At 31.2% G+C, this 285541-nt stretch overlaps 4 protein-coding genes across 13 annotated transcripts; 1 reads left to right on the forward strand and 3 right to left on the reverse strand.

The window, feature by feature from the left end:
* Positions 1-16997: 16997 nt before the first annotated feature.
* Positions 16998-48669, forward strand: LOC132947012 (replication protein A 70 kDa DNA-binding subunit-like). Of its 10 annotated transcripts, none has more exons than XM_061017186.1 (7): positions 17060-17078; positions 45656-45744; positions 45859-46015; positions 46576-46771; positions 46865-46974; positions 47802-48060; positions 48119-48669. In XM_061017186.1, exons 2-7 carry the CDS (start codon positions 45698-45700, stop codon positions 48316-48318), a joined length of 969 nt encoding a protein of 322 aa, XP_060873169.1. In that variant the 5' UTR covers positions 17060-17078; positions 45656-45697; the 3' UTR covers positions 48319-48669. The 10 variants fall into 10 exon arrangements, with proteins under 10 accessions (XP_060873161.1, XP_060873169.1, XP_060873164.1 ...); XM_061017181.1 differs by lacking the exon at positions 17060-17078 and adding an exon at positions 17085-17589; XM_061017187.1 differs by lacking the exon at positions 17060-17078 and adding an exon at positions 37559-37679.
* Positions 48670-50848: 2179 nt separating this feature from the next.
* On the reverse strand, positions 50849-61262 carry LOC132947923 (uncharacterized). Its single transcript, XM_061018181.1, has 8 exons — positions 61224-61262; positions 61027-61125; positions 55747-55800; positions 54036-54188; positions 53003-53277; positions 51734-51892; positions 51128-51204; positions 50849-51042 (listed from the first exon to the last, which is right to left on the reverse strand). The coding sequence occupies exons 1-8, from the start codon at positions 61260-61262 to the stop codon at positions 50951-50953; spliced, it is 948 nt and encodes a 315-aa protein (XP_060874164.1). The 3' UTR covers positions 50849-50950.
* Positions 61263-64475: 3213 nt separating this feature from the next.
* LOC132947011 (protein O-mannosyl-transferase Tmtc3-like) lies at positions 64476-123975 on the reverse strand. Its single transcript, XM_061017176.1, is given in 17 exon segments — positions 64476-65972; positions 66059-66268; positions 66351-66635; positions 66707-66889; positions 66983-67273; positions 67348-67441; positions 68012-68230; positions 68297-68445; positions 68910-69165; positions 74003-74160; positions 74162-74257; positions 100897-101012; positions 101129-101228; positions 106552-106636; positions 115161-115297; positions 115507-115713; positions 123359-123975. Coding segments are annotated over 16 exon segments (2673 nt in total). The 5' UTR covers positions 115693-115713; positions 123359-123975; the 3' UTR covers positions 64476-65864.
* Positions 123976-171209: 47234 nt separating this feature from the next.
* LOC132947813 (tetraspanin-2A) lies at positions 171210-239188 on the reverse strand. The gene is made up of 4 exons (XM_061018043.1): positions 239150-239188; positions 237627-237803; positions 190601-190786; positions 171210-171650 (listed from the first exon to the last, which is right to left on the reverse strand). Exons 1-4 carry the CDS (start codon positions 239186-239188, stop codon positions 171576-171578), a joined length of 477 nt encoding a protein of 158 aa, XP_060874026.1. The 3' UTR covers positions 171210-171575.
* Positions 239189-285541: the final 46353 nt, after the last annotated feature.

A 285541-nucleotide genomic window follows, 5' to 3' on the forward strand; every position in this document is an offset into this window, starting at 1 on the left:
CATATAAATCCGAGCCCTATATATAACCTATTTACGTGGAGCCTTGTTTTAAATTTTCAATCCTTAGCCATAAAAGTTAAACATTTTATACATTTTTAACTACAAAATAATTATAAAATTTTAAATAAGATCAATTTTTTAAAAAAAAAATTGTGACTGTATTTTTAATATTTTTCAACTGCTATTGTGACAATATAACATGCTTTGTATTAAATATTCATGCATTTTTACCAATAAGTACAATTTTATTGACAATTATAGAAAAAAAAACTAAAAATTGAATACTTACAATGTCCGTGGACCACTCAAAAAGAGTCAAAAATATTTTAAAAATGTTATGGTGTATAGATAATTAAAATATAAACATTCAGTGAAATTTTTATCTATTTACAGTTATTTGATTTTAAAATACAACAAAATAAGAAAACCGCTATGTGAGAAATCAAGTAAATACCAATGTTGTAAAAATATGAACTTCCAATGCTCATAAACATTTTATTTGAGTTGCTTAGAGATTTTGTTTTTTTTTAAGCTTATGAGAAATTTTGTATTACATTTTTATATCTTGGATTTAAACAGGAACATTTTTATAAATTATTAATTCAAAATAATTTAATAAATTTCGTGATTTTTCCGTATTTTGTCAATATTTGAACTTTCAATGCTCATAAAAAAAAAAAACTGTAACTAAAAATGTTTAATATTTTTTAAATGTCATTGTAACAATAGAGTAAGTGCCTTGTATTAGGTTTTCAAGCTTTTTTACCCAACAAATAATGTTTGATTGACATTCATAGAAAAAAAAACTAATACAATTGGAAACTAAAAATGTCCCTTAACAGTTCAAAACTAATCAAAATATTTTAAAATTTTATCGTGTATAAAAAATGTGAATAAAAAAATCCAGAGAAAATGTCATGTTTATACGGTCATTTGTTTAAGAGTTACACCAAAAACCAAAATCGATTTTCTGGAAAACTGATTTTGCGTAAAATTATTAATATTAGGTAATCATTAGCTTTTCTTTTGTTTTTCACAACGCTTTTGAAAATTATTGGAAATTTTTTACTTTTGACTCCCCAAAGTACCAACTAGATTAAATTTCCTCTTAGTAAAGATACTGTTGAAGAAAATCCAAGCATTTTTTCTGTCCTAAAAGGTGATGACACAAAAAAAAATAAATAAATAAATAAATAAATAAAAAAAAACACAAATGTGATTATAACTATATATTAAGAGCCTTATGTATTAAATTTTTAAGCTTATTTACCTAACTAATATTAGAGTTGGTACAAATACAAATAATTAAGTCTTTGGCTGATAATATAAGTACCTGATAATAGTTGTTGCACAAAAAATTTAATACACACTATTGGCAAAGGATATTTGAGAATGTGCTACTCGTATTTAATATATCATTTGTGCGGATTTTTGCCCTTACAACGAATACACAAAAAGTTACACTGCGATTAGCGAGTACGTTAGAAAGATATAAACACTTCTTAGATTTCTACATCGAAAAAATAATTTTATACAATTATAGACATAATACACACAACGAACAGACTGCATGAGTAGTGGGCGTAATAAAAAGGAGTCCGAATCAAACCAAACCAGTTAATCTAATAATTGTTAAATTTGGACTTTTTTTTTCGTATTTTCCAGGACCGGGGAGAGAATCGCGATTTTCAATACAGCTCCCCGGTTTAAATTTGTACTTAGAATATTTTATTGAAGAATAATATTATAAATAAAATACAACTTATAATGTTTTAACCAAGTCTTTAATTTATTAACACTTGAATTCTACCTCATGTCCTCATATCAACTGCAAAGCTGGGCAGTAACTAGTTAAAAAGTTAAAAGTTAAGTTAATAGTTACTTTTTTTAATACATTATTTAACTTAACTAGTTTTAAAAAAAATAGAATGTAGAATATAACTTAGTTAGTAACTAAGTTATTTCTTTTTATAAATAATTGTAACTTAACTTAGTTATTTTGTTAAAATCTAGGATAAGTATTTTATATTATATTTATTTCATTGATCACACACATTTACACAGTAATCCAAACCATTTGAAAAATCGATTATATTATAATTATAGTATTATATTATTATTGATTATTTTATATCATTAATAATATTAACTATATAATAAATAATTATAAGTCTTGGGAGCGATAGAGACTTACAAACGACGTGAATAAATTCATAGTATAATAAATACCTTAAAATTATATTAATAATAATAGGTAATATATTAAAAAATTGTCTGTGCTTAGAGAATAATAATATACATTTTACTTAATGTCAAAAATGTTTAAGTCTCTCCAACGACTAATAGTTACTGAATTACAGCAAAATAATTTAAATTTTGTTATTCATTTAGTTATCGAATTTCGTCGACATTTTAAATTCAAATGTTTATAAGAAAAATGTTTATGTATTTATATCACAAATTAAATTCTTCAAGCGCAATATTTTGTTTTCCCAGATTAACCAACGCACAACATAGACGAGACGTATTCACGCAAAATCGTTATATACGGATTTGAATATCCCATAAGTAACCTATAAAAGTAAAATTAAACATTAAAAAAACTCTATAAAACTCTATTATCTTTTAGTGTTTGATAATATACCTACTTACCAATGGGTATTGTTTTATCTAAATTTGCAGTTAAAATAAAAATAAATGTTAAAAGTTGAAATGGATATCCAATTGTTTTTAACAACAAGACAAAATAAAATGCCAAACAATATTGTGAACATGTTCATCAGTCGTGACTTGACTTATTTCATATTCAAAAAAGGTATTGATGATGTTTGTTCACGCACTACGGCTTTTCACGCTCAATTTCCATGCGTTTTTCAACTCCTTGGAAATCATTGTTTTAAGCCATTAAATAATTATATTTTTTAAATCATTTCTGAACTGTATGGCCACGAAACATAAACTAAAAATATTATGGTTTTATTATGATGCTATATTTAGTACCATAATAACATTTTCACGATATATTTTTATTTTCGCATTCTATAACTTCGACAAATATTTAAACAATTGCTTTAATAATCAATACTAAACTAAAAAGAAAATGACTTAAAAAACATCTAAAATAATAATATTTATACTTGCCTTAATCGAAATTGTTTTCAATTAAAATAATAATAAATTATTAACAATATTGTGATGGAAGTGTTTTGCAAATAAGACTTGTTTCTTTCATTTCTGTCCCAATCAAATGAGCAGATTTTTTTTCCTGTTCATACTAATTGATTTTCACAAATTTTTTTCAATCTCCGACAACACTAATAAAATTTATATTGACATTTCATTCTTTCAAAATGTGAGTTTATAAAGAATTCTTTTGAATATATTTTTCGCTTTGTGTATTATCATTGTAATTTGTAGTTAAAAGTTGATAATAAATAAACTGGTCCAATATGTATGTATTCACTATTCATGGGACAAGTCTAAGTACTATAAAACAGTTTAACGTTCGCGATATGCCGATATGTACCTATTATAACTACTCGAGAAAATAACTATTAAATCTCGTCGTATTTTTTGTTTAAGAAAATAATAATTTCTGCTGTTTCACCTTTGTATTTGTTGTCATTGTGAAGTTGACGTATTTTCATTAAACCAGCGTTTAACATTTACAGCTGCAACATTACACCAAAACGAAAACCAATAATATTATCGTATAAAAAAATAAAATAAAAAGATTCTCAGTAGCAATAAAGAACACTGTTTATTTTTTTTCAGTCGGAAGAAAACTAAATTACGCTACTGTAATAATTGTTGATAAGTACCTTTAATATCGAGTTATATTCAAATAAAATCAGTGCCATATATACGTACATATCTTGGAGAAATACTCATCTTTGCCGCATCTGTAGGTAGACAGTATCATCGAAAATAATTGAAAACCACCGAAACTGAAGTACTTTTTCAATTAAAGTTTGTAATACTTCTTAACCACATACATTTATTAATTCATTCTGAGTGTTCTTTAGATGAAGGTATGTTGCATTAATTTATTGATGATGTATTTTTAAGATGATTCTCAAGTTTGGTATCTTCAGCTTCGAAAAAGCAAAAGTTCACTAAAATTCCTATTGTCACTTACACTGCTAATAGATTCTGTTGACATAAGATTTTATTCTAAAAGATAGTCATCATCTCTGTGTCCTCGTAAAGGAATATTTTGGCGTCCAAATAAAAAATTGCTTCAATAGTTGGTCGAAGGCGAGACCGATTTTCTTGTACTTGAGCTTACAGTTGAGAATTCACTTGGTTGATAACTTCCGATTGAGGGGCGTGATATATTATTAAACATTTTGTACCTGCACTAATTGCATCTTTATGATATTTTAAATTCACATGAGTTGTAAGGTAGGCAACAGCTATATCTTTACTATAAAGTTTTTCAAATGACGTAGGGCGTTTTTTTTTTACCAACATTCCTAGTTGACTACTCTGGTGAAATACATATTCACCAGCAAACAGTACACAGTACCTACTTGCAATAAAGACCACCGCGGTAAATATCTAAGAAAAAAGCGAATTTATCAAGCGAAAAAAGTACTACAAGAATAATATTTACTAGTATTGCTATAAAATATTCGTTACACAGACATTGGGGTTCCACGAAATTTTTTCCAAAGTGCCAGGGTCGTAAAAGTTTGGGAACCGCTGCAATAGAGTGCAGTGGGTGAAAGTTCTTGGATTTAAGTCTGTGACTGTCAATGTCCCATCCGATTTTCCTCAAGGAGGTCACCTCCCCCTTACTCTTTTCAATATTAGTAAATGGAAAAAAAAATGCTGTCCACAATTGTAAATTTCTTATGTTTTCCGGCGATCTTGCTGAATCGACTATGTTGCCTTGTAGAATGAATTGAAGGACTGTTTATTTTTCTAAAAATCATTATTATTGATATAGGTACGCATAGGTATAATATAATATTTTAACGAGGATTCGTTTTTAGAAATGACTTAAATATATTATGTTGTTAAAATCTAAATATTGATATTAATAGTTGCCTTCATATTTGGGTAGCAGCAAATTAAATGTTTAGACAAAAATATTAATATATTTTCTTCATAACGGATATCATAGGAGTGATTCATATTCGCTACATCATTTTGCTACACTGCAAATAAATATGTGAAAATAATGCATATTTGACTATACCTGTGAGTACTCCATTACTTTGATTTTTAGTCGTTATTTTCGTATACTATGTAGAATATACAATATACAATATACATTTTTGTCTCGGAAGATTTCCTTATAATATACATTCATATTGTTATGGCCATCAGTAGTTTTATTATATCATAAGTAACTACCTATAAACAATGCGAAAAACATTAAATATTATAAAAACACAATATGTCTAACGGGAATTTTTTTAAATTTTTCGACAAAACGAAAAACGCTTAATTTTGCTTTCAATTTTATATACCTACTCAATATTTTTACGTCTTAGAAACTCACAGTAAGTGAGTTGATTCCCGAGACCTACTTTATGTATTAGTTGATTCCTGGGTTATTTATGTCACGGTATACTGGTAAACTCATTACCAGATACCAATTTTAAAAAACAATGTGTTATACATTTTTACCAAATTACTACATTTTTTACCTAATTACTAATTTTTTTAATAATAATTTTTACCTACCTATTACCTTTTTTTGCTAATAATTTTTTAACAAAAAATTGAATGATTTTCAAAACATGAAAAAACAAAATGAACAACATTTTTGAGAAACTTGTCAGCCAACCTCCTCCTGGTGTTTCTCGGGTTAGGCTAATAGTCTGAATATTTGACTAAACATTGGAAATAATATATAATGACCAGGGAATCAACTCGTACGTATCAGTGCAGGTAACCAGGTACCCGGGAATCATCTCGCGGGTATTTCTGCCGCACAGTGGTACTTCTAAATGTATTTTAGTACCGCGAATGTCTCAAGATCGAACCACGGTTTCGGTGGATAAATTTGTTGCATTTTTTTCTTAGTTTTACTTTTTTTATTTTTTGTCCATACATAAGAATGTTTGATATATATTTTAATCGTCCGATTTTTTAATACGGTTAGATTAAGGGATTTTTTATCAATTGATTGTATAGGACCGCCGTAGGTTGAATTAAGTAAAAATGACAAACTTTGATACTTCAGAGTTAAATTATACACTTACGTACAAACCACACGGGGTCCGCTATCTACCGCAAGTAAAGTTCCTAGGTACCTGATAATTAAAGACCGGATTTATATGCATTTTAAATTGTAAAATATGCATGCAAACATGCATTCAAAAAATTCAAAAAATGCAAAAAATGCAAAATAAAATTTCAATTTTTATTCAATTTTATATTTGATAATTATTTATTAATTGTATTACTTTTTTCATAAACAAAAAGTAACATGTATAATATATGACAAAAATTTAATTTTTTATTAAATTGTAATTTAATTTTTAAGCATTGATATATTGTAAAAAATATTTTATTCAAATTAATAGTAGATGCATTGGTGATATAATTAGGAAAAACGTACGAACAATTTAAGGTAGTAAGTTAATTAGAAAAACAATAAGTTATCAAAGTATGTTCCATGTTTATTTCTGTGAAATTATGACGGCGATCTGTAAGAATGTCTTGTAGGATGAAAAACTGCGTTCAACATCAACTTTGGTGATCGGAACATATTTAAAATTGGCTAGTATATCCGGTGAATAATTTGGAACAGATAAATCGTTGAAATTAGCACTGTCACCTTGAAGTATTTTCAAAATTTCTTTTAAAACTATTAATCCTTTATTTTTATTCAAAACGTTTTTATATTTTGTCTTAATTATTGTACTATTTGCACTAGTAGGAAGTTCATTGACAGAGTTTTCCACTTGCTCTAAAATTTTTAACGAGTCTACAAGGGACAAATTAGAGGTTTTAAGCTTTTTGATACTTTCAATAATACATACAAAATTTGCTTTAATGTAAGCAAGATCATATTTTTCATTTAATTTATTAAAAATGGATTTACAATTTTATGCATTTTGCATTATCTTCTAAGTTTTCAATCACAATTTTGAACTCTCCAAAATGATCTGCGTAAAAAAGGCTGACTCTAGCCAAGTACCCCAACGGGTAATTATTGGCTGCGGTGGTAAATGTGTATTTGGAAACATTTCCTTATATAATTTAATTCTATACGGAGCCTTTGAGAAAACCTTTTTTCCATTATTAATAAAATCATTAATGTCACTAAAAGTATCTATAATTTTTTCAGAAATTCGGTGAATACCATGTGTGACACAAGTTACATGTACAAGATTCGAATACAATGATTTTAAATTTTGTTTAATATTAATAATAATTGTTTACAAATTGTGCTATAGTTAAATTATTGGTTTTTCGAGAACTTTCGATGTTATTAGATATGATTTAGAAAGCGAATCGGCATTTAATTTACCAACAATAAAATTTGTTACATATTTTCCACGAGGATTAGTAGTTTCATCAACAGAAAAAAATATGTATGAGCTGCCTATGATTTCTCGAATATTTTGTAAAACATTTGTGTAACATTGATTTAAATAGTTTTTTCTTAATGTACTTTCATCTGGTATGTGTTTTTTTGTGTACTTTTCCAAAAAAGATTTAAAGTTTTTATTTTGTAATTTATGTAAAGGTATGTTTGAAGAAATTAATGTATTACAAAGGTTTGTTTAGAAGAAGATTTGTTTAAACATTTTTCATGCAACAATGATTTTGCATGTTGATCAATTTGAAATTTTTTTTCTGCTGTTATTGGTTTTTGACAATGCTGACAGAAAACTGTTGTATTATTTAATATTTTGAAAACCTCACCAGAAATATTGTATGGCTCAATGCATTTTCTAATTGATGCTAGTTTTGAATTTGGAATTTTGGGCATTTTAACTATTTAAAAATGAATTGGTAAATTACAAAATAATTATTATCGATACAACACATACACTCAACACCACTTGTCTAAAACGCAATTCTTACTAACAATAATTGTCGTGGATAAATGTAGCAGTGGTTGTAATATATGTTGTACTTGTACATATTATGTCAGATTAGATAAAAGAAAGCAAGATTAGATAAAATAGGTAAAGCCATGTTTCCACTACAAAACCAAACTATGGAACTATTTTAAGCGTCCTAATATTCTTTGAGACGTAAAATATTTGATATAATATAAACGTACCTATGACCTGTTTTTTCGCTCAAGGTGTATATTTGTACGGTTTTGTTAAAATATCCAAAAATATGAAACATGCATTAACTTCAGAATATGCAAAAATATGCAGTATAAAATTTTGATATTTAATCAATCAAGTAATGGATTGTGGACACTCATTGACTGCATGTATATGATGTTGAAAATAGCAACATGCATTTTATGCAAAATCCGGTCTTTACTGATAATATACTGCAGCGAATCTCACAGACAACGCCGGTCGAGATGGCTATATAATTTACACTTAAAAAGACATTGCTTCCGCAGCGTGTATTATACCCAAAATGAGTTCAATAATCAGAATTTTTCAGTGCAACGCCAGGTAATTCAGCTAGTAATTAATAAATTGCTGTATTCAGTACGGTTAATAGCTGCCTTGTATACCTATACCATAATATAATAATATAATTGTTACAAAAATGAAAATGTTCAACACTTTTGTTTATACATTATTCCGCAGCAACTCCTCATTGATTCAACTTCATATTATAATTCAAAACGATTTAATAATTATAACACAATTATGAAGTTTATTATTTGTCTTATTCACACCTGCGTTTATTTTAAACATAATAAGTAGGTTTAATTCCTGAGAGTATTCATGAAACTTACCCGTATACGTCTTACACACACACACAAACATGTAGGTCGTTGATTACGCGTATTATTTTAACCGTGCTACGCATGTTAATTATGTTTCCGTTTTGATAGGTATTTTCTTACGTGCTGTAGGTACTGGAAATGTATGCTTACTTGCATCACGAATACACGAACATCGTTTGCGATATTATATTGCCAAATACATGCCAAACAGACTATATTATAATGTTTATTGACTCTCCTGCAGAGCAATTGTTGTTAACGATTATAACAAACGAATATTTTATAAATTGTATTGTAGTGATAAGTGACAACACTGTCCACCTACTCGTGCCACCGAAGCGACGTCTAGTATTAGTATTAGTATTAGTCTTTTGGTGTGTGTTGCCGTGCGTGTGTCTGTCGGAGTGTGTCCGGACTGCACACGCTCACGGGCACTGTCTTGTCGTTCTTAAATTATTACTTGTTATTAAAGTGTCGAGTGATTATTATATTAGTTGAGTCTCGTGTTTTGTGCCGCCTAACTACTTCGATTCCTGACATCCACACAAGCTCCTACAGTATTATATTTACTTGCCTTCGGTTTAAGGATACTTACCGTTTGAGTAGAAAAAAATAATGAATATTGTTAATGATGTATAGTACTAGGTATAACTGCACAGAAGTACATATTTCAATAACGCTATTGATATGCCAAATGCCAACTACGTGGTTGCCATGTACACGAGTGTTTGAAAAATCTACAATTCGTATCTGTATCACATAGTTACCACTTGTAAATATTTATAACTTGCGTTCATTACGAATAATTTTCATTCCTTCGTATTTTCGTATAATTTTCTCCGTTAACTATTCTGTCTAGTATATATTAGATGAATATGTCAAATAGATATTCTTCTATGCCTAACATAGCCATTATGGAATCAAAGTCCACAGCCAAAATGACAGAGATTAGGTGGAAATCAACACCAAATCTAAAATTTCAGCAAGTCGCCAGCGATATACTACGGAGACCGAAATCGTCAGAACATCGCGGTGACACCAAGAGTCTGCTGGACGGCAGGATGTGTGAATCTGCGCCGGATATCCCCGAACGTCAAAATTTAGATAGCGAGACACCTGCAGAGATTAGGTGGCAATCGACGCCTAATCTAAAATGTCAGCAGGTCACCAGCGATATACCACGGAGACCGAAATCGTCAGAACATCGCGGTGACACCAAGAGTCTGCTGGACGGCAGGATGTGTGAATCTGCGCCGGATATCCCCGAACGTCAAAATGTAGATAGCGAGACACCTGCAGAGATTAGGTGGCAATCGACGCCTAATCTAAAATGTCAGCAGGTCACCAGTGATATACCGCAGAGACGGGAATTGTCGGAACATTGCGGTGATGTCAAGAGTTCGCTGGATGGCAGTATGTGTGCATCTGCGCCGGAGATCCCCGAACGTCAAAATTTAGCCGGCGATGCTCCAGAGTTGGCGGTTTCGAATGCGACACAAAACACGGATGGTCCACGTCGTTCGTTTTGGCGCCGGACGAAGGAATTCGGACGAATCGTCAGGAGGTTGTTTTGTTGTTGTGGTTCTGTTGACATGATAGACTAGTATAATGTACATTATAGAGTTTAACGTCCCCTCCCCTCCCACCGTTATCTCACTCCCATGTGCGCTGGTACTATTGTATCCGGCTAGGATTCTTAAACCATTTATTGTGCCCCCCATTATCGTTTGTACCAATAGTTAGTGTAGGTTAACCTCACGTATTGCATGCACTGTACGTCTGTACCATCTTCGGCTCTTCGCCACCTGTTTTGTTATATGTAATAATGTAATAATGTATAAATGTAATAACAATGTAATAATGTATTAATGTAATAACAATGTAATAATGTAATAAAAATGTAATAATGTAATAAAAATGTAATAATGTACCCGACCGCGTGGTATCAACCTGTTGACGTAGACGCTGTTTGTGTCCACTGGGGTAATCATCAGTATGTAGTAGCGTTTACTAGCTGGTGCCCCCCGCTAGCTCATTTTTCCCTTCTAACAATATTAACTTAAGTTACTGTGGTCTAACTGTAAGTATTTGTAACCTCAAATCAATTGGAATGTTTATGTAAAAATATACCTATAAATAATAATTACGAATTTACAAAATGCTCTGCTGCTGTAATTTACATGAATGAGCGTTTTTGTTTTAATAATATGTACTAAATAGTCTTATATGTTATTATAATATGTTACTTATTCAAGCAAAATTACAAATCTGGGGTCGGGCATGCTTGGTGAATCATCCTGTATATTATTAGAAACTGCCCTCCGGTCTATCCGGGGGAGACCCACAAACCCTCAGTGTTAGCTAAACGTGTTGGAAAAACTGTAGAATTATAAAAGTCGCACTTATAATGAAGGTAATTTTGGTGGTCGGAGGTGATTTGGTAATAAGAATTTATGATAAAGCCTGGCTCTTTGGCGGTCTTGTTTCGAAGGCGGGAATGTTTAAAAGTCGAGTTTCAGTGTCTAGAAATCTCCCATGAAAATCGGCAATTGAATGGTACGATTCCCCGACGTATGTCCGGTGCTTTTTTTGTAAGTGTAAAAAAATGTAAATTCGAAAACCATGTTAAAATGTCTAGCAAGTCAGTCATCACCCGTCTAAGAAGAAACCAAAATGAGCAATAGCGTGTCGCTTGTCCGGTGCTTTTTGTGTGTGGAACTATGTTATTAAAAGACATTGCTTCATCAGCGTGTTACACCCAAAAGTGGTCGAATAATCAGAATTTTTTTCCTGGCAACACCTGGTAATTCAGCTAGTAATAAATAATTACCGATGATAATAATATTATTAGATTCTGCTTTCTGCGATGGTTTTACAATAATGTGTGATGATTTTTGGTTTGTGTCTTTATACACAATCAATTGTTTAAATAATGTAGTTTGAATACTTAGACACGGACAGAAGAAATATGTATATAATATATACATTAATATAAAAATAATTTAATAAACTTTACAGTTTGCTTTGATTATTTTGTTATCACGGGTTCTACAGTCTTATATATTGTGTAGGTATTGTTAAAAATGTTGATACTTGTTTTATGTTTAAATTAAGTGGTTAGTCAAATAATATTTTATAATATAATATAATGTTGTATGTATAATACTAATTAATAAAAATTAAAATGTATACAATGTTGTAGGTACAAATTTTAAATAAATCGACTTTAAATATTCAAGTCCATTTTGCAAAAACAAACTTGCTCTAAGTAAAACGGCATACTTTCAAATTTGTAGTGGGCCAAACATCTTAAATTGCTGTGTGGATACCTTGGATATTAACTCAGATATTACCTACAGTATTGGCGTGACCGAAACTAGTATGCAGCTTTCTTTCTCATGGTGAATTTTTTGCTAAATTTGTTCTACACATTGGTGAATTAAAATAACCCTGAACCTATAGTGTAGCGGATCACATATGTGACATGTGTGACACCGTTCCATGATATACTGTAAAGTATAAGTTTAAATATGAATAATAATAATAAGGAATAAGGTTTATATACGTAGCATAGTTATCCGAGTACACATATACACAACTACAATTGTTAGTATATATAAGAGACACACCATGTTAACATCGTTAGTTCTGGGACCAGTACAGCTACCCTCCAGCCAACGAACTCCGGATGACGATACTGTTAGTAAGTCTTTCGATATTTCTATAGTTAATAAGTATTGCATATTTAATGATTATTGTGTAATAATAAAAACATATCAACTAGAACTTAATATTTGATCTATCTTTCCTGAAGCTCCCGAGTTACTGTTAAAATATAATTCATAGGGCTCTGAAAACCCTCACTGAATTATCTAAACTTAACAGGTTCCCCAACCCCGTTACACTATTATTAGATACCTGGAACACGAATGAAGATTCGTTCTATAGTAGACGGAGAGCGTCAATGTGCCCTTCTAATAATTTCTTAGTAGGTAAGCTTAGCACAAAATGTATCATGCCGTTCTGCAGAAAGTGGTCCGAGCCCAAGTAAGAGGACCATAAACGTGCAACATTAAGACAGTGACCAGCGAAGCCGAGGAAACGATTCTGAACTTTATCAAGTCGTAGCATATCCTTTTTGGCAGAAGGGGACCAGACAATGAAACCTAACTAGGTGGCATTATATGTAACGAATGAAGACATTTGGTGATGCCTAATGAAACCGATTACACGAAACGCCTGACGTGCAATAAAATCGATACTATGTGGTCGGAAATCGAGTTAAAATAGTTAAATAACTCAAAAATTGAATTTTTATTTTTTATTTGTCATAATTTAAGTAGAAAAGGGGGTTCTCATTTGAAAAAAAAATGTGTTCCTCTACAGGAAACTTTTTAAGTAGGTAGTACAGCAAATATAAAGAGTTAGAAAATTACAAAAATCAGATTTTAATCGATTATTGAAGACAAAAAGGGTAAGCATGGTTGGTGAATCACCAAACCTAACCTAACCACTCTGTATAGTACATTTTATAAGGAATAAATCTAATCACTGATCTAATTACCATCGCTCATTAAACCGGGCCACAAGATGACATTTCTAACACTGCTGAAGAAGTAATAAACAAATAATTGTAAGAAAGAAACTAAAATCTAGTATTATAATTTTAATATTTTAGTATAAAATATATTATGTCTATAATCAATTAATTAAAAAATGTTTGTAACAATTTTTAACTATACTTCTAACTTCATAAACATAAGTATACGCTTTTTTTTTACTATTATGAAATCATAAATACCTAACCAAAACGCTTTTTTTTTATAAATAGGTTAGGTTTATTCTACTAATCCATCGCCCTCTCATACAAAAGTAATGTATGCACCACTCGTATAGTCAGGAGATAATAAAATATTATAGGGCGGTGAACGTTTGGACACATTGACCCAAAATCCCACACATTTGGGTACAAATATTCACATCGTATGAATACATAGAATAAAATGTATTTGAGTACATAACCATTACTTAACGTGAAAAATCAGAGAAGTATGGGTACACATAAACAAGACACTTTCGGGTAAAAAAAACTAACGATAACATTTATATGTAATACACGTACTGTTCTCGACTAAATTGAAAAAATAAAGCAAGACGAAAATAATGGTTTTTGATTTTTATAGATTGAATATAATGATCAAATTTTTTATGTAATATTATGTTAAATTATTAAATTTTTTTTATAGATTTAATATAATTTGTAATGGTAAAAATATTTTTAAACTAAAGTTACAAAAAAATAAAAATGTTTGGGAGACAATTATAAGAGCCAACGACCTCGTGGTATCTCCTGGGTAATGCTTGCTAATTATTATTGTCTATAAAATATGTAACATAGTAATAAAATAAATGTGCTCCTAAACGTGTGTAAACATAGTAGATACCAAACGTGGTATTATTTTTTTTAAATATGAGGTACCCAAACGTTTGTAATGATATTTTTGGTGTCTGAAAAAATGTGTACCCGATCGTTTTATAATTCCCGAGTAAAAATATCTTTTTTGCCTAAATTAATTAGTAATTGGGTATTTCTTTTGATAAAATCGTCACAATCCGATTTTGTACCTATGGAAAAGACTCGTTTCTAGTTTAATTATTAGCGTAGATATTAATGATATAGTATTCATTATTATGTTCTTTCGTATTACCAAGGCATAATAATAAATGTATGAAAAAGAAACGTTCGTCCGTTTTAGAAAGGCATACTTTGCTCAGCGAGGATAGGTATATTGACCGTATCGAACGTTACTCAGTCTTAAGTCCATGTAAAATGATATGGAAACATATTATTGTAATGATTAACTATTCAACACTCGAATACTACGGTATTACGATAATAATTGGTCCGAACGAGTTCCGTTCGACTTCTCAAAATGCTTATTACTAGGTACCTTTTATAATATATTTATTGTTTATATCTTTTGGTATAATATAATATTCGATCGTCATTATTCATTCACACGCACAATAATAATAACACACACACACACACACACACACACACACACACACACACACACACACACACACACACAACAAAACAACTGAAGCACTTCTCTAATATATTGTGATATACATATTTATATATTAAAACAAATGATTATACCACAATATAAATAATATAACATATTTTTACGAATGTTATATTGTTTTAAAAGTTATGTAACTGATTGCATCGCATAGTAGTTTTATAGCATTATGTACACAAAGTGTCATAGAAAAAAAGGTGGATAAGTGGATGTCACTCTGCTGTACAGTAGGTTACAAGTGGGTCACTGTAATGGATGGCGTTAAATTTGAATTCAATGATATAATATCATTGTATATGAAAAACGATTCTGAGCGAAAACGGTCAGTCAGCCTATGATATTACCAAGTATATTTGATGATAATATTGTGAATAAAGTAATTTATATATTATTATAACCTATTTACATGGAGCCTTGTATTAAATTTTCAATCCTTAGCTATAAAAGTTGAACATTTTATAGATTTTTAACAACAAAATAATTATCAAATTATAAATTTGATAAATGTTGTCAAAATTTGAACTTTAAATGTTTATAAAAAAAAATTGTGCGTATGTATTTTTAATATTTTTCAACTGCTATTAGAACGATATATCAGGAGCCTTATATTAAATTTTCACGCTTTTTACTCAACAAATAAAATTGTATTGATATTTATAGAAAAAAAAACTAAAAAAATTGAAAACTGACAATGTCCGTAAACAGCTCAAAAAGAGTCAAATTATTTTCAAAATTTTATCGTGTATAGAAAATGCGAATACAAACATTCAGTGAAACTTTCAAGTATCTACAGTCATACGTTTTTCAATTACAACAAAATAAGAAAATCGTTACATGAGATATCAAGTGAATATCAAATATTGTAAAAATATGAATTTCAAACGCTCATAAAAATTTAATTTGACTTTCTTGTAGACATTTTTTTTTCTGATAAAGGTATACAAACTTATGGATAATCTTGTATTACATTTTAAAATCTTAGATTTAAAAAGAAAAATTTTTGTGAATTCTCAACTCAAAATAATTTGTTAATTTTCGTGATTTTTCCGTATTTTCTCAAGATTTGAACTTTAAATGCTTATAAATAAAAACTGTGACTAAGGATTTTTAATTTTTTTCATCTGCCTTTGAAACAATAACATAGGAGCCTTCTATTAAATTTTCAAGCTTTTTTACTCAACAGATAACATTTTATTGATATTTATATAAAAAAAAACTAAAAAAAATGGAAATTGACAATGTCCGTAAACAGCTCAAATTAAGTCAAAATATTTGGAAAATGTTATGGTGTATTGGAAATGCAATTATAAATATTCAGTCAAAATTTCATGTCCCTACGGTCATTTGTTTTAGAGTTACACCAAAAACCAAAATCGATTTTCTCGAAAACAGATTTTGCGTAAAAATTCCCGTTTTTCCTTAATTTTTCTTTTGTTTTTCACGTCGCTTTTGAAAACTATCGGGAAATTTTTACTTTTAACCCCCCAAAGTACCAACTAGATTCACTTTCCTATCAGAGAAGTTACTGTTAAAGAAAATCCAAGCACTTTTACTGTCCTAAAAGGTGATGACAGACATAAAAAAAAAAATTAAAAAAAACACACATCATTGTAAAATCAATACATTCATCGCTTCGCTCAGAATCTAATAAACAAAAAAAAATCGGCCAAATATTGGTTCAGCTGTTTTTGATCGATGCTCTTGCCAATGAACTGGTTTTCATTTTTATTATACAAATAGGCACGTCCTATTAAATTGTACGACTGTCAAAGATTTTCTCTTTACATATTATAATAATAATAACAGTCCAAAATAACGCGCGTAAATTCGTTCAAATTATTATGTGAAAATAATGTCGCCGCCACACCCGCAACAAGGTCGAAACGACGGGTTCCCGCACGCTGCACCAGACGACCCACCGTCGCCCGTAGTTATCGTCGCGGCCCGTCCTTATCACTGCAGACCGCGTGATATCAGACATCTACTGCTATCAGTTCGTTTGTGTGTGCGGTGCAGGTGCTCGGCTCGTACGTTTTACGCTTTACGAAAGAACAAAAAGAAACAAATCAACAGGTGTTCGTGCGCTGACTCATGGCCGATCGGTACATAATATTATTGTTATATATTTTACTCGGTACGACTCGGTTACCGTCGTTCGCGCCGTACTATTCGCTGTCGTACCTGTATGGGTAGGTAAGTGGGTAGTGACGATCTACGACTTATGTGGGTATAACGTGTGTCACCGCGACCACAGTAGTTGTCAAACTTATACATCGTATTATTCATAATTTATTTGTAGTGATCGTTCGCCAACTGCATTTATCGCTTGCCACTGCGAGTTTCGTTTTTTTTTTTTCACATAATATTAGTCACCGCGTAAACTATATTATGATTCCGAGGTCGGTCGGTTAAAGCAATCACTTTGGTACTGGACAAAATCGACTGATAATAGTAAATTGAAAATTGAAGTATGGACGTAGGTAATACAGCGCCGTACTTACACTTTTCGATAACAATATACGGTTGATAACATTAACCGTGATTATAAGCATCGACCACTGCATATTATTGTTGCGAAACCAAAGAGTACGCGTTATGCACAATAGCTGCCGGGTAAGCATGTAACTTTTAACTTTAAACTTAACTCACATGTATCTATATTCACCTAACGAGTCACAAAATTGGTCATCTTTCCCAGACATGATTGTTATAATAATATAGTCATAACATATTATAATGCAAGGCTGGGCAAGTTAACGATTTTTTTTTAACTCGTTAAGTTATTTTAAAATAATTAATTTAAGTTAAGTTAAAAGTTACTCGTATTTTTTTCCGTTAACTCGTTAAGTTGAAAGTTAACTTTGAAAAAAAGTAACTCAACTTAGTGTCAAGTTAAAATTTGCTAATTTGCAAAAATTCCAGACATAATATGGTTTATTAGATAGTTTTTCTTTACGCTCAAGAAAATTACTTGAAATTTAAAATGATACATCAAAGTAAAAACATTCAAAATTTGAATTATTCTTCGGACAAAAATTAACTTAATTTAGATATTTTTGAAATAAAATTAACTTGAAGTTACTACGTTAATCTTGAATAAGTAACTTATTAAGTTAAAAGTTAATTTGAAAAAAAAAGTAACGCGTTAATTAACTTAACGTTTTAACTTAATTTTAACTTTTAACTCGTTGATGCCCAGCCTTGTTATTATGTATAATGTGCATTAGTAGTATCTTATTAAAGAAAACATAGGTAATATGTCAACAAATGTTGTATTTTTAATGTAGGTATAAGTTATAACTTGTAAGTATTATACTTATTAGTATAACTGTACCCACATTAGTTCTAGATAACTACATTTAGTGCGCTTTGTAGACCTGAAAACCTGCAGGTCTTAAATTTAAAATAAATACATCGTTTTTACGTTTTCGGATATTTAAAAGTTATACATTTTTAATGTTTATCGTTATATTGTACTTTCAAACGTTATTTGATTTTTTCTGTTTATTGTTATTATATTTTTAAACGTTATTTTAATTTTGGTTTTCTGTTTAACGTTTAATTTATTTTTATAAATTATATTGTTATTTTCCGTATAGATAGGTAATTAACCACACTTTGGCGTAATAACTATCATATTAGTTGAATTAGTTGTCCAGGATAGGTTATTTTCAATCATCCTAGGGTTTTTTAGTAAGTTGCTATAACTGGCAAGTTAGTGTTCGTTAAATGTCAAAAATTGTATAAATATTAAAACATGAATGGAAGATTATAAATGGATATTATAAAAAATCAAATATTTACAAGAATAATACTACTTTAAATGGCATAATTGTGTTAATATTATATAAGTATTTAGTAGGTACCAAACCAAACCACTCACTCGCAGTTCTGTGTTTTATTTAAATTTGAATTACAGAAATAAACTAATATTCTATTAAGTTCATTACATTTCATAACTCAAACAGGGATAAAGTATTTCAAAAATATAAATTACTGTTAACATAGGTTTGCCAACATTGAATTGTTCATAGTTATAGATAACTTATAAGATTCATACTTATATAGATTACAGTCTACACGATTTAAAAACAGTAGTAATGTTAAGTTCAACGTAAAAAAAAAAGCACAAACGTGTTATAAATTATTGAAGAACGTTATTTTAAATTTTCTTATGTTACATAATATACATTAATTGTTTATTTTCAATCATTAATTGTGATTAATGATATATTATGTTTAATGATATTAGATTATTTTCGTCTTTTGTTTATTGATTTCGTTTATTTTTTTCATTATTTTCTGTTATCACATTCTAAATAACGTTTTGAAGCCCTGCTGCGAATCATATCATATTAATTATATACTAGGAATACAAAAATGATACTGCATTACTGGAAAAACAGTTAAATGAAGGTATATAGGTAAGGTTAGGTATAAATGTAGTACGTTTATTCTGATATATTGGGAGGACGTTAGGTGGCACGTAATTTTCAGGAAAATTTTCGTCAGGAACAATATTAAATTCAGGAAAATATTTGCCGGGAAATAGTGTAGTTCAAGCTAAGCAACCAAATTTTCTCACTAGAAAGAGGAGAATATTGACAGCGCAATGTTGTTTTTAATTTTTCGATATCACAAATAAAAAAAAAGTTCTTATTGTTTAAAAATTCATTATTTTTGAGCTTTTCAAACTTGAATAACATTTTTTTAGTTCAGATATCGAAAAAACAAAAACATTGTTGCACAGTTAATGTTCTCCTCTCCATAGTGTAAAAATTTGGTTGCTTAGCTTGGACTACAACCTGAGTGGTTTATTATTTTTTTCTAATATTCTATTAAATTTATTATATTTCATAACTCAAATAGGGATAAAACGAGGGATAAAGTATTTCAAAAATATAAATTACTGTTAACGTTAAGGTTTGCCAACATTGAATCGTTCATAGTTATAGATAACTTATCAAATTCATACTTATATAGATTACAGTCTACGAGATTTAAAAACAATAATAATGTTAATTTCAATATTAATATATTATTCATATAATATTAGGTAGACACAATGATACTGCATTAATGACAACAGAAAAATAGAAAAACAATTAAAAGGAAGTCGTTGGGTGGCGAGAAATTTCGGGAAAATATTTGTCAGGAAGTAGTGTACTCCAAGCTAAGCAGCCAAATGTTCACACTAGAAAGAAGAAAATATTGACTGTGCAACATTGTTTTTAATTTTTCGATATCACATATACGAAAAAAGTTCTTATTTTAGATTCTGAGCGGAGCGAGGAAGCTAGTGGTTTTACAATGGTGTTTTTTTTTTTTATCCTGTATACACAATTTTTACCAGTAGGAGTGCTTCGATTTCAACATATAGTACCTTATCTCTTAGCAAATTAGATCAAGATGGTACTTTAGAGAGGTCATTTTTCGATTTTTTCAATAGTTATTTAATGCCACGGGAAAAACTACTAACAAATCACGAAAAACCGCTTAAAATTGGATTTTAATTTCTAACGACTTGTTTATTATCGTAGCAACGAATAAAAAATTATAATATTAGAATATTAATTCAACTTAAAGGCTATAATAAATAATAAAAATTTAAAAAATCCAGACTGATAAACCGTCTCCGCTCAGAACCGTTTTTCTTATACAATGATATTATATCATTGAATTCAAGTTTAATATAATCCATTATACATTGACCCACTTGTAACATACTGTAGAGCAGAGCGACATCCACTGACCCCCTTTTTTTTTAATAATTCATTATTTTTGAGTTTTTTAAGCTTTAACAACTTTTTTTTTAGTTCAGATATCAAAAAAATAAAAACCTTGTTGCACAGTTGAAGTTCTCCCCTCTCTAGTGTAAAAATTTGGTTGCTTAGCTTGGACTACAACCTGAGTTTTTGCTAAGAGGATGTCGTATCCGGATGTGCTGTCTCCTTCTTACACATGTACGACATAGTAATTTTTCGTTCAACAGTTTCAATAGTATGCTGTTAGCAATTAACATAGCTATACACACCAATTAGATAGCCGTCACCTTTTAATCATTGATGTCGACCGCCGTTTACAAAACAGACAATGTTTACAAAACAATATTGTCACACTACCTATATAAAATATGTATATACAATATAGGTACATATATATAAAATAAATGTAAAAATCGTCTGCTCTATATGGAGGTCAACTTCAACACCGGTAACGTATAGGTTTGCCAACATTGGACTGTTCATAGTTATAACTTATAATATTAATACTTGTATAGAATACAGTCTACAAGATTTAAAAACAATAGTAATGTTAAGTTCAACGTAAAAGAAGCACAAACGCATTATATCGAATAACGTTATTTTCAATTTTTTTTTATGTTACATATACGTTTATTGTTTATTTTTAATCATTAATTGTGATTAATGATAAAATATTATGTTTGATGATATTAGATTATTTTCGTCTTTCGTTTATTGATTTTGTTTATTTTTTTCATTATACGTTCTAAACAACGTTTTGAAGCCCCGCTGAAAACCATATCGATATCATATTATTTATATACGAGGTATTGTCTGGTGGTACTGCGTCCAACAGAAAAACAATTAAAAGGAGGTCATCGGGTGTCGCGTGATTTTCGGGAAAATTTTCGTCAGGAAAATATTTATCAGAAAGTAGTGTACTCCAAGATAAGCAGCCAAATTTTCACATTATAAAAAGGAGAATATTGACTGCGCAACGTTGTTTTTAATTTATCAATATCACACAGTATAATATGAAAAAAATTCTTATTCTTTAAAAATTCATTATTTTTGAGTTTTTCAAACTTGAATGACTTTTTTTTAGTTCAATTATCGAAAAAATAAAAACATCGTTACACAGTTTATTTTCTCCTCTATATAGTGTGCACATTTGGTTGCTTATCTTGGACTACAACCTGAGTGGTTCTTACCAACGAAAAATAGTTTTTACTAAGAGGACGTCGTGTCCGGATGTGTTATCTCCGTCTTACACATGTACGACATAACAAATTTTCGTTCGGCAGTTTCAATAGTATTATGTAAGTACTTTGCATAGATATACACAACAATTAGATCACCTTTTAATCATTGAAGTCGTCCGCCATTTACAAAGCAGACAATATTTACAAAACAATATTGCCACAGTTTATATAAAACATACCTGTATAAAATATGTATATGAATAAATGTAAAATAAATGTAAAGACCGACTGCTCTATAAATGGCGGTCAACTTCAACATCGGTCACAACTTACTCTAGTATAAAGACGACTAACTAGTTGTGGTATATAATATCTGTGAGTTTTGATATTAGAATGAATTGACCTAAAATCAAATTTTAAGGTAAGAACATAATCTGTGTTTTTTAGATCGGTTTATTATGATATTTTAATTTTTAAGTGACATGAGTAAATTATTTAAAAATTAAAAAATTGTAAAAACCAATCTAGAGAACACAGATACCTAATGTCTTTACTTAAAAGTTTGAGTAAATCCTCTTAAGATGATGTTGTACATCTATTACTCATAAACACGGAAAAAAATATTGGTTGGTATAACTAAATTTATAGTTACTCCAACCAAAAACGACGGTTATATATGGCATAACTGGACAATTAGTCGTAGTTACTAAATGTATTTAGGTAAACCGTTTAGTTGGTCAAACTATACTGTCTAATTACATCAACTATTATTTTAGCTGTTTCAAATAAATATTTTAGTTGGTTTACCTGTTCAAAATGTTTAGTATATTTTTCTTTGAAGTTTTCACAATTATATAGTTTATTTGGATTAACTATCCATTTTAGTCGGTAGCCGGTTAAATGTATTTATCCCCTCCCCCAAAAAAACATTTTATATTGTGCCCATTTATTACTAATTCCTTATCACTTGAAATTATAAAGTATCAAGGGTGTACTCACAGGGGGGGGGTCATAAGGTTAACCCTCCCCTCCTTTATAATTATTGAGAATGCAAGAAGACAAGGTAAGGTAGACATTATGTTCATTAAAATAATTTTAATTAATTATTAATAGATTTATATAATATTAAAAGATTAAAATACATATTAAATACTATATTTATATATAAAAAGTAAAGGACAACATAAATAATACATAAATGATAGAAACCATAGAGGATTTGTAATTTCAAAGTCGCACCTATACCATAATATAATAATATAATTGTTACAAAAATGAAAATGTTCAACACTTTTGTTTATACATTATTCCGCAGCAAATCCTCATTGATTCAACTTCATATTATAATTCAAAACAATTTAATAATTATAACACAATTATGAAGTTTATAATTTGTCTTATTCGCACCGGCGTTTATTTTAAACATAATAAGTAGGTTTAATTCCTGAGAGTATTCATGAAACTTACCTGTATACGTCTTACACACACACACAAACATGTAGGTCGTTGATTACGCGTATTATTTTAACCGTGCTACGCATGTTAATTATATTTCCGTTATGATAGGTATTTTCTTACGTGCTGTAGGTACTGGAAATGTATGCTTACTTAGATCACGAATACACGAACATCGTTTGCGATATTATATTATGCTATATGCCAAACAGCCTATATTATAATGTTTATTGACTCTCCTGCAGAGCAATTGTTGTTAACGATTATAACAGACAAATATTTTATAAATTGTATTATATTTACTTGCCTTCGGTTTAAGGATACTTACCGTTTGAGTAAAAAAAAATAATGAATATTGTTAATGATGTATAGTACTAGGTATAACTGCACTGTAGTACATATTTCAATAACGCTATTGATATGCCAAATGCCAACTATGTGGTTGCCATGTACACGAGTGTTTGAAAAATCTACAATTCGTATCTGTATCACATAGTTACCACTTGTAAATATTCATAACTTGCGTTCATTACGAATAATTTTCATTCCTTCGTATTTTCGTATAATTTTCTCCGTTAACTATTCTGTCTAGTATATATTATCAGATGAATATGTCAAATAGATATTCTTCTATGCCTAACATAGCCATTATGGAATCAAAGTCCACAGCCAAAATGACAGAGATTAGGTGGAAATCAACACCAAATCTAAAATGTCAGCAAGTCGCCAGCGATATACCACGGAGACCGAAATCGTCAGACCATCGCGGTGACACCAAGAGTCTGCTGGACGGCAGGATGAGTGTATCTGCGCCAGATATCCCCGAACGTGAAAATTTAGCTAGCGAGACACCTGCAGAGATTAGGTGGCAATCGACGCCTAATCTAAAATGTCAGCAGGTCAACAGCGATATACCACGGAGACCGAAATCGTCAGACCATCGCGGTGACACCAAGAGTCTGCTGGACGGCAGGATGTGTGAATCTGCGCCGGATATCCCCGAACGTCAAACTTTAGATAGCGAGACACCTGCAGAGATTAGATGGCAATCGACGCCTAATCTAAAATGTCAGCAGGTCAACAGCGATATACCACGGAGACCGAAATCGTCAGAACATCGCGGTGACACCATGAGTCTGCTGGACGGCAGGATGTGTGAATCTGCGCCGGATATCCCCGAACGTCAAAATTTAGATAGCGAGACACCTGCAGAGATTAGGTGGCAATCGACGCCAAATCTAAAATGTCAGCAGGTCACCAGCGATAAACCACAGAGACCGGAATCGTCGGAACATCGCGGTGATGCCAAGAGTTTACTGGACGGTAGGATGTGTGTATCTGCGCCAGATATCGCCGAACGTCCAAATTTAGCTGGAAAAACACTTGCAGAGATTGGGTGGCAATCGACGCCAAATCTAAAATGTCAGCAGGTCACCAGCGATATACCGCAGAGACCGGAATTGACGGAACATTGCGGTGATGTCAAGAGTTCTCTGGATGGCAGTATGTGTGCATCTTCGCCGGATATCTCTGAACGTCAAAATTTAGCCGGCGATGCTCCAGAGTTGGCGGTTTCGAATGCGACACCAAACACGGATGGTCCACGTCGTTCGTTTTGGCGCCGGACGAAGGAATTCGGACGAATCGTCAGGAGGTTGTTTTGTTGTTGTGGTTCTGTTGACATGATAGACTAGTATAATGTACATTATAGAGTTTAACGTCCCCTCCCCTCCCACCGTTATCTCACTCCCATGTGCGCTGGTACTATTGTGTCCGGCTAGGATTCTTAAACCATTTATTGTGCCCCCCATTATCGTTTGTACCAATAGTTAGTGTAGGTTAGCCTCACGTATTGCATGCACTGTACGTCTGTACCATCTTCGGCTCTTCGCCACCTGTTTTGTTATATACATACTTTCTAACTTTGTTTTTGCGCCGTTTTTTAATGTCATATTGTATAATTATATTCGGTGGTAATAATTTGAAATAAAAAAAACTATTATAGTGAATTATAATAGGAGTTAATTTATTAGGCCTTTAGAAAAATACAAAAAAAAAAGTTAGGTCTGTAATGTTGTATATTTTGATAAGCAAAACACATATAAATAAAAAAAATGAATAACTGAAATATTAAGTAAACACTTTTTCTTTAAATCAATATACTAAACATTTGTTAAAAAATGAATTGTTCAAAAATGATTTAAGTCATTAATTAGAGTTGTAACTGCATGGAATTTTTTTACCATTTTTGTCAAAAATGTCAAAAAAATACTGTTGGATAAAACTCCAGATATGTTGTACTTCGATTGGATTTTGTAAATTTAAAGAATAATACGATTTAAAGCAAATGTCTAAAGCTTTTAGAAGAGTTTTTAATTTATAATAAGTATTATTTATGACCGTGTATGATTGGAATGGTCTTCTTGGTGTGCATCTACACTATGTCCAACAATAATAACATACGGCTGTAAGGTAGTTCCAAATTGAATTGATTTGTCTACCTTTTGTGTGTGGCTTGTCTTTAATTCATTTGCATCCTATAATAAGTAAAAAAATATATAGTAATTTTAGTTACTTTTTGTTTAAGGAGTACATGAAAATGTCACATATGTATACTTGTATTAAAATACTATCAAAGATTCAATAATATTTTTATTTTGAAAAAAATTTAAATAATTATTCATGAAACTTACAGCAGTAAACTTTATAAAAGCTGAAGCTTGATGGACGCCAAGTCGAAGGTGAACTACAATTTTTTCTTTTTTTCTCCAAATTTAATGTAATTGGTTGAAATAAAAATGGTATCAATTTTAAGGCTGCAATGGTATCATTACCTAGGTAGATATTAAAAATAATTATAACTTATTATATTTATGAGGTATAGTGTACATATTATGACATTATGTTAAATAGTTTATCAGACTTTGAAGGAGTTCTAAGTTCATGTAGTACTAAAGTCTGTTGTACGCCAAATTTGATATTGTGTTTTTCAATATATTTCATTAATTTCATTACAAAACCATCAAACTTAGTAAATAACAATAATTTCTTATCAGTGGGATATAGTTCTTCAAAATCAATTTCAATCTATATAGAAAATAAAATATATGAATTGAAGAAAACACTAAAAATATATTAATTAGCAAATGACACTATTATGTCATAAAAGTGTTTGAGCCTGTTTATTTGAAGCAATGAATTATTTTATTTAGATTTACAAATTATCAATGGTGAAATATTACAACTTAATTACCAATAGATAGCCTGTAGGTTTAAAAAATTTTGATTTATTAATTTGGTGATTTGGTTCAGTTTGTAATTCATGTTTGATTAATATAGATGTTAGTGAATATCTGGTAGCACTATTTAAAATGCATTTTGTTGTGTAAAATTTTAAAATCATTAAACCGTCTCGGCATTTATTCAAAATTTCCTTGACAATGTTTCCTTAGAAAAAAGTTTTAGACTCAGTTCTTTTACTTTCATTAGAATACAAAGGTGTTTACAAAATATTTATACTTTTTCGGGATCAACAACAGGATCATTTTTATCAATTGAGTTGAGACAGGAATACTTTCTAAAATTATTTTGTAAATATTAATGGTAACTTTAATTTAGTGGCCAATGTTTATTGAATTTTAAATTTATAAAAAATGTATTTAACACTAGTTGGCACTTACCATCAATCAATGTATTACATTCATACATAATTAATGATGATGGTATTAAACCTGAAGCGTTATCATTAAAGACCGGATTTATATGTTTTTACATATCGTTACTGGATCTATGTAGTCTTATGAGAGTAAAAAATGTGGATGATTTGTTCAATTCTGAATGCGTAGAAAAAAGTTTTTTTTGCATATTTGAGAATATTTTATGGGTTAGAGAATATTTAACTCATTTAGCATATTTTGGAATATTTCGTAAATTGTGAGAAAAAATTTGTATTTATTTTTAATTTTAATATTACGGTACCCAGAAAATTTTTTGGACATTTATAATTTTTTATTTTATCATTTCCAACTCTTACTAAAGTGCATTAGAATACGCAACTTTAAATACCTAATAATTAACTCACTATTAATATAAAATTGAAAAAAAAAATTTTTATAAATGCATATTAAAGTAAATATAATGAATGATGTTTATTGATTATTTTTGAATATTTTTGCTTTTTTTGTATATTTTGCATATTTTTTAAATTTTTAAGAGAATATAATGAGAATATTTTAAGGTTTTTTCGAGAATATTAGCATCATATTTAAGGTATTTTAAGAGAATATAAATCCGGTCTTTAGTTATCATCCATTTCAAATGGTAAACTTTGAATATCAATACATCCTACATAACTGTAGTTATGTCTTCTGAAACTAATATTATGAACATCTAATTAAATTGTTTAAAGGTACCTAAGCAGATTATTTTTGGCTAATTATTAAAAAATATAAATACGCGTTTCAGGATTGATAGAAATATTTTGACATCTTTGTTAACTTTCTGTGAAGATACAAAATAAATGTAACATAAAAAAATTATTAAATAATATTTAATAATATTAGGTATCTAATGTAAGATTAATTAATTTTTACTGGCTACCCAATAATATACGTACACCTATCCTTTATAACACAATCAAAACATACTTAGTGGCATGTCCAGGGGGGGAGATTAGGGGTTATATCCCCCCATTGCTTTTTTTTAGCCTACCTACAGAAAAAAAACAATTCACAGCTCCTATATTGGTTGTGGTTAGGTTAAGTTTGATTTACTTTTAACTAAAACTATTTTAATTTTATGCATATTATAAATGTATTGATTGAATACAGCTTTCGCATTACTTCCGCGACGCCGCCATCGTTTATTGATAATCAACAATTATACATACATGAGGGGGGTAGACGGGACAATACCCCGACTTACCCCCCTCTTTATACATGACAACAAATTTATGTTTACAATTATTACATACAGTTGTGTGTAGGTGTCTGTTATTTTCCTGAGCCGACCCGAGTCCGCCGCTCTGGATACTCGTGCTGGTTCGTTCGTCCTTTTGACAGGCCGACCGGAGTCCGCCGCCCTTGCAGTAAAGAGTGGAGACAACTAAACGATACAGTGAACATTTTGAACAACCATGTAACTATAGTTGCTTCAACTAAATTTATCAGTAGAACAAATTTATTGCTTACCTATATTATTCTGGTTCTATTTACTATAACATTTAGGTACGTTGCAGTAAATCTAACTAAAATTTAGTTACTCCAACTATATTTTTGCCAACTAAAAATATTTGTGCACTGTAATTTCGAAACTAATAATTTGCTCAAATTGTTGTGTATTTATACCGTAAACTGTAATTTTGACAGTCATTATTGCAATAACTTTTAAACGGTATGTTTCTGCAAATTGTTTTTAATGTTCTTAAAATGAGTACCAAAAAGTTTTTTTTTCTTTTTTAACTTCTAGGGTGTCTTGTAAAGTAGATTTGTTCCCAATAATTGCAGGTCGTGCAAAATTATGCACTGGAGTAAGTTACCCTGTTATCTAGTGTGGTATTTGTGATCACAGAATTATTAAATATATTTATATCTGATTGCAACATTATTATGATTTGTTCATAAGACAAGACTATAATATAGGTTATAATATCTATAGTTTATCAACATAAGAGGACGCTGCCGGCGATACATTGTTGTCTCCGTCTTATACACGCACGGCATAGCAAATTGTCGTTCACTAGTTTCAATAGTGTGCTCTGTTAGTTTTGATACTAGAGTGAATAATTGACCTATCAAAAAACTTTTAGATAAGAACATTATCTGTGCCTAAGCGTTGGCTATATTTTGAAATTTTCATTTTCAAGCAACATATGGTTATGCAAAATATCAAAAATTAAAAATGCTCATATCTCGCTTGAAAATTAAAATATCGTATAAAAGCCAACGTTTAAGCACAGACAATGTTATTATCTAAAAAATTGATAATAGGTCAAATAACTCTAACAGCTCACTGTTGAAACTAGTGAACTAAAATTTGCCGTCGTACGTGTGTAAGACGGAGACAACAAATTCATGGGTAACATCCTCTTAAAATATGATGTTAAAAATGTAGTGTTGACTGTTTTTAGTCTTTTCATTTCAGTATCCAAACTCGACTACTGGTTATGCAATTGGTATATAGTACGCTCTATTAATCTATGGAAATGAGTCATGATCGTCACCGAGTGCGATATAAGTTACTAGTTTGTAATCTGTAGATCATTAAAATACTTAGGATTTGTTCTAGCTATAATATAAAATAAACTTACGTATGTATACAAACATTTCTAATAATATTGTTATCATGTGTTTACACACAACAAGGTATACTACTCGCGTCGTCCACGTGACTATATTATGGACTATAATATTATGTATAATATAATAAGACATGAAAAAATATAATTATATAATATTTAAATATTTGCATACGATTGGTACCTATAGTCATACATTAATTATGTGGCCGATGTGCGTTGTCACCCCGCGATAAAATTATATTCGACCGCACATTGGTCTATTTTTGTACCAAAATATAATAATAATATATTATATAATATTTATGAATATAATACAATGTTTTTACGAAGTAATAGTACTTGAATTGTGTACAACTATCAAAGGGGATTCTTCTTTTTTTGTTGTACCTATTATTTATATAAAATAAAATATAGTAATGTTGTATACAATGCTTGAATTTGAAAAAAAAAATCCGTTTTATGTTATTTACAATTAAAATGTAACACAATTTTTGCGTTTATCGTTATTTATTATAGTGTTAATACCTATTAAATTTAAAATTAATAACTAATGCGGGTAGGTAATGGCCGGAATACGGAATATAATATAACCAATTCTTGGATTGATTGCATGAAATAAATGTTTCTACGAAACCAATGGACGTTTTAAATAAAAAGATTTGAAAATACTTCGTTTTGGGTTTTTTTTCGTTCAATGATATTCTATAAATTACGTTTTGCGTTGTGTAAATTTAATGATATATAATATATATTTTTAATCGTTATGTTTTGTTTTGTGGTATTTAATTATTTTTGACTATCATTTTCCGTTATATTTACGTTTACAAATTTCAATCGTTTTTTGTATCATAACATTATTATTACATTAGCAAGTCCTGGTTGTATATAATATTATATGAGTAAATGTGTTGTGCCAAAATAATAAAAGTCATCGGGATAACACCTTAATCGATCTCCCCTTTCACCCACCAGTAATTACACCACTGATAATACCTACTTATAGGTAAATGCGTAAAGTGGTTGTATACAGTGAATGTGTGTGTACACGCAGTAAATACTTATCGTGGCACGATAAGAGTGAATGATATAATTTAATTATACGTACATTTGTCTAATCAAGGTTTCTTTAAGAGGACATCGTGCCCGTAGTGTTGTCTCCGTTATTTTAACAGTAATTTACATGCTCATAATTCACTTTAAAACAAAAACAAAAACATAGATAATGTTTAGCTATTTAATTAATAATAATTTTAATTTATAAAATTATACATACAATTATTTAGGTCTAGTAATTTCCCTATCCTATCTATTAGGTTATAATATGATTATAACATTTTTCGTTTAATGTTTTTTTTTAGGTCCATTAGCAAAATTATTTACAAGTGCCAATGATTTTTTTGTTTGGACTTTTTTCAATTTATTATTACCCTCAAATATTATTATTCTTTTTATATATTCCTACCTATAATAATATTTTTTTTCAACAATTATTTTCATAATGTATTTACCTACTACATTATTAATGACTAAACGTGTACCTAATTTTTTTTAAATATTATTTTATGACTTAAACCACGACTGGCACAAATAATTGAATCATGAATCATGATAACAAATAAATATAATATGTGTTTCCTCCTTTATAAAATGTTGTCGACTCATTTATTTCCACGTAATATTTCGTGAAGACACGCAAGTACAATATTTGATAATACCATTTTATATGTGTTAAAATACGTATGAAAATAAGTAATTGCTTCTGATCGCTGACCGTGGAGCGGTGGTAATAGATTCGTAATTGAAATAAACAATAGAAAAAAACGAATTTTATCAACATTGTAATGTACATAGAAAAACATCAAAATTACTTCTATAAGCATTCTCCTTTGTTTAAATATAATATTTAATCGAAATCTTAACTATAATTGACTATAATAACCCTTGTTAGTTTATTTGTTTTTATGTATTTTGGTTTCAGTATGAAATCGATACTCGTGAGAAAATGTGTACCTCCTATATTGATACCGATTTGCAAATTATATTTCGAATTTCTTTAAGCTGGGTTCTTAGGCTCACAGCTACATCGTCTATCGTATTTGTGCCTTTTATTTTACTTTTACATTTAGTTGTGTAGACGTACATAACAATTTATATTACGCCTCGTAACACTATTGTATATCGTATCATTATACTTATTATTATATTATATATATCCGATCTTATTATTATTTACCTTTAACTTCTGTATATCTGTGTTCTTCAACAAAATGTACAGTATATACTTAATTTTATTTTATTTTCGCAGATGCTAACGCTACCAACAACTTGCATTCTCTAATCATCGAATAAACCCCTCGTAGTTTTGTGTCGTGGAGTATTGTACAGGTGTGTTTCGCAAATGCGGATGTGTTATCCGTTGTCTATTGACAATCGTTATAGAAGGTTTAAATTTTTTTATTTTATATTTACAGTTCTCCTGATCACCCCACTTCTAGTGTTCCGTGTTTGGGAAAAAGTCCTCGATGACTGCTCATGACGAGATAACTTACGCCTTACCCTGTCTGTTAAAATTGGCTTATCATGCATGTAACCAGATTCAGCGGGAAAAGTACGACGTGCTGGATTTTCCGGACGTTGACTTGCAGATTTGTTGCCAGTTGCTATTCCAAATCATAAAACTGAACACGGAGGGTGGTGCGTTCGACTCGCTTGGAGACAGGCGATTCATGTTTGGCAAGGTGCAACCTATCTTTGATGACTGGTCAATCGAAATTATTTGTGAGAAGGCAGCGTCTTACGGACACATAGATTGTTTGAAGTTGGCTCGCGAGATTGGAATTCCCTGGGCTCCCCCATACTACAATACTCATGGATCGGCGTGCAACCTGGCCGCTCGCATAGGCAACCTAGAATGCCTGGCATATGCACATGAGAACGGTAGTCCCTGGAACAGTGTGACGTGTAAGTTATCTGCCGCAAACGGACACTTGGAGTGTTTGAGGTATTTACATGAAAATGGATGTACATGGGACGAATACACGTGTGCTTCTGCTGCGGAGTTTGACCACCTGGACTGTCTGAAGTATGCGCGTGAAAATGGATGTCCGTGGGGCCATGATACGGTTCTTTGGGCTGCGTGTAAAGGAAATCTGGACTGTCTTATTTATGCGTATGAAAATGAATGTCCACGGAACGAACACACGTGTTATAATGCTGCAAAGGGCGGACACTTGAACTGCCTTATGTATGCTCATGAATACGAAGAATTTCCATTGAGCGAATACGTGTGTTCGGCTGCTGCGGAGGGTGGGCATCTGGACTGTCTAATTTATGCGCATCAAAATGGTTTCTGGTGGGATGTGAACACATGTGCTTCTGCTGCATTTGGTGGAAATCTAGATTGTCTGAGGTATGCGTATGAAAATGGATGCCCGTGGGAAAAACACACGTGTTCTAATGCTGCGGAGGGTGGATATATAGAATGTCTAAAGTATGCACATGAAAATGGGTGCCAGTGGAACTCGCTCACGTGTTCGAATGCTGCGGAGGGGGGTCACTTAGACTGTTTGAAGTATGCGCATGAGAATGGTTGCCCGTGGAATGAAAAAACGTGCTCTCTGGCTGCGAAAAATGGACACCTGAACTGCCTTAAGTATGCTCATGAGAATGGTTGCCCGTGGAACAAAAAAACGTGTTCTATGGCGGCGAAAAATGGTCATCTAAATTGCCTTAAGTATGCACGTGAAAATGGTTGCTTGTGGGGAAAAATAACGTGTTCTAATGCTGCGGAGAACGGGCACCTAGACTGTCTTAAGTATGCACGTGAAAATGGTTGCTTGTGGGACCAAAAAACGTGTTCTAAGGCTGCGAAAAATGGTCATCTAGAATGTCTAAAGTATGCACACGAAAATGGATGTCCGTGGGACGTACACAGTGCATGTTTTGATTCTGTGGAAATTGGAAATCAGGACTGTCGTGAGTATGCACTGAAGAATGGATGTCCTCGATTCAAGAATTTATCGAGGATTTCAACAGAAAAAAACCCACGCTCATCAAAATGAATATTCCTGCGGGCTGCGACCGTCATAGGTTCTAACGAATCAGTCAATTAGTTATGTGTGTCGTATTTTAATTTTTAACTATGCCTAGAGGCTAGAATATGCAAAACATTAAATTTATTTATGTAAGATAATTAATCAAATTCTAAAAAATTGAACAAATAATTTATTTAAAACTTAGTATATACACCAAATACGTATCTGAAAACTCAATCTTATTTAAACATACCTATTTCTAATGATTATTTGAAATTTGTCAATATAACGCATTTGTTTTTGTCTAACTTTTTAAATTAAAACGTTGTTAAAATGATTAGTATGTAATTCATTTTCCTGAAATATACTAAAATGTATTTCCTTAAATATAAAAACTTGTAAAATATTGTCAATTCTAATATATTGTATATATATAGAATGGATTCCACCATTTACTTTGGAGGTTGTTTATTCTATATTGAAGTAATTAATTTTGTTAGTATTGGTATTTCGTTTTGTTTTTGTAATAATACTTAAAACAGCTTCTTATTATTGTCAGTGCAATTTTTTTAATACAAAATAAAAAAATATGGGAAAACTTTAAATCCATATTTTAAAATGGATAATAATAAAAATGTTTGTTAGGAATGAGTTATATATTTATTTTTGTTCAGGTTTGTTGTTTATATTATTATTATTTATTTGTCACAACTTTTATTTGTAACTTATTTTATAAAAATTATATATTTAATTTAATTTATTTTTTCTTTAAATAATAATCTATCTGTGCGGGCCGGGAGCGTAAAATAATAATACGCGCGCCCGGACACCAAATTAGGGTCTTTACACCACTAACACCTAAGACCTAGAAATATGGAGAACAAATTGGGTGTGTAATGGTGTAATAGCTCGAGCAGTAGTGGTCGGGATCGCCTAGCAATTACTGTCGGCTATGTGGTGGGTGCTGTGTAATTATGTGTATTTGTGTATGAATATGTAATGTGTATGTGTGTATACAATTAAAGAAATAGGTAATAAAAAATGGTAACACGGTTTCTGATAGCTAAGTTGCTGTATAATACGCAAATTGAAATAATAGCAGTAGAAATTATATATTAAAACTCACCGTAACACAAATGTATAAAAAATATATAATAATAATAAATGACCGGCCCTTATGGCCAACAAATTAATAATAATACAAAATATCTATAGCTCTTTTGGCCCAACAGTTAAATGTGTATAATAAATAAATAATAATAAAAATAATGAAAAAACTCACAGTTTATGTGGAGCGCAGACTAGCTAGCTGGTCCTGTGCTATTATAGTATGGGTACAATACACGCAAATGACAAAAATAATAATGTAATGATTGCCCTTATGGCTCACAATAATAAAATAATATAATATACGAACAGACGTATAATAGACTAGTGTCTGGTCACCGTTACGACGAAAATCGGTGTTCGCTGAAAGACGTACGATATGAGACAAAATATCACGGCATCATTATGTATAATAATATTATAGGACATAGGTACTATTACATAATAATTCACTGGACACGAATAATATATACAAAAATAAAACAATAATTACAAGTTACAACGGTGATTGTGTGTGTGTGTGACCCCGTGGCCGATATTCTATATCTATGCTTAATGCTTACATTTCGTTATGTTGCGGCGGCAACATTCTTCCCCCGTTGAAAGTCTTGGGTTTTAACCGGTGTGATTTCCTTATCAGTCGGTAGCCTACATAGTTTGAAGACTGGACGACACGAATGCATCCCGTTTGCTGTCCTTAGTGTGGCAACGCGTGCTACACCATCGGAACCAGTATGTAATTCCATGACTCAACCCAACTTCCACCTGGTTGGAGGCATACAATCATCCTTTATAATTACAACATCGCCTTTTGCTAGTGGCGCGCTCTTACTCGTCCACTTGCCATGAATTTGAATCCGTGGTAGATACTCTTTTGACCAACGCTTCCAAAAAGTTTGCATCAGATTTTGCACAAGTTGCCATCTTTGAAGACCCTTGGGCTCTTCCTTAGATATGTCCGGCTCATCCGGTAACAACATAGCCCCTCCAATCAAGAAGTGTGATGGGGTTAACACAGCCAAGTCGGAAGGGTCAATATTTAGAGGAGTCATCGGTCTCGAATTGAGACAAGTCTCGATTTGGCACAGCAGAGTTCGCATTTCTGTGTTCGTGAGTTTGTGATGAGATATCACTCTTCAGGTGGTATTTCATACACTTCACGGCACTCTCCCATATACCACCAATATGCGAAGCAGCGGGTGGGTTGAAGTGTCACTCAATGCCTCAAAGACTTTTTCTAAGTCATCACTGGGTTTCTTCATCATCGAGACTAACTCCTTCTGAGCTCCAACAAAGTTTGGGCCATTGTCGCTATACAGCTTAGCACATTTTCCTCTTGTAGACATAAAACAACGCCATGTTGCCATAAACGGCATACTTGAAAGATCGTCAGCCAACTCCAAATGTATGGCCTTTGTGGAAAAGCAAACAAATATTGCAATCCAAGCCCTTCTTAGCGGCCACACGTTTCAAACCGCTGCGAATATATATAGGCCCCGCAAAATCTACGCCTGTAAAAGTGAAAGGTCTGGTACACTGCACTCTATCTCTTGGGAGCGCTGCCATGATTGGGTGGTTAAGACGTGGATGTGCTTTAGTACATCGAACACAACGCTATAAATATCAACAAGCTCGAAAATGTAATACAATTGTATATTTAATATTTCTGATAAGTATATTTTGATATTAAATTATTTCAAATCAAATTAACTCTTAAGAAGTTAGTTATTAATATTAATAACTGGTATATCCTAAAAAACTAATATTAGAATTAATATAAAGCATAAAAAGTTGTTGTTAATAGTAAAACACGAATGTCGCGTATTTATCATTCCTATAAAATCCCAATTTTATATTTGTATTTTACGAATACCACTCTATTGAGGTATTAGCGCATCTATACCTCACACATAGTTCTCATTCAGTCCATCTACCACACCTAAACACCTCAGACGAGTCCACTTCCACTAATGCGTCGTCCGGTGTCGAGTTGATTGACAATTGTATCTATAATTGTCAACAAAATTTATTTGTTGGGTAATAATGCGTGAAAAATTGATACGAGGCTCCTGATATATTGTTACAATAGCAGTTGAAAAATATTAAAATATATTGGTACAATTTTTTTTTATAAGCATTTAATGTTCAAATTTTGACAACGTTTATTAAATTTAAAATTAAATAATTATTTTTTAGTTAAAAATTTATAAAATGTTCAAATTGTATATCTAAAGATTGAAAATTTAAAACAAGATTCCACGTAAATAGTTTATGATATTATACAAATTACTTTATTCAAAATTGTATCATTAAATATATTTATAGTAATATCATAGGCTTACTGACCGTTTTCGCTCAGAATCGTTTTTCTTATACAAATTTAAATTCAAATTTAACACCATCCATTACAGTGACCTACTTGTCCATCTTTATTATATTTGTATTTTACGAATACAGTTCTATTGAGGTATTAGTTATCGTTCAGTCCGTTTGTCTACTACACATGTCAGAGTCCACTTCCACTAATGCATCGTCCGGTGTCGAGTCGATATTGACAATAACAAAATTGCAATCGCGCGTGTTATTTCTGTACTTTGCAGTCTGTACCGATTACCATATTTCATACCGTCCGGTTTTTAATATTATGTACGTGGTACGTCGTCATCGTACCGTATTTTTATCGTTTTCCAAAGTACGTGCTCGGCTTTCGCCTTGCTCGCCGCACACACAGCAGATCGCATCGTCGCATCGAAAGCCACTTGCGACATACGCCGTTTAGTATTAAAAGTATTAATTATTTACCGTATAATTGTGCAACAGGTGTCAGAGCAGTGTGCTCATACACCATCGTCGTCGCCCGTCGGTAAGTACCTACCTACAATTCCGTCAATCCGTCGTCCGAGTACGCTTCAGAGCAACCAGCAAGGGATCAGGATCGGTTTGTTAGCATCGTGGCATTATTTTTATATATAATATAAACACGACAAAAACACTTCATCGAACTCCGGTTAAAAAACGGCCGCATACAAAATCTTTGAGCACTATAAATATGTGATACCTATCATAAATAAATGCCAACTAAATTAAATTAGAGTACCTACACTTATCTTGTTTCAATGATTTAAATATTAATTGCCTGCTGAAAAACTGTTTTGAGTAGAAATGTCCATTAAAATATGATATAAAATTATCATGCACTTCTAATGCCTTTTATTTATTTTGTTCACATTGTTTCGCTTGCAGCGTCATATAAAGTATATATATAATTTCTCACCGTGTAAATAAATTATTGAAACAAAATAAGTGTAAAGCTCTGTTTTTACTTAGCTGTTTTTTACACGGAGTTCGATGAAGTGTTTTTGTTGTGATATCACCAATTTGTTAGTATAATAGTCGATATGACAGTTTTTTCGAGGAATTTGTTTTATCACTAAATTTTTTTTTTTATTATTCAATAAGTACTTTTCTTTATTCTGTATTCTTTGTTTGTACACTAATATTTAGTTGGCATATTTGTAATTAAATAATACCAATATATTATCGTAGGTTAAACAGTTAGTTGAACACAGTAATAACTAGAACGCGGATTTCAATGCAAAATTACCTTTTTTTTCGGTTGATCTTAGACAATGCTTTTCAAGTGCATAATTCATTTCATGTAACGAGTGCTTCAAAGCTAAACATTTTATTTTGCATTTTTTACATTATTGGGTAATTTTTGTTGGTTTTAATGCATATTTGTTCAACAAGTCAACCGTACTCAGATAAATAACAAATAATTAGTGAGTTCGTGTTACATCACGGTTTCATTTCGTATATTTTTATTTCATGTTCGTAATTTTAATAATGATAAATATTGTGTTAAATAATGCCCCCCAGAAAAAAAATCATCAAAAAAATTAATGTGGTATTTTTGCGGTAAAATGCATTTTTAAGGGCATTCATTAAATTGTTCACGTTTTTAAAGCATTTTTTTACTTCATTAATTAAATTTTCAATTCATAATTGCATTTTTTACAAGGCATTTTTAGGTATTTTTAGGGCATTAAAATGCACGTCCAAGTAATAACTAATAACTAATAAGGATTTCCATGCAAATGCATATTTTTCTACATTTGACTTATAATAATTCTGATTAAATATCTGGACGTTTCGTATAAGTAGATTCTCATATTAATTTGTTTTTGTGTATTTTTGCATATTTATATCAAAACGTATAATAATAGTTGTATATTTTTAGATGTGCATATTTTATAATTACATAATAAATAAAATATTTTTAATTTTACTCAAAATTTGATATTATATTCGTACATGCTGATATTTCTGATCAGATTTTAATAAAAATGCATATTCTTCTACAGTTTACCTAGAATTATTTATTTTTTATTAGAACTAGATCCTGAACGGAACGCTGAATGTATTGATTTTACAATAATGTGTTTTTTTTCTATTTTTTTTCAACATTTTTTTTGTGTCTGTCATCACCTTTAAGGAAAGTAAAAGTGCTTGGATTTTCTTCAACAGTATTTTTTCTACTAGGAAAATGAATCTAGTTGTGTGTTGGGGAGGTCAACATTTAAAACTCCCAGTAGCTTTCAGAAGCACTGGGAAAAAAAAAAAAATTATTGAAAAACGGGAATTTTTACGCAAATTCGGTTATCGACAAAATCGATGGTGTAACTCTAATTAATAAAAAATTACCGTATATCCGTGAAATTTTCACTGATTGTTAATATTTGCATTTTCTATACACACTAAAATTTTCAAAATTTTTTGATTGGTTTTGAACTGTTTACGCACATTTTCAGTTTCCAATTTTATTAGTTTTTTTATCTATGAATGTCAATTAAACTTCATTTGTTGAGTAAAAAAGCTTGAAATCTTTATAGGTACAACGCTCCTAATATATTGTCACAACGATATTTGAAAATATTAAAAATCCATAGTCAACATTTTTTTTATAAGCATGTAAAGTTCAAAATTTTGTAAAATTTATCAATCTTGACAAAATACGAAAAAAAATTACGAAAATGTGCAAATTATTTTGAGTTAGAAATTCATAGAAAATTTGTGATACAAGATTTCTCGTACGTTTGTCTACCTTTACCTTTTTTTTTTATATTAGATCATATTTTTACAACATTGGACATTCACTCGAAAAAAATAACCGAAGTCACTTGAAATTTATATCAATGTTTATTTTATCAATTCCTATACTTGATAAAACTTTGAAAATATTTTGACTTGTTTTGAGCATTTTCAATCTTTTTAGTTTATTTTTTCTATAAATGTCAGTGAAATGTTATTCGTTGGGTCCAAAAGCTTAAAACAAGGCTTCTGATATATTGTAACTTTAGCAGTTAAAAAATATAAAAATACATAGGCACAATTTATTTTAATGAGTATCTAAAGTTCGACATTTTACAAAATTTATCAAATTTTAAATTTAATCATTATTTTGTAGTTAAAAATGTATAAAATGTTCAACTTTCTTTATTCATAGGGCTTGGATCTTAAAGCATAATAAATAACAAAAAAAGTAAAAAAATGTTTTAAAAAAGCAAAAATGAAGCATATTATAAGACTGAATGAAAATTGAAAAATTAATTTGAATCAAAAAAAATAATTCACTACCATATATCTGGCAAGATTTTAGTGTCTTTTAACAGCTTGCACATGTTTTTCTCTTCATACAATGGTGTTGTACATTATATTATTTTTCACGTGACACTTTTATTTCATAAAATCGATCCATCTGTTTGAAAAAATTCTTCACCAACTTTTAACATTAATTTTTAAAAAAATTAATTTGTTTTAACTTTAGTTATTTTTATAAATTAGAACACTATAAAACTTAAATTTTGAACTGGTCGATAACGATGTTATACGAGTACTGAGCGTAGGTTCTACAGGCTATATGCAATAGCCGATAATCTATCAACCTATCTGTAGATCGATAATCTACAATAAAATCTATATTTATATTATACATAATAGATATAAAATCAAGCCGATGACAAAAACTATAATAATCCAATACAACCTTTTAGTCCATGTTCCGGGTTTTCAAATTTCTTATTAATTAAACAAACATTTTTTAAAGTAAAAACTCTCGCTTTGAATTCCCCAGCTAGAATAACTGAAAAAAGCAATAAAAAAGCATTTACTCAAAAAAAGCCAAAATAATATCGTTTATTTGGAATCAGAATTACGTGAATCAAATTTATGTGTAAAAATTAGATTTCTATTTTATATATATAAAAAGAAACACCCTATTTATTCACAATTATATCATGAAATATATTTAGTCATAAGCTAACTACCACCTTCGCTAAGAATCGTTTTTCTCATACAATGATATTAAATCATTTAACACCATACATAACAGTGACCCACAAGTAACCAACTGTACAGAAGAGTGACATATCGACTTGCCCACTTTTTTTAATATGTAGATTCTATGTTTAAATTTTTTTTTGCAAAAATTAGTAAAAATGATTATAAATTGCATATTTCTTTATAATTGCATAAAAGTTGAATTTTTTATAGATAGTCAATGAATTCTTGAATAATTCACAAAATTTAATTTTATATCGAATTTAATTTCCCACCATTTAATTGTTGATCATCAACAATGCAAGTTGAGTGTGCTACTTGTCCCGAAATACAATTCTATACTGCGTGCAATGGCAGAAATTTTAATTTGAAAATATAAAATCACATTTTGTAACTTCATATTGGTATTCGTTGCAAAACTAACATTACATTTCCATTAATTCTACATGACTGCATTTAAATACACATAAATTGTAAGCAGAAGTATACTGATATTTAAATTGTATTTTAAGATGTTTAGTTTTTTATTACACAACAAGAATTTTTTATTTCTTGAGTGCATAAATATGTGCATATTTAACAATAATACTAAATAACACTTATTACTCGCACAAGTAATAATTACAATTCAACAAGTACATTAAAATTATCTCATTTAATCAAATATAATACATTTAAGGTGATTTAATAATAATAATAATAATAATACCTATGTGAAGTCGTTAAATATCATTTACAATGAAATGCGTCGTAATTTTCTCACACCTACCTACAAAGGTATTGACCGCGAATTGGAGTGGAGGAATTTGTCATGCTGGCAACACGTGAGATGCGACCGCCGTGAATTTCGCAGATTTCGTTATAATTTCTCATTAAAAAGTTTGCACGTTTCCTTCAAAAGTTTTGGCAATCGATTTGAACGAATCTTGTATTACTCATGGTCAGTTATATGTGGAATTACCAAGAATAGGAAATCCCAACTATTGACCAGGGCTTGCAAACGTTTTAATAACGTTGTGATTACAACGTTATATTTGACAAAAAAAGATTGAATTTGTAAACGTAATTATAACGGAAAATGATGGTCAAAAATAATTAAATACCACAAAACAAAACATAACGATTAAAAATATATATTATATATCATTAAATTTACATAACGCAAAACGTAATTTATAGAATATCATTGAACGAAAAATAACGCAAAACGAAATATTTTAAAATCTATTTATTTAAAAGGTCTATTGGTTTCGTAGAAACATTTATTTCATGCAATAAATCCAAGAAATGGTTATATTATATTCCGCATTCGGGCCATTACCTACCCGTATTATTTATTATTTTTAAATTTTATAATTATTAACACTATTTTAAGTAACGATAAACGCAAAACTTGTATAACGTTTTAGTTCTAAATAACGATAAGGGCAAAAGTTTAATAACGTTTTAATTCTATATAACGATAAACGCAAAAATTGTGTAACGTTTTAATTATGTAAATAACATAAAATCGAATATTTTTTTTCAATTGCAAGCCCTGACACATACTTTTACTACCTTTAAAGTTAACACAAAACATTATATATAAGGAAATGTGATGATCAGGGTTGGGATTTTATAGCACTTAAAATTGCATAAATATGCAATAAAAACGACAAAATATGCAAAATAAAGGAAATGTATTAATTAATAATTCACTTACAAATTATTATAGTTAGTTACTTAAGATTTGAAATAATTTAGACACTCTGATCAGAATCCAAATAAATTGACTAATGTTCGTTGATAATTGGCGATTAAAAATCAAAGTACAAATCGACGAAAAAATCCAACAAAATCAGTAGATAACAAAACTTATAACCAAATACCTAATACGAAATTATCGTAATAAATAAAAACACGTTTACTAAAATATAATTTCATAAAATATGACACAATTTTAATTCAAAAATAGGTGAAAATGCAAAAAAGTCTCAAAAAGTAAAAAAAAAAAGCACTTTAAACTAAAAATCGCAAAAAAACCAAAATTTTTAATTTGAGTTCTTTGTATCATGAAACACATTTTTAGCTTACTCAGCTATTTTTTAGCACCTCATAAGAAATATGCAAATGCTATAAAATTCCAACCCTGGTTATGATTGATGTAATACGATTATATCCAAATATTATATGCATTCTAAGTATTTATAATAAGTGATAAACTATACATAAGAGTTTTAGAGAAATTTTATGAGAGAAATGTTTTTTTATGTTGTTAATGTAAACTTTTGTACATTATAAATATATTAGTTAGGTATCTAACTATATATGTATGTCAGGATAATTTGTACAATTATATAAAGTATATATAATTATTAAATGTTACTTTACTAATTATTTTAGATTGTTTTTCTTCAATTTTAATTTTAATACATTATATTGATTATTTAAACATATCGATAGGTTTATAAGTTTAATATTTATAAATTCCGCTAGCAAATATGAATGTATAATAATTGTAGTTATAACAAGTACAATATATCTTTTAGTATAAAATTAATTAATATTTAAATTAAACAAACAATACAAAAACAAAAAATGTAAGTATACTTACATATTATAATAGCATTTATTATATATTATAACATGTACACGATAAATTAAACTAATTTACTTTGTTATGAATGTATAGTTTTATAATATACTGTATAATCAATAGTAATAGATTAAATGCATACACATACTTCTATTATAGTGTCTATATAGTGTAGTATAGAAGTATGTGTATATCTATTGTTTAATATAATATATTAATATTATGTCTGTGATTAAGAATAATAATTTTAATCACGAGTTTAGTAATTAAAATATCAAAAATTTACTTTTAAACAGGCAAAGATTAACTCACAAAGATTATCTCTTCTACAATATTGATAATAGGTATATTTACTCTCAAACCACTCAATTGACCATATTATTGGAAATACAAAAATAAAATGTTCATAGAATTTTTACAATACTATTCATATCAATCGTATCCCTTAAATAACAACGTTACTCGATTCAGCAAGTTACAAAAGAGGACATTTTAAACGGATTTTTTCACCGTTACTTTATCAAGCGAGGCGAACAGAACTTTGACGGTTGATTTTCGGTTGGTATCTTATCTAAGACCGTGTTTCATATTAGTAGACCAATAAAATATTCTTTTAGATAGATTAGGTTAGGTTAGTTGCTTATTGTGTTAGTAATAGGTTAATATTTTTCATAATTGCATTAATTTTTCTCCAAAGTATCAACCATCTAATAATACTACCTTCCACTTTACCATGCATCAACCAAGACCTCCTATAGATGTCCAAGAATATAACATCCTGAAAAATGATCTATTTAACAATAATATTAGGATTTTAAATTATATGAAATTTACTTCGAATAAAAACATCTGTATTATCGATGTTTTCTAGAACAGATAAATGATAATAATATGTTTTGACATTTTGACGGCTTATATTTTTATTATGCGCATAATCGGTATTATATATAATATAGCTAGCGCTTTGGCGGCTTTTGATAATAATTAAATAATAAATTTGACATTTTTAAACATCCCATAGATATAGGGATGATTATGGGATGTTTAAAAATAACAAATTTATTTTTTAATTATTATTAAAAGCCGCCAAAGCGCTAGCTATATTATATATAATATTGATTGTGCGCATAATAAAAATATAAACCGTCAAATGTCAAAACATATCATTATCATTTATCGTTCGCCGGCGATGCGACTATAGTCGTTATTTTAACCAATTGCCGCCAATCCATTGTTTGCAGTGAATTTACTATAATATTGTCTTGTTAACATTTTCGGTAGTTATTTTTAAATTTTTAAAAACTCGACGACTACATTTAATAAGTACCTGCCTACTTATTAAATACTACGTCTTCAAAATATTACTATTAAGGTTTTAAAAATTTGTGTTCCTCGTTACCTATATTGTGCGCTGGTACTTTGTTCCTGTATTTATTTGATTTCGATGTACAACTTTTGAAAGTTCAAATCTGTCATCATGTAAGTATACACATAGTACATCATATTCATATTCACTTTTATAGTAGGTACATCAGTGGCGCAACCAGGATTTATCGCTGTTAGGAGGAGGGAGTGATTCAATAAATTATACTTAAAGGGCCCCACGTGTCTTCAATAAGGGACAATATTTAGGCAATATGCAATTTCGTTGCTGCCGCCAATGGCATTTAAGTTAGTCGTCAATGATGATTAGTGTGAGTGTGATTGTGTGTGGGTACCTGCTATCTACGCACCCACTACATGTGCGCACATGTCAACGGCACCGCCAACCCAAAATAAAAAGCATACTTTTTTGGTACTAGCTAGTTAGGTATTCGACGTACAAAATATTGCCAAATCATTTTCGATTTTAGTCATGGTTGTTTTTCTTACATTTTGTTTTCGGTTGGATAATTATTAATAATTTAAACCATTAATATTTTCAGTTTTCCAATATATTATATTTCTTTCATTTGAAACTCTTAAACATGGAGTACGAAATTGCCGATTTGAAGAACGTTTTGAATGGCATTCAGTAAGTACTCTGTCACGTAAATACATTTACTCAATTTTATTATTCCACACCGCGATTAAAGATACATCGTGTTACACACACTAATCATAGTAGTTATATTATATTAATTTTTAGTTGGTCAATCACAGCACGTGTACTAAAAAAATCCGATGTTCTTCCATTTAAAAATGGCAATGGAAAATATTTTACAACAATATTAATGGACAAAACTACTGAAATAAAAGCTACTGCTTTTGGAGACTATGTTGACCATTTTTTTTCACAACTTCAGGTAACTTGAAAATGTTTATATTAAGTATGCTAAATCGTTGAAAATATCGCGGACGTCAAAATATAAATAATTTCTCATTCTTATGATTAATCATTAATTAATCGTTAATTTAAATGATGTTACATGTTATCTGATTATACAGTCTATTTCATGTAAGCGTTGTCCTTTTGAGAATTTCATTATTATTTACATGCGGTTCCGGTTTTCAAAAACCAGATTATATAGAGAAATTTTAAATAATTTTGACACCCTCGGTACCAATAATTACGCGCAGAAAAGTTCGTCCAGCTTATGTTAAGCCGCAGTCTTCATAGTATATATTTTCTTTTTAAATATCATTTAAAATGTTCAACTGATGAATGGTGATGAAATATCTTAATGTCAAATACAGCTGGTATGCCAAAATATGGTTGGCATTGAACAAATTAATTACATTATTTAATAAACCTATGTTTATCTATTTAATTTTTATTCTATTATGACTTGATATTAGCTTTTATCAATTCTTTAATTCTTATAGTACCTACCTATGTATTTATTTATTTAATATGTTTAAATAGGAAAACAATGTTTACAATATTAAAAATGGGGAGATAAAAAAAGCAGATAAGGCATACAACAAATCAAACAATGATTATGAAATAATTTTTAATGGTTCAACAATTATAGAGAGGTCTGTAGTTACTGATATTCCCAGTCATCCATCGCTTAAAACTATTGAAAATGTTCTTTCAATGGCCACAAACACTTTAATTGGTAATAATTCTGATATATTAAAAATACAATGCAATACAATGTACCTAATATACTTTCAATAATTTTTTAAATATTGTGTTTTAATCCTGAAAGATACTATTGGAGTAATTATTAAGAAAGAACAGTCACAGGAAATTAAAAAAAAAAACTCTAATGATACATGCAAATTAAGAAATATCATACTAGCAGACAGTACTAGGAGCGTGAGTACTTATTGCAATTTACTTGTTAATGTTTGTTTAATGTTCCTCAAACTTAACTTATGAACTTGAAACTGTATTTAAATAAACGTATATAAATATATTAAATATGAAATTACATTAGATCAATATAGATTCACTTAAGATGTATGTTGAATAATTCAAAGTTCATAGTTCAGTTATTACTTATATAAACTTGATGATAACAATTATTTACTAAATAATAATTAAAGAAAATAATTAAGATAACCTTTAATTTAACAAGCAAATTAAACAATAATATGTCTAATTTTAAATATTATTGTTAAGTAGGAATTTATTATAAAAATGTGACTTCATATTAATTAACTAACAAGTAGAGTTTGAAAATATAATATAAAATAATAATTTGCAATAAAAAATATATTTCTCTCTACAGTTTTTTTTTAAGTACATTCTGTAATATCTCTCTGTGATAAACCTTAACTGAGGGACGGAATGGCTGAGTGGACTATGGCGTAGATTGTGACGCGCACCGATACCGGTTCGAACCCGGCCATGGGTGGCATTTTTCTTCGGGCAAGTCATGGTGTCCGGAGAGAAGTGCCGCCATCCTCCACCCGGGCATGCCAGTTACCTATGGGTGCCCAGTAAAAATCTGCCAAATCAAAAACACACGTGCTTTCAAACTTACAATTTCTCCCCTACAAACCAAAAACAGCTAATGGCCTTAGTTGCCGGGCTTCGTGATCAATTAAAAAAAAAAAAAACCTTAACTCTTACAAGTTTAATAAATTTTAATTACTTGTTTTTACAAGATACAATATTATATCAAAATTGTTTTATTTAAGGTTACCGTTACTCTATGGGGTACAGAAGCTACTAATTTTAATGCCCACGAAGAGGATATTATGTCAATAATAGGAGGAAAAATTACTGATTACAAAAGTGTCAAAAAAATAAGTGTGACTGGATCTTCCAAAATCCAAATTAATCCTTATTGGAATGAAACCTTAGATCTCCGAATCTGGTATAAAGAATTTGAAAAAAAAAAACTTTTAAATCTATCTCAAGTGTCTATCGGTTCTCAAGAACTTAATATGTTTGAAAGTATGTAATGAATTAAAAATATTAATATGATTTATTAATAATTAATTTTACTATATAGTATCTCAAAGCAATAGAAATAAAACTATGAACGAACATATTTTGCAACAAAACAAAATTGATGATGATTTGATTTCTAAAAGATTACTGGAGCTGAATGATGAAGAGCATAAGATAAAAACGGAAAGAACTGATTTAATTTTTAAGAAACAACGACTTTCAATCGAACGAGAGAACATTAAAAGTAATTTGGAAAACTAATTTTATAATAGATACTATTATGTATTAGATTTTAATACATTTCATATTATTCCCAATTTGTACTTTCTTCTGAATTATAATAATAATAATAAACAGAAAAATAAATAAAACATCTTTTACCTATTAGTATAAATTTGCAGTTTAATACTTATGTTTATTGTATTCATTTATTATCTATTGTATTTATGTTATTACTGAGAACCGGTAAATCAAGTATTTCAATACTGATAATAGTTTAATGACCTACTATATGAATAATCTATTAACATTTAAATCTATCTATGTTACTTCTGATAGTATATTTAAAAAAGTTAAAATGTGAAATGTAAATGAAAAATATTTTTAATATAATTAAAGTTAAATTATTATAACGGGTAGTTGCTAGTTATTTATAAAGAACCTACTATTGTACACAAGGTGGATTTATAATAGGTTTCACTTTCACCATCCCGCCGATGGTGAAAGTGATCGAAAATATTAGTCCAGTTAAATACGCCGCTAGGTTGGCTACCTACAAGGGCGGTAATGGTTTGCGAACATATACCAAAAAGAAAAATTGTTTGGGCACAAAACTTTGGGAACCGTCGAGCCGTAACCATACACATGGTTTGCGCACAGTTACCTTTTAGAGTTTCAGACTTTGATAGTTTAATAACTTGCATAATAATATTTGTTTATTAATAAGTAAATTATTAAAGTACATACATTTTCCTTCCTCCTTAACAGACTTAGGACTGTCTGTGAATGTATTCATAGGTGTAATTAAAAATGCATGTTAATACTTACTTATTAATAATTGTTAATAAAGAATATTTAATACTTGTTCAAGTCAAAAATGCATGTTAATAATTGTTAATTTCAATACTATATATAGGTTAGAGTCACAAATTCCATGTATGCATACTATAAGTTCTCAAGACGTACTGTTTGTAAGGAATTTAATAACATTTCCGTAATCTTTATCGACGATTATCAGTGCCCAACACAGATAAAATAATATTATTTTCGTGTGCGAAAATCAGTTGTACATTTAATATAACAGTGTGCGCAAACAAGTTGCAGCCACCTACAAGCTACCATTTTTCACTGGCCAGAGCTACACTTCAATTTTGTTTATAAAAAGCAGATAAGTGGATGTCCGCTCTGCTGTACCGTAGCTAACAAGTGGGTCAATGTTTAATGGATTGTATTAATCTTGAATTCAATGATATAATATCATTGTATAAGAAAAATGATTTTGAGCGCAGACGGTTTGTCAGTCTGGATATTTTATATTGTTATTATTTATTATAGCCTGTTAGTTGAATTAGTCTTATAATATTATTATTATTTTTTATACGTTGCTCTGGTGATAAACAAAGCGTTCGAAATTAAAATCCCGTTTTTAGCCGGTTTTGTAATTTGTCGGTAGTTTATCTTGTGGCATTAAATAACTATTTAGAAAATCGAAAAATGACCTCTCTAAAGTACCATCTTGATCCAATTTGCTAAGAGATAAGGTAGTGTATGTTGAAATCGAAGCACTCCTTCTGGTAAAAATTTTGTATACAAGATAAAAAAAAATTTTTAAAAAAAAAACACCATTGTAAAACCACTAGCTTCCTCGCTCCGCTCAGAATCTAAAATCTAAAAAGTTAAGATCTTTCTGTTTTTTATTTTATTATATTTATAAAATTATTAAAATCGATATAATGTTTATCGTAAAACGTAGATATAAATTCGTATCTAGCATTGAACTATTAAATGTAAATAATATTATAATGTTATGTATAGGGGTATAATATTAGCATTAGGTTTTTTTTTTTGCTTTCTATGTTCTCTGGCCCGCTAGATTTTTGCACATTCAAAATTGGCCCTCTAGTAGAGCATTGAGTAGCCCATCTCTGAGATAGAGAATAAGAAATATTTGTATTCTAAAATCGAAATGGTAATTTAATTTAAATTGCAGAACTAGTTGAAGTGTTTTTTTTTTCTGGAAATGTGTTATAAGATTTAGCGTATTATTATAAGTATATTTATTAATACATAACAAATATAAAATATAACACTTAATGTAACATGGTTATTTAATAATATAATAGGAGCCTCACTTACTACATAAATTTTATTCAAATGAATTCCTTGAATAATTACTATAATTATACCTACCTATGTCCTTAGAATTTTTTTATTCCAAACATAAATTTTATTCTAAAATGTTGCAGTATTAAAGGATTTATTTTTATCGTAAATTGTATTCACTAAAATAATCAAAAATCAAAATATATCTTTGAGAGTGCTACCAAATAAACCATTGTATAATCCCGGATTATTAATCCGTTAGGTATAACCTATATACAATTAGTTAAAATTATAATACATTTTTAATTTAATCATAAATGAACAAACCACATACCTAATGTTATTTGTAAAAAAAAATGTGTTAATTTATTTAAATTTTAAAGATCACAGTAGTAAGTAATATTTATTATCTGTATTTTTTAAAAATGTTTTCCATCTTAGTGTTATTGAAGTCAATTTTAGCGATCGCCGCCACACAGGACCACCAGTCGTGATGGTATTCAGAGTAGCTTAAAAATCTTGAGTTTATTTCTGTATAGTAAACTACCTATGGCTGTAACGGTTTCAAGGTCTAATCACAAAAATGATGTGCTTTCGTAAATGTTGATTTAAGTTCACTATCTACACCGTCAGCTAGACACGTGAACGGACAACAGTTTTTGGCTAGTAAAAAGTATGATAATATTATTCACATGAATTTGTTTGTATGGTAATAATTACACCATTCAAATAATATCTATTATCTTACCTAAATCACTGTCCGCCATGATATTTACAGTATCGCCACAATCATCCTTATACATGTACGCACCAGGTTCCTTGTAACTGCGTGAAAATCACCGAAAAAACAAAATTCAATTATTTTAATGGCATATCAATAAATTATAGCCGATTATTGTTAATTGTTTGTGTTTTCGGCTAAAGATAATAGTTTTTGTATATAGGGTGATTATTTCAACATTAAACACTCATTATTTCGAAAATACCTACCTACCTGCCTTGCTATATTTTTTAACATTTAATATGTTAAGTTGAACATTTTTAACTTCCGTGGGTTTATATGAAGTAAAAATACTTTTATCGTTATAATTCATTTTTTTTGTTTTTTTTTTGTAGTATAGTATAGGTATACTCTCCATTAACCATAATATCAGTTTTCTTTACCCACTCAATGTTTATTATATTAATCGATGTGAAGTGTTTTTCATTTAATTTTTTTTTTAATTACGTTAGAAAACAATATCAATGTTATGACAATGGGTTAGTTTGCACATGTTGCTGTTTTATTGTGTTTCAGTAAGTTGTATTTGTAGGTAGTAAATTGAGTTAAGAAATTATTAAAAAAAAACTTTACCTGTAATTATACATCGTACAATATTCCATAGAGTTTTTCGGTTTGCAATAGCCTAGTTTGGCAGCCCACGGTGTTCGGATTTTTTCCCGTTGTTCTATTAACTTGTAGCTAGATCTATGAGTCGTGTTTAGGTCCATTTTATCCACGGGAACGGTATAACTATAAACGGTATGAACAGAAATATTGACACGTCAAAATAGGTTTTAATTTACACCCTGCTGCAGGGCAGTTCTTTAGGATGTGCAAAGTCCTGGGCCAAAATAATAATCACGACACAAGTTTTGAAAATAATTGCAAAGCCACAAATGTCTACAAAATATGTCTCTTTCAAATGTCCACTAATTTCACCATTTGTATTGATTCAAAAATCAATGAACTTCAGAAGAACTGATGCAGCGTTCGTCATTCGATCGAAGCCGAAAAAAAATATATACAACGGACGTTTTTTGGTGAATGGGTACAAGTAAGTTCTTTTGATAGCAATATTGAGTTTATAAACTCAAATTTTAGGTTCCTGAGAAAACGATTTCCATTAATTTTTATTCAATTATTTTATAAGTGCAGTAAATACCTAATTCTAAAAAAAGAATTCATATTATATTATTTCATGTTACTCAATCCTTTTCTCCCAAATAGTTTCGTCATTTATTTGGGACAAAAAAGTCAAATGTGATGAAAGACATAAGTCGATAAATTTTAAAATTCTTTTTGAAATTGTTCATAAGTCATTATTTTATAAACACCTGTTTAATAATGTATATTGTATACTCATAATTGTCATTTTATGTGTGAAGGAGAGCGCATATAAAAATGTAAAAATTTGCTATTGTATACATATTTTTACTCACAGTATAACTTGTCAAGTTTATTTTGTTTCCTGAAAAAATCGTATATTTTGACTTATACCTTCCTCGCCAAACAGTCCATCGTTATTTATTTGTTCTAACACATAGGTAGTCTTTGAATATGAATAATTTTACCAAAAAAAAGTCACAACATTAAGTTGCCATTGACGATACCACAATATGAGCTGATATCTCCAAGAAGGCAATTAAGTCTACGAGCAGTGGAAAGTTGAGAAAGCTCTTTAGGCATCACCCCTATTTCCACCGATATGCGAATCTTCGCGCGACTCGAAGGTGTAAATGAGCTGATGAGGGAAGCGATTTTTTTTTTCAGTTTTACGGGCTGTTTAATAAATATTTGCCCACTTTTATAAAAAAAAAAACTGAAATTTTACGTCAGGTTAGACACTGCGTCGGCGCTTACCATTTGTTCGGTTTAAAATTGTTCTCTCGCTTCACGCACACAGGCTGATACGAACAGTAGCTCGTGGTAAGCCCCGACATCGGACAGTCAGAACCGACCACGAGGTTGTCGGGCTGCATGAATTTCTTGCTACGCCCGTAGCCGTCGTTGCTGCAAGGCACGTAATAATCGTGTTGCTGGGTGGTGGTCAACCGCATCGGTCCCTCGAACCCCAGACAACTGTCCTTGGGCACGACTTTCTGTACTGGCGATATGCACTGCACCGGATAACTCATCTAACACAGTGTGAAATAATATATATTATTATTAAAGATCTGTACGAGACAATTGGTACGCGTCAAATGCCAGACCCCCCGGGGCCCACGTCGCCAAGCAGCTGTTGGACTCATTTGGATGGGATGTCTTGGACCACCCACAGCGTTCCCTAGACATGGCGCGTTCAGATTAAAATCTATTCACTATACTTCCCTTGAGATGTGCATAGGTGGAAAAAATGTCTGAATGAGTCGAATGGTGGGTGGGGGGGGGGGCTTAACAAGAGGACAAAGAAGGTTGCGGTCTACAAGGTGGGCGTTAAAAAAATTATGAAAAAACCACCTACGCCAGGAAGGATGGCGACTATAATGTGGAAAAAAAACACAATTTTTTAGTGGTTAATTTAGTGGTTCCCCATTGGTGGCCCGCGTGTTAGAGAGAGTCCATGGTTGTGTAAAACAGTAGCGATTTTTAATTTTAATTTATTTTTAGTGTAATTATTAAATTTGTAGTCGTTTGGAATTCGAGTATTTTTGGACCATTGAAACTCGTGAAATTAAACTCGTTATTAATATACCTGCAGTGTTGGGGACTTAAAGCATTTTCAAATTTCTTATAAAATATTTGGGAGATGGAAGGGAAAGTTTAACATTTGTTTCATAATTCAGAGAACTGAAATTGAAAACTTTATTTTGCACGTTTTGAGATCTTTTATATTTTAGTAGTCTTCTTGGACTTAATCATAATTAAAATATAAACAAGTAAACGCTTCACTAACCCTTTGCGACGTTTGGTCTTGAAATTTTCCAGCCATGACCAAGTGATCCTTCTGCGTGAAGGGTTTCGGCCGATTTTCACACACGTCATGTTCGTAGTACGAATGAGTGTATATGGTGTCGTCGGTGAACGGCGTTTTACAAACGGTTGGTTGCTGTACATAGAGGTAGGAATATAAATTCATAATAAATATACCACAGACTGAGGGTGGTTTTGGTTAATAATTGTAGGTATATACGCGTCAGGTGATGATTAATAACGTACCTTCTTAATGAAGTAAATTATTTACAATATTTAGTGGTTTACATTCGATTTACCCGAGGGCTGAGGCCAGAGCGTATAAAGATATAAAAATACGAATTGATGATAGGTATAAATTAGAATAATAAATTATCGAAACATGAATTATAGACAGAAAACATTAATATAATATACTATGGTAGGTATAAGTTGTTGGTACTGTCCTATTCATGGCTGATTGTTAAACTTCATATTATAGAAGACTACATAATATTATTATAATAATATAATATGAACTTTAATTATGTAATACATTTAAAGCTGAAGAAAGTTCATATTGTTCAAAATGCCAAGGGTGCCAATATTGACGTCACTGATTGTATTTCAAAAGCAATTTTAGACATCAAAATGGTTGATATTATTACATAATATTATCATATATTGAACATGTAAGAAGGAATATCGAATGGTCAACAGGTAGTTACCGATACATGCGATCAGGCAGTGTTGTAAAGTAGGTACTCGAGGAAAAGTTTCAAATACTTTTTAAGCACTAAAATACGTATAGTATAGGTATCTGTATTTATAATCAAATACTAATTTTCAAATACTTTAATAATTCTTTTTAGCTTATGTACTTTCAATTTTAATTTTGATTACGTAAAATAAAAATACAATTTGAGAATAATATATTATATAATAATGCTTTTACAGTTGAGTAGGTATTTTAACTTCCACCAAATGAAATAATGCAAGAACATGTAAAAGACAAAATTCGCGAACTTTCAACTGGGTTGGGAACCTTTATTTATATTGTATATTTTCGTATGTTTACTATTCAACATTTGGTAGGTACCTACTCCTAACACTGAAAACTTTAATACGTAGACGATATTATTATACGTTAGCGACATTCCTACTGTCCAATTAATGTTTATAAAATAATATTATATTAATTACACTGTCCGTCTACAGCGGCTATTCACGATTCCACAGTGTTTGAATTGGGGAAAAAAAATAGAAGGGTTGAGGAAAATTGTGCGTAGGTACCTAAAATTTTAAATGTCTTATTCGTAATGATGTGATATGATGTCCTACCACAATTCGAGCACTGACTTTTCATTCGAACGGTTACGCACAAAATTAATTTGTGACGTTACCGATTGTAGTTTCAAAATGATTTTAGACTGAAACGGTTGATAATATTGATAATATACTGTCTAGATATTTAGGACGGCTACAGCTTATTTGCGCAAACTCAAAACTGTACCAACAAGCTGGTTTTAATTGTTCACAATTTTGTGCACGAACAAATCGTCATAAATTCCAAAAAAAAAAAAATGTATGTGTGCGCAAACGAGTGTCCGTCATATAGGACATCTATATGAAATACCGAATGGTCAACAGGTAGGTACCATATTATACGAGACCGGGTACCTATAATTCAGATATGGATTACGAGGTGTACTTACCGAGGTTGGTTTGCACGAATCTCGTCGACAAGGCTGCACGTACTTGAACCGATTCTGAAAATCAATAACAATATTATAATTAAGCGATGGCTCCAAGTTGAACATTTTTATTGTACAACGCGAGTAAAACCAATCCAATTTTGTTATAATTCTACAAATCCAGCCAAATTTTATCTATAGGGGTGTAGGTAAGTATCTATAATACTTAAACTTATATAAACCTATACTCGACATTTTGTTTGGGTGGTTGCTTGCAAATTTACAAATTGTCCTATTTTCCTTACACACAAGTAAACACAATTATAAATATTTTTTTTAATGAACATTTTTTGAAGTGGGAAGAGGGCGGGCCTCGTACACAATAATTTAAGAAAATAAGCACCGAAATGAAAATAAAGCCTTGGATATAGGAAACAATTCCTCTTACCAACAAACACTTAACAGTAAAAATTCAATGATTATGCTCTAAATATTTAAAATTTCCATTTGTATTGTTCTACGAACCATCAGAACTATTGATTTTATTCATTTATCAATACCTAATAGTTATAATGTCATGTGACACGCTGTTCTTATCATCATAACCATCATAAAGTCAAATAATTTATTTTCGTACTTTTATATCATATTATTTCATAATAACAATAGGTACACTAAACATTATTTTTAATTAATTGTATTGTAATATATTTATGTGATTGTATATGATAATATAGCTGATCCCGCTGGCACTTCGTTGCCCGTTAAATGTACCAATTCTATATGACTCAAACTTGGTTCAATTCGTTATTTAATATCCGGTGTACGGTGTATGGTGTTCAAAATTTATCTTAACTTTTCTGTTGCCCGGAATAAAAATTCTGATTCGCAGCAGTATATTATCAGATAGGCAATCTACCTGCAGTAGATCGCGGACCCCGTGCTGTTTGTACGTAAGTGTATGATTTAACTCTAAAGTATCAAAATTGTACCAAGTTTGTCATTTTTACTTAATTCCACCCACGGAGGATTAATATAATCAATTAATACAAAAACCTAACGCAACCGTACTAAAATCCGATGAATAAAAAAAAAAAACAAATCTAACACTTTTTAAATTAGCCTATCTTCTTCCCAGAGGTCTAATCTACACACAACCATTCATTTTTATCTATACTAACAACTCTCAGCATGCCTACCCCTACTACTACTCCTGTTGGAAAAGCCTGTGTGCGTCGTCGTTTATGGCAAACGTTATAATAGAATCATAATATTAATGACACATGCCACCGTGTTATTTTTTAAAATCGATTAATAATATTATAATGTGTTATCGATAAAGTGTTGAGTAAACTCCGAAACTACTGAACCGATTTCGAAAATTCTTTCACCAATACAAAGCCACATTCTTTGTGAGTGCCATAGGCTAATTTAAAAAGGGAAGTGATCACCCCCGATAGGTGCTCAAACAGGCATTTTGAGATTTACGATAGAAATTTTTGTTTTTTAATAGTTGCTATGGGTCATATATATATATAGATAGAAACAATTGTATAGACGTTGTTGTTGTTTTTAGCCATGTCACCAGGTGTGCACTAATGAGGCCATAACTCCGAAACCACTTATCCCACAGCGTACAAACTTCATAGAAACCATCTACATATCAATCTTAATATGTCCTGAAATTTTTATCGAAATCGGTTTGGTGGATCTTGAGTTATAATATTTATTCAAAATGTACACTTATTTTTATATATTATATAGATTATTAAAACTTTTGAAAACCATCATATCATTATGAAATAGAAATAAAAATAGAAAATAGGTTACATATAGACAATGTCTTGTACCTACATATAAATATAAACATGGTACGTACCCAAGTTAAAAATCGTATAACTATATAGCTTTTATCTAATTATATTGCACTTAATTTATTTTATTACACTACCTATACATACTATGCAATGTGTATGCAATGTGTATGCAATGTGTATTAATCAATTAATTCTAAAGAAAAAAATGTCATACCAATAATTAGTATTTAGTCATTTTTCCTGGGGCTTTACTAATGAATACTAACCACAGGGCCCGCCTGGACTCCTGTAGGTACTTAATATGTAAGTTTAATGGATGTTTATAAATTATAATAATCGCTATTCAGTATTCACATATTATTAGTATAATGGACTTAATGTTATATCGTCGTGTGAATGACTCGCAAAGCAAAGTATTCATTGTATTGTATTGCCACTGGTACTATTATTTTATTGAGTTGCTCTCAACTCTCGAGTTAATTTAACATATTATTAGTATCTGAGCGAAGCGATGAATGTATTGATTTTACAATGATGTGTGTGTTTTTTTTTTTATTTTTGTGTCTGTCATCACCTTTTAGGACAGTAAAAGTGCTTGGATTTTCTTCAACAGTAACTTTTCTGATTGGAAAGTGAATCTAGTCGGTACTTTGGGGGGTCAAAAGTAAAAATGTCCCAGTAGTTTTCAAAAGCGACGTGAAAAACAAAATAAAAATTAAGGAAAAACGGGAATTTTTACGCAAAATCTGTTTTCGAGAAAATCGATTTTCGTTTTTGGTGTAACTCCAAAACAAATGACCGTAGATACATGAAATTTTGACTGAATGTTTATAGTTGCATTTCCTATACACTATAACATTTTCCAAATATTTTGAGCTGTTTACGGACATTGTCGATTTCCATTTTTTTTTAGTTTTTTAGATTCTGAGCGAAGCGATGAATGTATTGATTCTACAATGATGTGTTTTTTTTTTTTATTTTTGTGTCTGTCATCACCTTTTAGGACAGTAAAAGTGCTTGGATTTTCTTCAACAGTAACTTTTCTGATAGGAAAGTGAATCTAGTTGGTACTTTGGGGGGTCAAAAGTAAAAATTTCCCAGTAGTTTTCACAAGCGACGTGAAAAACAAAAGAAAAATTAAGGAAAAACGGGAATTTTTACGCAAAATCTGTTTTCGAGAAAATCGATTTTCGTTCTTGGTGTAACTCTAAAACAAATGACCGTAGATACATGAAATTTTGACTGAATGTTTATAATTGAATTTCCTATACACCATAACATTTTCCAAATATTTTGAGCTGTTTACGGACATTGTCGATTTCCATTTTTTTTTTAGTTTTTTTTTTCTATAAATATCAATAAAATTTTATTTGTCTGGTAAAAAAGCGTGAAATTTCAATATAAGGCACCTGATATATCGTTCTAATAGCAGTTGAAAAATATTAAAGATACAGGCACAGTTTTTTTTTTATAAGCATTTAAAGTTCAAATTTTGACAACATTTATCAAATTTATAATTTAATAATTATTTTGTAGTTAAAAATGTATAAAATGTTTAACTTTTATGGCTAAGGATTGAAAATTTAAAACAAGGCTCTGCGTAATAATTAGGTTATATATAAATTACTTTATTCACAATAATATCATCAAATATACTTGGTAATATCATAGGCTGACTGACCGTTTTCGCTCAGAATCGTTTTTCTTATACAATGATATTATATCATTGAATTCAAATTTAACACCATCCATTACATACTTGTTACCTACTGCACAGCAGAGTGACATCCACTTATCCCATTTTTTTTTTATCATTATTCTATGTGTAAAGACACAGAAGGTTGAAAAAAAATTCTTTCACGGACAATTTCAAACCAATGTAGATTGTAGGTACATAATATACTAACGGACGACTACGGCTCTCCCGTTCCGTTTTATCTGTCAGAATAATTCTGCGATCGGGTCACATTTTTCCGCTTCTCCTACCTACCAAAATATAACTATGGGTACGGGCTGCAACAGGACATACCTGACAAACGAAATTTGGTTCTAATCAATATTGATTTGTTTGTTTTTTATATATTTAATTTACAGACACTTGCGCAACACGTAGGTACAGAATAACATTTTAATTTTGTAATACTTACTGAAAATAAAAATGTAAAGCTGATATAGGTAGGTTAGGTTATGTACCTAGTTTTTTTTCGAAAAATGCAAAATACCTAACTAATTTGGAAATCTGGTTTTTAGACAATGTCGATTGTAAAACATGTACCTATTATTTAAGTCATGTAGTTAGTTTTTTTTACACATTTTTGAAACCTCATTATTATCGTTCAGTGAAGTTGATCCAGTCGTGAAAAATATTTTAAGTTCATAAAGTATAAACTTTTTTTAAATAATTTATGAGCATTTTTAAATAGGCCTATAATTTGTGCCAGCGCTCGTTAAAATATATTTATTTTGATATTTATAAATATATTTTATACTTTTTTTTTAAAAGTTATCATCTACTTTCAAATTAAATGAGTCTTACATCAAACGATTTCAACATTTTATAAAATCATAAAAGATAAACCATTTCACTTAGATACTTAGATAAATGTTTTTACAATCAAAAGTTTTCTAAAAGTCAGATTTACAAACTAGCTATTTGTATTTTCAGTACAAAAAATAAATAAAATATAATATTTTATTCTGTACTTTTAGCGCAAGAGTCATTAAACTATACAAAAAAAAAACAATTACAAATTATTGATTGGAACTAAAGTAATTTCACTTGCCAGGTCTTCCTGTTACACCCTGTATAAGTATAGCCGTGTAGGTTTGTATCGACGTTAATACAATATAGACGTTCGTCGATTTTTCAATAGGTTTAAACCATTAATTGCCAACGACAGTATTAATCAAAATAATAGCTTATTAAGTACCAATTTATCAATTTTTTTGCTCTCCAATAATTGTTTATACCTAATATTTTTGTTCCAACATTTTTATTTCACTTGTTTTTAACTTTATTTAACCCTTTTACTGCCAGATGATTTTCGCTGTACCTATAACTTGTCCCTGCCGCATAATTTCGATTTTTTTAATGATATTTTTTCATAATAGTTATAATATCAAGAAGGTATAGTTTCAAAACAATTTATAAAGTTAAAAAAAAAAAAACCTTAATTCATTAGTACCTAAGATATTCGAATTTAAAAAATGTAAATCATGGTTTCCCAAAATATGGTATTTACTTTCCAATAGCAATTTATACACAAAACACTATAATATGATGCTAAGTCCACAATGCGCTTTTGATTACTATACCGAAATGTATATGTACTTTCAAAACAAACTATCAAAAGTTGAATAACTTTGTAAAAACGTTATCTATAGCTTATTGCCTATTGCCTTGATCGAAAATAAAACAACGCCGATAAACCTATCGCTCGTCTAAATAAATACATTTGGGAAGTTTTTAAAACGGTTTTGTTACCTTCAGAGCCCGGCAAGTCTTTGCCCTTTGAAATTCACAATTTTTTTTTTCAACTTTCTGCAAACAGGCTTTAGGAATGGCGTTTGGTACTTTCGAACACTATAATGAAAGTATAGTAAAGTTGATTTGTTAATAGCATTCCACACAAACATAAAATGTTGCGTTGTATCATTAAAACATTATTTGTATTTTCGTACTTCGTATGATCTCTCTAGACACTCTTTTACTTGAGACATTGCAATTGTTTGACGTGGAATTTGGTCAGTTTGAAAATTTTTATTTAAATCTCAGTAAGATATTCATATATTACGATTAAATTTTAAGATTGTTAAAAACAGTAATTTTATAAAAAAAATTTAATTTAGTTAAATATGTTATTATTATTTGTACGGTTGCTTAGTATGAGCTATACTCATTTTGGAAGTGCAAACATTTTGCATTTATTTTTAGCCAGCTGCTAAATACTGATGATTTAAATTTCAGGTAGGTATGTAGGTGAAACTAGTGGCTATATTTCGGTCGTGTAAAAATGTTGACGTTTAACTAATCATAAAAGTTAAGTATGATGCTTCAACCTTAAACTTACCGTCTAAGTAATAATAATAATATATCATATATATAGGCAGTGGTATATATTATGGAGGGGGGGAGTTAGGGGTAAAAAACCCCCTTGAATACAATTATATCTGTGTGTAGAGTTATTATTATCAGTAAAATTGTACTGTCGGGAATCCAGACTCGGGATTTATAATTCTTCAAAACATGTTTGCAATAATTATTAGTTGGTTTTGCGTCATTTTGATAGAATATTTATTCAAATTCTGATTTTTTTTTTTGAATTCAGACTATTTAAATAGGTATACAAATTATTACATTTTTTAGTAAATGTTTTTTGTAATTGCTTTTTTATATAAATTAAATGCTTTTTATGGCCTTTTTTTGACATTTTAAAAGCTTTTTTTATTGATTATATTGCCATTAAATCCGAATCCCACTAATAACTAATGGTGCAATTAGGTGAACCAGTAGAGGGGGGGGGGGGAATTTATGGCCTAAAACGCCCACAATTTTTTTGTTACGTATAAAATATCAATAAAATATAATATTAAGGTTTTTGGCCCCGAGAAAGTACAAGTTTACCGGTGTGGTCAACTTTATTAAATATGAACTTCCTATATATAGACAGTATAGTAGATATCACTTATAACGACCATCGAAAGATTTTTTAATATAAGTCAATATAGCCGATAGTCATTATATGAACGAAAAGTGACGATAAAAATCAAAAATCAAAAGTTTAAGTACGTCATAACATATTTCCTAAATTATACATGACGTGTTCACTGTACTACTGTATATAGGTAGGTAAGTAAATATTTTTAAGAAATACAAAATAAAAGTTTTAGAAAAACTACTAAATTCTTATGAAAAAAAGTTAAATAGGTACCTATACGCTGTTGTTTCGGTTATTAACAATGTTATATGGAAATTTTTACAAATTTGATGTCGCATCTTACCTCAAACACGGTCCACGTTGGAAAAAAATCAATTTTGTGTTTGGTAAAAATATAATATGTATAAATTAAAACAATATACTCTTAGACTTAATTTTAAATTCATTTACCGCGTAAACACGATAATAAGTGAAAATAACAAATCATAATTTTTTAAAGGACATAAGGTACTTACCTAAAACAGAATAGCAGTAAAATAGAATTTTTGAATAAAGCCATACAAATGTTGAAATTAAAATTATTACCTACTGGGTAGGTGTTGTATATTTGCATATCTAACCATTTTTAAAATTGTATTGACGTTCAAATTTAAATTACATTACATTATTCACAGTCATCTATTAGTAGTGAAATCATTATTATTTTTATTTCCGCTCTATATATATTTTTTAATTAATTAATTAATAACAATTGAATTGTTTAAGTTACATAATCATGTAAACACACTGAACAAACATTACAATTTAAATAATATAATTAATTCTCACAACTTTAAATCTCGGTACGCATATTAACAAGCAATTTATTGTACCATGAATTAATAATTAATATGGATCACGGTGTATTCCAAATGTGTAGATATCTACGCACATTAATAATGATTTACTCGTCACAGTACCACACCGTGTATTGTACAGTTAACATCAGAGTGCCTATACATGACCTGAACGATGCAATATTTAAAGGCTTAAATTAACCATTAAATTAAAATAATATTCAATTTTCCTAACTTCAGGCGGCAGTGCAGATAAGAGGACTCCACACCCGCATGTGTTGTCTCCGATTACAAGTGCGTAACATTCCAAATTTACGCTCAGCAGATCACGTTTAGCTCAGTTCGTTTAAAAATTAGAGTGAATCCACCCATAACGAAACTTGATGATACTTGACCATTATCTGTGTTCGAATGTTGTTTTTTTCAGTTTTTAATTTTTTAGCAAGTTATGCATAAATTAAAAATGTTTATAACTCACTCAAAACTTGAATAATGATAAAAAACCAACATACAAATGAAGTTCAAAACAGGATAAAACTCATACTATCAATTTTCATGCTAGGTCGATTCACTCTAATTTTTAAACTAATGGATCTAAACGTGATCTGCTGAGTGTAAATTTGCTATGTTACGCACTTGTGAGATGGAGACAACACTACATGACTTGTCGCAAATGTATACTACACAATAATTGAATTTTGTAACACAATGTTTTATTTTATTTTTGAAAATGTTCAAGCCATTGCCAAATTACTAAAATATTGCAAAAATTATGTCACACATCCATAAAATAATTGTTCTCACAGTATGTCTTATAAAATACTATAATGTACCAAACGCAAATAAAATGTAGATACATGCTAAAATGGTCTCAAGCCCGTTGTAATTGTAAATAATGTAAATAAATAACCTAATATTTATGATAAAAGTTGGCTATGCATGACTATCATTTATACCTATCACCAAAAATTGTTCAGTTATAACCAAAATACATCCATTTTCAGTAAACAACTGAAATATACATTAAACTCGACATACTGAGTATGAATATTATCATATGAGAGACTTAATTTTTCCCACCTTATATGTATTGGGATAGGACACATTTCCTACAAGATCTCATCTCATAATTATGTAGGTATACTACATAATAATATTGTGGTCTTTTAAAATCGATTCTACAATTATTATTATATTGTTAGCATTTTTTCAAATTGCCTTTGTTAGTTGAGGGTCAAATTTTGAGAAACACATTGTGCTTTGAACATTTTTTTAAATGTTGAATTTTAGATGTTACATCTATGCAGATACAAAGTTCCTATTAACAGTATATTAAAATACAATAAATTGTAGGAGACACGTATTTCACCTAACACAATGTGTTCACTCAAATTAAGTTTCAAACATAAAAACAATGAACAAATGTAACACAATGCCTATATTGTTTAAAACATTTAAAAATTTTTATTTTTCTTATAAAACATAAAATAAAAAAATCACATCAAAAAGCAATATTTATCTTCAATATTACCTCTGGTAAACATCTATAATTATTTTACAAATATAATATTATCAAATACATTAACAGCTAGCGTTTTTTAGACCATACAGTTGTTTTTACATATAGGTAGGTATTTGAAAAAAAAGAACAAATTTTGTTTCGTACAAAATATTACTTTCAGAAGTTGGAATTTTCCATGGTCAGAGGAACATGTTTTAATTTAATTTGTTTAAAAAGAACTTGTGGGTCCAGGTACAAAGTAAGAGTGCTTTAAATTGTCAAAAATCATAATAATAATAAAAAAAATCACAATGATTGTCCGCAAATACAAAAAAACATATGAAAAAATTACGACAATTTTATCAAATACTTGTTAATAACTTATTATTACATGAAAATATAATACTGATTCTTTGAGATTAAATTTTTAAAATTAAATGTATTAAGTAACTGTCATTTAAGTTTCTTTTCTATTGGTTAACATAATTTTATTCTCTTATACTCATGCGGTAAAGAAGGACAAAACAATAAGTATAAAAATACACAAATACACTAATACATAGGTACATTTTTAAACAAACAACTGCTCTTCATACTGAATTTAATTAATGTGTAACAAGACTTATTTTTATGATCTATTGAATAATTAAGTAGTTATTGTTATTTTAAACGAACAGATGTTGTTTTTTTAAGTATGTAGGTAGGTACTTAAACTAAGTTAATACATATATCGAGTAGAAATTATATTTAAAAATATCATTTTTCAACCAAAAACCAAAATACAATTAATTATAATTATAATGATGACAAAATGTAAATATCAATATTTGTTCATTATTGTTATTAAAATAATGTTATAGAAGTTTAATAATTATTATGGTCTTAATTTTATAATAATATTATAAATTATAATCATACTATGACCTACTAAATACATCACAGCACGATTTTTTTTACAAATTGTTTTCGTTCGAAACGATTCAAAATAAAAATTCAAGAGAAAAATATATCTTACTAAGTAACTTTTGCTCTCAGTTTAAATGTATAGAAGCATATTTTATAGATGAAGTACTGTCATTGAGTAGTAGCACCAAATGAGATTACTAGTTTAAGTATGGGCCAACTGTCTATACCAGTGTCAAATCTGTGACTTTTAAAATGTGCAGTTATGTCACCTTGTCGTCTTATTAGAAATACTGCCTTAGAGACATTATAAGGTTGTAAAAAAAAATCCAATTAAGTACTAACATGAAAACGGTGAGTTCTGACTAGGTATGTAACTTAAAAAAAATATATATACTTTTTTAAACAATTAATATTTCATCATTCATGACAGCGATAGTGTAGACGGTTTGGTGTCCGACTTCAGATTGGTGTCTGGACGAGTTGTGTCTTTTTCAGTTTTTCGGATTTCCTTAGAATCCGGGCGACTCTCCTACAAATGTAAAAATATAACAAACATTTATTTAAAACGTATGGACTTGTGCATTGTATTAAAGTATTGTACATTGTACTACTTACATTGAGCTGATCAGGAGTCTGTTTTGCCTGCAAGCGGTTTTGCACAATTTTTAAATGCTTGACGATATAGTCTTCATGCGGGGCCATCAGATGGGCCTTTTGTAAGCAAATTTCTGCGTCCTTCAGCAGACCACGCTCCACGTACACCACGCATAGGTTGTGCATCCCTTGAGTGTTGTCCGGATCCAGTTGCAGTATCCTTTGGTAACACTGAAAAGGTGACAAAACGAGGTTTAAAAAAGGTCAGGGTCTCTAGGTTGGAGCAGCTCTTCAGCGGTCGACCAACACTCACGTTTTCAGCTGCGTCTAGATCTTTGATGTTGTTTATGTATATGTCGCCCAGCAATATCAGAGCCTTGACATGGTCTGGATGGAACCTGACCAGCTGGTTGAGGAACGGGGCTGCCTGCAGGGGCCTGTGATCGTCGGCTAGCAGTAGGGCCAGGTTGAACAGAGCGGCTCTGAAATCCTCTTTGATGAGGATCGCCTGACGGAACCAATGTTCCGCCGCCGGTACGTCTCCTTCGTCCATAGCCAGCATGCCCAGGTTGAAAAACACCCGTTCGTTCTTTTGACCCTGAAATCACAAAAAAAAATACATATTACATTACGATTGCGCCGTCGCTCGTTAGTTTCTACAACGCATACGTTGGACAGGAGCCTGAGGAGTCTCTTCTCGGCGAGTTTTCTCAAGTTCGCCTGCCCCAACTCTTGGAGCAGTATGGCCGAGTTGAGCAACGCCTGTTCGTGGTCCGGATCGAATTCCAGAGCTTTGTCCAAGTAAGCCAACGCCTGTGAATGTTTACCCTGTTCCAAAAGCACGACGCCCAGCTGAAAAGTGAAAAGGCACAAGTTAGTAGGCGAGCAACGACGTCTTGTAAAAGGTTTCGTTTGCACCATACACGGCGGGTTTGCGGCACTCACATTGTAATAGATGTCCGGGTTGTCGGTGTCGTAGAATAAAGCTCGTTCGTACACTTCTTGCGCCTCTTTCGTTCGGTTGAGCTTGAGCAAAACGTCGCCGCGGTTTATGTACGCTTGCGTATAATCGGACCGCATGCTGATGGCCTGCCGGTACAGCATGTCCGCCTCTTCCAGACGCGTCTGGTTTTTAGCGATCAGGTTGGCCAAGTTCAGCAGGACGTTTAGATGGTTGGGAGCTATGCGGGCTTGGTACGACTCGCCAGGTTTGGCTTTGGGCAGCAACGATTTGGCCTGTGAATATACGCAATCGTAAATATCAGTCGTGGAATTCATTTTAAACACCAAACTCTCTGCGGTTACGTTACCTCTAAGTAAGCGTCTTCGGCTTCCTTGTACATTTTTAGATGGTTATACGTACGGCCGACATTTATGTGAGCTCCGATGTCGTCATGCTGTACGCTGAAAAAATAAGGAAAAAACAATAATTACAAACCACGTCCTAACGATAAAAAACAACGCGATCGTGATTCTCGTCCTTTGTTTATACCCTAGACGTCCTTGGGCATTTTTTTAAAAATCACGTACTACCCATAAAATAATTACATATAAAAAAGTAAGTAATTATATGAAAAAAATGCACCTAGCATTATAATTATAGACGTAATCATAACATATTTAAAGGTGTAGAAAATATTATGTCATTAATATTAACGATATTATATTCATATTAATCACATAATATTATACTATGATGTTTAGAATTGAAGTTGTAATCCTGGAGCTTTTCAGCAATTATGTGCATACAGTTTTTTGACACCAATTCAAAATATTAATTTATTAGAATTTTTTTTAACGATAAATATATAGTAATGTTTGGATCGTCTCACACATGATTTATTTATTATACTACCGTCACTAATTTTGACAGTTAAAAACAAATAAAACGGTTTATATTTTTAAAATAATTTTACGGCACCCCGGGTTCAGGTTGATTGGTACTATATATATTATAGACCATTCGAAACTCACCTGACGGCCTTGTTAAAGTACGCAAGAGCTTCTTGGAATCGATTCTCAGCTTCCAAGGCGTGTCCGACGTTGTTGTACAGTTTGGCATTCAGCTTATTCACCTTCAACCCGGAAGTGAATATCGCGTACTCGGATGACCAGTCCGAATTCCTCGTGTAGGTTTTCACCACGTGGGTGACCATGATGACGGCGACCACTGTCAACACCAACCGCGACTTGCTGCGGAACAAAACGTTAATGAACCGATCGGTCGTAACGAACCCATCAAGGCCTCTTAATTCTTACCATTTATCGATTACGAGTCCCAAACCGTAGGCGACGAGCATACAGAATCCCATTGATGGCATGTACAAGACGCGTTCCGCTACGACGAATCCCACTGGAAAGAACATGTTCGATGCGGGGAGGAACGGCAGAACGGTCAATCCCAAACTCTGAAATAGTCAAGTTATAATTGTAGTAGGGTACTTGTGTGTATAGGTTTTTAACCGTCAATTTGATTAGCTTTGAAGTTTTTTTAATACAAATGTTTGCACGCGTTACAATACATATTATAGGACTAAGGAGTTATTGCATTTGCTTATTTTTTTTTTGGCGACGAGATTAATTGCTAAATACGTAATCTTGAAATTATATTCAAGAAACTACTAAACAAATATTAAAAGGTTATATAGGTACCTAATTACAATTTGAAAATTTGGCATTTAAAAAAAAATAAAATATATTATGATTCATATTTATTTTGATATAGTTATCACTTTTTTCAAATCTCTAGTCGACATATAATTTGATGAGCAGTTCTTGGTCATGTGCTCGGCGGAAAGTCTCGGAAAATTGTCCGTAAACAGATTGTGTATAACTACCGATAATGACTTAAAAGCACGCGCGGTGTATTTACCATGATGACAACGATGCGTTTGGTTCGATTGGACGTGGTAAACGCCGTGTACACGAGCGCGATGATCACGGTGTATGTGGCCAAAGTCGCCAGGTTCCTTGGATCCGACGTGGATTCGACCAGTGGTATGGTACCCATGGTCCAGTCGCAGCATAGGTCGCACGGGAATATCAGTAACCAAGCGTTCACGCTCACCAGGTAGTTGTAGGTCAGCTGTCTCGCTGGCCAATCCGACACGCTGGCTGGATTGTCAAACCTTTAAAAAACAATAATTGCACTCTGTTAAACACACGGCCATGTGGGTACGCGGCATACGCGGTCGTTATTTATGCTGATTGCCGAATCAGAATACGGGGCACAAGAATTGGTTATATGACAACTTGACATAGGTACAGTGAAACCTCCTTAAAACGGAATCAGTATCGGTGTCTACTGATTTGTCTGTTATAATTTATAAAGGAGTTTCCGTTGTAAGACGTGGTTTTATTGTACACTAAGTGATTCTTTCATCATAAACCACTCATTATTTTAAAAAGTATATTAATTAATTAATATCATTTGGTTTCGAGTCATTAAAAAGCAAAATTTTTTAAAAAAAATACATATATTTATAAATATTTTTTATCCTTATCGCGTTTTTACGTTTTATACTTTTTTGTATGACAACGATACAGTTTAATTTCATATTCTGCTTAGATGAAATTAAAACAAATTATAAGGATACAAAAGCTTACATGAAACCCCGTAAAAAAAATATTTTCAACGACGTTATTACTTTTTGAAACAATGAGTGTGTAACGATAAATTAATCACCCTGTATACGTAACAAATATGACTATACGATTCGATAAAGTGAATAAAAAACTAACGAATAATATGGTTCAAACATTTAAATGGAAATAATATTTTAACATTAATACTGTGGTTATACAAAAATATATTATGTTTAAATATTATTATTATTTTTTTTTAAATTCGGGTCTTTTGATTGAAAACAGATTTGTGTACGAAGTTATCACTGCGTAAACGAACAGTATTTTTTTTTTCAAATATAACCGGTAAGATTATTTATTGAACAAACATTTTGTCGAGATTAATGAGTCAATATCATAATAGTCAGAGAGAAATGACAAATATTTATCGAATTAAATTTTTTAACTTAAATTGCATTTCACATATTTATGTTCGAATATAAAAGATCACGGGATGCATTATTTCGATTCAATAAAAAAACTATAAAAAAAAATAATATATATACCGTGCCGATGCATTTGGCCCTCTCATTTTTGGAGATACTAGCCGAATTTCAAAATGTTTTTTTTCGCATAGTTTTCCATGCACGGAAGTAGTATGTCAATGCCAATAAAACGCACACGCCCATACCCTGTCGGTTTTATTTCGATATTCATTATAACGCGCGCATATATACTACATAAATATATTATATAATATCATATACATCTGCAGTTCGAAAATCGATTTATGTCGCATAACTCCTCGTCGTAGGCCCGGTAAACCTATAGTATACGCAGTTGATTATATACATAAACGACTCCGGAAACACGATATAGTATATTTCATCATAACGGGTGCCGAATTCTGGATATCGGTCGTCTCCCCAAAAATAAAAATCCAACGTTGATGTCTGCCGACAGGCATTATGTGTGTACCTACATAATATACTAACCTAACCTACAGACAACCAATTCTTTTGACCACAATTAATTGATGTTTAATTTTTTATACATTTAAATGTAACAGATTTTACCGGTTTATCATATAAATTTGATAATGTTTGAAACATGTATTCTTCGCTCTGCACATTGACTGCCTACCGTACGATTATACACCAGTTCTAGAGAAACAAAATTTAGAGGCGTTGAGTACTAGAAGAACCAACGCTAACATTGTTTTCTTATCGAAACCCATGATTGGGGAAGTTAATACTCCTGATATGTTATCGAGGACACATTTTTATGTTCCCGGTGCTAATTTGTGTAATTTTTCTCCTTTCCGTGTCCCGTTCTGTGCGACAAATTATTTATATAATGACCCCGTTTTGCGAATGATAAAATTAGCAAATGGGACCCATCACTTCTAAACAATTCTTTTTTTTGTATCACAGTGTTTTTTATTCTATATTATTATCTTTAAGTGCTAGGTATGTGTATTATTAAATTATTAATTATTAATGTCGTGTATTAAAATGTCAATGGCCTGTCCCGTTTATTATTATAATAAATAAATAAATGCAGGTATACCTATAGTGTCTATAGGCGGATAAAACCAAAATACACCACCGATTACATTTTGGAATTCTACATTCGAGCTTCATACCAAACACGTTTGTATGATAAAAAGTGATACAAGTAATCAATTTTTTTTTAAACAATTATCAGACTACATATATTCATTGAAACGAAAACACCCCTCCCGGTATAAATTTAACTTTCAGTCAACTAAAAACATTATTGGACAATAGACGTAGGAAATAAATGTATGGAATGAATATAAAAAAAAATTATAATGCAAATCATATTTTTTTTTTAACGAGGTTGAACGTAATATCTTGTGTACCCACCAAATCGTATAAATTCTTTTTCGCACAAACAGCTCATTTTCCAGCGTTGCCAGTTAATAATATGCATTGTTTGCACCCGTTGTATTATAATTCAAGACAATTATGTTTGTATAATATCCATCTGCATTTTTGAGGACCCATAATAATGTATAGTGACATTTTATTAAAATTGAAGTGATTTTGGGTAAAACAGGGCCTGCATACATAACGATAATAATAGTATTATGGATCGCGTCGACGGATTTGCGACCATATTATTATATAGTATAATATTATTATCTATTATTTTGAGGGGTGTCTGATGATGACGCCACTGCACACGACAACAGTTTAATATAATGTTATACAACCATGAATTATACGTATATGCGTACGTGTCATTACATAATATAGATAACAATACATATATATTATAACATATACACCGAGAGTATAATATTATGGTATACAAACATAGGTATATAAAATATGGTTGCGTCACTCGCGTACTGTATAATTCAGCCGAGCTTCCAAGATATTATTTGTTTCGCTCGCGCCCCATCAAAGATGGTACATGAATAATTAGCAGTGCTGTTTTTGAGGGCATACGGTGGGGGGGGGGGGTAGGGTGTATAGCCGTTTTGGTGAGTTAATATGCACCTTGTAAAAATAGTACAGATGCGCACATGTACCACCCTCGTATACCTTAACATTTTTTTTTTAAAATCAAGCAACGATGTTCTATATTATTATATGACGTATTTTATTAATCATCTATTACAGCGGTTTAAACCTTTTTATATCCGCGTACCACCGACACGAAATTTTCAAGTACCACTTGCCCAAATAACCTTTTTTCTCGCATCAAAAATTTATACGCTATTTTCACGTACGGAATTTAATTTTTTTAGGAAACTCATGACAATATAAGCATTTAATGCACAAAAATGAAATGAAATATTATATGTAAAATTATGAGGTACTCATATTATAATTAATATCAAATAACCCAAATAATATTTTATGTAAATAATGATACATTCCATTTTTTTTTTTTTATAAAGAGGGATTTTCTTCGGATACCAGTATACCACCAATATGAATTTTCAAAGTACCACCAGTGGTACGCGTACCACAGGCTGAGAAACACTGATCTATTAGTTAAATAATTAAGACTGTAATATAAATGTAGAGCGTATTATTGGTATCGTTTGTAGCTGTGATTTTTTTTTTTTTGGTAAAATGTCAGCGTTGATCACAGAGTAACAATTTAATTTCCAAGATAATTATCATTTTAAATTTTATAAAATATTAAATCTGACTTGCGAGGATGTAAAATAGTTTGTAATACTTAAGGGTACAAAAATAAAAATGTAGAAAAATGGTACCAAAAAATGTAGTTTTGTAAAGTTTGTGAATTTGTAAATGTAGACCGTAAGAGCTTTGCGAAATAATTGTTCTTGGCTTATTGAATGGAATGGTTGAGTCTAATTAGCTGTGTCGAACTTATACAATTCCAATATGCATTGCATATTTGCATCATTGCCTTAAAATCATAAAGAGAGTATATTTATTTTTCCGGAAACACCACTGAATAATGGAGGGGTAAAAAAAATATGTCAACGTTGGAAGGAGTGACAATTGGTCGCAGGCACACGCAATTATAAAGGAGCACAACACACAGAAATTGAGAAAATAGTTCGTTTTTTTTTTAATGTGAAAGAACGTTCGATTCTAAGAAAAACGGTAAAGGTTTAACTTTTTACTGATATTATTCAACGCGATAGTTACTAGGAATTGAGAAAAAACTCATGAAGTTATTGTGCCACCGGGTTCACCGTATTTGCTCACTTATCTTATACGTGTTTGATCGCTTCACACAATAATTTACCAGCTAAAGTATATTCTGAATTTTCGTTGTACGACGTAGTACAGAGATGTGTTTTTATGCTCCGAAGACGTTAGTGGAATATTTCTAGTGTCTAATTTTTTTTCAAATATTTAAAACCTTATAAGAGTAATTTTGTGACAACACCGCCACAGAAGCGTGTTTAACAAAAATATTTAATTTAAGTATTGTTAATAACAATAATAATAAAAAAAAAAACTAAACAATATATATTGAAATTATGATACTTCGCTATATCGTCGTCGTCGTCGATAAAAATTCTATCTCACTACGAAAATCAAACATCAAAAATAACATTTTTACTTTGGCAAGTCATTGTGCAAAGTGAGCGCAACTAATATTTATCGAACTCTTTCTTTACACGTGTATATAAGATGGGCATTTGTGGCGAGCCCGGCCAATGACGTCACGCAAGTATATTCTCAAAAATATCCTAATGTCTCTTTAAAAAATATTTTTGTTTTCATCAAATTTTGACCACGTCTGTTTCTCATAGTTCTGACTAAAGGTACGATAGTGTTTAACATCTAATAACAATTTTAAGAAACCATTTTTTGTGTAGGTACTCCTTTCAAGAACAGGTTGGCGATCAGCTGGTATACAATAACATAATATGGTATGTACCTGGTAAACACCGGTAGCTTGGAGCCCATGATTTTCAGCCGGAACGCCAGTAGCGCACACGTTGACAGGAACAAGAACGCCAGCCGCTTGACCGCGTCCGACGGGATGGCCTGCAGCCCGCCGAACGAGCCGGAAGTCGCGTTTCCGGTGCCGTTTTTTTGGCGAACCGCCTCCTCCTCCGCCGCCGGTGGCCGACTGGCCGCTGTTCACGGCCACGGACAGCCTGAACGAGTTCATCAAGTCCTTCGGCCTGATCTGAAACAGTTAAAATTGAACCTTATAGCATATCGTGTACCGAGTTCTGACCCACTGCCACGAGTCTCCTGAGATATTTACACATTTGATTTTTAGCAATAAAAACATTAAGTACTCGGGTAGGTAATTTTGACATATTTTAACCGAGGACACTCGGGGTAGTAATATCAACTAAATATGTCACATAAAATAATTAAAGATTATTAATTATCGCCTCGTAAGGATTTTTTATTATTATGTAGTGTACCGACCGCCTACTTAAAAGTTATAATATTATCGCGCTATAATAAATATGTTATAATAGTTGTTAAACATTTAAAAGCCATAAATAATGACTGTGATAATAATAATCACGGGAAAAAATTATGGTTCTTATTTTTCATGATAAATTCTAAATACAAAACATTAAAAACATTTAATTATTCAGCACACAAAAACCATTACAAATTAATTTGAAAAAAAAAACAAAACAATTTTATACATTTTTAAAAAGTTAAAACAAACATTGTTAGGTACTTTTTATTGTTGATAAATTAGCTTTACTTATAGGTACTTATTTTTACGTGAAAACCAATTATATATGGTACCCAGAATAACACAATACACCTCTGGATTATTATTTAAATCTATTCATGTCACATTTTGTATTGCGTAAGCATTCGTTTGTACCTATAGATCCACCATTTTAACATTGTCCATTCGTTACTTATATCATTGATTATAAATTCTAGTATTTATAATCAATGCTTATATTAACGAATTTATCCCATTGGAGTTTTCATCAATTTTTCGTAATCCAATATTAGCAATATCTTAATAATTATTATTACGGAACGGATTATTATTAAAATCAATATAATATTTAAATAAATAAATATTTGTTTGTAGTTTGAATATTGAAAAGTTGACTACAGTTGAGTACAAATCACGACAAGTTCAATAAATTGGCACTAATTTTATTTAAAATATTCGCGCGATAAAGGTATACTTTCTACATAAGGAACTATTTTTGTGTGTGTGTTTTTTTAACTACAACAAATGCGTGGGTCACGTGAGTCAAATCAATAAGATAAATTACGGCGATTTGGTATGAAAAAAATGATATTGCAATATGCATTGGGTTGAAAAAATATTTATTAAAAACGATATACCAATAACAACTTAAATGACGAAAAATTATTTATCTAAATAAACAATGTTAGTGATGTCCCCATTAATTTACTACTCTGGAAACATGTCGTTTTTTTTATTTAAGTTAAATATTTATCGGTTTAAAATAACTATTATATAGGTAGTCTGTTTTAGGAATAAACATTATATTGTAATTGAATATTTTTACTTTTATATGCAAATAAAAACCGTTCTCTACAATACGTATTATTATATACTATGAATACGAGTTGAAGACGGATTACCGTTAACTAGAGAACAATGATACACAATTTGTTGTTGGGCTGTTGAAATTCGCTGCCCGGGGCGATTTCCCACCGCGGTAATCCTTTAAATACGTGCGACCTGGTGTACGTGTATAAGTTTATGGTACCTATACATTTAATGTTAACGAGTATACCGTCCGTATACAGGGTGATTAAACGTCGATGATCATTCCAAAAATTTCTCCTATGCAAATAAATTTATTAAAATCCGAAATCGATGGATTTTTCTCAATAGGTAATATACTTGAAGACCGTATTCTTTATATTTCGTACTACTCAATAAGAAGACGTGTCCCCGCGGCGATACAAACGTATGTGTTTCAGATAAGAACCTCTCACATCCCTTAGTCTCGAATGTAAATTATTTGGTGGATATTTTTTTTGGAAAAAGTCAATGCACACATCTGATTTAAAATTCGATTGAGTAATTGTTTCTCAGTTATCAAAATAATACTACCTAAGGACAATTGTCCTTAAAAATCGTTTTACAAAAATATAAAAAAAGGTTCAATATTGGACCATTCATGAAAATTATAAATATTAATAATTACTGTATTAATTATTGTATTCAAATATCGTCATAGCCTCGAAAACTCCTCGTTGGAATTTCGATATGGACACTACGAAATGTTCGGAAAAGTTGTCCGCTCCATAATTTGCAGTAGATATGGGTGGGGGGGGGGGGTGCAGGAGTTCTCGTTTGAAAATCAAGGGTCGGTATTTCCACTGGACACCTGCTCCTATTAATCGGTACGAATAAAATCTCGAGAATTTGAGAATATCGTGCACGATCTTTGAGTACCTATATTTCAAAATGTTTTGAACGGACTGAAAGAAAAAAAAAAGTTACGGTACGAACACGCTCGGCGAGACATCCTGTACCTATACTATATACGAGTCCTCGTCGCGGGTGGTCAACTAAATCGGTCGGTCGTGCACGGCACACGCACGTCCGTCGTCGTGGGTTTATCACCGAAAACGTACGTCTATTATTCCCACTCGCGCCATTAAGCCCACACACGCACGCATGAACACACGCGGCATTCGTCGTGTTTCCTACGGCTACGGTGCCTGTGCGAGGGGCCCCTTTTATATAAATTATTACGATCCGACGGCGGTGAGAAACAATCCGCGGGCGAGACGAGATTTGCGACGAGGGGAGCGCGACGCAAAGAAAAAAGAAGATTAAATAAATTTTTATACGCAGACGATATCTTTCTTATTGTTATTACTTTATTTTTTTTCCGCCCCCCCCCCCCCCCAACGCGTGTTTCTCAATTCCCCTTCCTTCAAAAGGGTTCCGCTTCAGCGTTTCCGCCCCTGCCCGGCGCACAATTTAATATTTCGCAAACTTCCAGCGCACGCGAATCGAAAGTTTCCTCCGTAGGTATACCGCGCGGTAGTATTACACACAGCTATATATTATATACCCGGGTACGAGGGGTTTTCGACATTTTTTTCTCTCCTCGAAGGCACGCAGAAGTAAATACCTGTGGGCACTATTATAGTGACAAGTCGTCGGGAACCGCGACGACACTCGACAGAGACGACCTTTTGCATATCCGTTTATTCAGTTGATCGGTGGTGGTCAATTGCAGACCAATCCCTAAATCAAGTATGAGTTGTGGCCATGTAATAATATTACCACTTCGTATCAGATTGACCGTGCTGTCTCTCAAAACTTTTTTTTTTATCGTTTTATTGTTTTCTCATTTATGTTGTTTTTTGAATTAAACTGTCCTATTAATTATTGTTTAAGGTGTTATCGTCTGTTGTCTGATATAAAGGCTATTAATTTTTCACATGTTTTCTTTGATTTGAATCCTTTACTGTATCATGTATTGAACTCGAAGTAACACATCAACGAAGTCATACATGTTAGGACAGTGGTGGTGGTTAGGTTAGGTTAACCTAACGGGACAGAGGCGGCGCAATATTGTATATTTTAAATATTTTTACCACCCTTCATTGGACCAGAACAAGCAGCAGAGACCATGAATAATTAATAATTATAATATTCGCCATGATATTTGTGTTGAGGTCTTACGACTATGTATTTATACACCCACCCTCCCATTTCAGACATGAAGCAATTGAACTTCAAATAATCTTATATCCCGCCGCTACTGTGTTAGGGAGGCTAACGACATACATATTTAGTTTTGAGTGAACACTTTCACGAATGTTAGTTGTACGGTTGCAACTACAACTGTGCCTAAATACTAGGGGGACAATGGAGTCCGGTGAATTATTCCTCGGGCCACACACATACAGCTAAAAGGCGATTTATCGGGCCGGAATTCACCACGGCTTCGACGTCGGTGGCCCACAACTCACCCACAGCCGAGATGATTTGCATGGGGTGATAGCACGTCGGTCGTGGATGCCATCAATTTTTCTAGACTCCGATAAGTGGTTTGTGTGTATGTGTGTTCGTGTTTGCACGCAGAAACGGTGGGAGAAAACCGCCTGAATTATGCGATACACACATGTGACGCGTGTGTGTCTAGTTTAAGGGATTTTCGAAATTGATAATATTATTATCAACGCGCGTGACGAATCTTCATCCAAGGGGCTGACGATGACGGTCGGGGCGAGCACGAAAACACGTCCAAACGATTTTATCCGCAAACGAAATTAAACAAAAAAAATTTCACGGCAAAAACCAGCGCATAACATTAACGCTTTTTTCCAATTCAATTTTACTATACCCTTTTATATTAATTTTTTTACCCGCGCGCGTTCATGGTATGATATATATATATATATATTTGTTTTATTGTATATACGAGTGATTTATTGTTTTTGGCATAAACTTGTACCACGCGGGCGTCGGTAGTAAAGCATTCAAATATATATTTTGGGCACCGAAATACTATTCCGCGGGAAGCCTTTTTTGTTCGGTATTATTTATTGATATCTTTATAATTCATCCAGATTTTATCGGTGATTGAATAATAATAATAATAATAATAATAATAAAAAGTTAAATGGTTCGCACACCACGATTAAAAATTAAAACAACGGATATAGATTTTTAAAAGCGTTATCGGGTACAACGTCTAAAACGGACGAACAAAAAAAAAAAATAATAATATTAATAAATCTCATCGGCACGAAAGTATTATGTAAAGAGAAAACCTTTTATTTTTTTCACATTGTACGCGCCAAGAAAATATTATATACCTATTATATAAGTACGTTTACTGAACTGCAAAAGATGTATTTCCAACGAATTCTATTAGACTACTCACGGGCCCCCTAGACCACGACGGTTTTTTTTTTTGTTTGTTTGTTTTTTTATTTATTTATTATCATTCATTTTTTCTCTTCTGCCGTGGGTTGTAGCCAATCGAAAATACGAGTATATAATATATATATTTCCCGCATTGTAACGAATTCAGTGGAATAAATGTTACTATCTTTACGCTAAACCCCAAGGAAATCTGTTCAGAAATGTATTTCCCATCTTCGCGTAAACCCCATAAATCTTACCGCGCTGCAGTTTTACCTTCCGAGTAAACGACGAATTTTCACTCGGTTTAGGTGCACACAATATGCATAAATGTTTTGACCTACATATGTAAAAGTCAGATTTGCGCTGGAGCGCGATTGGTTTATTATTCGAGTGAATTTAAGTGCGACTACAGTAAGTCTGCGATGGGATAGATGCCAACGCACATGACACACAAACTTGACATTTGGCAAAGAGCCGTCTTAGAGCGGCAAAGGCCTTTTTGTCATTTCAATGATTATCTGTATCGCGGGACATTTGTCTCGGAGACGCGACAGAATACCCGCGTTTTATTTTTGCTCTTTATATTATTATTATTGTTCGCGTTACCTCGCATATCGTTTCTACACACGAGTGCAGCACATTTGCCTAACACGTGTGCCGTGTTTGCAACTTGTCGATATCATATTATAAATATTGTATATAATATGATTGTCATAAATTAAACAGTGCACCTAATAATATTATAATGCCGGATATATATATTATTATACAGAGTGATCCATTTAAGTGTCTACACTGGTTATTTCAAAAATATTTTTTATTGACAATTCGAGACATTTCCGAAAAAAAATTATATTTTTTACTATTTTGAGGGACACCGTACATTTTGTATTTCATATTCCGAAGCCATATATTATATTGAGTATTTTTATCAGACTCCAGACAAGAAGTTCGTTAAGTAAAAGAATTTAATGTATCGATGAGCGGAGTAGAATGGTACATGGTTAACGCCGCAAAATGTTGCCCTCTACTCCGCTAATCGAAACTTTAATTACTAATAAATAATGAACTACTTCTCAGAAATTTGATTTTTGTACTCCGAATAATATTCTGTTTCGGAACATGAAATGAAAAATGTATGGTGTCATTGAAAAAAGTGAAAAACTTAAAAATTATTTTCATTACCAAAGTGTTGTTTTTAAATGATATCAAATTGTATAAAATGTAAAAACTTTTCGAAATAACGAGTGCAGGCGCTCATAAATGGTTCAAAAAGAGTAAATACAATTTTATAGTTATAGAATTTTATTATTATAATCGTCCAAATCAATGAATTTTAGAAAAGCTTTAACTTTAGGAAAATATATTATGATCCACAGTATATTATAATATTCTATATACGCTTTTTCCCATTTGTTTGATCGTTTGGAAGGTATTTTTAAATAGCATTATGTAAAATGTTTTTTTTTTTTTTTTTAATATATATATAAATTATAATTGAATTCAGCAGAATAAACAATTTTGTTTCGCAAGCAAAAAAAAAAGCAACAAAAACAATTATAGAAAATAAGTTACGGGAAGCTTTGTATTTAAGACAAAAGTGTTTCACGACAGTACTTGAGACGACGACTACTACGCTGCTGCCGCCGCCGGAGCAATTGATTCGATTTTGAATTATTTTCTCTCATAAACGATAATTATTCTCGTTAAGGAGTTAACGAAATATAAATAATAATCGTGTACGTATTATTATACAGCCTTATCCGGTATACGCACTCGAATATTAATGATCGTCCGGCGAATCGCTGTCGACCTCAATTTCTGTACGAGGCGAAGTCTTGTAATTAATCACATTATACACGCACTAGAAAATCGGTTTAACCGTTTACAAAACACAAAAACATGAAAAAAAAAACTATCTCTTGGGATAAAAAAAAAAAAAAAAAACTAGAGACTTCGAGAACAGATTTGTTACGCTCTGCTGTTGTTGTTGGGTTTTTTTGATGTAAATTGGCATACGAAAGGAACGGTATATTATACTATATCATATAATAATAATAATAATATAATACGCACTACGTGGTTAAATTTGAAATAATATTTGGCCTCTTGTCTTAACAATTTATTTTATCGTCCTCGTGACGATTTTACATTATTTTTCGGAAGAACAGCCACACCGCCGCCGCCGCCACCTCTCCTTCACCGCGAACGTTCCGCATAGCTCTCCGCAGATTATTACGACGTCAATAATTTGTATCTGCCTCGGTCGTTGTTTTCGGGACAGTGTCGCCGTGAAATATTTTGTGGCGGTAATATATATTGTAAATATATATTATAGAGGCAAATAAGTGAGCGGCGCTAAATTGTAACGTTTTTCGGGAAATAAATAAACACAATAATATACCGGGTGATTCTTTTATCGATTGAACAATCATTATTTCAAAAGCACAAACGTTTTGAAAAAAAATGACACTAATTCTAGTCGTTAAAAAATGACATTTTAAAATATATATATTATATATAAAAATTGTGTATATATTTATTTATTTATTTACGGAATAAATCCATTAATGAATATTTAGTTTAGTAATTACATATTATTTAAACATAGATATAGTACAAGCGAATAGTTTACAATATATTAAATATTATTAAATTATAACTGACTTAACAGTGAATAATTAAAAACATTAAAACAAAACAAAAAATACTTTTTAAATAATCATACATTAAATGTTGACTGAATATCATTTATATTACAAAAAAAAACAAATCTTTATTAACTGAATTTGCAATAGACATCAGTGAATTTATCAGAGAGGGAAAAGAATAATTGGTACGTATATTTTTCAAAGTAAATATATCGTTATTTCTTGGCATTCAATTTTGTTATTTAATAATTTAAAAAGAAAAATATATAAGATAGATATTTTCTACGATTTCTTAAAATAGGTAGGTATATTAAAAAAAATGGATACTTCTTCATAACCTGAATGGGAAGGGCGCTCTACATTACATCTGAAGGATAAAAAGCGTAAATATAGATAATATATATATATATAAAATATTAATTTTTTTTTAATAGTTTTATGAGAATTTCGAAAGCTACATAAATATCGAATTTAGGACAAGTAGTTTATGAGTATTCAAGTATAATATAGATGAGCGAAGTGGAGTGGTACGCGCGGTTACCCCGCAAAATGATGGTGCACTGCTCGTCCGCTCATCAAATCTTTAAATACTTATAAGTTATAAGCAGCTACTCATCGTAAATTCAATTTTCATGTATCCGAATACTCGGAAAAATATTCTGCTTCGAAAGAGTTAATTAAAACTGTATGTTCTCATTATAACAAGTAAAAGATTAAAAAATTGTAAGGATAAAAATATTTTCAAAAACATTAATACTTTTTGAATAATGAGTGTCCTTTGTTAAATGAATCACCCGGTTCATATATATTATTATTATTATTTCAAGAAAATTAATTAGTTAAGGGTTTTGTGACAAAGTAAAAAATTATGACTCAATACTATATTATTCACCCTTCCCGAGTTGTAATTTATATGCACATTACGTAAAATTACTGGTTTATAATTGCCACCGTATACATTAGCATTTAGGCACTGTTTTCGTTTCCGTTATTGCCATTACAGGATCTTAAGTAGCATCCGACCGTCGCCGAACTACGATGGTAAATTACTTTGAACAATAACTGCGACAATCGGGTTTTGTGTGTTTGTATATATATATATATATATATATAAGAGGTGATCTGTTAAACGTAAGACACTCATTATTTCGGAAAACAATAACGTTTTAGGAAATATTTTCTTTTGCACAATTTTATAAGACAACATTCTTGGATAAATATTATATGTTTATTTATTATGACGTTCTTTATTGTAATCATTTTTTTAAATTTTTTACTCTTGTGAATGAAAACATGGGAATATTATTTGCAGTGTTTGGTCTATAAAAATCAAATTTCGGACAAGTAGTTGATTTATTTTGTTTTAGTTTATTCTGCTCTGGAACATAAGGAACGCATGTTTTGAAAAATTATAACAACGAAAAAAAAAATAATAATTTAATAAATAAAAATAATATTTTCAAAAACGTTAATAGTTTTGGAAATAATGAGTGTATTGCATTAAATGGATTACTCGGTATATATTATGCGTATTGTGTACAGCAGTCTCTAAACGATTCCACATACGGCGCAGAGGACGTTTCGGAAACCTGAAGTATATGAAATAAGTGATTTAACAACAATACGAAAAAGAAAATATATTGCATTTTGCACTGTCCTGATGTTCCTATTAATTTTGCATTTTGTAATTTTCCATTACCCGACTTATAAAACTACGATCAACAAATAATGAATCACAGAAATATTTTAAATATTATTCATCTACATCGGTCGTTATCTGATCTTATCTTAGTCATCTCGTTTGTACATAATTATTATGGAATCAAACAAACAATTTAATCACATCACATGGAAAATACAGAATATGTCGCGGTTTGTTCATCTTACACGACCCAAACACCAATCAAAACTTTTCACGAACTTAAATCAAATAATTTTTTTTTAAAACTTTTGGTGTAGGTATATATTTCCATTTCAATTTGATTTTGAGTTTGACGCATATCGTCGTAAAACTTCACAAGACTTTTCCAACATACTTTTAGGTCACGTGGCTCAAAATAATATTATCTAAGATCAAAGCGCCTAATGGTATGATATAGGTACATTGTACATATTATTACGTTTAATAGTTCATTTTCAAACTAATTAAACATTTTTTATAAAATGTCGATAACACATCGGTTGATAAGCTTGCAGTTGAGTCAGTGAAATTAGTTTTTCGCTTAAACCAACGGTTGAGCGATTCGGTTACACGATATCTGGTAAAAGCATTAAAAGGCGTAAGCTATTTTCTTTTGACAACTATTTCTGGTGAAGGGTTCACCACATCAGTCTTCTCGCGACCGATCAGAGAATTATTATTTTCTAAATACATTTCGAATACAATGGACAATTTAAAACAATATACGCGATCGCCGTAGTACTATTTTTTATACAAGTAATTAGAAAAGTATTAAAAAATAAAAATAGAAATCTATTTGGAATGCTATACTATATTTTACCCAACGAATGGGTACCTCATTATTTTCGCTTATTGATGTCGTGGTTTAAAATAAATAAATAAAACAATCAAATTTAGAATTAAACGACTATATAAGGGCGTAAGAGAATATCACGGTATAATATAATATTTTATTCATGAAAAAAGGGGAGAACACGTCACGCACAATCAAATGTTTATTATTTGCGTTTCGTATCGAGGTGACAATCCAAAAGCATTTTACGTGTTCAATGCTAGAATAACAATGACAATTGTGTGGTGTCCTTAAGAAATTGACGTTCGACGTATGATTATAGGCTCACATTATAACGTGCCATAGGTGAGTATGATACTCGTGCATTGTTGTCATTAACTGCAGTTATTATCAATCGCTGGTTTGACACCCGACAAATAACCTTTCCGGTCTTGTACCCGGTTGGTGCGACCTCACAGCTGACGAGCGTTTCGGACGATTAAAAACATAAAAAACATAATAATATATCGATGAAAAAAAAGCAGACATCGAGTGAAACTCATTTCAATAATGGCACCCTGCAGGGTGTTTATTTATGTCTAAACCGGGCGGCAGCAGCCGGGGTGGGTGCAAAAACCACAAAACGAAACTCGAAGGCGAAAGTGTATATATATATTATTATATACATAAAAATGAAGCGGTAAAAAAAAAAAATCACATAAAAGCCTCGGGTGAAACGCATTAAAAGGAAATATTGTTACGGAATAAAGCGATATTTATTGCTAAAACGATTCTCAGACCCCAGGCCGAGCTGGTATTGCAATAGATGGCGGTGGTGGCGGCGGCGGCGGAGGAGGTCAGAAAATATCGGAATATTATTATAGTGGAAACGTGACTCGTTTCTGGACAATTTAATGGCGTGTAGGCCTCGTTCGAACGACCGTGTGAGCGGGCGTCATATCACTGTTTTAAACGTTTAAAAATAGAATGTACTTAACCCATTTAACGATAATTTTAAGTACTTTTGGTGCTCGAATAATTGATACCGCATATATTATATTCTCCGGAAAAGCTCGTTGCGGGGTTAACTGCGAGCTGCTCTGCTGGAGGGTCAGAGGATGGGTGGCTGCGGCGTTTACCGATTCCACGTCAAAGCTGCATCGTTTAGATTAGCAAATCTATCGAGTCAGAACAGTTTCTCAGAAGTCACGTTTTCGTCAAAGAGCTTGGGCATTAAGCTTAAGTTAATTTTGTGTACATATAACATTATAATTAAATCCCTCCCCACATTTATATCATATATATACATATATATATATATTACATATACACACATACGATGTATATAAATATATATTTATTACTCGTCGTACACAAGGGTACGGTTCAATTAGTCGAAATTCTCAAACTGAACCATTATAAAATAAAGCAATTAATGATTATAATAAATATAAATAGACTTTTGATAATTAATGTAAATTGTGTTATGATTGATCGAATTTGACAAGTTTTAATTTAATTAAATCGATAGATTCAAATTAAAAACCGAGTGCTGAGTACCAAAATAATTAATTTATGCATATACATTATACATATATATATATTATAAACTATTATACTAGTACATATTATACAACTACCAACATTAATTATGATCTATTCGACACAATCGACTATCGAACGATTCAACATGTCGTTCCATTTCAGCCAAAATATTGTACTTAAAATTGTACGAATAACTCACTGCCCACCACAGTAAAAACCTTAACAAGATTGAGCTCGAATAGGTACGCGAAAAATTGTTTTTTGTCTTAAACACGGCCACTAATCAAACTTTATCAGTCAGGGATGGACAAGTTACTAGATCAGCATTATAACTATACCTACTTGGAAGATACGAATTATAAGATATTGTAACTTTGAAATTGGCAACTGGTTGCAAGTTACAGTTACATTTAAAGTTGAAATAGTTACCTATAATTATTATTGTTCATATTGCATTCAAAGAATATGATGGTACTGCAAAATATTTGTTTGTTTGTGTGGTTAATGAGTAATATAATATATCGTGTAAGTTATAACTAAGTAATTTAACAAATTATTAACGTTGACATCGTTAGGACATTGGTTTAAAGATATTACGAAATTTAACAACTGATATGACGTATGGATAGAGCATAATAATATGCCATAAATAAAATATACAAAAAGGCCAACTATAATAATATGACATAATATTATTATGTTGACTTGAAATATGGAAACACGAACAGTAACTTATATACACACCGATTTTACCCCTCTATATTTCAACAATGATTGGATCTGGCAACGTTGGACGACAAAAAAAAATAGAGCGTGCTCGGTCGAAATACTAAAAACGTTGCTCCGATTTATTAAGAAGATAGTGCTGATTTATTTTTAATAACACCATAAACGACTAAAACAAAACTATTAGAACCCGAATTCGTTCGGTCGATATGCGTGACATGCATGATTTCTCTATAGTCGTACGACTATTTTCCGTTTCATTTTTTTACGAAAAGCCTAATTATTATATTATTTCCTTTGCAAAACGATAAAACGCTCCGAACCCGTGTTCGACACTGTCGGGACTGTTACTCTTCCAAAACAGAGCCCATGGTTGAAATGGCTAAATAAACAGCTATTTCGCATTGTGTCAACTGTTTATTGCACCCCATTCTGGTTCTATCAAAATACGATTCAATGAAGTTTTCAATTGTTACCGTGCCATATGAATCCACCCTTCCCCCGGGGCATTGTTCGAGTAATGGAATAGCAGAGGTTCATAGAACATAATATCTACAAACGATTGTGAATAAACGTGGACGAATTTATTATGATTTTTAATATGTGATTTTATTAAGTAATACGATAAAATAGAACGCCTAAATAATATATATTTTTTTATAAATATACTAAGTATACTGAATCATAAATATTTCAATTATCTAAAAAAATGTAAGTCAATACAAAACACTTAAGTAAACCTATTAAACGGATCAATATAAAACGCTACATGTCATAATTTTATCTGTTCGTCTATTCTACAAACGTAATTCATTAATTTATATACTATATACACTTGTGTTATATTTATTATAATATACATAGGTTATACTTTACACGAACAATGTTAATCGTTTAAATAACTTTAAATTGTCTGTCGTTAGTGATGTATTATATTTTTAATTATTGTCTAAGATTTTGATTTCTTACTCCATTGCCTTGAACTATTTCAATAAAACAAGTCTAAACTGTATCACTTATTTTACACTCACATAATTCTACTTATCTTACTATGGAACAAGATATGAACACGGTGTCAAAAATATATACATTAATAAAATTCCAGTAAAATCATTTTTTTGCGTTTTATTTTATATAAAAAAATATTTTGGCTTATGTAATTCAATATTATTAAGTACAAAATATATAAACTATTTATTGGTTGTAAGTTATTGTAACTAGGAACTATATTTTGTTTTCTAAACAAAAAAACATCCTATAATTATTTATTTAAAATTTTTCTTATATATTATATCGACAAATTAACTATGAGTAATAAAAATGAAATTGAAAATAGAATAAAAGAAACAGAAAATTGCATAGACGAACTTGAGTATCAGCTTTGTGACTACGAAAATGTGGTTGTCCACAGAAATTGTATTAAATCTGAGCTCACAAAAGGTAAAGAAAAGTTGAATAACATTATAATCGAAAAAACAAACATATTAAACGACTTAAAACGTGAAATCAAAGAATTAAGTTGTAAATATAATATGCAACAAGAACGTTTAATGAATATTCAAGAAGAAAATAATTCGTTAAAGTGTGAAAATGAGCAAATACTTAATAAACTAGATGATTATCAGATATCTGTATGTGAGTTAAATAATATCGGTTCTACACTTTTGGAGAAAAAGAATAAACTAGAAAAGGAACTTTCAGAAGCTATGAAGATTACTAACAAGTTACAAGATAGGCACCAATTAGAGCAATCAGAAGTGCAAGATATGGATCAAGATATTATATGCATTCAAAAGACTCTGACTAAACTAATAACACAAATCACTGAAGTGGAGAAAAATATAAATATTGAGCAAAACCGTCACGAGTGTTCACAGTCTTTAATATGTGAATTAAAAATTAAAATTGAACAAATTTCCAAGTCATTTCAAACCAAGATGACTGAAATTCGTTGTAAATTTAATGAAAAATCGGCCGAGTTATGTATGCTCAAACTGAAATTAAAAGATAAACAAGCCGAGCTATTGGAGCAAAAAAGTCGTACGATACAGTTAGAGGAGGAACGTAACTTATTACAAGCGGAACATTGTAAAGAAAAATGTAAAATAGACAAGGAAATTGAAGAACTTAGAGTCGAGCTTAAGTCAAATGCCTCGAAGCTCAAATGTGTTAATTCAAAACTTTGCGATGCACAAATGGAGAGTACAAAACTCAAATGTCAGATAAAAGAGCAAAACGAGTCGTTGAAACAATTGGAACCAAAGAAAGAAAAGCTACAGCAGGAAGTGAAAAGGATCAAAGACACTGCAGAGTCAACAACAGAGATGATAACGGCACAGCTTAAAAAATATGAAAACGATAAACAAATGTTTGATAGGAAATTAGAATCAAAACAACAAGAACAGTGTCAACTCAAAAAATTAAGTAGGAACCAAACAGAACAACTGACAAAGTTGAGGAAAGAAATATCAGACGTTAAGTGTAATTTGGCTGGGAAATATATACCAAATCACGCTTAATTTCTGATATTTTGTCTTAATTTGGGTTGATTTTCTGTATGATGTTTACTCGATTTTTTAATTTTTTGTTGAAAATATTCTTACCGTTATCACGATTTTTAAGTACAATGTTAACTATAAAATAAAATGCTTTTATTAATACTATGTCTTCGTTGTATCTATAATATTATATATTACTGATATTTTAATATCGAATATATGAATTCTATAGACCATTTGTCTTTTGATATTGCTTAGGACGATTCCTTTAACAGCTGTTACTTATTCATTCTAACCATCGAAAAAGAAAAATTTTAAATAATATACGATGTATCGGTAAGTACACACTTTTCAGCTGTAAATTAAATTCGTTTGTTCCGTATTTGTCATATTCTCATATCATTGGCCATTCTATAGGTATAGTATAACCTACCTATACCTATAGTTTTTATCTTGTCAAAATATTTAATTGACTCGTTTTCAGCTGAAAATGTATTGAGGTTAGTACGTTTTGTTTATGTATCGTAAAAAGTTTTGAACCAATACCTACCAATACATACAACAACACGTTGGCACGCTATTGTTAAAACTTTATTTTTTCCTTACAATAAGCATCCCGAAGTTCTTTAATTTTGTCGTTCGGTGTATTTCTCGTTCGGTTTAGCGTTTTGCTATTTTTCACGAATGTTTCCGTATGCAAATTAGATTTCGGTCTTTGACTTTAGGTTTCGATATCACTATAGTAGTTGTGGCCTATCTTGAAACTTCTCGGTGATGAACTCTCCGCGGTATACGAAAGTTACTTTTGTACTATTTGAGAGACCTCAAAGAGGGTTGTATGGATAATTTCTAGCTTTTCGACGGCAAACTCTATTACTCAACTAATTCATCAAATACCTGCTCGTTTTCAAACCGCAAACGATCCTTCGCGTCGCGTATTTCATTTACTAATTATAAGCACATCGTTTCTCGTTTTGACTTGTTTTGCGCGGATGATTGCTTATGGTCTTAATTAAATCCAATTTCGAGAGACTCTACAATTTCGGAAAACCGTTGCGCCGAACATCCATGTTTTTTACGAGCGTGTGTAATGTTAAAATAATTATATTATGCATTATTATTATTATAGTTGTACCTATAGTTCATTTATAAGTTACGGGCTTTAACTTATGAATACAACGTGCAATATTGTAATCTATAAGTAAGCCCTTTCATTAGTTAACTTATTGTTTTACTAGGGTGTTTCGTATACAGAAATATTGATGATTTATTAGATAATATTATTATCTGCTCACGATTAAACCACAAGTTACAACACTGCAAGACATATAGAAAGTACGTCATAAATAAGAAAAACTTAACAATACGAACTAAACCCAAAAACAATAAACTTCAAAGATTCGTGTAATTCAAACACATAATAGTATGCACGGTGTGGGTATTACGTAAAATAGGTAGTACAATTACTATAGTTGTTCGCATAGATAGCACCTATATTTTCTATAAACAAAAAAACCAAATTGTTCTGGTTGATCGTGCAGGAAGAAAAAAAATTGTATTATTTAATCGAATACCTATATAATGTGATTACTTATGCCGAATAAGCCATCATATATACTTATACTTGCAAGTATACCTCAACTATGATAGAGTAGAATAACATAAAAAATCCATCATTTTAATGTGTTAAAAAAAAATATTAAAAAACCTGCAGTAGGTAAGCAATTCTGTCCGTCGACTCGCGCTCCCGGTGTGTAGGAATAGGTTATTGGAAAACAAAACAACCACCCCGTCCGCATGACGGGACACGATTGACGCAGGGTGTGTGTGTTTATTTGGTTTGGGGTGTACCCGAGCAAACTAGACGCGAGATGACGACAATCGAAGGGACGTGCTTATCATATATGTCGGCGTTTTCAGTAGGTAGTTCTAACCCGGTACAGGACGCGTGCACGTACCTATAGGTATAAGACCCGCCGTCGTCGGGCCGGCACACGGTTCGAATTCTGTTTTGACACGAACACGCCCGGCGTGGATGATGATGATTTAATTTCCACGTTGATAATCGCAGAAGTCTATTCGATTATCGGACGTACCCGCACGTGCTATATACCTACATCGAGTGGGCAGGAGCACTTTTCCGTTTCGCATAATATATAATAGGTGTGCGCCGTAGCTCTATTCGTGCGGCTGATTTCAAGGTCAGCCGTTCGTACTCGGCATATCATCAAATAAACGCGAAACGCATAATAATAATTAACTTCGAACACGCAACGGCGGTGGCGGCGACCACCGACGGATAACTCATTCGAATGTGTGTTTTGTATACTTAATGGCCGACGAAACTATCCGGCCTCGTAGGCGCAATATTATTCTAGACAGCTGCTCGCCCTTCACAGTCTCTCCGCGACCTTCAACCCTACGCTCCCGGAATTGTGGCTAATGAAATACGTAACGGTTCGACGCTTTTCCGGGTACCTATAGGTTAAGTTAGCTAGCTATACAGGTGCTCCCGCCGAAGTATAAGGCGTAGGAGGTATGCAAACTTTGACGGTCGGGGCGAGTCAGTGGGTATTGTTCGGCGAAGTTTCACAGTACAACTGACTAAGGGTTGCGGTGGGTGTTGTATTATATGGCTGCACCGCAGTGAGCTATGGCGATTCTGCCACATCAGCCGACAAGGAGACGCGTCTCCGGGATATTGGCGATTTTTCCGTGGGGGGGTTCAGAATCGAAAGGTGTCGTCTCAAAATACCAAATTGTTCAGGCCATTTTAGATTATTTTCGGCTCGATATTGTAATGTATTTTTTCGTAATGGATGATTTTTAATGATTCTCACGTCTAATAATATTCACAAAATTGTTCTGCTCAACCACTATGATAGCAATTAGTTTACTTTTGACGTACGTGGAAAAAAAAATTAAAAAATTTCCCATAACAACGAAACAGTTCGTTAGATATTACCTTACAGTTGATAGTATATTTTTAGTGTATGTTTCGATTAAGACTATACCAACCTCAAAATAATAAATAATGTGGCATTAGATTTTAATTTAAATAGATACTGTTTACAAGACCGCGGACTTAATCCGACAATCGAAATCGCTGAGGGACTTAAAGGTTCAACCTGCGAAGGCTCCGGAAAATTTTCTCAGATTATGTAAACTCATAAATAATTAAACATAAAAGTTGTATGGTCTTGATTTTCATAACAACCACCTCCTCACTAAAATGAGTTCTGAGTACGGTCGTACCTACTTAATTTATAATTTACAAATTGCTTATAGAAACATTTGTTTTGTTGATAAAACATGCACAATAATTAATAATTACTGTAGTTATTACTAGCTGATCCCGCGCATTACCCGTAAAAAATTATAACTTTTAATAAAATTGTGATTCCTCACCTCTTTTTGGGTGCAACTTTGACAATTTTATTTGATACATATTTGATAAGCTAATGGTAACCAAATAATAAATACTGATTTCTACTAATTATTTCTCCCATAACCAATAGTAACAATTTATAATCAAACATTTCCACCGTAAATCTCAAAATCCCCGTTTGAGCACCTCGCCGGGTTGGACCTAGGAGGGTGAAAGTACTTTACGACCTATTCTCATAACTACCAAATATACAAAAAAAAATTTCATTAAAATCGGTCGAGCCTTTTCGGAAGAGTGCGACTACAAACACCGTGATAAGAGATTTTATATATTAAAAAATAATATTATTATTATTATACGATGGTTGATACAATGAATACGAGATAGTGCTTTTTGGTTACCACTATTTTATTTTATCATGTAGATAAAACTTTTTGGTTTTAACACTATAGTTAAGAACGGAAAGGTGCTATTTAGATCGATATCAATAAGGTAGGTAACAATAATGTGTACATTTGATCGATTTAGCACCTTTTTAGCTCTAGATAACTCTTTAAATGATAAACCGGCAGAGTTGGATGCGAGCTTGGATTATGGCGCATCAATAATTAACCCTGTCTGCATCGAAAAGCGGATTTTCAAAAAAAAAATGATTTTGCGCCTTTTGCAGGTTCTGAGCGTAATATTGTCACTACACGACAACGTCGTATCGTGTCGCGTCATAATCAACAGTAAAAAAAAAATAATAAATTTTAAACAGACTACTCTAAAATAATATGAATTTATCTCGTAGTAGTGTGCGCGTAGCTTATATGTAATTTGTAATATCGATCGGGCCCGCGGTGTACTCTGTATAATATATTGTTTGGAAGTTAAATAAAAATGGACGTACATTGATCACGTGCACCCCTCCGCGGCTCGCGTTATTCTGCCAGCACGATTATTATCGGTTCAAAATAAATATATGCACGATTAATGTCGATGTCAAATAGCGACTCGTGTGTTAATCCACATATTATGAAATTATAAATCACGCGTTTCTCGGGGCAAACGCCGCGATGCGCCATAAATATATTATTATGTTTACTCATTAATTGTTTCACACGGTCATAAAAAGTATTGATGTTAAAAACAAAAACGTATTTCGAAATTATTCAAACAGAACCACCGCACGCGGTTATTAAATTGATAATATAATATTTTGAAGAAAAATGCGACTACCTAGTATATGGATTAATATTGAAATTCAAAATATTTATAATTAAAGGACTTAATAAAGCTGTGTCGCACTATTATACTCGACGTGCATTGATTTTTTTTTCAGCACACTATAAATAATTATTTTGTAATTAGATAAATTTCGGATGAAAACGTTGGAGGTATATGTAAACTTTGAGCAATGTAAATACTAAGTTTTTTATTCAAAATGTATGCCAATACGCGTTCAGTTTTGAAATTTAAAAACTTAAAATGAAAAATCCCACAAAATATGACGAAAAGAAAATAATTAAATATTTTGATCAAACAAATATTTGTTCGCAAGTCAAAATAATTCTTAAAATAATTGATTTATTGACTACCGGATTTCAACATATCTCTATATTTATTTTGTATTAAAGTTGTCGTGAAACTGACAAACACGCCGTTTGACCAAACAACAATATATATATTTTAATGATCGATAAGTAAACCAGATTGAAGATATAAAATAAAAAATTATTCTATAACTAATTATTTGTTAAGTGTAAGAATTGAATAGGAAATATAGTTCGTAAAATATGCACGTGGGAAAATCGGCATGTGCTGGTAACAGTGACCACTGTGGTTCAATATTGAGTAAAGCTAAACTAACAATTATTATACCTGAGCCAATAGAAGGGAAGGAAATTGGTATACCTACCTAAAATATTTAATAAATAACTACTTATACGGACTATACAGTAGAATAATTAAATGAGTTCGATATTGTCAACAATAATATGAATATTGATAATTATTAGTAATATATACCTGGAATATGGTTTCTGTGGTAAAAAAAAATGTCAATGGAGAAATTCAGAAACTCAGAAAACACAATAATGAGACAACCTCGTTAAAAGTAGGTACCTTTACCTATCTTTGTTGCATGATTATTAATATGTTATCATATTATCGAAATTTGAACGATATAACGATGATCATGTAAAATGTTTTATACAGTTGCGACGCACAACAGTTGAAGGGTGCAATAAACAATTAAGTCCATTTTCTCAAATTTTTCAGGAGACAATAAAAATTTCCTAAAAATTAGTTAATTTAAAAAATCTAACCAAACACTAAAATCGTGGTGTCATGAATAAAATAATTTCGTTTGGTGTTCGTTCTAAATTTATGATGATAATGTATGAAGACTAAAAAAATTGTTGATAAATACATTTTCAATTACAGGGTTGTCGTCCAACCGTGTGGAACTTATTTCTTAAAATGTTTGTGTTTTTGAATAACGCGGACTTATCTGGCAATTCCACCGGCGACTATACGGTCCTTAACCGCGGCCAACTATTTACTGATAATTCTATTGATTTTCGTCGAGCGAAAGATAACGAAACGAAACTGTATATATGTATAATATTTGGAGTGCTTAGAACTGACGAAGAGTTGTGTGTCTGAAGTCCTGCCATCCAACTCTGAACAAGTTTTTATTTTTTATTGAGCACAATCACGACAGAACAATTTGATTGCTACGCTACACAACACTATGATATGGCGCGACCTTTGCAGCGTTCCTCTATCGTTTGACAGTACTTATAGTTAATTGTAATCCGTAGAACGGTCATAATGTTAACGTCGCGCACATTATACATGAATAACAATAACGTATTAATATTAAATGTCGGTATATAGTGCACGCCGGTTTTAGAGTGAACAATTTATATAAAAAAAACACGTGATATTCCACAACGTTTGAAAAGCGAAAAAAATAAAAAATAATATCTGAAATGATATACGTGTGTGTGTGTAAAAAATAAAATAAAAAACACCTCGCTCCGGGAACAAAAACACCAGTAAACAACACCACGCAACGGCACAGCAGAGTAGCAGCAGCACCGCCGCCAAGTTGGATTTCTCCGAACTCTGCGCTGTATCACCTGGTGTTTAATACACGTGACGGCGGCGTCGTGTTTTTTCAATGGGCATAATAATATTTCATTGGGAAATAGGTTTTTGCACGACCCTGCACCACCCTGCAGCACCCACCACCCACTTCGTAGTCGGCGACGACGACGACGACTAGATTCTATATATTTCGCGCGTATATACCGCAGGTACCTACGCGGAGATGAGCTGCACGCGGAGAGGGAGAGGGGAGAGGGCGTTGGCCGCGGCCGTTCTTTTTTTCGCCGAGGAAATCGAAATGCTCTCCGCCGTCAGATTATCGGCTCGGCGCGATGGCGGCGGCGGTGGGGCTAAAGGGTATATACCCCGGGTTAGATTGGCCATTACAAGGGTGTGCTGCTCGACCAACCCTGAAATGTCCGAGAGCGGAGTGTGGAGTGCAGTATACAGGGCGCCGCGACGGTGAATTATTCAATGCACGGGTTGTGTTTACAGTAGAAAGCGCCTGTTTCCAATTAACGGCCTCTCGAGTGGCAGCAGCGCGGAGGAATGTAAATAGAATTTTATTTGTCTCGAAATAACGACGACGACTACGATGCGCAGCAGCAGCAGCAGCAGCAGCTGAGGTCCACCACTTGACTGTGAAAACTTTTCAATTTTTAGGGCGAACGGCGTGTGTGCGTGCTACACGAGAAAATCGTACGCGTCGTCGTCGTCTTCCGCCCCGCAAGACGATGCCGACGACTTTAAGCACACGAGGGGTGAAGAAACACGGTAGGTATATATATATGGGGACGACGAGGCTTATTGTTGTTAGTCGTGTCGTTTTACTTTCGTAATTAACTCGTGTGCTTTTCACCGCCACTATACTTGGTATTGTGAGAGAGTATACGTATATATTATACACGCGTCGTGTATATCACCGCCGTGAATAATAAATATAATTTCCCAACGGCGGCGGTGGCGGCGTCGGTGGAGGCACCGCGACCGGGAAGGGTTGCGGGCGAGGGCGGTGGAATGGAAGGCTTAAAATTTAAACACCAACGGATAGACAGCGGCGGCGGCGGCGGTGGCGGCGGTCGTGGCTATACCGTGTATAGTACCGAAGGAAAAAAGAAAACTTTTCCTCGTCGTCCATAAAAGTGAAAAATTAACGTTAATGCCTAAACAGAAACGACGCGCTCTTATATATAATCGACTCTTTGCCGTAACCTTGACTAGTTCCAAACACGCAAACGTTTTTTTTTTTTTTTACCGGTCCGTATTCCGTCACAGGGAGAGGAATGTTTGTATTTAAACACAATATCATGACTGCCGCAACAGTGCAGCTCAGTAAAGAACCACATGGTTTGAATCGGTTTTCAATGTCACACATAATAATATACATAATCAAGACCGCTATGACGGAAATGGCGTATCGGTTGACGACGAATTATCAGTAAAAAAAATCAGACGATTTACGCGTATGATATTTTATAATATTGAAGTTGTAGTCGATTTTTGACTGTTTTCGTTGATTTTATTATTTATATTTTTGTTAGTGTACATTATAACGCATTGTGTTAACGTCAATTCCACTGATAACTTCGATAGTTTTAAACTTTATACAATCCTCAAGGGACATGCTATAATGTTTTCCAACAAGCCGTTTTATTTTATTTTTTATAAACTTTAACTATTCTCAGAACCTAAGTATAACTATCGGAAAAAGATAAGATAAAAATACATCAAAATGTTTCTTAGTAATTATATTGTATAATAATATAATATAACAATATTATTCGGCGGTTGAAAAAATGTTAGGGTAATCAACGATAATATTCAAAGAAAAATATTGAAAGCAAAATTGTGATTTATAAAAATATATTTTTCAGAATCTACAACAAAACTGCAAAACATTTTATTTTATTATTGATGAGATTTTCGAACTTAGAGAGATGTAACAAGACAGCAACTACATATTTGTTGTAAAAGGTTTACAACCAATTTAATGTAAGTATTTACTATTTGTATCATAAATAATAGAATGCATAAATGTTTCGAATTTCAATAAAATATTTAGTTTAAGTCGTTACATTATAGGTAATGTCAGTATATATGTATTCAAAGAAACTCTTCTTAGTATTTTAATATTTATTAGTTTTCATATTGTTTACTTATTATTAAATGTACATATTAAAGTTAAAAGTATTTTAAAATGGAAATATTATCATCAACTGGGTATTCGATTTTTAAATCTAAGTTGTGCTAAAAATGTACATTATTTAAACTTTAAAGAACTGCACGTTAACACGATATATAATTATTATATTTTGAGTTTCATATTATTATTGAATTAAATATAATAGTATTATGGTCGCACCATTATTACCAACGCAGTACCTACTGATTGTTAGAGTTGAAATAAAACGCATAAATACTTAATAAATGAAAGTTCGCCTATAGTCAGATCACGGTTGTATGAAGTCATAATTGCGATTATAATATTATAAAAACAAACATTAGTTTTAAATCTAAATATCAAATCTCTATGGAGAAATATTGCTAGTCGCAAAACAAATATTTAATTCGTGTGTAATTAAATGTAAAATTGATTTTCTACCTAGGTATATGTATATACAATAATATGATGATTGAACATTTATATTATATTTATACAGGGACATTTGTGTAAACTTCCTAGCAACTGCAATGATAATACCATCCACGTTTCGTTTTGTACGACGATTTGTTTGTAAAGGACGTCAAGTGAAAACATTGTTAACACAAATTTCAGTTCACGTAGGTATATATCATTTCCTGTTTATAGCTTATAAATTCTACGGAAATACTGGATATGGGACGAGAAACTAAGCGCTGCAAGCTTAATGATTTATCTCTCCGTGACATCTAGGGAACACAGAAATATTTAAATGCAATTGTTCCAAACAAACCAAAAAAAAAAAACCATGCATTTTCCAATTTCAGAAAAATAAAAAAAAAATGTTATAATAAATAATATGCTTTATGATTAAATACGGTTTTCATTTATTTTTAAACATACTTAGCAGGCCAGCGAGATCGATCCTCCGGTCGAGGGTCACCATAGGGTTTTTATTGTTGTTGTACGTATACACGCACACATGAGTTCTCCTATTGTTGGACATCAGTAAAAAAAAAGGAAAAAAAGATTTAATGGCGTAATATCCAATATAATAATGGTTTTTTTTTTTAGGGTGGGTATGTTAAAAGTTTTTCGGTCCTACATAAATTTCAATCGTAACCATTGTGACTATGTTTTTTACGATCGAAGATTTAACGGGATCTTGTACTAAGAATTGTAAAATCAATTGAAAACACATTGTATTAAACACTCAGAGGAAAATTTCAAACTTTTGATAATCTGATTTTAGACATTTAAGCATTTATTTTTAGTAAGCGTAAACGGTGTAGTTTATGTTACATATGTTTATGTACACAAATTGATTAAAATCGATAAGAATCTGAAGAGTTAAAACATAATTATAATACAAAAATAATCAAACGACTAAGCAAGTTTATAAATTGTTTTCAATCATATTATATTATATACATAAATACTGGTACCCAGTAAAACTAAAAATCAATACTTAAAACAATAATATTTATACATTTTTTTCGAATAAATTTTAGATTCAGACGAGTCAGTGAATGTTACATAGTACCTACGCACATAAAAGTAAAATTACTAAAAAAATGAGTTGCAAAACTATTTGATACAAAATTACTTCCGATTCGTCACCATTTGAATAAAATAATACGAAAATGTTTCAGTGGTATCTATTGTCACAATATATATTTTGGAAACTGTTAAGTCATATTTTCCTATCCAGGTATAAATATACTATTGCCGTTTTGGCAGTCACATTACTTCCCGTTATCCTGGACAAATATTTCTGATTTAGTTTATTCAACGATTTTCGAATAACGACACTAAATGCTCGACGACAAATTTATTGCCTGCTTGAGATGCGTATAAGCAATTTCATTAATACCACAGGATTTATGTCCGGATTAATAACATTGTCTTGAACGCGAGTGAAGTGAGTTAATTCGATTTATTCTCAAGTCATCCTTCGTTGCGCAATAACGATGAATGGAATCCATCAACGTGCTTATTCCGTTACAATACGAAGTAACCAGAATATGTTAGGTAGAATGGGTAATACTATAATGTTTCATAACTATACTTTAGGTACCTACACCAATAAAATTGTACAACAATAAACAAGTTTGAATAGGCATAATATTATAGTAATATTTTATATAATATTCCACTCAATACAATTAATTTGTTTCAATATAGAAATACGTGGAAAAAATATTAAAATTTTTATCAAATAATAAACAATTAATTTGTATAAAGTAGATGCAAAATTAAATTAAAATATTAATAATTAAAAAAAAAAACAGCGTTGGATTTTCACTACCTACCTGTATACGTATAACTAATAAAATAATCACTGTAGCTAATTTAAAAACAACACTCATTGAATGGATAGAAAATTAATTTTTAAAATCGTCAGTCTTCTTGCCCGTAGAGTTAATGCAAATTGAAAAAAAAAACCTTTATAATTACTTATTTATAAAACCAATAATTTCCTCGCTCTGCCGCTCAGAACCTAAACGGTTAATCACAGTAAAAATGGAAAAAATTAAGCCGGCTGTAAAAAATATTAGCCAAAGGGTTTTAAAAAAAAAATCTTTATTTACAAAAGTTCTCGGGCATTTTTTTTTCTACTATGAATAGTGCTACAAGAGGTAGGTATATATATATACCTCGATGGAGCAGAACAAGAATACAGGGTGTATATAGGGATTAATCCAACAAGAATTAATGCTATATCCGGAAAAGGGTTAAGCAAACAAGGTCAGATATATGTATATAATATCATATTTTATTATGCTCCATCCTCGCAACAAAAAAAACTAACGTTACAACCGTGGCCAACGTTTTAATTCTTAGAGTAAAAAACGCATGCCAGAAAAGCTCTCTCGTGTAATGCATAATATTGTTGGCGGGTCTGTGTGAGATATTCACACAGTTTTAGCGCCCATTGCAATTATTTAGGTCTAGTCGTGCCTATATAATACGTCTGCGAGTAATACAGTTTTATAATAAATAATAATATATTTAATTGTTCCTCTTATGGAATGCGTGGGGACCGCGAAGATCTGTTAGAATTCCTCGGAATACAATCACGAAAACTATGCTAATAGAAAATATACAGTTGCTGAGAAACAACCGCTGAAGACAGCCGGAGTAATTTCTATTTCAAATTCTAATATTGTTTCGATGTGGAATATTAAATATAATTATCTTTCTAAAAGAAAATCAGTTAAAAACTAACAACTAAATCTCCCCCCCCCCCAAAAAAAAAAAAAATAAGTACAATTATTTCTTAAAACATAATATGTTGTGTTGATTAAATTAATCATTACGATGATATTTTAAAACTATAATTAAAATCTGTTGTCACTAATACAATTTAATAACTATAATATATTGATTAAACTATTGTCGATTGTAAATCTGAGTCCTTATAGTCTAGTAAAGCGCATTATTAAAATATTTATGAACCAATTTTACCTTTTGTGCGACGAAAACTTCATAAAGAGCACAAACTCCGGCTATTGTGATCCCTTGTTCTTTGCACAGCATAGCTACGCACAAGCAAACCACAGAAAGTGTTAGAGGCTTCCATCCTGAAAAGCAATAATTGTATCATCGAGTTTTAATAACACAAAGTAATTACGTTTTATTATATTTATAATTTGTTCACGTTTGAAATAAAAAAATCACAAGACCATAATTTATTTACCGGAATATTTTTTCCTTTTGGTTGCTTCTGTATACAACAGATACGCAGATAAGTAAAACACTGACGACAGTGTTTCTGCTCGTCCCACCACGCCAGTCACCTATAAGACATATTAAGTAAAACCAAATATTAAAATTATTAAGTAGGTAGTGAGTGAGTTTATAGGAGTTTATTAGGTACAACATCATATTATTCGTATAACACCTATTCGATTATTGCGCAAAATAAAAGCGATTTTCAGAAAATTTTATTCAAATATAGGATTTGAACTTAAAAAGTTAAAAATGACAAGCCAGTTGACTATTATTTCGTTGTTGAATTCATATTTCTGGATATTTTATAAAACATTTTCTTACTGAAGCTACTCTTTTAACAATGTTTATCCTGCCTAATTCTATACTGTCCTTTATATTGTTCACTGCATCGTCCGGTCGTTTGCTAATGACCCAGCCGTGCATGTTAAATGACAATTAGTTAGAATCATCCTTTCTCATCTCATAATCAGAAGAACAAAGCGAAATTATAATCTTCCGAAATTTAATAACATGTCTGTAATTGTTATGCTAAACTACTCGCTGACCTATATAATAGGGATGGTTTTTATAATATAATGATTTTACAATGCACAGTACAAACACAAAATTATTGTTTAGAATTGTTTTAATTCGAAAATGTAAAATTTTTTTTACATACTTTAAGTGTTAAAGTTGATGTATAGTAGTCGGAAATATTTAAGTTTAATTATAAACGGGATATGAATATAAATAAAAGCGTATGACATTCTTTTTCCACCGGTCTCTAAAAGAACTTTTGTGTAAACGAGACTAGAAAAACATAATTTTTAATATTTTATAAGCTTATTGATATTTTAAAGTTTTTATACTTATTCATATTTTTGTTTTCAAACTGTAAAAAAGTTTGTACATCGTTACATGGATTTTTTAATGTTATTAACATAATAAAATAAACAACCATACGTTAAGTGACATGTTAGGGATATGAAATTTAAAATAGTAGTTAACGTTTGGAATAAGTGGTTTCGACTTTTGAGTGCCTACTAAAATAGTATAGCGTTGCATTTTTTTATAGACTATGAATAGGTTTAAAAAACAATAAACACGATTTTGACTATAAGTACATTAATCCAAATAATTTATTTTTATACTTTATATTTTATTAAAATAGTTAATAATACACTGCATGCATGTACTTAAATCATTATTCTTATTTTAAATCAAAATTATTTATTATTGTATCGTACACTAATAAAATAAGTATATTTACTAATTTTCTAAAATATTACCTATACTTCAATAATATTTCAACTCGATTAAAACGATTAAAACACTGGTATAATATTAAAAAAAAAAAAAAATCGGTAATAATTATATGGTAATACTGCTTGATTGTTGTGTAAATGTCAAAATACTATCGTTTTACGAATGGGAAGTTGCAATGGGTATTACGGAATCAGATTTAATTGACCCACTCGCCTGGGGACGTATCACTGCCAGATATTAATTTAGGATTACCCCGTTGTAATAATGCACATTGGAATAAAATGTATATTCTTCTCTCTCTCTCGCTCTCTCTCTCTCTGTCATTTACCGATTGTACATTTTACGGACATATAATTAAAACTGATATCGCTTAGGAATATAGAGATATATGCGATATCTGTATACGAAAATCGGTAGGCCAAACCACACCTATTGTCAGATGTCCGCGTGATGATTTATAGCATGTGTGTTTTACCCAAATCAAATGCATGCCAATATATAGTCTTCGAAAACGGGCACAAATGAATTTGCAAATGGTTTGTCGAGTCTTTGGTTTTCCCTTTGTTACGTCAATCATAATAGTATATATATTAGAAAATTCTTGTGAAATTCAAAAATATCGATTGATGTCAGTATTTTTCATTTCCCGAGTATGTACATAAAGATAAGTGACATGCGGCGTTAGCGAAACACCCAAAACTACTTAAGCAATTGTAAATTTGATTTGTTTATGTACCTACGAAAAAAATACACATAATAAAGATAGGTACTTATCGTGAATTATGTACATCTAAGTTTTATATAATGGTGGTTGGTAGAAAAAAAAATGAACAAATCATTTTCGTAAAGCGACAACGAAGTTTCATTTTTAAATATTCAAATAACAGCAGAGCTTGGCGCAGCTGAAGACTTATAAAAAAACCTCTATTTTCTGTGTTTGTTTAATTATACTCTAAACGGGTCGCAGGATATTTTCCGTATGTCCTTGAAAAGATTCCCTGTGGACTTCTGAACAAACGACATTTCACTCGGCATTTATATATTATTCATTAGTCATTCGACGCTTGGGTTGTATTTGTAGAGCACTCGTTTTTCGCAACTAACAACTCAATTACACCTGTGGGGGTCAAACCAATTAATCTCTTCATCGAGAAGGGTAAAATTCATCTTTTATCTCTATACTCGGCTGTTAATTATTTATTTTTTCGCCCACTCAAATACACTTATATCGTGTTTTCCACATCTTCATTTTGTCGAGAATACGGATTTGTTAAGTTACCGATTACAGAACTCCGTAGTTTTGAAACTATGTTTCAGTAAAACAGAGTAGGGACGAAAGTTGTGTACAAAACTTTTTCTCACATTGCAGAATGATAGCGTGTAACTGCAAAACTTTAAGACAGCAAAAAAATTAATTACTGTCCATCAATAGTTTGATATTAAACTTTAAATTACAGCACAGTCGTCTAAAGTTATATAATAATATACTAACTGGTCTTAAAATATGTCGCTTTCATGCTGAGACGTCAAGCGATATGTAACTGTCAACAACATTTGTTTTAATTTACTTTATATGAATTCAATAGAATATTGTGTGTATATGAATACGCATACACCCACGACTAACGGAAAGTTAAAATAATTCCAAACAATTTTACACATTCGACCGATTTTTTGAGAAATGATCAGATATATTGTGTTTGTTACACCCGTTAATTTAAAAGAAAATTTTTAGTTACTTACTGTGGCATTAAACACGAGTTTAAATACAATTCCATACACATCAGTTATTCTATAATTCATACGCTTATATTGGCATTTAAAAAACATTAATAATTTTGTATAATATTATTTTATCAGATTTTCGTTTTTTCTATTTAACGAGTAAATCGCATGACCCGAGGAGGTAACGAGACCTGCGGTATAGACGAAGGAAGGTTTGTCAATGATATTGCTAATGGCAGTGGTGCGGGCCAATGGAAATTAATTTTACAAAGTTAAATACGCGTTTTATTCTGACAAAGCTCGTTTTAAGTAAATACAATGTCCGAGCAGACGGGGAGGGGGGGGGGTTCGTTTACACAAATGTACGAAAGTTGAGTCCGAACATAATGCGTATAATCTATTCGAAAATATCTGTTGTACTACGGACGAAGCGCAAATTCGGCGGTCGATAACGATACACGGCGCGTTTAAAACAAAAACCAGACGTTCCAGGGGTGTTGGGGAATTTTACGAGCACGCAAATAAATCAGTTTTGAAACGTCGATGTTTATATTTAGCGAACGACCGTTATATTGGATTCATCCATCACCGAATGTCAATACGAAATGGCTGACGAAACGCGCGAAGAACAGTCGTGCCGGTCGAACCGCTGCAATATCGCAAATATATAATATACTCTATACCTAGATATATTATATCGAACGGCGGTAAATTGACGCCCGGTATCTGCGGTCCGAGCACGTACGCGATACAGCCGATGGACATTCGGTATATTATGGCCCGCAGTCGTGTTGTAGGTATACGCGGTAACACACGAAATCTACAGACTTACGAGATCTTCGCCGAACGATATATAATAATATAATATAGCAAATGAGGGACGGGATAGGTATTATGGGTCGCCCGATCAATATCGTTGTTGGTTTCTCGACTCTGTTATATACAGAGTGTCGCATAAAGTGCGCAGCTTTTAAATCTGTCTCCACTTTTTTAAAATTTTGTTGGCGGCCCTGTTCTTATCATTTCTAGTATCTACTTTTAGGTACTCCGACTTAATTAGTAGTTGTTGATAAGATATAAGAACAGGACTGCCAACAATATATGTATTAAAAAAAAATGGTGGCAGATTTAAAAGTTGTGCACTTTATGGGACACCATATATTATATGTATATATTGTATATTATATATATGAGGAGCTATATGGGGCGTTATTATGCGAGAGGCTAATAAAAATAATATTAAAACACTACTCCCTCGTGGCTTTCTTTCTTTTTCTTTTTTCCTTTTTTTTTAACCTGCAAGACCCTCGACACGCAACTAGTGAGGGCGCAAGCCTATTAATGCGCTCAAATCGCTCGCAGCGTCTCCGCCCGACGGACGGCGTACGTCGTATGCAAATCAACTCCCCCTAGACGGATGTTTGTACCATTCCGTGACATTTTATATTACATACACGGCAGTGTGTTGTGTAAACTGAAACGACGGAATTCACTAAAATATATAAGTGTTTGCAATCATCGATAAATTATATTGATATACCTATATGATAGTGTGATATAACTATTGACAGTGCAATAGTTTTTCACTTTTGTTTGAATATCAAAAAGTAGGTTTAGAAAAATACACTTTGTTCAAAATCAAACAACGTGTATCCGTAACGTATCCGTAAAATCTACAAAAGTGTAATAATGAAATAAACAAAAAATAACTATGCGTTTTTTTGGTTTTTTGATCTTTTAAACTTCGACCACAGAATAGCTGTTTGTTAGCTAAATAATTAAAATTCAGATTCCTATTCTACTTATAATATTTTGTCGATTTTTTTTAATGATTTGTATGGTTGTTTAGGCACCTGTGATCTCCATAGTTGTTAATTAATGCATTTTTAATTAAACATTATGCGTAATAAATTTAAAACAAGATATTATGTGTTTTAGATTGATAGATATGAATACTATAGTCAGTGAATTTGATTTTAGTACCTACCTATAGTTTAAGTATTATTATTTTAAACTATTAATTTTTATTCAAACCATAAGTTATTATACTTATTGAAAAAAATACAGTAAGATAATTTTATTGAGAAATTATATTAAGTAGGTACCTATTGTAATAACATATCAAAAAAATAAAACATTTTAAAATCAAATTCATGCGAGGACCGGGTTGTATCATGCGTATATTGTACATTAAATTTAATTAGATAACGTTTTAAATTGCAATATATTTTTTTTTATGTATATACTATATACATGTCATGAAGACGTATATAGTTTATGAAAATGTCATGGTAGTCAAAGATTAAATTTCCCTTCGGGTTTTATTCATTATAAAAATATTTACAGTGTTAATACCCCAAAATAAACACGCGATTTTATATAGCTTATAATAAATATAAATAACTGAATAATACTTACGGCCTCTGTGTGTATGGGGTGAATAGCAAAAAGCATGGCAGCCATAAAACTAGTGAACTCGGACGCCATTATGGTATGACAGACTCTGTAAAATAAATAACAAAAAAAAAAACGTACATGAATACATTGTTAAAGTATATTTACTGAACATGAAATATTTTTTAATGGGGAAAAAATGAGACGTCGTTGGACGGCGGTGGTGAAATAATATAATATAATAAAAAACATATTAGACTTAATGAGACTATATATAATATAATATTATATATATGTATATATATATATCAAATAATTATATTATACATTTCCATCTACGATAAGACGTAATAATAACAATATCATAATATGAAAATACGATAAATGGATATAATGTGGATACCCAACTTTTACCGTAAGTACCTATATAATAATATCCCCTAAGAAATGTATCGTGAGGTCCCACTGCAGAAGTGTTGAAGTATCTAAGAATAAATCCTCGTCCGCAGTATAATTTAATTGTTTAAAAGGTATACGAAATAAGAAAATATGGTCGAAGTTTAGTTTTAAAAAGAATTATGACCGTTCGTCAACTTTGTTTGTTTGCGCGTAAGCAAGAATACCCCGGGAGCGCATTCTTGATAAAAAAAAAGCCAATACCGGACGGAAAAAAATCTCGAACGAAAAATAAATAAAACATAATATTGTAACAATGTATACCTATAGGCGAGGTGTGACTTGTTGTTTTATTTATAAGGCTGATAGAGTTTGGACGTACTAACGTTAAATCAAACTCACGAAAAATAAAACGAAAGTTAACAAAACGTGACATTGAAAAATACAAAATTGGTGCATAAAAAGAATAACAATATATTTAAATAAAAACTAATGAACGATTGAAATAATCGATAATCAATTTTAAATCATAATAATTTGTTAGATTTAACAAACACAATATATTATTACTACTAACTGACAGATTTTTCAAAAATATTTCTGTTGCTATTGTATTGTTTGTCGTAAAAACAATTACATTAATGTGTTTTTTTTTTCGAAAATGTTGAGAACTAAAGAACGATTATAGACACAGATTACAATTCTATTACAAAGCATGCGTATAATACTGTTAAATTATGAGAAGCTGAGCCAAGAGTATATTGGTTTTTCCACAAGTTTTACAATGATATCAAATCGGTTGGGGGTGACAAAATAAATTCGAGTTGTAGAAAAAATTGTGTGTATTTATTAAAATGCAGGGGCGAAGATATTCCTTCGAGTTATCGAGGTTTTACTGTAGTTTGTCCAAATCAAAGAAACTATGGACAACGCATTCCACTCCGGCCTGCCCTCAATGTTCGACGAGTATATAACTGAGAGGGAAAGAACATCAAGTACAGTGAATCGTGGACGAAATACTACACTTTTTTTTTTCCATTTTCTTTAAGTAATATCAGTAATAAGTAACCACAATTTATCGAGTTATCAATAAAACATATTAACGATCAACGATATTTTATTGTAACACAATTTTCGCTGTAAAAACACTGTATTTTACTACTTTTTCATTTCTCGCTCACTCTATAACGTAGCCGAATTCTCTCTCCCTCTCTCTCTCTCTCTCTCTCTCAAAGCGCTGTTCATAGTTTAAAGGCATATGGCTCAAAAGCGTATGCAACTGATAGTAATATTATTCGTTTAGCCTAAAGGAGCAATTTTATATATATCAAAATATATTATTGGCAGAAAATTATAATATGTTATGCAAAACAACGATAAATTAAATAAATAACATATCAATATCATCTAAGACGATCGACTTATTTAGGGACTCGGTCAAAAATTGAAATTCTCGAAATTAGCATGGGGGCAGCGTTCTGCGCATAGACCCATTGCAGCTAGATATGCAAATCGTAGGAAATAGAGTGGGAGGAGACATTAAAATGCTAATGGTCTCTGGACGAGTATGCTGCAGGAACCCGTAAATTTATGCTGGACAGAAATTGTGTTTAATTGATATGTAAATTATGAACGAAAAATATTCAGTTGAAAAAGTAGGTTTTAAAATATACGTCTGAAACTATTTGTTACAAATTTGCGTCAAGTATACCTACCTATTGGCTAACGGTTTCAATTATTTTCTTTGAATACAAAGTAGGTACCTATAAACAAACTATACCTTCATGTGTAATTTACCTTTGTTTAAAGATCCTTATTTTGATATCGTTAAAATACAATTTATTATAATTTATGCGATTGTGTAACAGAAGAACCCTAAAAAAACTAATTTTCTACCTATCTGCTATGCAGAGCATGATGTAACATGCGTTTAGTGCGTACAATATATATATAGTCGGTGTGTCGTCGAAACGAAGAACACTGCAGCCCTCTCAGAGGGCATAAAATATAATCGTGATTAATAATAGTAGTTCGTTCCATATTATTTGAAAAGAGTTTTTCCATATCTTTTAAGTGGCTATATTATCTTTATTGTAATACTTATGCACGGGGATGGGGCGGATCGATTAAAACGTGTGCAAAACGCCGTTGAACTATGGACAAAAGAAAGTGAAAATAACCCTTAAAAGGGCGCGGGAAGGGTGTGAAAGGGTAATAATTTTCCGGCGACCAAAATACAATGGTTAAGCCTGCCTTTAATAATACATGGGAACCTAATGGTGTATATTTATTATGATATATAGTACAATGTATATCATAAAATATTAAAAGTTATTTGATCATCACCGATGAACAATGAAGAGTTATAAAAGTTAAGTAAATTAGAAGTGCGAAACTTTTCTTTTCGAGTTGGGTATAACTTATGAACTACGACATCGTACCATATTTAAACAAACATAAGAAATATAGTATTATTATACTATCGAGCTAAAAGTTGAAAATTCTTTTTACCAATATGCATTGCAAATCATATAGGCAGACCCCGACAAAATATTATACACATTGTTTTTTTTAACACTTTGATAACATATTTCGTTAAATTTTAAAAATAATTTAATTGAATTATGTACATGATGATTTATTAAGCATTCTCGCTCTATTTTCATGCCGAATAAATGTGCATAATATATTTAAAAACTGATTTTTGGAACTGTCTAATATAATATATTACTTGAAGACCGTATTTTCGAATCCTTGAGATTTTTCGTACCACGATGATTGTGTAACAATACAAACTCCCGTTTTTAAAATAGAAACCCCCATTTCCATTTTTAATTACTGAGCGGATATTTTTTTTTTAGTAGTTTTTGAGTTATATATAGCATTGTGTAAAGATTATATATGTCTATGGCAATGGGTTAAGTAGATAATATGATGGCTTAGATGATTTTAAAATGTATGTAATATATAAATATTTTGAAAAAATGATCCAAGTAAAATAAATACTTCATCTAATATTACTTATAAATTATTATTATTTATTTTTATAAAACCATTTTTAAGGATTATTATCCTTAGTACAAACATTTTAAAAACTCATAAACAATACTCATTAGAATTTTTATTTATATTATGCATAAACATTTTCAAGCAAATCACCCGCTAAATAATTTGCAGTAAAAAACGGTGGTTTTCATTTGAATAATAGAAGTTTGTATCAACACAGGGCACCGCCACTCTTTAAGTAATATAAAGGAATAACAGTCATTTTAAAATACGTTTTTTAGGTATACTTACTTAAAACTTCTAAAAATCATAATTTAAGTAAATGTAATATTCAATTATTTAAAGGGAAATATGCATAGAAAATCCCCCTGTATGCATTATACATATTAAATAATTATCCACTTTTATACGAAAAATTTCAAACGCTCAGAATCTAAAATTTTTTATAACTGTAGATAAAAAGAGATCTATTCTAATCTCGATCCTAGTTATGTAAAAAATAGTATTACTATGTATATTTTTTTCAGAGAAAAATAAATCGTTATTATTTCAACATTTGTTAGTAAGTATATATCGGTAAAGACACGATTGCGAGCATATTTGCGCATATTACTCACCTTTTTCAAAATACGATTTCGCACGTTTTAACGAGATAAAAAAGAACATACATTTTGGGCAAGATATTATATTATGTAAAAATTATTACCAGATTAGACGTAATGGTGTGATCGTTCAAATATTTAAAAAAAACTTTTAATTTATAACCCATAAATGTTTAATAACTTGATCGTGTTTGCCATATTTTGTCAGTAAAGTAGCCACATATTACAACACATTTTTCTAGTTGTCTTTCCTTCTATTATTATAATTAACCGATTATTTAAAATCATTAACGAGAAATATTATTCCTTTCTAATAAAATAGACCCTATAAAAACTACTTTTATAAAATATAAGACTTTAATGTACCTAAGTAACGGTTTAATTTTGGTTCAGCGATTTAATTTAAAAATTAAAAGTATTCACAATAAGTTCATAAATCATTTTTGTATCTCGTACGGATATTAAGAAATAAAGGCAAACGCGTTTCTATAAGAAATTGCTTACATGTTTAATTTATATGAATGATAAGAAGCGGAAAATAAAAGTGAAGTAAACATTAAGGAAACTACCGAGTGTAAAGAAATTTGTCAAAACGATAAAGCGTGTGGATGACAGGGAACAAGTCTACAAACGGCTATAAACCTTGGTAAACAGTTTCTTAATAGGCTTTAATGGTTTGCGTTCCAAATATAAAGTGCGCACAAAGACTATATGATTATATATATATATATATTATTCGAATTATTGTTGTATGGTCAGACCGAATGTTGGCTTCATAAACATTCTTCTTCCATTACTAGTAATGGATTATTGTTAAAATCGTTAGCAAAACGAACAAAGTCTAATAACAATTTTCGTGAACGAACACTGCGCAGGGAATCGTTTCCCGCGTCCTGCACGGTGAACGATGAAAAACAGTTTTAATTTGGGTATGAAAAATTGTTAAAATTAATACGATAAATGGGAGCTGTCGGAAATCCGTCTGGATTAAGTCGTTGCGTGTTGTCTTGATTAAACATGGGATTCCGGCTAAGAAATTTGTTACCGCGGTATAAGCCGCCGCCTCGTAGTAAACTGAAATAGATCTTTCGTTCCCACCGATTCTCAATGCGCAGGGTACCTGCTATATAATATATTTAATTAGCTATATAATTGATATTGTTGATGGCATACGCGTTTTATACATAATATTAATTATTCATAACCATTCTCGAGGTGATGGGTTCATTTAAATGCAATTATTAAGATCGATGTTTTACGTGTTAATTAATAATAATATATGCGTCTGAATACCTCCTAAGTAATGAGAGAAAGTGCATACTATTTTAAAATATAACAGGTACTGATTGTTTTATGGGATTCGATTTAAATCGATGGTTAAACGTATATAGGTACAATACCTACATAAGTTTATTTTCATTTAAATCACATTATATAATAAAGAAAACATTTAATTTATTGCCGCGCTAAAAAAGTTACAAATGTTTATTTTTAAAAATTAAATATTTGAAAAAAATGTATGAGCATAAAACTTCTGTAATAATAATAATGTGTAATTAAAGTCTTTACAATGTTTTTATAAAATCATTATTTTAAAATTTATGATTATTTATATTAAAAAATTAAAGATTTCGAACATTTTTTTATTATTAAAACTCTAGAGCTTTTGTGGCACGGGTTAAAGTTGATCAATTTGTCTAAAAATGTTTTCTTATGCTTATTTTAAATAGTGGAACCGATTTAAGGGGGGTAACTTGAACATTTAGCAATCTTTTTTTCCTTCGTCTATACCAGAGACCGCCCTAAGGTACATCAAACAAAATATATTTATATTTCAACTGTAAATTAATTATTATAACTACCATCACCGTAACACAATTCACGAAGTTTGCGATGATGTGACTTTTACGTAATTATACAAATAACAAAACTTAAAACTTTATAAATAATATATTAGGTATTCAAAAGTATTATGTATAGTATATATACATGTAATATAATCACAGTGCGATCGGTTGTTCAATCGGATTACATTATTTTATTTATTTTGATAAAAAATTTTATCAAATACAAATTATATTGTTTCGATTTAACGCAAATTGAGCTCATTATAGAAAATGAACACATTTTAAATAAATTGTCTATCGTAATATTGTTTTACTTGATAATAAATTATCAAATTATTATATTCATAATAGTATTTAGTTTTGAGTAAATTTGAGAAATTTGTTGATTATTTTTCTTTTATATTCATAAACTTTCAGTCGGGTAGCTATACCTATAAATAATTTAATATTAAGATCCGTTAGTATAGACGGAAAGATGCATGAAGTAATAATGATAGGATATGACCCTACTCTAAGCTTAATAATTAAATAACTTTATTTAATTTTATATTAATATAAGTTGTTAGTAATAAATAATTTTGCATTAAATATAAAAGATTTATTATGCATACATAATACAAAAAAATATAATAATATAATAAGGCACGGTGAAATATTTAAAAACTTTGAATGACTACGTTTTAAATGTTTAAACCTAAAGAAAAAAATTTGATTAAACATTAGTAGGTATACTAAAAGTACTTAAATACTCATAAATAATAAAATCATTTGAAATACAAAAATATGGTGTGATGATGTATTAAGTATAATAAACTTATTAAGCTTTCTCTTCACATCTGCAGAGCAGTCGAGAGAATATTATTAAATCTTCACGACAAACAAATGTAATAGCCTCCTCTAGTAACGTACATTTTCATGACAATTTTTTTTGTTGTGAACAATTTCAAATAGTTGAAAATTATGAAAATTGTATAATATCTCATATTAATTTTTTATCAAATAAATCCCTTGATATTTTATAGTTATGGTATTTTTAACTTACATACTTATACTTAAAGCAGGGCTTAAAGCTGTGTACTTGTATTACCATTTACCCATGTTGATATTATACTGTTAAATATAATATAGGGAACCCAAAATACAAATACATTTATCTCAGTAATAAATGTGAACATTTTTATTTTTATCTGTTTTTAAAAATTTGTATTTTTTCTTCAGTATAAAATATGTTGAGTGAATAAATGTTTTCCTACATTTATTAATTTTTTTCATTTTTTGTTATACTTTATTGTTTGAGTTATTTCCACAATTTTACACTAACTACTTTTTATGAATTATGAGTAACTATTATAAATTACAAATTACATTGTACCTAGTCAGAACTATTAAAAGTTGATAAATATGTTTTATTTAACATGTAGGTTCTTATTTTTGAGAGGTTTTTTTCGAAGCACCAATGAGTGGTGACGATATTATAGTACTTTGATGCAGAATATTATGCTAAATATGGTAATTTTTACTAAAGAGATACGTATAATTACGTACCTACATGATCTAACCTACATTTAGGTAACTAAAAGCTCCAAAATCAAATATATTATGCATTTCAATCACTGTAAATTAAAAATAATTTAAATAGTTATTTAGTTTAATTTATACCTATGATCTACACAATGTTAAAATAAATTAAACGGCTAACTTTCTTGCTCTAGAAAAGCACTAAAATAGACATTTATTTCTATATTATATAAACACATTATGATTATTTTTTTTTTTTTTATTGGGTAACCCGCGGCAACATAGGCCATTGAGTGTGGGGGAAGGCACTGTAGGTTTTTAAATTGGGTAGGTTGGTACACGTGTGTGTTGTGTTTTGGCAGAATTTCTAATGGGGCACCCGTAGGTTTTGGCCGTGCTCCGGGTGGGGGATGGCGGCACTTGTTCTCCGGACACCGTGACTTGCCCGAAGAAAAATGCCGCCTGCGGCCGAGGTATCGAACTCGGGTCGGCTACTCCGTCCCCCATTTATGATTATTATATCAAGTATAAAAGTGTAGGTAATATAGCTATACTATTAAAATACAAAATAATAATTACTTTCACACCTAAAAATAAAATATTTTTGATTTAATTTAGTAGATTAGAGATTTGTTAGTTTAGTTATGACATAGTTGAAAAATAATTGTAATCCATTTATTATATAATATATTTGTACGACATCATCCTTTTGTCAGAAAACATTTTTAAACAAATTTAACGCGTATATTTAATTTAAAGCTCTCGTGCGGTTATTATCCTATAGTACAATATAAAGATAGGTACCTACCTACCTACATGAGTTTTATAAAAAATAAATATATGCGCTGCTAATTATTAATGTGTAAAAGGATAATTAATGTAAATTATAAGGAATTCTGAGGTATAGAGTCGTTCAAAGTTCTAGGGCCCACAGTGGTTTTAGGAGGTGCAAAGTTTTGGCAAAGTTTTGCTTTTCGGATACTGTTGCTGGGATTAATAATTTTATCATGGGAGGAGTATTTTGTACGGGGTCAAATTCTACGCATTTTGTAATCTACACAGCTAGACACAGCTCTCAGATTCACGTGTGTGAATACAAAGTTGTAATATAGTTAATGAGATTTGCGCCACAAAAGTGGATAAATTACAATCTTTTTCTTTGATTTCGCAAGTAATGTTTTTTCACAATCTAATTTTTTTCTCAATTTTGGCTAGGTACAACAAAACAATATGTGTTTTTATTTAATGCACGGATAAGACTCACCTATAGTAGAGAACACTTGTTATGGCGTGAAGTAATATGTTCACAAGATGATATCCCATAGGTTCCAACTGATGGATCATGTAATTCCATCTGAACGTTAAAACCGTCAAAGGACGATACGACTTGTGACTTTGTTCCTGAAAAAGAAAACGAAAACGTTGAACAGGCACGCGTGAAATAAAATTAACGAAATTTTTTACCTACCAACCGCATTTAGTGTTCTTATAAATCAAAATAATCAATGAAATAATAAAATAATATCATATCAACTATAAGAATACAAACAAAATATGCTTGTATATAGATATTTATAATATTTACATCGTGTTTGCATTAATTTATTTACCTTGTGCATCGGCGTGCCCCAAAAATCGTTGTAAAATATGTTCCATACAGGAGTTTGAGGTTTTAGATCTCTGTTGTCTTTTATAGCACTGATGTCATCGAAGACGAAGTCGCAGTAGAGACTGTTGTAGTAGCATGCCAAGCATGTAAAAAATATTATTGACGATACGGCCACCGATGACGCCATCGTGCTGCTTCACTTAGTGATCTGCAAACGTACGACATAAATGTTCAAATAAAAAATTACGACGTTTTGTGGGTTTTATGAGTTATTATGTACCTACATAAAGTTACGGGCCAACACACGCAGCTATAAGCAAATTATAGGTATATAGGTAATATATGGTAACTATATTATGGTTTATATATTTTTCATTTCGGTTTACCTATAGAAGGTATAACAGACCTATACTTTTTATTGAATTTTTTTTTTTTTAATTGTACAGCTGATATTCGGCACGTTTTGTTTTATTTCCGAAAAAAACATACCTGTTTAAATTGATAACGATACTGACCCACAAAGTAGGTACTAACCTACAAAAAAGAAAAAACCAACTAATAGCGTAATAAAAATTAAATTTGATTGGAGGTTTCGGTTTTTTTTCAATATTTAGCTGGTATACCGCCCTGTCACCTGCAGTACCCCTCATGGTTTGTATGTAAAAAAAACGCATTTCTACCTATTATATTATATTCCCCAGTTGAATATAAATTTCGTCTAATAATATCACTTTCCTATCTATAAAGGGTTAATCGTTGATAGGAGATAAATGTCCATCGGTTGTTCGTATTTAAAAACGTTTTGCGCTCTTTTAACACGACTATATAATTTTTTCAACAAAGTACATAAGCCCTCTGTTATTGAATACGCATAATATGTAGGTGGTGTTTTTTAGCAAACATTATTAGTTATGTTTAGGTACTTTAAAAACGACATATATATACCTACAAAATACGAATTGATTTTTTTTATCGCATAAACGTTTCGAGTACAAATCGGTCAATGTTAACATATTAAATTAAGAAAAAAAACCAATTTCAAGTACTTATTACCAAACCTGGTGCGTAGAATTGTTTAGATAGTGATTTTTTTTTTCTAGTTATTTTCTACGAGTACCGAACAAAAGAAAACTTTCGTAAATGTTTGCATATTTTTAACTTAAAGTTTCTCTCTTTTACTACTTTTTTTCACTACTAAATTATTCGTTTTAGGTATTATATCCTATAATAATACTGTAGGCCAGTTGGTCGTACAAAAATAGCATAAAATATGATGTACAAATAAATTGTACGGGAGTTACCTATTAGTATTACGTCTTATTGGGCTTATAAAATATGTTCATACACTTTGTAGGCAAATGTAATACCTAATTGAATAATTTTGAACTCGACCTTAATTTTTCAATGGGAAAATGGTAATATAATATATATAAATGCATAGTATAATATACACTATATCCCAATTCGTTTATATTTCCGTAGGTAGGTCGACCATCCTCGTGGTCGAGAATAGTATTGCAATTATTTTGATTTTAGTTTTGATCATTATGCGAATTATGATATACCCGTGCTATAAAGATTGTACACAGAAAATTATATAAAATTAGAACGAAATCAAATAAACATTTCACCGGACGAATATAAATAAATAAATACAATTTGGTTCGTTTGTAAAACACGACGTGTTACGAATGTTAATTATACAACTATAGCATGTCTTTCAGCATCAATATATACGTGTAAGTAGACTATATACACTTATATATACACTATGCAGCTTTGTTAGACCAAGTTGTTCAGAATGCTGTTTGAAGACGTCGACTAAAAATTTAGACGGTTCCCCCTGCAAACTATATCGTATACAAAGCTAATAACAATAACTAAATATTATAATTTAATAAGATTTAATTTCGAAATAAAAACGAGTGTTTGGAAAACAAAATGTATTAAGGCGCCCGTTGCCAATGTAATTTTGTCCGCAAAAATACGGTCTACGAAAATAATAAGAACCTGTTCTGTAGAATCGACCAAATTTTCTAATTTTTAAATTTTTTTTTGACCGATGACGGAGGGTAATATTTTACGGACAGCGTTGAACTCCGTTTTCTAAAAAATGTCAAATTGTATATAATATGACTCGTAATATAATATGTCATTAAAAATAAGTAATACAATTTTAAGCTTTTTTTCACAAATTGTATTGTAGGTACCATATGATATGTAATAAAATAAAAAGTTCAATTTAGCCCGTGGGAAGTCTTGTTCATTCAGATAAAAAAATTGTTATCAAAATCCGACAACTCTACAAGGCTTGAGAATTTATTTCTTGTGAAGTCATTTTTTTCGATAAAATACAACGCACCAAACCGAAAAGTATTGTAATTAAGTAGACAACTAAAATATGAAATATTATGTAAAATATGTTATAGAATTTCGGAAAATATGGAAAACTGGCACCGGGCCCCTTAAGTATATATAACTAAATATCAGGTATCTGCATAAGTACATAACATAATTAGTAAATCGATTACATGAATAAATGTACAGGTACCAACTACTATAAAGCCAGATGTATATCCATGTATAAAACACTACAAATTACCTAATGGACAAGGTATTTTTACCATAAAAGTATCAAACTACTGAAGCGTAATAATTAATGAAAAATCGATTCCTATAATCATTATAAATAATGTACCCAGGTAAAACTAAAGTCGATTAAATATAGCTTTATATATTTCATTTTCATACAATACCTGTTTTTAATAGTTTAAACAATTTCGATACTATATCTACCTCTACCTACTTTAAAAAAAAAATTGCCAACAATTTGTTTTAAAATCACAATATTAGGATATACATACTTACTAGCTATAGGTAAATAATTCTGGCTACTATTGAGATTGATATTAAATTATAATATGTTTGTAATTTCACTATGTAACATTATGAATAAAAATGTATTTTCATTATGATATTGAAGGTAACCAACAGAATTATATTTTAATCAAATTTTAATTAGGTTCCAACCTAAATGTTAACAAGTAAAATAGACGGTGGTATTTTTATTATTTTTTTTATATAAAAATGTAATAAAGGCTAAAATAAAAATATAACCAACAATGACTGAAAATTATGTCAAAAAGGTCCAAAATTAATTTTTAATTTAGTCGTAAATTCAAAACAAAAATTAATAGACTTGGTGAATTTTTTATTTGTTTTGTATTTTTCCAAATCAAATTTATTTTGCCCAGCAGACTATTCATATCGCACCGTAAAAAATTACAGACTGAATATAATATCATATAAAGGCGTAGTTAATGAAGTTATTTTTAACACACAATTTAATTTTAGAAAATCAATTTTTGTTAATAAATCAGATTCGGAGTATACGGGTTTTATTTATTTTATTTTTACAGCAGAGCAACCAAATTTTCAACTTTAACAATGCAGCAAAGTAAAAAAAGTCAATAAAGTCGACGCTTTGAAAAAGTAAAATTGTGCACAAAACTATACAATGGGTAGTTTATACGATAAAACGTATTGGTGCCACGTGTGATACAAATGATATTATATTATAACTGAAGCTATTAATTATTATTGAATAGAAAATATCTCGATAGAAATAGATCAATCAACTATACTTGGTGCAAAACAATTGTAGGTACAATTTCTTATTTCTATTCCTTATTCTACAAGAGCTAAATGTTCAGAACAATTTTTTTTTAAATATTTTTTAAATGACAATATTTTTTATTTATTTTCATAGTCGTGTTACCTCGTGTTACGCAGACAAGCATTATATCTCGCATTACATAGAAAAATGATTTATTCACTGTGAACTGATTTGATCTGTTATATTAGTACATACTTGCCTCGATACTTGCCTATACCCAAGATTGGTATTTTCCAAGTATTTTCAGAGTATTGTTTATCGAATTTCAATCAGGAATCAATATTTGTGGGGGAGAATTGTTCTTCTTATTTTAATTGGTTCGATCTCAAATTTACTGTGAAACTATGAGAATTGGCTTAGTTGCGGATTCAACACTTCCTCTGTAAATACATCGTTGAACTCTCATTCGGCGAACAATAGCGGGGAAGAGACGAGGAAAAAACAACTATTTTCGAGAACTATCGCCAGACCTAAGTTCGCATTTTACTTTCTTGATTTTTTTTTTATATATTAAGTAAATATTATACTTATTACTGAACTGATTATAATATGACAGAGTTGTCCTCACTGATTATGGATATAGTCGATATTATACAATCAATCGACTATATACTTATAGTGCAAAACAATAAAATTGTACAATTTATTATTTATATTCCTTATCCTAAGAACTAGGTAAATGTATGGAACAATTTTTTTTTTTAATTGGTTTTTAAAGACGAAGCAATATTTATTATTTGTTTAGTCGAGTTACGCAGACATGCATGGTAAGGAAAAAAATGGGTTAATTTTTCACTAGACACTAATTTGACCTACCTTCCTAATATTATTGTAGTTTACATAGGTAAGTGTATAAAAATAGTATTTTTCATAGAATTTTAATCAGAAAATATTGTGCGTCAATATTTGGAGAGGAGAAAAAATAAATGTAGCTACCTACACATTGTTGCATATTTTAATTGGTTTCGATCTCAAATTTATTGTGAAATCATGAGAATTGGCTGAACTGCGAATTCAACGCTTCCAGCTGCAGATGCTGAGTAAATACATCATCGAACTCTCTCATTTGGCGAACAATGACGGGGAAGAGACGAGAAAAAAACGACTATTTTCGAGAACTATCTCCAGACCATCCGAGTTACCATTTTTTTTTTCAAATATTAAGTAGGTAAATATTATGTATATTATTGAATTTATTATAATATTACAGAGTTGTCCACGTCGATTGTGGATATAGTCGATATTAAACAGTCAATCCACTATTAAATACTTAGTGCAAAACAATAAAATTGTACAATTTATTATTTATATTCCTTATCCTAAGAGTTAAATGTATACCTATTGACCAATTTTTTTTTTAATAATTTTTAATAGACGAAGTAATATTTATTATTTTTTTAGCCGAAATGCGCAGACATTCGTGATAGGAAAAAAAATAGTTAATTTTTCACTATACACTAATTTGACCTTCCTAATATTATAGTAGTTTACATACGCCGTGTATAAGAATAGTATTTGTCATCGAATTTTAACCAGAAATTATCACTAAACTCTCTCATTTGACGAACGATGACGGGGAAGAGACTAAGAAAAAATGACTATTTTCGAAAACTGTCGCCAGACCATCCGAGTCATCATTTTTTTTCTTCAAATTTTGATTTAATTATAATATTACAGAGTTGTCCACACCGATAATGGATATAGTCGATATTATATAGCCGATCGACTATACTTAGAGCAAAACAATAAAACTGTACAATTTGTTATTTATATTCCTTATCCTAAGAGTTAAATGTACCTATTGACCAATTTTTTTTAAAATAATTTTTAATAGACGAAGTAATATTTATTATTTTTTTAGCCGAGTTACGCAGACATTCGTGATAGGAAAAAAAATAGTTAATTTTTCACTATACACTAATTTGACCTTTCTAATATTATAGTAGTTTACATACGCCGTGTATAAGAATAGTATTTGTCATCGAATTTTAACCAGAAATTATCACTAAACTCTCTCATTTGACGAACGATGACGGGGTAGAGACTAGGAAAAAACGACCATTTTCGAGAACTATCGTCAGACCATCCGAGTCATCATTTTTTTTCTTCAAATTTTGAATTAATTATAATGTTACAGAGTTGTCCACACCGATAATGGATATAGTCGTTATTATACAGCCCATCGACTATACTTAGAGCAAAACATTAAAACTGTATAATTTGTTATTTATATTCCTTATACTAAGAGTTAAATGTACCTATTGACCAATTTTTTTTTAAATAATTTTTAATAGACGAAGTAATATTTATTATTTTTTTAGCCGAAATGCGCAGACATTCGTGATAGGAATAAAAATAGTTAATTTTTCACTATACACTAATTTGACCTTTCTAATATTATAGTAGTTTACATACGCCGTGTATAAGAATAGTATTTGTCATCGAATTTTAACCAGAAATTATCACTAAACCCTCTCATTTGACGAACGATGACGGGGAAGAGACTAAGAAAAAATGACTATTTTCGAAAACTGTCGCCAGACCATCCGAATTCGCATTTTTTTCTTCAAATTTTGAATTAATTATAATATTACAGAGTTGTCCACACCGATAATGGATACAGTCGATATTATACAGCCGATCGACTATACTTAGAGCAAAACAATAAAACTGTACAATTTATTATTTATATTCCTTATCCTAAAAGTTAAATGTATACCTATTGACCAATTTTTTTTTTAATAATTTTTAATAGACGAAGTAATATTTATTATTTTTTTAGCCGAGTTACGCAGACATTCGTGATAGGAATAAAAATAGTTAATTTTTCACTATACACTAATTTGACCTTTCTAATATTATAGTAGTTTACATACGCCGTGTATAAGAATAGTATTTGTCATCGACTTTTATCCAGAAATTATCACTGAACTCTCTCATTTGACGAACGATGACGGGAAAGAGACTTAGGAAAAATGACTATTTTCGAAAACTGTCGCCAGACCATCCGAATTCGCATTTTTTTTTTACAAATATTAAGTAAATATTATAATTATTATTGAATTAATTATAATAGGTATTACAGAGTTGTGCACGCCGACAATGGCTAATAAAGTACAGTCATGAAGTACCTGCGTACCTACTAATTAATAAGTCTGAGAATTTAAGTCTAATGATCGCGTTTCAGGTAGGACTAGACGAAACGCGTCGCGGTAAATTCAAATCAAATTTATTAAAATTTAAAACAACTATGTGCAGGCACTTCTAGGAAAATACCAAAACAGTATTATTTCAACGATACGATATAATTATTGTAAAAGTGCGCGAAATCGAATCTGCAAATCGTTCTTAAATTAGGTGCCTACCCGACACGATTTAAGTATAATTCCGTCAAGGGTGCAATTTTTTTTCAATAGGTACCCACCAGACAGATTTCACTCATTTTTCAGTATTAAAATTACGGTTAGCTCGATTGGTCGCGGAGACTGACTACGCACTACCCACGAACGGCAAATTTATTGGAATTTTAATAACAAATTGGCATAATATTCGACCTGGTAACGAGGGTTTAATGTTTCACGGTAACATACCGCCGGTATTGGAACGGTTAGAACCAAGACGGTGACAACAACTTCTGTCGTGGAACCGACCTGGCTAACTCGGTACTCGTATCGGCCAAACTCATTAGTGTCGGGAAACAGGGATGCTCCGGATATCCTCCTATCGTAGCTGAGGTCAATAGTTTCCTGCCTACCGACTTCCTAGGGCCCAAAATTTGCGCGTGCGACCATAATATTATTATGGGTAATACCTATCCCGCGCAACATGACAATTTCGACTGGACCAAAATATCGGCCCGTAATTATAATTATAATATTATGGCTAAACGTTATTTATTTATTTTCTCAAATGTTGTGTCGCGTGTTTTTATAACATTAATATTTAGAGGTCTAAAAATATGTCTGTGCGAACGTTACGACGAATAAAATAAAAACGACATCGTCACGAATCCACTCGGGTTAGGTTAGGTTACACCTACCTGGGTCGGTATAACGACACCACAATATTATTGCGCCTACCTACCTACCTAGGTACCTAATATTTTTTCGACAAGAAGAAGGTGGACTATACCGTGGTGGGTGGGGGACGGGCTCGGTATGCGATTTGTACCACTCACCGTAAACAATATTATTCGTCCGCAGCCGACCGGTTCAAACGTTCCGCCAGACCATGTCCACCGAGACGACGGGTCCGGTTGTCCGCGGCCGTCGTCGTCACTCGTCACTCGTCGCGCGCGCGCGGGCGATCGGGTCGCGGCCAATTGTCACGTTTTCACCGGAGACGAGAAAAACTACCGCGGCGAGGAGACGCGTCCTGTCGGTCGTCGGTTACCGCCGGATATCGTTACAATATTGTCGCTCCGTCATCGGCGGTTGTCGTTACGCGCGTACGCGGCGGCGGCGACGATAATAATCGTTACGGTCGTCCGTGGCCGTTGCCGTAGTTGTCGCCGTCCACGGTGACGACGACGACATAATATCGTCGTTCCGGTTTAATAATAATTATTAATATTGTTGTTGTTGTTGTCGTGTTACAGCGCGTGCCGGACCGGACGACGAAACGGAACAAAGTGATCGCGTCGTGTGGGCGCGCTGCACCGTCGTCGGAACGATGTCGTCGGCGTTATCACGGGGACGAGACTGCGGTCGCGGTAACGACGCGCTCCGGCTCGGGACGCATGATTGTGCCCGACCCGAATGTGGTGGGGTTCGTGCTAGGACTATCGCCGCCGCCGCCGCTGCCCGCGCTGCTGCCTCGCTGGTCGTTGCTTTGGCAAGGCGGCGGCGGCGGCGCCCGCCTCACGAGCGCTGTCGGCGGCGGTCGTATTTACGGTGTGTACATATATATTATATTATAAATGTATTTTTTCTCGTTTCGTTTTCGTTGTTTTTCCGCAACCCATCGACCGCGCCGCCGCCGCACGACCCACGCCGACGGTTGCCGACGGTCGCCGAACGCCGCGCGACCCCGTCGTCGTCGTCGTCGCGGCGGCGGCGTACCGTTTTCACTCGCGTCCCACTCCCCGCCCGCGTCTCGCCGTCGCTCGACCCGCTCGCCACCCGCCTGCCGAGGCGCGACCGTAATAATATATTATTATTATTAATATAATATTATTAATTTAATATTTTCCACCGACACGATAACAACGGCGATGATTGTAATAATAATAGTATTATTATTGTCGTAGGCACACGATTTGAGATATTATTTTAATAATATAAATAGGTATTGTCTCGCGGCGAAAAAATATTATCAGTCATCCGAAAATACGTCCGACCAGAGACATATTATTATTATTTACCATTAGCTACCGCTAATGGCCTCGGAATTTACAATATTTAGGAATAAAAATGCATTATTTTTAAAAAATAATATTATAGAAAACCCGTTCAGGTTACACTTTCAATATAAATAATATAGGTAGTAGGTACGTTATACTGTTTGATAACTTATATGAAAAAAAATCTGAACGGATTTATAAATTATACCATTGTAAATGATGATAACAACGGCGATGGTGGCTGTAGGTATTGTAATAATAATATTATATTATTGTTATTGTCGTATAGGCACACGGTTTGAGATAATATTATTAACACATTTTAATAATATAAATAGGTATTGTCTCGCGGCGAAAAAATATTATGTCCGTCATTCGAAAATACGTCCGACCAGAGACATTTTATTATTATTTACCATTAGCAACCGCTAATGGCCTCGGAATTTACAATATTTAGGAATAAAAATGCATTATTTTTAAAAATAATATTATAGAAAACCCGTTCAGTTTACTTTCAATATAAATAATATAGGTTAGGTAATATTGAGATAATATTATTATTAACACATTTTAATAATATAAATAGGTATTGTCTCGCAGCGAAAAAATATTATGTCCGTCATTCGAAAATACCTCCGACCAGAGACATATTATTATTATTATTATTATTTACCATTAGGCTGCCGATCGCAGACGACCACGTAATATTATTACGGTCTCGGAATTTGATATACAAGAATAAAAATGTATATTATTTTTCAAAACTAATAATATAAAAAAACTGTTCAGTTGGTTTTCGTTCATATGAATATTTACATCATTGTAGGCGAACATGATTTAAGATAACATTATTAAACCTTATAGGTATTAAAATTATGTCAGTCATCCGAAAATACGTCCGACCAGAGACTTATTACTATTATTATTTACCATTAGCCATTATGCTGCCGATCGTAAATAACCGCATATATTATGGTATCCGTTATTAGGAAGGGACATCGGAATTTACAACGTTTAGGAATAAAAATGCATTATTTTTAAAAAATAATAATATAGAAAAACCGTTCAGCTTACTTTCAATACACCCAATATATAAGGTACGTATACTGTTTAATAACTTATTACAAAAAATCTGAACGGATTAAAAAATTGTACCATTGAAATTTTGTTTGTGAAAACGTTGAGTTGGGATGGCATTGGCTATCGGCGTATACCTACCCAAATGGTGGATGAGTGAAAAAATGAAAACGTTCATGTGCGGTCGAGTGCGACCAAAATTTTTAAATTTTAATTATAGCTAACTCGATTCATGAACGGGTGCGGGGAGGTCAACCACCTGCAGGGGGGGAGGGTGTAGAAACGCTACTGTTCGATATTATATAGATGCAACATAATATTCTATCTTAAATTGTGTCTCAAAATATACATAAATCAGGACATGCTCAGGATCATTTATGCTGTAGGTAGACCTACAACTGTGAACTGTTATACAGGTAAATTGACATGGTTGAGAGACGAAGGCACTCACACAGTATGCACTATGAAGTGTGATGATACCCCAATGATATTATTATGTAAAAAAAACAAAGTGTACGATTTAAAAAATAAAACCGAGCAAGATCATAGTTTTAAAATTTAAAAATAATATTTAAATAATTCGTTTTTGTCAAGGTTACGTCTGTTGTTATTTGTATTTAATTATATATTCCTACATGGGTATTAGGTATTCTATTGGTTTAAGTACCTACCTTTATTGTTATAAGAGTCAACTATGAAAATTATTATGGGAGGTATGGGAGGTATAATATAGGTTAGGTACCTATACATAACATTTTTATTGGTATTTTGGATTTATCGACAGACAATATATTATTGACAACGACGATCCAAAACAATTGAGTATCAATACATAAACAAAAAGAAAATAATAATAATAATAATAATATACCCAAAACAATCTAGTAGTCTGCAGCACGATTGTCAAATAATAACAATTATAAACTATTAAAAAATAAAGTTAACTAAGAAGAGAATTTAATGCAAAACGCGCATTCATAATATAATTTATAAGACGTTTATTATGTGTAGGTACCACTAGGAGTCATGTAAAATAATTACTGACCGAACTTAGTTCCATAATCTTCTTATTGAATGAGGCAAAGAGAGAACAAAGGAATTCACAGCTTTGATTACCTATTAGGTACATTAGATTTCAACTTACTTATCTCGTGGTACCTATTATATTAAAATCGATTTTTTTATGCGGTTGAGTTTCGGACGAGAATAATATTGTGTTCAGTACAATAATATTAAGTCGAGTTAAAATATTGTATGCGCTTTATCATATTATTTTATTACTCGAGATACGAATGTGAAATGATTGAAACAAAATGATTGTTGAACAAAAGTTGTAATTCAGAAATTATCAAAAACAGTTCGTATATAATATTATTATACTAACCTATAATTTCCAATCAATTTTTATAATTTTCGTGTTCTGCATAGTTTTAAAATTATTTTTACTAATAATAAATGAATATTAAGCGAGAAGAAATCTTAACAAATTAGAAAATGTACCAAACAAAAATGTGAAATATCACAATAATATGTTTAATTTCGCTACTTTGATCAGTAAATAAATGTTCTACTTGCTGAGGCTAAACTCCGTTATAATGTTTAATATACTTATTTATACTTCATAAAAATATGCAAATTAAAGTATTAATATAGGCATATTATGATTTAAATTGTAAATCCTTTCCCTGATCATAAGACGTACTCAAAACAATCTTTAAAGATAATTATTTAAACATTTTATTCCACGGGTTTTGAGATTTCAAGTAAAACTTTATTAATTACGAATTTATATAAAACATAATATTGAACTTTTTACGTACTTGTATAATATAATATAATATTATATTTTTTTCTTAGGTGTTCTTTGACCTTGTCAGACCAATTCTGACGTTTCGTTATCATCGTTTAACTATTATAGTAAGTATAAATTGTACCTAATTTAATTTATTGTAATATAAGCTAGTATAGTCAAATACAGGTGCTTACAAAAGTTATCGTTAGGAATTATCTCGCGTGATATTATATTCTTTATACCAGGGCAGGAAAAATTTTGATTTTAATTTCAATTTCACACATTGATATTTGTTTTTTTTTCTGATTTAAATTTAAAAAAATATATAATATAATATTATATGATTTTTATATGGTTGCATAAATATATCGATTTTACATTTTTAGTGTTTTAATTTTGATTTTTAACTGCGATAGAAACCTGTCGTCGTTCGCGTGACTGAGCATTGTTGTAACATGCCTATCTTAGAAAACGAAATATTAGTTTGGCATTTATTATTACTTACATAATAATATGAATTTTAAATTAAATTAAATTTTTAAATTTATTTAAAATCGATTTGTATACTGTAAAAAATATAAAACGGTTATTATTTCGGTATATAAATTATCGATTTAAATCTCTTTCCATTTTTGAAATATAGATTTCGAATATCATTAAATACAATATTTGATTTTGATATAATACTTTTGATCTCTCATATGGTTTCAAGCCCTGCTTAATGGTATACTTCAGCTGTAGCATTCAACTACAAATGAAATGCGTCATAATATAATAATATACAAACAGTGCGTATAATTTACCACAATGTCTGTTCCGTAATAATTGTTAATAGGTACTCACATTATGGCATTTTTCGTTTACTATTTATATATGTACATTGCTTTGCACTATACTGCATTTATCCGATGTCCATTAATTGTGCACTTGTGCGTGCTCGGTGCGAATATAATATGATAATATATAAGTATTATGACTGACTCACTGTTTATGCATAATTCTACATACCTATGTGCAGTTCCATTTCCGCGTGTTAAAGAACATTATGCCGCCCGGAGGCAGATTTTAAAACGCCACCCCTTCTACGCGGCAGGTAGTTGTACCTCCAGCAGTTATGCCCATCAAAACAAAATTAATTTCTTCCCTCGGATTCGTTTTCCGAAACGGAACCACTTAATTTTATTCGGAACCCACTCGTATGGAAAATAAAATAAAAAACCGCGGAATAAAATATTAAAATGGAAACCTTTGACGTCAAATTCTCGACGGGAAATTCTCTGTTTTTCGGTCGATCGCGCATCGTCTTGCCGGTAATATTATAATATTAATTTATTGTATGCACGAAGGTGTACTAAGATAATATGATAAATCACTTGATAACAATATTTGTTACAAATAATACAATACTTTAAACCGTACCTAAATATATTTTGTTTGATTATCGACAAGTAATATAAACGGGAGAACACAAAAAAATAGTTAATATCATAAATAAATTAGTTAATTCATAATCACAGATATATAACCTAACCATATAGAACTAGATAACGAACTCGCACCATAAATTGAAGAATTTAAGTCGGGGGGGGGGGGGGGGGGAGGGCAATTGTATGGTATTTTATGTACGGAAAATAAGATAAATTATGATTTATCTTGTTTTGTATTTTATTATTTCTAAACCTGTTGTTTTTAAAAAATATTTTATATTAATCATTTAACATTTACTATTTTATTTTACCATTAAAAACGGTGTTGTTCCTAATACATTTTGTATAACTAATGAAATATTTTGCCCCTCCCCCCAGTAAATGGCGGCCGTCCACAGCTGAACTTCACTTGATAACAATGTAAATATTATATACGAGTACCTTATCTAGTCAGTATTATAGATATCTGTGTTCATAATACTCGCGATGATGTTCAATCCACGTTGTACTCATAGATAAAATATAAGAATGGATAGGACATGCCTATACCAGTTCCATATGGGGCCGTGTGCTTTTTGGGGGAAGAGAGAACGTAAAGAGAGACAGACGATATGGGGCTTTTTAAGGTTATGGGCAAAACTATTTTATTAAATAATATTGATAACATGATGGTCAGTTATTTTTAGATATTTGTCAGTTTGTATTTTGATTGTTGTGCCACTTGTGCCACTTGTGCCACTTGTGCCTGGAAAATTACTCTAAACTTTGTTAAATATTTAAAATATTTATTATTATTTATCAATTATCATATCAATATTTGCCCCATATAACCTTAAAAATAGTATCACTAAAGTTTCATGTGATAAGTTCTTATGTCCTATCCATTCTTATATTATCTATGGTTGTACTGGCTTTACGATAATATTAATAATATAAATATGATAGCCGCACATGAGTGTTTAAGAAACCGCTACGAGTCAAATTTTAAAATCTCGTCATACCGACCAGCACGTATAATTCGCATAAAAAAAAGACCTGCCCGTTGCTACATTGCATAAAAAACTTATGGCTTGGTCGAGTGGGGGGCGGGGGGTAGGTTATATTTCGTCGGATCTTTGTCGGGTACTTGATTTAGACCTAAATACAGACCGGACTGGCCTTCACAACTTTTTATAATATTGTAAAAGCCAATAATATATATGTATAGCTGAAAGTCATTGATCAGAAAAAATTATCAAGTCTGATGCGTACTCATACAGGTGACCAGGTATAAACATTTTTTTTAAAAGTACATATTATTAAAACATGGCTCCTCGTCTGTCTATTCACTATTCGAACCGTTGTACCCATGTCATAGCCCATAGACCATTTGTCATCTCCTTCTATAAAAATTGTTTGTTTTTCATCAGATTACTCTATTTTTTTTATTATTATTATCAACTATAAAAATCCATCATTTGAAATTATAATGTCAACTCAATAAGTCTTTATGATGAAAATTCTTTGAAATTTAAGTAATTTAAAGAAAACTTAAACTAAAGTATAAATACATTTTTAAAGGTAAAAATATCATGTGTAAAATTTAAATAAATACAAAACTTTATTAATATGTTATTCTATGAATTATATGAATCATTATCACTATCATTGATAAAACAAAACGGATACCTAACAAATTGAATTATTAACCATGCTACCAACTAATTAGAACGATTTAGGTCAAACCATAAAATATAAATTAATAACCAAATTATAAAAATCATAAACATGTATAATATTTAAAAAAACAAAAGAGTACGATTCCGTGTACTATTGTTAAGGACACTAAAGGACACGCATCAAGAAAGAGAGTACTGTCCTAGGAAAAAGATAACGTCAGGTCACATATAGTGAATAATATAATTAATACTTGAATAATTAAATTACGTTCTCGCGTTATACAGTTTAATAATCCGGTGACCATAAATCGATCAGTGTTATTATGAGCATAATAATATATTATATTAATAATATTATAAAACGTATGTTGATTATATATCTTAAATAAAAAAAAATCGATCGGTGATTGTGAGTACCTAACCGACTTGGATTCTGTGTTAGATGAATAAATTGTGGGAATTTTTTATGAATTTTTTTGTATTAGGTTAGGAACAAAATATTATGTTTGCGTGACTTGTTATAATTATTATTTATAATGATGACATTTTGATTGCACGACTATTATCGTTAGACACGCGTGCAACGAAGGGTCTCGTGTGAAAATAGGCGATATTATCATTTATTTAGAGTCATTTTTTCAATTTCGTACAATATCATATTTCAATATTGCGATTATGTATTTAGTAAGTTTATGTGTTTAAGTATAATATAGTACGAAAGAAAATAAAGATATCGCCAAAAGTTGTATTTTATGTTAATAATTTCCTGCAGCTCAATTGTATATATTATTATATATTTTGAATTGTTCCTAAAATTGATTATTTCATGATTTGTTACAATATGATGACAATAATATAATTTAGCTAACTTTTACCTATAAAAAAATAATTACATATTTGTGCGTCTTATAATATGATATTTATAGTTTTGCCATTTCTGGGCGGGAATATAAGGAATGCTCTGCTGCAGGAATGGTCGGAGATATCTAAAAACTCACGAGAAACAATTTTTATTTACTATGTTAACAATGGTGCATTTCATTGAGATATTCAAATTCGTCTTATCAAAATGTATTCAATACTTAGAGTAATTATGATGAGTGCAAAATGAATTAAATTACAATATTCTTTTATTCGATCAATAAATTATTATAAAAATAATAAAACTGACACAGAAAATAATATATTTAGACATCTAGGTATAATAGTATAATATACATTATTTAATCTAAAATTAACTTTCAACACCTATGTCATAATAGTAGTACTTATACTCTTTTGTCAAAATAATTATAATTTTTTTAAATATTATATTTTATTTATTCGTCGAAATGTGTTTGGGAAACTGCGATGATTTGTTCGATACCTATTAGAGGACTAATAATTATTATACTTTGATTTTATGTTGTTTTCGTTTGAAAATTTAGCATGGATGGTGCCTTATATAGGTTTAAAATGTGTGTGTGCTACTTAGAATATTGAAAATACGAATTCAAACAAACATTTTACAACAATAAAAGATGAACGCTTTTTATTATTATTTTTTTATGATAAAAAAAAGGTATCGTGATTATTCTCAGTAGTGAACCGACATTTTGTGGGGTACCCTGCACCCTTGTGCCACTCCACTCAGATCGCTTTAAATATATAATTGAGTGTTTACTAAAATAAATAATCACCCGGCAGTCAGTAGGTACCTGTACACCAAGTACCAACCTATAAGAAAACGTGAGGTAATTATATTATACAAATTAAAAAAAATATAAACCATTAAATAAACAAAAATCGTGACAAACTTTATAACGAATAAAATTAATTTTATTTAATAGGTTACTGAATGCGATGACAAATAATATATTATTTGAAAATTATTTGGTTTATTATTAGTTTGAAAACAAATTATTATTTCGAGATGAAAATAAAATTGCAGTTTAATAAAGTATAATATTCTTATACGGAGAAAACGAATATTATCAGACAACCCATAACTATAACAATTCGGGATGTTATTATATTGTGTCTAATTGGAATCTGGCCTCAAGCTTCAATTAAAATATAAATAAATAAAAATTATTTTAAAAGTAATAACAAAAAAAAAAAATTAAACATTTTGTTTTGTTAGGTATATAGGTACCAACCGACTTAATAAAGTTTCTGAAAAAAAATGATATAATTAAAATAATGACTCGCTTTCTTGTATTTATTTTACTTTTTATATACATTGTGGTTTTGCGATTCTGCAGGATAAAACTTTTGCAAAAGGTTTTTATGAAATGTGTGTTAACAGTTCAAAAGTTAAATAAATTGATTCTATAGCTTAACTTTAAACAACATTAACGGTAATCTGTATATACATATACATTTGTGTATAGTCTAAACTAAATGTTTTATTAAATTGCTAACGCGTATCTTTTCATTGTTGTTATATTTTATTAAATAAAAACTAGTTTAAAATTGCAAATACATTGTATAGATAATATGGTCAGTAGTCATATTACCCATATTAAAGGTCCTTGCAAAAATGTCCTATCAAAATTGAGATGATTTAAGATAAAATTACGAGTCATTTAATTTAACAACTTACAGATATACCTTAAGTGCGTTTAGTACAATATGACATATGTGTTCATAATTTATACATATTATTACTATTTTTTTTTCGTAATATTACTAGAAATAATGTAAAAAATGACATATAAAAATAAAAAAGGTTCTGAAAAGATTAAAACTGCATTTAAACGTCAAAAACGTCAAAAAATGTGAAAAAAAAATGATGTCCCAAAAACTGTTCGTTGTTAGCATAATGTCACCTACTTCCAACACATTTGTATCTTGGAGAGTATAGTAGTCATGTACGAGTATAATGAATCCCAAAACATAATATTAAACGGATTGTCATTATTTCAAGTAGACGTCTCGTAGAAATGAAATATCTAATAACAATAATTGGTAATCTACAAACTATTATATTATTGATTTTGAAACATTATTAATAATCTCTATTATTTACCTGTATAATAGTTAATCTCCGTTTTATCATTTAGTTCAACCGTTGCAGTTTCGTGCGTGTAACATTATATTGCACGTCAAACAAATATAGGTATTTATTATATACACAATAATGCTGATTGTAGGGTTTTGAATTTGAAATATTTTACTTGAAATTATTTGATTGAAATAATTTGGAAAAAAAATAAATTTTTATTTTAAACTTTTTCGGTTGTAGATGATTATCAATGATTATCGATTACACACAGAAAGTACCGATAGCGAATGACATATCAACCAAGGCTTACGAATTACTATGTTAATGGTAACAAATCATAGGTCTAGATGGTATTATATCATCGGTTAATAACATTTATCACTGTCTTGTCGATTGGACCCCTCCTGTAATGGCTATTAATTGTTAATAATTATATTTATTAGTATATAAGGTTCAATGAACCGACTCTTAAAAAGATTCTCTTGTTGTAAGTTTATGACTCGCTGGGACTGTATATAGTATATCTACTTATAAACTTTGAGGGGTATCAATATAGTGTGGAAAAATTCTATGAAAATTAATTTTTGTATTTATAATTTTACAATATGGGTTATTGGTCGGTTTGAGAGTGAAAATACCTACATTATCAATATTGTAGAGGATAAGTTAATCTGTACCTGTTTGAAGGTAAATTTTCAACGTTTTAATTACGAAACTCAGTAATTCAAATTTGAAAAGTAAAATATCACAAGTTTCAAATATTTATTAGACATTGAAAATAAAATATGGAAAATCGCCTCATATACAACAGGCCTAGATAAACTTCTCCTCTTCAATTTGTAAAATAAGTGTTCATACCATGCTCAAGCATTACAGCTCAAGCACCCCGCGAAACAAATAAACGTATACAATTTGTATAAATATAAATAGGTACGTTAATACGTTAATATTTTAAGTATAGAAATTATCATTTTTGATTACTATATGTTTTAGGTTTTCTTGTTATTTATTATATAAATATCATTTCCTATACTTGATAAAATTTTCAAAATATTTTTACTCGTTTTGGGTTGTTATCGGACATTTTCAAATTTCAATATCTTTAGTTTTTTTTTCTAAACATTTCAATAAAATTTTATTTGTTGCGTCAAAAAGCGTAAAACTTTAATACAATAGGCTATCATTATATTGTAAAATTGGCAGTTTAAAATATTAAAAACACATTTTTACAATTTTTTTTAAGTACAAGCATTTAAAGTTCAAATTTTTGCAAAACGTATCAAATTTAAAAAATAAATTGATTTTATAGTTAAAAACATAAATTTTCAACTTTTATAGCTACTGTTGAAAACATAGGTTAAACAATAAGGTTAAATAATCACGTAAGTAGTTAATTCTGTAACAAAAAAATCTAAAAATATACATAATTCTTCTTGAATTTGGATCTGTGATCTGGCAACCGTATTTAGTCAAAGACCAGCTACGACTTGAACGCGTCCAAAATAAATTTCTTAACTTTATTGCCTTCAAAATGAACATTTATCACTAAAATCATGATTATTCCAACATAAGGCAAGTTTTGAACATCCCAACTCTTACCTCTCGTCGTGCAAAAGCAGCTAGACTTCGACTTTCTAAATTCAATTCTAAGTGGTTCTTTGGACGTTCCTAAACTCCTTGCAGCCATACCATTCAGAGTTCCTTCTCATTCTTCCAGAAACCAATCACAATTTTATGTCCCAACCCACAAGACCTCGTATGGGCACAACCACACTCTACACCGCATGCTCAGAGCTGCGAACAACCAATAATCCTTAGGCCACTAATTATACTTCTACCTTTATAATTATACTATTTATCTATACTATAACATATATACTCTTAAATATTTATACTTTTATCTAAATTATTTATGTATTCTACCTTACTGTACTTATACCATACCTATTTGTAATAATATGTAAAATTGCCGTTTCGGCGTTTAATAAACAATAATAATAATAATAATAATAAACATCGTTTTTTTTTATAGTTGTTTTAAGTTCAAATTTGGACAAAATTACATAGGAAATAACCAATAATAACGATTTTAGTTAATTTTTTTGTAATTTTATAATATTAGTAATAACAATAGAAATATAATATAAAATATTCTAGACTGACAAACCGTCTTCGTTCAGAATCGTTTTTCGTATTCAAATGTAATAAAAGTCCATTAAAGTGGCTGACTTGTAACCTACTGTACACCTACTGTACAACAGAGCGACATCCACTTACCCACTTCTTTTTATTTCACTTATAAGTTCAATAATTTTTGGATTTTGGGCCCCTCATGAAAATTGGAAAACCCAGCGCCCATTAGGTTAATAAGGCCCATTATTAACATAATAATATATATTTTCCATCAATTACAATTTACAATTTAGATATATTATATACATAAGATCGGTAATAGATGGATCATCTCCAAAGCCGATGGCCGAGCTGGAAGAGAGAGATACTAAAATATAAGCTAAGACTAAGTTAGTTATCTCGACCCAAACCGTAGAAACTAAAACATTGTCTATAGATTAGTGAAAAACCAAAGGTGTGCTAAATGATAGATTATAACAAATGTGTATTTGGGGCTGTAGAATGTCCAAAATAGTTCTCATTTTAGGGACTTTAACAGTAAAGAATTAGATTTAATACGTGCACCACAATAATAGTTACGATTCGTTACCGCAATGTCATCCTTTCATAATATTATCAATAAACATTTTTTTTTAGGATATAAATAATAATTTGAGTTTATTATTGGAAATACGAAACTAATAGTTTGAAAGACTAATGACAAAGCGTATAGACTATAGATCTGATTACTGATTAGTACCGACTTCTAGCAAAGCACAATCAATTATGATATTATTACTAATGTTCTTCCGCGCATAGTATTAATACTGTTAAATACCCAGTGCCCGTACGGTTTATTATTATCATTGACATAATAATTTAATTTAATTTTGGTCTATTTATAGATTATTTTTGTTGATTCTGTTATTATAATATTAATTTACATTTGACTATTTGACATATTTTAAAATGGACTCCATAGATCATAATATTAACTTACATGCATACAGGGTGCTCAAAAAATTTTTTTCCGGTTTATATATATTATCTAGATAATTACTAAAAAGATGATGATTTTTTTATCTTAGATAACCCTTAGATACCTATTCACATTTTCATCTAGATAAGATAAAAGATAAATAACTATTATCTAGATGAAATATCTAGATAAATTTATTTAGATAAGTCTCAACACTGAATTAGTTTCACTTAAATACACATTTGTAATAATTAGTGTGTAAAGTGCTGCGTTATTGACATGTGGGGGTGCACGTGCGAGGGCGCTCAGCTTTTTATTTTCTACACACATAGCCAACCCACACCAACGATCACTTACTGCGCACACATTTACGCATGCGCGCACACATGGGAAATTGCCTATATCGAACTCCTCGGAAACTGTCAGTATATCGATACCTCTTAAGGTGCAATAAACTATATTATTATTTTCCCCCGCATAAATTAAATGTTTGAAAAAATAAAAATAAATTTCTGGAAATTTCAAAACCCCATAACGATGTGAGACGTATTATTATGACAATTTATTATATAATATACGAACGTCAAATAGGTGTAATTATAATAGGTGTCTGCAATTTCGCGACTTACTGTTGCAGTCACTATATATAATACGCGTGGGAGGTACGATAAATAATATACAGGGTGTAACAGGTAGAACTGAAATTTTTTTGTTCTAATCAATATTTAAAATTATTTCGAGTCACTACACATATACAAACAATTATTTTTATTTTTTAACACTGAAAATAAAAAATTAAAATTTTTTTGGATACATTCAAATTTGTGAATCTGATTATAAGAACAATATTTTGATAGTAGAAAAATGTATCTAAGTCAAGTAGTTACACCTTTCCGTTACACCTTGTACATAGCATCGCGTTCGAATTCATAAGAGAACGATACAAATAAATGTCTGACAATTATTATTTCCGCGCTGTTTTTCTCTTATTTTTTTCTTCCCGTTCTCGTGTACTTACATACACACAAGCACGACACAAGCGACGTATATACACGCACGACTTGCGATTCCGCCTTTAGATTAACTCTTCTCGGCCTGACAACGTCCCGAAATTGCCCTGGCCCCGAACCATTAGTCTTCGTCCCTTGGACAAATCCAGTCACCGTCCAATTAAAAACTGATGGCAGGACAAGCGGGCGCGTAGGATTTTGTGTGTGCGTCCGTCCGACGAACAAACTGCGAGCACTCAATTAAATGCACTGTCATGGGAAAAATAATGAACAAGGGATGTGATCGCGCCGAGGGTCCGCGACGAAGGGGGTGGTGGCGGGTGGTGGGTGGTGGGTGACAAACGAGATCGAGCCGTGTGACGTGTACACTAATAACGATCGCCCTATTGTCAACAATTCCGATAGATCAATCGGTTACCGCGTGTCTACAATAATATACTTGGTAATAGTATACCTGGGTCGTAGTATAATAATATTTAATTTTATAGGTTTACCGTAACAATAGGTTTTTTTGTATTGTATAATAACAATATTATGTTAAGCACCGAACTACGTGTTGAAAGATGTACGAAATGTGCAACAAATATATAATAGCACACCTACCCACACAGCATAAAAATGTTTCCTAACTATGATAAAAATATTTTCAGAAAAATTATATAGTTGTCAAAATATTCACTAAAAGTTGCGTAAATAATATAAGGAAATATTTTAGTTATATTCTTTTGCAAAAAAGTTCATATTTTTGAAAATATTATTAGTTAAATATTCAACCACTTTAAAACATTTAAAAAATACTATAATATTTCTCAAATTCTGTATGGGATAGATGTATACAGGGCGAATATAGTGTATACAATATGTTTATCTTGCATTATTAAAAACAAAATTGTAAGCAACGACCGCCGATTACTGACATCAAGATAACGGATTAAATATTCTAGTATTTTTCAGTCATAAATGCGTAGCCAGTGAATACCAGGTTAAATATTCATCTATACATATAAAATCAAAATACCACTTAGTCACTCAATAACTACGCAACGTACGAATTTAAAATTTGGAATAGACGTTATTCGAAAACAAAATTGTAAGCAACGACCGCCGATTACTGACATCAAGATAACGGATTAAATATTCTAGTATTTTTCAGTCATAAATGCGTAGCCAGTGAATACCAGGTTAAATATTATTCATCTATACATATAAAATCAAATTACCACTTGGTCACTGATCGCTGTAACTCAATGACTACGCAACGTACGAATTTGAAATTTGGAATAGACGTTATTCTCATATTTTCACCGTGCAATAAGAAAGGATTTGCCAAAATTCGCGTTTTAAAGAGGTGCTCTAACAATGGGACATTGAAGTTTACATTGGAAATTTTATTTTTATTTATTAATAGTTCCCGTTGGTTACAGTCAACAGTGGAAATTGTTTGCGTTTATTTACTATCGGTTGCCATTGGTTTTTTGGGCAGATCAAGTACAAGCTTGCATAAAATCGAATTATTGAAAAGGCGATTGGTGAAAAAGTTGCCCTTTGTCCGCGATCCTACGTTGTCGGAACCTAACTAGGGTGGCTGAGTTGCACTTACTGCAGGCTGCAGCATGTTACGCCCAAAAGTAGTTGAACAATCATAATTTTTTTAAGATTTGCGTTTTTTTACGGGCAATGAAGTGCTACAAAAATTAATTTACCATTTATACCGCTAGAAACATTTCAATACGTTTTCATTAACCGTTTTGTTATATTCACTTGCCGATCACATTAAACGATAACATTTAAATAAAAAATTATACATACCATCGTCCGAAAACAAAATAAACAACCAATAACTTTTGAAAACAAAATTGTAAGCGACGACCGCCGATTACTGACATCAAGATAACGGATTAAATATTCTAGTATTTTTCAATTAAAAATAGGTAGCCAGTAAATACCAGGTTAAATATTCATTTTTAATAAATTAAATATGGACTGACCACATTCCAATAGAAAACACAGTATAAACGTATTATGAATAACTGTTATAGATGTTTAGTCACAAATCGTTATAGTTTACAAAATCAAATTAAAAAAAAATATATTATAAACGAAAATGAATGAAAGGGTTCTTGAGCATCACCTTCTAATTATAGAAAGAAGCTGAAATTTTAGTATAAAAATACCACAGATAGGTCTAAAAAAATCAAGCGCAGCCCAGACAGATAAATTAAAAAAACAATTTTTTTTTAAACCACCATACTGGGCGATTCACCAAGAATGCCCCCCACCCACCATTTTTTTCATCAATAGTGCAGTTATGCAAAACCTAAATTTTTTAATTTTTAAATTTACTCAAAGACCATAGTTTTATATTCTTGAGATATTTGCATTGCTTAACGAGTGTCCTGTGGAGATACGAACAGGAGTTATGACGATTTGAAAATGTCGGTCATTAATATTAATCCATCACAATTAATAATTTGTAAAAAACGGTCCAAGTATAATATAAATACTAGTTTCGACGATACGTCTATTTTATATTTTTGTGAAACCGTTTTTAAGGTATATTATCGTTAGCAGAGAAACTACTCGTTTGAATTTTTAACTATATAGGTAGGTACGTCGACAAAAAAAATTGCGGGTGATCAAATTGTATACATTGTGTGTGGGCCATACTTATTAAAAATACTTTTTAGATGTACGTAATACACAATAAACGCATTTAAATACGTATATCTAAATATTATTCAACAAGACGTATGAATTGCGAGAGCGTTTATGTGTAATCACCATAATGTGATTATTCGATTATTTAATTTACTTTATTTGATAATGTTTGCCGACGTCGAAAGTTGCATTAACACTGCAACCACCCATACGACCTAAGTATAGTTGGTAAGTTTTCGTACCAATTTGTTTGACGAACCAACATATTCCTGATCCATCTATATGTATAGTAAAATAGCACCCAAAGCATATGAGATATTATATATAATATAAATGAAAAACCTAATAATGAATAACCAACGAATCGTGCAATAACGCTATGTAGAAATTTAGAAATAAATATAAATAATTTTCGTAATTATAATCGTTTTAAGCGTTATAATATTATATACATACTTTAAAGATTAACTATAGTCATCTATTTATTTTATTACTCACATCTGTAAGGAATGTCGAGCAGCTAACACCTATGAGAGTGTTTATCACCGACCAAATTATGTTGTTTATTGTATTATAATATTATTTTAGCTCTATTATGTATTAAGTAAATCTCACATTGTACTGTATCGTTATTATTGGTATTTAAATTGAATGTCTAATTTATGAACCTCTCGCCTTAAAAACAAGCTTTTGCTTACAAGCACACTTACTACTGTATATTTATAATTGAAAATAAGTTGGTAATTGTTTGAAAATAAAATTACTATTACTATTATTAAAAAAAAAAAAAAAATTACATTTTTTTTCAATAGGTATTGTTTCTCCTCCAATTTAGGCGTCCAATAATTCAATTCTATTTGATCCATAAAATGGAAATACCTGAGCGGGTAAGTTATTTATGCGAATTAAATGCCTACCTACGACCTACCTACCTACCTACCTAGTTATAAGGATACTGTATGAAATAAATTATTCAATTGTTTTAGTTATGAGTTTAAATCCTTTTATTATTATATAGTGATATTAGTAATAATATGACGTAAGTATAAATGTATAGAATATGACAATAAACTAAAAGCGACCCTTTATTGATTTTAGCGGTATAGGTATTAGCACATCGAACCAAATAATATACATTTCATTTTCTATCTAATGTAAAGAAACTTTGTTTGATACATTTTAAAATGTACAATTCATTAATTGAATATTATTAGTAATTTATTCGTCATCGATAGGAAATATAATGAAAGGAATTGTATTTGTTATAGTATTACAATATAGTTACGGACAAAAGAAGATATTATTATATAATTTATCGCTTAAAAGTTTAAACTAATGAAACTAATTCAAACGATTAATTTCATGCAACAAGAAAATTGAAATAAATATGTTTCAAAGTACCTGCCTACCTACTATGTTTATTGATGATTGGTAGTTTGTAATTTTATTCAATAACAAATTGTTGGTACCAATACGATTTATTAAATAAATAATTAATTAGAGAATTTAAAATCTTTTTGTAAAGTTAGATAAACTATTTATGACTTCTCAAACCTGCGGTTGTTGTCAACTTATAATATATTATATATTGTAGTTTGAATTTTAAACAACAAAAACTACCCATTCAATTTGAGACTATAAATCGAAGAATTTTTGTTTAAATCATTGTGAAATCCGTCCACCTAATGGCTATTACTAATTATGTCATAAACAAAAACCGTGTACGAAATTCAATCAGTAAAACAAATAATTAGTGACCGATGAGAATAATGTGTAATAATTATTGCTCGATTTACAAATTTTGATATACTATAATATAATTATTTTCAACTTGACTATAAAACCGATTTTGATCTAAAATAATTTATGGTTTAAATATAACTACTTACCTACTATGTATATGTTTTATAAATTATGTCATAATTTCAATCGTATGAGAATTGCATTGCAGAACAAACTAAACGTAAAGAATTGTATACGCGTTTTAATTTATCTGATGATAGTAAAGAAAGGTCCTTTTGGCACGATGGATCTCATTCTACGGTAAGGATAAATATTTGTAATTTTATTCAAAACAAATTATAGGTATTAATACAATTTATTAAATAAATAATTTATTTGAGAATTTAAAATCGTTTTGTAAAGTTAGATAAACTATTTATAGAATTTTCAAACATGCCATTATTGTTAACTTATAATATTATATTGAACAAAAACCACGTACGAAATTCAATCAGTAAAATAATAATTAGTGAATGATGACATAATGTGCCTTTAATTTTATTGCTCTATTTACAAATTTTGATATTCTATAATATAATTATTTAATATTTTTAACTTGACTATAATACCGGTTTTGATCTAAAATAATTTATGGTTTAAATATAACTACCTTCCTACTATGTATATGTTTTATAAATTATGTCATAATATTTCAATCGTATGAGAATTGCATTGCAGAACAAACTAAACGTACTTTGTGACTATAACTTACTCGAAGTTAACACGCGTTATTGAATATTATGCTGAAATAAATAAATAAATCTGACGACACGATAAAAGATAAATTGGATACCTACCGCAACATTTCCAAGTGGTGGTGGTGGCACGCTCGAATATTAACTCTTAAAGAATTGTATACGCGTTTTAATTTATCTGATGATAGTAAAGAAAGGTCCTTTTGGCACGTGGATCTCATTCTACGCCAAGGATAAATATTTGTAATTTTATTCAAAACAAATTATAGGTATTAATACAATTTATTTGAGAATTAAAATCGTTTTGTAAAGTTAGATAAACTATTTATAGAATTTTCAAACATGCCATTATTGTTAACTTATATAATATTATATTGAACAAAAACCACGTACGAAATTCAATCAGTAAAATAATAATTAGTGAATGATGACAATAATGTGCCTTTAATTGTATTGCTCTATTTACAAATTTTGATATTCTATAATATAATTATTTAATATTTTCAACTTGACTATAAAACCGATTTTGATCTAAAATAATTTATGGTTTAAATATAACTACCTTCCTACTATGTATATGTTTTATAAATTATGTCATAATTTCAATCGTATGAGAATTGCATTGCAGAACAAACTAAACGTACTTTGTGACTATAACTTACTCGAAGTTAACACGCGTTATTGAATATTATGCTGAAATAAATAAATCTGACGACACGATAAAAGATAAATTGGATACCTACCGCAACATTTCCAAGTGGTGGTGGCACGCTCGAATATTAACTCTTAAAGAATTGTATACGCGTTTTAATTTATCTGATGATAGTAAAGAAAGGTCCTTTTGGCACGATGGATCTCATTCTACGTTAAGGATAAATATTTGGAAGAGCGCCACGACGTATTCCCAAAGGTCTTTTTCGTGTACATGATTCAACCTCCCCTGTACTACTGCAGAGAAGTGAATGAGGAGAAGCAAATAACTTTTAATTTTAAATCACCTATAGAGTGACTGTGATTCTATAGGCGACTTTCAAATTTATGCTTGACCTGCCGACCTTTTGGTAGGTAGGTACCTACGTAGACTCATATTTGATTAACGACAAAAACAAATATTTTAAACAAACACCGATCCTACTTTTTTATGCGGCCAACATGCTTTACTGTCGAAACAGAATGTTTGGTGAGTAGGCAGGTAATAAATAAACGACTTATAAGTAGAATAAGCCTATACATGGTATAAAGTCCCTTGTCAAACATTTTCATTTTCAAATTACGAACCCGACTGAATTCGTATAATATTATCATACGGTTTTGTTGATTGTTTACTTACGTGATAAGATAACGAAAAATAAAATTTAAATGTACCTATTATATGCGTTATTTATAATTTTGAGCAACGGATTCTCAGTGAACATAATTATTACTATAAGTGTTAATGTCAATAATAAAATAAAAAATAATAACCATTGTCTGAACGTCATAATGTCTGTTGTATGTGCATAATAGTATAGTGCGTTTATTTTTTTGATATATAATTATATAACTATTGTTTACACAATATATTGTGTACAACGCATTTTATCGATTAACAGCGATAAATTATTTTCAAGTACCTACCTATTATTTTGTATTGATTTCATAAATTATTTTTTCCTCCTCTGTTAATAATATATTGAATAACTGTACACGACCTAACTTTGTGGGGTGCCGAAACGTTTTTCTTGTTTTAACTTAAAACGCTTATCGTTTTATAAGATATAACAAGCTAATTTTCTTTACGTTTTCGATATTTTCAGACGAATATTCAGAATATTAATATGCTTTGGTTAGAGGTTACAATTTGATAAAAAGTATAAAAAATACAAACTATTGTACTTGCAATAGGGTTGAACCGAAACTCTATACCACGGCCCAGGGAAAATTATTTCTAGTGGCCTCGGCAACATTTTATGAGTTGGCCAAATTTTTGTTAACCGACAACCTGTTGGTGTACTTATTTTTTTTTTAAAAAAAAAACGATGTATAATTAGGTAAGTAGGTACATTAAAATTGTTTTTGATTTCATTTTATGTCTTGTATTATATTATCTTGTGAGTAGGTCTAAGTTTTAGCCAAACTGAAAGAAAAAGGTTCGATTTTCGTCTCCACCAAATATATTTCTTTCTAAATACATTTATTATCCTTTGAGAACCATTTAGAATTGATCGGGGGCCACCGCTAGGAGTTGATGGTTATCATTTTAATAACTGTGTTCTACAGAAATTAATTAAAAAAAGTACTAAGAGTATAATATAATAATATTATAATATTAAAAACTACAATATTAAATAAATACAATTGATTATTACACACCCTTTTTAGTAATTAAAACATTGTCGTCGCCAACACGATTAGTTGCCGTACAAGTCTAAGCAACACAGCCATACCGTGAAATATTTGTTTGTACCGATTTCTATGTAAAATTGAATAATTTAAATCCATTAATTAAAATCTTTGATTTTTTTTTTTGGGGGGGGGAGGGCGGGGTTAGCTGGTATCGATGAAAAGGGGATGAGTCCTACGCACTTAAATCACGTATTATTTGGTTTTCAATGAAATTTAAAATTACTTTTTGTTTGTTAATTTTTCTTTTTGATGCAAAGCACCCTACCGTCTATATTATGTACACGGGTTCGATTCATTCCGCGTTTGTAACTTAGGTATCCAGCTACATTTTTAGTGTTTAATCCGTATTCTGCGTCGATCTCGAAGTGTATTATTACCGTAGGTACAGTCTCTTGTAGAAAAGAAGAATTTACGTAATCGAAAACATTGGAAATATTCCAAAAATTATCCACCTACGCGCCGTAGTAGTATCAATTCCCTTGTGATTGGAACGCCTCGACTTTCAAAACGATCAAACGTGTCCTAATGATCCCTCAACTAGTAACTCCAGATTCGGGTTTGAGGATTATTTTTATGATATTACTTTTTCAATGTTGATTTAAGAAAATGCTTAAATTATAATAATAATATATACACCAAGCATGCAAAACAAAGTTATTCAAATCCTCGAGATTTCTCGTACTACCTACTCAAAGAGTGTCACGTGGTGATACAAACTTCAGCTGTTTTTAAATGAGAACCCCCCCCCCCCCCCATTTCTACTGTACATTTTTAGTAGATAATTTTTTTGCAAATGTTGACGCCCCTAATTCAAAATTCGAATGATTACTTAGTTTCTTGGTTATTAAAATGTTTGTACTGACGATAGTATTTATTGTAATTGGGTCATTTTTACAAATTATTTAAGTTGAAAGGTTGATATTAATGATCTAAATTTCGAAATTACCATAGCTTCCATATCTTACGAATATGGGACTTTAATTCTTAGAACACAAAATCAAATAACTCAAAAACTACTCGTACCAATTTTGATTCTGACACGAAACGATTTCCAAAAAAATAATTTATTTACACTGAAAAAGAGGGTTCGTTTTAAAAAACAGAAGTTTGTATCATCACAGTACACTCCCTAAGTATTACAAAAACTCAAGAATTGTCTTTGTGTATATTTAAAAATTAAAAATTTCCGATTTTGAATAAATGCATTATTGAAGAAAAAGGGGGTGAGCGCATGCTTGATCAATCACTCTGTATATACCTATCAGTTTATGCACGACAGTCCGCTTATAATTTTAAATTACGCAAAAAATGCATAGTTAATATTTTTATTTAATTATTATTGTTGAATACGTTTCTTGAAAAAAAAAATTATGGTAATTTCGTTTTTTTTAATTTCGTTAAATCTGTACGTGACGTTATTGATTATGATTCAGTTCGATTGATAATAATAAATTATTACACTATGGATTTCAATAAATGATTCATTATTAAAGTGCCCACGTCGATCGTTGTTTTTTCGTTTCCAATCAAAATAATAATATAGAAATGCCGGGCAAAATCACTACAGAAACACTATAGTTTCAAATCCCATGAAATGTTTAAACGAAATCGACTGGCGGTGGTACCTATGAATTATTGTGTATTCGAACTTTATGTAAATTGCATCAAATTTTCACTCGGGTTTACACTGGAAATTTATTTAATAGAATTCATGACTTACGGTTTCCTGAGAGTGTTCATTCAACTTTATGTTATTCTGACATTTCGGCATTGTATTGTAAGAGCACCATCTCCGCCATTCTCCGAAAATGTTATTATTATTATTAACTATATAACTTCTGCGGGTGTCTCGTAACTTTATATTTATCAGTTTATTTTTACGTGCACACCAACTGCACACATATGTTTTTACGCATGTGTTAAATTTGTTATCAGTTATAATTTCTGGTTGAGCATCTGCAACGTATAGTTTAACTGGAATTTCTTGTCGCTTTTGCAGCGTCATGTTTCTTCGATTTATCGCCACTTATATAATATTATGGTAATGTACGACTACGTCTCGTGCAAACGTTAAAAAAAACTGATAGGAAAAATCGGAAAACAGATTTATTCATTAAAAATGGATTAACAAAAAAAAAAAAAAAACACTGAAAATTGGAGCATTTCTACATACTTTAAAAGAACACGAAATACGCCTTATCAATAGCAGCCATCCTAGAAGAAGCACTCGATGAAGACGACAGCACGAAAATCGTCAACCAAAATTAAAAAAAAAAATGTTTGACTAAAACATTAATCGCATACCTAGGTATAGAGTGTAACAGGAAGACCGACGTATAAAAAATTACTTTTGTTCTAGTAAATATTATTTTTATTTTATTTTATTTACAGACGCCTTCGCTTCACGTACGGTGTAACATTTTTCATGCAATTTATTTAAAAATTAAAAATAATCAATTTGTAAATCTGATTAAGTACTAGAAAAATTGCATTGAAAAAAACATGTATTTAAGTCGAGTGGTTACAATTTTTGAAATCTCATTATTTTTGTTAAGTAGGTAAAGTTGATCCAGTCATAAAGAAACATTTTAAATTCAAAAAGTATAACTTTATTTTTACATTTGTACGACAATATTTAAATAGGAAACTTATCTACTTGTTAAAATCTAAATATATATTTTTTAAAGCTATTAGTTTATTAATATTGAAACTAACGAGTCTTACTTAAAAACAATTTGATATTTTAAAAAATCATAAAAAATGTATTCACTCGACTTAGATAAATGTTTTTACAATCAAAAGCTTTCTAAAAAACATATTTACAAACTGGCGTTAAGAGGATGTCAGCGCACTATTTGTTTTCTCTCTTTGACCCACGCGCAACATAGACAAAACGCATTTGCGCAGAATCGTTTTTTCTATGTTTTCAAGTAATCTTAGAGTAAAATCACTCATTACAAAAAATATAGATAATAATATTTTAGAGGGAATGTGACATATCGATTTTATATTATATTGTTATTTGACTTTGTATTCGACTTTCAAAATAAACAAAAAAATGTTGTAAATTAAAATGATGTTTAAATTGTTTTGAAGCAATATTTAGAAAAATCGATATGTCATTCTCTCAAAAATATAATTCCCTATCTTTTTTGTAATGGGCGGTTTTACTCTAAGATTACTTAAAAACATAGAAAAAACCATAATGCGTTTTGTCTAGTATGTTACGCGTGGGCCAGAGAGAGAAAACAGTTGATAGTGCGCTGACATCCTCTTAATGACATTTCCAAAAAATAATTTAAATCAGATTTTTTTTCAGTATTAAAAATAAAAATATAAAACATTATATACGTGTACGTAAAGCACACCGGTCAATAAATTATGTTAATAAAAAAAAATATTGATTTGAACAAAAATCATTCCATTTGTCAAATATTTCCGTTACAACCTATGCCCAGACCAATGTCACATACAGTCTGTAAATCAACTAAAAACCTTTTCTCAAATTTAAATTTCACTTATTGTACACAAGACTGATACTCTTATAATAAGTTGCCGAAGCTTCAATAAATATTTTTTTTTAAGAAATAAGAAAAAAACAGTTTAATTACTCTTAACACGTCATAGACAATAATATAATATTTTAAGCTTGCGCATTACTAATTATTATTTTCGCATAATACATATAATTTTACCGTCACGATCAATGTGCAAACATTAAAATGGCGTTCATTTTTTAAAATTTTATTTCGTATGACGCGCAGGACGTAGTAGATTTAATAAATGAAATATAATTTTGAAAACGATCATTAATCTGAAAAAAAAAAAAAAGGTGGTTTTCAAAACGATACGTGAGATTTGTAGATCACGTGCACGGAAATCGCTGAACGGATCAGAGGTCGGTTCATTTCCGGTCATAAATCTTGATCTCGGTCAGTATAATGTTTTATTCAGTTTTCGGGGGGTATATAAGTATCGCGGGGCAAATGTATTGGAAACACCATTTTATGTCTTCGTCGTGCGATTCGATAACCGTCGTGTTATTTCCGGAAGATATGCAGCCAGCCATCGTCGTCGGCTGTGGTTGGCCGTGAAAATATTATGATGTAAACACCGTATGTAATAATAATTATTATTTCTAGCACGACCTATAACAGTTCACAGACCCATAAAATGCGTTTTGTATAAGACTAGAAATGTGGGTGAGTTGATAACTATTTTTTCCGTTGAAATTGTCCTAACGCTTTCGATAATTTCTTTGAACGTTTTCGTTTTTGACGATTTTTTCTTAACACGATTAATTGTTGAGGTTGTACGGTCGGTATCGTATCAGTTAGTATCGAATTTAATTAGAAACTAAACGGATGTAAACTGAAATGAAAATATTCAGGCACCAGCTGCATGTTAAATAAAACAAATTTATAATAACTACTGAAAATATTTTGTATACAATTTTGGAAATAACTCGAACAATAAATAACGAAAAATGGAAAAATCAATAAATGTAGGAAAACTTTCACTCAACATTTATACTGGAGTAAAAATACAATTTTTTTTAATTATAGATGAAAATCTACATTTATTTCCGAGATAATTAATGTATTTGTATTATGGATTTCCTCTATATTTAATAGAATAATATTAAAAAATATTAAAATGGGTAAATATGGTAATACAAATAAGAGGCTTTAGATTTGAGCGTTAAATATACTATGACTATATATTATAAAATCATCAAAGGATTTTTTAGATAAGAAATCAATATGAGAAATGATAAAGTTTTCAAAATTTTCGACTTGTTGAACATTTTCACAAAAAATTTTTTTATAAAAACGTACATCGCTAAATTAAAACCGTAAATTTGCACAGATAAACACTGCGGCGGATTGCAAGAGTTCGAGTAGAGTAATTTCACGATAGCGAATACATTTTAAGTACCTACATAAATACGTGTTTTAAATAATTTTCGATAATAATATTTGGACAAAGTATTTTAAATACTTTCTCGAAGTATCTGTAACTAAAATCAAATACTAATTTTCAAATAGTTATTCGTTTTAGTTTATATTATTATATTTTCTGTTTTTATTTTTATTTTAAACATTAAAAACAGAAAAAAATTAAGATGATTATATTTTTATAGTTAACCAAATGTGATACGGTGTAAATTAATAATCTATAAAATTAACGAAAATCAGTTTTTTTGATTTACAAAGTAAGAAAATGTATTTATAAACAATATGAAAGTTGGTATTTGAAATAAGGTACCTATTTTGAAAGTATCTATGAATCAGTTTTAAAACAATTTGTTTTATTTTATTTATTTATTTATAAACGCCAATCGGCAATTATTGTATGATTGCATTTTAAATTTAATTTATAAGTAATAAATATTTATAACACTCAGTAACACGGAACAAATTATAGAAAATAATACACAATATATAAACTTAATGGTGATGTAGTGATATATTATAGGACAGCAAACTTATATAACTAATACATATTATATTATTAAGTATTAAAATCAAAAAAGCGTGAAAATCTAATACAAGGCTCTTGATATACTGTTACAACAGCTGTTGAAAAATATTAAATATACATAGGCACAATTTTTTTTTTTTATAACATATAAAGTTCGAATTTTGACGAAATTTATCAAATTTAATAATTATTTTGTAGTTAAAAATTTTTCAAAATGTTAAACTTTTATAGCTAAAGATTGAAAATTTAAAACAAGGTTCCACGTAAATAGGTTAGGTACATATAAATTACTTTTTCCACATTAATATCAAATATAATTAATATACTTAGTAATATCATAAGCTGACTGACCGTCTTCGCACACCATCGTTTTCTTATACAATGATATTATATCTTTGAACTCAAATTTAACACCGTCCATTACAGTGATCCATTTGTAACCTACTGTACGGCAGAGTGACACCGTGTAACTTTGATACTTTAGAGTTAAATCCATAAAGTTACGTACAAACAGCACGGGGTCAGCCTACTTGATTGCCTACTTGATAATATACTGCTGCAAATCAGAATTTTTATTCCAGGCAACAGAAAAGTTAAGATCAATTTTGAACACTATCATACACCGAATATTAAATAACGAATCGAACAAAGTTTGAGTCATATAGAGTTGGTACATTTAACGGGTAACGAAGTGCACGGGATCAGCTAATATATATTATATATATTAACAATATTATTGTATACATATTATTATATAATAACAATAATCTATTGTTTTTTTTCTAATCTAATTTATTTTTTCAACTATACATACTAAGAAAGCCTGTCGTTCAAAACTATAAAATGTTAAATCTAATATATTAATAACCTATACCTAACCTATATTCAACTCTCCGCCTTCACCACAAGCGCAAGTAAGGTAGATGAATTATGTATTTTTGTAATATATAAATACTGATAAATATGTATTGATTTAAGTAAAAAATAAAATAAAAAAATAATTCAAATTTAACACCATCCATTACAGTGACCCATTTGTAACCTACTGTACGGCAGAGTGACACCAGTGTAACTTTGATACTTTAGAGTTAAATCCATAAAGTTACGTACAAACAGCACGGCGTCCGCCTACTTGATTGCCTACCTGATAATATACTGCTGTGAATCAGAACTTTTATTCCAGGCAACAGAAAAGTTAAGATCAATTTTGAACACCATACACCGAATATTAAATAACGAATCGAACAAAGTTTGAGGCATATAGAGTTGGTACATTTAACGGGCAACGAAGTGCACGGGATCAGCTAACAATATTATTGTATACATATTATTATATAATAACAATAATCTTTTGTTTTTTTTCCTAATCTAATTTATTTTTTCAACTATATATACTAAGAAAGCCTGTCGTTTAAAACTAAAAATGTTAAATCTAATATATTAATAACCTATACCTAACCTATATTCAACTCTCTACCTTCACCACAAGCGTAAGTAAGGTAGATGAATTATGTATTTTTGTAATATATAAATACTGATAAATATGTATTGATTTAAGTAAAAAAAAAATAAAAAAATAATTCAAATTTAACACCATCCATTACAGTGACCCTTTTGCAACATACCGTGGAGCAGAGCGACACCCACTTGCTCACCTTTTTTTTTTTTTTTTTACTTGAGTATTGAAATACGTGTTTTAAATGTAAGTATCTGTATTTGAATACTTTTAAAAAGTATCTTTTACGAAACTGCCTATCAACACATATTTATTTTATGTAGTCTATCAATAGGTATAATAGCCGCGTATGAACCACTGTCCTTGTGGATTTACCGCGTGTTCCACTATAAAAATATTATGTTACCGAACGACAAAAGTATAATATATCGGTACGACATCAACGGCAATAATAATTGTTTGAAAGTGCACCTATACGTAGGAGGTGGCACGCATATACACAATATCAAAAGTTGAGTTATTTTTACAAGTGTCGTAGATAAAACGAGTCGAACGAGTTCAGTGACGCGCGGAGAAGTGGCTGTAAAACTACGTCGTATCAGGGCGAAAAATAATATTATTATGTGACTCCACACTCAGAAGTCTCGACGTATAATAATAATGGTATAGTTACTAATAACGGTAAGTACCTGCCTACCTACTCGACTCTGAGTAATACAATATTATATATTATTATTTCTGGGCGAAGCGCGCTGAGACTTAATTCGATAGCAGTGGGTAGGTAGGTATATTTATAGATTTGTGCGTCTTTTGATTTTTCGAACAAAACGAGCGTCGAGTTAAAATCTATTTTTATTTTTTTACGATATTTTTCTTCTTTGCATTTATACGCGTCCCCCCTATAATAGTAGCCGGAATAATGAAATCAATTTTCGTAGAACCGAACCGAAAAGAAAACAATCATTATTTTAAACCGATATTAATAATGATTATCAGCAAACATTATTTTCCGTAACATCATTGTTGCGTTCATTGTTACATTCGTATTGTTGAACGATATTATGTGCTCGTCATTATTATTTTCCGCAAATATTTATTACAGCGTGGGCCGCCGAGTGGACGAAAATAATTGGCCTTGAAACGTACCCCTCACATAATAGTATTCTTGTCCGTTGTGTATGCGTCGTGTCCGCTCGCGATTCCTAGCTGAATGTTTTTCCTTCCTCCTTCTTCCGGTTGAGGGCTACAACAGAGGGAGTGGGTGGGGGGCAGGGGGGGACAGGGGGCGGGCGCGGGAGGTCGTACAGTCTCGTAGCGCGTTTCGAGTGGGTTTTGATGACGTAATTAATAACGAGCTTTCGGGTGTTTTTATCCGAAACGACACTAATTCCGAGGTCATTAAGCCTCGCAGTTTTGGGGCTCCCCGGGGAGAGATGGAGAGAGGAAACGTCTGCGTGTGGTCTCAAATCCCCCCAGCTCGCGGGATCAAAACGTGATTTTTTCACCCTTGGCCGTGGAGAAAACCGAGAAATGGCGCAGCGCAGGTTGCGGTGGAGTTTGTGGCGGAGACGGTGGAGGCGGCCAAGTCACCGGAGGGTAAGACGTCGGCGGTGCCGGAGGGTGGGTGGCGGAGGGTTTTCATTCCACGGAAAGTCGGCGGACTCGTGTAAATCATCCCTGTTGCCAGATTAACGAGAATTCGGGCGTCAATCTTTTTCGGTCGCGCAGCTGCTACGATTTCTCACGCAACTCTTGCGGGAAATAATAATATATAAAACGTCCGGTTCTCCGCGCAGGTTGACAATACTTCAATTAGATGACGTAGCGTACCGCAATCGCTATATACAGTGATTAATTTCGAAACGGAGCTCTGAGCCCGAGGAGCCCCCCGACCGACGGTTCATCGGGGATAAGTGCACGCGCGTATACCACATGTACAGGGTGATTCACCGACCGTCATATGCTCCGTTTGCCCCCCCCCCCCCCCATTATAACGATGAAATCATTCGAATTCTGGTTTATGACATTTTTAAACACACTCAAAGACCCATTTTTTTTTAGTACATAAGGAGTGTGCCGTGTAGACTCAAACTCGTGTTTTTCAAATGAGGACCCCTCTCTTGTAATGTAATTTATTTACCAGATCGTTTTTCTGAACATATTTTGGACGTATCAGAATCGAAATGGTCCAAGGTTAATAAATACTAAATCCAACATTCTAATATTCCAATATTTATACTTTTGTAAAACCACTTTTAAGGGCTATAATATTCACTCCTAAGAACAAACATTTTAGAAACATTTTACTGAGACACTATACATATTCGTCCACATTTTGAATTAGATAGGTTCAACAGTTTTTTAAAAAATATATCCACATATACTGTAAAAAAATGTGGATTTTCATCTGAGAAAACAGAGGTTTGTATGCGTGCACAGATCCCCTACTCAAGTGGGATTAAGTCTATTTTTATATTATTGTTAGAATTGTAAAATTGAAAATTTGATTCATTTTAAACTATAATATAGATATTAAATAATTTTACATTTTCGTTATTTTGACGAATAATGTTGTCAAAATAATGAAAATTCAAAACACTTATACATTTTTTTTTATTTTTTTATTTCATATAATTCAAAATGACTGAATAAATACCATTTATAAAAAATCTTGTATTCAATTTTCAAGTTTTTTTTCAACGAGCATAATTTATTTATCAACATTTACTTTGGTAAAAAAAATTTAAACAATCTATTATAGACTGTAGCTTATGATGCATAAAATTATTATTTTCTACCACGGTTGGCTATTATTATAGTCCATTACATTACATCGTTTAGAACTAGATTCGAAAACCATTATAATATTATGATAGGTAGCAAAAATTAATAATATAAAATCAATATTCCAATTGGGTTAACCTATTACTATAAAATATTCTATGCGAGCGAAAAGTGCGATTAAAAATATATATACATATTATATTCGAGCAAGTTAATAGTTATTTTGATATACATTTTCAGTTTGTATAAGTTTGCTTATTATAATAAAAATATACGATGGACGTTATGCGCAATTATCGTTTTCACATTTAATTTTACAACAACGATAATAGTTATGCGTACAACGCAGTTTATTTATTTAGTATATAATAGATTTGCATAACAAAAACAACGACACACTGATTACATTCAGTTAAGAGGAGCACACGGCACAAAAAAAAATTGTCTTTACATTTTTTTTAAATTTTAATGAGAAATGTAGAATAACGTCATTGGGCCCGGCTCATCCTAAAAGTTTTATTTTTGAAATTTAATTTACACATAAATGTGTGGTTTTATTTGTTTAAGACGGTACAAGTATTAACGTTTCAATATAACGTTTTGTTTTTTAAATATTAAAAATCTTAAAAGAGATAATATAATATTTTTATTTTTATTTCAAATATATTAAATAAATATTTTTATTTTAATTTTAAATTTAAATGGCCATGACGCGCCGTTTATCAAAAATATCACTTTAAAGATTTATTAATATTTAAAAAACTAAACGTTATATTGAATTTCTGATACTTTTATCGTCTTAAACACACGAAACCACACATTTATACGTAAATTGAATTTCAAAAATAACATTTTTAGGTTGGTAAATCGTTGTGTGAAGTGAGGAACTTTTACACGTATAAGATAGGCGATAATTACGATGAGCCGGGCACAATGACGTCACTTGACTCTTTTAAATCGCTCATAAATTATTGAAAAATGTGAGTAAAAACGTAAAACCTATACCATTATTCTTAAAATTGAACATTCTTTCGAATTGGAAAAATTTTTTTTTTGTGTACCTTTAATTTTTTTAACAAGTGTTTGCTATCTCCTTCGAGCAACGCTTGTGATCGGGGCGAGAGGTACGTATGAAAAAACGTATACAGATTAGGTGAAATTCAGACTTGTGTAAAATAGAATAAAAAAAAAACCTTTCAGCAAATGTACGAGAAAGAATATTGTGCTATATTATGGTATTTACTTGAATAATCGATCTCATGTTTTACTCAATACTTCGAAATCATATTTTTCACGTACCAGTAAAATATATTTTACGTGATGTTATTTCGAAGCGAGTGCGAAAGTAGCAGCGCCGAGTTTATGGGATTTCAATCGAATTAAAATAATAATAATTCATCGATTTTAAAAGTTTTTTTTTCTTCAAACAGCTAGTAGGTGCCTAACTGTATACTATTATTTATTATAACTTACTACCACCGATAATAGGCAGTGTATATGATACGCCAAGTAATTTTAGAAATAAATTACAGTAAATTATAGTCGTTGCACTAATATTCAAGTTATATCGGGAAATATGGTTTCGCTGCCTGAGGATTAAATCGTATGTTATTATGTAATTTCCAACTAATAAAACGCAACGGAACGACGGACGAGATAAATCGCATTATAATAATAATAATAATTTCCGAACGAGTTATAACCAAATAGCGCATAGTTGAAAAATACGTTGTGTGTAATATAATATTTTGTTTTTAATCAATAAAATAATATATTGGAAACGAGATAATAAAATAAAAAGTCAGTGCGGTGATAGCGTTGCAGCGCAGTGCCACAGAATAAAATATAAGGAAAAACTTAAATCGATATATATATATATATAGTATTATGTAAGTACCTACGATACTTAACGTCGACGTCATATAATTTTAACGAATTTATTAAATCTCGTCAAATATACATTTATTTTGTTTAAAAGGAAAATAATATCGTAAAACTATTTCAAAGGAGCTAATATATAATATTTTCGCGGAACGAAAATATCGCAAGTATTGCTATTTTTAAAAAAAATAACTTTGTAAAATATATCAACTTAATAGTCAATTATTATTCTCTTGCGGGCCAAATCCTATTACGCCGTGGTTTTCATTCCGATACCATATAATACCATTTTTATCAATTGGGTGGGAACGTTGCGTATAATGTGTATATTACAAATAACTGGCTTGACTTAAAAATGTCCTATAATTCACCATTCGCACAGCGGTAAATGTAACCCGGTTTTTTTTAAAACGTTTTTAATTCGAAAATATCGTCTCCAAGCAAGACTTGAAACCGGTTACCGGTTGCCGAACCTATAATCACTTATTGTTATTATAAACTTTTTGTATTCCCGGTTATCAGTTACCAGTTACCGTGACAATTTTTCAGCTAACATAAAACGCTAAGTAACGTAATATGTTTTAACAGGTTAAGAACCGATTACCGTTACCTATAAACTATGACGCTGCTTACGAATTGCGCCTCGTATAAAAAGGTATAATACTAATTGCGTCCACATTACCTGTGATATCTTAAAAGGCGAAATTATTGGTTATTATAGATTATAGATTTAATAAAAACGATTACGTTAGAACTTTGATAAATTTCTAGTGAGTTACGTTCTGTAGACAAACACAATTATATTGAAAATGGTTCACTTATTCACACGTGTTTATTTTTACCAAAAACCAATTTTTTAACTTTGAATAACTATGGCGAGTGATATTAAAACCATGTTTAGCGAAAAACAACGGGATTTATTTGTAATTGGTGCGTACAAATTTCGCTTCCACAAGTGCTTGAAAAATAATTTAAAACGGTAGTGTTGTTGTAAAAAAACTTGTACAGCTTATATTCATTTGAACTCCGATAATAAAGTAGTCAAAAAAGTTATTGATCATAGTCATGATGAAGAAAACGAAATATTGAACCGTCAAATCGTGAGTAATAAATTAAAACGAAAAGCTATCGACGATATTTGTGAAAAACCAAGTAAAATCATTAATCGTGAATTACTTACACATGATGTAGATACTTTAACTACATATGAGATTTGCAATTGATCAGAAAAAATATGCATTCACTTAAACAACCGCACAACCTCGATAATTAATAAAGAACAATTGTTAAAACAAGCAATGGCAGATTTTCAACCAAAAAAAATTAGTAGGTTTGAATTCATAAAAAAGTTATCTTTTAAATTTTTTCCGGTTCTATAATATTTTAATAAAATTAAAATGACAAAAAAAAAACAAAAACAATATATTTTTCACCAATAACAATAATATTTTGTATACGAGTACAGTTACAATTTTAAAAACTGTAAATCGTTGTCTGTCTCTGATAGGGCATGGGAACAAAGGTGTGGTACAATTTTTTTTAGAAAACCGGTATTCAATCGGTTACCGGTAACCGATATTTTTTGGAAGTGGTTATCACTTACCTGTTACCAGTGTTGGGAATTATCTAGATAAGATTTCTTGAAATAAATTATCTTTTAAAGTATCTTGTCTAGATAAATAGGCTTATCTAGATAAATATTATAGTGCCCCTAAAAAATTATAAAACCAATGTTACTAAAATTATAATATAATATGAATTGTTTATAAAATTAGAAGAATATATTTCTTGTTATTATTGCCAACGACAATATTACGATAATACGAGAGCTGCATGCGGGCTTGCACTAAACATCGTTCTCTACTAGCCATAATAAGCATATTAAAATTAATTAGGTATAGGTTTATTTCCCCATTCATTTTAAATATAAATTAAAATTAACTACGTAGAACTGTATTTAAAAGGCTCAATTCGTTGTTATTATAAATATTATGTCATTATACTGATATAAATATAATATTACAAAAATACTAAAAAACAATAAAAATAAGTGTAAAAAAATGATATTTATATAGATAATAATATGTTGTTAAAATTATCTTATCTTATCCGCCTTTAACCTGTAATTTCGAATATAGTACCGGTAATTGGTTACCGTTAACAACAGGACCGGTATAAAACCGACAACCGGTATCCAAACATTTTTTTCATTAATTTATTAACGGTTTCAAGCCCTGCTCTAAGACGGTAAGCTTTTTTTGGATCGGGGAAATCGGTAAAATGTTTAAAGCGTTTATGTATTATTATTTCCGTTGTAACGATATTCACCGAGTCGTCTGTTGTTTCGAGACGATCGTGTGCAGAGTTTGAAAGGTCAAATATTATTATAATGAGTGTAAAAACGGAGTTTGATGTTAAAAAATCAAAGACAAAAAATAATATGCAAATAATAAATTTAAAAAAAAAAAAAACAATTTTTTTTCGTATTAAAACAAGGATTGATGTTGTACCTGAGTATTTCAAAGGTTATACAAACTTTTAAAAGGAAGAGTAATTTCGAAAAGAGTGTTTCAACCTCAGACGATAAGACGTCATAAAAGTTGTGAAATATGCGCGTGTTTCGGTTTTGGAAACCAATAACTTGTTTTCTACTTTTTATGATATTATGCCTCATACCTTATGAGTGCCTCACCAGATAATCTTTTGAATTTAACATCGAACGGTAAGCTAATGATATTATGAATGCGAAAACAAATACACAGATTTTAATAAAAAAAAATATTTAAATTACAAGACGTCCGATTGTTAATTATAAAACTAATAATATTAGGTATGTAATTTACCACATTTTTGTATCATAACTATTGATTTTTCAATTTTTTTTTTCAAAGCTGTGCACGATACAAATTGTCGGATACAGTGTTACAGAGTGATTAACATTTTTATGTTTAGAAAACCATATAAACATTCAAAATATGTATATTCTTAAAACTCATCTAGGTACTATATACAGAGTGGTGCATACTTAGGTATTTTAGGAGGAAATTTACGAATTGTCTTTCATCCCTATCGTAAATAAAAAGGTTAATGCACACTAGTTGCCCACGATGACCAGGTAAGTTCATAATTATATACGAGTTACCTCCCAAGAATTTTCACACTTGTTGCCTCCCGTATAGAATAAAGTAGTGGTTCATAAACATAACTAAAAAATTCCACATAAATAGATGAATTTATAAATTAACATAAAATACTTAATATAATATTATAATATTTTGTATCAAATAATAAACATTTTGTTTTATAATCAGAATTAAAAATATATTTATGTAAAACTATATTATAATATTTCTACTATATAATTATATTTAAAACGATTATGATTATAAAAATCAAATTAATTAAATTAATTAAATTATTTTAACACATTTGCAATTTTCATTAATCATGTTTCGCACTTTACACTGATCCATTCTAAAAACTAGCGCAACGGTTTAAAATCGCTTAATAATATTTGTAAAAATAATATCGTACAACGAATGTTGGACATCAACTAAATACGTTACTCGATCATGTATATAATTTACTATAATCATTACAAAAAAGAATACAATATTATAATCTTAATGTTTAGTCGTATTGATACCTGTAATCGTATAAAATATAACAAAAATCATAAATTATGAATTTGAAATTACAAGATTATTTCGATACGTCACGGCGATTGAAAATATTTGGAACCACTTATATTATATTCATTAACTGACTATTAGAAGGCGGCTTGCATATAGTTGGGAGGCAATTCGCAAAAAAAATTATTGACCTTTTCGTCTTCGGGAGGCAATTGGTGCGAGTCCATACAGAGCGTGACGCGGTACCTATATATGAAAAAAAGAAAATTAAATGTGTCCACGTTTTCAATTATTACCTAATAACCACTAAAGCTCAAATGTGTACCACGGTTATTAGGGTTTTTTCAGTGTCCAACATTTTTAAAAACCCAAAATATGTAGATCTATTAAAAGTTTGAAATATACAAGATATAGTACCTATGTATATTATAATGATTAAAAAACATAAGACGTATCAAAAAAGGATGCTGAATAAGTTAAAATAGTATTTTCTTATTTTATAATAATATGTAAATTTTTTGGACTCATAGTACCTATGATATTATCGAAAAAATTGCAATCGGACCAGAAGTTTTGAGTTGTAAGTTGCTAGTAACTAATATAATAATAATATATTATAGGCCTAACCAATAATTAACAGTATAGTACGCAGGATTTTAATTAGGGTTTTACCTTAGCAAATTATTTATTTATTTTTTGCTAAACAGTTCTTTGATAATTGGTTATAAGTTATAAGTTACAACTTATAACGAATTGTAGTTAGTCTTGAAATATAAGTCTACATTTAGAACACTCGAGTGTTTAACCTGGACACCTGTTCATCTATAGAGCTTCTTCTGGTCGGAATAATCGATGAGCGACGATACATGAAGGGACACCGTACGACAATAATTGTGGTAGACGTTTAGCAATGTTCTAAGTCAGCCAAAAAAAAAAAAAACAGAAAATATGATTATCGAAGTCCTTGTAATGTATAACAATTTATTTTATATCTGTTAAACATTAACAACAAACGATCGACTCTGTGTATGGAAACGGTGGTAAATACGATTTTTTTGTAAAAGGAAGACATTTCAGGGGGGTGGTCAGAACCCTAGAACCCTACACCTGCGTACGCCACTGCCAATTAATATTTTCGAAGGTCCACATTAAGAATCTGGACATCGTTGGCAGGCCATCAAAATTGCAGACGTCAGTAAAAAGTAAAAACCAATGTACAAAAATGATAAATTGCAACTCTTAAACCTCCTTTTTGATTATTGCGTTAAATAATTGTATAATATGCTGAATGAAAAAACTTGAAAATTCAATACCGGTAAGTATCATTTCATATCAGATTTAAATAAAAAAAAATTATTTAAATTACAAGACGACCGATTAGTTATAAACCTAATACTATTATGTAATTTACCATAACTTTTGTGTTATTATTATTGATTTATCTATTTTTAAAAGCTGTGATTAATAAAATGATATGTTGGATACAGTGTGAGTGATTGACATTTTACGACCAGCTTAAAAGTTATATACTTCTCAAATTCCTATCTTTAATAATAGTTGGTTAAGCGTATTATAATGTAGGTAATCATAAGGTACTTAATACTTATACAACTTAATCAAAGACGTTGTATGAAGTATCTTGTACTTTGCAATAATAATTATTAGAAGCATAATATTATATATGTCGTAGGCAATAAGTCAAATCAGGCATTTTATTAAATGCCTAGGCACATAGTCAAAGAATTTAATGTTTATGCAATTTCACTATCGGCCTAGACATTTAGTTAAATGCCTAGTCATGTCAGGCAAATAATAAAAAAAAACATTTTGAATTATTTTAAAAATTTAAATATATTTTCTATCAGTTATTTATTGCTATTTTATATATAAAAAAGCTATGTATTATTTATTAATATTAAAACACGTAGAAAATAAAATAATAATAATAATAATAATAATATAATAATTATGTGAAATAATATGTTTGATTTCGTGTACAATGTTACTATTGTTTTAAAAATGAAATCATAAAAAATGAATAAAAAAGTTATATTATAATTACAAGTTTTTGTTACCTATTACTTGTTGTCACATGTTGTTTTTTGGTGGCATTTGCTGGAACATTTGAGATTTTTTTTAAAACATAAGCACCGATTGGTTTGACATTGCCGCTTTCCTGATTGACATTGACAAAACGTTGACCGTTATAAATTGATAAGTTTGCTACTGCTTCACGTATGGACAAAAATTTGTCTTTTCGTACTTCGCTGTCTTCTAAGTCATTATTTGACACTAGTTGAAGTTCTTCTCTTGAACACCAATTTTTTATTATACCAACTTCTGTGCCAATTTGATAAACGCCGTTCCGAATGTCTATCACTAACCCATTTATATTTTGACTATCGAGAGGTCCTCGGTCTATTTTTGGAACACTTAATACTATTTGATCATCGACCTTTAGTTCTTTAAATAGTTTTTCACTATTTTCTGCCATTTTTTTAGCTGCGATTGTTTGTCGTTTGTAAGATTCAATGCGGTTAACTTTTATCTGTTTTTCATTATAACATAGGAGAGACAAATATTTTCAATATCGTCACTATTATTATTTATAGAATAGCCGCAATTATCAGAATGAATATTTCTTTTACATATAGTACATTGGAGTTCACTACCTGATTTTTCACAAACACTGCAGATATTATTTATGTCACAATATTTTTTTTTCTTTGAAGGTATATTGTCAACATTATGTTCTGAATTGTCTTGTAAAATATTTTCTAAGTCTTCTTCATTTGATAATTTTTGAATAATTTCGGCAGGTTTGTAGAACTAAGACCTACTTTCGGTTCAGTGCCAAACGAGGCTCGATATGGCAAACGACCTAAAATTCGATGATGTGAAATGTTTTTTTGCCATTGTACAAAATAAACTCCGATTGACCACTTGGTACTTTTATTGTCTACGACCCAAGCTCTTAACATGTTTTCAACACCTTGATTTGATCTTTCTACAGATCCCTGACCCTGAGGGTGCCGTGGCCGCCCATGTACTATTTTACATTCAGGCCACAATTCTGCCAATTCTTCTATCACTACTCGTACTATAGACTATACTGACTATAGGGTATACAATATACACGTACTATCATTTACGTCTATCGCATTTAGGTTAGTTATTACCTGTATATATTTATGATTTCATTTTTAAAACAATAGTAATAATGAACAAGAAATTAAACATATTATTTCATATACCAACGTGTTTTTTATATTAATAAATAATACATACCTTTTTATGTATCAAATAGCAATAAATAACTGATAGAAAATATATTTAAATTTTTAAAATAATACAAAATGTTTTTTTTATTATTTGCCTGACATGACTAGGCATTTAACTAAATGTCTAGGCCGATAGTGAAATTGCATAAACATTAAATTCTTTGACTATATGCCCACGACATATATATCAATACAAAGAATTCATCATCGTAATCGGTGGAAGACATACGCGCCAAAATGAGATAAGAAAAAAAAACTTGTATCGAATGAAAACGCCAAAATCGTATTGTACGAAAGTGCCAAAATCCTAGATACCTGCGTGCCAACTTTAATAGATATTAAATAGGAAACAGATATTAAATTTCGAACTATAATATATTACATTTTAACAATTTGTTATTGACAATTTTTTATAAGATCGAAAAAATCAACCGATTTATTAAAATTATAATTTATTAATTTCTATTGTATATATCAAAAATCTTTTATAAGATCGACATTTTTAAATAACTACTTACATAAAATATTAGTTTTGACGCAAATTATTTTTGCACTTTTGGCGCCACAATAATATGTTTGGTATAACATGTATATAATATTAGATTGGCGTTTATGTTCAACAAATTTTGGTGCAATAAAGACGTCGATGAACTTGGTCCACTGACACGAGTGAATTCATGTTGCCCAACCACTTTACCCGATTTCGTCAAGATTGGTGTTAAAAGTAGGGATGGGCCGATACTAGAACAGATATTAGATATCAGCCGATATCAGTGGTATTGCTTTTATCGGTATCGGTTTTTTTTTCAAAACCTATACTTCAACCGATACCAAAAGAAAAAAAACCTATACATCAGCATATTAATATTAAAGTATTAAATACTAAAATATAAACAACGAACATGTGATAGCTATTAAATAATAATTATGAATTTATAACCATTAATAAATATTAAATAATAATCAATGTTCTCACTTTTCTAGGTAATATTTGCAGTGTTATTGGTTTTATTATATATCGGTTTTATGGTGGTATCGGCTCATGTTTTTTTGTCAAAAATGTTGGTTTTATATTTTCATATATTATCGGGTATCGGATATCGGTAAAAAGTGGTGTCGGCCCATCCCTAGTTAAAACCTTGGTTTTGAGTTGCGAGAATTTACTAGGTTGGTCTTGGAATTCGCGAGTCTTCCAAAGCTCAGATACTACCCAGTAGATTGTGTCGAAGATACTCACAAATTCCAGCAGTATATTATACTCTCGAATTCTCACTGTTTACTAGCAAAATATTGGCATAATTTTCATATCGATATGTTCGGTTTGCCAAGTTCGCGGACGTGCAATAATGATATTATGTCATTTTTGTACCTTTGACGCTTATGTCATATTATAGCTATCACAATCAGAGGTAATGTTAAGACCGATGTTCGAATGGATATAGTAAGTTTACGAAATTTACTGATATTTTTATGACGACATGTCCGCGATATGAATGATAATATACTCGAGTAATTGATAAAGTTTATTTCTATATTCTGTGTGTATAGGTACCTCAATACTTACGTTACGCGGAGGGGAAATTATTTTTCTACGACGCGCAGTGGCGGAAAACGTCGGAAAATGTTTTTTCATGCAAATTAGCAGGGTCGAAATATATATTATGCGCATTGCACATCGACGAGGACCAGTAAATCCCGTGTTTTCCTTTTCGAGGACTAACCGAGAAATTTCGGTACGTCGTATTTCGGTAGATTTAGGTCCTTGTGGCAATATTTGTTTAGGTGCATTTAACAGTATTGGTTCGGTTAACGCACACGCACACACACACACTCACACACACACTCACACACACACACACACACACTAACTTTGGCATATTAGCACATTATTTGACATGATAACGAAATAATGAGGTGTGCTAATGCACGTTGGAAATAATGGTTACATCGTCGACCTCGACCTGAAAAACATACACTGCACGACGTGCACTCGTCGACAATTTAGTGTTGATAATTTATAACGAAAATCACATCCGGATAAGAATACAAGATACAGAAAATTGTAATACTTAACAAATTTGTCTAGATGCAGATAAAGATTAATACATTTTACACTTATCCGGGACTTGAAACCGATTAAAAATATTTCGGTTTCGATTTTGGTTTCAATTTTTCAATACAGATATTATGAAATATCGGTTTCCGTTTCGATTTTGTATACCGGTTTCCAATATATTTCGGTTTCGGTTTTAAATCATAATGCTGGTTTTAAATTTTTTCCGGTTTCGTTTTAGATCTTGTTTTAGAAATTGGTTTCGAGGCATGGACTATTGACGTCCATTCTTAGTTTTTTAATTTATTTTAACTGCCGAATCACGCGTTCGAATCGCCTCTTGTGTAAAGTAAACTTTCCAAAATGTTCAAGAAAAAAACATTTTCAAAAAAAATATCGTTTTTAAAACGATATTTTCGTTTTTGGTTTTAAATTATAATACCGGTATCCAATTTATATAAGATTTTTATTTTTGGTTTCGGCTGTAAATTATAATACCGGTTTCCATTTTTTTTCAAGTTTTGGTTTTTAAGTTCATACTGGTTTTCAATTGTTTTCGGTTTACGTTTTATATCGGTTTTTGAAATCGGTTTCAAGCCCTGCATTTATCTATATTATAATATGGTAGATTATAAAACTTAATTGTATTATATTTAATAACAAAATATTATGTACTTCTTTACCTAGGTACGTGAATATAAAGTAAGTCATAGTTAATAGGTACATTATTACACAGAAATATGGTAATATTATGTACTGATTAGTGATTGGGCGGTGTTCTGATAAAACAATTTTTCTAAAAAAAAAAAATGAATACGAGTTAAATGAAATTGATCTAAATAAGTATAAATGTGTCATCTACAAATAGTTCACATATTAAAAATACTGATTTTTCTCTGTGTGTACACTCTTATAAATGTAAATATCTAGATAACCCTGGTGAGTGTTTACCTTTGAATAGAGTTTATTTTATTAAATATCTTTGAGTAAAATTAGACCATAGACTAAAATTTATTGAACATATTTATCATGTAAATAGTATTCTTAGAAAATTATTATGTAAGCTCCGATTGCTCAAAAATATGTTAGATATTAAAACTCTTAGAATTATCTATTTAGCTCTTGTACAATCTGTTTTCTCGTACGGTATTTCAATATGGGGATGTACATACTCCATACATATAAATGTTTTATCTATTACAATTAATTTAATGATTAAAACTATACTTGGAAAACCAAAATTGTATCCAACTTGTTCAATTTACTCAGAGTTGAAAGTTAGAACTATTTTTCAAGTTTATGAACGGGCGATTTTATTGTATATATTTAAAGTAAATATAGGTCCATTTCAGCCTTTGCATTGTTATAATACTAGAACAAAAATCATTTGTAATTTAATTATTCCACGAAATAATACTAATTTTGGAACACAAAGTCCAATGATTAAAGGAATTCTGTTGCTTCGTAAATATAATATTAATTTAACTAATTTTGATAATTTTAATAAGTATAAGAAACATATTAACACTATTTTATCTTGGTTGTAAATGTCCACTTTTTAGTCCAATGATAATTTTAAGTAACTACTCTTAATGTTGAACTTTTTTCTTTCTTTTTTATTTTATTTGTATACTTTTATAATACACATAACATGAACCCAGCTCATCCATCTACAAGCATATCTATGCTTATTGGATGAGCTTGCAAACCTACTATAATTTGTTTGAATATATTGTTTTATCTTGTTTGTTTGCTAAATAAATATTATTATTATTATTATTATTATCTGAGATGACCAATAGATAAATGTCACAGTAGTTGTCTAGATGAGATTATAGATGAGTAATTTTTTACCTAGATAAGTCTCAACACTGCCTGGTCGTCGTTATATTATCAAGCAAGCAAGGTCGACAAGCACGAGTTTTCGGCTGGCTGCAGAAACACACCACTCGCCCACACACCCGCACACCCGTACACCCACACGCCCGTACACCCGCGATGGCACGGAGGCGCGGGCGACAATATTGGACCGGAAATTAGTATTGTCCTTTCGTCTGAGACAATATTGGCTTTTCCAGAGGCGATCATGTGGAAATCTCGTTTTTGCAGGATCGCTATTCCGCGTAAGTCGTTCCGCGATCGGTGGACGCCATGCCAGGCCAGGTGGATATATCGGAATCCGGATGGCGACAATAACAGCGTTCGGTGGGTGGGGGGAGGGGGGGCTTAAATACCCCGGCTGGTGTTAGACGGAGACAAAAGCGCGTATTCTGCTAAACCCGCCGCGATTCCATTACGAGTTCCAGCGGCGGGGGCGGTTATCCGAGAGGAAAAAAAAGTAAACGTGAGTCGCGTGTCAAAGGAATCCGGTGGACTCGCAGCGGAGCGCATGTCACCGCCAGCTGCGATAGCTGATATAAGCACCGATGCGGTATACACCGCGTGTTACCGCAAAAACTGCGGGGTAGGTATAGGTAGGTACACTCCGTAACTCGGTTACTTATAATAATTATACTCAGAACCTCGTACGTATCGTTGAATACCGTTTGCGGGATACGGTGACGGTAAAATGATTTATTTGTCGGGGGGGGGGGGGGGGGGGGTGTAGCCAGTTTCTTAACGCACGCTATTCGATCATTACCTAATGTAATTTTTTTGTCTTACCAAAAATATAAATCTTGTTCAACCATCGTGAATGCAAACACTATTTATAAACGTATTAATAAGAATATATTTTTATGAAATTGTTGAAGCTGTTTTTGATTCTGAGCGAAGCGACGAATGTATTGATTTTTCAATGATGTGTGTTTTTTTAAAAATTTTTTTGTGTCTGTCATCACCTTTTAGGACAGTAAAAGTGCTTGGATTTTCTTCAATAGTAACTTTTCTGATAGGAAAGTGAATCTAGTTGGTACTTTGGGGGGTCAAAAGTAAAAATTTCTCAGTAGTTTTCAAACGCGACGTGAAAAACAAAAGAAAAATTAAGGGAAAACGGAAATTTTTACGCAAAATCTATTTTTGAGAAAATCGATTTTGGTTTTTGGCGCAACTCTAAAACAAATGACCGTGGGTACATGACATTTTGACAGAATGTTTATATTAGCATTTTCCAAATATTTCTACTTATTTTGAGCTGTTTACGGACATTTTCTGTTTCCATTTTTTTAGTTTTTTTTTTGTATAAATATCAATAAAATTTTATCTGTTGAGTAAAAAAGCTTGAAAATTTAATAGAAGGCTCCTAGGTTATTGTTTCAAAGGTAGATGAAAAAAATTAAAAATCCTTAGTCACAGTTTTTATTTATAAGCATTTAAAGTTCAAATATTGACAAAATACGGACAAATCACGAAAATTCGCAAATTTTTTTGAGTTGAGAATTCATAATACAAGATTATCTATAAATTTGTCTACCTTTATCAAAAAAAAAAAAAATGTCTACAAGAGAGTCAAATTACATTTTTATGAACGTTTGAAATTCATATTTTTACAACATTTGATATTCGCTCGATTTCTCATGTAGCGATTTTCTTATTTTGTTGTAATTACAAAACGTATGACTATAGATACTTGAAAATTTCATTGAATGTTTGTATTAGCATTTTCTATACACGATAAAATTTTATTTGTTGGGTAGAAAAGCGTGAAAATTGTATTCAAGGCTCCTGATATATTGTTACAATAGCAGTTGAAAAATATTGAAAATACATAGGCACAATTTTTTTTCATAAGCATTTAAAGTTCAAATTTATAATTTAATAATTATTTTTTAGTTAAAAGCTTATAAAATGTTCAACTTTTATAGGTAAGGATTGAAAATTGAAAACAAGGCTTCACGTAAATAGGTTATATTTAAATTACTTAGTTCACAATAATATCATCAAATATGCTTGGTATTATCATAGGCTGACTGACCGTTTTCACTCAGAATCGTTTTTTCTTATACAATGACACCATCCAGTACAGTGACCCACTTGTAACCTACTGTACAGCAGAGCGACAACCACTTACCCACTTTTTTTTTATTTATTTTTTATTTTTTATTTAATTTGTCCAATACTTCTTTTGTGGTTATATTTATAACACCGCGATGAACATCCCATAGTGGCCTCACTACTGATACGACTATACAATGATAATTAAATTACACAATGTTTAAATATTATATGAATTAAATTGTCATTTCACACATACTTTTAATTTAACTTTAAAATAAAGAACCTAAAAAGCCATGTTTTCAATTAGTATAAGAAATTTTTTATTTTTCAATATTTGATCTGTAAAGACCCCGCGATTTTTCATCGTAACAACCTTAGAGACTGACAAAAATTAAGATATTTCTAGCAGTTTAGTTTAAAAATGAAAAGATTTTTTACTCGATAAAGAAGTTTACCTACTTTGTATTAGGTAATCTTTTTACACAAATATTTTCTTACCACCTAAAGCACATATCATTCTAATGAACAGCATACTTACGTCTGCCTTAGTATTCCTTGAACATACAAATTTGAATAGTTATATTATGACAGTGTTTAAGGATATAGTCATATTCTGTGAACGCATTCACCATAGTTGATAATTTATGATTTTAGAAAAAAATAATTAGACGACAATTTAATACTGTATACAATATGTCTTGAGGGGTTAGGTTAGGTTAGGGGAAGAAGCTGTCCCCTTCACCCCCTCCATTTGACCAGCACGAATGGTGGGACATAAGACCAATAAACTATTGGATCACAAATTACCATGTGACTGTCAACTTTTTGACTCTTGTGCGCATGCGCAACACCTTCACTTCTTCTGTACACCTACCCTGTGTCCCTGTTTTCTACGCTCGCAATAAAGACGCGAGGCTTCAAATCCGACGACGGATAAAAAACCCGTCTTTGTGCGAATAACAAAAGTGCTTTATATTTCTTTACAAGACATCGCGACTGCTGCACAGTGCCTATATAACCTTTTGGTACACCGGTCATAGTCGTATTACTACTTCTATACGGAGACTTATCGATTTAATAATACAATAAATCACAAAACGTATATTTATATAAAGTGTGCACAGATCAAATACATCTTGTATAATAAATCTAATAATAATAAATTGGTCTGGTTGTTCCGCTACTGCGACGCTGCGTGACACTTACTATTACTTTCTCGCTAAATTGTCATACTCTATAAGCTCTTTGCAGTACCTACTTCAATGCTTATAAATTGTAGTTTGATGTGATTATAAATTACGTCGATGGTATTTTGAAAAAATAAATTATCAGTAGGTATTTCTGGTCCGATGGTTTTTTTTATATCGTTTTATTTACGTAGGTCATATTATTGTACTAAGTAAGTTTTTTTTTACCAAATCTTCATTCGGCTCCTTTAAACACTATCGATTTAATTCTTATAGATTATGAGCAATAGAGTAATATATCGGTAAAAATCGATATTTATATTGTTTACGACGTTCAGACGAATATTTCGCTTTTAATTTATTATTATACGTTGCTGTTTGAAAAAGTTATTGAACGCAAAAAAAGGAAAAGAAATATTTAAGTTACGAAAATAGAAAATAATTTGATTTATTTTTGTAAAGACGTAAAGTGTATTATAAATATTTTGCACAGTATGTTTATTTATTACTATTAAAATGGGCTTGGCCCAAAGTACAGTTGTAGTAGGTATTCACAATAGTAAGATTTCTGGAGTAGAAATGAGAAGGAACCAGGTAAACTAGGGTGATGGCTGGACGCATTAAACGGTTAAAAACATTAATAATTAGTTGAAAAATTCGTTCGTCAAAATCATTATCGTCCTGTAAGAAAGTTTTTATTTTTTAATGAAATCAAATGATTTGTGAAAATAAAAACAGTTAGGTAATTTACATTGTTTTACATTGTGGAAAAAGATAAAAATGATTAACGGAATTTTATCATTGGTTGTAGTTGAATTTTTCTTCCTTTTGCAGAGCCTTGACTAAAATCACGCTGAGAACGGATATGAGCATCTGAAACAAACACAAGTGTCACAATATTAATCAGTGAACTGATACGAAGTAAATTAAACGTTGGGCATTTCTCAAATGCTTGAAATTTTTTTCACTTGATTTATAACGCAGTACAACTACCCATTTCGTCACACACTCGTTGCGTACTCTCACAAGTACCTTACAACTACATTGCCCTCAAGTACACCCCAAATAAATTCCAATTAGGTAATCATAATATTTAAAACAATTCGATATATTTTAATGACTTAAGCACAAATAAATTTGCGATACACCTAAATTCCGTCCATACAATTTTGTGTAAACAGGACGATATAGTTAAGTTCTGCAGTTGTAGACTAAAGTAGTCATAAAATCGTCCAACTCTAAGCAAACATGAAATCGTATACATCTTGCGTTAGATCAAGTACAATGTGATAACGTTACAAATCGATTGCCATTGAATGTTTCGATACAATTTTTTTTTAAATATAAAAAGTGATCCTAAGAATAAACAGTTTATTTCCGCTCTCGCAAAAACACTGAGTAATGTAGAACAGTTGGTCATCCCGCTGAATACTCATTCGTGGAAAAAAAATTTTCAAGATCAAAGGTTAATTTCTTCACATATCGATAATTTCTTATACATTTTTAGATCACTTATAGTACAGCAAACGCGGTTATGGTGAACACCACTAGATCAGGTGAATCAGCTGTATTTAGAGTTTGGTACTAAAATATCAGATTCTATATATTTATGCTCTTTTTTTATTATTATTTATAAAAGATATTTACAATTCGTATGTACACAAAAAATACAATAGGATGACAATAAATTGTAGTTGTGACAAGCGTGAGGGAAGGACCGTCCATCGACACCGCTTCCAAGATATATTTTAAGCTTAAAGAAAAAAATTCAATTTCGTATTTTCACCGTTAGACATTATTATTAATTTTTCAAATATTTCTTCTGATAACAAAATACGTTTCATACACGAAAGTGCTTCAAAAATTGTTTCATTTCGAGTCGAATTTTAATCTGATCACCGGGTCACAAGAGATCAAAATTATACAAGTTCAAAAATTGAATTCGACCGAATTTGCCGTTAACACAGAGTTCAATTCGTATTTTATTCGGTATCGAGGACGGTGTATTTGATCAGTTATTTTAATATTACCCATCGGACGTTAAGTAATCACGATAAATCACAAGGCGAGACTATCCGACGAGAAGCATTCCGTAATCAAATAAACTAAATTGTCTTTGCTAATAGTTTCTCGAGCTCGAACCTGCTAAATAATGAGATTTTCTTTTCATTAGAGAGAAAAAAAATAAAAATATTTTTGCGCCAGAAATATCGGAATGGCGAGTCAGTGGCAGCGGTAGAGGTGTGTACAGGAAAAATAATTTTAATTATTTAAATTAGCATCGGAGAGAAAAATGGCAGATTTAACTTTTTACCTTCATCTCGTCTCTTGGTTTTTTGTTTCTTATTATTTCTTATATATATATTTTTATTATTATTATTATTATTTTTTTTTTGTAGTTTATAGAAATAATATAATATAAAAAAAACGAACGTTATAAATAGCTTTATCTTTAGTTTTTTGTAAATTATGCAAATTTAAGCGAAACGAAATATTTATTTTATGAATTTAGTAATCTTTTTAACTTTTACACCCCCTCCACATCATCATAAGTTTATTATTTTTAATTTATATTCTGGTTATTGTATTAATTTTTATTTTTTTTTCTACGGTGGAATTTGTTTGTTGTATACAAAAAGAAATAATTTTACAAACTATTTTACAGTTTTTTTTTTTTTGTACGAATATACAATCATTATATAGGTACATTGGTTTTTAAATTAACATAAAATATTTCAAGAATATTTTACGACGTTATTTGAAAAAAGGTATATTATGAATAGACATTTTTTAAAACATGTTGCAATCAAAATTGAAATGTAAACAATTTTAAGCAATAGTTCTATATAATACAAGTCTATATATTTTAAATATTCAATTGAATTAAAAAAAAAAAAAAATGCTCAAATTATTTGAATTAATTTTTAATTTTGTTCTATTTCTCATCAGGTGATTACTTTATTTTCCGATTTTTTTACTCAACATAGTACTATTACCTATAATGCTATAATAAATGCAACTAGCCTAAGTCACAAAGGGCATACGTGCAAAATCACAAATTTTTCAGGAAAGGAAAAAACCGTTTCAAATTTTTGTTAGCCTAATTCCATAATTCGCAAATTTCGTATCTCTATCATTTATTGCAACGATGATATTATGGCGATACGACTTTTTCTTAGGGTTACATCGGAGGTACGATGATTTCTAATTATCAATTTCATCGAGGATAAAATGATACAATTTCAGTTACGAATTTATCATACGGTGTGGTTTTTTTTTGTTAATTTTTAAACACAATTAGTTCCAAATTAAAAAAAAAAAATGTAGGTACACCCTTTGCGACTTAGGCCGATGATATCGAAAACACCAAAATAAAATAAATCAACAGCTTTGAATAAGGTGTATCATAGCTTTGTCTTTAAGATTTTTGTTTATTCATGTAAAATTACATTTTAATTAGAATATAATTAATACCTATATCACTGAATATTTGCAAAACTATACGCGCAATTCTCTTAAATACATCTGGATAAAAATGAATTAATTTTTATCTTTAATTAGATAAAATTTATAGCGATTTCCACCATACCGCACTGTTGCACCCAAGTTTCACTGATATAGGTCATTGATAAACGTCCTGGGTGCATGCAAGTGTAGGTGAAACACAAAATCAGTACTTATCAGAGATAATATAATATAGAGATAATAAAATATTTTATATATCTGTGCCCTGTGGTATTTATCGTGATAATCCAGGAGCTCGTGTAACCATCACTGCACCAGGTGCACAAAACTCGCATAGTGCAGTAACGTGGAACATAAAATATGTAATTTAGTGCACACTGGACAGCTGGTGAAACATGAAAAAGTGCACTAGTGCAGCTAGTGCGACTTGGTGGAAAACGCTATTATGAGTACTGTTAAATTTATCCTTATCTAGATAAATTATTAGGTTTCTATTCCCAACACGGTGCTTCCCCCGCAAGACTCTGGTATTTTATACACAGACAAGATGTTCACAAATCACATACTCACACTATAACATAACAATACAGTGACACTTCTAAATACCGGCCATTCTCAGTCACTGACATTGTGTCCACTATTCAGAGGGTTCAGTTTATGGTTTGTTCCCCCAAAAAAGGCCAGCTATTCAGAGACGTACGTCACGGGAGGTTTACGCTGTAATGTGAAACTTAAAGAATTTTTTGACAGTGCTTCTCAAAACGTTTTATATAGTACACATTTATGTTCATATGTTATAACAATATCATTTATACACTACAATGTTATAGGTACTTACTGACTACTGAAAAGGACTAATTTACGGTTTACAATCAATCAGGAGTGAGGAGTATTTATTAAATAATTCAATAATAACGTCATAACACCATAATATATATTAGGTATTTACCACGGGATTGTTTCTGTGTATTGTCCGAGTATAATATATTGTATTGTCACAATAAAAATAGATTACAACAATATAATAGATCAGCGACTATAAAATTCTATTATTTTCGTGTGGTTTATCATTGGTATAATATAATATTGTATTATAATACCACGATTTATGGATTTCTTTTGTACTACTCCACCTCACCCATTTATAATCAGCACAGTAAGATATAAATTATTAATTTCAGACGCCCAATGAGGACTTAACGGAATCATCAACCAACTGCAAATATTTGTGCTCAAACAGACAAATAATAACGTAAGGTATTCACTTGAGTATTTCGCAATACCCATGTCAGTATCCAACAAGCTGTATGTCACGTGACAATAAAATTACATTTGAAATAAGTGTAATTTCCATTTTAAAAGCAAACTTCTCCGAAATTTGATTAATATAGTAATTTCTTTTAAAATTTAAAATTGTTATCCCATTAATTGATAAAAATTGAGTAAAATATCTTTTGAAAGGTACATTTTTAAAATAAAAATAACCACATTACGTTTAAACATTATAATTTAATTACTTTTCAATATTTATAATCTATATTGCTATATTATTGTGTAAGTAGAGGTACCAATTTGGTTGATTTAAAAAGCTTGGAAAATATACGCCAAAAAAACTTCTGTCAATAACGATCGCAATTTTATATTTGAGCTTTTTATTTTCCGCGAGTGACAATTCGATGTTTTTTAGTTTTTTTTTCAATATACAATTTTTTTTTAACAATAAAAGGAAATTAATTGAGTACTATATATATTATTTTTTAAACGACTCTTTCCATTCGATACGTTTTAAATTACCAACTAAATAAATAAAAATAATACTAACGCACGAATGTTATATTTTATAATCGATCGGCGATGTACTAAACAAACAATCTAGGTAGGTACCTTATAGTATACTCTGCGTATATATTTTTATAATATAAGGTACCTTTGACATTTAAATTAAAATTCGCTAAACTGAGAAAATAAAATTAAAAATTATCCCTCGGATAAAAACAAATAGATTACGTGAAATTTGAATAAACTCAAAACGAAATTAAACGCTTTTGCTAATGTATTTTCTACGGGTAAAAAAAAAAACAAGTAAAAATAATAAGGTTATATATAGCTAATGTGCCTATATATACCTATATCGCGTACGGAATGATTGCTAATTTACAAAGGCCTCACGTAGTTCGCGATAAAACGATAACTCGTTAGGTTGCCGGCGAAGAGTTGAAAGGTCGGAGTGGTCGCAGGAAGAGGGTGCAGTATTTCATATAGGCGGGTCGTACCTGCCCCTGTGGAAAATTCCCATTAAAAATGAAAAAATAAATAAAAAAAAACAACGTAAACATTTCTACTCGAAAATATCTAAATAATATTATACGGACGACGACGACGACGACGACGACGACGGTGTGCCGTGTGCGGCGTATCAAATTTATTCTCCAGCTGCTGCCGCCGCCGCCGTTTCTTTAATAACATTAATTTCCTTTCCGACTTTTTAAACATAAATCGTATAAAATGGAGACCCACTACCACGGTTATCGTAGTCATAAGGATTCGATACGCCGAGGAGTGAGAAGAAAAAAAAAACATTTACAGTTGTCGTGATGAAATATTGTACACTACCTACCGCCGTGTATACCTAGCTCTCCCTCTCCTCCTCCTCCACCCCCCCCCCCCCATATATCACCGTCGCCCTTTCCGATATTTTTATATCATATAAAATGGACATAAATTATTCGGTTTGCCTGCAGGTTGATGGGCACGAACGGCGCTGCAGCTGCAGCGGTGGCGGTATAGCGGTATAATAATAGTGGTATAGTAGTCGAAGTATCGTAGGTACCGCGTGGTAGAAGTGGTGTCGGGCAAAAGAGAAACACACATAGGTACGTTTTTTTACTGTACACGCGCGAGTGAGACTTTTTTACGCGGACGTTTTTATTCGGAGCTATAAATTTCGGTGCGCAATGCGCAGTCGATTCTCCCCCCCCCCCCTCTCCCCCCTTAAAACACGGCGTCTCTGCACATTCGACGGACTGCGCCTACTCGTGGACTTGCGATTAATGGGGTAGGAGGAGGGAGGTGCACCTACATAAGGCGTCGGATTTCGTGACGACGATTCCGAAGACATTTTCGTACCGGTACCTATTGCAGGAGACGGGCGAGATGTGCATTTTTTTTTCGGTTAATTTGCATCGAATATATTCGGGGATAAAACAAGGTGGCGGTTTTGGGGGGGGGGGAGGGGTGGGGGCGAACACTGCGAGAGTCAATAAATAACGTCTCACCCGCATCCACCTGGTTAGTCTCCCGAAACAATATATCTCGAGTATATGAAAATGTACATAATATATTACCGTATCCGAACGCGTTCGGCGCGAATAGTCAGAAAAAATAAAATAATAATAATAATACCGAGTGAGTACGCGTTGAATGTCGCGAATTGTACGAATTATTATATTATACCAACTCAACGACGATTAATGTGATAAACATTATAATATTTTTTTCAATTAGAAATCATTAAAAATCTTTTTCAATATTATAGTTGTTGTTATCAAGCCTGGGCACAAACGAGTTATAAAGTTAAGTTAATTTTTAATTTTTTTACTTAACTTTTTGAAATGTAATATTCGCATTAACTTAATTTTTAACGTAACTGATATATATTGATATAAGCTTCATAAATAACGAGTTACTTTTATTCAAATCCAAGTTACGTAATGTATAAATAAATATAATACAATTATTATCGATGATATACATATTGCATAAACATTTACTTTTTATTATTTTAAACCATATTACTGGCTATTTATTTTTCGAAAAAATAACTTAACTTGAGTCATTAAGTTAGTTGTAAGTTTCCATATAAATAACAACTTAACTGAGTCGAAAAAAAATGTAGGATAACTATTGACTTTAATTTTATTAAAATGTTTTGTATCAACTTAACTTAGCTCAATTAAAAATTATCATGAACTTGCCCAGGCTTGAATGTTATACGATTACGTCGTAATGAAGTTCAACACTGTTGTTAAGCTACAGGCTGCCCCACAATAAGCATATGATCATCAAGGCTGGGCAAGTTAATAATTTTTTTTTAACTCAGTTAAGTTAAGTTAATATGCACCAATAACAAAAAGTTAAAAGTTAATTTAACTATAGGTTAACTCAGTTAAGTTAAAAGTTAAAAAAAAGTTAATTTGTTTATACAAGCTAGCGTACTTAATTTTTTTCCAACCCAAAACTAAATTATAGACTATAGTGTTTATACTTTGTACAGTATTTCCATCTAAGTTAGATTCGAATGATATACATTTTTAACTTTAAACAATTTACGATACATAATTTTTGACATGAAAAAGAAATAGACTGAAATAGTGAAATATAATTAAATTAAAACAAAATAAATTAACTTAACTTACTTCTTAAAATGAAAAATTAACTCGTTAATTTCACGTTAATTAAAAAATAAATTTAGTAAGTTAACAGTTAAGTTAATGAGAAGTCCAAATTAACTAGTTAAATTAAAAAGTTAAAATAAAATAAAATTTTCAACTTAACTTTAACTTTTTAACTCGTTAATGCCCAGCCTTGATAATCATAGATTATAAAGAAATGGATAGGCCATACTATAATTGTACTCTTCTGTGATGGCAGGGAACTTTTATTACCAATACGGTTACAAAAGTTAGCATTGGTCACTGAATATTGGTATCATTGGTTATTGATTATTATTGACGATAACAAAATATTATCATTTGACATTATCAATTATCCGGCAACCACTGCAACTGTCTAACCCACTGTGGTAACAAGAGTTATCTTCGATCACAGAATGCTCTGTGTATAAGGCATAGGCATGGCCCATCCATTTCGTCATTATCTATGCAATATTATAAAGGTTTTTGTTTCGGCTGTAACAATTATAAATATAAATATGTTACATGACACCTACGTATATAATGCCAACTCTACCGTATGTACGATTAACTGCTGACCGATATATTATTAATATTAAAACACATACAATGGCCAACACACACAATGTATTAGTAAGTTAGTTCGCTGTGCACCTTAGACCTCAATACACACTACGATTGCCGGACTCCGTACTACTACGATACGGTTACGTAGGTAGTATAATAGAACATAGTTGATATATTTGTGAGTATTAATATTTGCAAGTGTTTAGTAGACAATAAAACATAGTTGTAACTGAAAAGGAATCCTAGTAATTTAAATATATTTAAGATCCCGATATCTACATGTCTGCCCCTGGCTACGGTATTTATATCTATAGGATCCTACGATTCTCCCCGGATATCTTATATTTAACTTATATTTTCCCCGACCACGTTATACGGGTATATATATTTATTTTATCCGACGAATCGTATGCAAAATAAACGTATTAAAATAAAATGGGTCACGGTTTATGGCCCGTAGTGATATTCAGTTAGGTGTTTTTAAAACGAGAAGGTATCGTTGTGTCGCAGCGCAGTCCGCGGCTTACTGCCGAGGCTAAACAGTTTTTGAGAGACAAGACAATGATAAGTAAAAACAGAAAAAGTAAAGACGAATTTACGCGTGTCGTATATTAGCAGAAAACTGTATATTTGAGACTGCCTTTACATTTTGTTTATTGGAACATTTTAAGTCACCGGGATTTATTGTCTGAATTGGGTTCGTACAATCGTCGAGACATAAAATCTCCTCGAATCGGGATTTCTATAAATTGTCAGGTATTACAAATTGTATTATTCTTTTGCCATAACTAACGGTACGTTTTGAAAACAACCTTTGCGATTTTCCTTTAATTATCTGAATTCTGTTTCTAATCGAATGGTTCGCGTTCGGTAATTCTGTCACTTAAAAAAAATTGCATAGTAATACGCTCTACAAATATTTAATGAATCGCTATTAGTGATGGGAACTATCGAATAGTCACTATCGAACTATTCGATAGTAGTTCACTATTCGAACTATTCGATAGTCATCTATAACCTATTCGAATAGTTTATCGAATAGATAGTACTGATTGCCCATAGACCTATGATAAGATCGTTTTAAACTCGCAACCAAATTTAATAACCAGAACAGCTGGAATATTCACCACTAGTTAATCTTAACAAATAAGAATGCGATGCCGCCGTCAAGCAAAAGTCTAAAAAATACAATAGAGCAGCGACCCGTTTGCCGATAAAGGTACTCATGTGGTCATCTCTGTATTAAAAACAATACAAAATTAAGAACCGTTTCACGCTAACAAGAACCACTTAGGCTATTAATAGTCCACCGAACTATTCGATAGTTTTTATTAAAAACTACTAATCGGTTATGTTAAAATCATTCGAATAGATATTCGATAGTTTATTAAAACTATCGAAAACTATTCGATAGTGTCAATTATTCGATTGTGCCCATCACTAATCGCTATAAAACTAATAGTATTAATAATAACATCTTCTTCGTTATAATAGTAGTATACTCGACACATAAACTAACGATTACAGAATTATATTTTTATATTGTATAACATTATAAGAGCCCGTGTTTCGTAAAAAAAATTTATATTTCACCACATTTCTACTAATTTTAATAATAATATAATAATATGTAACCAACTGCAACCCTGATATAAATACACAAAAAAACTTTTCTTTATTCGTGAAAAAAATGCATGTGTGAGCTACCTTTTAGCTACCTATAGGTATAGGGATTGAACAGTTAAATTAAGCTATAAACACCCTCCAAGTATCGATGGGCGAATCTATTGGTACAACTTTTTTTTGATTGAAAACATTAGTTTTTGAGTGTATTCACTTTGGATAAACCATCGGGGGTCAAAAATATAGTGACCAAACATCAAAATTATAAGTCTAAATTATTATATCCAATTAATTATATTATCATAATAATGAGCGACCTGTAGCATCCATTTATATGGGGAAAAAATAGCGTAAGTGCAGTGGGGTCGAGTAGGTAGGTCAGCGGAAATGGAAGTTTGTCCGTCGTCCCTTCGGTTCTTGGACAGGATAGTGAACCATTTCAGCAATCGATTTGAATGCAATTGATGTTGCAATTGAATTGCAATTTTTATCGAATGACTGCATTCGATAAAAAACGGTTTCTAAATTTTTTCGGTGTCGGTTTTGGATTTAATACTGGTTTCCAAACTGTAGTTTCGAAACTGGTTTCAAGCCTTGGCAAAATGAGCCAAATCGGTCCAGCCGTTCTCGATTGATGCGGTTACCAACGAACAGCTTTTCATTTTTTTTTATGTATAGAAGATTTCACTGTTTTACATATTATTACACGAACTAAGTGATAATGCAATCAAATATCATGATACAGTCGGTGGTTGTCGCAAAGATGATAAAATATTATAATACGATGTGTTTCTACATTTTAATCGAGTTATTAACAAGTAAGTGCACAATATTGTTGTTCGTCGCAGGTTTTGTAAAACGTACGAAATTTAGTGGGTAGGTAGATATAAAGTATAATATTATACGCTGTCTAGTTTTTATTATTATTCAGTCGAAAAGCGTGTAAATATTATGTATAGTGTTCACAATTTTATATGTATGCACATTGGCTTTGTATAATATGCAACAGACTTTGTTTGTGAAATAAATATTTAAAATAATACCATACGGTGTAGGGAGGTAGAACCTACCTATATAATATAATGTGATATTTGTGTGCTTTCGAACTTTGGCCAATAGCTATCGTTGTTTGAAATTGTATATTAATATAGAAATGTAATTGAAATAATATTACATAAACAACGCGATAGACGTTATATGTAGAAGTATAAATAGGACAGAAACGGGGTGAGTAAGATATGTTTTTTTTCAGCTGTTCGACTTCTAGAAAAAAAAAAAATTCAACTCCACAAAAAGTTTTAGGTCATAGGTCTATACCATATTATAGCGATTGTAGTGGATTTAATTAAACGCACATTTTCATCGGCAGTCATTGAGTTCTGAACTAATTTTCAGTCTGCTGCAGTTCGTTAAATATTATAAAATACTGTGGCCGCTGTTAATAATATGATATTCTTAATTAAACGTAAGTCAACAGATAACTATTCCAAAATAGGTAGTCGGTAAATATACATTATTGTGTACACAATAATATCATCGTCGTTGGTTATTAATAAATTAGTTTGAGTATTTGATAAGTTATTTTTATACCTATAACAGTTGTATTTACATTCCACGGTTATTCGACAAGGTAATTAAAATTGAATGATCGATATTATTATATTTTCAATCATCATCATCATCATCATCATATACAGCAGTAAAACGCTTTCAAATCGAAATAGATAGGCCCCTCTACCTTTATATATATATATTATAATATTGAACTGCCATTTTATGATAATTTGACGTCCAATATATTTTGTTTGAAATATTATAACGTATAGATAGCATACTATAATATTTTCCGTTGCATTTCCGTCGATATTAAAACGTCAAATCGTAAAACAAACAATACCTAAAGTGTTCACGAGAAATATTGAAAATGTGTTGTGCGCGCGAGCGGACGATTATGAAAATATTCGTTTGAAAGAAATAAAATAATTAACTTTTTAAATTTATCTGATGTAGGTACTCCCCACGAATGCGAATCAAACCTCATTTGAAAAGCAGAATTTTGTATTGTTACAGGATCATATTAAAAATCTCAAGTATTCGAAAAATTCGTCTTCTAGTGAATTTAAAAGTTTCAAAACTCAGAATTTTAAAATATGCATAATATAAGCATATAAGAGATAGAATGCGCATGCTTAAAAAAATCAACCTGTATGTGTTGTATACAATTCGTCTCGGGATGAAGTGACCGCGTGACTGGAGGTAACCCTTTAAAGAGGGGAGGTGGGTCCAGCTTTTTGAATTTTTTATTAATGTATTAATTCTTAAATAAATGTCAATTTTCGACAATTTTTTTTTTACTTTTTTAATTCAGTAAAAATAATTTGTACGCTTTCAATTGTGTACATTAGTTGATAGCACATTAAAAATATCTTTAAAATTAAAAAAAAAAAGGTGGATAAGTGGATGTCGCTCTGTTGTACGGTAGGTTACAAGTGGGTCACTGTAATGGATGGTGTTAAATTTGAATTCAATGATATAATATCATTGTATAAGAAAAACGATTCTGAGCAAAAACGGTCAGTCAGCCTATGATAGGAGACTATGAAATAAGTATATTTGATGATATTATTGTGAATAAAGTAATTTATATATAACCTATTTACGTGGAGCCTTGTTTTAAATTTTCAATCCTTAGCCATAAAAGTTAAAAATTTATAAATTTTTAACTACAAAATAATTAATAAATTATAAATTTGATAAATGTTGTCAAAATTTGAACTTTAAATGCTTATAAAAAAAAATTGTGCCTATGTATTTTTAATATTTTTCAACTGCTATTAGAACGATATATCAGGAGCATTATATTAAATTTTCACGCTTTTTTACCCAACAAATAAAAATTTATTGATATTTATAGAAAAAAAACTAAAAAAATTGAAAACTGACAATGTCCGTAAACAGCTCAAAAAGAGTCAAAATATTTTCAACATTTTATGGTGTATAGAAAATGCTAATATAAACATTCAGTGAAATTTTCAAGTATCTACAGTCATTCGTTTTTTAATTACAATAAAATAAGAAAATTGTTACATGAGAAATCGAGTAAATATCAAATGTTGTAAAAATATAAATTTCAGACGCTCATAAAAATTTAATTTAAGTTTCTTCTAGACATTTTTTTTTTTGATAAAGGTAGACAAACTTATGAGTAATCTTATATTACATTTTCAAATCTTACATTTAAAAAGAAAAATTTTTATGAATTCTCATCAAAATAATTTGCTATTTTTCGTGATTTTTCCGTATTTTGTCAAAATTTGAACTTTAAATGCTTATAATTAAAAACTGTGACTAAGGATTTTTAATTTTTTTCATCTGCCTTTGAAACAATAACCTAGGAGCCTTCTATTAAATTTTCAAGCTTTTTTACTCAATAGATAAAATTTTATTGATATTTATAGAAAAAAAAACTAAAAAAATTGAAAACTGACAATGGCCGTAAACAGCTCAAAAAGAGTCAAAATATTTTGTACATTTTATGGTGTATAGGAAATGCTAATATAAACATTCAGTCAAAATTTCATGTCCCTACGGTCATTTGTTTTAGAGTTACACCAAAAACCAAAATCGATTTTCTCGAAAACAGATTTTGCGTAAAAATTCCCGTTTTTCCTTAATTTTCCTTTTGTTTTTCACGTCGCTTGTGAAAACTACTGGGAAATTTTTACTTTTGACCCCCCAAAGTACCAACTAGATTCACTTTCCAATCAGAAAAGTTACTATTGAAGAAAATCCAAGCACTTTTACTGTCCTAAAAGTTGATGACAGACACAAAAATAAAAAAATAAAAAAAAAATAAAGAATAAAAAAAAAATAAAAAAAAAAACACACATCATTGTAGAATCAATACATTCATCGCTTCGCTCAGAATCTAAAACTACTGTATAAAGTTAAAATCTTTTGAAGAAACAATAGAAAATGTGTGGCAGGTTATTTAAAAAAAGTTAAAAAGCCCATAACTAAAAAAAAAAAAATGAAAGAGTGAGAACCCCTTACAATAAGTGGTTCTTTTCATAACTCAAGGTATACTATATATCATATGACGCCGACCGGTCACTTTCCCATGGGACGCGTTGTATATAATATTGTATACATCTATTTCTGACATTTTGAGCTTAGACTGTTTTTCGATATTAAGAATTCGCCGACAAAAAACCGCGGATCACGACTGTAGAAATATGGTGTCTGTGTCGTGAAAAAATGCACAATTACCTAGGCGATTATTGCCCTAGCACGTACAGACAAGACTGTCTGTCACGTATCTAGAGAATGAGTAAAAATATGCGCGTACCTAATTGAAAAAAAAGTATATTTTTAAACACGCCCACGTGCAGTAGCGTCCCCCCATAGGGTGAATCAAATTTTGCCTGAAAAGCTACGCTGTTATACTACAATCGGATTAATTTTTTTTTGGATTTTGCAAAGCTGCATTCGGCATATCACTCGGGGTCTCCAATAATTCAAGTGATAAGCACTTGTCCGAAAATGATAAGAATGGCCATACAACGGTTACCCTGCAGTGACCAACTTGAGGTGGCGCTGCACGGCAAATCGAGTGATATTTTTGATTTTTTTGTCCGAGCGCAGCTCAGCGAGCGAACGAGTGGCAACACGGGCATCACTGTAAGTAGCATTGGTGTCACTGCTGGATCACTTGTACATGCTGGTATATATTTCGTGGTATAAACTTCCTTATAAATTTTCGTACGACTGACCCCGACTCCATTTATGCCACGGCGAATTCTATGTCATAATTAGATTTATATTTTCTCAACATAGCCAACATAATATGACGCTTGTATTCTCTTAAAGATTTGAATACATTATATTTTAAAAATATTAGTAAAATATGCAAATTTACGTTTTTTTTATCAATTTATTTTTGACATCAGTTGATCATCATATTTTTATATGCAAAACAAATTTAATAAATAATTTTTTTTAAATTGGACTCGACAGAATTTGGCCGTCACAAAGATGGCAATACATCACACTACCGCATAGCTCGTAAAAACTTATCCACCTGTATTAAAAGGTTCAATCCACTGTTCAAACAAACTGATTGTTTTTAGATCATTGTTTCGGCCTTTTAATAAATTAAAACTTGTGAATAAAAACACAACATTTACAAAATATTATAAGACTGTTGGAGGACTACTATTTCGCGTTTTTCCACTGACAATATTCGCCGACAACGTCGCGGATAACGACTGCAGAAATACGATCCGTGTCGTAAAAAAAATGCATTTCTTAACACGCAATACCACGACTCGGGTACCTCCTATACCACACGATGCGGCATCGATTGATGGCGGCAAACCAAAATATACCCTTTGACGTGGACCCGCGTATTGAAATTTTCGTACAAAAGGTCTCCGTCTGTGATACTTTTGTATGAATCGTACTTATATATCGGTGCGCATCGGTGTGCGGCCTGCACGTTGGAGGCCGACCGCCCGTCGAACGCACGAGCAACGCGGCGGAGTGTGGATGGGGTTGGGTGGAGGTGGGGTGAATGGCTTTTTTCTTGTTCCTTTTTTTCGATCCGAAAAGGTCATACGCGGAAAATGTCTTAGAAGGTCGGCGGTTCGACGGGGTTACGAAAACCGTGGGGAACGTTTAATATACAAAATGTATATACCTATATATAGGTCGTCAAAAAAAATAATAAAAATATTCCTTGGAAAAAAAGGAATATTATCAACATGATCGAAGACAAGGCGGATCGAAGCATGTCCCTGTAATATATAAGCCGTTAAAGGCATATAATATTATTATAGAATGAAATAATTTACACGGCTGAAATAAATGCTAAATGCCTAAACAACTTTAATTTACAGATATTTTCTTTTAGAATTAAAACGGGCAAGTGCTTCTCAAAAATTATTTTAAATACTTAACTTTCTGTAATGTGATCACAGAACGATTTAAAATAAAACTTAACGACCTATTTATAATAAACGATTATTTTTTGAGAACGAATAAGAATTATGAATTAGACATCAATATGATTAACACACGAGTCAGGGTTAGTGTAATTGTTAATGTTTTTTATTGTATTGAAAACTGAAAAAACATCTAAATAAAATATATGGTACATTTCTAAATAAGTAATTTTATCAGTCGAAAATATTATTTAGTCGTTAAAGGCCATAATATATTATTTACTGAAATAAAATAATTTACTCATTTGAAATAAACAGTATAATATACCCACCTATAATTTACGGACAATCATTTTTAAAATTAAAACCGATAAACATTTCTTTGAAGTCAAACATGAATTTATTAGATATTATGATTATCACAAGGGCCAGAGTAAGGGTAAATGTTACATTTTTATTGTATTGAAAACTGAAAATTTCCAAATAAATAATTTTATCAGACGAATATATTATTAAGTCGTTAAAGGTTTAATATAATAATATATTAAATAGTTTTTTTCAGAAACGCCAATAACCCTGGTAGTCAAGGCGTATTTATAAATAATAATTAAAAAAAAAAATAATAACCATACCTACCTATATTATTGCATACGATCACTTTTAAAATTAAAACCGGTAAACATTTATTAAAAAATATATAAAATAGGTACTTATAGCTTTAGTATAATATTGTGATCGCAGAACAAACTAAAATAAGACTAAACTACCTTTACGATAAATTATTATTTTTTAAACGAATAAGAAATATGAATTCGACATAAATATGATTAACATACGAGTCAGGGTTAGTGTAGTATTGTTAAATATTGTATGGTATTGTAAAGTTAAAAGTTAAAACCAGCCGAATAAAATAATAATATGTAATCAAAATATATACATTAGAAAAAAATAATAATTGTAATTAATATTATAACAGCAATAATTAATGGCCGTTGTCACCAATGTTTTGTTTTAGATCAAAAAAAAAAATAATAATAATAAAAATAATATCATGCTACATTTTCAAACAAATAATTTCATCTGACGAATAAGTTCGAAAGGCCATAATAATATATTATATACTGAAATTAATGCTTTACCCATATAATTTACATATAATGATCACTTTAAAACCATTTCTTAAGATAGGTACTATAAATAGGTAAGTACTCAGATTTCTGTATAATATTGTGATCACAGAGCAAACTAAAATAAAATTTTACAACTGTTACGATAAATGATTATTTTTTATAAATTAATGAGAAATATGAATTAGACTCAATATTAAACATTTTGTCAATGAATGATAAATATAATTATGAATTAGACATTAATATTATGATTAACACAGGAGCCAGGGTGAGTGTGATTGTTAAATTTCTTATTTTATTGAAAACTGAAAAATCAGCTTAATAAAATTATAATATGGTAAATTTCCAAATAAATAGTTTTATCAGTCGAATAATTCTAAAAGGTCATAATATAATATATTATATACCTACTGAAATAAATGCTTTACCTATATCTATATAATTTACATATAATCACTTTTAAAATTAAAACCAGTAAACATTTCCTAAGAACTATATAAAATAGGTACTCAGATTCCTGTATAATATTGTGATCACAGAGCAAACTAAAATAAAATTTTACAACTGTTACGATAAATGATTATTTTTTATAAATTAATGAGAAATATGAATTAGACTCAATATTAAAAATGTTGTCAATGAATGATAAATATAATTATGAATTAGACATTAATATTATGATTTACACAGGAGCCAGAGTGAGTGTGATTGTTAAATTTCTTATTTTATCGAAAACTGAAAAATCAGCTTAATAAAATTATAATCTGGTAAATTTCCAAATAAATAGTTTTATCAGTCGAATAAGTTTAAAAGGTCATAATATAATATATTATATACCTACTGAAATAAATGCTTTACCTATATCTATATAATTTACAAATAAACACTTTTAAAATTAAAACCAGTAAACATTTCCTAAGAACTATATAAAATAGGTATCTACTCAGCTTTCTGTATAATATTGGAATCACAGAGCAAACTAAAATAAAACTCTACAACCTTTACGATAAATGATTATTTTTGTCAATAAAAGAGAAATATGAATTCGATAATATCACGATTACCACAAGAGTCGGGGTCAGAATTACGGGTAGTATAATCGTTCAGTTTTTTATGGCATTGAAAATTGAATAAAAATCGTCCAAACAAAATAATATAATACGGTACGTTTTTTAAGTAAATAATTTTTTCGGACGAACATTATATTTGTATAGATAAGGTAAACATCTAAAGCGTCTATAGTAATGTTCTGTTTGGATAGCTAAGGCGGTAAACGCGAAAAGTACCCATTTCGTACTCAGCAGGAATGTTATCTAACGGCATCCCTTGCCATTATGATATTATACATAATATTATAGTAATAATAATAACGGAAGGATTTCGAAATGTCTAGTCGTTCGTCATTGAACACGGTGATTATAGAGTATCGATCATAATGAGCATCCGTTCGCCATTATGTATTGCGCATTGTTTGAAATTTCATTGTAGACGAACTATAATACATAATGTCTTATATTACATAATATTGAATTGGAAAAAAAAAAGTAACGTTACGGCGCCTTCGTAATAATACCTACACTATTGTATTAAGGATAAGGTTATACACCCATAACCTTTAAATATCACGGGTAACATTAAATGACGACATAAAAAAATTAAAGAAAGAAATAAACTTTAGAATTTAAGACCACATTTCTGTTTTATACATTATAGGTATATAACCGTATAATATTACAAGTCTTTACTGGATATCTTTATATTTATTTTTTTATTTAGTCCTTTGACAAATATACAGCGTAAATTTCATCAAGCATTCTCACCCCCGTTTTTCATTTAACAATGAGTTTATTCAAATTCTGATTTTTGGAAATTTTACAAAATATTATACTCAAAAACAATTTTTTAATGTCTAGTGTCGATACAAACTTCTATTTTTCAAACGATAGCTCTCTTTCTTACTGTATATTATTTAGAGAATAATTTTTATGAACATTTTGATGTATACTAAAAAATTGAACGAGTAGTTTCTAAGTTATTAAAATGTTTGAGCTACGGATAATAGTCCTTAAAAATGGTTTCACAAATATTATATAAGACAGTCGTAATATCGAAACTCGTATTTATTATACTTGTGTCATTTTTAAAAATTATTAATATTGATAGATTAATATTAATAATTTAAATTTTCGAATCGCCATAGTCCTCATAACTTTTAAACCCACTATATTAGACCTTTTATGAAACCGTCTAGAACCATGTAGAATACGGTATATCGTCATTGTGTAGAAAATTGAGATGTTATTGTGCTGTTGATCCATTTCACCTGTCATAGGTGAGTAAAATGCTATGATGTATATCGCGTTCGTTTTGAGATTCAATAAATTTTTTAATGTATTAATAGCCAGCGCAGTGCCCAGTGGAAAAATTGGGGGGAGGTGTTAAGAGTTACACCCCCCACCTATTGGCCAATAAATCCTCTTATTTGTGTCTTTGGTATTACCACTACAATTCGTTGAAATATATTATTAGTTATAAAACTAATTAAACTTTCCCGGGCACGCCACTGTTAATAGCTACACGATAAATGTATATTTTCTCCCCTCCCACCACACGGGCCGTTTTGTTAGGAAGTCAAGTAAGCGAAAATCACATTTTATTGTCATGTATCGTAAATCGACGATTACCTCCAAAGCGGCAATCGATATGGCTATGTTGGTCGTCCACCGAGATTTGTCCTCCAAGAACCAGGTCACTTCGTCGGCACAGCCATAGAAGAACGCGTTACCGGTTACCGTGTCCCTGCACTCAGTGGGCAACGCTTTCCTCAGCGACAAGTAGTCGTTGGGTCCGTCAGCTCCGCAACATCCAATCTGAAACCATATAACGAGTATGCGGTAAGCACGTGATATAATAATTATAAACGAATCAAACAAATGATTAATTAATTAAACAAACAAACAAACTATTAATTAATTAAACAAATTATTAATAATAATATGTTATATTGCTGTGCACATCACATCAATCGACACGGTGGTGATTACAGTCGGTGGAAAGTAAATTCCGGAAAGTCGAGGAAGAAAACTATACTATTCGGAAATGTTTTGGAGCTATCACTAGATTTCATTACATATATATATATATAATACATTATAATACATAATTTATATAAAGCTGAATAGTAGCCGGCGTTGCTAGAACAGAACTTACAGGAGTTTGTAAAAACATTTTAAATATTTTATTTTAAATACCTATAGCTGTACCCCGCGTGCGTTGTTACCCGACCCCTCACCCACCCGCTCATCACTGTAACATTGTTTGTAACTGTTAACGTTAATAAGTGTATGGTGTCAAGACGACGTCAAAATTGGTAAATGCGCCTGTTTTCTTAGACCATCCCGGACAAGACGACCAGACAGACAGACAGACGGACAGACGGCCAGACAGATAGACAGCTAAATGTGTCGGTGTGCGTTTCGCACGATATTAAAAATCACAGCGTATAACATTTTAATGCTTTGCGTTTGTGAATTACGTAAATTACTGCAAAGGAAAAAAATTTCAAAAGCCGTGCGGTAGACAAAGTACTGTGTCACGTTTTTAATAGAATGTGTAGGTACGCACACACTTGCCTACTCTAGAGCTGGACAAATATAACTGACCAGGAGAAAAAAAAAGGTTTTTCCAAATAAAATTTGTACCAGACTAAAAAAAAATATCCGTTCTTACCGACTATATTTCCAATCATAGTAACTATTTTATTTTCTGTAACCAACGCGGCAACTTTATATTACTATACCTATAAACAAAAGAAATATTCAATTTTCGTGAGCCGAAACGAAATGCACGCGTGAGTCGACATTTGGGGGTCATATTCCGGGATGAAAAGACGCCCAATATGTGTTACTCGCCTTTGTACAACGATTGCTATATATAAGTACAGTCGTATAACTATTGATTTCACTACTATAATTTAATATCATCACGAGAGTATCGAGTATAGACCAGAGCTACAGCCCCCCCCCCACCCATATTTCAAACACTAGGTATTTACGCCTATGAGTACAATGTATAAAATATATCTTCAAAATCGGTTCAGCGGTCCAGGTGTCCACGAGATTTCGTGAACATATAAACATTCATTTTTATATAATTACGGATAACATTATATATTTTCTTGCTCGTCGCGATGCACATGCATCGTATCGATTGCCGCGGCGATGATCAAAGTTGGAGCGGGAAAGTAAACTCAGGAAAGTCGACGAGGAAAACTTGATATAGGTGTTCGATGTGCCGAAAATCTTTCGTACCGCGAGCTACTTATCGAACGAACCGAGTCGATTATGTACCTATTATTAATATTATTATTTGTATCTTCGACGTTCACATAGGTACAGAACCGATCGATACGCACACGGACGACACGGCCTCGGCTATAATCAGACATTATGTACCAACTCTATACCTACGAGTATTACGCACGACAGAGTAGAATTAAGTGACGTCACGAGTTGTCCGCGTGTGTTTCGATACAAAACGATTCAATAATGATGTGTGCGATGTTCAGCTTCAGCACGTTTTCCGGTAGGAAAGTGAATCTAGTTGGTACTTTGGGAGGTCAAAAGTAAAAATTCAAGGTCGATGTGGTCCCAAGGTGGGGGGGGGGGGGTGGCAAGGAGGCCTTAACCAACTCCGGGAATTTTCAACTGCATGACATACAACTCTAATATCAACATCACTATAAGTTATGACTAGGGCCCGGAACTTGATGACCTAAAAATCTTTAAAAAATTCACACAAAAATTTTTTAAATTACTTATAAACATCAAAAAATGACCGCAAAAATACTAAAAACTACTTTATAATGACTTAACATTTTAAAAAATTTACGTTTTGTACATTCATGTATCATAAATCGTAATTATTATAGGTGCTAGCCCTGATGTTTACTCTCGGAGGAGCCTTCAAAAATATTTTTTTGTAGTTTGAAATAAGTTGATCGAGTTTTGGGAAATTTTTTCTGTTAAATTAAAATAGTATCTGCTTACAGAGTACAGTTTGTTAAATAAACGTAGTTTGTGACAACAAACTATAAAGATAATGAACGTCGGTAATCGACAAGCTAATGGAAACTAAATGTGTTACAATTAAGTGTAACTACTTTCAACAAGAAAGAATTCAAATATATGTAAAAAAAAAGTACAAAAATGAATAAAATGCACCAAAAATACTAAAAAATTACCGTAAAGCAATAAATCCCCTAAAAATGCAAAAAAATACAAAATATAAATTGTACCATTAAACTCTGTATTCCACGAATCAAATTTCTGTAAATACGAGCCACGAATGTAAGTATTATAAAAGAAGATGCAAATTCATCAAGTTTCGGACCCTAGTGATGAATTTAAACTTATATTGGATTATAAGTAATTATTATCTTGACCCGGTTGAGATTTTATCGTGCAGCCGAGCTTGTTCCTAGAACTTTTCAAAAGAGACGAGGAAATCCAACAAAAAAAAAGATGGATAAGTGGATGTCGCTCTGCTGTACAGTAGGTTACAAGTGGGTCACTGTAATGGATGGTGTTAAATTTGAATTCAATGATATAATATCATTGTATAAGAAAAACGATTCTGAGCGAAAACGGTCAGTCAGCCTATGATTTTACCAAGTATATTTGATGATATTATTGTGAATAAAGTAATTTATATATAACCTATTTACTCGGAGCCTTGTTTTAAATTTTCAATCTTTAGCCATAAAAGTTAAACATTTTATACATTTTTAACCACAAAATAATTAATAAATTATAAATTTGATAAATGTTGTCAAAATTTGAACTTTAAATGCTTATAATTAAAAACTGTGACTAAGGATTTTTAATTTTTTTCATCTGCCTTTGAAACAATAACCTAGGAGCCTTCTATTAAATTTTCAAGTTTTTTTAATCAACAGATAAAATTTTATTGATATTTATAGAAAAAAAAACTAAAAAAATTGAAAACTCACAATGGCCGTAAACAGCTTAAAAAGAGTCAAAATATTTTCAAAATTTTATGGTGTATAGAAAATGCTAATATAAACATTCAGTCAAAATTGCATGTCCCTACGGTCATTTGTTTTGGAGTTACACCAAAAACCAAAATCGATTTTCTCGAAAACAGATTTTGCGTAAAAATTCCCGTTTTTCCTTAATTTTTCTTTTGTTTTTCACCTCGCTTGTGAAAACTACTGGGAAATTTTTACTTTTGACCCCCCCAAAGTACCAACTAGATTCACTTTCCTATCAGAAAAGTTACTATTGAAGAAAATCCAAGCACTTTTACTGTCCTAAAAGGTGATGACAGACACAAAAATAAAAAAAAAAATAAAAAATAAAATAAAAAAAGGTGGATAAGTGGATGTTGCTCTGCTGTACGGTAGGTTACAAGTGGGTCACTGTAATGGATGGTGTTAAATTTGAATTCAATGATATAATATCATTGTATAAGAAAAACGATTCTGAGCGAAAACGGTCAGTCAGCCTATGATTTTACCAAGTATATATGATGATATTATTGTGAATAAAGTAATTTATATATAACCTATTTACGTGGAGCCTTGTTTTAAATTTTCAATCCTTAGCCATAAAAGTTAAAAATTTATAAATTTTTAACTACAAAATAATTAATAAATTATAAATTTGATAAATGTTGTCAAAATTTGAACTTTAAATGCTTATAAAAAAAAATTGTGCCTATGTATTTTTAATATTTTTCAACTGCTATTAGAACGATATATCAGGAGCATTATATTAAATTTTCACGCTTTTTTACCAAACAAATAAAAATTTATTGATATTTATAGAAAAAAAACTAAAAAAATTGAAAACTGACAATGTCCGTAAACAGCTCAAAAAGAGTCAAAATATTTTCAACATTTTATGGTGTATAGAAAATGCTAATATAAACATTCAGTGAAATTTTCAAGTATCTACAGTCATTCGTTTTTTAATTACAATAAAATAAGAAAATTGTTACATGAGAAATCGAGTAAATATCAAATGTTGTAAAAATATAAATTTCAGACGCTCATAAAAATTTAATTTAAGTTTCTTCTAGACATTTTTTTTTTGATAAAGGTAGACAAACTTATGAGTAATCTTATATTACATTTTCAAATCTTACATTTAAAAAGAAAAATTTTTATGAATTCTCATCAAAATAATTTGCTATTTTTCGTGATTTTTCCGTATTTTGTCAAAATTTGAACTTTAAATGCTTATAATTAAAAACTGTGACTAAGGATTTTTAATTTTTTTCATCTGCCTTTGAAACAATAACCTAGGAGCCTTCTATTAAATTTTCAAGCTTTTTTACTCAATAGATAAAATTTTATTGATATTTATAGAAAAAAAAACTAAAAAAATTGAAAACTGACAATGGCCGTAAACAGCTCAAAAAGAGTCAAAATATTTTGTACATTTTATGGTGTATAGGAAATGCTAATATAAACATTCAGTCAAAATTTCATGTCCCTACGGTCATTTGTTTTAGAGTTACACCAAAAACCAAAATCGATTTTCTCGAAAACAGATTTTGCGTAAAAATTCCCGTTTTTCCTTAATTTTCCTTTTGTTTTTCACGTCGCTTGTGAAAACTACTGGGAAATTTTTACTTTTGACCCCCCAAAGTACCAACTAGATTCACTTTCCTATCAGAAAAGTTACTATTGAAGAAAATCCAAGCACTTTTACTGTCCTAAAAGTTGATGACAGACACAAAAATAAAAAAAAAAATAAAAAAAAAAACACACATCATTGTAGAATCAATACATTCATCGCTTCGCTCAGAATCTAAAACCAATCAAGAACAAAGAGCGCCTGTATTTAGGTATTAGATATATAAATTATACACAGCTGCTCCGCAAAGGCACGACGATGTTTAAAATTCTGGGAGGGGGGTACTGAACCCACCTGACAGAAATTATTCTTTTGAAATAACCCATAGGGGGCTATCACATCAAAAAGGGATATTCTCGGGGTTGTGGGGGGCGGGGGCCGAGCCCTCCTTAGCCGCGCCACTAATGCTCGATTAACGACGATGCGGGAATGTGAACTCCGGAAATTCGAGGTGGAAAACCATACACGTACCGTTCGGTGTGCCGAAAATCCTTATCGCCCCCGGACTCGTCACGAGCAGAGTCGATTACATAATATTATTATTATTATTTGTACGGCGTTTCCACCGAATCGATCGGTACGCGTGTATGCGGAAGACACGGCCCCGGCTCTAACCAGACGTTATGTATGCACTGTATTACGCCCGACGGAGTTGACAGGCCGAAAGTTACGAGTTTAAACGTCCGCGTGTTGTCTCGATGGAAAACGACTAGATAATGTGCGCGCACGGGAGACGGGACATTGTGTTCTTTGTTCGACGGTCTCGTTGTCTGCGGCGACTACAAAACGTCAAACAGACCATGCGGCGCCTGGAAACCGAACGAGCCGACATAGTCACTTCGCGTGCGTTCGCAAAACGATTGATGTGGCATAGGACATTATTGTTATTCCGGGTCGACGCTGAGTAGAGTGGGTAGTGGGTGCACGATAATAATAGTGGGTGTATTTTATTCCGAGCGTTTCCGCGAACGACAACAACGACGCTATGACACGCCTCGAAGGATTCATTCGCGTTGTAGGAGACGATGCGCCCGCGTGTCAGTGGGGAACGCGCCACTCGATTATTTATTTGTACTTTCGATATGGTATTTTACAAATATTAAAAAAGTCGTTCTGCGATACACTATAATTACACTATTCTCGTGATGACTGATCCTCCTCCTTATTTTATTAAAAAAAAAAAAAAAAACATAACATTTTACCATAGTTCATATTATTAGAACATTATAATATTGGACATTTAAGAATATAATTTGCCACGGATATCGTAGCTACATTATTTTAAATTAAATGTATTTCTATTCACTACTCTCCAGGTATATATATATATATATCAGAATCGGAAGGATGACTATAAATATTAATTTATGATAAAATTATATTATTGTGGATTTAAATGTTTTTCTGAAACGATTCAGCCATTGGTCGTTAGTTGTATAACCTGTGTTCAGTTTACGATAATTCAAGGTACCAACTGCAAGGTTCAATACCGTATTAAACAAAATAATAAAATACATCTCTCGGCACATAACATTTATATAACATATCTAAACATATAATATTTAATTAATCGTACATACTTTGAAGACCTCACGACGATACAAATCGATATAATATAGTTTATTTGGCCAAGCGTATATTGTTTAGGACAATATTTGCAGAATAACCGATGATACTAATAATTATTATATAATATTATTAGCACATATAAATTAGTCGGGTACAGTAATATTCAAGTCGACTACACAGTATTTATGTTACCAATGCGAATATTATACAACTAGAAGCTAACGGTGGGTAATACAATTATTATTACAACGTACATCAATAATAATTATAATTATAAGTACCTAGGCGTGTGAGTATGTGTGACGTATAATATATAATAATAATATATTCGGTGTAAAACGCATTACGGTTTTAAACTATTTTTTTTTATTTCCATTAGTTTTACGTTTTATACGATTTTAAATTAGATTAAATAGTTTTACATCAATGGAGGGAACGCGTAATATAAAAAAAAAAAAAAACATTATTTACTTTTAATAAATAAGTTATACTATTAATAATAATAAAAAAAAATATGTGAATGTATATTCGTATTTAGTACAATACCGTGAATGCAACTGCATTATTTGCTCGGAATAATATTTGAATAAGAAATGATTTTACTTTTTCCCGTCGAATATATTTGCAAGAAATTTGAATTGAGGTTTTTTTTTTCACGAGAAAAAACTTAGTTATTCCGAATAAACGAAAACGCATTAAATCATGTCAAGATGTACAACATTTCTGATGGATTAATTTGCATTTAAATAAATCCCGAATAAAGTCCTGCCTGTATTGCTTTAAATTGTTTAACTTTTTCGTAACCGAATAAATTGAAAATATGACACAACAAAAAAAAATAATAAAAATTCGAGTTCTCTGGGGAAACGGCCACTCGACTTCTTTGTACGGGGTTTTTCGTACGAGAACATATTATTATCGTCGGCTACCGCCTAAGAGCCGCACAAGAGCAAACATCGAAAGTCTTAAGAGCTGATACTATAAAAAGAGATAATATACTTCGAAAACGAGACGAAAAAAAATCTTTTTAAACGTTCGGTTTTGCTTTACGATATTTTCGTACTCTCCTCAAATTCGCGCGATTGTAATATTATAAGTGATCGATCGTACCGAATGACAAAGAAGAACTTACTCATCTCTCTGTTAAAACTATTGTTTACGACGAAAGTATAAGTGTTTGACGAGCTGAAATTTCCATACGACTTTATAATATAAGTCGTAACACTGAGACGCGAAATAATATATTACCATCGATATAATAATAATAATAATAATTATCACCCGACCATTGTTTGTCAACACTTCGTTATAATCGTAGACCTATAAACTAATAGACGGCGCTTAGAGAGAGAAGTCAGGGGTACGATATAGAGTGAGCAAGAAAAGAAACAAAGGAGTAAATTACAGTGTGACTACAACTGCCGAATAAAAAATTGTGTTACCATAAAATCTGCCGGTCGTTATATTGTATTGGTAACGTAATAACTGATTTTTGGTTACTAAACTGGTGGGCCTATGGTAACAACCATATTACCTATTTATATTACCTATTTATATTACATATATTATGTTTATGGTTGATAAAAAAAATGGAAAAAAAACTGAATTATTTCCTCCATGATTTACTACTTTATGTTCTCTCTGCTGTCTTTCTCAGTTATACGATTCCCTAGCATTGATGGCAAGGCGGAGTGAAATGGACGGCACATCCATTAATTTAGAGGACCAGTGGCGAATCCAGAACTTATTATTGGTAGGGGTTATAATTCATTTTCGACAAATTTTATCTGAAATTAATTTAACAATTTTCGGGAGGGTTACAACCCCCTACCCCCCTGTAAACGCCAATGTATAGGACTATGGTTATAATGGTTCGGAAATCATAAAGTCTCAAACACGTAAAACGTATCGATTAAGTCGCGTGTCGTCAGAATAAATTATAAACGATAATTATTATTATGTTTTGTCGATTATGATAATAATTTGTCTCTCATTATAGTTCGTAATACTTAATTGATAAAAGTGTCCATTTTTGTCGTCAACTTTGACATTTTGAAGATAATTTTTATTTGAATGTGATTTAACAATTATATACTATATTTATATAATACTTGATTTCAAACCACTTGTCATCAGGATAAATTATAAATACAGTAATACCTCTAAGTACACACTCTGTCACTAGAATCTTTTCTGTTATTTGGAGGCTTCCACTTTTCAGAGGGTTTAAATTGTAGAAAGTTTGATAGTTATAATAGTATTATAATTTGTCTATTACTTTTTCTCGGAGCTTATGCGACATAAATTCGTTTGATGAACATTTTATACAGAACTCGATTGATGAAAGTGATCATTTTTTTGTCTACTTTGACTATGTAAGTGTTGCGCATATTATAGTTTAAGATTTTTAAATAATTGATAACAAATTATGAACACTTATTGTGATACCTATTTTTTTTTATCTAAAAAGCGAAGACTTCCTACATTGTACTCAGATTTTTATTTAATTTCAAGTAATGATATATATATATATATAATATAATTTGTAAAGAAAGCTTAAATTGTATTATAATACAATGTTTGAGATTAAAATATTGAAAAATGGAGTCAAACGAAGCCTGTAGAATACGTGTACTCTTTTAGTTAAAAAAAATTCTAAAATTTGGTCGTTTTTATACAAAATTGCAGGATCAGGATAGAACAGGATTCAGGTGAATCCGCAGAGCGTATTTTTGTGGAAAAAATTACATCGGCACCGAGCGCCTTCAAACGTACGTTAATCATATGGTATAGGAAAACTAGAAAAATAAATACTTTGTTATCAGCCTATTGCTAACAGTCGTTTTAATCATTTGATATCGATTTAAGTGCGTTTCATGCGTCTCGCGTCTTATTTACATTTCGTTCCGACATTCGTGTTTCCCCGAGCGAAGAAGAACAGAAGTAAATTCAGCAATAAATACCACAATTGTTTGTTACAACTATACATTATCGGTTTAAATTAACCGCAAAGTTGTACACTGCTGATGTATTTTGAATGAAATAGACCAAGCGCAGTCTTGTCGATTTATCTCGATGTATACGCGTGTGTCGAATTTCATTCACATTTTATCGTCAGTCCTTGGGGTGACATAAATTTCAACTTTGCACACATTTCTTAACATGTTTTAAAAATATTGCGCAAAACTTTAAGTTTGAGCACTATCGCGGGTCCTGGTTTTATCTATGACATAATGTATTTAAGATAAAAGTTTCTTTTCTCTTCGTCGGAGGCGAACGAATGGTAATTTTTTTTTTAATTCCCTCCTGATAGTCGCTATTATTTCACCGTGGAACCGAACCGAGATAAAATCAGAGGGATTTTGATATCGACAATCATAAGGCATTAGACGTCTGGTAAGAATGAAACGTAACGAATAGGATTTATTTTTACAATGCGGAGAAACTTAAAAGAAATTCTAAAGGAATTGTATAAGATGTATACATCGCGTTGACAAGCACGCGACGTTTCAACAATAATAGATATTTTACAATGCATAATATAACAAAACGAAATCCGGAGAACTACGTCTGCTGCATAGTCGATAGTCGGTGTCGAGTGTAAAGTTATCTCGTCTTGAGTAGGTAACTAATGGACGTGTTGAATTTGAATCAAATGAATAATATAAAGTTTGTATTATAAACCATTTAACATTTTAAATTCAAATCCAAGGAAAAAATTGTAACTTTACAATAAGATATTTTTTTTATTTCTGCGAGAAACCATTGTCAGAAAAATATTGTATTCCATTTTCAAGCTTATACATTCAAAAAAAAATATTTTAATTAGAATGTGTATTATGTATAAGTAAAAAAATAGCGAAAAATGATTGAACTTTTTACGAAAGTTTATAAATAGCACAACAAAAATAATATGTTTTTAAAATGTTATCATTTATATGAAATGATAATATAAATAATTAGTGATGATTTCAATTTTCTACAGTTGTTTGTTTTTAAAAAAAAAAATAAACAAAATTGATTTTGTCGAAAATTGGTCTCGCTAAATATTCTAATTTATTTTCTTATCTTGTTTTTTGTTTTAACGATAATTTTGAAAAGTACCATCGAATGTCTACATTGTATTCCCTTAAAGTATAATTTACATCCAATTTTCTACCATAAACCTTCCTCGAAGGTGAATATCAGATCATTTCTTCTGCACTGTAAAATGTTACTTCGGATACACAATAAAAAAACCCACACACGCATCGTTGTAAGACAAATAAATTCATCGCTCTTCTCAGAATCTAAAACACTCAGATTGTTTAATCGTAGGTTTTGAGCCCTGAGGGAAACAGATAGAATTAAGTTTTATAATTATATATTTTTTTTTGAACCAAAGTTTTCTTCAAAGCCTTACACGGGGAGTTTAATTGTTGGGAAATCAGATGTATAATTGGTTTTGAGTCTGTGAAAACTCTGAAAAAACTGTTCTACGCGGAGAAATCACTTTAGTTTTTATTCTTTAGCTCGATGACGGTCTGATCAAAATAATAATATATACTTTTAATTCGATGATCGTTTTACGGTATTGATTTTCCTCGAGTACCTACTTACACCGGTAACGTGTTCACAAACAAATAACAAATACTCTCTCAAACGTCAAATCACTTCTGAACTTTCAAATGACGAGTGCAATTTACACGATTGTTTTTATCTATCCACGACGAAGACGGTTATGACGTGTGACTGGAGATCGGATAATAATATGGCGGCACAATGCCAGCTAATCAGTCAACTATTAATACAGCCAAAACGGCAACACCAATTAACAAGCAACAATCGGAAGTTGAATAAAAACGATAGTATCTCATTTGATAATATTCCTAATGGCAATAATCCAACAATTCCAAACGAGGGTACACTTCTCCACCTGCAGCAGTCATACGAAATTCGGTAATTTAATATTATAACACCCGTAAATATTTGTATCGCGCGGGCCAAATCGCTTTTCGACACTTTCTAGAAATCGAATCCGACACTGCCTATATTAATACATTATATTGATAACGACTAAAAGGAAAACAAATCAAACAACGCGTTACGCGCCAACCATTGAAAATCCTAGACAAAGACTATCTTTGTGTCGTATCGTAAATCATACGTAACCTCGACAGAGTCGGCAATTAAAATATATCCAATAATTCAAATTTGGAATGTATTCTAAAAATCTTAAGATATGAGATTTAAAAAAACACTCTGAACTTCTGTACAGATTTCAGAAAGAAAGTATTATTAATAGGTAGTTTATGATGTCCAGTGAGGGGAATGGCTTCTATGCCCCCCTTTAAATGCTGCGCCTGGGATCATAATAATATTTTTGTGTGTGAAAAATCACTGCAAAAATTGTTTGTACATTGATTCAAAATCATTTTTTTTAAATTCCAATCGCTTGCACTCTGATGAGAAGTGTGAGAAACAAACGTTTCACTTCTAATCGTATAGCCGAAGTCCTTTGACCACATAATATTAAATAGTTGCAAACCAATTAAAACGATTTTATCATTCAAATATTTAGGAATGACATTAGATTTTAACCTAAAATGGTCAGAACACATACATAATATCAAAAATAAAATGAGGAGCTTAACTGTATTATTTTACAAACTTCGATTCCTTGATAAATCAATTATAAGACAAATTTACATGGCACTGTGTTATTCGATTCTTTTATACGGCATAACATGTTGGGGAGGCACCAACAGAACAGATATCAATACATTGCATACTACACAAAAAATTATTGTAAAAGTAGCATACTCCCTACCATTAGAATACCCATCAGAGGAATCATTCAACTATACTAATATATTATCTGTTTATAAATTATACATTAGGCAAATTTTAGTTAAATCCATACAGAACCACACGCTCAATGCTACAGAAATAATAGACAGAAGAACAGGAAAATACATTAAACCGTCATGTACTTTTTTAACTAGTTCTAAAAATTCTCCTAATTACACGGGGGAAACTATTTTCAACAATTTAAATAACGAAGTAAAGAGTCTAATAAAAAGTTTATGTGAAAGTCAATCCAATAATACCAATGGTAAATTAATATAATGAATAAAAATCAAATAAAAGAGGCATTAAATAAAATAGTTAGTGATCTTGATGATAATGTGTGTATCAATAAAATCATAAAAAGTCAATAATATGTCTAAACATAATATCGTATAATATTTTAATATGTAATGCTGATGTACATTTTTGTTTCTAATGTTTTTTTTTGCTGTCATGTTATGTTTATTTAATTATATCTTTTTTTTATTTGTATAAGTATTTTGCTTTAAACGAACTGTAATATCGTTGAACTCCGTATACCAGATACGAGCTTATGGCTCAGTTGGTATTCGTATCAGCTATTATTAATTTATTTTATTGTAATTATTTAATTGTTATTGTTTTGGCTGAATAAATAAATAAAAAATAATATTACAATAATAATGATAACTGTGTTTGACAGCTGGTAACAAAGAGTTGAACATATTGATCAAGTCTCCTTTGTCCGCGTAATCTCAGCAAAGTCAGAAATTAAAAATATACCCAATTGAAACTTGGAATGTATTCTAAAAATCTGAAAGTCTGTGACCAAAAAAATCATTAAGAAACGAGATTTTCAAAATTTCACATTTTAAATAATGTTCTCGACGAAGTCTGCAATTAAAATATATCCAATTAAAATTCGAAAAGAAATTTGACGTTCGTTCAGTATAACATCCTTCGATGTTTTTAATAAACGAAGGCTAATACAGTAATACACACAGCTCTAGTTAGCTAATAGCGACGAGTACTCTCAAAATGCCTGTAGCTTTTACCTATATGGTTCGCTGTTATTTTTGTGTGTGAAAAATCACTGCGAAAATATTTTGATTTAAAATCATTTTTGAACTTTCCATCGCGTGCACTCTATGATGCGAAGTGCGAGAAAACAAACGTTTCTTTTTCCAACAACCGTCTTGCCGACACATCCTTCGACCGCATACTATTATAATAATAATAATGATAACTGCGTTCGACTGCTGGCAAAACAGAGTTGAACAATTGATCCCTTTTGTTCACGTAATCTCAGCAAAGTCAGAAATTAAAAATATACCCAATTGAAACTTGGAATGTATTCTAAAAATCTGAAAGTCTGTGACCAAAAAAATCATTAAGAAACGAGATTTTCAAAATTTCACATTTTAAATAATGTTCTCGACGAAGTCTGCAATTAAAATATATCCAATTAAAATTCGAAAAGAAATTTTTACGTTTGTTCAGTATAACATCCTTCGATGTTTTTAATAAACGAAGGCTAATACAGTCATACACATCTCTAGTTAGCTAACAGCGACGAGTACTCTCAAAATGCCTGTAGCTTTTACCTATATGGTTCGCTGTTATTTTTGTGTGTGAAAAATCACTGCGAAAATATTTTGATTTAAAATCATTTTTTAACTTTCCATCGCGTGCACTCTATGATGCGAAGTGCGAGAAAACAAACGTTTCTTTTTCCAACAACCGTCTCGCCGACACATCGTTCGACCGCATACTATTATAATAATAATAATAATGATAACTGCGTTCGACTGCTGGCAACAAAGAGTCGAACAATTTCTCAACTCCCCTTTGTCCGTGTATATTATTATAACAGCTCGTATAATATAGCAAACACAATAAAACGGGAAAAAGCCGCGTCATCCATACATATATTATATATATATGTACTCGTACCACACACATTTGTACGGTTACTGTACGTGCAGTTTGGAAGTAATAAACTTTTGATATTAAAATGAAAATATAGTTTGGCGAAACTTTTATTAACACCGTCGTCGCGTATAATAATATTATGCGGACGAGATGAAATAAAGAGTACCTATAGTCGACAATTAAATTTAAAGACGGAAGAGAGGTGTATATAATATATATATATATGGCGCTGTCGTTACGAACGAACTCTGTGCGTAATTAACATTTATATATTATTATTATTATTATTATTATATGAATCTAGGTTACAAGTCTTGGAATGTATTCTTCTAACATTCTAATTTCGAGCGCGAACTTTCGAACAACAGTTTTTCCTGTTTAATTTCTTGGGAAAATATTGGTCTGTTGTACACACTCTGCACTCTGCACTCGGCGGCCTTCACGGTAGAAGTGTCCCGAATAATGGGTATACACACACCTATAATATACACGACCAGTACATACGTATTAAATATATATTTAGGTTTTTCGTCAACGACATTGTAATAATATTAGGAAGCGATGACAAATGGTATACAGCTATCATGAGAGAATGTGTATATGCTTGGGAGCGATGCAGCGCGGAGGATGCGCAGAAATCGACTCGTAGGAATTAGCGATCGCGTCATTAAACGTGACTGCTGTAAAAATTCAATTTTTTTCGAAGCATAAATGAATAATAATATAGTTTAGTGATTTGGACGCGATCGGTGGTTTTAAATTGGATTCCGTCAGGCGGACATTCTGCAACCCACCGTCGTCGGTTAAGTGCTCTCGATATAATATAATAGTACTTACGTATTACATTATATTATTATATTATTGGTGTACAGTGTTGTAGTCGATAAGCCAACGGTCGAGCACGAGCAGCGGCGCAATTCTGATGAGGGTGACGGTCGGGGCTGTAAACACGATGCAAATCCACGCTAACTAGTAGCTAACTTCGAGGTCGTTAACTAACAAAAAATATGAACTCTGGAGCGATTTACAGAAAAGGATGCGCAGAAATCGACTAGTTGGAATTAGCGACCGTGTCTCTAAATGGAGGGGGGGGGGGCTGCTGCCGTTAAAGTCCTACTTGTTCTGAAGCATAAACAGTTAAGTGAATTCGACGCGGTCGATGATTTTAAATCGGATTTCGTCTGCTAACTAGCAGCTTATTGCTAGGTCGTTTGACCAACGAAAAATATGAACTTGGGATCGATGTGCTGCAGAGGGTCCCTAAATGGGAGGCGGGTGGTTTCTGCCGTTCAAATCCTAATTTTTCCAAAGCGTAAACGAATAATACAGTTTAGTGAATTCGATACGATCGGCGATTTTTAATTGGATTTCGTCTGCGGACACTCTGAAGCCCACCATCGGTTTAGTGTTCTCGATATAATATATACGTACTTACGTATTGCATCATATATTATAATATTGTTGAAGAGTTGTAGTCGATAAGCAATCGGTCGAGAACAAACAATATTCTGATGAGGTCGCCTATGTATACGATGCAAATCCACGCTACTTTGTAGCTAATTGCCAAGTCATTAACAAAAAAAAAAAAATGAACTTAAGAGAGATGTACTACGGATGATGCGCAGAAATCTACTAGTATGAATTAGAGATAAAGGGGGGCCGCGGCGGGGGCTGTTGTTAAAATCATAATTTTTCGAAGCATAAGTGAATAATATAGTTTAGTGAATTCTGTGCGATCCTCTCGATATGAGTTCTTAAGTATTATATCGTATATTATGTTATTGTGTAAAGTTATAGTCAATAAGCCATCGGACACGAGGAGCGGCAAGGGACAGCTGTGCTGGTCGGCTGTGTACACGATGCAAATCCACGCTAATTCCCACGTCGTTAACCAAAAAAAAAAATATGAACTTGGGATTGATGTGCTGCAGAGGGTCCCTAAATGGGAGGGGGGGAGTTCTGCCGTTAAAATCCTAATTTTTCCAAAGCGTAAACGAATAATACAGTTTAGTGAATTCGATACGATCGGCGATTTTTAATTGGATTTCGTCTGCGGACACTCTGAAGCCCACCATCGGTTTAGTGCTCTCGGTATACTATATACGTACTTACGTATTGCATTGTATATTATATTATTGTTTAAGAGTTGTAGTCGATAAGCAATCGGTCGAGAACAAACAATATTCTGATGAGAATGATAGTCGGCTATGTACACGATGCAAATCAACGCTACTTTGTAGCTAATTGCCAAGTCATTAACAAAAAAAAAATATGAACTTGAGAGAGATGTACAGAAATCTACTAGTATGAATTAGAGATCGTGTCCTTAAAGGGGGGCCGCGGCGGGGGCTCTAGTTGAAATCATAATTTTTTGAAGCATAAGTGAATAATATAGTTTAGTGAATTCTGTGTGATCCTCTCGATATGAGTACTTAAGTATTATATCGTTTATTATGTTATTGTGTAAAGTTGTAGTCAATAAGCCATCGGACACGAGGAGCGGCAAGCGACAGCTGTGCTGTACACCGCGTTTCTGATGAGAATGATGGTCGGCTGTGTACACGATGCAAATCCACGCTAATTCCCGCGTCGTTAACCAAAAAAAAAAAATATGAACTTGCGATCGATGTCCTGCAGAGGGTCCCTAAATGGGAGGGGGGGGGAGTTCTGCCATTAAAATCCTAATTTTTCCAAAGCATAAACGAATAATACGGTTAGTGAATTCGACGCGATCGGCGATTTTAAATTAGATTTCGTCTGCGGACGCTGTGCAACCCTCCGTTGGTTTACTGCTCTCGGTATACTATATACGTACTTGCTTATTGCATTGTATATTATATTATTGTTGAAGAGTTGTAGTCGATAAGCAATCGGTCGAGCACGGGCGGCGGCGGCGGCGACTGCTGTACACCGCGTTTCTGATGCCAGGCTGCTGTGTACACGATGCAAATCCACTACTATCCGCTACTAACTAGCAGCTAATTGCCAGGTCGTTAAGCGACGGTAGACAGTGTGTGGCGCAGTTCGAACTTCTCTCTATATATTTGTGTAAAGGCCCTCGGGACGATGGGTTTTCGACCGCTCGCCGAGGTAATTCAATTGATGGGCGGTCGGACGGCGTCTCGTCAGGCTCGCCGGCCGCAAGTAGCTGTATATTAATACGGCCGATAGAAATGTGTTTTGTATACACTAATAATATCAGTGCCCTGTAGAGTCATCGATGCAGCTGTGTACCCGTTGTACAGTGCGTACGATGTCATGACATGTGAACGATAGTATTACAATAAATTAGGTCAACCCGTGACGATGAAATAGCCAAGGCTGGGCATTAACGAGTTAAAAAGTTAATTTTATTTTAACTTTTTAACTTAACTAGTTACTGTTGGCTTTTCATTAACTTAACTGTTAACTTAGTAAATTTCTTTTTTAATGAACGTGAAATTAACGAATTAATTTTTCATTTTAAGAAGACCTAAGTTAAGTTGATTTATTTTGTTTTTTTAATTTAATTATATTTCACTATTTCAGAAAATTTCGTTTTCATGTCAAAAAATATTTACCGTGAATTGTTTAAAGTTAAAAATTTATATCATTCGAATCTAACTTATATGGAAATACTGTATAAAGTATAAACACTATAGTCTATAATTTAGTTTTGGGTTGGAGAAAAATTAAGTACACTAGTGTTATATAAACAAATTAACTTTTTTTTAACTTAATAAAAAGTGTGTATTAACTTTTAACTTTATTGAGTTAACCTATAGTCAAATTAACTTTTAACTTTTTGTTATTGGTGCATATTAACTTAACTTAACTGTGTTAAAAAATATCATTAACTTGCCCAGCCTTGGAAATAGCTGCTATCGTATCGTCCGCGACTTGTCAATTGTTTTTACCCTTTTTCAGGACGCAATAAGCGTGCACCAATTATAATACGGTAATCGCGTGCACATTGTTCGTACAATATACGTATCGCAGTAAACGTTCAGAACTGCACGCACCTATTGTGTGAAATTAAACGGTAACAATGACTAAATATTCGGATTTGCATAATCGTGAAGATCGTTTTTAGCCGTCGACAAAGCAATACGACTTACGATTTTGGATTTCGACTGTTCATAGCAAAATTCATCACGAACGCAGGTTGTGATGTTTCGTCCAAACATTTAAACACTCTAACCGTTTGAAATACGACGATATACATACAGTTAACGTGTCTGTGTGCCGAGAGAGTGTGATCACTGATAATAAATAGATTTTCTTGTGAAAATCATATACCTACCTTTTATAGGGGAATCGACTTGATATAGGCTTGCTTAGTAACTTCAAAAGTAGGTATAGTTGTAAACAAACAATGATAGCCAAACCCTTGAAAGTCGACCACTGGTGTGCGGAGGTTACGTTAGTTATCGGTTGCCTATTGTGTAAAATTGAACGATAATAACTGAGTATTCAGATTTTTAATCGTGAAGATCATTTTTGGACGTAAAAAAACAGTATACGACTCACGAATTTGGATTTCGACTGTTCGTCATTATATTCATTATACAGCGCAGGTTAGGTTTTGGGCGTTGATATATTTTAGTCCAGACACTACTTTGACCATTTTAGCATAATTTAAGCATTTAAGCACAGTACGATCATGCTATTAAATGGATAGTTAACTCAGTGTATCGAGGGTAGGTGTGTGAAAATAGACTTTTTTCTGAAAATCGTATACCTATCTACAATACCTGAGTGGGTTAAATAGATATTTTCATAGGTTTGTTTGCAACTTAAAAAGTATAATATATTGTAAACAAACAATAAAAATGAAACCGTCGAAAGTAGACAACCGGTGAGCGAAGGCCACGTCAGCTATTGGCTGCCTATTGTGTACAGTTGAACAACAATAACTGCACATTCGTATTTGTAATCTTTGAGCTCTTTTTAAACTTCGACAAAACAGTACGACTTACGAATTTGGATTTTGACTTTTCGTCGTAAAATGCGTTATAGAGCTGCTGCAAGTATTGACGGTCAATTAATATTGCAACTCTACAATGTCCACTTGAACATAATTTATGCAATTAAACGCAATACGCGTCGATACAATATATTATGTTAGGACACGGTCAGGTAGTTATAAGCGAGCGTGTCGAGGGTTTGAGACAAAAAATAGTTTCTTGTAAAAATCCATCGTATACCAGGCGGGGATCGACTTGATGTTTGTATAGGTTTGTTTGGCGACTTCAAAAGTAGTTGTAAACAAACAACAAAAATCAAACCACCGAAAGTCGACCGCTGGTCACGTTAGCAGCAATAATATGGCAGCCACGACGTTGTGAGTGTTTCGCTCAGACATGTTATATCGTTGGGACTTTGTTTAAATTTCGTTCGCATTTACCGCTCGTAATAAGCAAACGGTAAAGATAAATAATATATTATTATAATTAGTTGGCACGATACCATTTTACTGCCTAGATTTCGTGTTTCTCGGTAAAATATTGAACGAGATAAACGCAATCCTGTGCGTAATTATTGTATAATATAATGCGCTTAAAATATTATAGTTGTTTTTATTATTAGACAATCGGTATATTAATCAAATTTAGAAAAATAATATACGTAGAGGAGAATAATAATAATGAATAATATTGGCTTGGTGTGGTGCGGTCCGTACACTCAACTGCGGAAACGTTCCGAGTGTACGTATCGGCTGGTATTGCTTGCTTCTGGATGGATGACCACCTGCGATTTTTACATGTAACAGATACTTTCCACACGTACAAACGTGTACCAACCAACCGTTCCTTCGCCTACAAACAAAAAAAGGTGGGCAAGATTTTTATGTATTTTGTCAAGATTTGAACTTTAAATGCTTGTAAAAAAAAAATTGTGACTATGGATTTTAATATTTTTAAAATGTCGTTGTAAAATTATATTAGGTGCTTTGCATTAAATGTTCAAGCTTTTTTACCCAACGAATACATTTTTATTTACATTCATGAAGAATATAACAAAAAAAAATTTGAAACTGAAAACGTCCGTAAAAAGTTCAAAACAAATCAAAATGTTCTTCAACCAGTAAAAATTGCATGTATCTACGTTCGTTTGTTTTAGAGTTACACCAAAAACCAAAACCGATTTTGTCAAAAACTGATTTTGTGTAAAAATTCTCGTTTTTCCTTTATTTGTGTGTTGTTTTTCCCGGTGCTTTAAAAAAACTATTGGGAATTTTAACCTCCCGAATACACCAACTAGATTCACTTTCCCGGTCGAACAAGATACTTTTGAAGAAAATCAAAGCAGTTTTACTGCACCAAATGGTGGTGACGGACAGAAAAAAAAATTAATAAAAAAAAAAACAAACATCATTGTAAAATCAATACATTAATCGCTCTGCTCGTAATCTAAAACAGCTAATGGCCATAGTTGTCGGGTTTAAGCTCAAAAAAAATAAATATTATTTCATAGCTGGTCAAGACATGTAAAACAATTTTGGTTAAATTCACGCACTGTGTATGGCAATAATTTGGGAATTCACAATTGATCTACTTTTAATGTACAATACACTACACCGGAGGTATTCAAACTTTTTCTTTGCACGGCTCCTTTGATTATTGACAACGTTTTGGTGGCTCTCAAATTCGTAAGGAGAGGAAATGTTTTAATGTTTAATTATTTATAATAATATGATCTATGTGTATTATATACAAATCACGCATACTATGACTTTACGTGCAACGCACTCAAAAACTGCTTGACCGATTTTGATAAGATTACGCTCAATGAGTGCGATTTAGGCTTAAGCTAAAAAAATAAAATAAATATTATTTCATAGCTGGTCAAGACATGTAAAACAATTTTGGTTAAATTTACACACTGTGTATGGCAATAATTGGGAACTCACAATTGACCTACTTTTAATGTACAATACAGTACACCAGAGGTATTCAAACTTTTTCTTTGCACGGCTCCTTTGATTATTGACAACGTTTTGGTGGCTCTCAAATTCGTAAGGAGAGAAAATGTTTTAATGTTTAATTATTTATAATAATATATTATGATCTATGTGTATTATATACAAATCACGCATACTATGACTTTACGTGCAACGCACTCAAAAACTGCTTGACCGATGTTGATAAGATTACGCTCAATGAGTGCAATTTGGTCCAATTTAAAATTTAGGATAGTTGTTATCTCGATAAGTTGCTCTTAGTTCTTTTTACTGAACATTTTAGAAAGGATTTTGAGATTTACGATTGAAATTCTTTTTGATAAATGGTCGCTATTGGTCACAGCGTAAAGCTAATTTTTATTTTAATAAATTAATAATCGTCTTAAAATATTTAATGCAATAATCATTGATATAAAATATTTTTAAAATTAATTTCTAAAATTATATGGATAAGTTGAAATTTTTAACGGGCAACGGAGTGCACGGAGACAGCCACGCAGTACAATATAAATACCCATCTTCATCGATTATATTATTATCAAGACAACAAATTAAATAATAACTATGCATATAAACTTAAAGTAAATGTTTTGCGTTTATAATAAAACAATAAATTAATTAACCGTCGCCGTCGTAATTGTTTTCCTCTTACGTGCCACGGCTCTCCCGAAGAATATTTGCCACACACAGTTTAATAAATACCTCTGATCAAGACCGAATTTAATCGTAAAAAATTCACGAACCGACGGTACGAAAATTAAATGTTTTTTCGTTGGTTAAATTCTAACGCGTCGTACGATTATCTGAACATAATAATTTATGTACTTTTGTTTCGGTTTCTCATGTTACAGGTAATACTGTTTTAAAAAAAAAAAAAAAACGTCATAGCTGCATCATAGGTGGAATGCACATGTGCAACGTTTACACAAAAAAATTTCACAGTATATTCCGTGTAATTTATGTATACATAATATATTACAATTTAATAATAACTATGCATGGAAACTTAAACGTTAAATGTTTTGCGTTTAGAATAAAATTATACATTAGTCGTCATCGTCGCAATTTTTTTTCCTACTCAGCGTCACGGCTCTCCCGACAATTACAACAGTAGTCTCCACTGTAGTATAAAAAAAAAAATGCTCAAACCGCTTTTGTATGAAAATCGCATTTTTCTGTTGGTTAAAATCCAACGTCTCGTACGATTATCTGAAAATTATAATTTCTGTACTTTTGTTTCGGGTTTTCACGCTACAGGTAATCAGTGTTCGGATTAGATGAGTAGTTTTTTATCTAGATAAAGATAAAGATAATGTAACTCTAATGTATCTAAATAGAAATAAAAGATAACTTAACTCATATTTATCTAGATAAAGATAAAGATAAATACTTTTTATCTAGATAAAAAAAGATACAATTTTTTTTTCAAATGGGTTTTAAATTTAGGTATATTTTAGTTGGGCACTAGGAACATAATAATAATAATGATGATATAAATAAAAATAATTACATTATTTATAAACCACAAACTTGGTTTGAGAATCCGTATAAATATTTAAATGCGCTTGTACAATTTCGCGATTTTTATCAATAAAAAATTTATCTAGATGAATTCATTTAGATGAGTAAAAAAATTATCTAAGATGAACGTTTAGATACCTTGTAACTATTTATCTAGATAAGATAAAAGATAAACAAATAATTATCTAGATATTCATCTAGATAAATTTATCTAGATAAGTCCGAACACTGCAGGTAATACTGTGGTTAAAAAGTGGTCGCTGCATCGCATAATGCACATGTGCGACGTTTACTCAAACAATTGCATAACGACATACTCTGCGTCACTTATGCATGTAATATTATAAGGTAAATGTGATTCATGTCGGGTGCCTTGTATCCACTATACACACTGGTCAGTATACCTACCCAAAATCGGTTAGGTTTTGGTCTGATGTGATTTTACGTCAGAGACTACAATTTAGGGACGCGTCGACTATATGGGAACGGTGGTATGAATCTCAGACATTTTCCCCTCGCACTTTTCCCCCCGATAAATTTTTTGATGCTGACATTTTCACCACATTTTTTTTGTAAAAAGTTTACTATTTAATGATATTATAATATTAACTATTATTGAATATCAAATTAATACCTTTTGCCTATTATCCAAATACAGAATACATTTCCAAATATTTTCATAAATATAATAAATTAGGTATAGATGTATATTTTTGATCAACTGAAATACTTTAAACAGTAAAAACTGCTATTAAAATAATAATAAAAAAAACAATAATATTTAAAACAAGTTAAGTAAAATTATAATTTTAAATAAAAGATTGTCTAAATAAAATATTATAATAGTACTAATACTAAACTAGTACTGAATTAAGTGAGTAACATTGAAATAAACGAAATAAATATTAAATTATAGATGTATATTTTTGATCAACCGAACCACTTGAAACAATAAAAATTGCTAATTTTAAATAATTATAACAGGTAGAGCTAAGAGATTGTCTGGATAAAATATAATTAATAATTCTGTGTTTAGACTATATTAAATGATAGAAGAAAAATAATAATTTAATTTCACCCCCCCCCCACCACAAAAAAAAAATTGGTAGAAAATGTTAGCATCGAAAAATGTATCGCGGTAAAATATTCTACTACGCCGAAAACAGCCGGGGGGGGGGGGGGGAATGTCGATTTCGTGCGACTGCCTAGGTATAAGATGACTGTTTCCCGGCCGTCAGGGAATGATGGATTAAAATATTTTTTTACGAGCAGGAGGCGGTGGTCGAATCCTTCGTAACAGTTTGAGCTGTCGCCGAACACGCGAGTTTGAGTTCGCATCGAGACACGTGAAATATGTGCGTATATATGATGATGATAATAATAATAATAATAATAATAACGTATTGTTGTCCTATTGTGTCGTCTGCAACGAGATGTCTGCGACGATGACGACTGTCTGTCTGTCTGTCTGTCCGCGTAATAGTTCACACGCAAAATCGAATTTCGCACCGACGTACCAATCGTTATTATACTTTTACTCCGACGAAAATAAATAAAACTACGTAAGCCCACACACGCACGTTTTGTACTTATAGTTTTCGTCCGCCGACAAAACGTTCGTGCGCGGTGCATGCACGTTACGGTGTACCGGGTAAGTGGTAATCCGCGGGGCGGAAGGGGCGCGTACGGGCGTCGACCCGAGCCAGGCGAACGGTTGTTTGCAGAAGGATTTCAAAGTGGCTTTTCACTGTATATAGGTGTACGGCCATTGTTTGTTTTCGATTCTTAACGCTTTTTTTATTTATTTTTTCGTTTATTTTTTTCGTACGACCTTTGGCTGGAAGAGTCGGCCACGGCACGTTTTAGTGTGGATATAGTGCCTATGAGCAGCAGCAGCCGATGTATTGCGAGATCGGGCGGCAAAATAAAACCAAAACAAATGTATGAAAAAACTCCGACGAGACTAAAACATAGCAGCCGTTGTACATCCGGTCACGTGTAGTGTAATTAAAAAATACATTGCACGCCATCGATTCTCCGACACGTCGTTACCTATACATTCATAATTAACAATTATTGTACGTATTGTTATCCGCAAATGTCACGAATTCGTATCGATTTCCTATGCTTTGGAGAGGTCGACAAAATATTTTGATTTTTTAAAATAATACGACGATCGTCATCCACGTGCGATTCTAATCGCCCGGTTGCCTCGGCTGGTAAAATAAAACCTAAATAAATGAATAGTAAAAAAAAAATAGGAAAAGTGGATGTCGCTCTGCTGAACAGTATAGTTTACAAGTAGGTCACTAGTATAATGGATTATATTAAATTCGAATTTAATGACATAATATCATTGTATACGAAGAACGATTCTGAGTGGACACAGTTGTCAGTCTGGATATTTTATATTGTTATTATTAATTATTATGGCCTGTAAGTCGAATTAATATTATATTTAATTATTACAAAATAACTAAAAACGTTTTTTATTAATTTATTTTATTTTTATTATTTTTTATTTGTTTCTATGGTAATAAATAAAGTGTTGAACTCGGAGCAGACGACCGGATTTTACCGGCCGGCGTCCGTCGTCCGGTTTTTTTATATATAGAGTTAGATAGTGGTAAACAGACAGTGACGTTTTTCGCCGGTCGGTCAGTTCGCCAAGTTCACCAGCTAAACAATTTTAAACACCTCCAGCTCAGGCGCCAATCCACCTCCACTAATTGTCTGCGGTGGGTCGACTTGTGTGCCGATTTTCGCAAAAATCGGCCCCCACCGATGCCCATAACATATTTTGGTTAAAATGCCGTTTTAGATGTTTTTTTTTTTTGTAATTTGTCGGTGGTTTTTCCTAAGGCATTGAATAACTATTGATAAAATCGAAAAAATTACCTCTCTAAAGTACCATGTTGATCAAATTTGCTAAAAGATAAGATACGAAACGTTGAAATCAAAGCACTCCTCTGGTAGACATTTTGTAAACAGGATAAAAAAATTACTTAAAAACAAACACCATTGTAAAACCACTAGATCCCTCACTCCGGCCGGAATCTGAAATAAATATGAATATTTCAAACACAAACGTTAAAGTCGCACATACCACGTGTGGTGTGATTAAAATATTATATAATGTACGCCATAGATTCTCCGCCACGCGTCGTTATACATTAACTGTACGTATTTATTATCTGTAAATGTCACGATTTCGTATCGATTTTCTACGCTTTGGAGTGGTCGACAAAATATTTTGACTCTTTCTCCGTTTAAAATAATACGACGATCGTCGTCCACGCGCGATTCCCGTTTGCCTCGGCTAGTGAAACCTAAATAAATATATAACCTATACCAAATACTCCAATGAATTTCAAACACAAACGTTATAGTCGCACATACCACGTGTGGTGTAATTAAAAAATACATTGCACGCCATCGGTTCTCCGACACGTCGTTATACATTAATTGTACGTATTGTTTATCTGTAGAGCTCGGACGTTTATGACTTAGCATATTTTTTTCGCGCAGCCAGAATTACACCGGAATGAGATATAAATTTGATTCTTGAAGTCTATGTTAGAAACGGGCAAACTTTTTTTGCATATTTTTGCATATTTGACATTTTTGAGCATACAAATGTATATATTGCTAATTTCTAGATTTAGTGTAATTTAAAATATTTAAATCTATACTAATATTATAAAGAGGAAAGATTTGATTGTTTGTTGGGGATAAACTCCGAAACTACTGCGACCTGTATATAAACAAACACTTCCACCGTAAATCTTAAAATTCCTGTTTGAGCACTTCCCCAGGCTTCTATAAATTTGTAGTAGCGTGGTGTTATGATATAGCCTATAGCCTTCCTCGATGAATGGCCAACAAGAAAATAATTTTTCATTTCAAACCATTTCACACCGAATATTAAATAACGAATTGAACAAAGTTTGAGTCATATAGAGCTGGTACATTTAACGGGCAACGAAGTGCACGGGATCAGCTAGTATAATATAAACATAACACTTTTTACTGCATAATATGCATTTTAGTTTATATATTTATATTCATTGTATTTTATTTATTTTATGTATTTTGCAATGAAGTTATTTTAAAATCATTTAAAACAAAAGTTATTCTGAATCACTGCTATCCCATTTTTTGTAATTGTTTAAAATAGATATAATATTTAGTATACATTTAACAGTGTTCATAATTTATTTTGAATTATTATTAACACCTTTTTTGCGTATATTTTTTCATTTTTGCATAGTATATTTGTTGAAAAATAGATATATTTTTGATTTATTTAAAAATATATGTTAGCATATTTTGAAATTTTTAAATGCATATTTTTGCATGTTTAGAAATTTTTAAATGTATATTTTAATGACATTTTGGTCATTAACATCCGAGCTCTAGTTTTCTGTAGATGTCACGATCTCGTATAGATTCTCTACGCTTTGGAGTGGTCGACAAAATATTTTGATTATCGCCATACACGTGTAGCTAAAATTACCAAATTTAGTGTAAATATTGTAATCACCCATCGAGTATAAAATGTATTTAGGTAGAAGGAAATACCTTTAGAGGTAAACAAGACGTACTTTCTCATAAAGTTTTGACTTTGACTTTAAGGACCTTTGGCTGGAAGAGGTGGCCACGTTAAGCATGTGGTAAAAGTATTCGGTTTGAATAGTGCCTACACTGCGGCGGATGTATCGTAAGGTCAGGCGGCAAAATAAAACCAAAATAAATATTAAAAAAATATAAATACTCCGATAAAACTCGAACATTCAAGTGGCACGTTTCGTTTAATTAAAAAATATAACGGACACCATCGATACTCGAACAGAGTTAGAAGTTTTGAACAGTTAGAGTCTAACACATCGTTGTACATATTTTATATTATTCACTAGCTGAGGATGCACCACCACGTGACCGTAAAAAATTACAAATTTAAACAAATTGTTATATGTATATAAAACTCAGCCTCCCGGGTAGACGATCCGACTACGACGGATCGCGGACAATGTCGAACAGCATATCAAGTAGGCAATGTGCGAAAATTTAATTTGATGCATGCTTGCACCTAGGGTTATAAAATGCCATGAAATTTATTTGTTTGAAATATTTCAAATGGCCTGCATCTTAAATTGTTTTGAAAATAAAATTTAAAAAACCTATTATTTTTAACTTTTTTACCAAAAAATATAACTAAATTGAAAAATAAAATAAGTGTAGTACTTGACTCTGTGAGACTAATAAAAAAAAAAAACAGATTTATGATTTGTTTATCAGGAGACATCGCAATTATGGATAAATCCTCGTATGCGATTATCATCTTTAAATGTCACGAATTCGTGCCGAGTTTAATGTAAATATTACTGATTTAACATAAATCGTATCGAGAATATAATATTCGTGTACCGAGCAATTATTTTATAGGTAAAAAGCGTTTTCTAATAAATTGTTAAATTTGACTTTAATTTGACCTTTGGCTGGCACCCATGTTCAGCACGTGGTGAGAGTATTTAGTTTGAAAAGTGCCGACACGTGTATAATAATTACAGTGCGTGTATCGTGCGGTTGGAGGGCAAAATCAAATCGAAATCAAAATAAATATGTAAATACTCCGATGAATTTCAGACGGAAACGTTCAAGTGGCACCACGTGTGATGGAGTAATTAAAAAATAATATTACAATGAGCTCCATCGACTCTCCAACACATAATTATTATACTTTTACAGTGGCGTAGCCAGTTTATTTTTGTTTCTAAGGGGGTAGGGGGTATAAGTTGTCGACTTTTCTCAGATTATTCACGTTGTATAGCGGTAAATATACATCCATTGGTTTATCGCACATTTTATACGACGAAAATAAACCAGAGAGGGTGGATATGAAACCCACCCATGAACACATCCCTATATAAATGTACAATACTCATATTAAAATTTGTAAATGTCCTGAATTTGAACGCACTATACTAGTTCCGAAATATTTTTCAAACAATTTGGGATGTATAGAGTGGTCCTTACTTTTTTTATTTTTCCTATTTATTCGAAATTATGTTATTATTACAATAATTCAAATCACCAATATTTAGTGTAAATTGTACTCGTTTATTGCGTTGTACTTGTAGTCGTATAAAGGACGCGAATATTTTAAAGGTCGACATGCATTTCCTCAGAAAGTACATCTGGAAATATTTGTTTTTCATAATTTAACCGATCAGTTAACTAACGTATTAGTTAACATTTTAAAACCATTATGACTCATTAATAGAACATAATTTTTTAATGGAAAAAAAATTAGATTTTCAATAGCATATTTTTTATTGTTGTAATGTAATTTACAGTACTTAAATTAACATTTGCAAATATCTTGAATTTCAACGCACTGGCGGCTACAATCGACGAACTATACGAGTTCCGAAATATTTTTCAAAAAATTTGGTATGTTTTAGAGTGGTCTTTACGTTTTGATTTTTTCTATTTATTCAAAATAATGCGATTATTACAATAATTCGAATTACCAATATTTAGTGTAAATTGTACTCGTTCATTGTGTTGTAGACGTATTCAGGACGTGACTATTTTAGAGGTCGACATGCATTTCCTCAGAAAGTACATTGGGAAATATTTGTTTTTCATAATTTTACCGATCAACTGACTTAACGAATTAGTTAACATATTTAAATCGTTACGACTCATAAACAGAACATAATGCATTTTTGAAAGAAAAAAAATTGGATTTTCTATCGTTGTAATTTTTAAATTATTTAAATAACGGCATATAATGACATTTTTAATTCCGTCCAAATATCATTTATACGTGGAAATCATTAATTTTACAAAATACGTAAAAAACAGTAGTTGGTGTATATTATATAGGTACATTTTTTTTAAAACAGATTTTCTTTTTTTTATTTTAACATTAAATTCGAACATAATAATGTATTAATGTATATCTACTAAATTCAGTTATGGACTATGATGGCAGCAAAGTGTATTGTGTAATATACACGATTTTATTTTTATTATATATTATTATTATATTGTGCATTCATTTTTCCTGAATTTCCCGGATGCTCGAGAACTGTAGTGATTTACAAAGACTTTTCTTTTTAAAGCTTTTTTCTCTTTTCTTTTCATTTCTTTTTTATTTTATTTTTATTTTTATACTCCTGAAGAATGGCTGAATCCATTCTTTATTGTTCGTTCCTGATAATATATTATTTTACCGAAATTTCGTCGTTATTCGCTCTTTGGAACTGGTAGCAAACAGATATTAATATGTTACGGTTATAAATGGCAATTCTCCCGTAAAGTATTACACCGCAGTGCTATCCCATTATCCAATTTAATGTGACTCCTCTGGGGTAACAACATTTTGTTGGTACACATAACTTTCGGTCTTGTTGTTTATACGCACTGTCGCGAAAACGTTGAAAAGTTTTAATTTCGAGAGTGATCATTGGTATTTTATAATGATGTTATTTTCGATTTAAAATAATAGTATGTAAGACCCATTTATTTTTTCACCCACACCTATAATATGAAATATTAATTTAGTTAACTTAAGTAGTTTTCAATTAACACCCTCGGCATTGGCAAGTTACAATTTTTTTTTGTTATAAGGTTATACAATTTGGTTATTTTAAGAAAATTAAAATTCGTGTAGTGGTTTCGCGTCTGGTCCGAGGGCTGTGTTTAGGATGTTGGGTGTGTTGAGGTTGTTCCCTTATATTTAGAGGGAGGTTAGGGCAGCCGAAGGTAGTATTTTTGATTTCTCTTAATTAAGGGAGCCAGAGTGTGTTTGCCATTTTATTTGGGCGAGTTCTTTGATTAGGGTTTTTTAAATCTGCATAAGTCATCGAGTCAAGTTTTGAGGCATGTCCAGGAATCCGCATAAGAGTGAATAGTGTTTGTGTATATTCTCAGGCACGATTGAAAAATTACGGACAACTTTTAAATATCATCCAATTATTTTGTAGGTCGTAAATGAATTAATTGTGATATATTTTAGATTCTGAGCGAAGCGATGAATGTATTGATTCTACAATGATGTGTGTTTTTTTTTTTATTTTTTTATTTTTTTTTTTATTTTTTTTTTATTTTTGTGTCTGTCATCACCTTTTAGGACAGTAAAAGTGCTTGGATTTTCTTCAATAGTAACTTTTCTGATAGGAAAGTGAATCTAGTTGGTACTTTGGGGGGTCAAAAGTAAAAATTTCCCAGTAGTTTTCACAAGCGACGTGAAAAACAAAAGAAAAATTAAGGAAAAACGGGAATTTTTACGCAAAATCTGTTTTCGAGAAAATCGATTTTGGTTTTTGGTGTAACTCTAAAACAAATGACCGTAGGGACATGAAATTTTGACTGAATGTTTATATTAGCATTTTCTATACACCATAAAATTTACAAAATATTTTGACTCTTTTTGAGCTGTTTATGGCCATTGTCAGTTTTAAATTTTTTTAGTTTTTTTTTCTATAATTATCAATAAAATTTTATCTGTTGAGTAAAAAAGCTTGACAATTTAATAGAAGGCTCCTAGGTTATTGTTTCAAAGGCAGATGAAAAAAATTAAAAATCCTTAGTCACAGTTTTTAATTATAAGCATTTAAAGTTCACATTTTGACAAAATACGGAATAATCACGAAAAATACCAAATTATTTTGATGAGAATTCATAAAAATTTTTCTTTTTAAATCTAAGATTTGAAAATGTAATATAAGATTACTCATAAGTTTGTCTACCTTTATCAAAAAAAAAAATGTCTAGAAGAAACTTAAATTACATTTTTATGAGCGTCTGAAATTTATATTTTTACAACATTTGATATTCACTCGATTTCTCATGTAACAATTTTCTTATTTTATTGTAATTAAAAAACGAATGACTTGAAAATTTCACTGAATGTTTATATTAGCATTTTCTATACACGATAAAATTTTGAAAATATTTTGACTCTTTTTGAGCTGTTTACGGACGTTGTCAGTTTTCAATTTTTTCAGTTTTTTTTTCTATAAATATCAATAAAATTTTATTTGCTGGGTAAAAAAGCGTGAAAATTTAATATAAGGCTCCTGATATATCATTCTAATAGTAGTTAAAAAATATTAAAAATACATATGCACAATTTTTTCTTATAAGCATTTAAAGTTCAAATTTTGACAACATTTATCAAATTTTTAATTTATTAATTATTTTGTGGTTAAAAATTTATAAATTTTTAACTTTTATGGCTAAGGATTGAAAATTTAAAACAAGGCTCCACGTAAATAGGTTATATATAAATTACTTTATTCACAATAATATCATCAAATATACTTGGTAAAATCATAGGCTGACTGACAGTTTTTGCTCAGAATCGTTTTTCTTATACAATGATATTATATCATTGAATTCAAATTTAACACCATCCATTACAGTGACCCACTTGTAACCTACCGTACAGCAGAGCGATATCCACTTATCCACCTTTTTTATGATGTATTTCGATTTTAAATATCTCGCTTTTAATGAGTTCTAGTGTTCTACATCAGTTGTTACAAAATACCTTTTATAGTAATAAGTACGGAAAAAAAAATAATATGAAATAATTTCATCGGAATGTCATAATATAGGTAGGTAGCTGATGAAATATTCAGCTTCACGTGGTGGATATAACTACACGCTAAAGCTGCGTTTCATTGTACAGCGTAAAATCTACGTACAGCAATTGAAAATAGTTTTAATTAATGTTCTAATAAATATTTTATCAAAACATCATACAAAAATGTGTACGCGCTCGAAGCGTGGGCAATACGACACGCGTACAATTTTTAATTAAAAAACCGGCAACAAATAAATGGGTTTAATATCGGTATTTACCGACGTTACCAATGTAACAATATTACCGTCATTGTCGTCAAATACAATGAAATATAATATTGTATAACACTGTACCACGTTAGCGGTGTTTACCCTCAAAACGCATATTTCAGGTAGATACTTTAAGGCACATATGCAAATAGTGTTGTAGATTTGTCGGTGGACATTTTATTATTTTTTTTTTTTTTTTTAATAAACGAGTGGTTAGTTTCAAAACGAATCGTAACGGACGTGTAACGACACCGTTAAACAAAAACCATAAACATAATAGCAGGGCTTGAATTTCAGAAACCAGTATAAACTATTAAAATAATCGAAACCGGACAAAATTTGATACCGATATTATAATCTAAAACCAAAACCGAAAAACATTGGAAACCGGTACTACATTAAAAACCGAAAATGGAAAAATTTGGATACCGGTGTTATATTTTAAAACCGAAACCGAAAATATAATACTTAAAAAATGATATTTTTTTGAAAATCATTGGTATCTTGAACATTTTGGAAAGTTTGCTTTACACAACAGGCGATTTGAATGTGATCCCTTTCCACGTACCTCAACATAACTCCAAAACATTCCCCTCCTTTCACATCAAAACCCACCTAACTAATTATGGTACAGCATTTTGATGTTTGGAAATGAGTTTTTGGATTGGACTCTATCCATTACCTACTAATTATTAATCATTCACGATTTTCATCAGAAAACCAGTCGTTCAATATTTTGGAGAAATGTAATTTAGTTTAGTATTTTTTTTTCGTTCATATATTGTGATTAAAATAACTTAAGTTACGTTTTTACAAATTTACTTATTTCGAATATCTAAATTGTCTTGGACAATGTACTTGAGCCTATTGCCGTTTATGTTATACAAATTTAAAATAAAATAATAAATATTATTTGAACTGTATTAACTCCCGAAGTTCCCGGGCTACGGTTAAAATGATAATTCAAAGGGCACTAGAAACTCTCACTGTATTACCTACTACATATGGGCTCACATAACAGGTTTCTCATATCTCGGTACAGAACTTTGCTGTTATCGTAATATTGTTCACTCGGTATTAATTAATTAATAATAAATTAGGTACGTAAATCGTAACGACATTATATATTATTATATTAAGCCAAATATCCCGACTTCGAGTGCAGTTATTCAAGTCCTATATTATAGTATATAATAATATACGCTCTACAGGTGTGTCTCAGTTCTAGTATACCACCTCAGTTTGCGGACAGATCGGCGTCAGTCTCAAACCTAGCTTTGGGAAATGATTCGACTTAGATGGGCAACTTAAAGTCGCGGATTTTGATTTGTATCATTATTTTTTGTCAATCTATATATGTAAAAATGAATTTTTGTGTGTGTGTCCTTAATGTATTCCTAAATGGAAGAACCGATAAGGATGAAAATTGGCACAGAGATAGATTAGACCTCTTGAAAGAAGATAGGCTAGCTTAAAAAAGATAAATTCCAACCCGGGAAGGTGCTCAAATAGGGATTATGGAATTTACGATGGAAATTTTTGTTTGTAAATGGTCGCTTTAGGTTTTAATAATAATAATAATTAATTAAGCGATAAACATGTTGGCGCAGTGGCACTCCTAAGTATTTTCGTATGGAATGTCTCAAGTTTGAACCACGGTTTCGGTAGCCCGAACTTTTCAATTGTTTTCCATTTTTTTTCTTATTTTTATTTTTTTTTTATTTGTCTTCTTTATCTATATGCATATGAATGTTTGGTTTTTTTATTCGTCGGATTTTAGTACGGTATTAGGTTACGTTAGGATTTTGTATTAATTTATCGTATTAATAGGTTGAATTAAGTGAAAACGACAAACTTGGTTTAACTCTGATACTTTAGAGTTCAATTATATCCCACACACAATTTGGGAAATGATAATATTTTATGAATATTTTAAAATGCTTGAATAATGAATATTTGACTAATAATATTGTATAAATATTTTCTTCTCATTATAACAAAATATTGTACTATATGATTGGGTAAAAATGTCAACTTAATAATTTTATAAAATTTCCGTAAAAATTTCAAAATTAAAATGTTTTTTATAAAATATTTTGAAAAATATGAACTTCTTGGCCAAAGAATATAATTAAAATATTTCCTAATTATTTACGCAACTTTTTAAAATATTTTGACAACTATATTATTTTACTGAAAATATTTCTACCATAGTTATAGGAAATATTTGTATGCTGTGTGGGACACTTAAGTACAAACATCCCGGTGTACCGCAGGTAGATTGCCTACCTGATAATAAACTACTGCGAATCTCACGGATAACACCGGGCTATACATTAAAATACAAAATAATTTACACTTAAAAAGACATTGCTTCCACGGCGCGTTACACCCAAAAGGAGTTGAAAAATCAGAATTTTTTTTCCGGGTAACGGAAAAGTGAAGATAAGTTTTCAACACCGTACGCTGAATATTAAACAACGAATCGAACAAAGTTTGAGTCGTATAGACTTGGTACATTTAACGGTCGACGAAGTGCACGGGATCAGCTATAGTTATATAATATTATATAGATTTAGGGTAAAACGAGACGAAATCCGTGTCCATATAGGTTAGCCCGAGTAATACAGTTTGTTTTCTTCGCCGTAACGTTTTCAGTGAACAAGAAAACAAAATTTCACTTTACTGGACGTTTAAAACATTTTTGATTATATACGGGAATTACACGAACTCGTATGACTGTATTTTCGAAGATGCATCGCGAATGTACGTCATCGCGGTATAATAAGACGACACTTGATACCGTTTCCGGTTGAACAATTCGGCTTTGTAACAGCTGTACTTTAGGATTATATGTATCGTCGAAACGATCTGAGCGTATCGAATACACAACGGAAATTGGTTTGTTTGACTTTGTTCTGTTTATGATGTCCGTAAAAGCTGTGCTTTATCTCTAACGCGTTTCTGAATGGGGGAAAATAAAATAAAACAGTAAGTCTGTCGTCGTGGTATACCTACTTATAGTACGATAGGTGGTAGCTGGTAACCTATATATTATTGTGTTATTGTTATGGTAACCGGGCGTAAACGAAATACGCGCCGTATTTCGTTATTTATACTATTAATTTATAATATCGTCTTTAATAAAAAAAAACAATTAACATCATAATATTATTATAAGTCTCAAGATTTTTAAATTTTCAAGTATAATCGTTTTTCCGGGGGATTTTGGGTTTTGGGTGCAGGGTTTATTTGGGTGATCTTATTTGACACTCGAAACTAGGTGAATAACCGTTTTTATTCGGGTCAGGGCATCGGAGCCTGTGCGTTTTTAGTACAAGAAACATGTCTAACAGGAAAAACTCTCACGCCCCATAGACAAGTCGATTTTTGTTAATACATTTTTTTTTTGTTTATTTGAAAGGAGAGAACATTTTTCAGGTTGGACCAAATTTTCAAAATTATGATAAATTTATATTATAGAAGTAAAATATGCACTTCAATGATACATAATATTTGTTATTTTTAAATTGTATTTTTCTCGCACTCTTAAAAGTAAAATGATGTTTCGGGCTTTAATCGAACCTGAAAAAATTATCAAATTATCATCTTTCAAATAAAAACAAAATCATCGAAATTCGACATGCCAATGAGTTTTTTCCATGAAGTAATTTTTATTGATAAAATATACCATATAAACCTCCCCCCCCCATAAATAGTTATTTGACAGTAGATTAGTTGAAAGGTAGTAAGGTACTATACTATTGAAGTTATATAAAATATAATTTTCAAATTTTCTAGAATTGCTGAAAACCGGAAAAACCAGCACAGACACCATTAATATTGGCTAATACTTATGTTCGGTAGTCCAGTTAATTTTATTAGATATATTTATAAAATATTGTTATTGTAACAAGGTAATACTGTTTATTATTATAGTATTTGGTCAATGTCAACACATAGTTCAGTCGTTGAAACCAGACCAGACCCGACCGTAAACGTCTACACAATAATGTTTTATGTTGTTATATTGGCTGTATTTGGATTTATTCTATGGGCGCCTACAACCAGTAAAGTAATAAATTGTGATTGAAATAATATTTTAATATTCGGTGAATTGGATTTTAATATCGATAACATTTTTAAGAAAATATTATTTATAGTGAATGCATAATAATATAATTGATTGTAAATACTGTCCTCATATTGTTATTATCGAACAAAAGACTAACTAAAAAATCGAACTATCCACATAGAATACTTACAAATCAAAGGTGGTCAAGTTAATAAAAATAATTAACTGTGACAAGTTAAGTTAATTCAATTAAATTGTCTTTAGTTAAGTTAAAAGTTAACAAAAAAAAAAATTAATTAGATTATTTTATAATATATAATTGGTAAAATAATGACCAAAATCGAAAAAGAGTCATCGAATCAGTATTGTCTAGTTGATTGCGAATGACAGGAAAAGAAAATTAACGTAACTGCACGACAGTAGTAATTAACTATACAAAGTTAAGTTACAACAATAACAATTTTAACTGAATAAGTTAATAAGTTAAAAACAAAAATAATTAACTAGTTAAGTTAATGCCCGCCTTTGTACCAAATGAAAATATTATTTGGATTTTGGTTGATTTTGGGAGTTTGGTTTTTAAGGGTTTTTTGTGGGTGTTTTGGGCACTTGTATGGGAAGGGGGTGAAGGCCCCGATATAAAATAATAAAAACGATATCAATATTCTGTTTGAATGGTCGGACTGGTGGTCGTTGTCGTTCTTTGAATTAAAAAATAAACCGATGTAGTCACTCAGTTAAAGTCTCGTCACGGTCGGGTAGGATCATTCGTATAACTACTGATGCCACGGACTGTAGGCGAGTGCAGGGTGAAACTTTCTGAAATCGATTGCCTCGTCGAGAAGCACAAACTGGAGATGAAAGGGCATGCCAGCAGCAGCACAACTATTATACCTAGGTTCTGTTGTTTCGGTCTCAGAACCTGTGTACAAGTATAACTATGCACGTCGTCGACTGCTCATCATCCAAACGACTTCTATTCGTTTACAAACGCATCGAGACAATTCTTTGGGTGCCCGCAGCTGAACGGAGATAATATTATATCGTAATAACATTGTACTACGGTAAACCTCCCGACCACACTGCTAATTATTGGAAAGCTCGTGACCAGGTACCTCTGCGAGTTAGTATACCTCAGACCCACCCGACGAAGACGATTAAAACTTTGGGTCGTCCTAATCCGACGGCGGCTAGCTCGACATCGGAGATTTCAACGAATTTCGGCGGTGAACCGTTTCGTTTTAACGGCGGCGGGCGAGAGAGGCGTAACCACCCCCTCCCCTATCCCTAATCATGGTGCCCGTGTCAACGTTTAAAATGCGTTTTTGTTCCCTTTGTCGTATTATAATAACGATATGAACATATTATTACCGCGGCTGCTAATGTGCGACACAAAATAACAATAACGTAATTCCATCTGGTATACCAGCTATACTTATGTATACCACGATGTTCGAGCTGCGTGCGCGTAAAATATTATGATATAGGTACTAATAACGTCGTTAGTATAAAATGGATTAATTTTCTCGCTGCTAATTGGTTGTTCGTTATTGATGGAAAACATAGGGCGAGTTTATCGGATTACGTTTTGATTTCGTTGAAACCGAGCGGGGGACCTGTCCATATATTACATCGTGTACGGCGTTATGCGCGTTTGTCTACGTCACATTTAATACTGTTTTCGATACAGAACACGCGCACCGGCGGAATGTGTTTGCCGCGTAAAACAGGCGATCGTCGGCGGCGGCAGGTTTTCCCGGGCATTTCGGCGATGTGTGTTTTTGGCAACGGCCGCGGTCGGCGAGAGGACGAGGGGATCCGCGTCGGGCGTGCTCTCGCCCGTTCGTGTTCGGCAGGATTAAAATTGAATATTTTCCGCGAAAATTTGAAAACTAATAACATCTATAACGGCAGTGGCTCTGGTACACTATATAGGTAGGTATGACTACTATAATAATAATAATGCGCTCCCGCGCTCCATCGAAAATAATTAATAAAATAATTACACTCGCGTCGTATTTCACCGAACACGGCGGCAGCAGCGGTGTCGCATACGCCGTATAACTATGTGTACAATATGCATATAACTCGTTGGTATATATTTATACGTTATATACATAGGTATTCGGATTTATGTGCGTTGTAACAATATGATACGACGACGATAAATAGTGTGCAATATAATAATTATTTTGCGTATGTGTTGTACACAGGTACGCGCGCGACGCCAATGACGACGGAATTAATTTCAACGTTTTATCACATCCGCACGGTCGGGTCGGGGGGGGGGGGGGGGTTGGAGGGGGAGGGTGAAATACGTATTATTTTGGAAAATTGAAATATTAGTGTTGTACGGGGGGTCGTGGGCGTATTCGACTCGCGTTGACGGCTAAAACTCCGTTTTACACGAATCACATGGAAATAAACCTTGTTTATTTGAAATAGAAAAATAACGTATAGGTACTATAATATTATTCTTCAATTAATATTACGTAATCGAGTACGGGTGTGAATCGGTGTACCCGCGGTGGCTATTGTATCGGAAAAACAAAATATGCATGTTTTTCAAATAATTATTTTGGGCGGGGCTTGAAACCGGTTGAAAAAAATTCGGTTTCGATTTTGTACACCGGTTTTTAATTTTTTCAATTTTGGTTTCAATTTTCTAATACCGGTATTAGGAAATTTCGGTTTCGGTTTCGATTTCGTATACCGGTTTCCAATTTTTTTTCGGTTTTGGTCTTAAATTATAGTTCCAGTTTTCAACTTTTTCCAGTTTCGTTTTTGATTTTGTTTTCGGTTTCTGTTCTTGAACTGTTTATACCGGTTTCTAAAATCGGTCTCGAGCCCTGGATTATTTACGTTCATTCATAGTTTATTAATTTATTTGAATCTCGGGATCACATTCGAATCCCATTTTGTGTAAAGTAAACTTTCCAAAATGTTCAAGATACCAATGATTTTCAAAAAAATACCGTTTTTTAAATTTTATATTTTTGGTTTCGGTTTTGTTTTTGTTTGCGGTTTCTGTTTTTTAACGGTTTATACCGTTTTCTGAAATAGGTTTTGAAACTAAATTTTTATAGGTTAGTACCAGTATTACTTTTAGTAACCTACACCTGTTATAATAATATCACGTTTTATCCACCGATGAAATATACAGTTTTCCTTCCGTCAATACCCATCCACCCATATATGTTTTAAGGTGTAGACTTTCAATCTATGTCGCTGAGTTTGGCTACTATTGCTTACACTTAGCTACAAACCGGTGTACACCAATATAATACGCCATTGACGACGGAATTGATTCAAACATTTTATTTACATCTACACGGTCGCGACGAAATATGTCTTGTTTTCGAAAATGTTAATATCAGTGTTATAGGGTAGTAGTTCAGATAGTTGTTTTCGACAATCGAACATACGTTAAACCCCACCCACTCGCGTTGACAGCTAAGGATCGGGTGTTTTTGTTTTAAAAAAATTGAGTATTATATTTGAACCATTTTATACGAACTAAAATATACCTGTTATATAAAATATAAAAGAAATAAGGCGTAGGTACCTACTCTTCAAATACACATTTTGCACAAGTGTAGATAGGCGTACCTATTGGCATAAATCAGAAAAAGAATCAGTGTTGCTCGAATAATTTTAGGTGACCTACCCCTCATAGAAGATTGTTATGCCTACCGATGAAATAAACTATTTTTCTTCTATTGATGCCCACCTAACATCAAGACTTGGACGCTATGCTACACGCTGCACTGAGTGTACTTACAAACTGCGCCGATCACCTACTTTACGTATGACATGGAATATTTTTTAGATAGGGGGAGGGGCAATGTAGGGTAACGCGAGCCAGAACTTACGTTAAAACGTAAAAATAAATGATTAAACATTGAATTTTGTAGGTGCTTTGAGATTGCATTTGATTGTGAAATTAAAAAAGTGAGATGATGGGGAACCCCTTGATTGTACAATGTAGCAGTATATTTTAAACACTTCGGCGCCACTGTCCACATGCATACTCGCGTTGACGGTTAAAACTTTGATGTTGCATTTTTAAAATTTGTGCATTTTTTCATTCTTTTTAAGATTCTGAGTGGAACGATAAATGTTTTGATTTTACAATGATGTGTGTTTTATTAATTTATTTTTTTTGTTTTTTTATTTTTGAGTCTTTGTACACGATAAGTAGTCGAAATAATGCTTCGATTTTCAACTTCAGTACCTTGTTCGATGGGAAAGTTAATATTGTCCGTGCATTCAGGGGGTCAAATTCTAAAATTCCCAAAAGTTTTCAAAACGCAAGGAAAAACAACATAAAAATTAAGGGAAAAGGGGAATTTTTACCCAAAATCAGTTTTCCACAAAATCGATTTTGGTTTTTGGTGTAACTCTAAAACAAATGAACGTATATACATGACATTTTCACAGGTCGTTTATATTTGCATTTTCTATACACGATAAAATATTCAAAATATTTTTATTTGTTTTGAACTGTTTAGGAACATTTTCAGTTTCAAATTGTATTAGTATTTTTTTCTATGAATGTCAATAAAACTTTGTTTGTTGAGTAAAAATACTTGAAAATTTAATACAAGGATCCTACTATATTGTTACAAAGACATTCGAAAAATATTAAAAATCCTTAGTCACAGTATTTTTTTATAAGCATTTAAAGTTCAAAAATTGACAAAATATTGAAAAACCACGAAAATTAGCAAATTATTTTGAGTTAAGAACTCATAATTCAATAATTCAATTATTTTTAAATCTAAAATTTTAAAATGTAATACAAAGTTCCTTATAAGATTATCTACTTTTATCAAAAAAAAAAATGTGTGTAAGAAAGTCAAATTAAATTTTTATGAGCGTTTGAAATTCAAATTTTTACAACATTAGATCTTCACTCAATTTCTCATGTAGCGATTTTCTTATTTTATTGTAATTAAAAAACGAATGACTTAATACTTGAAAATTTGAACTGAATGTTTATATTGACATTTTTTATACACCATACAATTTCGAAAATAATTTGACTATTTTTGAGCTGTTTACGGACATTGTCAATTTTCAATTTTCTTAGTTTTTTTTCCTATAAAATAATTCAATAAAATTGTATTTGTTGGGTAAAAAAGCGTGAAAATTCAATGCAAGGCGCCTGATATATTGTTACAATAGCAGTTGAAATATATTAAAAATATATAGACACAATTTTTTTTTATAAGCATTTAAATTTTGAATTTTGACAACATTTTAAATTTTAAACAAGGTTCCACGTGAATATGTTATATAAAAATTACTTTATTCACAATAATATCATCAAATATACTTGGTAATATCATAGGCTGACTTACCGTTTTCGTTCAGAATCGTTTTTCTTATACAATGATATTATATCATTGAATTAAAATGTAACACCATCCATTACAGTGACCCGCTTGTAACCTCCTACTGTACAGCTGACCGACATCCACTTACTCACTTTTGTTTTTATTTAAACTATTTTTTACAAACTACATGTTTTATTTAAAATAGAAAACAAGAATTAGTCGTCAGTTAATATGCTTTGTGCTCAAGTATAAATAGGTATTCCTACAAACGATACACGAATCGTTTGGTATTAGATTTTTGAATCGACTTTTAGCCAAAAGCCTGTGATTTCTGTCAGCGTTACCTCGTCACTATTGTCCCCGCAACGTTTTCTATATCATGTTTATTGTTTACATGACTGATAACACATTCATTAGACAACTCTTCACATCCAGTTGATGGCAGTTTACTCGAACTATTTGTCTTTGCTACGACGTGTAGCTGTTCCTTTTCACGCGCGTGTAATGTATACCCACCCTGAAGAAACTGTGCTTACTTTGCATTATAATATTATCATGCGCAGTGCTGATTTGGTCTCGTTAATAATACCTACTCACTCTCAAAATACCTCTCAATATGAGCTACACAGTAATATGACGTGTGTGCTGATAGTCGACTAGCCAAGCATTTATCCATTTGTCCGCGTCTCATAGGCGTTTTATTATATTTTAATTTTAAAGCAAGTATGAGCAGGGTCGTTATGATTAAAAAACATTGTCTTAAACAACTTGTTATTAAACACGAATTTAAAACATTTGTTTTAAACGTTTTTTTCATTGTTTAAAATTAATAAAACAGTGTACGATCCAAGTAATCATTGTGTTTTTTGTTTATTATTAACTATAAATAATAATAGACATCCTTCAGAAAACAAGTTAAATGTTCAATAATTATATATATTACCATCCTTAACTTTATTTTTTTTTTTTTTATTGACTAAATTACCAAATTCAAAATGTTTTTTACTTATTAAAATATACATAAAATTATAATGTCCACTTACGACATTTATTCAGAAAATATTTAAAACACATTTCAAATACTTTTAAGATTTAAAATAAGTAATAAATAAACTGTGAAACATATTATAGTAGTACATGGATTTTTAGAATATGATAAGTAAATTATAATATATTAAATAAAAAATAAGTTTTTTTAAATATACTGTTTAAAACACTGTTTTTAATTGCTTACAACTCATACAATTTATTTACACAAAAAACATTTTAAAACAAAAAATACAGTTTATTTTGTTTTTTTGTTTTTTAAAATGTAAAAACACGCCAACTCTGGTATGAGTATTTCAAGATAGGTATGTAGAAACAATTTACAATTTTAAAATACTCATAAATAATCCGCTTTAAAATTAAAATATAATGAGTACTCTATGAGGTGCCCTGGTTAATAGTCTTACTTTTCAGTGTTTAGAAGATGTAACTTCACTCTAGTTTTAGACATTTTAATAATTAAAAAAACCCACAAACAAACAAAGCTGATAATTTTCTTAGCGTCAAGTTCGATAATAGTACGATTTACTCTAATTTTTTAACTCATGAATTCAAACGTATCTGAAAATGTACAACGCTACGCGCTCGTAAGACGGAGGGCAACAATATAAATGCCAGTTTTACGTCATCTTAATAAAAATATTGAATTCACGTCTTTATGCTAATAGTTGTATTTGAAATTTTTTTTACAAAATATAAAATTGGATCTATTAAATACCTATATTCGGAAAATGTTTTGAATTCATAAAATGTTGATAGGTTAGTATAAATTAATGTCAGTTTCGTGTAATCATCATATCTTATACAAACCTATGCGAATTGACTTATTAGTTATTATTCTCAAATTTTATTTTGGATTCAACGACATTTTCGAAAAAGTCTTCTGCTTCAAAATGTATACAAAAAACAGTGGTTGTAACAAATGTGTTTGTATTGCATCATGTATGCATCAATAGGCTTAACAATCGAATTATTTGAAAATATAAACTGTAAGTATATACATGAAAATTCTGTAAATTTGTATTTGAATAAATAAATGAATAGGGGGAGGGCTTATATTTTTATTGAAATATCAATACTTTTAAAACGTTTTTAAAATTGAATTTTCCTTACTTTCTTTGTCGTTTTTTGAGCTAAAAATTATTGGCTTTAATGGTTATTATTATAGTAACAATGTAACATAATATAATATAGTTAACTGTTCACTTGACATTTTTTTTTTTTTTGTCAAAGCTTCGACATAAAAATTAAATTGAACTTTGATACCAGACAGTATTCAACTACAAAAAAAGTATTTACAGGATTTTATGTCTGGTGACAACATAATACGATTCCTTTCATTTATATTTCACAACTGTTCTAAGTATTAATATTATATATTGTTATAAAGGTGGACAATATAACTCAAGTTGAAATATTGTATGTGCAATAATGTAAGTTGATGAGAATAATTTGAATTTTTAAATATTATATCTTAACAGTTATATTGCATTATATTTACTTTACATTAAAAGATAAACGTAGAACAACAATTGAATTAGTAACATACGTTGATGAATGGCCATAACGTAAAATTGTTTTTAATTAAAAAATACGTAAAACCATAATAACGGGTATTGACGAACAATACGAACCAAATATATTGTTATAATCTACAAAATATGTATTATTATTATTGTTATGATAGTATTTTTATATTAAATTTTTTTTATCGACTAATAAAGAGAAATACGCATAAAATGTAAAGGGCAGCGTAAAAATAACCTACCTGTATTATATACCTAGATAGTGTTTTTTTCGTTTAGATAAAATGATTTTTTTTTATTTACGGTGCTAAAAATAAGAAGTATTTAGTGTACATAGGTGAGGAGAGTTATTTTTTTGTTTTGGATTTATTTTTCATTAAATTATATTTTCAATTTATTATTATTTAATTTTTATTATTGAATTATTGTATGATTTTTTTTTTACTACACATTTGAGTATTCAATCAATGTCAGTTTTATATAAAAAAAAAAAAACCTGGGAAAAGTGCAGCTAACCACAACAATAAGTACATATGATTTGCGTTTGAATTTAGGTCACAGTGCGCGTAAATAAAATACATTTCTTTATTGTTAGTTTCATCCGGAAACCTTTGCAGTCCTTTGTGTTAAAAAAACATAATATCCATATGATGTTCAACGGAAATAATTATTTTTCATATGGGACAGGTATATTAATATCGGTATATTGTTCATTGTTCGGGCTTTTGAAGATATTATATTATATTTTATAATGCATTTTTCTTTTATTGCGTTTGAAAAAAAGTGAAAAAATACTTTTTTTTTTTTTATTGTCATAAAAATATTGCGTGGAATAATATTATACATATTATTATGACGTCATTTGAAAACAGTACCAACTATAATATCAATAAAAATTCAGAAATTCCTCATATCGCGTTGTCAAATAACATTCATTATGATATAGTCCACTAACCATAATATTGTATATTTATAAAAATAAGAATATTTTAAACAATAATTATGAGACTCGATAATATTAACGAAATATGTGTGTACCTAATCTATAAAATAAAAATAAAATGCTGTCTGTTGGACCCGTTGTATCATCTGAGAACGGGCGAATTGATTTGGCTCATTAAAAAAAAAAAAAATGTTCATTATTTTAGTCTGAATAAAATTTTTACGGTACGAAAAATTAGAATAGTCAACCGAAAAATTGGAAAGTTTGGGAAAAACTGAAAGGCTTTTTTTCCATGTGATATTTGTATAGATATGGTTGCCATTGGGTATTGGTTTGTGGTTACATATTATAATATAATAATAGAAGCGAATCAGTAGAAATGAATACATTTTTTCCTTAATGTTTGCCACAGGTTACAAGATATGATGCGATTCACCAGATTTTATAAATTTTAATTTTAATATGTGGTCACTATATTTTTAATCAGCGTTGGTTTATCTGAGTTTACAGACTCTGCAAAAACTACTGGACCGTTTTCAAGAATAAGTTGTTGGAATAAATTCTTTGGGGCATGGAGGATGTTAATATTTATTATTTGTTAAACCACAATATGTAGTTAAAGGGTATAGCTCAGACTGAGTGGTCACACATTGGTTACAAATTATGTAACTATTATAATTAGAATAAATATGCCATTGATTTTTATTACAAATATATTTATAAAAAAACATAATCTTTAGCATAGGCAACGGTGGGCGGGACAACTAGTATAATATAATATAATTATATTCAATAGATTAAAATATATTTTAAATACAAATCCTATAATTTTTCAAAAAAGTTGATCGTAAAAACATTTATTAGTCTTGTAATTTATTTATGATTTTTTTTTTTAAATCTCATTTTTGATAAGTAAAAATTATCCAATCGTAAAAAAAAACATTTTAAAATCAAAAAGTAAAAACTTTTTGTAAATATTTGATGAGATTTCTAAATAAGTACTTGTTAAAATCTAAATATTTTTTAAAAATGTTTTTACTTTCAAATTAATGTGTCTTACTTAAAAGTTTTTTTTTTCAAAAATTACAAAAAATAAACAACTTGCATCAGGGTAAATGTTTTTTCAATTGAACGATTTCTAAAATGCCAGATTTAAAAATTGGCTATTTTGAAATGTTCAGAAAAAACTTTAAATCAGATTTAAAATTTTCGGTATGAAATAAAAAAAAAAACATTTCATACTATACTTAACGTCTGTAAACGAAATAAAAATTAAAACATTTCGATTGGAACAAAAGTTATTTAATTCATCAGGTATTCTTGCCATGCCCCGTAAAACGGGTTTTCCGGTAAAATAATAGACCTAATAATAATATAACAGCAAACTAGGTAAACGGCGATCGATACGTTTCTGTATTCGTAATAATATTAGTTTATTATTGTAACTAAGACGTGAAAACGAATTAATTTTTTACTTACAGATTCTTGGATCATGTTCAGCGTGTTTGTAGCGTACTCGTTTTGCGATTGCATTATCAAGTTCATCATACTTTCCCTGATCGATGACACGATTTCAGACCCCGTCGTGGTGTTTTCCAGCAATACAGCTGATCCCAATAAGAGGACGAAGAACGAAAACACATGTACACCGGCGTTCTGAAAGGACAAAAAAAAAAACATTGACTTTCATACAGAGTACCTAGTATCATATTTTTATATTTTATACGAAATATTACTATCAATTATACTCGTTTTATCGCCAGCTACGCGTTATGTCCATTTTACCGAAAAAAAAAATACGGTTTCGTTTATATAATTTTATCTGGGAAAACGGATTTTACCCGTTTGTGTCGACAACGGTTTTTCCGTAGAATCAGATTTCAATAATTTATTTTTTACGAGCGGCATTGATTGTTGCGTTTATTCGGTTTTACTATTCATTTTTGCTGTTTAACGCGGCGTATCGTATAGGCAAACAGGGTACATACATATGCTTTACATTAAAATAATTATAGTACAAAGTAGTGTAGCAAAAATTATATTATTGTCAAAGCAGGTTTAAATTGTTTATTTCGTAATGGAAATGATAACATATATTCACGAGAATGTCATAATACGCTCTACACGTCGATTGCAATTTTAATTAGTATTTTATCGTATCGACTCCATCGAATATGCGTCCATTTCCAATCTGCTAAGCGATATTCACTTAAACCGTGATGATTTTTTTCTTTTTGATATTGCATGTTGTAATCAAAATATGGTTTTTTGGAGTTTGTAAATAAACTTTAAGACCATAATATTAGGTATATTTGAATATTGTAGATTTATACGTTCCACTTAATGATAATCCAGTGATAATATAAATTTCTTTTTATTCAAATAGGAACCCCTTTTTTAAACTTGAATTATTCGGAAGTTATTTTTTTTGAGAATTCTGATGTGAGAATTAAATTAAAATTTGAGCAAGTAGTATTTGGCTTTGTGTACTAATTCGTCAATGGTAATGGGTGAAGTAAGTATTTAGGCTTCAAAGGTTTGAAAATGTTAGAAATAAATTGATCTTTCAATATAAAAAATTTGTAAAATTGATCCAAATATAATAAATACTACATATTATAATAATATTACATTTAAATTATATTTTTTTTGTAAAAATATTTTTGATGATTGTTATCCTCGGTATAAACATTTTAGTAACTTTGAAACTACTCATTAGAATTTCGATTTAGATACATCCACATTTTCAAGGAAATCATCCATTAAATATTTTGAAGTAAAAAAGGGGGAATTTGAAATATAGAAGTCATTGTATCGACACAGGCTCAGAAATTTGAAAATATGAAATTTAAGGTACACTTTAAAAATCAGAATTTGAATAAATGTTTTATTAAGGGGAAAAATGGGGGGGGGGGGGGGGGTGCATGATAAAAACATCGCAATGCGTATTAATTATTATAAATAAATCATTTATTACGAAGCAAAATGACCATTATTTTTACCGTCCAACCGGAATCCGTAGAGTTGAACGACGTGTTCATGATCAGAATAATATGATAAAAAAAAAACGAAACTATATAGTCGATTAGGTAGGTACATTTTGTAAATTAAAATATTTTTTTTCTCCCGACTCCTATATTACGCTATTATTACATTGTCAGCAGAACGTTTTACCGGTGGGCAAAACAGGTGAGCACCCCCTCCCCGTTTCGGTAATGCGTTTCACCCCATATTATGTATAATTCACGGGACGGAAATCTGTCGTCAGATGGTTGCTGCACTTAGTGTCATCTCGCCCCTGCGGTCGTGATCGATCGACACGGTTTTCGATACATCCGCATGTCGTCGCACACATCAGCACATGTCAAGTTAATAACAGCTTAGGGTGGGTTTTGGGGATGTGTGGGGGGGGAGGAAACGGCAATTACCCGGCGATATCACGCCAGATAAAACTATTGAGACAAAAAAACATTATTTTTGTACATAATAATATTATGTAAATAGAAAAATAATCTCAAATATTACCAAGCGATTACTCAATTCATTTTTAAATCGAATGGACGTCGATTTTGTCGGATTATATTTTATGACCTTAAATTAGTAAATAAGTTAATATTGTGATAAACAACTATACAGGTATAATATTTCTTATGAACGCCGGTTGGATAGGTATTTTGATGATCACTGCCAATGTAGAACAGCTGATATTATATTATTAAACGACCGAATCGTTGTGTTGAGTATCATCAAAAAAAGTCGATTTTTTTTAGCAATAGTCTACCGTGACAGTTTGGGATTCCATGAAAATGTATAGACATGATAATATGTGCAATGTTTTCAGTATTGTGAAACGAAATATTGATAAAGTTACAAATATTGTAATTTAATTCATGTGAGACTGACTGCCAATTTTACGCGAAATTTGTTTTTCGAGCTCTGGACGTTCAAATTGAACATACCAACATCAAAATGAACCTCTAGTGAACCGGAAAAATAATGTACCATTTTGTGAATCATTTACAATAATAATATAACATTACACTTTGCAGCTATATTATACCTATCACTTGATATCGAAAAGTTAAGAGTGCTGCAAATCAACTGCATTTTTAATATGCGTACTCAATTGTAATTACGACCAATTTTTTTAATGGCTTAACAATTTTAAACGTTTTAAAGACCACAATAATAGACAAATTACTTTAGAGTAAATTAATATTCAAAGTTTCCTATCATCATACACCTAATGACTATTGAAAAAATTTTAATTTAAACAATGTAGTTACAATTTATTGTAAATTTCTGACATTTCTGAGTGGTTTTACAACGATTCCGACATGTTATAATATCTTATCTTTTAGAAAATTGGATCAAGATGGTACTTTAGAAAAGTAATTTTTGATTTTTTCATTGGTTATTTAATACCATTGACTAATATTACGAAAAACCGCTAAAAAAGGGATTTTAACTTCTAACGCTTTGCTTATCACCATAGAAACAAACAAATTATAATAATATTCAATGATTAATTCAACTTACAGGCTACCTTTTATACATAATAAAAATATAAAATATCCAGACCGACAAACAGTCTCTGCTCTGAATCGTTTATCTTATACAATGATATTATATCATTGAATTCAAGTTCAATACAATACATTATACATTGACCCACCTGTAACCTACTGTACAGCAGAGCGACATCCACTTACCTGCTTTCTTTTTTATATTGATTGGACACAATCCGTGAAACCTCAAAAAATCTGAAGGCAAAATTTAGTATTTGGACACAACTCGTTTGCAGCCTATATAATATTTTATATTACTATACCTCGGTACCTACAATACGAACGATAGTATACCACTGCGGTACATAGTACACACTCACATCTCTAGACAGGATAATATAATAAAATTAGCTCTGAATATGTAGGCTGACAGACGACGGTTCCCGCTCAAATCCGACGTTTTTCTCATCGCAATACAATGTGATTTATCTTTGTACGCAAATTCGTATAACGTCCATTATTACGACAGTGACCTACTCACGACCATTATATTGTCATAGGCGCGCTCGACGCGGCAACAACTATCCGGCAGAGCGATTTTTCCGGATGATTTTTGTTGTTTTTTTTTGTTTTACGTTCAAGTCGTCGCACATTATAGAGTCGTACAAAACGCTTAACGAGGTGATGTGAATAATGTTTTGTGTACAACATATTTAATTTAATTTATGTTTTTTTTTCCTTTTCGTTTTCCATTAAACACGTTAATAATAATAATTCACGTCCGAATGCGTGCACACACTTTTTGTTCGTTCGTTCGTTTGTTTTTTTTTTTTTTTTTTTTTAATTATTAATGCGTTACGCATACCGGATGTGAATAATAGAGCGCTGCCGAGTGCCGACAGACCATTGCTGCTCTTTTATGTCGTTGTTTTGAATATTGTATGTAATATTCGTAAAAAGTCGCGTAATATGTATTTTATATTGTCGGATTTACGTCGTGGACGAGTTTTTGACCGACTGTGGTCGTTGTTGACGACGCCATATATTCTTCAAACAATTATATTATTATGGTGACCGAGCTTTTTTTTCTGCATGCTCAGTCCATCGCCTTTAGATTTTTTGTTTTCCGCATATCCACACCTAGTAGTTTTGAGACCGACCGGTTCTCTCAAAGTTTACATCGTTTTTAGAATATAACCATATTAGCTCAGACCACCTTGTGGCTTCTTTGTGTCCGCCCGTCCACTGGTTGATTACCATTACATAGTTGTAAGATTTTTTGTATTGCTAGTCGTTATTGAAAATCCAAATATGACTATTCAAAACAGATTCATAGAAGCCAATATTATAAATGCATATAAAAATGTAAAGGTTACCAAATAAAGATTATTTTTAAGTTATATAATATGGGATCATAGTTTATTGTGTTGTGTTAAAATGTGTTTAGGCAGTTTGGCACGCTTGCAGAGTGAGCTGTGCGAACTTGTTTGGATTTCTAAACATAAGTTTGAAACGGAGCGTCGGGGGGGGGGGGGGGGACATAAAGATAAGGGGTGAGTAGAGCGTCGGCTTGTTCCAACCAGACTTGGAAAAAGTAAGTTGGAACAGTCGGTGATGCTTGGAGTTAGTCGGGCCGAGGCCGGATTCTAATTACAATGTATCGGCCAGATCACGTGTTGCGTACAGTTATGGGTCTGGGGATTGACCGTCGCCGGTAGAAGCTTGATTAGGCGGTACTCCGGTGACGAGTCGAATCCGGGGAGGTCAACTTGAATAAGTGCCCTGATGCTTCGGGAGCACTGAAAAGTGCAATTTTGTTGGCAACGAGTTGTGTCGAGTGTTGGTCAGGTCGTCGTCTCCGTGGGTTTGCCTGCGGACGTTGGAATCGTTCCTCTGGGTCCGTCCGGTCGGTTGGCTGGCAGTCCTTCCGGGCGCCTTGGAGATTCACTGGCTAGTGGCGGTTCGTGCCGGACAGGTAGTGTATGGGCTTCTCAGATCCTTGGTCGTCGGCGATTACTTTACTCCGAGGTCTGGCTTCGGGTCGGGTGCCGTCCGTCGTCGGTCGAACGTTGGGCTTGGACCCGTCCGCAGATCGAAGGACCGTTTGACGTCACGCCGAGAAAGTACGTGGGTTGCCGTACACTGTAGACCGCGATCACACTTCGAGGACGTTCGCTAAATAATATTATTTAGTAATCGATATTATTAGCCCTGAGAGGTGTGTCCCGGGAGAAAACACCGTGCGATGTGGCGTATAGGCAATTTACCGTCACGAGAGATCATGGCGGCGGGCCGTGTAGATTCGTCGTAGTCGACGTTAGGCCGATGGGCGCGGTCAGCTGCACGTCGCGGATGATGCTTGTAACCGTAGCGGTGGCGTGTTGGTTTTCTGCTGCGGTGGCGATTCTGGACCTCTGATTGGCTGAACAGGATCACTTATAAGATCGCCGCCCCGGCTGGTGTCTTCGTAAGTCTTCCTTCTCAAAATTCAATTCAGTCAGTTGTATAGTTTGATTGAAGTCTTGAGAGTTGATGTGGAAGTGGAAGATGTTGGTTTCGTCGACGGCGGAACGTCGGTATATAAACACATTACCGTACCGACTAGTAAACGGTTTGTGTATTCGGTTTTAGCCGGCGTCTGGTTGTGTCTACGTTTCCGGTAATAACTTCTCTCCACTGGTTCCGATCAGGTCGTGGGTGGTGTCTATGGGTGGGTATTTGTATCCCCTATCCGATGATACTACCCTTGACCTCGTTACTTTTTGTCTTCGTCGTCCTTTTCCTCCTTTTCTCTCTTTCAGATTGTCTCGTATCTTCTGTCTTATGTTGGTCGCAGTGTTTTCTTCTTTAGGTGAATTTGGTAATAGCTCTGGATAGATATTTTCCTCCCTTATCCATTGATGTCACCCCCGTCACTGTAAATTGTATTTCGGTTATTGTTTTTAGTGGTTTTTTTAATAACGGCCAGTGATTGGTCGTTATTTGTCCATGTTATTTGTTGGTCCTGAGAAGGACCGTTTTAATTGTGTATGTGTGATAAATGTTCCATTACATGTTTAAAATATCTTATATCACCGTCGTATCTAACCGTCAGTTATCAGTACTTGGTTACGATTGTTGATTTTAAAATATTTATCTATTCACTTTATTTCATATAGTCACCTCATATAGTTACGATTGTTTGTTTTAAGATTTTATAACATCGGTTCTATTCAAAGAAAATCCTTACTAGCCAGTATTAAAATAATATAAAATATGACTTCAAAATAGATTCATAGTAGCCAATATTAAAAATAGGTATTTAACTTTATGGGTTATCAAATAATTATTTATAAATTGTATACTATGGAATCATAGTTTATTTCGTTATATTAAAATGCGTTTAGAAACCGGAAATTTAGCACACTTGCAGAGTGAGATGTGCTTACTTGTTTGGGTTTCTAAACACAAGTTTAAAATATCTTATATCACCGTTGTATCTGACCGTTAGTTATCAGTAACTTTATTACGATTTTTGATTTTAAGATATTTATTTATTCACATTATTTTATAGTGACCTACCGTACAATTTACATAGTTACGATTGTTTGAATTAGATAATATTATGTTACTACATCGGTTCTGTTCAAAGTAAATTCTAGCCAGCCAATATTAAAAATAGGTATGTTAATTTATTTAGGTTATCGAATAATTATTTTGAAATGGTGTGAATGTGTGATATGGAATCATAGTTAATTGCGTTGTGTTATAATACGTTTATAATCCGGCAATTTAGTACTCTTTCAGAGTGAGCTGTCTCTTAATTTGTTTTAGTTTCTAAATATAAGTTTAAAATAGCGTATATACTCGTTGTTTGTCTGTTAGTCATCTATACTTGGTTACGATTGTTGATTTTAGATATTTATTTATTCACATTATTTTATAGTTTAAGTTTAAAATATCTTATATACTCGTTGTGTACTTGTGTCCGTATATTAGTTATCTGTACTTGGTCACGATTGTCGATATATATAAATACAGACACACATACACACTTTTTTAATAAGGCTGTATCGTCTCGTTATTTAATAAGTAAAACATCAAACTACCAAATTTTCTATTCGCACGTCAAAAGACATGCACCGTCGATTCACAATAATAACCACGTCCTTTGTTCGGTGTTCTTTAAAATTTCATATCATAATAATAATGTAATAAAGGTCGAACGGCGTATGACGACTAAAGCTGCGACGGTGTGTGTGTTCATTTTTACGTTCGTCGAACCGACTCAAACGCGTGACTGGGCGACTTAAGACCTTCGCACACAAACGCGCGGCGCAGTTCTTCGCCAAGTCAAGTTTTCTTCAAACGACTTTTCGTCTCTCGTCCCCCCCCCCCTTTCCGTTCGAGACGGCCTTTGTGTGCGCGTACCACCGACGTGGGGGAGATTTATACGCCCGTCGAGCTTTACTTATATTTAATGCAAACGCCTAATGCGCCGGGACCATTAAAAAAGCGCGAGACGCGGAAAGCCTCGAGGCCTGTCTCAAATAAAAAGCGGAAAAACATCCAAAGGTCGTGTAGGCACTATACGTATATATACGTTCGAAGACCGCGGCTTTTACATTTCGATCTCGGCAAACGTCTCGGTGGTGTACGATTCCGGGAGGTAAAGGTCTAAGAAATCAAACGCCGACGTATATATAGTTAAAGGAGATGTGTAGACTGCCAGTGTAGGTGTGTGTGTGTGTGTATGTGTGTGTGTATGTGTACACAATGTGGTGGTGTTTTTCGAAAAGCTCTCAAGAGATATATTTTCTCGCGCGGCTCTGAGCCCCCTTTTTTTTTAGCTAAACAAACGAGAATAAATTAGCGACATCGCAGCCCCGACGAGGTTTACACGTCAAATGCATACGACGACATATTATATATAGTTTGTACAGTGTATACAATATACACAACACATGACACACAAACCCACACTCACACCCACACACAACCACAAACACACACAAACGACGACATGTTGATTTCGATTTTTCCGACTTTCAATGGAAATAAAAGCTCGGTGAAGATTATTATTATTCTACTTTTAACGTTTTAAAAACACAATTTTAATTATTATAATTTTTTTTTTCCATTTGATGTGTTGACAATACAATACGTATAGGTACCTATAATATTAATACAATATCGCGAGTGGGTTGAAGATGTTTTTTTTATAGTAATTATATTATAATCTGCCTATAAACCTACTCGCGGAACGAGAGTAATATTTTAAATGATTCTATGTAATCGAGATTGTATGCTAGTGATGCGAGTTTCTGGTAAATTTACCTAGTACAATTTTACGGGTAAGGTGAATGAACCGTAAATGTACAAAAAAAAATTTACCCTTGGACGTTTTTTTTACCGTTCTAAAAATCGAGTAACCACTTGATTTGCGTGTTTTTATATTTTTTACAAATATAATTGAATAATAATACAAATAAAATGTTAATGACCAATAAGTGAAATGGATCGTTGTGATTATATTGAATAGGTACCACATTTCTGTTTCTATTTCTATTTTGTTATTGATTATTTATTTTTTGGTCACAAATGCCAATTTTTTATATTTTAATTCATATTTTCATATAAAATTGTTATATACTAATGTTATAATTATTATAATATTATGTATACATTATACAGGGTGTGTAACAGAAAGACATGCCAGATGAAATTTTTGTTCTAATCAGTATTATTTAATTTAATTTTTATTAATTATTTAGTCACTTGCGCTACTACACGTATAATTTAGAAAAATATATTTTTATATTTACTACTGAAAATAAAAAGTTTTAAATTAAATTAAAATTTTTTTGGAAAAATTCAATATAGCCAATTTGTAAATGTGATTTAAGGAACAATGTTGATGGTTAAAACATTATCTAAACATTTATCAAGTAGTATATTTCTTAAATTATTTACAAACCCTATAATTTTCACAATTTTTGGCATACGTTTAATTAGCAACAATTTTCTTTTCACGTCTTCCTGTTACACTATGTTTATTACAAATTTATAACAATTAAAGAGACTATTGATTTGATAGTTTATCATTACTATAATATTTCAACATATATGATAGTATAATTTAATGTTCATTATAGTTATTATAAAAGATGGGTTGTTCAATATTTCTGAGTGCGCCAACTAATTAAATAAAAAAAAATAATAGACAGTATCATCTTTGTAATAATAGGCAAATTAAGCAAATAAGCTAAGGTATCACTCTGTAAAATAATACTTAGGACGTAAGCATCACGGTAGAAGGGCAGTGCGGGTCCTCGAGCGAGACATTCGTATTTTTGTGTGTTTGTTTATGTATAATAAATGTGTATTCAATAGTGTGAGAAATTTCACCTTATTTTATGAACCATCGAAAGATAGGTATGCAACAGTGGTGCCCAACGTGGAGTTCAAGCCCTCGACCCCCACGTTAAGAGTCTCGTGCTCTACGGACTGAGCTAGGCGGACATCTCTAAATTCTATTCTAAATCAAATTATTTTTATTCGATTTCATGGTGTAATAAAGATATCAAGACTATCAATTTTTTTTATATTAATTTTCTCGCCTTATTCACATAATATATCGTAACAAAATATTTGTGAAAAAATGTTCAATGGACACACTATAGATCACAGGTCCACTTTCTGAATCAATAATTTTCTAAAGCTCCCCCCCCAAATTTTTTTTAGCCTACCATCTGTAATGCATATTGAAATCAGTAGTTATTGTAATTATTATATTTAAACACGCCATACCTATCTTAATATGTCTGGTTTCAAACTTCCATGATTAATGAGAACAACTATACAAATATAATTAAAACACATACTTGATTATATTTAAAATTGTATTTTTTAAAGTTCAAACATCAATCACTAGTCTGAATCACATTTAAAAATATTTTTATTAAAATAAAATCAAAACGTATCTAATGTGAAGCATAATGCCTTTTGACATTTTTGTTAATATCAGGCTTGGATTTATTTGAAAACATACGTAAGTGGAATCATGTGGACATGTAGTAGGTATTGAATTTTAATTTGAAGTACAAGAAGAACATATTTTTTCGCTTTTTTTAATCACCTATTGCATATAGTCCTCTTCAACAGCCCTATAATTTCTTCTGGTCTAATACCCCCCCCCCCCCTTCTATTGGTTTCGTAGAAACATTTATTTCATGCAAACAATCTAAGAATTGATTATATTATATTCCGTATCCGAGAATAACTACCCGCATTAGTTATTATTTTGAAATTGAATAGGTATTAACACTATTTTAAATAACGATAAACGCAAATCTTGGATAACGTTTTAATTGTAAATAAAATAAAACGGAATTTTTTTTTCAAATGAAAGCCCTGGTTTAAAACTCAATAGTTACCAGTAATGATGTAAATTTTTTTTTGTGAAAATTTTATGGTAAATTTTATAGTTTATCATATTAATTTCTTATCAAATAAATCATTTGATATTATATAGTTACAGTATATTTTAATCTTCATAATTAAATTTAAAACTACGTACTTTTATTACCACTTACCCATTTTAATATTATCTTGGCATTATTCTATTGAACATAATCATATAGTAAATACTAACCTAACCTATATTATTCCTATATCAATATAGGTACCTACAATATCTATCTCGGTAATAAATGTGCATTTTTATCTTTTATTAAAAATTTTGTAATTTTACTTCAGTATACCTTAAAAGTTAATTAAGTTAAGAAAAATACATTGAAACGAAAATTGTCAAAAAAAGTTGAAAATTTCAATGAAAACATAAATTTGCAAGCTTAAATCTCTAGGTACAGGTAATATTGTAACAAGAGTTAATAATAATATTGGTCCAAACCGTTGTTTAGAATATATCGTATCGATTGCTGTGGGTATATACCTACGAATCGTAATGTTTCGACAGGATCGAATTTTACGCGTGTGGACTACTACACACTTTCTTTGAACGTATATTATTATTATTATTATTATTATTATACAACGAATAAAAAAATGTTTATATGTTTTTTTTATCGTATCGCTGGTCATGCGTAAAAAAAGTAATAACAATAATAACGTTATTAACAAACACAAATTGTTGGGACGTTTGTGTGCATTACAAATTATTGCGAAACACGATTATGAACGTTTTCCATTAATAATAAAGTAAGGGTCAAAACGGTTGCGTATATTTCGAAAAAGGTTCTATAATGTGTATATAGGTACATATGGTTTATACCTATGGTTGATCATGACCGTTTGTGATCGCTCATGAGCGTAAAAGTGTATAACGTTTGATCGTTCAGTCCGTTTCGTTGTAAAAATGTATTATTATTATTTTATTACCATAATATGTTACTATGCGATTTGTAATGACTATAAAGCAATCGTTATTACATTCGAATACGATATTGGAACACGGAACAATACAATTATACAGAGTGATCCACCAAACATACGTACACTGTAATTTTTTCCTACTTATGAAAACGAATTTAGATTATGATTTTTGGGATTCTTAAAATATATATCTATCTATTTAGAGATAATTTTTTTAAATTTTCAAATTTTTTCCTATTACTCAAGGAGGGTCCTGTGTGCTGTGGCGCATAAACTTGACGTGTCTTTCAAACGAGAACTCCCATTTTTTACAGTGAACTATTAGGCAGATAACTTTTTTGAAAATGTTTGTGTGTGCTCAATTTTAAATTTAAACAATAGTAATTTCTCAGTTATTTAAATATCTGTGCAAAGTCCTTAAAAATGGTTATACAAAAATATAAAATCAGCTGTTGCTTATTATACTTGGAACAATTTTATAAATTATTAATGTTGATATAGATTAATATTAATAACTAATATTTTGAAATCACCATGGACCATATTATTATATCTTATCTCACGATCTATAGTAGACCTATACTCCTTAGTACACAAAGTTAAAAACTCAAAACCTATTCTCAAGAATTTTGATTCTGATCCACCAGATAATTTACAGTAGAAAAGAGTAGTTCTCGTTTGTAAAACTGAAGTTAGTATCTCCACATGACACTTCTCAAATTGTACAAAAAAATCATTTCATTCAACACCCCTAAAACTTGGTCCGAACATAGACTACAAAATATAATATTCTTCTGCGTTGAATATAATATATTTAATTAATTAATATTTTGTAATGTATCAATTGCATGAAAATTAATTTTTAAGAATAAAATTCTGAATAAAATGACCACAACTTACCTATATACTTCTGCAGCAGTTCAAATAAACACAATTAATTATTGTGAATAGTATTTGTACAAAACATACCTATACAATATGATAATAATATAATGTTTTATTATTTTATACGTTACAGCATATTAAAATGAAATAAATAAGTTATTAAATTTCTTAAAATAATTTCTTATAATTACGCTTTAAATCTAATTGTATAATTATTCACCCAACAACAACTTTACATTAGATTTCGTATATTTTATTAGGTGATTTAAGAATTTTTACTAACAGTTTGATATATTTTTTTATATGCATTGGCATTTCATTAAATGTTGACGGACTTAAATAATCCAGAAAATGTTTACCAATAATACAGTGGAACCCCTAAATACCGGACCCCCTCGGTCACTGGAATTTTGTCCGGTATTCAGAAGGTTCAGTTTGTAGAAACTTTGTGTGTTGTTCCCAAATAAACGTCCACTATTCGGAGGTATCCGGTGTTCAGAGGTGTCTGTTATGGGTGGTCTCACTGTATATTGAATTCATAATATATTAGAGTTTATTAGATTTCTCGAGGGGGAATAAATCGTGCGAGAAATATTGAAAATATTATAAATTGTTCGAGTCGATGTTTTAATATCGGTGCAAACCAGTGCATCGTTTTTCGGTGGTTTTTGTAGACTTTTCGTCAGTTACATTTTTGCAATCTCTCTCTTCTTCGCGAAATATTATTTTGATATTGTGTATTTAATATCACTCGCAAACCTATCGCATAAATATCATCACGTCGGCCGGTCAGTCGGTTTATACTCATAAAATATTTACATATTATGCGCACGAATGTTTAAGATTTATGAGTCGTCGAGCACTCGAAAGTGCACAAGTGTGATGTACTGAACAGTTTCGGGTGCACGTTATCCGTTATATATATAGCGTTCACGAGAGTAGTCTAAGTTCCAACGCATTATTTTGATTACAATTATTTATTAATTATCGATGAAACGTTTGTATAATATTATTGTTATTATTATTATAGTATACATATATAACGCAACGGTATAATACTATGACGTGGCGGTGGTGTTATAACTTAAAATATATACTCGTAATTTATGTGCGTTTTACTCCGAAGTAAAATTATTCACTTAACATTATTTAATCTTTGCAGGCGTTATGATGTGTATGATGGATCAAGTTAAATTACCCAATAAAAAGTGGTTAGTCACGTTAGAATTTTCTTTTCGACATAATATTTAAAACTATCTATAATTTAATATAATAACTAAAACGACTGCGACTATTATTATCTTAGTGATTGGACATCAAAGCAGCAATAAATGGCATGACATGTTTGAGGGGGCTTTTGAAAATGTTGGGATTGCTTGGACCACAAATCACCCCTTGTTTGTTTCTATGTTGGACATAGAAGCCATATCAACCAGGGATTGAAACCGATATTGGATAACTACCGATTTTAAATACCGGTTAAAACCGTTGAAAACCGAAATCGATACCGAAACCGGAAACAATATTGAAAAAAATAATAACTGGTGTTCAAAATCAAAAAGGTATAAATAAATTTTTATTAATATTATATTATTTTTATTAATAAATATCCAAAACCAAAATCGAAATAGGAAATAAATATTTTTGATTTCAAGTCCTGATATAAACCCGTAGTTTTCCGTAGGATCTTCGAAGAAGTCTTAACAAGGAAACTTTTGATAATATGACGTAAGAAGTTGTATGCATAACTAAGTTCTAACACACTATTGCGATAATTACAATAATTTATTTATTGATAAAACGTTTGCATAATATATTATTATTATAATTATAAGACACAAATAGAACGCATCGGCAAAATATTATGTGGTGGTGGCGTTATATATTTGCGTAATTTATGGGCGTTATACTCCGCAGTAAAATTATTCACTTAATATCATTTAATCTTTGCAGACGTTATGATGGGTATAATATTATAATGTATTCAGTACCTAAATGCAACTACCCAATAGAAGTTGGTTTTTCGGGGTAGCATTTTTTTACTAAACCTAATATTTCCTATGATGACATTACTATGTGTGTGCAATTACTAGCATCTCAGTGATTGGACATCAAAGACGAAATGAATAGCGCGATATGCTTGATGGAGCTATTGAAAATGTTGGGAGGGCTTGGACCCCAAATAACCCCCCTATTTGTTTCTATGTTCGACGTAGAATCTATATAAACTCATCATTGTGCATAGGTTCTCCGAAGAAGTCTTAACTAGGAAAACTTATGATAATAATATGACGTAAGAAATTGTTTGTATAACTTAGTTCTAACGCACTATTGCTATAATTACAATAATTTATATATCGATAAAACATTGGCATAATATATTATTATCATTATTATTATTATTATGATTTACAAATAGGAGGCAACGGTTTATTATGTGGCGGTGGTGTTTTACATTCGCGTAATTTATGGGAGTTTTACTCCAAAGTAAAATTATTCACTTAATATCATTTAATCTTTGCAGGAGTTATGATGTGTAGATATATATCAAGTTAAATTATCCAATAAAAAATGATTATTTGAGTTATCATTTTTTTTATTAAACATAATATTTCTTATGACGACGTTATTATGTATGTGCCCTATGCTGCTCTAATCCTACGGTCGTTCATCAATCATCTCAGTGGTAAGGCATCAAAATAAATGCGCAAATAGCGTTTGAGGTTTCGGACGGGGAGGAGCTTCAGCACTACTGTAATAATAATATTGAATAAGCTTAAACAAATTTAAGAATATCTGAGAGGGCTGTTGAAATTGTTGGTAGGACTTAAGCGTCTTAGCCCCCAAACCACCCCCCTATTTGTACCATATCAACCCATCATTTTGCGTAGGTCTCGACAAGAACACTTTTGATAATAATATGTAAGAAATCGTATGCATTATTATAAAAAAATGGCTGAAATACACTTTTCTGAACATCACTCACTGTACCTAAATCAAGTTCGTTTGTTTATTCACTTCATATTATTTAATTTTTGCAGGCCATATGATGGGTATAATATATTAATTTATATTACCAAAAAAAAAAAAAAAATTCCGTTTTATGTTATTTACAATTAAAACGTTACACAATTTTCGCGTTCATCGTTATTTAGAATTGAAACGTTATTCAACTTTTGCGTATATCGTCATTCAGAATTAAAACGTTATCCAAGATTTGCGTTTATCGTTATACAGAATTAAAACGTTACACAAGTTTTGCGTTTATCGTTATTTAAAATAGTGTGAATACCTATACAATTTAAAAATAATAACTAATGCGGGTAGTTATTCCCGAATACGGAATATAATATTATAATCAATTATTAGAATGTTTGCATGAAATAAATGTTTCTACGATACCAATAGACCTTTTAAATAAATAGATTTTAAAATATTTCGTTCTGCGTTATTTTTCGGTCAATGGTATTCTATAAATTACGTTTTGCGTTATTTAATTATTTTTGAATATTGCTTTCCGTTATTGTGACGTTTACAAATTTCAATCGTTTTTTGTCAAATATAACGTTATTATAACGTTTGCAAGCCCTGGTATTGAGTAAGAATATCGTTTATTAAACAGAATATTTTTCAGACGACGCTATTGTGTATGTTTGGTAATTATACGTTCATAATTAGCCATCGTTGTTTGTAGGTTCTACGAAGATGTCTCAATAAGGACGCTTTCGATAATTTGTAAGAAATGGTATGCATAATATTATTAATAAATATGGCAGAATTACACTTTGCGGTACGCCGCTCACCGCCGATTTCGTTTGTCGAATTACAATATGTAAAGTGCAAAAGACGTCCACGTAATTTGTGGTTGGACTCACAGAAGAAAATTGTACACAATGTGTGATGAGCGTAATGCACATTTATAATAAAATTGCTGTAAGCGAGCACGTAGCATGTAATAATACATCAGCAACAGTTTAATATTGTCTTTCATCTTTCACGCTTCGTCAGAATTAATAATTTTCATTATAATTAGAATCGTTCATCGGCTCAAGTAAGGCACACCACACCACTAAAGGTTTTTCATTTTCTTCTTCACTACACAATACAAATACAAAGTTTTCCTCATACTCCAAGGCGTGAACACAAGGGAGAGGGGATAAGATATTTCACTCTCACCTGCGTAACTATGTGTTATATGCAATAAAAGGTAATTTCGTTATTATTATTATTATTTTATAATATTATGCACGTACGATGAATATTAATTTATTCACTATCAAAACTTAGAAATGATGCCTCAGCTTTTATGTACATGGAGTACATTTTTAAGTCCTGTCCCTCCCTTTATTTATTTCTAGATCCACGCCTTCATACTCCTATATTGTTCTATGTAAGTACATGGTGAATTTATGAAGATATTGTTTTACACGTAATAAAACTGTATTGTAGTACAGCAAAGTTCTCAAAACTACGAACACGACACTTTAAATGCTGAACGGTGTAAGCATAAGTATAAGGATCAATCGACTGGCATATAGAATATAATATGTCCACTGTGAAACCTCTAAATCCTGAACCCTCACAGTCATTGAAGTTTTGTCCGCTATTCAGAGGTTTCGTTTTGTAGAAAGTCTATAGTCTTTCCCCAGCATAACGTCTCCGCTATTCGGAGGTGTCCGTTAATTAGAGGTGACTGTTATGGGAGATTTCACTATATGCATTTTAATAATAGTTATGAAAAATATTACATATAATGTCAATGTGGTCGTTTGTACATTTAGGACGACTGTAACCGCATAAATTATACTCAAACGAAACACAAGCTTATCGTTCAATAAACACAATCATAATATACGAGTCGACGCTTATTGTTTGAAAAATTGTGTTACGCAACCACAGTTCGTGGACCGTGGTATAAGACAATAATAATAATAGGGACGTCTTTGATATTTGTTTTGTGCGCGTCGTCTCGAAATCGGTGACATGGTCGTCGAGTTGCGGTCAACCGTTGAAATCCAGCAAATATATTGTTAAGTTTCGAGAGGAAAAAAAACGAATAAGACACAACGTCAAGGGCGACTTTACCCGTAACCCTTTTCGCCCGTTTGGAGCACCACCACTTGACACCTGAATGTTATCAGTATAGATCCTTCACGAGTACCCACCTCACATTGCACCGACAGACTAGGTATATAACGTATGATATAATATATATTTTTGAGAGTGAATTATTTTTCGCGACGTTATTCCAATCGACCCAGTCCCCTCGAAAGCGGGTGGGGGTACTACAACTCCTTTCGCACACAAATGACTTCACTCGTTTTCACCAAACAACAATATTGTGAGTTTCCCTTTTTCGCCTAAAAATAATTGCGTTCGGTTCGCCCACAATATTTCGCGTTCTTTATATTCTCGAAGTTATTAAATTTTCGTATTACAGTGGAAACCTCCCATAACGGACGCTTTTGAAAAGCGGACACCACTGAATAGCTGTTCGGAAACAAACTACACACGGAAAAAAATATTAGTAGTGATAACCATTTAAACAGTTCATATAACCCTACATTTCAAGTTAGCATAGTGACAGATATTCATTTAGTTGTTATTACCATTAAAGCTTAGCTATATTTATTTAGTTGTACTAACCTATGGGTAAATTAAATAAATATAAATTGCGGTTATCGCAACTGAACATAATATAAAAAAATTTTATTACAGTTGTTGTAACTATATTATAAAGTAGCTATTCTACATTTTCGATTAGTAAACTAACTAAATTAGTTACTAAATACAATGTTTAATATAACCATACAATATTGTTGTCAGTCTTCCTATAAACTAAATCCTCTGTAGAATAGTGAAACAATTTTAGTCACAGAGTATGTCCGGTATTTAGAGGTTTCACTGTTATAAAGTTAGTATTTGATTTGTGACAAGTTTGCATGTTAATAAAATACCTGACATCGGAGTCTTACGGGAAGTAATCGTCTGTAAATGGACAGTTTAACCGTTATATTTATGTGTACAATTTTGCGTTTTAATTTTACCGTTTTTCCAGGCGCTTTTGGAAACTACTGACCATTTTAAATCCTCACCTCCCGAGTGCGCCAAATAGATTTACTTTACCGCCGGAAAAGATACTGAAGCGGAACAGAAAAAAACAATTAAGAAAATTTTAAAATTAAAAAAAAAAATACAATTTATTAATAATATAATTAATTTTGGTTTCGACTGGTTATTTTGTGTGCCGTGTGCGAACACGGGGGAAATAGTAACTTTTGGGCGAAATTCGTAAAATCATAATATAGTCGCCGCGTCCTTCGTACAACTCACAACTCAATATCGAAAAACTACGGCGCGGACGTTTTCTATTGCGCTCATTATTCTCTCTGCAGTGCGAAAACAGGGGAAAGACGAGAGGGGAAAAATGATTACTATTATTCTTATTATCATCGTTATCGCTGTTGTCTATTAAGCGTCGTGTGCGAGGCGCATTCAAATCGATCGGGCGAAAAGCACTCCAATCATGCTCGCAAACAAGCCTCGTGGTTCGCGACCGCGACGGGCGCGTAAAATACGTATGCGCGACGGGACGCGTTTTATCTTTGTAACCGTTCGACGCGCTCCTTTCGTCCTTCGTCCTCCGTCCAATCGCGATAAATGCCGCAGTGACGCGGTGGTCCTTGTGCAGCGTATACCAAACCGCGCGGGTGGCTAATGGAAACGCGCCCTAATGAAACCGCCGGGAAAAACTCCGGTTCGCCGCTCGGTCTACGCGACGACGGCGGAGTAGGAGAAAACCCCACTCCCGGATATTTTTCACCCCCCCCCCCCCACCAGTAGTTTTTAAAAGCGACGTGAAAAACAAAAGAAAAATTAAGGAAAAACAGGAATTTTTACGCAAAATCTGTTTTCGAGAAAATCGATTTTGGTTTTTGGTGCAACATTAAAACTAATGATCGTAGGGACATGACATTTTGACTGAATGTTTATATTAGCATTTACTGTACACCATAAAATTTTGAAAATATTTTGACTCTTTTTGAGCTGTTTACGGACATTGTCAGTTTTCAATTTTTTTAGTTTTTTTTTTTTCTATAAATATCAATAAAAATTTATCTGTTGAGTAAAAAAGCTTGAAAATTTAATAAAAGGCTCCTAGGTTATTGCATCAAAGGCAGATGAAAAAAATTAAAAATCATTAGTCACAGTTTTTATTTATAAGCATTTAAAGTTCAAATTTTGACAAAATACGGAAAAATCACGAAAATTAGTAAATTATTTTGAGTTGAGAATTCATAAATATTTTTCTTTTTAAATCTAAGATTTGAAAATGTAATATAAGATTACTCATAAGTTTGTCTACCTTTATCAAAAAAAAAATGTCTACAAGAAACTTAAATTAAAATTTTATGAGCGTCTGAAATTTATATTTTTACTTTTGATATTCACTCGATTTCTCATGTACAATTTTCTTATTTTATTGTAATTAAAAAACGAATGACTGTAGATACTTGAAAATTTCACTAAATGTTTATATTAGCATTTTCTATACACCATAAAATTTTGAAAATATTTTGACTCTTTTTGAGCTGTTTACGGTCATTGTCAGTTTTCAATTTTTTTAGTTTTTTTTTCTATAAATATCAATAAAATTTTATTTGTTGGGTAAAAAAGCATGAAAATTTAATATAAGGCTCCTGATATATCGTTCTAATAGCAGTTGAAAATATTAAAAATACATTGGCACAATTTTTTTTTATAAGGTTAGGGGAATTGAATTCAAATTTAACACCATCCATTACAGTGACCCACTTGTAACCAACTGTACAGCAGAGCGACATTCACTTATCAACCTTTTTTTAATATTAATTATTTGAGATTTAAACAGTATATTTAAAATAACTTAGTTTTAATTTAATAATATGTAATTTACGTATATGACAACATGTACTAGTATATGTTTCACCGTTTATTTATTACTAGTTTTAAATCGTAAAGGTATTTGAAATGTATTTTTAATATTTTCTGAATGGATTTTTTATATGGACATTAAATTTTGGATATATTAACTTTTAAGTAAAAACATTTAAAATTTTTTAATTTATTCAATAAAACTAAAAAAATATAAAATGAAGGATAGTAATAGATATAATTATTCAATACTTTAACTTTTTTTCCGAAGGATATCTATTATTGTTTATTATTAATAATAACCAACAAAAAAAAACATTATTCACTTGGATTTTACACTGTTTTAAACATATGTTTTATTCATTTTAAACAATGAACAAAACGATTAAAACTAATGTTTGAAATATCAAAACAAAAAACATATTTCTCAACGGTGAAAAATTATTATTATTGGAATATTTAAACGGGACAATTTATTTCTGAATGCTCGAGTCAAAACGGGCTGTTATATTATAAATATTTCAATTTTAATTTAAACGAATACAAAAAAACTTTTCGTGATATTGCAAAAAAACAACAATTTAAAATATTGTATGTGCCGAACGAATTGACCCAATTATAATCCGGGGGCGATAATGATAATATGTGACTTTTGGGTGTTTACCGTCCCCTCGCACCTCCCCCCCCCCCACCCCTCAAGGTGCACCTATCGTGGGTATACGTCGTTTCGCATCCCGCAGCAGATAATCATAAAGCAACCCTGCAGACCGACATGTATACGGTATTTGACCGTTTGTATTGTATAATTGCGTTATTTCGTGGATAAAGTCGAATTAAACGTAACCCGCGGTCGAGTAAAAACCATGGAAAAAACCGCTCGTAAGAACCCGGCGATGTCATATTATTTAATGTTACCGAAATAATTACGTTAGTAAAACAACAGTTTGACGTAGCCGTTGGGGGAAAAAAAAAGGCAGGTACCCAACGAATACGTTACGGTATTGTACAAAATAAATAGCAATACTATTATTATTGGATCGTTACACCTTTTACATAATTATGATTATTTATACATAGTATCGTAAAGCTTTTCGTGTTTTGTTTTGTGTTAAACCAACACGGCTTATATAATATTGTTCATAAACGAAACCGTGTACACATATTATTATTTTATTTCTTGTAACAAACAGTTTTTTTTTACAACGCGAATAATAATGTAATTTATTGTTGTAAATAGTGATAATAGGTCTATTCATATAATATATTTTATCAGCACTGTGTAATAATGATAAATACAATTAACGGATTTACGAATAATACACGTGGCATTAGTATGTAGGGGTATGTGTAGTATAATAACAGTTGTTTTAAACGTTAACGTTCATATATTATTATTATAATTATATTAACGAATTAACATAATATATTGTTTTAAAATATTGTCAGCATTAAAGGTAAAATCAAATAGCGTTATTGAACTATTAAAATTAAAAAAACGGAACCCAGTGTGGAATGGGTTTATAACGTTGTACCTAAATATTATCGCATTATATGATTTGTATTTTATACACAAATCCATATTTAGGACAATGTATTGACGAGCTACAATGAAGTTTTTTTTTTTTTACCAGAATATAATATTATTGTAATAAAAAGCTAAACATTTTTTTTAATAAACGTAATAAAGAATATTCAAGATTATAGTTTATCCTAAATAATAGATATAATATTAATATATTATTTGATTTTTAATTTTATCATCAATATCTTATTTTATTAGAAATTTTCATCAACTACTAGTTATTGACGTTAATTCCTTACTAAATCAGGCATTATCGTTATTGACAACATTCACAAGACGACATATTATTTTCCAGTAACATATTATAATATAAATAACATCAAACGCGTCCCGACTGAATGTCTAATCTGCAATGTATAGAGCCTAAACTATGACAGCTGAAGAATTCTGGAAATCGTCACATTTACATAATATCATGACCTCGATTATAGAAACAGTTTCTAGTAACTATGAAAAAATGTACGTTTGTAAGTTATATACTAAAAAACTGTTCGATTGGTTTTTACAGTGACCTTAGATATTATTTTCAGAGATAACAGAAATGTGCAGAGAGAAGTTCGCACAAAGTCAAAAACATACCAATAAATTGGCAAAAATCTACGCGGTCACCCTTTCTAGGCCAAATTATTTCACAATGCAAGGTTGCAAAGCCTACTCCAATTTGCCCGTGAACTACGGCACAGCTATACAGCACAGTATTTTAAATTTGTTGTTTTTTTTTTTCATTTGGGAAGTCGGGTTATACTGCTAGTCATGTATAAACTGTACGATCCCCAAGCACGTCATGGTCGTGAAGGTTTTACAAATCGATTCAAAATATCATGCATCGTGTGTAGGTTATAAACGTCCAAAGTTTAACGTAGGTATTTCGTTATTCATATTATAATCGACACCGTAATATTCTAATGCATTTTAGTAGGTATTATTATAGATGTACGTTTTCGTAATTTGTTATTACCGAAAGCTATATTAATACGATTATACGTTGTTTTCTATTGTTTAGTCGTTGAGATCAAAAACTTGAACTCGGTCGTCGTCGTCATTGTCGTTGTTATTACTGGAGGATGCTCGAGGTAAAAATATAATTAGCTTGTTATTTAACTTATTTAAACGGAGGAGCGAGGAGCGCACTAGCAGTAAACATACTTAAGCATTTGCATATTATTCTAGGTGAACATGACGAAACGCTTATATTATCATTCGAAAATTATGCAAACAACATTTCATTATCCACGAACTTAATGCATTAAATTTATTCTACTTGCAGTTTGTGCGAGCCGTAATACGCTGATAAAATAATGATAATTATTGTGTATCTGATACGAAAGAGTAAACGTCATCTTCAACAGTCGTCGCGCGCACACACACACACACACACGCACGCACACAACGTGTTTACAATAACGTTTGATTTACCGACTTGAAAATGGTCGTGGAGAATACGATGGGAGAATTGAGAGGTCGGTGGTACTAAGAGCAGAAAAGTCAAAGTAAACAATACTCGTCCTTATTTAAAAGTTCATAGGATTGTAATATTATTAGTACGAGCGAGATAAACCTGGAAGGATACAACGACGACGCCATCACCCAAAAACCACGCAGATAGCTATAAATTATCGTTTCTTCCCCCTCACTCACTCTCTCACTCCATTTCTTTCTAATTCCCCACTTTCTGCACCTTCCTCTCTTTCACTCGGAAACTCTTCCGTGGCCTAATAGGGACTGTGTTTGGGGAGGGGGGGGGATGTCCGGCTAAGCAACAAGTGACTGTTGGTAGGCCCACGCGGAATGTGCACCATTGAAGTGTCTCTGTTGAGTAAGTACACTGATCGCACGTCCTGAGGTCCATCAAAAGAAAAATGCGATGGAGAGTTATAATGTATAATTGTATATCTTCATACGACGAATACTGGTTAAGTGGTAAGGATATTCAGGGTTAATTTTTAGAATTTTTTAATATACCCACAATATCCATATTTTTAATATTTTGATACTTTTTTACTACTTACAAGGAGTGTCATGTGACGATACAAATATCAATTTATCAAATTAGAAACCCCGTTTTCTACTGCAAATTATTCAGAGAATAATAATTTTCTTTGACATTTTGATGTATTTATATCAAATTGCTAATGAGTGGTTTCTGAGTTGTTATAATATTTGTACTATGAACATAAAATTTAAAATTTACGTTTTATAAAAATATAAACTCTATGTGATATTACTATATTAGATGTAGTATTTATTACACTCTGATAAATTTTACAAATTGCTCATATAGAAGATAGATGGATAGATAGTAATTACTAATATTTACAAATAATCTAAGCCCAATATCGATTTAACACATTACAACTAATTACATATTATAATTTTAGTACTTAAAGTTAAACAGCTCTAAAACTACTCACTGGAATTTTGTTTTAGACACGTGAAAATTCTCAATAAAAAAATATCTGCAGAATAATTAAAAGTTGAAAAGTGGGGTTCCTATTTGAAAAATTGAAGTTTGTACTGTCGTAGAACGATCCTTAAGTGGTATACAAATGTCAAGTATTCAAAAATGTGGTCTCTAAGTGTATTTAAAAATTTTAAAAATCAAAATTTGAATATATTATGCACAATTTATGCATAAGAATAGAGCGAGCATGATTGAAAATTGACCCTGCACAAAAAACATAGTGACAATTTTGATAACAGCCATTGTTTCTAAATTATTATCAATTTTATTCGGAAGTTGCCGTCCCGGCCAATCCAACCTAACCTAAGTTACAATCCAATCAACGCAAATAACGTTAAAATCGAATTGCATCGTAGTTGTGTGCACCGAGTGATTTTGAAAGTCAATGTTATCGATGAACCTATAGTTTTTGTGAATTTCTATTTCACCATCAGCGATATTATTATTTTGCTATTTTTACGACAAAGTTCTTGCTTTAAATGAGTGTAAACATTATACGTACAAACACCATAACACACGACCTATGAGAGTGTAATAAAATTAATAGACCGTGCATTTGGTGTAGCCATTCTTTTGATTCTCTGCCAATAAAGTAAAATAAAAAAATGTTTTTTAGTTATGTACATTATTTTCTTTTGTCGGTAGGAAATGGCTGGCGGTGTGGTGCAGTATGTAAGACGCATATCGATATTTATGAAATTTGTAGACTTTACGTTGTCTTAAGTTCTGATAAAACATGATTAAAAAAAAAAATAAACTCAATAATTGTATTTGAATCTGTATAACTGGCGTGAATTAATGCGGAAATTGGATTAAGAAATGCGGAGTTTTAAAATCATAAATTAAATTAGTTTTGAATAAAATGGTATATAGTCTCAACGTTTCTCGAAAATAAATAATAACTAAATTAAATTGTTATTTCATGCACGGTTTTATAATTTACAATTTTATAACGTTATCATGATTAAAAATCGTAATAATAAATGTATAAAATGCACGATAAATCAATCGTTTTTATTAGCAAAATATAAACGAGAGCGCGATAATAATTTTCTCGGATAATTAATATAATTTCTCGGAAGTCTTATTCAAGTTATGGCAAGCGTGTTAAGTAGCTGTATTCACTTATACACTGTATAAGTATTTTAAATTTAAAAATGATGGTTAAAATAATATTTCCACTAAATCTATACAATGCTCAGGAGGATGTCAGCGCAGTATTTGTTTCTCGATCTGACTCAATCGCAACGGATAGCGTATTTTACGTTCATAATATTAATGATGATAATCATATTAATTTCTTGAATTAGAGTGGAATGACTTATTACGAAATGTTAAGGTAGATGAGGTTATTATCCAGAGCATCACATAGGCATTTTATTATATTTGATGGTTAAAGCGAACTATGAGTATTTTAATAGCCCCACATACACGACATGTATTACACCAACTGTTTAACGAAACGCCAAAGGCCATAGTTGCTGATGCTCAAGATCAAAGGAAAACAAAAAAATTTAATAAAATTGTAGATGTTCATACTATCGTACTTGGAATATTCTAAAGAAAGTGCATACGGTCCCGTAGACGGGACGTTTTTTTCTGATGAGAATTAATTACCACCCAACGGGCGGCTAAACCTTTTACGTACCATATAAACCTAACCTGACCATAAATCAGTCGGAGGATTGGCAAACTGCCAGGCGCACAAAGATCAATATCAATTAGGTCGTCAACGATGAAATCAATAAACTGCAGTGTTATAATTAAATTCAAGTAAGGACAACTACTGACGATCGAGCAAAGTATAAACTGTAATAATAATAATAATAAATTTGCGGTGGGGCGGTTGTTTTCAAATTTGAAAGTGCTGACGATTAATCATCGTGTTGGTACGCGATTGCGCGCCTGTGAGGGGTTTATCCGGGATCGATGAAAATCGAGTCGGAAAACGGTGTCTGCATCACGTGTAGAGTCGTTATTTTGCGGTTAGGTGTTCAATTTCTAATCAACAGACGGGCGGGAGGGCGGGAAAATGTTCGCTAACCGATGAGGTGGAGAGAGCGAAAAAAAAATTACGAATCATTGTAAACCCGAGATAACCACCTAAATCCTCTCGGAGTCTAAACCGACATCGTTTCATTCCGATATAATACAGACCCGGCAAACTTTGAACGACTGTCAAATAACACGGTTTTAGCCAGTCGTAACTTTTCCAGCGTTAACTTAGCGAACGATACGATATTAGTGCGATCCGCCGGCGCATTTATTCTGCTGTTGCCTCCGTTTTCATCATCATCATACCTCATCGCGACGGAAACTATTTCCTTTGATGTCACATAATAATATCGATTCGATTTTCACCTTGACATTGTTTTTCTTTACGATATCGATAATCCCAGACCACATCACACGAACCATTCGTACCACCGTTTCAGAAGTTTTCACCGCCCGTATACATAGATTATATAGGTAGCTAAACATCAAATATTAATTACGAATGTCGTCGTCTGCTCAATCTCGTCGTTTTCAAATAATTCAATTATTCAACCATGTCGTTGTATTTGCGGTATTTTGATTTATAATGGAGACGTTTCATTCTTTGTTAACAATTATTATTTACGATACAACAACTCTACTGCAGTGTAAACAATTTAGTAAGACATTTAATAAGTTATAACCAGGTTCCAGGTATAGACAACTATTGCATCTTTTTTCGAAACATCATAAACGGTGCTTTCCGAGCTTAAAATGTGTTTCGATAACATAATACACGAATGTATAATATAACTTATTTGTTTGTAACTTTTAGGGCATTTTTTACTTTTTATTTTTTAATAACCGAGTTTCTTTCACACACGAGTTCATTAGTTGCCAATAATGTTATATTTTTATATTTTTAAAAATTTACAAGTAGAATTAAAAAAATCCCCATAGGAGAGAACATTATCCGTGTCGTAGCGTTTAATTTTTTTTGCCATCCCTAACCAATGATTTTTGATGATTAAACGAAAAAAAACTGATAACTTTAATTATTGTATTTATGCTATCCAAATAATAAAAAAAAGCTACCACACAGATATAGTTCTTCCCTGTGCGTTGTGTAATTTTGGAAATTCTACTTAAAACAACATTTTTAATATTCTTTTCCATATTAAAACCAGTTTTTTAAATTCAAATACAAATCTGAACCACGAATATCGATTTTATGATCGTTTTCTTTTATGTATTTAGGTCATATTAACATGTAACATTTTGAGGTGATTTTTTTATTTTTTTCACAAAATATAAATTTTTACACAACGTCAATGTCCGACACAGTTCATATTATGCATATAATTATGACGTGTTGTAATTGTTATTCGGCAAATCGAAAACCATCTAACAGGATATTAATCACACAGTCTTATAATTTGTTGGTACTTACTCGTCGAAACGTCTACGTTTTTATTTGAAAACATTATAAAAATTACGTTTTTAACACTCGGAAAACGGTATATTGTTAACGGTTCTGATTTAAACGGATTTAATAATGATAATATTATGTAAAACCCAACGAACGCGGTTGGCTGAAGATTTCGCGATAAAACGTATTTATTTTTCCGTGTTATAAATATTACATTTTATAAACATTATTATACCTCGCGATTAAAATACTAATAATAATTCTGACCACGATACGCGTAGTAGATGACATATAATATAATTTAATACACCAACAACTGTCACCGCCGATGATTATTTCCTGAAAAGTCTCGGAGTCTTGCGGAAATTTAAATTGTTAAATAACCAATTAGTTTTGCATTTATATTTTAATTTCCGAGAGTGAGACGTCCGCCCCCCCCCCCCCTCGGCATAACCACACCACACGCCGGTTGGCTGCACTGGGTGACGGGAGAATGGGAGATTCCCTTTTACATTTTCGGCGACGCTCACACCGGCGCGGCGGCGGTGACATGGCGTGTTATTACGATGTTTATGCAAAAACTATTGCGATTCAGATTTATTCGGAATAATATAAGTATATTATTATTATTATATTCGGTCAACCGGTGGTGTGGCGTTATCATAAACATTAGGGCGATTCACCGAAACTCCACCCCCCCCCCCCCCCACCCCCTTTCCTTCGATAACATTATGCGGTTATTCGAAATCTGTTGTTTTTGAATTTTTAAATAATATACTTTAGGACCATACTTTCAAATTCTCGAGATTTTCAGTTATACTTCAAGAAAGTCCTGTGGATATACAAACTTCGGTTTTTCAAATTAAAACACCCCTGTAAAACTATAAATTATACAGTAGATAATTTATCTGAAATTATTGTTGACGTATCAAAACTCGTACTAGTCGTTTTTGACCTATTTAACTTTGTGTTCTAAGGATAAAATGTTTCCGTGATAATGGAAATATAAGATTTGGGGTCCATGGTGATTTGAAACTTGTAGTCATTGATCAATCAATATTAATAATTTGTAAAAACGACCCAAGTATAATTAAAACTGGACACAACTGTACGTCTATTATATATTTATATAAACCCATTAGTAAGGACTATACAAACATTGTAATATCTAAGAAACTGCTCATTCGAATTTTAAATTAGGTACATAAACATTTCTGAAAAAAAATAGCCACTAAATAATTTACAGTAAAGAAGGGGGAAAATAGGAGTTTATATTGCCACAGGATTCTCCTATAGTAGGTAAATATAAAATGCATTAATTTTAAAATATAGATAAATATAAGAAAAAATGATTCTGAGCGGAAACGGTTTGTCAGTCTGGATATTTTATATTGTTATTGTTCATTATAGCCTGTGAGTTGAATGAATATTATAAAATTATAATTTTTTATTCGTATCTGTGGTGATAAACAAAGCGTTAGAAATTAAAATGCCATTTTCAGCGGTTATTCATAATTTGTCGATGGTTTTCCCCGTGGCATTCAATAACTATTGACAACATTGAGAAATGACTTCCTTAAAGTACCATCTTGATCCAATTTGCTAAAAGATAAAGTAATATTATGTTGAAATCGAAGCACTCCTTCTGGTAAAAATTTTGTATACAGGATAAAAAAAAAATAAATACCATTTTAAAACCACTATAGCTTCTTCGCTCCACTCAGAATCTAAAATTCCAAAAACCAGAAATCGAATAAATAAATCATTAGCAGAATAACTGGGGGGTGAGCATGCTTGGTGAAACACCCTGTATCGATATATGTACGGGATAAGAGAAAAAATAGAAATAAATAAATAACGGCTGCGAATTAAAGTCGGTGGAGTGCCCGCGGCGCGCGGAACCTCGCCCGAGGGTCGGTTGTAACCGCGTATACGGTTACGACGTGCGGCGGCGGCGGCGACGAGACGATGACGACGACTACAACAATATCTCGTCGGTTTCCTATTTATCATATTGCGCGCCGCCGTTGACAAATACCGTCTAAAGGATAATGAACGCGCGAAATCTGATGTGCATATTTCCACCGTCCGCCGACGCGTTCACATAATAATAATAATAATAATAATAATACTCGTAGTAATACCTACCCAATGTTTTTGCGCTAACCGTAAATCACGTACCGGGTCCTGGTATACCGGGGGTGGGGTATGACGTCCCGTAGTAATAATAACGATGAAGATGATAATAATAATAATAACGATAATAATAATGTAATATCAAATTGTCGACCAGTTTTAATTATGGCGACGACAACGACGACGGAGGGACCTTCTCGCGACCGACCGACCGACCGGAGCACATTCCGCCGAATAAATAATCGTTTCTCGTATAATAATACGACCCAGGGAAACTATACCTATACGCGTACAAAGACGACGATGACTGTACGCGAGGCGACAACGACCGTTATTAATCGCGCCAAAACGAAGCATTATAATATTATTAATTATCGTTTTGGAACGTATTATATAATAAATATAGGTATAATACTACGCAGGTATGGCCGGTACTAACTGCTAACCGGTGTAACCATACATATAGGTAGGTGAGCTCGACTCGACTCGCGATGCAAGAATTTCGGAGCTACGTCGAGTATCTCGACTGTATAATAGCGGTTGGATTTTATGCTCTCGCGGAGGTAATTTATTGGTAATATTATTTTTTCGATGGTTTACCGTCGGCCAAGCTAAACAACATTGTTTTATTTATTTTTTTTTTATAGGCTAAGTAGGAGCACCGAAACAGGAGTGGTCTTAAGGTGAAAAAATCATAGTGTTAGGGGAGACGGAGGGGGTGGTTGCGTCCAAAAAGTTGTAGTCTCGATTGTGAGGGGAGTAGAGGAGGGGGGAGTGACGATTACTCGACGGCCAACCCGAGTACGACATTAAAATTAAAAACGATAAAATAGAACACATTTTTAGATACAGTATACCAAATACAGTGAAAACTCCAGCAACAGACACATTTAAGTAGAGGACACCTCCAAACAGCGGACGAAATTAAGTATAAAAAAACCCATATGAGAGTAGCTCGTTAATATTAATTACCAATGTCGATATGTTGTTTTAATGTTTACCGTTTATAGTGCACATTCAACAACAAATAAAAAACAGTATTTACATTTTTACAGTTTGGTTAATGGTTACAGTTACGATCTCGGACCGCAATTATAACCGGTACATAAAACAAAATAGCAATATTGCGGATTAATACGATTTAGTAGGTAGGTAATTATTAAGGATCGTGGTGGTGATACAATGCCTTTATTAGAAAAATAGAAATTAATTGCATACTTTATCGTGATAATAATTTTGTCCAACACAATCCACGTACAATGCGTTTATTATTGTGCTGAGGACAATAAAATACACTGATTATCATATTATCTAATTATTATATTACGACCGTAAACCAAACATGGTATATTAACAATACAAGTTTGTACAACCAATGAATGCATAAATAAATGTATACTTATGTAATATAATGTGTACATACAAATATCCTGAATTATATTAATTTGTATATGTGTTCAAGTGGGGTAATTGTAAACAATATTTTTTAATTCCCATATTTTATAAAATTATTACTTATTAGTTGTTACAACAATTGTCGGCCATTTCTGCATTGTGATCTAATTAGAACACTTTCAGTACCTAATGCCAACGTCGCAATTAAAAGTTTAATGTACTTTCTATTTTTCAAAAAAAACTTTCGTTTAAACTTGCCCACTTCAAAATATGATAAACATATTTTTCGGGGTAAATTAAATCAAACAAATTTGTTAGTATGTTTTCCGTAGGAATGACCTCTGGGATATTTAAAAATAATTGTCATCAAAGCATTGATTTTATGTTACTCGAGTAGACATATTTCCATTTTCCTCTTAGTGGCTAAGGGGCAAATGGGAGTTTTGTTATTTTTTTAGGTTGGATATAATCATAATATGTTATCATGACCCGTCGATGAGCAATTAATATCGTTTCCAATACTACTCCTATTTTCTATTTCTATTACAACCATAAACCATACACATTATACATGGCATGATAATAATACAATTATTTACAACCAATCGACGCATAAACAAATGTGTAGATGCTTATTATAGTATACCTAATATGCACATAATAATTAACAGGTTAGAAGCTACTGAAGTGACCTCTCTACAATCTTCGTTGTTATTGTCTGACAGTGGAGGTGGGATTCAATTCTTGGGAAGTCCTGGCTGTTCCTTACAATATTCAATGATACCTAATAGACAAGTCATCCTGTGAGAGACGTAGTGGCCAGCGATTTACACAAACAAAATATTATTACAATATAATTATTGCTCACCCTTCTTAATCGATGAAATGTGGTTTTGTATATGAATACGAGTGTGAAATCCTTAACAAGTTACATTTTATTACAAAAAAAACACCCCTCTTAAAAAAATCTTGACTACGCCACTGGCTGCTACACGATATTATTACAATAACAATAATAATGCGTTTTACTATTATACAGGGTGTATCAAAAGTCTTCATCTGATTTCGAAAATGTATATTTATATTATAAATGAACATACAAGGGTGAAATAAAGTAAAAAATATTTTTAAAATAGTCAAGTTTTATTAATCAGCCAAGCATCAATACAAGGGTCGCTAACCTGCGATTAACCGTTGCCGAACTATATCAGTTCGTAATCGGATGAAGACTTTTGAAACACCCTGTATAATAGTAAAACACATTATTATTGTTATTGTAATAATATCGTGTAGCAGCCAGTGGCGTAGCCAAGATTTTTTTAAGTGAGGTGTTTTTTTTTTGTAATAAAATGTAACTTGTTAAGGATATCACACTCGTTACAATTGAGTTATAATTTGTTTTAGTAAATTATATTATGTATTTTATAATGATTATATTTATATTGATAACAATTATTGATACATTTGACAGTACTAATTGTGTATAAAATAATATAATAATTGAATGATAATGATTATTATCACCAGTGCAGTATATAACGCAAATACTACATGATGGTGTAGTGTAAATATTATCTACACGAGTAATACGACACCGGGTGCACTATTTAAGGTCTTAAACCGTGGTAGTGTGAGAACATAGCATTACAGAATACATTTTACGACGACCAAATTATTGTATTCCTATTTTATAACCATTCATGTTTGATATAAATACGGTCAAGGGGGTTGGGGGTGTTTTAACACTCAAAGTACCTCCCTCCCCCCTTGGGTACGACACTGGTAGCAGATAGGTTACGGCTTAACGGCCGTATAACATTCATAAATATTTATTATAAGTTATTGATTTTGTAAAAATATTTGTACACATGGAATTCGTGAGTAAAAAAAAAAAATTGGTAAGTACATTTTTTAAAGCATACTAACCGCACTATTTAAATGCGTGCATATTTTGTACTTTTTAAGTGTATTTAGTTCCAGGCTCTATATTAATACAGTGAATAGTGAAACCTCCCCCAACGGACACCTCCCAATAGCGGACTTTTTCTTGGGAACCGACTACAAACTTTCTACAATTTGAACCCTCTCTCAGCGATCAATAGTGTCCAGTATTTAGAGGTTTCGGTGTATCATATATTATTATGTATTGATTTCATAGGTATATATTTTATTTTTGTTATTATTAAAGCCTCAACTGCTAAGGTCATTGGCTTATTTTCATTTTTGTACAATATTAATTTCATTCCCATGTAAAAGCTTAGATTAAATTAATCGTTACTACCTACTCGTTCTAAAAACATTATAAATTTTTTCCAAACTTGAAAGGGGGTATAACAATGTACTCCCCTAAAACCACCCCTACACCAAATGTATTGGGTGATATGCATCGATCTCGCCGGAGACTTCATTTGTTGAAATACATTTCGCACGCATAAGCCGTATAATCGGTTTCGCGCGAAACATAGGTACTTTGGGTAGGTTAGGTTTGCGACGAGAATCTGTTAGCGAACTTTGCGCTCTCGGACTTTCGTAATAATTTAACGGTCGACAAAACAGTTACCACTGACGTTTTATTATTAAAACGCATTATTATGTATAACAGTTCGTACCGGAATCGTTGCCGTAACTCTTTATCTCCGCGTGTTTAAACATTCAAATGCTTAAGTGCAACACTCAAAAAATTAATTTTAAATATAAACCTCCGGTAATAATAAGGGATTATCATTATTGTATAATAATTCAGTCGTACACTCCGGCGAGCGCGGGACTTAAGTGTTGATCGTTGTTTTATTTTTCGTTTTTGTGGGGCTAATCTCGAGTGCGGCCTCTGCGCCGTTTCGTAAAACCGTTTACCCACTTGCCTGTAATAATTTGCGCGCTTCTCGTCTCAAGACCGTGAAAAACCCATTGTCTATTATACATAATGTACCTACATTTAGTTCTGCGAGGGCGTCGGCGGCGGCGGATGCGGTGGAGGTGCAGACGATAAAACGAGAATAAATTATTATTACCATTATATAGTTGTCTCGATCGTCGGCACTGCCACCTGGACCTTCATAATAATAATAAAAATAATAATAATATGCTCGTGCGGCGTATTATAATTTCTCGTAAACCACTCGTTTAAACGCCGCACTCTGTTTCGGACGAAATAAATCGCATTATCCGGGTGTTCCCTGAATAATGTAATGTCCACCCACCTCCCCACCAAAACCAATGGCCGCCGCGGCGTTCGGGGCCACCCCCGCTGTTGTTTTTATCGCCGTGTCCCATGTCGACAAATTGAATTGGTCCGTCCAAATAGCGGTCGGGCCGTCGAGACCGTCGATTTTTCTACGGGTTTAACGCCCCCCCTCCCCCCCCCCACGACCACCACCGATACCACTGCTGCCGCCGCCGCAAGTGTATTTTCCACCTTGTTAACCGACGAAAGTCCGGCGACCTGGAAACGATCGCGCGGTCGGACGGAGAGGAAGATCGCGTCCGGGGAGAAATCCCGTGCCGCGCACGTCTCGTTAAGCTCACACGACAGATAGTTAAAGCGTTTCAATTGGTATAGGTACGAGTCGCACACCGTACTTATTTACATTTCACTATAATAATTTTGGTATACTCGTGCTCGCGCCGTTGCCTGCCGAGACCGAACGGATTACTCGTTTCTCCGCTTCTGGAGAGATGCCGGCCCCCAAACGCGATGTATTTTATATTTTGTTTACGGGCCGGAAGCCCGACACTATTCGCACGGCGATTTTCAAACCCAAGTGGGTTCAAACCCAAACTAGTGTTACTCGTTCCCGACATTTAAAATGCGTTGTTATTAGGATAGGACTCGGCTTAGGTACGAATTAAATACGCAAGCGCTGGACAAAAAAAAGTAACATCACGTGTTTCTGGAATAAGACAATAATTAGTGTGAATGTTCAATGCTCAAGACCAATACGCTATCGGGTGCAGGTTTCTTCCATAATTCATGTCGTTGGCGTATGCGATAAAATGAGCAGGCGGCCGGCTGAGACTCGGAGAAAGAACTCTAAAATGCATTCGGGAGAATAGAGTGGTGACATCAATAAGACCGTCTATTAATTGATTTAGCGAAAAGAACGAGTTATCCTCAGCTCTCCGACAACACAAAAATCAACGCATAACTGGCCCAGATGGTGGTCAATATCAACGATGCATGATAAATCTATAACTCTCCTTTGGAGGTTGGACACCATCCAATATCCATATTTGGTCTTCTATATCAGAAGCTCTAAAAGAGATCTGACAACAAGAGAACAGTAAATATTGTCTCGGGGGAAGTGGACAACTTGAATTCCTTAGACGATTGTGTCACATACGCGAGTGTCTTCAGAGCTTTACAACACATCGGTTCAAAGTGGGTGTGAAAGTCCAATCCAGTGGTAAATATACATAAAAAATAGCACCTAAATCTCTTTCTCTATTTACAGACTCAAGTCTAAGCTATTGATGACGTATGTGAAGTTTATAGCAGACCTAATGAAACACTGAGAGTGGTAATTTCCGGAAACTCGTGCGGCCTGACGGAGAGGAAGAAATCTCGTGTGCACGCAGTGTTAAGCATACACGACAGATATAATTAAACGTTTCGATTGGTACGAGTCTTACGCTGGATGGTTCTGGGGGGGGGGGGGCTAGCACCCCCACCAAAAACAATACATATGAGTGCCTACTGCAGGATATACCACTGATTACATAAATACAGAGTATTTAGCTATTAACTTGTTGACGATCACATAATAACCGTGTTTGGCATCAAAAATAATATGATTATAGGCGCACAAAATACAGGACCCGACGATCGCGTGTGTCGGATTTATGTGACTACCGACGCGCGAGCGGCAATTATTGTATGGTTTTCGTTATTGCGATGAACAGCGTCGACATTAATAATAATGATAAAAAAAAATACTAAAACCAATAAATCCCGTGACCGTATTATGCACATTCAATTTATTTCGAGTATTCCGGGGATTTTCGATTTTTCAGCGTTCATTTAAATTAACATTTAATTTGTAGATTAATCGCTCGCGTAGTTTGGGATTGGTTCGTAGGGCTTACGAGATTGGAAAAAAATAAAAATCGATGATACGTTTATTGTTTAGCATGATAATAATATACAGTGTATAGTCTGCTCGACTTGAGTAATGACATTGCCTGTGTGTGTGTGTGTGTGTGTGTGTGTGTGATTCAATTTCAATAAAACGTAGAAAAAAAAATTGCAATACACGGGTTGCAATAGTGGAAGACGTAATCTTTTTAATTCGGATAAAGGGTCGTCGTTTGCAAGACGTCTCGATCGTCGTCGTCTGGTCGTGAGTCCCGCGCATTATGTCATTATAAACACAGGAATGCGTATAAAAGAGAAAAATTGACTTGCACGCGGATTAATGTCGCTAGTTGTTGTTGTGCGTCGAGAGAAAGAACGGAAGAAAAAAAACCACACACACACACACAAACTTCGTATGCGAGGAGGGAGAGGCGGCGAAGAATATATAAAGAATTTCCATGTCACCGTTAAACTTTCTCGGGTATTATATTCCCGAGGAAACCGCCTCGCCGCCGCCGCCGCCACCGCATTGTTTGTAGACAGGACGTCGTAAACATTATAACGGATTCGCCTTGAAAGCATTTGAGAAAATTAGATTTTTAGCAGACACTGTGGTCGCGCGAGTGTGTGTTTTCGAATAAATCGTACACGCTATGGGCTTATGCATTTATGCGACTCAACCCCTATCGCTGGTATTATTGTACGTACTATTGCGCCCTCATTTATACACCCTCATTATTGCGTGTATATAGATTTCGAAACGAGACGGTGAACAATTATTAATTCACTTGTTGACAAATGAGAAAAACTAATATTCCGCCATGATAGTACCTACGCGATTTCGTTAGACATTCGCGTCCGGTGGACACTTGTGTATTATGATATTTTTTTAGTACTTACTATTCACTTGTTTTACACGAATTATATTAGTCAGAAACCGTTACATAGGTAAGTCGAGTTTAAAGATGTAAGCTTGAACATATTCAATTGAGCATTTTTTTTTTCATTGAAAATTTATGAAAATTTTCAACTTTCTTTGAACATTTAATTTTTAATGTTTTTTTTAGTGGCGTGATTAATAGTCGAGGTTGTGGTACTTCAGTTAAATTTGTATTATTTAATTAGGAATTAAACGACTGTGAACAACTATGGAGTAGAATTAAAATATATAGGAAGGTTAGGTTAGGTATTTAGGACTGGCTAGGGTGGCGGGTGAGCGATCTCCGCCTGGGCTTAAATACATTTGGGCCGATAACTCATAAACATTTTATTATTAGCCCAAAATTGGGCGGAATTTTCTATTGGGCCAGTTTTTCTTCCCAGTTCGCCCCTGATACATTATGAATATTATAAATAGTTCTGTATTATGCGGTCTTGGGTTAAAACTAGGAAGGTACAATGTCAATGTTAGTAACTAAGAATTATCCATGAAAAGAAGTTAGTTTAAAATTGGGGAAATAACTTAAACAATAAATAACGAAAATGTAAACACGGAAAAATGAATAAATTTAGGAAAACATTTACACATTCAACATTTATATTGAAGTAAAAATATAAATTCCATAATAATAGATAAAACTGCTCATTTATAATCGAGATAAATTTATTTGTGTTTTGGATTTCCTATATTATGTTTAATAAAATAATATTAAAATGGATAAATTGTAATACAAGTGTCCAATTATTAGTATAATTATGTAGGTCAAACATTGGTACTATAACAACTATATAATATCAAGGGATTTTTCGATTAAATATAAATGTGGAAAATTATAAAATGTTCATAATTTTCAAATTTTTGAACATTTTCACAACAAAAATATGTTCATGAAAATATATATTACTAGGTACTATTTATGCCTTAATATTTCAAACGTCCGTATCTTTGTGGAAACACTTTTCCATACTTTAAGGGTGTGGAATTTGAAATTTTTCAATTGAAATATTTCAAAATTTCAAATTTCACTCCTCTTGAAATATACAAAGAAATCATGAAAAGTATTAATTGTCTGCTAATCGTATTTGGTCATATAAATTAATACCCAGCTGATTTATTGCAATTCCTTAAAAGCGCCAACTCTGTATGATTCAAACTTTGTTCGATTTGTTATTTAATATTCGGTGTATGGTATTTGCGGAGACGAATCCAACAAATAAGCAAGAACATTACAATAATTGGTAACATTTATACATTGTGTAACTCTTTGTTTGATATACATAGATTTTTTATAACACACAGAAAACATCCATAATGAATAACCGAAGGTCTACGAATATTACTAATACTGGTCAATGGTTATCGATCATCAGTTTATCGCTTGTCAATAATTGAGTCACTATTTTAAGAAATTTAATACACCTCCTTATTTATCATACTATTCGTAACAATAAATCAAATTCCAAAAAAGTTCTCCAGCTGTTAGTTCATGTACTATAATTAACTATTAGATATAATCTACAATTTATTTCATTTATATATTTCACGTAAATAAAATATTTCAAGAAAATTGATTTCATGAAATTTTAAAACTCCATAGTATTTTAATATCCACAGTGGAACGTTGTGCCTAAATTTGTATTTGTTTTTTAACCATGAAATAACTAATGTTATATTTAATAATTTAAAAAAAACAAGTAAGGAAAGTTCACACTTCAAGCATGATCGGTTAGGTTAGGTTAGGTAAATGATCAGTTTCCAAACTTGTGTTAATGCAATGTAGTAAGCTTTAATAGGTATAACTCCAAATGCTATTTAAACATAATTTGGTAACCTTAATACTTTGGTAGTATATTTTGGCCAACATGAATGTATATAATATTAAATATTTGTACAATAAGTAATATTATTATCTTGAAATATCAACAATCGCAGTTAAATATATTAATACAAACAATCGTAACTATATACAGTGACTACGGACAATAAATAAATATCTTAATATCAGAAATCGTAACTGTGCACTTGTAACTAATATACGTACACCACGGGGATACCTATTATAAGGTGTTCTCAACTTAAAAACTGGAAAATTATGATTTTTAATTAATTAATAATACGTTAGGAATAATATTATTACTCGTCAGTGATTAATCATTATCGAGATAAGTCGTGCTGTAGTTAATAATATTGTGTTCTGTGTCATAGCAGCATTATGAGACTTTGAAGAGTTGGGGCTGATCAGTTGTAGACTCACGAGAATAGATACCATATAGGTATTAAACAGTAATAACCACACAAATTATTGGTAATGACGAATCGTTACAAGTGAAACACTTGTGATCAGCAATATCCTGTTATAACAATGAAAAACTAACAATGAAAATAAATTGTTCTGATTTTTAAACTAAATATCTAGGGTCATAATTTTAGATTCTGAGTGAAACGATGAATGTATTGATTTTACAATGATGTGTGTTTTTTTTTTTTATTTTTTTTTTTATTTTATTTTTATTTTTTTATTTTTGTGTCTGTGTACACGATAAGTAGTCGAAATAATGCTTCGATTTTCGACTTCAGTATCTTGTTCGATGGGAAAGTGAATATCGTTGGTGCATTGGGGAGGTCAAAATTTTAATTTCCCAGTAGTTTTCAAAAGCGATGTGAAAAACAAAAGAAAAATTAAGGAAAAACGGGAATTTTTACGCAAAATCGATTTTTAACAAAATCGATTTTGGTTATTGGTGTAACTCTAAAACAAATGACCGTAGATGCATGAAATTTTCACTGGTTGTTTATATTTGCATTTTCTATACACAATACAATTTTGAAAATAATTTGACTTTTTTTGAACTGTTTACGGACATTGTCAGTTTTCAGTTTTTTTAAATTTTTTTTCTATAAATATCAATAAAATTTTATTTGTTGGGTAAAAAAGCTTGAAAATTTAATAGAAGGCTCCTAGGTTATTGTTTCAAAGGCAGATGAAAAAAATTAAAAATCCTTAGTCACAGTTTTTTTTTTATACACGTTTAAAGTTCAAATTTTGACAAAATACGGAAAAATCACGAAAAATAGCAAATTATTTTGATGAGAATTCATAAAAATTTTTCTTTTTTAAATCTAAGATTTGAAAATGTAATATAAGATTACTCATAAGTTTGTCTACCTTTATCAAAAAAAAAATGTCTAGAAGAAACTTAATTTAAATTTTTATGAGCGTCTGAAATTTATATTTTTACAACATTTGATATTTACTCGATTTCTCATGTAACAATTTTCTTATTTTATTGTAATTAAAAAACGAATGACTGTAGATACTTGAAAATTTCACTGAATGTTTATATTAGCATTTTCTATACACCATAAAATGTTGAAAATATTTTGACTCTTTTTGAGCTGTCTACGGACATTGTCAGTTTTCAATTTTTTTTAGTTTTTTTTTCTATAAATATCAATAAATTTTTATTTGTTGGGTAAAAAAGCGTGAAAATTTAATATAAGGCTCCTGATATATCGTTCTAATAGCAGTTGAAAAATATTAAAAATACATATGCACAATTTTTTTTTATAAGCATTTAAAGTTCAAATTTTGACAACATTTATCAAATTTATAATTTATTAATTAATTTCTGGTTAAAAATGTATAAAATGTTTAACTTTTATGGCTAAAGATTGAAAATTTAAAACCAGGCTCCGAGTAAATAGGTTATATATAAATTACTTTATTCACAATAATATCATCAAATATACTTGGTAAAATCATAGGCTGACTGACCGTTTTCGCTCAGAATCGTTTTTCTTATACAATGATATTATATCATTGAATTCAAATTTAACACCATCCATTACAGTGACCCACTTGTAACCTACTGTACAGCAGAGCGACATCCACTTATCCACCTTTTTTTATATTATATTGTGTTATAAGATATTAAACAACACGAATTATTATTTGATATTAAATTATTGTTATGGTCAAAATTCGATCTAAAAAAAAAAAAAATTTATAATATTTAGAGAGATATTTATTAGGGTGTTTAGAACGGTCGGGGGACGTCATTGGGGCGAACTCTGTATAACATATTATGCCTGTCTTATACGTGTAAAAGTCGCTTAACTTACACAACGATTTACCCATCCAAACATTTTATTTTTCATATTTGTTCGAGTTTAATGTGTGCGTTTTGTTTAAGGACACATCAGAATAATATTGCAATATAACGTTTAGTTTCTATTAAATATTAAAATTATTACCAATAGAGATAATGGCCGGTTTCACCGTGTCGTGCCGCGACAAGTACAAGTTGTACGTATAACAACAATTTCTTTTTTAAGACTTTAAATATTTCCAAAAAACTAAAAACTTTGGAGCACTTACGTCTTCAGTGCATAAAAGTATTTAAGCATAACAACTTTTAAACGTATAAGATAGGCAATATTATGGCATGACGCGTCTTGTTTAAATTCCTCATAAATAGGGCCTGGATAAAAACTACTCTGAAAAATCTTCGAAAAATGGCTGAAAATAAAATATGTATTCAACCTCGATAATTCCCTTAAAAATTGACATATAAAATAATTTTTTTTACGCAATGTTTTATTAGTTTATGATTTACATCAAATAATTTACTGAATATTTATTTTAAATAAAAAACCCGAAATTTGATGAAAATTAGATTATATTTTAATTAATTTGATCAATATTGATGCGGCGACGTATCATATAGAACGATGGACAATTTGTATAGAAAACTCAGAAAAACATATTAAACTAAACATCCAGAAAAATAATTAATAAATTATATTTAGATAATATTATTTAGTTCAATTTAAATGAGTAAGTCGTATAATGTACAAATATGCATTAAAACTAACAAAATTACCAAAAAATTGTAAAAAATTCAGTACAAAAGTTTCACCGTTGAAGAATCTGTTTCATGAAACAAATGTACATTAACTAAGATCATCCAAAAAAAAAAATATGCACTTAGCATTGAAATCCACTCATAACTTATTAAATAATTCGAGTAAAAATGTTAAACCTATACAATTTTTTTCTTACGATTGGACATTTTTTCTAATTAAAAAAACTTATTTTTTGCGTCTTGTGCTCCTTTAACGAATTTATTTGATTATTAAAAATTTTAGCTCAGATACGATTAAATTAAAAAAAATAATATTACATTGTCTTCAATGATGTCGTAAGCAATTTTATATCTTCTAGGACAGTGACCTTCAACCGGTGCGTCGGGATAGACTTTCTTTGTTATAAATAAAATTATGAATTTTTAATTTGAATAAATTCTGAATAGATTGAACAACTATTTACGGTTAAAATGTCTACTGACATAGAAAATCAATTAATTGACATTACTTGTGATCCGAAATTGAAACAAATGTTTCTTGTAATTTCTTTGGGCACACTTGCGGACGAGAAATTGTGCAAAACTAGCAGCTAAAGTCTTTTTTTTCTTGCACGGTCGACAAAGTTGACATGGGTCATCGTGAATTTTTTTTACAAAAAAGTGGGTCACGAGTCAAAAAGGTTGAATACCACTATAGTTCTAAGACGCCAATGAATAATGAGTAAACGAAATATTATGTCTATATAATATAAGGTACATTTTTTGTTTACAATAATTTTCCAATAATAAAAAAACCAAAAACTCATCAAAGTAATAATAATTATTAATCATTATAGTGAATTTTGAATCGATTTAAAACATTAACGTTTTGGTACGGCGCTCTTTGTAGGCAAAACCGGTACAATTCCAGTGCAAAAAACAAAACGTTACATTGTCATATTATTATTATTATTAGGTATATCATTCTTATTTCAGTTTTTTTTTAATAATCGACGAAAAACCGACTCATGTAGGTACCTACTCATTAAGTTTGAGGAACCAAAGGTCATAATATTTCACTTGTGATGCAGCTATTGTTTCGACATGGAAAGCTCGATATTTATGTACGCGAAACGTTTAAATTAAATTAAAAATAAAAATATATAATATTCGGGCCGGATAAAACAGTATGACATAATATTATTATCATAATGCGACCCTGAAAGAATAGTGACACAAATCAAAATGTCAAAATGTTGGGAAATTGACTTTTAATGTTTCATCGTGTCATTTAGTCATTATAAATAGGATTATTAATACATTTTTCTTTTTTCAATCTTATTATTAATCTTGATATTGTATAGTTTACTTTTATATGCTTAAAATAATGATTTTGAGTACCATTTTAACTTTGTTTTATTGCAAATCTTATTTCAGTTGTACTTGTGTCATTATTTCTGCTTGGCAAAAAATATTTTTTGATTTACGCCACATAAAATTTGTAATAATAATATTATTTATAACATCCAAAGGTAAAACTTGTCTTATGACATATAAGATCAATAACTCTTAAATACAAAATAATAGGTATGTAAATATTTGTTATTATTTCAACTACTTGATACATTTTAGGTACCTACTTTACCTTAAAAAAAAATATTAGGTAGTATTTTTGAGATAATATACAACATAATATTATAATAATATTTAACAACAAGGCGCTTTGATCTTGAACTTTATAATATTTATATAACTATATTGATATAACTACAAGTTATTCTTATAATAGGTAAAATAATATTAGATTAATAAAATTAAACAATTTTTTCTCATGTGAAACTTCCTGTTACTTTTGAGAAGATATGACTTTATTCCGGCTAATAAAATACTGTGTAACAACATTAGTCAGACAAGAATAAAGTCACATCTAAGAATATGTGTCGATATTCAAGTTGGAAACCGATAAAATATATTTTATTTTAAGCAGAAATAATCACATTTGAGCTCATACTGTCTTCAATATTGTATAAATCAAAAATGTCGAGCGTACTAAAATATAAGGGATGGAATTCTGCAATTTTTGATGGTAACAACTCGAAAAAGTTATTTTTTTAATTGTGTCACTATTAGGGGTGCGATTATTATTATTATAAAGTCTACGATAGTGTATTGTTTATAAAAAAGAAAACCGATCGGTTCAAACGTTTCGCACGTTTTAATTAAAGCGTTCGAATTAAATATGTGTCGTTTATATTTTTGCAGTGAGCTGAAATTCACAAAGTCCGCGCACATCGATATTGGATGGTTCGGGGCCTTAACGGCGGCGGCGGCTGCTGCTGCTCGATGTGCGTATTGGTTTCTGGGAGAGGAAGACGTGTTTATTTTGGCCGGACCGAAGATTTATTGCATTCAAAAACTATCGCGGGATTAGCTTAGCTACCCTCCGACTACGGTCTGTTTATTTTTTTTTTTATCTCACGACTTTACGTACAATACGGGGAGCGACCGTCGTGCTATATAATAAACTGCTGTCCATTATTCAAGAACAACAAGTCCGCCGCGGATAGAAATAATATTTTGACGCGGACATTATGCAAAAACGGTCAACGGCTCGGGTGGAAAAAAAAATAAAAAATTTCTTCGGGTTATTTTTCGACCCTCTTTATTACTATCGGAACCAGGTTTATTTTTCCCCCTTCGCCCCCGCTCCCTTCCCGACGATCTCCTGTAGCTGGCAGGCGTGATTTATAGGTCGCAAATCCAGGTGCAATAATACCCCTTCCGAGTTTTTATGGCTTCTTCATTATTGTTTTTTTCCACCCCACGCCGTGAAATCTCCAGTGGCTTAAGTCCGCGTTGTTCGCCGACATCCTGTCGAACCACACGAAACGAAGACGGAAAGTTTAACTGACAAAAAGTAAGAAGAAAAATATAAAAACCAGATAAAATAATAATTTAAAAGTATTTTATATTACACGCGTAAACATTTTCAGATGTTCCTGAATTTCTAGAGTACTGGACTTGAAGGGCCCGGTAGATTCGTCGGTATTCGTCAACCGAATAAATGGCATACGTAAAATTGGTCCTGAGTTCGAAATTTCACTTTTTTTTTGAATATTTAAATGAGATCGTGAAAAAATTTTGGTTTTTCTTTTGAACGTATTCGGTTATAGATGATTAGAAATTATTATTGATTACATACAAAACAATATCGATAATGAATCAACCCAAGTTTACGAATTGCTAATGTTTATAAATGGTATTTGATATACTATTATCACTTATCAATGGGATTCTCCCTGGCTATTATTTATTAATATTATCTATTAGTATTCGAAACAAAATCAACTTTTAAAAATATCATCTTGCCGTGACTATTTATTACTATAAACTTTTTGATAAAATAAACGTAGGTTAACGGTATTTAACGGTACCAATATACTTATTGTTGCATCGGCAATATCAAAAAGGACTTCGTCCGTACGTTCTTCTCGTCAATATAGGAACGAGTGAGTGATCTAAAAATAAATCGATCACCCATCCTTGAACAAACGATTTCGCGTCGCTTTCACAGGAATTTTTCACCCGAAGCATAATATTGCGTTTCTAAATAATTAACGTACAACCGCGCAGTTCGCCCTGTCAGCGCAACCTTCCCACGTCTAACGATGTGATATTTCTGGCTTGCAATTTGTCCGATGGCCATAAACTTTGACGAACACGCCCGATTATGTTGGATTTAATTAATGTTTCCGGTTACCCGGTACACGACCAGCCGTCCTACCCTGTGTCCCTGTGAAGTGTGTGAACATCGCATTGTTCTGACCGTTATTGTCGTCGATAATATTGTTGTTCGCAGAGAGTCGACCGAGAGCCGATCAACAGAAATCGTTCCCGTTTAAAACTCGAGTCGTTTAAAATTGTACACAATATTTTAATGGTCAACATAATATTATTATACCGTGGTTAATGATCAATCGTATTAAAAATTAATATAAGCCTAAATGGGTGGTTTCGATGTGTCGTGTAAAATATTTTTATCTGATTGGCTTACACAGACGTGGTTGTTAAAATATGATCGTGTATCTATACGAACAATACGACATCAAATATAATATACTTTTGACCACGTGATTACATTCCGGTTAGACTGTTCGCAGATATAGTAGTGATACTTAGAGATGGAGAATTAACGTGAAAAAAAATATCGATAAATTTACCAATAAAGTGGTAAAAATGGTAAAATAGAATCTAAGGTTAAATAACAAAATTTCTTAGAGCCTTCTTTTTATTAGTAAATACGATTGTTATATTCTTCACAAATTTAGTTCTTCCTAATTATAACAATAAAGAGCTAAAATGAATCTATTATTCTGTATCGGCACATATTATGAATATTTTATTTTTCATAATATAATTAATAAATAATTAAAATTAAGGTATCAAAATGACCACATAATTTCCATTACTTTTTGATGTTCAAAAGTTAAAACATTTATGTTTATTTACTTTTAACTATTACTTATACACAGTGTCAAGAAAATATAAAAATATGATAAGTATGTATAATAATTTTTGTATCGGTATTTATTATCAGTTGATAAAAAAATATATCTCTTAGCAATGCGGTTTGGTTGTTTTTGATTGCATTTGCTTAAAGGGGCACAACATTTCTTTGGTAAAAATTCACCGCACTTACATCTCTGGATACTTAACATAATAATATATTAGTAAATTAATTATTTTTATTTATTAGATGTTAAAAACTTAAATGTTTTTTCCGAATATTCGATGCGACCCGGTGATTTTGAACACATCTATTAAAGGTAGTGTCGCTGCTGGTTTTTTACAATTTTCCGTGATTCTATATAATTTTTCAAATTAAATTTTATATTTTAGTATTGCTACCTTAATTATAATTTTTTTCCACTATTCTACCGCCCAATGCATATTTAGGAAGAGGGGAGTGGTGTATTTTATCAACAAAAATGACTTCACAGGGAAAACGCCCACGCGTCAATGATAATATTATGTCGAATTTTCATATTTTTTTTTTGAATAAAATACGAGACCTTTTTCAGACCGGATCAAAGCTTGAATTTTTATTTTACTTTGAATAGTCCTAGAAAAATACGTTTTAAAAATAACAAAAACATCAAGTCTTTACGGTCATTTAATTTTGAAGAACATAAAAAAAAAATGAATCGATTTTGTCCAGAACTGGTTTTGCATAAAAATTACAGTTTTTCCCTAATTTTAATTTTGTTTTTCCTACAGATTGTATTGAAACTTAGATATTGACTACTGAGAGATTTAATTATTATCCCTTCGAAAATAAGTGGCAACTATAGATATCTACTCGTGATGTATACAATTTACATACTAAAATATTTTTCTAATAATTATCGTATTATGATAATACAATAATATAATCCCAGATAGATTTACAAAATAATATTATAGCAAATAGTTTTAATTCGTTGCCACGAGAACAAACAAACAATGTGTTTAAATACTACAAAAAATAGCTAAGCCACTTGTACGTCCAATGGCGTCGTCGATCGTGAGATGTGTTCAAACTAAATAAGCTCTCCGAAAGCTAAACCCTCCAAAGCCAACTATAGTAGGAGGTATAAGTGCCGCTGGAGAGTTAGATTAAGGGCCCACATCTCTTTTTCACATTTATCGTCAAATAAGTTTTCCAAAATAATTGCCATTCAATCGGTTATACGTGAAACTAGAAGCTTTTAATCAACAGGTAATAAACGTCCACGGTTCGATTCCCGGCTGGTGACAAAATTGTTGCATTATTTTTAAAATTTATTTGTTAACCGATTGTCGTTATATTATATACTATATTTATATATAATAAGGTTAACAGT

Source organism: Metopolophium dirhodum, chromosome 6 (genome assembly GCF_019925205.1).
Source record: "Metopolophium dirhodum isolate CAU chromosome 6, ASM1992520v1, whole genome shotgun sequence".
Lineage (NCBI taxonomy): Eukaryota > Metazoa > Arthropoda > Insecta > Hemiptera > Aphididae > Metopolophium > Metopolophium dirhodum.

Coding starts and splice junctions, on each gene's coding strand:
- LOC132947813 (XM_061018043.1), bottom strand. CDS start 239,188: ATGAACACGTCGTTCAACTCTACGGATTCCGGTTGGACG. Junction 237,804..239,149: donor CTACGGATTCCGGTTGGACG/GTAAAAATAATG, acceptor TTGTCCTTTCAG/AACGCCGGTGTACATGTGTT. Junction 190,787..237,626: donor TGAACATGATCCAAGAATCT/GTAAGTAAAAAA, acceptor ATATGGTTTCAG/ATTGGATGTTGCGGAGCTGA.
- LOC132947923 (XM_061018181.1), bottom strand. CDS start 61,262: ATGTCTCAAGTAAAAGAGTGTCTAGAGAGATCATACGAA. Junction 61,126..61,223: donor GTCTAGAGAGATCATACGAA/GTACGAAAATAC, acceptor CTTTCATTATAG/TGTTCGAAAGTACCAAACGC. Junction 54,189..55,746: donor ATTCGTGCAAACCAACCTCG/GTAAGTACACCT, acceptor CTCTATGTACAG/CAACCAACCGTTTGTAAAAC.
- LOC132947012 (XM_061017178.1), top strand. CDS start 32,198: ATGACTGCTCATGACGAGATAACTTACGCCTTACCCTGTCTGTTAAAA.